General features: G+C 45.1%; 12 protein-coding genes and 1 long non-coding RNA gene across 28 annotated transcripts in view; 9 read left to right on the forward strand and 4 right to left on the reverse strand.

The window, feature by feature from the left end:
- The window catches only part of LOC119460751 (major facilitator superfamily domain-containing protein 6), a 7,561-nt gene extending 5,374 nt beyond the window's left edge, over positions 1-2,187 (forward strand). The window contains exons 3-4 of one of the 2 annotated variants that reach the window (XM_037721828.2): positions 133-285; positions 1,771-2,187. In XM_037721828.2, coding sequence (XP_037577756.1) covers positions 133-285; positions 1,771-1,853 — 236 coding nt within the window. In that variant the 3' untranslated portion in view covers positions 1,854-2,187. The remainder of the gene's footprint in view (positions 1-132; positions 286-1,770) is intronic. The other variant, XM_037721827.2, reaches the window with a different exon arrangement.
- Positions 1-2,313, forward strand: part of LOC119460752 (major facilitator superfamily domain-containing protein 6) — a 43,305-nt gene extending 40,992 nt beyond the window's left edge. The window contains exon 6 of the transcript XR_007468305.1: positions 2,186-2,313. The gene's annotated coding sequence lies outside the window, so the exon portion shown is untranslated. The remainder of the gene's footprint in view (positions 1-2,185) is intronic.
- Positions 1-3,514, reverse strand: part of LOC119460754 (uncharacterized) — a 16,054-nt gene extending 12,540 nt beyond the window's left edge. The window contains exons 1-2 of the long non-coding RNA XR_005193891.2: positions 3,382-3,514; positions 2,861-3,188 (exon numbers count right to left, since the gene is read on the reverse strand). This is a non-coding gene — a long non-coding RNA (uncharacterized LOC119460754). The remainder of the gene's footprint in view (positions 1-2,860; positions 3,189-3,381) is intronic.
- A 13,922-nt stretch (positions 3,515-17,436) lies between these two features.
- On the forward strand, positions 17,437-30,447 carry LOC119460753 (major facilitator superfamily domain-containing protein 6-B). 3 transcript variants are annotated; one of them, XM_037721835.2, is made up of 5 exons: positions 17,437-17,755; positions 17,849-17,954; positions 24,284-25,561; positions 26,627-26,779; positions 29,195-30,447. In XM_037721835.2, exons 2-5 carry the CDS (start codon positions 17,867-17,869, stop codon positions 29,320-29,322), a joined length of 1,647 nt encoding a protein of 548 aa, XP_037577763.1. In that variant the 5' UTR covers positions 17,437-17,755; positions 17,849-17,866; the 3' UTR covers positions 29,323-30,447. The 3 variants fall into 3 exon arrangements, with proteins under 3 accessions (XP_037577763.1, XP_049528151.1, XP_049528150.1); XM_049672194.1 differs by having other exon boundaries at positions 17,438-17,954; positions 29,182-30,447; XM_049672193.1 differs by having other exon boundaries at positions 17,438-17,954.
- A 12,045-nt stretch (positions 30,448-42,492) lies between these two features.
- LOC119460755 (maltose permease-like) lies at positions 42,493-51,604 on the forward strand. Its single transcript, XM_037721836.2, has 5 exons — positions 42,493-42,714; positions 46,327-46,436; positions 48,776-50,065; positions 50,900-51,052; positions 51,123-51,604. Exons 1-5 carry the CDS (start codon positions 42,635-42,637, stop codon positions 51,233-51,235), a joined length of 1,746 nt encoding a protein of 581 aa, XP_037577764.2. The 5' UTR covers positions 42,493-42,634; the 3' UTR covers positions 51,236-51,604.
- Positions 51,605-55,294: 3,690 nt separating this feature from the next.
- On the forward strand, positions 55,295-64,756 carry LOC119460756 (major facilitator superfamily domain-containing protein 6-like). 3 transcript variants are annotated; one of them, XM_037721838.2, is made up of 4 exons: positions 55,295-55,418; positions 57,546-57,716; positions 59,013-60,290; positions 64,075-64,756. In XM_037721838.2, exons 2-4 carry the CDS (start codon positions 57,653-57,655, stop codon positions 64,269-64,271), a joined length of 1,539 nt encoding a protein of 512 aa, XP_037577766.1. In that variant the 5' UTR covers positions 55,295-55,418; positions 57,546-57,652; the 3' UTR covers positions 64,272-64,756. The 3 variants fall into 3 exon arrangements, with proteins under 3 accessions (XP_037577766.1, XP_049528274.1, XP_037577765.1); XM_049672317.1 differs by lacking the exon at positions 55,295-55,418 and adding an exon at positions 55,423-55,543 and having other exon boundaries at positions 57,553-57,716; XM_037721837.2 differs by lacking the exon at positions 55,295-55,418 and adding an exon at positions 55,445-55,775.
- A 4,562-nt stretch (positions 64,757-69,318) lies between these two features.
- On the reverse strand, positions 69,319-73,924 carry LOC119460760 (protein jagunal). The gene is made up of 2 exons (XM_037721842.2): positions 73,744-73,924; positions 69,319-72,294 (listed from the first exon to the last, which is right to left on the reverse strand). Exons 1-2 carry the CDS (start codon positions 73,830-73,832, stop codon positions 71,802-71,804), a joined length of 582 nt encoding a protein of 193 aa, XP_037577770.1. The 5' UTR covers positions 73,833-73,924; the 3' UTR covers positions 69,319-71,801.
- Positions 73,925-74,103: 179 nt separating this feature from the next.
- Positions 74,104-108,113, forward strand: LOC119460758 (X-linked retinitis pigmentosa GTPase regulator-like). Its single transcript, XM_037721839.2, has 18 exons — positions 74,104-74,319; positions 76,419-76,544; positions 77,824-77,916; positions 79,169-79,231; positions 80,614-80,772; positions 84,823-84,972; positions 87,606-87,767; positions 90,030-90,188; positions 95,472-95,599; positions 96,054-96,182; positions 98,274-98,322; positions 99,084-99,235; positions 102,234-102,314; positions 102,505-102,585; positions 104,637-104,829; positions 106,114-106,179; positions 107,358-107,392; positions 107,577-108,113. The coding sequence occupies exons 1-18, from the start codon at positions 74,289-74,291 to the stop codon at positions 107,598-107,600; spliced, it is 1,881 nt and encodes a 626-aa protein (XP_037577767.1). The 5' UTR covers positions 74,104-74,288; the 3' UTR covers positions 107,601-108,113.
- Positions 108,114-117,356: 9,243 nt separating this feature from the next.
- On the reverse strand, positions 117,357-120,277 carry LOC119460761 (transmembrane protein 242-like). Its single transcript, XM_037721843.2, has 4 exons — positions 120,116-120,277; positions 119,892-119,992; positions 119,667-119,804; positions 117,357-118,913 (listed from the first exon to the last, which is right to left on the reverse strand). The coding sequence occupies exons 1-4, from the start codon at positions 120,183-120,185 to the stop codon at positions 118,773-118,775; spliced, it is 450 nt and encodes a 149-aa protein (XP_037577771.1). The 5' UTR covers positions 120,186-120,277; the 3' UTR covers positions 117,357-118,772.
- Positions 120,278-120,499: 222 nt separating this feature from the next.
- LOC119460759 (palmitoyltransferase ZDHHC18) lies at positions 120,500-145,469 on the forward strand. Of its 2 annotated transcripts, XR_005193892.2 has the most exons (11): positions 120,500-121,154; positions 122,045-122,205; positions 125,036-125,194; positions 127,591-127,728; positions 128,965-129,016; positions 129,815-129,917; positions 130,787-130,896; positions 133,016-133,106; positions 134,024-134,207; positions 136,387-136,462; positions 142,846-142,984. XR_005193892.2 is itself a non-coding variant. In XM_037721840.2 (10 exons), the coding sequence occupies exons 1-10, from the start codon at positions 120,919-120,921 to the stop codon at positions 143,001-143,003; spliced, it is 1,392 nt and encodes a 463-aa protein (XP_037577768.1). In that variant the 5' UTR covers positions 120,501-120,918; the 3' UTR covers positions 143,004-145,469. The 2 variants fall into 2 exon arrangements, 1 of the variants encoding a protein (XP_037577768.1); XM_037721840.2 differs by lacking the exon at positions 136,387-136,462 and having other exon boundaries at positions 120,501-121,154; positions 142,846-145,469.
- An 8,281-nt stretch (positions 145,470-153,750) lies between these two features.
- LOC119460762 (uncharacterized) lies at positions 153,751-163,226 on the reverse strand. 2 transcript variants are annotated; one of them, XM_037721846.2, is made up of 5 exons: positions 163,136-163,226; positions 160,407-160,467; positions 160,275-160,300; positions 160,080-160,167; positions 153,751-160,007 (listed from the first exon to the last, which is right to left on the reverse strand). In XM_037721846.2, exons 2-5 carry the CDS (start codon positions 160,462-160,464, stop codon positions 156,085-156,087), a joined length of 4,095 nt encoding a protein of 1,364 aa, XP_037577774.1. In that variant the 5' UTR covers positions 160,465-160,467; positions 163,136-163,226; the 3' UTR covers positions 153,751-156,084. The 2 variants fall into 2 exon arrangements, with proteins under 2 accessions (XP_037577774.1, XP_037577772.1); XM_037721844.2 differs by having other exon boundaries at positions 153,751-160,167.
- A 2,153-nt stretch (positions 163,227-165,379) lies between these two features.
- LOC119460767 (uncharacterized) lies at positions 165,380-186,146 on the forward strand. Of its 4 annotated transcripts, none has more exons than XM_049673222.1 (7): positions 165,380-165,504; positions 173,414-173,500; positions 177,417-177,516; positions 181,230-181,330; positions 182,648-182,755; positions 182,861-182,914; positions 183,028-186,146. In XM_049673222.1, exons 2-7 carry the CDS (start codon positions 173,429-173,431, stop codon positions 183,277-183,279), a joined length of 687 nt encoding a protein of 228 aa, XP_049529179.1. In that variant the 5' UTR covers positions 165,380-165,504; positions 173,414-173,428; the 3' UTR covers positions 183,280-186,146. The 4 variants fall into 4 exon arrangements, with proteins under 4 accessions (XP_049529179.1, XP_049529178.1, XP_049529180.1 ...); XM_049673221.1 differs by having other exon boundaries at positions 165,426-165,564; XM_037721854.2 differs by lacking the exon at positions 165,380-165,504 and adding an exon at positions 166,506-166,771.
- A 1,700-nt stretch (positions 186,147-187,846) lies between these two features.
- On the forward strand, positions 187,847-237,408 carry LOC119460765 (myotubularin-related protein 9-like). 6 transcript variants are annotated; one of them, XM_037721848.2, is made up of 16 exons: positions 187,861-188,616; positions 188,856-188,909; positions 193,137-193,299; positions 193,682-193,841; positions 193,937-194,088; positions 195,264-195,392; positions 200,954-201,110; positions 201,244-201,348; positions 211,023-211,112; positions 211,236-211,361; positions 219,262-219,509; positions 224,215-224,299; positions 224,391-224,460; positions 225,539-225,638; positions 227,792-227,919; positions 230,034-237,408. In XM_037721848.2, the coding sequence occupies exons 1-16, from the start codon at positions 188,237-188,239 to the stop codon at positions 230,104-230,106; spliced, it is 2,220 nt and encodes a 739-aa protein (XP_037577776.2). In that variant the 5' UTR covers positions 187,861-188,236; the 3' UTR covers positions 230,107-237,408. The 6 variants fall into 6 exon arrangements, with proteins under 6 accessions (XP_049529034.1, XP_037577776.2, XP_049529035.1 ...); XM_049673078.1 differs by lacking the exon at positions 188,856-188,909; XM_037721849.2 differs by lacking the exon at positions 211,023-211,112 and having other exon boundaries at positions 187,862-188,616.
- The last annotated feature ends 5,098 nt before the right edge of the window (positions 237,409-242,506 follow it).

Consider the following 242,506-nt stretch of genomic DNA (forward strand, 5'->3'; position numbering starts at 1 on the left):
ATGGCAAAAATAGGTCGCGTCCACAGATGTGGGCGTCTTGTCTGAAGGGGTTAAAGTTCCCGAGGCAGCAGGGCGAAGTAGCTCGATAAAAGTGGAAGCATTGACCTTTAATTGTTTTTTCGTTTTCCCCAGGCATCGCCGCCGGAAACCTGCTGGGTGGAATGAGCATCGATAAAATCGGCGCCCGGTTGACATTCCGCTACCTTGGCTACGCGTCTGCCGGTTGCGCAATTTTGTGCACTCTGACCTACCTGTGTCTTCGGCACCTTGGCAGTAGCCGTTTGGGTGAGCACCTTATTAACATATCAGGTGCTTGATCAGTAAGAGTCCACAATCAAGACACTTCATTCTCGGTAAAAGTCGTTAATTAACGTCATGAGCAAGGAAGATGTGTTCGTGCGCGCTTTTGTAGCTTGAACTTGCCTTCTTAACCATCGGAAGAAAGTCCTAGTTCTGTTCAGCACATTCTGCCTAATTCCGAATGACGTCAGGGGAAAAGAATAGCCGTCCTCTTTTAAATCCTTATAGTCCCGTCCCGCACTGTGTACGGGAAAGGAAGTTGCGTGTGATACAAACAGGATGTCAGGAATTATACTGGAAATAACCTAGTAATTAAAACCACGTCAAAGCAAAAGACACGAACTAATCAAACCACGAGCACTGCGCAAGTACGCATTTTCGAACGCCTCTCTCGGTAGCCAGTTTAGTTTCTTCTCGGTTTCACTTGCGACTTGGATCTTGTCTTCCTAGATGTAGGCTAAATGACTCCTAATTCTTAATCCAACCTAGCCCGCTACAAAGTCATCCCTCATGCCTTCCTGGACGAATACGTTACCTGCTCGAGGGGCATTCTGCACCCTTTCTTAAACGGAACGTACAGCTCTGCTTAAGAGGAAGATTTAGCTCGAAGGCAACTACAATTTCCATATTGAAATACAGAGATGGAGAGAAAATAACGGAATGGCAGGCAGGTCAACCATGACTAAGCCTGGTTGGCTAGCCTCCACCGGGGGAAGGGAGAAAGGAGAGGAAAATATTAAGAGTAAGAGAAAGTCTACTGTTCATATAGCCGACATATTGGCTCTGCTCTGCTCCATATCGCAGACTGTCATTCAGTGCTGTAGCCCATTCGCATAAATGTAAAACTCATAAATGGTCTTGCGAGTCAACCGTGGACCGATTTGAATGAAATTTGTTGAACTTGAGAGAGAAGTTCAATTCTAACAACTCGAGAAAGCAAAATATCAATTTAAGACCATGAATGTTTTTTACAAGAATTCCCGAGAATTTGTAATTTTTTATAAAAAGTTGACGCGGGGCGAAGTTTACAAATTCGCCACTGCACCAAAAACAGATATAGCAGTTCTCTAAACTGCGTCCTATTAAAGCATGCATATCAAGCGGACAAATTTGATATATGGATAATACAGCCTACGTGGAGTTATACATTGATTACGAGGGTTTCGCAAAAGCCCTACTCATAAATCAGTGGTATATTTCTGAGCGGTATATATTGCATAAGTATTATCCGCTTTAGATCTATTATTTGGTGCAGAGAACAGAATTGCATTGCCGAATTAGATTTTACATTTGATACTTGAATATACTGAAATTTTGTGATTATCTTAACTATTTATTTTAAATAGTACATCGATCGCGGCAGGACGTATTCATGAACTTCGTTCTGGCATGCAGGCTTATAGTCTAAACGTACCCTTTCACCAATCCCAGTGAGCGAACGTTGAGTGACGTGCCTTTTCTTTACGTCAGATGCCACCTGCAGGGGCTACTCCCCGATCGGAGAAGCTCGGCCTCAATACCACCAAGGATCAGGATGCGATAAAGAACGGTAGCGCCCGCCTGTGCGACAGTGCCGCCAACAACGAATGCGCCGAACACACGTACTTCTGAGAATTCCCCCGGTTGCTGCGCACTGCGCTACTCCGCAGCACAACTGCAAAGAGATCTCCGACCGCTCAGTCATGGCCCGCACAAGGACGTTCTTCGAGGACACTACAGGAACCTGCACTTACTCCGTGACAGTGTACCCTGCCATACATACCCACGGCTTCTTAGCTATAGGGTGGCATTTAGGCGTGAACCTCGGAACACTGCAGTGGTGTTTGTGTCACATGTCTGTGCTTTTCAAGACATGCCTTACAATGCTGATAAGTTTTGGCATAAGGTACTATGTGAAGATGCAGTGCATTAACGTTATCGATAGAACACTCTGCGCGAAGTGTCAGAAATATTGGTATCTACGGCTTGGTCATTTTCACTGTCCGAAAGTGCTTTTTTTATTTCTTTTTAAAATCTCGCTTGACTTCCGCGCACATACCTTAGGTGGCGCAAGTTCCAAGCGTCAACATATTTAAAATTAACGGTATGAAACAAGCGTTGTCTTTTCATGGTTCGATATTGAGATTCATTTTATCTTCTTTCAATTGTATTTCCTGAACAATGGTGCTTCTCAGCAGAAGTTCAATGAAACCAACCTTTGATATAACTGATGTAAGCAAGAGAAATTCGCAAGTCCGTTCAAGAAATGACTGTCGCCTTTGTTTGGGCTTACGTGCGCTTATGAACGACGCCGCGCACGATATTTCACTCGATTAACGTTGCCCATCGCAGTGTTATACTGCCCGTTCTCATATTTCAAAAGCCGCGCGTTTTCATAAAGCGCGCAGCTTTTACGGGTAGTGAGGTTACATGCGCTTTCAAGTAGCACAAGTAGCAGTTATGATTTAGTTTTCCCGGCTGTATTTCTCGTGGCTAATCAGCCGCCGTTGTGTGGTCGTTAAACATGCGATGCGATGACGCTTACGAAAAACGCAGCTATAAGTAAATGCCTTGAGCTCACCTCGATTCGTTTGTTAGAATCCTTGCGCTTTTCGTACTGCAGTGCAGCTACCATTCAAGGCGAAGTAATCTCAAAAAGATGGAGAAAAAAATTCATTGGCTTGGCCGGAGACGGTTCATAGGGTCTGATATCAGAATCTTATTTCTCCTATCGTTTTTTTTTTCCAATACCTGCAGCTTTACGAAGAAAACAGTAGTGTATACGGTTTTTCTTATCCTTTTATATTAGAGCACTTTAGTGCATGGCTGCGTTTCCATATACGTCGCTGGGAACGCTGGACTTACAATTAGTGTGCGGTTGATTTGTGGTAGACCTGGTGTGTCAGCCACTTTACTCATTTTGCATTAAAATTAAATTAAATAATGGGGTTTTACGTGCCAAAACCACGATCTGATTATGAGGCACGCCGTAGTGGGGGACTCCGGAAATTTGGACCACCTGGGGTTCTTTAACGTGCACCTAAATCTAAGTACACGGGTGTTTTCGCATTTCAGCCCCCATCGAAATGCGGCCGCCGTGACCTTTACTCATTTTGATAGTGAGATACACATAAAAATGAAAATGACTCAAGTCGGGTCGTTCATTATGTTTTCGAGCTGCATACTGTTTCACTGGTTTTTGTTCTTCTCGTGACTTCGAAGAGCAGTTTTTGTTTTTGGTTCTACGACAGACACATGTTTGGATATTAAGTTAGTCAATTTTAACGGAGAAGCTGTTTAACCCAGCCGTAATTTGTGCGTGTGCCACGAAATTATCATCAGCATTGGCTCGAGCGTCGTCGTCTTCCGCAGTCTAAGCCAGCCGTACTTTGTGCGTGTAGCACGAAACTGCCTCACCATGGCAACCAGGCGACGCCACGTCGAGCTCCCGCAAGCTGCGCGCAACTACGCATGCGCCGTGACGTCATCCTAGTGCGTCTGCGCTCGTCGACCGAGAGAAATAAAAACAAATTCAACGTTCTTGGCAAGGCAGGATTCGAACCCGGGTGCCCACGGTCCGAAGGCAAGCGCCTTAACCACTGCGCTATACACCTACTTTTTTTTTCTTTCATGGTATTTATTACGAATACGTAAGATATTTCCATAGCAGCCAAAACAGTATTAGCCGCATCTACAAACACAAAACAAACACTTCACAGTACAATTATTACAGTAAGAGTTCTCTAAAAGGGAGGCAAAAGGACACACTTCATCAACAACGGATACCAGTCTGGTTGGGAGTCTCTCTGATCATAAAAGACTTTCAGCTGTGAAATCATCCGAATGAAATGTGACTTCGAAGATACAATTGGTTCTGCATTCCGGTCTAGCATGCGAGTTTTCCATAAACTGTGCAACGCCATAAGCAGGAGCATATCAAAAGGTACATCGTCACATTGAGGTGGTATCAGATATCGTATTGTATAATCATTTATATCAAGATCCTATTTTAAAGTCCTTTGGAGAACGTCCCAAAACAATATGGCATCCTTGCAATCAATAAAACAGTGTTCTATGGTTTCCGGTACATTACAGAGACGACAGTTTATCGAAGATACAAAGATTCCTTTCCTATTTAACCAGGTTTTAACAGGTAACGTTTCAGTGTGCACTTTGAAGAAGAATGTTTTAGTGTGAGGAGGCATAGGCATTTTACAGACCCGTGTAAGGACGTCATCTCCAGGTAAGCCGATGTACAGCGATCGGTATAACGGAGGTTTAAAAGCATATCAATTAGATCTTTATACAGATTTTTCCTTGAGATAGAGAATAAGTACTCATTTGAGAACCTCAAGGCAAGAAAACGCACTGAGAGGCACACTTCACGCATGAATCCCTGCAAATATGGATGTGAATCAAAATTTGTCGAAATTACTAAATTTGGTAAAACGTTGACGAGATTAACTTGCAAGAATGCCCAAAGTAATGGGTGAGAACAGTCTCGAAAAAAGATGAAACGAGACACTAATTGTCTAACATAAAGATGAACCAGGCCAAGACCGCCTGCACTAACCGGTCTGAAAATATTGTCATGCCTCATTGGCTCATAAGATGATGACCAAATAAAGGTTGCAAATATTCGGTGAAACTGCTGTATGTAAACCCTGGAACAATGAATTCACATTTTGCAGACGTGGGTGTATAGCGCACACAGAAGAGTTTTATTTTTGGCAACAAAACTCTTCTATGTGCGCTATACACCCACGTCTGCAAAATGTGCATTTATGGGAACCATATATGGTTGCATTGTACTGAGGATTGCAACACAACTTCCTTTGGGAGAAAAAAAAATGAGAGAAAGAGAAAGAGATAGAAAGGACAGAAATAAAGCGAGAGAAAGAAAGAAAGCGAGAGGAAGAAATAGAGATAACCTAGCTACAAGGAAGAAACGCAATCAGCCAGCTTCGCTGTGTTGAGCTTTGCGCGGCCTAGTGCAAGCTTTCGCCTTTATTTTTCTTTCTTTTTTTTTTAGGTGCTCGTTTCTTATTTTGTTTCGCAGATACGTATTTGTGCTATGTTTCGAGGCTTACAGGCGATTTTTTTTTTTTCGTGCATGTGCACTTGTTAGCGATACAAAGGCATATTTTCTCGGATAATTACTTCTTAAGTAGCTCTGTTTTTTGCAGTATTGACCACTCTCTACAATTACGTTTAGTTTTTGTGTCACGAAGAGTTTTATACCATGTATATTTTCCTCCTTGTTTTGGTATGAGTGTCGAAGAGATTTTGCACTCAAACATTTTTTTTTCTTTCGAAAATTTAGGGCTTTAGGGTCGCGAGATTCGTGGGTACTTACGTTCCTAAAGGCACGGATCACCTAACACAGCGCGCCTGCACCTTTGTGGTTTGGTTAAATGTGCTGGGCAGTTCAAGATGTCGGATGCGGGTCCACTGAAAACCGCGGTGTAAGAGAGAGAGAGAGAGAGATAGCAAGAGAGTGAAGGAAAGGCAGGGTAGTTAACCAGGCGCGCGCGTCCGCTTTGCTATCCTGCACGGGGGGAAGGGAGTAATGGGGTGAAAAGAATAAAAGGAAGAGAGAGTACCAGCCGCGCGCACACTCAAAGGAGCACACCAATTCTACAAACGGCCGCGGAGGCCTGTCGACTTCAAATACTGTAACAACGTCTTCGTTGCTTTCAGCGCCAGCGCCGTGTACGGCAATGGTCCAAGAATCTTGTCATCTGAAAACGGTCTTGAATTTGGTCGGTTTAATGGTGTCCGCAGAGGGCAGCGTTGCACGTCATATCGAGAACAAAAGAACAGGAGGTGTTCTTCGATGCCGCAGGAGTCGCGCACGTACGTGTGTCAGGCATTCTAAGGCGGAACGAGTAAGCGTTCGTGATTACAGCCCCGTTCCAGAATACAGGTATAACAACGTTACATTCAAGCGGGGAATTTGTTATGGCATTTGCAGCTTTAACGAAAGATCAAGTTTATGTAGGCGACACTTCAGGAAACTGGGAGGCGACCAATAGGCGCACGGGATTGCCCGAGACAGGAAAAGAATTAAGCAAGTGTTTTACATTTGTAAAACATTAAGGCGAAAGACTGATTGCACTCTTGGCACACTTTTTGTCACGATTAAGATACGTTTATAAAGAATTGTCATATAGGATGATGATGATGATTATGATAAAGAATTAGTGGCAATTGTGTGCCAAGTGTGCAATCAGGCTTTCGCCTTCACCTAACCAAGTATGGGGTTGAAGTTGAAGGTGTAGTTTATTTCTTTCTTTGTTACAGAAAGGGGAACAAGAGCTAAAGGTCATGTGGCCTGTCAGAGGCTCTTGCTCCTAAGCGCGTTCGGCAAACATGATATTCAAAGCAAATACAGCACAAAAAAACGAGTGAGTACGATATATAAAATACAAATAAATACATACAAAGTTACCCAGCATTAGTACTGCTGGGTCACTCCAGCCGTACACCCAAGGGCAGAGCCCTCTGGGCACACATACAAAACCACCGCCTTACACTCCATAACGACACTGACATACCCACACGGCTTGGTAACAGCGTTTCCAGGGACACCTCCCCCGACCTAAGACTCACACAGAATCCAGCTACGCGAACTGCAGTAATTAACTTACAAATCAACCGCGGCAGCCAAACTCATAACATCATCCAAACCACCTTACGCTTCCGCCACAAACCCCTCTCACCAAAGCCCCTCAACTTTACTAAATGGTATCTGTTCCGCGCAGCAAGGTAAGTGTCTGCCCCTGCCGACAATGACGACATCACGGAATGGGTCCAACAACTCCAAGCCGAGACACAGGCACACACCACAACCCTCCGTCTCGACACACCGCTCCCCACAGTCGATGCCCGGCTCCTATACATATGTGGGAAGCCAAGTCATCTCTCCTGAAACGCTGGAACAAGCGCACCCACAATCGTAGCTTGACACTTAGAATTGCTCAGCCCGATCTCCAAATTCCAACATATGCCACCCTGGCTAACCAACAGTGGGGCCAAATTTGCGACAGCATGCATGGTCAGCTTGGCAGTAAGCAAACGTGGTAACTATTACAACACCTCATAGATCCCACCACCTCAAATCACAGCCACACAAATCACAGCCACCACATAAGCAAACCCTTACACGCTCACAAAGATAACTTAAAGGAACTCTTTGCCGAGCGCCGGCTAAAGCACCTTTCCCCCGCACGCAGTTTCTACACTCCCCACTACATCTACATACCTAATCCGGACTTTACTACACCGATCATGCAGAAGCCAAGGTGCGCCACACGTTGGCTAACTTCCGTGCGACCTCCCCTCCTGGCCCCGACCAGATTAATAACAAAATTCTCCGTAACCTGGACGACAATTCTGTCAAGTCACTCGAAAAATAATTCAACCACTGCTTCCACACTGTCAACCTTCCATCCTCGTGGATGGATGCCAAAGTCATCTTTATTCCCAAACCCCATGAACCCGCCAACACATCCAACCTCAGACCAATCTCACTCACATCATCATCATCATCATCATCATCATCATCATCATCATCATCATCATCATCATCATCATCATCATCATCATCATCATCAGCCTATTTTTATATCCACTGCAGGACAAAGGCCTCTCCCTGCGACCTCCAATTCCCCTGTCTTGCGCTAGCTGCTTCCAATTTCCACCTCCAAATTTCCTAATTTCATCACCCCACCTAGTTTTCTGCCGTCCTCGACTGCGCTTGCCTTCTCTTGACACCCATTCTGTAACTCTAATGGTCCACAGGTTATCCATCCTACACATTACATGGTGTGCCCAGCTCGATTTCTTTCATTTAATGTCAACTAGAATATCCGCTACCCCGTTTGCTCTCTGATCCACATTGCTCTCTTTCTGTCTCTTAACCTTACGCCTAACATTTTTCGTTCCATCGCTTTTTGTTAGGCCCTTAACTTGTTCTCGAGCTTTTTTGTTAATATCCAAGTTTCTGCCCCATATGTTAGCACCGGTAGAATGCAATGATTGTGGACTTTTCTGTTCAATGACAGTGGTAAGTTCCCAGTCAGGATTTGGCAATGCCTGCCGTGTGCACTCCAACCTATTCTTATTTTTCTGTAATTTTTCTTCTCGTGATCTGGGTTCCCTGCACCGGCAACCGTAGACACATTCCCGACACCCACATCCTCCTCGACAACAAACATGTCCCCAAGGGAGACAAGAAATGCCGCCGTGGCCGCATTTCCTGCTCCTGCTGATAAGAAGGCCATCCAGCGCTTCCTGGGTTTGTGTGCATACTATCGCCGGTTTATTAAGGGCTTTTCGAAGATAGCAGAACCCCTGACTCGCCTTTCAAGGGGCGACAAGCCATTTGTCTGGCATAATGAGCAACAGGTGGCTTTTGCTGAATTACGACAGCGCCTGCATTCAGCACCCGTTCTTGCACATTTTGACGATGATGCTGATACTGAGATGCATACCGACGCCAGTACGATTGGCCTTGGCGCAGTGCTCGTCCAGCGTCAAGATGGAGTGGAACGAGTTATAGCCTATTCCAGCCGCTCTCTGTCCCGCGCCGAGGCGAATTATTCGACTACGGAGAAAGAGTGTCTCGCAGTCGTGTGGGCGATCATCAAGTTTCGCCTCTACTTCTATGTTCGTTCCTTCAAAGTAGTGACAGACCACCATGCCTTCTGTTGGTTGAAAAGCATGCGCGACCCTTCAGGACGACTTGCACGGTGGAGCTTGCGGCTACACGAATTTGACGTCACCATCGTTTATAAGTCTGGCCGTAAGCACGAAGACGCTGACACACTGTCTCGCGCACCCATTGACCCTGTCAATCAGGAAACAGAGGCTGATGACGGCTTCCTGGGCGACATCAGTTCATCGGACTTGATCAGACGGCAGCGTGACGACGCTGAGATTCGACCGATCATCAATCATTTAGAGGGCCACGGCATAGCCATACCACGCCATCTGTTCCGCTCGTTGACGTCCTTCTCTCTACGTGACAGCGTGCTGTATAAGAAAAATGCCCGTTCGAACAGCCGTGCTTACCTCCTAGTGGTCCCAAGAGACATGCGAGACGACGTCCTCTTCGCTTGCCATGACGAACCCACATCTGGCCATTTAGGCTTCTTACGTACACTCGCTAGAGTAAGCGAGATGTACTATTGGCCCGGGCTTTTGGCAAGCGTAAAACAGTATGTTAAAGGCTGTCGTGAATGCCACCGCCGAAAGAAACCATCCGTTAAGCCGCCCGACTTACTTCAGCTAATTGAAGCACCTCACAAGCCTTTCGACCAAGTCGGCATGACATTCTCGGACCGTTTCCTCTGTCTGCCGACGGCAACAAATGGGTAATCGTCGCGACTGATTACTTAACATGCTGTGCGGAGACGCAGACGATCCCACGAGCCACGGCTTCAGAGGTAGCGCAATTCATGCGCCACATCGTATTGCGTGATGGTGCTCCCTCCACTGTCATAACAGACAGAGGGACAGCATTCACAGCGCAGCTTATGGACGAAGTTTTTGAATTAAGCAACACCAGGCATCGAAAGACGACCGCGTATCATCCGCAGACCAAAGGACTTACCGAGGGACTGTATAAGACGGTCACAGACGTGATCTCAATTTGCATCGACGTCCAACACAAAACATGGGATTCGCGTATAACACCGCCGTGCAAGAGACGACGCGATTCACACCATTTTGCCTTCTCTACGGTAGTGAAGTCCATACGATGCTGGACGCTATGCTGCCGTGTCAAGGCGCTGATCAATTGACAACTACCCGCCGCGGTGGCTCAGTCAGCCTTGGCGTAGCGCTGCTGAGCACGAGATCGCGGCATCGAATCCCGGCCCCGGCGGCCGCATTTCGATGGAGGCGAAATGCAAAAACGCCCGTGTGCTTGCGTTGTAGTGCACGTTAAAGAACCCCAGGTGGTCAAAATTAATCCGGAGCCCTCCACTACGGCGTGCCTCATAATCAGAACTGGTTTTGGCATGTAAAACCTCGGAAAGAAGACAATTGACGACTGACGCCGACAAATTTGCAGAGCGTGCCGAGGAAGCTCGGCAGCTCGCGCAGCTGCACATCGGCCAGCAGCAGCAGGCAGACGCACGATGCTACAATATCCGCCACAGGGACGTGTCCTACAACTCCGGAGACCAAGTTTAGGTGTGGACCCCCGCTCGCCGTTGTGGCCTCTGTGAAAAGTTGCTGAGCCGGTATTTTGGTCCGTATGAAGTGCTACGCGGAGTCAGCTAGTGACGCCAACTACGAAGTGGTCCCGGACACAACATTGCAGACACGGACCAGGACACAAAGACAACCGAGCTCGGACATAGTTCATGTTGTGCGCATGACACCGCACATTGCGCGTTCGTAATATTTTTTCTCTCATTCACCCTTGTTTGTTTCTGCTTTTCATTTATCTTCGTGAGCTTGCTTCTTCTTTCATTGACTGTGCCAGCGTGACGTTAACTTTTTGTTTTGTACTTTCGCTTTGTCTGCGTTGTCTTATTTTTTTTTCGCCCTACGCCTATTTTGCAGCATCGAGGCGATGCTTTTGTTCGGAAGGGGGGATAATGCCACCTGTAGGTAGTAGGTCGAGGGCAAGAGTGGGTCGAGCCCAAAAGAACAAAGAAGACCGCGCGCTCTTCCCTGCTCGCGAGCCATCCTCGACGGCCGCGCTTTCCAGGCACCAGCTGCTCTGCGGTTTATTAGAACCCCCAAAAGTACTTCTGAAGGCTCGTGACAATATTCAAAGCAATCGGCACAACACGCACACCCTCCAGACACTCCAATGCACTGTCGACAACACTCTCAGACTCCCCAGCCGCTTGTCCAACCGACACGGCGGTAAGCGGGAAAATGATCTTCTCAGACTAATAGACGCCTCTGTCACCACAAAGGTAACTTACGCACTCCCACACTTACACCTTCTCAAAAAGGAGAATGACCAGGTCAACACCCTCCTTCGAAAACACTATAATTTCGCCCTAGGCCTCCCACTACGCACATTCACAAAAATGCTCACGCAGACCGGTACCTTCAACACGAGCTCGTGGACGCCCATCTCACCTCCCAATACACCCGGCTTTCCAAATCGAAAACCAGACGACACAGTCATAACTCGTTAGGCACTTCTCCAACCTCTCTCACTCACCCCAAACATACCATTACATACCACATACACGCGAATCTACACATACCACCATTCCCTAAAAACATGCACCCTATACATCACATCCCACGCAGGAGGCAAAGGGCCAAGGCCCTACACAGAAAATTCTGCGTCGACATAGTGCTCTATATGTCGATGCCGCCGAATATAGCACTGGTTCCAAATATGCCCTTTCAGTAGTCGATTCGCAGGACCAGTTAGCTACGGTCACCTTTGGCCATGCTTCTTCTCCGGAGAAGGCGGAGGAAACGGGCATAGCCTTGGCTTTCGCTATTACAAATTCCTCCGTCATTGTCAGCAACTCAAAAACAGCCATCAGCAATTTCGGAGCGGGCAGGGTTTGAAGGCAAGCCATTTCCCTAACCCTCTCACACTCTCACTTTCTTCACGTCATCCACCCCTCTCTCTACCCTTCCCCGGCCTGCCGCTTCTGCTCAGCGGCCAAGGCCAACCTCAACCACTTTATGTGGCGATGACCTCAACACCCATTACCCCCTCCCCTTAATAATTTAATTACTAGTGAGTAGCAGTGGGGGGCTGCCTTGCGCAGCTCCAGGCCCGACGTCCAGGAGGCCATCCTGGAGTGGGCTGAGAGGGTGGCGGAGGACTACCTCGAGTAGACCTCTCTCCCCTCTACCCCGATGCCCCATTTCCTTTTAAGAAAGGATAAATAAAGTTGTTACTACTACTACAAACGTGTAACACTTGCTTATTATTTTTTTTGTACCACCTCTGTCGAAGGTTCGTCCATCGGAGCGCACGACAGAACTCACCGATATCGCTGCACCTACTGGTAGTCGGCCAGTGCCGTCAGCGCCTTCGCAGAGGCAGGGACAATATGGGAACGGTGGCATGATGAGCGGCATTGGAGCCAGCTGTGGAAGAAGACGATGAAGAACGCGCGAGCGGTGGCACAAGCACGTCTCTGTTACGTGTGCAATTACACACGCACTAGGCACACCTTTAGTAAGCCGGAACCATAGAGCAGCTGTGGCTTCAGATAAGCATGCTCGTCTAGCACCCAGACTGAAATCTACCAAATTTTGCTTTCGAAGCCACTAATTTACTTTGTTTACAGGAACCTCCCTGAGAAACGTGACATCACTCTCAGCATTTCTTGACGTGTTTTTATTTACTCTTTGCGGCATCCGCCATTTTTGTCACGGTGCAGTTTCGCCAAGGGCACCGCCAACATTGACAGCTAGGGCTTTCGCCCCTTACAGTCCCCTTGCAGCGTCGGTTCTTGATAGTGGGATCGGGACCGCAGGAATGCCTTCATGGGCGGACCACGCCACCTCATCAACGAAGTCATTATTAGTAATACCGGTATCTCCTGGCAGATATTGAAATACTAAGTCGCGTCCTCTCTCACGAGTTCGATGGTGATCATTTTTGTGAGGCAAGCTTCACTGCCAACATAGGCATGCTCTCCTTCTGCTTCGACAAGAGTCCGCAAGCGACATGTGCGTAACGTTTGCGTCGCAAGTCCCACTCACTTTTTTTTATTTTTTACAGCGAAGCTGTTAATGGCTATAGGTTCCAGGAGATCGCGTCCGTGTACTCCAGAAGTAGGCAACAATCTTGTGGCGGCTCGTTCACTTGGTATATACCGAAATTGGCATGGAAGGGCACGAATATACGACTAACATGACTGATAGGTCATGACATCAATGACATCACATGCTCGTCAGTTACGTCACGATTAACGATAATAAAATCCCGTGTGGCGCATACCCGCATTGGATATGCGGGTATGAGCAAGGGACAAGACAGAGAGAAAGAAAGAAGGAAGGAAGGAAATAAACAGAGAGAAAGAAAAAGAGAAACAAAGAAAGAAGGAAGGTAAGAAGGAAATCACGTGTGGCTCATACCCGCGTTGGATATGTGGGTACGAGCCGCCGAGAGCAGGAGCGGGAGAGATGCCGGCGTCGCGGGCGGAGTTGGCGCAGCAAACGCACTACTTGACCATCGCGCCTGGCGAAAACAAGACGGCGGTGTCCTTGCTCCTTGACTAACATGCCGAAGACGCTCAGTATAGTCAATACTGATAATATATAAATTCGCTATAGCAATATTCACTACAGCAGATCCACCATAGTCACAGCTTCTCTGGCTTCCATCTTGACAGTAGTGCAAGGGCTCTGAATGTTATTGGTATCTTTCTCTTTTTGCTTAGCGGCGCGCTCTCACTGGCGGGATTGCACGTTCTGCATTGGACGATATTCTGAAGTCACGTGCCATAATCGGCGGCGTTGCAGGCAGTGAGTCTTGCGCAGAACCAGTTGCGCGTGTGACCGTAACTCTCTCGCCGAAAGCGCGTCTCCTTCGAGAGGAAGGGCGTGCGGGTCGCTGTTTGAAGTTTCAGCTATTTTCGCGCCGTGCAGCCTTTGGATATGTTGCAGACTGGGTTGTCATCGCGTGATCTGCACAGCAGGGTTTGTCTATTTACAATGCTAAAACCTGTTGAGTTGTCCTTTGACACACAAACGGGGAGCCGACCCAGCGAATGCGCATGCACACTGCAATTGCGAAGTTCATTCTCTGTCAAATATACGACGCGTGAACTGCACTGTAAGAAAGTACAACCGTGAGCAAATGTATACGTTCCCGCAAGCTCGCCCTAACAACTGAATGTCTTCACAATTCAGACGCACAAACTAAAATTGAGACCAATGCACTGGAAAGTTCGCAATGCCAATTTTGAACTGCAGTTCTTAATTTCAAGTTGTGTTCATAGGTGCAGAAGAAACTCCGCTTTAAAGCGGAATCTTTCCAGTGCGTATAATTTTGCTCAGGCGAGTACATGCCGTTGCAGATCTAAAAGTTCATCGCCTAGTGGAACACATTACTTCAATTAGCATTATTAAAAAAAACTGTCGCAACAGCGGCAATTAACGCGTTTAGTTTTAAACAGAATCTCTTGCAAAGCGCTTGATTACCTTGTCTAGAGCACTACTTACCTCTGAACGGCTGGTTACCTCGTGGTCCATTCCATTAGTTCACTTCTTTAGTTAGTATTCTTTCGCGAACGAAAATACTGTCACTTTGAGTTTCCCAGTACACAGCGTCATCTCCACAGCATACCGACCCACAACACGTATTTGATGATACAGACTTCACACTTTGCCTTTGGTGAAAGGACGACTTGGCATCCACTTGAAAGTGACGCGAAGCTACATTGGTCCACACAAACAAACCTTGGCAGTTGGTCAAGGGCCTTGGTTACACTCCGTGATTATGGATAGCGCAAAACGAGCTCGACGAGGAGGTAGGTAACTTATGGTGAATTCGGGCGGTCTATCCGGTCATCCAAATCGGATGGCAAGACGCATCAGGACTGAGTCAGAGAATGCACGCGCCAGCCGAACGGCGGGTCACTTTCCGAAGCAGTGAAAGGGAAGGAAGCGAGGGAAACTTTCGGTGATTCCCGACTGAACGCTGCCGTCGCATTACGCAGCATTATAGATTATAGCATCGCAGGGGGCGCAATAATGGTTGTGTACGAAAGCAATCGCTACAGTGGCGCTCGCTTGGAAGACAGTCGTACGCCAACACAGCAAGGCCGCGATTTTGTAGCGATGACTTATGACTTATTCCATACTATATATAGTCTTATCATCCACCGCTCACGGCCGGCTGATCCCGTTGATAACGCGAGCGGACCGTCGCTCTGACCACTGACAAAGCGCGATAAGCGCGAAAAGGCATTATTACCGGAAAGGCATCGCTACAAAATCCCGGCCCAAGTTTACAGCACTATGATGCTGTCACTGCTTGCCTCCTGACTGAAAAGAACTTGAAGGTGCCGCTAACAAACGTAAACGTTGCTGCGTCGCCATTGTCGACGTGAGGCACACAAAACCCGACAAAGCAATTACGAAACCGCTTAAACGGCCGAGCCGAGACCGGCAGAAACGCGCTGACGGAAGCTGTAAATATATACAAGTATATACAGCACCCGCCGTGGTTATACATATAGTGCTTACGTAGTACATGATACATGGTTGCATAGTACATGGTGGTTTTGGCGTGGTGCTGCTTGACTGCGGACTGCGAGGGGGTGGGGCACGTTCCCGGTGGCATATATTAAAAGTATACGGCCTTAGCAACCTCAGCTGAACGCGATTGGCTGAAACGCCGCGGGCGACGCCCTTTGCAATCGCTGTGAAAGTACGCTGCGCCACCTAACGCCGTTTACGCTAACCTAACCTATAACCTATCGTGGGCTATACGCAAAGGCAATAATCCTCACGGCGTGACAACAGAGCGTCGCCGGCGCATTTCAGCCAATCGCGTTCAAAAGCGGTTGCTAAGGGTATGTGCCTTCTAGGTTTTCAATATACGCTTCCCGGTGCGCCACCCCCTGGCTACGCCACTGAGTAAAACTACTTCGCAGAGAACGAGGTTGTGCTCTCGATTCGCGACTACGGCAACGGCGGCCTCATTTCGATGAGGGTGGAATGCAAAAAATAAAAAAAATAATAAAAGCTCGTATACTCAAATTTAGGGGCAGGGTAAGTAACTTCGTGTAATGGAAACTAATATGGAGCCCTCCACTACAAGGCTCCGCACAAGGACTACGTGTTGCTTGAAGAAATTACGCATTAGCCAGTCAACAAAATCACCTATTCTGGCACTGTTCAGAAAGCGGAGGCATGTAAAAAAAGCGATCGAAACATTACTCTTTTCTAAATTACGCTGTCGTCCGCTGTTTGTTGGCACGGCTAAAAGCAGATGTACAGCGGATAAGTGCGCACCGAACTATGTGTACCACTCATGTTTCGCTCTTTCTCGACCTGGCATGCATTGCTCTCTTTTGAGTAGAAAGGAAACATCTTATTATCGAGCAGTTTTAGTGCACCCTATAACTGCTGGATTCGATGAAGCCATCTCGAAGACCGGGGCAGAGTTAAATTGCGGTTGAACTTGACGGTCAGTGCGTTGTGTGTTGAAAAAGTATTGAATACGCTGGAAACGGATGAACTAAGCAGGCAGTCAAATTATTTGTTAGTACATGTGCCAATCAATCGAAACTTATAGACGTAGACATGAGACACAGTCAGACACCGCGGTACGACTTCTGTCGGTTGACACTACACGTAATTAGTCGAAATTTTTATTTCCGGAATGTTCCCGTAAGACTGCTGTGCTTGGGCATCCGGTAGAACCTCGGCACTTTCCCTTCGGATGACGCTGGTGAAAGCCTTTAGGAAGCTGCTGCAAAACGGATGTCGCGTTGCTATTTTACGGTGGACTCTCGATTCTAGATCGAAGCAAGTGCTGTTGGCGTCTTCCCAGGAGAAATAGACATTTAAAAAATTAAATTGTGGCGTTTTACCTGCCATAACCACGATATGAGGCGAAATGCAAAAGCGCCCGTGTGCCATGCATTCAGTGCACGTTAAAGACCCCCAGGTGTTCAACGTTAATCCGGAGTCCCCCAATGCGTCATGCCTCATAATCAGATCGTGGTTTTTGCACGCAGAACCTCAGAATTTAATTTTAATTATTCAGCGTCTGGTGCATGCACGCACTGTTCGCAACATGCGTCCGCTACAGGAAATCATTGCTTGTTGTCATGGCCATTTATTTCATTCATGTTACAAAAAAAATGCTTATCTAAAAAAAATAAAGAAGAAAGACGACAGCTTCGGCGGTTGACGAGCGACGACCCGTAACCCGAGCAGTGTTCGCTCGGAAACGGTTGCCTGTGGTCTCGTGCATGTGAAACGCTCTGTATTATGTCGTCACCTTCATCAAATTTGACAGTGAAGCGGCAGGCGGAGCCGTTACGTGCAGGTGGCTACGGAGCGGGATGTCAGCAGCCTACACTTCACCTACATCGACTACGGATTCCGCGTACGTCACACGCACCGTCCACAAAGCTTTGAGTCAAAGTATCTACCGTTTCCGACGGCGGCTTCCTCTTGATACGTACACCTTGCTTGCTATCTTTAATTTCTATCGTTTGTCGATGGGATTTGTACGCTGTCCCTCTGATGTCTAGCGCCCTTCGGCTACCACGCGGCGATGCGACCGAGCGGTGATAAGCATCAGGCAGTGCCGAAGCGATAACAACCACGTGCATTCTACCGAGCCCCCTAGCGCATTTTTTTGGCGCGCTCATGTTTGACGCTCGGTCGAAGAACAAAGGCTAAAGATCTCTCGTCGCCGTCGTAATATGTATGAGCGCGGTCGGCTTTCGGCCTGAGCGGTCGATGGGCAGTTGGATAGTTCGAGCCTCGCTTAGCACGCTTACCTTCCCAGGTGCTGAAGTTTTGATATTTTCCGTTGTGTTTCATGTTGACGTATGCGAGCGCATGTGCTAAGTTCACGCCAAGTTTTCGTCCGCTTCCCAAGGACAAGCACACTGTGGCGATGGAATCCTGCTGGAGCCGATGCCTGCCGGCGTCCGTCAACAGGCAGCTGTTGCCGCTGAAGGCCCACTTCTTCCTCTACCTCGCAGGTACGTGGCGCGAACTTTCGGGAGTAGTTTACTTTTTTGTGTGTGTATCCTCCTGAGACCCGAACACAACTATATGATATAATCTCTCTTCAAGGTGGCTTTTATTGTCTACTGTGATGTTATGAACCTGAAAAACAATTTTCAAAATTTAAATGCCACGGTTAGATGCCAGAAACTGCGTCTCCATGTACGTGAACATCTCCTCATGTTTTCATGTTTGCTATGGTAAAAACTGCATTTTATTGCTGAAACGCAGAGATGAAGATGGAACTACGTGTAGTGCATTGCCAATTGCTGGCGCATCCGGTATTTTCACGCAATCTCGGAGATTTAGAAAGACACCTCAAATTTGCTTATGGCCGTCGGGGATGACATAGAAGTCTAAATCAATTGAGTGTCAAATTCCTCGAAAGGGGATGACGATCGAAGAATATTAGTAAACCACTTCTTTACAGTTACACATGCACCGTACTTCATACCCAGAATGAATATTTTGCGTAATCACTTGCGAGTGAATTTATAAACACTATAGAAGGCAATGTGCCATGTATTGTATACAAGGGGTCTTAGGATGATAAACAAGGCCACTGTTGTTGCTGGTTTGTGTCAGCTTATGCTGGGTGCTGCTATTGGAGGTGCTCGTGCAGACAGTTTTGCTATATACGCAGGGTCTGTATTCTCCCGACAGCCAGGAGAATTTCTGAAACGAATTTCTCTTGGCACTCAACTCCTATTGGTTCTCGGAAGGTTAGGTTAGAACACACCTGCATGCTCTCGGACATACCTGCAGATCGTTTTTCCCGGCAGTTTGTCGCGTGTCTTCCGAGCGCCAATAGGAGGTGAGTGCCGCGAGAAATTTGTTTCAGAAATTATCCCGGCTGCCGGGACAATAGACTCTGCCTTAGTTATAGCGTGGCTCTACATGCACATGCGATGTTGTGCATCTGCTGAAGCAACCCAAGTGAGCGGGAGCTGAACATGAAGTCCACGGTGTCGGGATAGCGTACACATTAGAAAGCCTAACATCGACCCGTGACTTGCTTCACGTCGCAAAATGCCTGTTGCTGGTCATCATCATCATCATCAGCAGCAGCAGCAGCGTATATTTATGTCCACTGCAGGATGAAGGCGTCTCCCTGTTATCTCCAATTACCCGTGTCTTGTGCTAGCTGATTCCAACTTGCGCCTACAAATTTCCTAATTTGATCACCCCACCTAGTTTTCTGCCGTCCTCGACTGCGCTTCCCTTCTCTTGGTATCCATTCTGTAACTCTTAATGACCCACCGGTTATCCATCCTACGCATTACATATGGCCTGCCCAGCTCCATTTTTTCCGCTTAATGTCAACTAGAATATCGGCTATCCCCGTTTGTTCTCTGATCCACACCGCTTCTTCCTGTCTCTTTACGTTAGACCTAACATTTATCGTTCCATCGCTATTTGTGCGGCCCTTAACTTGTTCTCGAGCTTCTTTGTTAACCTCCAAGTTTCTGCCCCTATGTTAGCACCGGTAGAATACAATGATTGTACACTTTTCTTTTCAACGACTGTTGCTGGTCACGTAGCATTTTTTAGAGAACATTTATATAGCTTTATGAGCACTCACATTTAGCTGAGGAGTGTTCGGAGATCGCTGAGCTATAATACGGCCTCTCGTTCTTTTTGTTTAGCCCGTGTCTCAATCTAGACGATCTGTACGACGTCGTGCGGGTCAACCGGAAATGGCTATTTGTACGAAGTCGTGCGGGTCAACCGGAAATGGCTATTTGTATAATGCGTGAACAGTGCGCGAAAGCTTTAGGTTAGGTCTCGTACACGAGGCGCGCCAGTCGGCCGATACAAGGGCTTAAATTGCCCCAGCCACGTCAGAAACAGCTCTGCAGTCCTGCGAGTGCGCTTGTTAAACGGCTCAGTGTTTGTGTGAGTTGCGGTCGGTAACTATTTTCGCCACTTCGTGGCTGAATTTGGCACGCTCTATACAAATGCGGCTGTATGCGTTTGCACCGGCACATTCTCATTCTCAGAGCTTCGATCTTTCCATTTTTCACTACCAGCATGCTGCTCAGGATTTTGCTTCATTGCAAATGGTTGCTTCTGAGGCTTCTGTCCATCGGGGCTGATCACCTTCTTACTCCTTCAGTGCACTTAAGCCTCACAATTTCTATGCGAATCTATTTGCTGCAGCTGGCGTTGCGGAAGGGTCCGTGTCAACATTTAGGCCAGTTGTATCTTTGACGCGCTCAAATTTCAGGCTGCCCGAGCTGGTTTTCTGGCCAACTTGGCCTTGTTATGATCGGCTTGGAATTCGACCGCTCAAAATGTAGGATACATCCCCGCGCGCTTTCCCATGACCAGAGGCTGTTATCATCTTCCTGGAAGCTTGGATCCCTCAGGTGTGGGAATCATGCTCGCGCGTTTCCCCGTGACGAGATCATCGCCTTCATCCTCGAGAAAGCGTCACCCCTCTACGCTCTGAGCTGACGCAAAGGTGAGCACCCAAAGCAGAAGGCACGAAGGGAAAGAGGTCATCCACTTGACAACCTGACAAAGGCACTGACACTTCCACAAGTTCCCCAGGGAGACATCGGCTACCACAAGACCGCGAGGGGTACGTTATTTAAGGCCGTGCTGGCCCCCGTGTTAGAACCGCTCGAGACTCGGATAGAGTCACAACCATGTACCAATGAAGTGAATACAGTCTTTTCCTTTTTCATCATCACGATGCCCGCCTTCGTCGCCGTCTCCTGATTCTTGTGGTGACGACCCACGTCACCCGGTCGAGATCGTATCAGCCTAGAGAATGTTAGATGTCGTTGGCTTGCTGACCATGAGATCTTTCGGCGCCTCTGTGGTTTCTTCGATTAAGACTGCCAAGACTTGGTAGTTATCGAGTGGCACGACCTCCCTTGTTTACTGTCATAAAGCTTGTTACTGTATGTGCTCGAGTTGACAGAACATAGGCAGGGATTTGTGGAAAGATCGAATATAAGCCTACCCTTTTTTCGGCGTGCTCTTGCCGGCACATTTAGTAGTGCCTGGTTATTTCTGCATTATTAAATATTCAGGAGGTACCCATTCTTTTCATAAACGGTATCATTTATTTATTCAGTGTAACAAACAAACCTTGTGGCTCTGTAGTGCTCTGATGTTGCCGGCTCGTTGAAGTGGCCTTAGCGTGGTCAAGAATACAGAATCCGAAACGCTTAACTTTAACATCCGTCGATTTGTTCAGTGGCCATAGCTCGATTCATTTTAATCATAGTTTGATGGCTTGGTCGTGATTACGTCGGCTTGGCTGCACTGGCCTTCGTGCAAGTTGAAGAGACGAGCTCACGTTTGCGCGACTCATGGCACGATAATAAGCGACGCAACATCAGCTTTTTAAACCGACGTAACAGGCTCGTGAAAGAGTAAGGCTGTAATTGTTTAATTTGTCATGCACAAGAGCACAAGCTGCCTGAATAGCTCTTGTTAGTCCATGCAGTAATCACACGTTTCTTACTCTGTGCATCGGTCAGCCTACTAGATTGAGTTGAAGCAAGCATCAAGCTAAGTCCACCACCATCATAAGCTTTCTGATGGCATGTATAGGTTATAAAAGATATGGAAATGGCTGCATTTCGCTTGATGTTGCTTTATAGAAAGCCGTAAGATATGACACTACACAAGTGCATCAACAGAAGGCCTCTAGCTCTTCATGGGCAATTTCAGAAATTGTGACAACGACAGCGGATTACTTCGTTCATCTCATCCTTTCAACAAGTTGCTGAAGTAGCTGCGCGCAGCGTTCTAACGACCTGTATTTCTTCCAAAGGTTTTAATGGTGGAGGCACTGACACGATCATCGCCTTCTCCAGGGCACTAACCGCCGGTGCTAAATCTGTGGCTGATGATTTTGGGTAGCCTGTAGCTTAGAGATATGCGACCGATTTCAGTGGCATCGGGTGACTCTATGGGAAGCGCACAGCTGTTAGGAATTTGTCCTCACGCTACTTTTCCAACGCAGCTCTGTTGCGAACGCGTATCGCACGACAGCGCAAGCGGTTGGCTTTCGATTTCGCAGGAATTGCTACCGTGCGATTGAAAGCTATATATATATATATATATATATATATATATATATATATATATATATATCACTATCGGAACACCGCCACGCTTCTGATAACGACGAACGGAGATACGCAGCTTCCCCGTTTGGCTTATCATAAACATCGGCCCTGCAATCAACGTTCGTATCCTATGTAGTACTTAACTCGGCCCCGTTGGGTCCCCGTATTCACGCTACGCAATCTGAGCTATAATCTGAGACTTCCGTGTGCCTGGAGCTGTTAACTCGCTGGTCTGCAAAATATTTTCCAGGCGCCTCTGCTGCCCAGAAGCGGCTTTCTTCTGCCTATAGACGCCTGCAGCTGCGACGAAAGCTCACATCCGTCACATCCGTAAACGTTGCACCTGGCGATGACCGCAGCGCTGGGCCGGTATTTTGTAGCGATGCCTTTAAAGTAATAATGCCTTTTCGCGCTTATCGCGCTTTGTCAGTGGTCAGAGCGACGGTCCGCTCGCGTTATCAACGGGATCAGCCGGCCGTGAGCGGTGGATGATAAGACTATTCCAAAATAAGTCATAAGGCATCGCTACAAAATCGCGGCCCTGATCTTCGTTTTAAGGAAGGACACCTATGGCATTTAATACACTTCCCACTGAAATTCTGTTCGAGCTAACTTGATGTAATGTGAGTGAAATTTGCGACTGTAGGCGTGCTAGACAGAGATCACGTAATGTCTTAGCTGAAAATTCTGACTACAGAGTGCCTCTTTCGTGAGCGCACGGAACCGGCTAGACTCACTGTCGCTCCAAATTTCGGTCCGCGCTGCCTTTGCGGAAACTCGGAGCCCCCCTCCCCCGCGAGTATGTCACCTCATCGTTCTTTCGTTTTCTGTTCTGCCTTGCCTTTTAATTCTGTGTGTGCATTTCCTTGCCCCGTTCCCCGAGCTCAGCGCAGCCAGATTGGATTCTATTCTGGTTAACCTCCCAGCATTCCTGCTTTTCCCACTCCGACTTTGTGTTCTCCTGGCTGCATTCGTTGGCAAAAAGAACAGGAGAAACGCGGTCGCCGGGTACATTTGTGAGCACCACAGGTCGTTGAGATAGTGCCTTACCATGAAGTGGGCGCTTTTAAAATGGCTCTGACACACCATGAACATTGAACGAATGCTTTCTAAATGTCTACGAAGCATTGTCGGAACGCAGGAGAGCGGGTGCGACTAATCTGACTGACTTCGCGCGTTCTACGCACTGTCTTAGTCTTCAGGGCCTTCAAAAACGAACAATTACGGTAGCTACATAATTCCGACGGGAGTGAAATTCAAATGATGTTTTTTTTTTTTCTCAAATTTGCAGCAACTAAAATTCCGTCGAACCAAGCGTTATCTACGAAAACTCCGCACGTAGGATTGCCATTCCCGTAATGCCATGTTCTCTTATGGCTTGATTGACAGCCGGTTTCATAGCTCTATGCCGTGGTGGGAAGCTAGTACAAAACCTGTTTCTCACCTGCTGGCTTTGAGGGTCATCATAACCGAGAAGTGTGACTCGCGCACAAGGTCCATAAGTTAGATGTTCTAACAGTGCATACCGGTTCGGGAACTGGGTGACTCGCTAAAGTTCTGGAAGGGTTTGTAAGACACTTAGGTATTATGGGCCTGACAATTCGCTGCAGTTATCAATATTTGTTTTCCAGACAACCCAGACATATCTGTATCACTTCGTTCATCCGCTCGTCACTGCCATTTTATCCCTTGCATGATGGGGTGGACGCGGAGCCATCACGGGTGACTTGTGATCCGCCTAGTAGTGGACAGCACTCGAGAATGTCTTTTAAACGTATTGTGGAGTTTAACGTTCTAAAACATCACGGTGGGTTTTGAGAGACACCGAAGTAAAGTGCTCCGGATTAATTTTATTCACCTGGCGACATTTAACGTGTACCTAAATCTCGGCATTCACGAGCGTTATAGCCTATCGCCCCCACTGAAGTGTGGTTGCCATGGGACCGAATTCCCTAGCGGTCTGCTCTACAGCAGAGCGCCATATCCACCGAATCGCGGCACCGGGTAGAACGCCTTTGCCAGAGAATAGCAGGCTTCGACACCTCGAACTCGTAACTTAATTCTTGATGGCGAGGCTTTACTGAATGCAATTCTGGCCTCGTTCTCGACGGTACATTTAAAACAATATGAAATTATCGCTTTTGCTAACGCTTGCGCCTGTAAGTTTTACATCGTCTGATGTCACCAATTTTCTCCCTTTTCGTGTGCTTTCTCAGGACAAGCATGCGTGTCTCCGTACCTGGCCGTGATCGGGCGACAGATAGGAATCAACGCTGCCATGATCGCTGTCATCTTCTCCCTAACGCCATTGGCCGCCGTCATCGTAAAGCCTCTGTGCGGATTTGTCATCGACCGGACGCAAAACGCCACTGCCGTCATCGTCTTCCTTCAAGCCATCATGGTCGCCTCCCATGGGGTTGTTTTCTTCAGCCCAAGCATCAAGGTGCACACCGATAGTTCGTTCGCCGGTTACATAAACTGTAACACTAGTCAGCTGATGGTGTCGAACGCAAGTTTGGCCTCTTGCGTTGTCTCCGGGGCTCGCGAGAGCGCCCCGATTTCCTGCAACCTAACAGTGATTGCAGATGACTATTCAGTGAACGTCAACGTCACGAGTGCTTCGGACATCCTGGTCAACTTAAGTGACGTGTCCAAGATATGCATCAATGTGTCGGTTAATGCCAGTGACACTTATGCCGCCCTGCGTTGTCCATGCGATGCCACTCCGTACGAGGGCAACTTCTGGATCTACACCATTTCGGTCGTCATCGCTTGGGCGTCTGCGGTAACCATGTACACCGTCACGGATGCTGCCGTCTGCGAGCTGCTGGGTGACAACGTGAACGCTTTCGGGCGCCAGCGTCTCTGGGGCACCGTCAGTTGGGGCGTTGTGAGCCCCCTGATAGGATTCATGATCGACGAAGCCAGTGACTCTTCCTACACCGACTACAAGCCGGGCTTCTATCTTTTCGCGGCCATCATGGCTTTGAACATACTCCTCATATGCTGCATGCCCCGCTTGCGTACGGCAGACTTGTCCGTGAACTTTCTCAGAGACATCGCGATCCTGTTCTGCGACGTCGAGATCGTGCTGTTCACTGCGTGGACGTTCATAGTTGGCGCTCTCATGGGTGTCGTCTGGTGCTTCAGCACATGGTACCTGGAAGACCTGCAAGCCTCTAAGCTGATGATTGGCCTGACCAACACGGTGATGAGCTTGTGCGTGGAGGTGCCGCTCTTCTTCGTCTCCAAGACAATACTCGAGCGCGTCGGGTACTTCTTTTCTTACTCGGCGGCCTTGCTGGCGTTGTCAATCAAGTTCATCGGCTACTCATACCTTGTCAACCCCTGGTATGGGCTCATCGTGGATATCGTGGGCGGCGCCATCTTTCCTCTTGCCTACTGCGCCATGTGTGTGTTCGCCAAGCGGGCGGCTACACCTGGGACGGCTGCTTCGATGATGTGCATCTTGGGCTCGACTTTCGAAGGTCTCGGTGAGTGGTGTCTGTGGTTTTGCGCGCCTCTCTTTAGTATATTGCTTTGGACAGCGCAGGATTGGGCGTATGAAAGTGTTTAGTCTTTCATGTTCGCTTTGGGCAACTTCAAACATGACAATAGATTCACCATTGTCATGTAACACTTCCTTGATAACGCCACTTGTGTGGCCATGGGTATGAGACTGGAAGCGTTCGCGTCAATGAAATAAGCCAGGAAAGTGCTGGAGAGGCCGATCAACGTTGTGCGCCTTTCCCCCATCGCACTGGCCTGCGTTTCTTTTCTTTCTTTTTTTTTTCTTTTTACACCGAAGCTGTCTATGGCTAAGAACCGGGATTGTATGGCGTCCACTCAGAAGAACTCTCCTTTAAAGCCCTCACCTAAGAAGTGATAGTGAAAAGAGCAACAACAAACGGATATCGCCGCTCGCGTCGGTGCACGGTTTAACGGCCACCTGTGTATGAAACGATGGCTCTGTGAATGTACGAGGTAATGCGTGACATATTGTGCGCCTGATAAGGCAACCAAGGGGAATGGGTTGGCACCCCTTGGCGCAAGCGCGCGAACGCGCTCGTGCCACGGCTCACGCATTCCTCGTCGTCTTTTTCCACAGGTGGCTCCGTTGCCGCTCATAATTCGAGCGTAGAATTTCACTTCTGTCGTCGTAATGGGAAGGCCGCGTTTGCGGGGGTATGAGCCATTTCTTAAGAGGGTATGTCCGTCTTACGTGACGGACAGATTTAACAGAGGTGATACGCGAATGTATGCGCGGACAGGCAGGTACAAAATCATACTTGATCTGTGAGCGCGTGCCAAACTGCGTTTTTGCGCCATTTAACGAAGCAAGCGCCTTCTGTCGAGATATGGCTGTGCACATGCGCGTCCTACGCGCATTTCTTGCCAGCGTGTGGTCGGAATTGTTCAGAAATGTTTTCAGATTGTTCCGATGGATCACGTTACTGTAAATGTGGTTGCTGAGTAGCCCAAAGTGCCCGAAGCTGCAGAGTGACGTAGCTAGGTAAAAATGGAAGCTTTGACCTTTCATCGTTTTTCTTTTTCCCCAGGCGTCGCCGCCGGAAACCTGCTGGGTGGAATGAGCATCGACAAAATCGGCTCCCGTCTGACATTCCGCTACCTTGGCTACTCGTCGGCCGGGTGTGCAATTCTGTGCACTCTGACCTACCTGTGTCTTCGGCACATAGGCAGTGGCCGTTTAGGTGAGCATCTTGTTAACAATTGAGTGCATGAACAACAAGCTTCCAGTAAGCCGGTAATATATAACGCCGCGAGCAAAGAAAGTGTTCGTGCGCGCTTTTGTAGCTTCAACTTACCTTCTTAACCGTCATGTAACCAACACCTTTCGTTTCGCTTCGTGCGGCTGCTGTAAATGGGAAGAAAGTCCCGGTCCTGTTCAGTACATTCTGCCTAATTCCGAATGACGTCAGGGGAAAAAAACGTCGCCGTCTTCTTTCAAATCCTTAATGTCCCGTCCGGCATTGTGAAAGGGAAAGGAAGTTGCATGGGATACAAAAAAGGAGGTCAGGATTTATACAGGAAATAACCTAGTAATTAAAAACACGTTAAGGCCAAATACACAGACTAAGCAAACCACGATCATTGCGCAAGTACGCATTTTCGAACGCCTTTCTCGGTATCCTTTAGTTTCTTCTCGGTTTCACGCGCAACTTTGATCATGTCATCCCTAATGCCTTCCTGGACGGAAACGTTACTTGCTCGAGAGGCATTCTGCACCCTTGCTCAAGGAGAATGTCGGGCTCAAAGGGCCCCTCGCCAGGCCACATAGCGAATTTCGGTTATACGATGGAAGTTGTTACGTGCCCTCTAGGAGCGTTCTACCGCAGGAATTTTTCAAATTGGTTCAATAGCCGAGATAGGAACATTTCTGTGCCGCGAGCCCATGATTTCAGGAGGCGAGCGTCACCGCCAACATAGACACTGGGTGCGTTAAGCTAAGGCGCTCGAGCGCGCTCTAGCAAACAGAGTGCTCTCTTTTAAACTTAACGGCTAAAAAGCGACTTCCGGTGCGTGATTACGGAGCGCGCTCTACGCGCTCCACCCTGGAAACGGTGTGCGAGAGCGCGCGCCTGCTACGGCTTCCGGAAAAATGACGTTAAGTTAAGCTCCGAAGGCGGTGCGCTCTCACGAACACTGAGGCAGACGCAAGCGGATCACAGAGCATGATCGCGCTGGAACACGGTAGTAAATGAGTCTCGCTGTCTGCGCGCGCGACCGCACGACAAGGGAACGAGCAGACGAAACGGAAGTATACTTCTCTCTCGCCACGGTACGAACTAAAAAAACAAAAAGAAAAAAACTCACGCAGACATTCGGTTTGTAGGTTTTATTATTTCTCTCAACTATAATTCGTCTATTGAAGCAACAGCTCGAACAAATAACTGCTCTTGCCTAGAATAATCCTCAGGCACGTGTCACTGAAAGTGACGTCACAGCACGGCGACATACGTAGAATCCTTGAGCGATTGACGTCGACTCTCCGGCAGGGAGCGCGGCGTCCACGAGGAGAAGGGCACAGGGCATTTGGTTTTAAATGTCAGCTCTTTCCGCGGCGCGTAGCGATGTAATACATGGCAGACGCGATCGCTAGCGCGCATTGTATGCACGGCGCTTGTCAGCTCAATATGACCAGACCTGGTGAGGGACCCTTGAAGACGAAGCTTTAGCTCGAAGGCAACTACAATTTCCCTATTCAAATAGAGGGCAAAAATGAATGAACGGCGGGGAGATTAGCCATGACCAGGTAATAAAGTGGTGTGATGGGATGACTGAGCCCGGTTGGTTACCCTGCACAGGGGGAAGGGGTGAAAGGAGAGAAAAAGAGAGAAGAGAAAGTCCAATGTTCATGTCGCCGACGTACTTACAGTTCCCTGCTCCATGTCGCAGACGGTCACTCAGTCCTGTAGCCTATTGAAATCTATGTAAAACGCATAAATGCTTTTGAGACAACCGATACACCCATTTGAATTAAATTTGTTGCACTTGAGGCGGAACTCTACAATGAAAAATACCGAAAAACCAGAATTTTCAACAAGAAAAAATTGAAGGGCGAAGTTTACAAATAGGGAACTCTATCCCAAAAATAGACATCGCAGTTCTCTAAACTGCATCCGTTAGAGCATTCATCTCAAGCGGACAAATTTGATATATGGATAACACAGCCTGGGTGAAATCGTTGCACTGATTAAACGAGGGTTTCACAAGAACCCTACTCAGAAATCAGTGGTATATTTCACAGCCGTACATAATGCATCAATTTCGTCCGCTTTAGATGTATTAATTTGTGCAGTTTACAGAATAGTGATATTGTTTTTAACTGCCAAACTACAGTTCTACACTTCATACTCGATTATCCTGAAATTTAGCAATTTTCAAGATTTTGTAAAAGCAATCTGATGGCCTAAATAAAAGAAATCCTCTTCCTACAGTCACTACATTTTCACGTTTTCTTTTTAATGCATCGGCCGCGGCCGCACGTCTTTACGAGCTTTGTTCTCGCATGCAGGCTCATAGAGGTTGAACTTAACCCGTTCACCAATCGCAGTGAGCGAACGTTGAGTGACGTACCTTATCTTTACGTCAGACTCATCCTGCAGGGGCTACTCCCCCATCGGAGAAGCTCGGCCTGACTGCCATCAAGGACCAGGATGCGATGAAGAACGGTAGCACCCGCCTGTCCGACAGTACTGCCAACAACGAATGCGCCGAACACACGTACTTCTGAGAATTCCCCGGTTGCTGCGCACTGCGCTACTCCCCAGCACAGCTGCAAAGAGATCTCCTACCGCTCAGTCATTGCCCGCACAGGGACGTTCTTCGAGGACACTACAGGACCTTACTCTTACTCAGTGGCAATCGACCCTGCCATACCAACGGCTTCTTAACCATTGGGAGGCTTGTAGACCTGAACCTTAGAACACTGCAGGGGTGTATGTGTCACATGCCTGTGCTTTTCAAGACATGCCTTACAATGCTGATAAGTTTTGGCATAAGGTACTATGTGACGATGCAGTGCATTAACGTTGTCGATAGAACACTCTGCGCGAAGTGTCAGAAATATCGGCAGTTGCGGCTTGAGTCGAGCATGGTCATTTCCACTATCTTAAAACGCTTTTAAGTCTTGTTTGACTTCCGCGCACATAGATAAGGTGGCACAAGTTGTAAGCATCTTCAAGATGTTTTAAGTTAACCTCATGGAATAAGCATTGTCTTTTCATGGTTCTACCACGGCCGCTGGATTTAAAAAAAAAGAAAAAAAAAAGGTGAGGCCTGCCGCGTGCATCGAAAACGGTGTGATCCGCCGTGGCGCCACACGCCAGGGGCTGTTGTCTGGCATTGGCATAGCAAATGCGTCAGGAACGCGCTTGGAAGGCCGTCGCGCGTGCAAGCTGACGCGTTCCAACCCCGTCAGCTAGCGCCGTTCGGCCCAGCCAAGCGGCCGACAATGCAACTACGGCCGTCACGTTCGCTCCCATAGCAGCGCGCCCGACGCGGCAGGCCGCAACTTTATTTTTTATCCAGCGGCCAGTGGTTCTACATTGACATTCAATGTATCTTCTTCCAATTGTATTTCCTGAACAATGGTGCTCCTCAGCAAAAGTTCAATGAAACCGTCCTTTGATACAACTGATGTAAGCAAGAGAAATACGCCATTCGTTCAAGAAATGGCTATCGCCTTTGTTTGGACTTCCGTGCGCTTACAAACGACGCCGCGCACGATATTTCACTTGTTTATCGTTGCAATCGCAGTGTTATACTACGCGTTTTCATATTTCAAAAGCTGCGAGTTTTCATAAAGCGCGCATTTTCATATAAAAGCGCGCAGCTTTTGAGGGTAGTGACGGTTACCTGTGTTTTCAAGTAGCACTAGTAGCAGATAAGACTTGTTTTCCGACATTGTGTGATCGTTAAACATACGATGCGATGAAGCTTACGAAAAACGCAGCTATAAGTAAATGCCTTGAGCTCGTCTCGATTCGTTTGTTAGTATCCTTGCGCTTTTCGTACTGCAGTACGGCTACCGTTCTAGGCGAGGTAATCTCTTAAAGATGGAGAAAAAAGAATTGTTGCCTTGGGCGGAGACGGCTCACATGGTCTGATATCAGAATCTCCATTGTCATATCGCCTTTTTTTTATACTTGTAACTTTACAAAGAAAACGGAAAAGTGTAACGGTTTTCTCTATCCTTTCCTATTAGAGCACTTTAGCGGATGGCTGCGTTTCCAAATACGTCACTGGGAACGCTGGACTTACAATTAGTATGCGGTTTACTTGTGGTAGACCTGGAATAAGGATTATAAACAGGGATAAGGTGCCTCAGAAAGGCTGGCCAACGTTTCGATAGGAGGACCTATCTTCGTCAAAGGCGGCCTCGTCATCCTCGGCGGGTTAGTTTTAAAGGGTTAGTGGAGTGACGTCACGTCGATGTCCGCTGTGGCTGTCTGTAAAGGGGGAGACTGAAAAGAGAATGAGCGCCGGCGCTTGACTGGCTAGGCGCGGCTTCTAAGACGAGGGGACAAGAGCGGGAGAGCGAGAAAGTGGCAAAAAAAATTATATAAAAAAAAAAACACCGTCAGAGGGGGTTGGGGGAGCGAGAGGCGAGTGAGCGTTCGGAGGAGTCGTGGTTGGCGTGCGTTTGGGGTCCCTGAAGAGCCGGTCAGTGTGCGGGTCACAATACGAGTTGAAAGCATGACTTGAGTAGCGTAGCATCAAGGCATCGGGTAATTTTGTGGTTGACAGGGAGCAGCTTGGTCCGTCAAGGGACGTTAGCCTCACTAGTTCGCCCTAGGCGTCGTCGCGGCGGTATACAGAATTGGCGAGACCTTGAGTGGTCAAGGCGCCGAAAAAGGTATCCTGGCGTCTGGGATTTTGGACTGTCTCGGTGTGGATCTCGTGTGGAGAGAAGAAAAAAAAAAGGGGGAAAACGCGCGTTTGAGAGAGAAAAAAAAGAAACCGGCGCAGGAGGGTGACAGTGTAGAAAAAATATAATTAGAAATTTGAACCTGGGGGGGAGACAGGTGTACTTGGAAAAGCGCTCGTATGGTTACCTGTCTCCCCCCCAGGTTCAAATTTCTAATTATATTTTTTCTACACTGTCACCCTCCTGCGCCGGTTATTTTTTTTCTCTCTCAAACGCGCGTTTTCCCTTTTTTTTTTCTTCTCTCCACACGAGATCCACACCGAGACAGTCCAAAATCCCAGACGCCAGGATACCTTTTTCGGCGCCTTGACCACTCAAGGTCTCGCCAATTCTGTATACCGCCGCGACGACGCCTAGGGCGAACTAGTGAGGCTAACGTCCCTTGACGGACCAAGCTGCTCCCTGTCAACCACAAAATTACCCGATGCCTTGATGCTACGCTACTCAAGTCATGCTTTCAACTCGTATTGTGACCCGCACACTGACCGGCTCTTCAGGGACCCCAAACGCACGCCAACCACGACTCCTCCGAACGCTCACTCGCCTCTCGCTCCCCCAACCCCCTCTGACGGTGTTTTTTTTTTTATATAATTTTTTTTGCCACTTTCTCGCTCTCCCGCTCTTGTCCCCTCGTCTTAGAAGCCGCGCCTAGCCAGTCAAGCGCCGGCGCTCATTCTCTTTTCAGTCTCCCCCTTTACAGACAGCCACAGCGGACATCGACGTGACGTCACTCCACTAACCCTTTAAAACTAACCCGCCGAGGATGACGAGGCCGCCTTTGACGAAGATAGGTCCTCCTATCGAAACGTTGGCCAGCCTTTCTGAGGCACCTTATCCCTGTTTATAATCCTTATTCCTCGTGTGCTACTCCATTAGTCAGCCATCTTTTTTTGATTGTGGTAGACCTGGTGAGTCAGCCGCTTTGCTTATTTTGCTACTGAGCTACATATAAAGAACTGAAAATGGCCCAAGTCGGGTCGTTCGTTTTGTTTTTGAGTTGGATACTGTTTTACTAGTTTTTGTTCTGCTCATGACTGCGAAAAGCGGCTTTTGTTTTGGTTCTACGACAAACACATGTCTGGATATTTAGTTAGCTAAGCTTTTAGTGCTCTTTTCTTATTTTGTTTTGAAGATACGTACTTGTGCTATGTTTTGAGGTTTACAGGCGATATTCTCGCGCATGGGCACTTGTTAGAGGAACGAAGGCACATTGTCTCGGATAATTACTTATAATAATTAGCACGGTTTTTACAGTATTGTTAACGCAGTGAACTTAGCAACCAGTCTCTACAATTACGTTTAGTTATTGTGTCACGAAGACTTTGATAGCATGTATATTTTCTTCCCTGTTTTGGTACGAGTGCCGAAGAGATTTTGCACTCAATAAACTTTTTTACAGCGAAGCTGTTTAACCTGGGCATTTGCCGTCAGTTGTACGCTGGAAAACCTCGCCGAGCGATGACGTCACGTGCGTCTTCTAGCAACGCCTCGCGCAGCTGGTGCGAGGCGTTGCGAAGCGACGCACGTGACGTCATCACCTCGGCGAGGTTACCAAACTCTCCCAGGCATAGAGTTTCTCACTATACTACGTTTCTGTGTAGATTACAGAAAGTTGAACCGTGTCACCAAGCGTGATGTTTATCCATTGCCACGCATCGACGACGCATTGGATCGTCTACAATATGCCAAGCTTTTTTTTTTTTTCTTCGTTGGATCTTAAATCCGGGTATTGGCAAATCGAAGTTGAGGAACAGGATCGTGAAAAAACAGCGTTTGTGACACCTGACGGACTTTATGAGTTCAAAGTTCTCCCCTTCGGTCTCTGTTCCACACCTGCCACCTTTCAGCGAATGATGGATACCGTGCTTGCTGAACTCAAATGGCAAACCTGCCTCGTATACTTGGATGACGTCGTCGTGTTTTCGAACACGTTTGACGAACATCTCGCACGACTCGAGAGCGTCCTCGCTGCGATCCGTACTGCCGACCTCACCATCAAGCCTGAGAAATGCTACTTTGGGTTCCAAGAGCTTAAATTTCTTGGCCATGTCGTTGGTCCTAAAGGTGTCCGACCAGACCCCGACAAGTTAGCTGCCGTCGCCGAGTTTTCACCACCAACAGACAAGAAGGCTGTCCAACGCTTCCTTGGTTTGTGCGCCTATTATAGACGCTTCGTCGAGGGATTCTCGAGAATTGCTGAACCTCTGACACGACTTACACGTGATGATGTGCCTTTCATTTGGGCGGACAAGCAGCAGCAGTCGTTCAATGAACAATTACCTAGAGGGAAAACTGGCGCTGCTGCGCTGTGGTATCCATGGGAATGCTGGTATATTGTGACTTCGGATTGGCATCGTTCTTGGAGAGCCAGAACGCCTTGAAGACGCGCCTGCAGCTAGCACGGTTCCGTCTGTCACAATGATTCATTTCCTGCTAAAACAGCCTGTAAAAAACTGCTTTAGCTATTATTATATTTAGCTATATTATTACACAAAAACATGTTTTGTTTAATTTTGAGGACTTACTATTGGATGCACAGTTATATGAAACGTAAAAAGTATCAGCTGGCCGCTTAAGTTGGAGGGCAGACAACAAGATTATCGCTCGCTTTGGAACAACTTGTCTGTTTTTGCTTTTCTTCGCTTGATTCTGCATTTTAGGTGAGTAAACTTTGACAGATGTAATATGGGTGAATGAAAGCCTTTTATGTAGATTTTAATAACGCATTATTTGTGTAGCCATGTCCACGTTTTAGACGAAACCTCGTTCAACACCAGCCAACACAAGCCTCGCAGACACATATCCCATCATTCCCATGAGGGCACGGCGCACTTTAAGAAACTCGCATAGACGGTGGCGCCAGTTTACCCTCTAGGTGTTATAGTGAGAAACTCTATGCTCCCAGGTAACCCTCGCCATAGCTAATCCTTGCGGAGCCTCCCAGCGGCCTCACCACCCTCGCCACTTGTGCGCGCCGCAACAGCAGCGCCACAGCTGCGGATATGACGTCACTGCACAGGATAAAAGCTCCGGCTCCGTGTCGCCCCGGCGCGGCGACAGTACGCGCCTCGCACCACCGCGCTGAGATCATCGCCGTGATTATGGGACGGCTGAAGAAGATCGTCACTCCCGAGGAAGGGGAAGCGCGGCGCAAAAAGCGCTGTGCCGCTACCCGAGAGAGGGTTAAGGTCACTTTATAGTCCGACACAGCGTGCACGTCAGCTAGCGTCCAGGGAGGTTGGCGACGCCAGGTTCGTCATGTTATAGTGGCGCGAAAACCGAGCCGTGTGCGCCGCCCCGCGCCGCGCAATTCATTTTCCAGGGCAGCTGGGCCCTCGGAATGTGACGCCGCCGCACGGGAGAATGTGAACCATGGCGGCGCCTCGGATCTGTTTGTGCTCTTAAAATCATAGGTAGCTTTCCAATTAAATTTTTGAAAAAAAGAATAATGAGAGGTATGCAAAAATGCCAAATAAAGAACATGTAAAGTATACCTGATTAAATGAAGCAGGCTAGGTGACTATTTGGCGCCGCCCCGTTTCAAAGGGGATGCCAATATATCATCATTATGCTAAAGCCCCTTAGTTCGGGTTTAGCAAGTAGACTGCTCCCTCCCTGATAGTAAGATATTTGGATCATCAAAACAGTGATGCGTTTATTTAGGAATAGCATCGATCCCTTAACAGCAGCCACAGTTCTGCCTACAAGTCTGGCAGGTGACAGTGGTCGGCCTTTTCCCTTCCTTCGGCTATTCCTAAATAAACGCATCACTGTTTTGATGAACGACCGCCGATTCGCGTCGGCGCCCGGCAGCGCGGCCACCGGGGCACAAACAGATGATTTACGTTACGGTAAATCAGCGAATAACCTAATACGGGAACAAACACGAAAGGGTATGTCGTTTATGTGAATGAAAAACACCGATAACACTGCCTTGACGGATACCAGAAGTTACATGGCCGACAGAAGAATTGCAGTTATTAACGGATGTAAATTGTGTTTGAGAAGAAAGGGAGTCTTGTATCCACGCAACTACATCTTTGTGAATATTGGCCATTGTCAATTTTAATAGAAGTCTGTGGTGTGAGGCATGGTCGAAAGTTTCCATTCTAAAAGAAATTGCCTCAACCTTTAAGCCGGCGACAATTGAGGTGACGATGACATATCAATGAACCCAGCAAGCTGTGTTTCGCCCAATTATTCCTTGCGAAGACCGTCTGATAGATGACTCCGTGATCTTCGTGGTAATTTCATTATATGTTTCATGGGCTTGCAAATGGTACTAGCTAAAGAATTGGCCTATAGTTAAGTGGTGAACAACGATTGCCATGGTTAATAATGGGTATGACTTTGGCAACACACCAGTCATGAGGAACGCCGTTAGTTGATAATGACTGAGAAAAAAGAGCGGATAGTAATGGGGCAAGGCTGGTCGGATAAATGTTTTGGTACCTCGTTATTAAATCCAATGTGATCCGAAGCCGTAGAAGCTTTAAGTTTATTCAGCAGAGAGAGGATGCCATTCTGATCAAAAATTACCTCTGGCATATAAGCTTCTGTGAAAAAGCAAATATCAGGATATGAAGTAGTGCTCTCGTGCATGAATACAGAGATTAAAGTAGTATTCAGGTGGTCTGCGCAGTCCGACTCTGGGATTATTTCGCTACTGTTATCTGTGAGAATGACATCGGAATGTTTACGCGCGCTTATTATCTGCCAGAACTTTTGGGGCTTTAATTGGACAATGGACGACAAATCATGGTTAAACAATTTACGGCGCGTAGAGCTTAACAATGATTGTCGTTCCCTTACCTGACTTTTTGTACTTGAGACAGAATTCTGAAAGACGGTTTTTAACGGAATTACGGTAAAGGCATTTCTTTTTATTGTTAAGACAGCGAAGTTTTTTGCGTAAACCACGGGGCTTTCTTATGGTGTTTTATGGCTATCACCAGAACAAATTTATTGATCAGGTGAGATAGCTTGTTTTTGAGCAATGTTCGGTTCTCCTCAATCGTACGTGAGGAAAGTTTGTTCGTTACAATAAAATGCGTGGGGTGAATTAAATGTCGCGTTTAATTGAAACGTAGAAACAATACGCAAAAGGGAAGTAGACAAAAGCACAACTTGCCGCAGATGGGATTCGAACCCGCATATTCCGCATTACGCGCGTGGTGCTATATTAATTAATCTACCGCGGCGGTGATTCACCCATCCGCAAGTTTCGAGTGCTCGGATCCTCTTATTCGTCTCGCTTATTGCATAGCGAGAGTCTTGACTTCGGCAGCCTTTTTTGCCATGAGATAGCAGACGAGGCTTTGTTGACCAGTTGGCATGCTTGTAAGCTCACTATACGTACTATACGTAGAGCCTGCGGTTGAATTAAACAATTTTCTAAATTTGCCGCCATGGCGGCGAATGGCGCTGGCCGACACTCCCAGGACTAACCTCGAACACAAACACAAATACCCAAGGGTGTAGACGGGAGGCTTGACGCCACGGCAGCTTAATTGGTAGGGAACCGCACGCGTATAATGCGAATTATTTGGGTTCGGCTGGGCCAAGTTGTCTTGGGAGAAAGGTTAGGACATAGACAAGCGAGATGAACTTTCCAAATGATTTGTGTCAATATTACAGTCGGAATGATTGTGCCAATTTGATCAGTATATACAGCACACCTTCTCTTTTATTTATTTATTTATTTATTTATTTATTTATTTATTTATTTATTTATTTATTTATTTATTTATTTATTTATTTATTTATTTATTTATTTATTTATTTATTTATTTATTTATTTATTTATTTATTTATTTCGTCTACGAACCAACAATGAAATCGTAGCCAAGTAGCCGTAATATTGCCGTAGAAATTTATTCGTCATCTTGCAAATTTTATTTTTATGCTCTGCAATATTCAATGCTCAGAAATGAAGTTCATTCGAAAGCCATGTAAGGGTATCCGGCATTGTATGACTACGCTATATGGAGAAGATATGCGCATTGCATGCGTGCCTGTTGCCATCCGCATCTGATATATTTCCATTAAAGTGCTTTTTTTTTTTTTCAGTTTCGGTGATGGTGCTTGCTGCAGAAAGAGCGCTAGAACGAAGCGACGGTGTCTGCTCCGATGTCGGCTCAGAGAAACAGCTGCTGCATTTATCGTGGCCTCGTGCGACGCAAGGTTAGAGCTGTTACACACAAAACAAAACAAAACAAAAAATTCCCTACGCCATATATGCCTTCATAAGTCGCGAGTGTGGAGGTTTGGACTGCCTAAAAATGCAAGCGGTGACAAAGTAACGGCACTATTGCATGAAATGTCGGAGGCATACCAGAGCATCAGGGGCAGCGTCGTTCCGCGAACTCCCAGCGACGCATTCCAGCACGTGGCCTGTGTGTTAAGCTTAACATACGTAGAGCCCTTCGGTATTCTACATTCATATTGTTTTAATTATTCGGGTGTGTATGCGTGCGTTTGTGTCCGCGAGGTGAGGCAGGTAAAGGTTTTGTGAAAATTGACGAATTCATACGCGGGGTTAAATTGGATTTTTCGAACGACAATTATGGAATGATGAATAAACGATGCAGACCTGGGGAAAATAGGCAAACATCTAAAACAGGGCACGAGTGCAAATCAGGTTCCTAATATCCTCACACCTACTCGTCCCTTGCTGCCTTCAACATCACATCCCTTAATTGCCTTCGCACCCAACCTGTTACTCTAACAAACATAGCTTCCACAATGGCAATACGGTGATGCAGTGTTCTCTGGGCAGTGTTCCTTCCAGCGCCCAGACAGTGGCTACCGTGCCCATGACCCATGGAGACAGATCACTCCAGCCGTTGCTTTTCTTGTTAATAGGAGCACGAGACACTTGCAAGTCATGAAGCAAGGGCGTAATACGTGACTTTTCCTCTTCCTCGGCATCGCCAGTCTTTTTTTTTTTTTTTATACCTCAAGGGTCCCGATCCCCGGCGCTCTTGCCAAGAGCCGGTGTAATGACAGCTTGCCATTCGACGGCTATAAGGAAGCGATCTGAAGTCTTATTATTTGTCGCCTTCACCTTCCCTGGTGATGCTCGACGAGGCCTTGGTAGCGTGCGTATACGGTTAACGCGGGCGCTGGAGCAAATCGAAGGCGCGTGTTGCAGCGTCGCCTTCGGGACTGCATAACGAAAGGCACACGGGTGGCCTGAGCGGACTTAAAATGGCACCCGCCGGGGTAGTCACTGGATATGGCCTAGCCCCTCTGAGCATGGGGTCTCGCGTATTCGATTTTGTGACCACGGTGACCGCGTTTCTGTGGAGCTTGAAGTGGTAAAACACCCGCTTACTTAGATTCACATGCGCTTAGATAAACACAGGCACGCAAAACAATGCGGCGCACCCACCTGCGATGTCTTTTATCAGCCAGGTGTTCATTCATCCAATTAATTCATTCGTTGAATGCCACCTCCGTTGAACTTACTAGAGTCAGCTTGTGGCAGTGAAAAGACCCCATTGTAGCTTGCGCAGAGCTGTATTCATTCGCCCGTTCATTGAATGAATGAAATAATTAATCATTCGTTGAATGACATCGCCGTTGAACTTACCACATTCAGCTTGCGGTGATGAAAGGACCTCATTGTAGATAGCGCTAAGTTGTATTGGTTGGTTAATGCCTCATTTCGGCTGCGATGAACGCTCGTAGTGAAGCGTTCCAGTCTAAGCTCGATGTGCTGGGTTTCTTCAACGTATACATACGCCGAGAGAAATTGTTCCTCCCGCAATCAAGAAGCGCAGCAATCGGGGTGACGTCTTGCAGCACTGGGACCAACTATAATGCTTTACAAGCGTTCTCGTTTTGTACGTCTGTCCTTCTTAGGGAAGAGAAAAAAAATCAAAGCCCCTTCCTTAAAGAAAGATAGTCGAACGCGAAGCTATAATTCTCCCATGCAAACTGAATCAAAGTCAAAGTCCAAAGCCAATGACCACGCAATGAACCCAAGAAATGCTGAGCGACCCGATGCGATGCAGATGTGATTTGATTGCTTGTTTAGGATTATATTTTTTGAACGTTGAAGTTGAATGAAGGCACATTTCGTTAAGTTGCATGGCCTTTATTTTAGATCATGTAGCCGTTGATTACACGCACACACTTTCACGGACGACTTTACAATTGCACAGTATTGCCTTGTGATCGCTGTGGTAGACGATCAGAGGCTCTGCCGTTGCAGATACACGGGATCGGCCTTACGGGCACGATCGCGCTCGCGCTTACGTTCGCGTACGGCAGCCTCTTCTGCCGTGCGCTGCACACGCGGCCTACCCATGGTGACGGCCGGGAATGCATTGCGTGACGCTCGTAATGCAATGCAGATATATACCGTTCATTTGGGTAGCGTGGCGTTGCAGTTACCATTGTTCTTATTGGTACAACTGCGAATGTAACCTGTAGTGTTGTACGATACGTATGTTGTGCGCCGTTGTTCTATTGTGTGCGCAGATGCGAATATTGTTCCATTGTGTAAGTTGGCTTTCCTGCAGTGCGTTTTCGGCGCTCACGGACGAATCAGTGAGAAATAGAAAGCTTCGCTTTAAAAGAGAGAGAGAGAGATACGACAATATTCTTCTGATGATCACGGCGCGGACTATACGCGTTCGCACAGTAAGGGTTCTGCAAGCTTTTATTGAACACAGCGTTACGAGATGTCTGCATAAGCACCGCCGCACTCATCTGTATGCAGTACTAACCTCCGGTATGCGTCTCCTTTGGTATGTCTGTGCTACGCTGAAACTGTAGTTTCCGCACGAAGGCGCTCTTGTTTACTCTATACAGCATATACGCGCACGTATAGCCCTAGCAGTTGAATGACCTTTCACGCCTTTATAAGTTCCCCTATGGTCGTATTCTTTGCAACGCCATAATGACCAATGGACAGGTGTGAACGCACGTGACCACCTACGCAAACGTACTATAGGGCAGTGACAATGCGAGCTTTGTTTTCATGCTTGCGACATTACAGAACACACACGCGTTGCCCTAAAGGTTGAAAGACCTTTCACGCTTTTATAAGTTCCCCTATGCTCGTTCCCTGTGCAACGCCGGAATGCCGGATGGACTGTTGTGAACGTGCGTGACCACCTACGCGAACGTACTACAGGACAGTGACTGTGAGGTTTGTTTGCCTGCTTGCGACATTACAGAAAGCACAAGCTCTAGCACTCCGATGTAGACAGTGGAGAGGTGCGTAGCAGCTACAAGAACAAGCTGTTGAAAATATGGACAGGATGGCCGCGCCGTTCAATGACCGTATAGATGAAACCGATGCGACAGCATCCTATGATTACTGGAGTGCAGCTGACCATCTGTCGGCCCGTTTATATACAGCTTCGTGAATGCCACGCTTGTAACGCCCAAAGACAGTTCCACTTCAAGGAAAATTTGAACAAATTGTTGACATTTATTTTAGGCCAGGGAGAGTATACATTAGTATAAAAAACAAGAAACGTTTTCCGGTTACAACTTAATTACTGTATTAATTAATTAATTAATTAGCAAATTGTTTGTTACACTGTCCACTGCTGAAACTTCACTGCAGCATATTTAAAACGCAACTATGGGCTTTCTATTTGGTTTCCCGCACTTTAATCAGCATTTTGAGGCATCAAACTCAGCGTAGCATACTATAGGTTGGGCATTACAGGTTTAAAGTCGATGATTTATCAGAGGGATACACAGTGCGAGACGTCGACGCAGCGATGTCTCGAGAAAGAAGACGACGTGTGATGCTTTTCGAACGATGAATGCTGATGACAGGTGTATGCACAGGGGAGTATACGACACATATCTAGCTACATTTAAGGATTCTATACCTCTTGTGTCACAGTGGCGCATATCCATTCTAAAGGATTCGCCACCAACGGGCAAATAGCCAAGAATGCGGCTGTACAAATATATTTAAGAAAACGAAGGCAGCCATCGAATGTCACGTGCTATTTCGTTAAATAGCCCGTATACTTTAGATAAAGAGGCCTATGAACTGCCACATGTACATTTTTTTTTTTTTTAGGAGAAGCTTTCTGAGTCACGTGGCGAGGCCACCGCGGTGGTTCGGTCGCGTGGGTTTAAGACTGGTCATATATAAATCCACATTGTGGGAGCATATGGCATTTGCATCCGTCATCCATGGGGCCGAATCGCCAGAAGCATCTTACCCTGTAAGCACGGATTCGCTAAGCTGCAAAAACCTGGTGCGGAACAGAACACGAGCATGCGCGCTTCGCTTACCGTAGAATCCGGCAAGTGTATTAGATCTGCATTTTTTTTTTTTTTACGCGTCTGCAGTACCATGCGTGAAAGCACTCCGTAGGAACGCCCTTGTGCGCTGACGCGTATCCGACGTGCCCCCTGGCAACTCAAAGCAACAGCTAAACATACCGGCAATACCGGTGGGAGTGGGCACTGGTTTCAGCTCGGCTGAACGCGCTGTACTCACGTTTCACACTGTACTGTTCCTGCCAACCGCGTCATCGGATGTCTTCAGATAACATAGGTCGGGGCGAGAAAGATGTGGTGGTCGGGAACGAGTCCTTCGACCTCTTCCAGCGAAACGACACAGCTGCCGGATGGCATCGAAGCGGTAGCAGTGCAGTCGAAGCAGTGCCGGATGGCATCGAAGCGGTAATTAGTGCCTTTGAAACGTCAGCTATCCGCTCCTATAGCGAGGGCAACGAGTAGTGGTGGCAAGTGAAACAACGCGTGTTTTCTTGTGAGCTTAGGCTTATTTCTTTCCTCGAGCGCTGGCATATATTGAATAACTTGTAGCAATCATTTCAGCATCCTCATCGTGTATACTGCCGCACCAGAGAACAAGAAATAAGTCGGACACGAAGGGAGTTTTAAAAGGTGTAAGAGAACGTGAGCAGGAAAGGGCGATGTCTGCGTGAGAATTGAAAATACAAAAAGAAGGAAGACACAGAAGCCAAAGCAGGCGTCGCCTCATGTGCAACGCGTCGAGTGTTTTTTGAGCTCGCGGCAACGGGCGGGTTGTGCCGCTCTTGCAGCCTGCCCGCACACGTGCGTTCGCTTTAAAACGACAAGCTCGTGAAGCGCCAACAGCCACCACTTCATAATGGTTCTAGACTCCAACGCGGCGGGATCTGCTTCTTCTGATATGGTCGCGAAGGCGGACAAACCGTCCACCGACCACTGGTAAGTTGGTGCAGCTTTTATTTTATTTAATTTTTTTTCCTCGAAGTGGACTGTTGGTGGGATTTACACTTACAGTACATTGTTCTCTGCAGGGCGTTTACATGCTGTATCATTTAAGTACAGTCAAAACAAAAATTCTATACGGAGGCAATGTAGTCAGCAAGATACCTGTAAATATTTTGTAGCTTGTCTACCATTTCTAAATATATTTTTATATGCGATGTGGTGGCGCTCCTGTGGTGCTCTTTTTATTCTACCAACGTCTCACAGTCTCTCGCCGCATACACATCTTCATAGAATTCTGGGTACAACGAAAGCCCCACTGTACATATCGGGCTAAGTTTTTACATAGTATGTGGCCTGTGTACTTTTTTGACGAAGCGTTTCCTAAGTTCCTCTAGGCGCTCGGTTCTACACGGAGATGCCGCTGTTGAAGAGCGAAGTTACAGGCACGCAGCACGATGACATGAGTTAGAAGTATCACACCAACGATCGCGGTGCTCCGCCGCCCCTTAGTCATCACAAAGCGTGAGACGTCGATGCAACGCGTGGCTGCCTCTGTAGAACGGAGCAGCCTCAAGTGTTATTTGCACTATGTTCTATCTGTGTATACAAGGGACAATTAACTGTGAACACCGTCCTTAAACTTACGCCAATGTGGACAGCAACGTGGCATACGTAAATAACAAAAAACGTTCACCGCTTTAGTTGTAGTTTCAAGAACTGTATCACGTGTCCTATACATCGTAGCAACGCATAACAAAGCACATATCAGCGAAATCTGTCAGCAAAAACTGCTCATGCATTCACGATGGTGCGGTAACGGCATGCCGATCGCTGCTGCGAAAGCAGGCCCGCAAGGTTAGCCTTCTTTTAAATTTGGAAAAGTTTCTCGGGTCATTAAAATTCACTTTTTTGAACTTCTGCAATCGCAACACTCAAAGATTGTTTCTCAAAATATATTTGAACACATTTAATTTCCGTGGTGGTTCGCTGTTCTTAGTGAACGCGTTCGGTCGTACACTAACTATATATACTGCTCGAACTGCAAAACACTGCGAAGTGCCCTCCGTTAGAACAAGTGCGACGGGGTCTTGTAGGCGTTATCGAAGCAACGCTGCTTTTGGAAGCTACTACAGATCTGCTGTTAACTTTGGTGATGAGCGCATGTAATAGATTAGTGGCAGGCATTCGCACTGTACTAACCAATCGGATCACGCTGCAAGAAGGAAATCGAGTCGTGTGCAAAATATTACGGATAATCACTTGCAGGTGACAGTGCGCGCGCAAATCTCTGGAGGGCTAACAAGAAAACGCGGAGCGGCTCGCTGCACGTTCTAGAGGCAACAAGCACGTGCGTACTCGTTTGGTGAAATACAGACAATGTCACTACAACAAACGCACGGTTGTTGGTGCGCTTTCTGATGCTAAAGTTCGGGTATACAGCGGAAAGCAATCGTTACTGTGTTGTATAGTCTCGCTTCTTTGGGCTTCACTCTGTGATCGGCATGCTAGACACGTAGCTGGTTGTTTTCCTTCACTTTGTTTCACGGTCACCACCTTGTGCAGCTATAGTCCGTACATTGCGCGCGTATATCTATCTGTTTGTTTCTTCCTCTTAGATATTTTTGTCTAAGGCAACATGCCACACTCTTGAAAGATTATTATGCTGTACGATAATATATATATATATATATATATATATATATATATATATATATATATATATATGTCGTGCAGCACAATGGCCATATTTTCATCACTTCAATGACTAAAGTACTTCTTTAATGTTGTGAATGCGAGCGTAAGATTAAATGCGCATACACTTCCTTCGAGAGATAGTTGTTATTGGTTCTTGACCCGCTTGGATTTGTCCAGAGGCTCGTCGGCGTCCCTCGGAACAAATCCAATAGATATGGGTTCCCATTGTCTTGCGCGCTAAGAAAAATAGGCTTTTTTCATAGTTGCAAAGCTAGCTTTCCTGCGAGGCGGCGTCACCATTTTTGCAAACAGCCTGTACAAGCGCAGTGTACTTGTATTATGTGATATGGAAAATGTAGACGTGGCTTTCGGAAGGAAACCATGCGAAGTAGACAAGCCTCAGCCCGTGCAGCTAGCACTTCATGTTCATTTGAAGGATGACCGCTGAGAATGGCACTAGCGAATTATGAAAAGCGTCTATTGGTTAACCCAGAGTCATTATGTGTGCATGTGCAAGATGTATGTGCAACAGACTGTAAGCCACTGGAAGAAGTCAAAAGTGCAGTTACCTCAAACAAGTAGTCATTCTCGAGCTGTACCGCGAGAATGGCATCAGCCGAAGAACTCGGATGCGTGGGAGTGGGAAACATTCCCGATTCATAAGCATCAGCTTACCGATAACGTTGAAAAAAAATTACGTTATTTTCTCTGCCTGTATTCAGCGGGCATTACTGATCTGTGGTGCCGTTCATACCGTTCTGAATACTCTGCTAGTACTCGACAGTGCGGTCGAAACTTAGAGACAGATGTTCCGTTGACCTGTCAACCTGCAGTGGGTACGACTGAGGCTGGTGCGCTAGTTGTTATATAACCTTTTTTTTTTCCTGCGTCCTAAAGAAAGCTCTCAAAACATGTGAAAAAGGACGTGGCATACCCAATTTTTATACCGAATTGCTCACCTTGATGCGGGGCTCTCAAAAGGGCCGCGTATGAACGAACAGAGCATTTAGCTTGGTGTACGCACCGCCTGGTTATGCTTATCTTTATCACGAACCATCGCAAGAGAAGCATATCGTCGCCGTACATGGCGCAGCCAGCACCTGCGTCGCTGCCTTGTCATTTTTAAGCGGAGAGCAGGGCACGTGTATTCAAGTGTGTTGGTGCGGGAAAAAGGTTTTGCTTGCACTTTACAACTGACGCATTCTATGTGAACATGTCGTCAAGATGAAAAAATAAACTTCCTTAGAGATATAAGCTCTAGCTTGCCAACCCGATTGGACCGCTGCATAGCAGCTCTTTGTAAATAAGTTCATTTTTGCAACGTTGAGCACGTTGTCAAGTGCACGTTAACTTTAATATTAACAGCGGCAATAACTCCGGCAACCTGCGCGACTATAGCTCGAAAATATTATTTTGTTTGTTTGTGTATACCTTAAACATAATTTACTTTAATACGTCTTTCGTTGACATGGTATTTATTACAAGCCTAACATCCACGTTAGTCACAATCAACAGGTTCAAAAGCCGACTTTTCTTCAAAGCCATCACCCTGCGCCATTGTCAATTCCAGCAGGGTGTCAAATGCAACAACTGTGTGCGCTGGCGTTGATGAGCCCCATAAACGAAGACATTTAGATGTATAGCCGCCATAATTATTTAAATAGCATGACCAACATTTTTCTTTCCACCAAAAATTAAAAAAAAAATACAAAGATAGAAACGAGGCAACGCCGGAGCTTGTCTGCATGATTAAACCACAGCATAAGCAGCAGCTAAAGTCGCTTTCGTTAACATAATGAGACTCGGAGAGATTTAGATTATTTAAGCCCCAATAACACAGGCTTGTTCTCGTGACCTCGGCACAAGCAGGAAGCGTATGCACGCGAACCTACTTTTGTCGTCATGACGCAGGAAGCAGAACACAACTCCACTGCTGCCGGCGGCGACCTTCTCCTGGCTTCCGGCATGCGTGAACCGCAAGCTGCTGCCGTTCAAGTTGCACTACTTTCTATTCATTGCAGGTCGGTAAAGTGAGAGAAATAGAGATAATGAGTTAAATGCAGGGAGGTTCACCAGCCCGAGCCTGTTTGCCTACCCTGCACTGGGGAAGAGGAGAGAGGAAAGGGTAAGGGGGCAGAAAGTTGAGCAGGAGGGGGAAGGAAAGTTGGGGTTTTACGTGCCAGACCAGTTCTGATTACGTATGAGGCACGCCGTAGTAGAGGGCTCCGGATTAATTTTGACCACCTGGGGTTCTTTAACGTGCACTACAATGCAAGCACACGGGCGTTTTTGCATTTCGCCTCCATCCAAATGTGGCCGCCGCAGCAGGCGGAGCGGAAGCTCTCAGCAACAGCACCCACACTCATACACAATGAAGCATTCATCTTTCAGACAAGGCACAAGCGGCCACATAGGCTAACAGATATATAGCGTAAAGATCGGGAATGGAAGAGATATTATCGCGAGAACTTTATTATTTTAGCCGTATAGGGGAATCTTTCTTCAGCGCTTCTGCAAGAAAGGGCCGTATCAGGCGGCGAACAAAGTAAATACGCAGAAGGACCAAAGACAGCGAATAAAGACGAATGAAAAAGGGAGGCGTCGGTATAGAGTAGACAGCAAAATATGGCAGCACAGCCGACGCCACCGCTCCACCTTTCTGCTAACGAATACTGATGTGAAACCGTCAGCTGCGATCGTGTTCCTGGGCTGTCAATTGAAGACAACGTGATGTCCAATTTTCATGGTGCGTCCACCTGATGTGTGCCTCAAAATTACATTTTTAACGTGTTTGTGTCGTTACCACGACTTCACGAGACATACAGGTTAAATTTCTACGTGTGTCACTCACCCCGTGAACGAGGCGCCATCGCTGGGCTGAATTCAAAAGCCAACTTATCAGCTTCCCAAAATAACTCCACGAACGCAAGGACAATTAATAAGTGGTCCTTCTGGTGCACCAGCGAACGCCGGTTGTGGTCCAAAGACCGAGTCAGAGCCCAGAGTAGTCAAATCACAACAAAATATATTCTTCAAATAAGGCAGTTACATACATACATACACTTCGGTTAGGCACAACGCAATGCAATTCAGATGGGTGTTAAGAAACTCTGGAAAACAATTAACGACAAGCGCTAAGAGTTCAACACGTACAGTACAGAATGAATAGGAACACAAAGTGTCCTCTCGTATTCACCCGTGCTTGTCTTGAGCCAGACGATCTCGGCGTAGCTCGAGGCAAATCTCGAAGAAGGAACTCCTTCCGGAAATGCAGACGCTCGATGAACTCATTGGTTAGTTTGCCGGGGAATCCCCTTCTTCCGCAGACGGTCAGTCTTCACGTCACATCTCGTCACCGGCGCGGTCTGATCCCCGACTGATTCCCAGTGTCACAAAAGTGCGAATAATTAAAGCGCGCGCCGAGAATTACCGAAAGAGCACGTCGGCCCCGCGGCAGCTTCGACAGAGGGAGAGAGCGCATACGCCACAGACAGCCGACGCGATCAACGGAGTCTAGAAGCTTCGACAAGATACGCGAAGGTTACGGTAACGAGAGAGAGAGAGAGAGAGCCGGAACACCCTCCCACCCGGCGAGCAGAGAGAGAGGAGTGCGACAGCCCGATCGTGCGCTAACGGATGAGTCACCACCCTCCTTGACGACGCTGCGACGACCGTGGCCAAAAAACGCGAGAAATATCTGGAAGATTCCCAGGCTTTCTTCATGCTACGGGACCACAACTCCGTCAGAAGGTTCGAGAAGCGCCAGCGAAGGCAATAAACGCGTCGTGCGGGAATCAGTAGGGGGATCAGACCGCGCCGTTGAAGAGATGTGACGTGAAGACTGACTGTCTGCGGAAGAAGGGGATTCCTCGGCCAACTAGTCGACGAGTTCTTGAGCGTCTGCATTTCCGGAAGTAGTTCCTTCTTCGAGATTTGCCTCGAGCTACGCCAAGATCATACGGCTCAAGACCAGCACGGGTGAATACGAGTGGACCCTTTAATTGTGTTCCTATTCATTCTGTACAGCACGCGTTAGACTCTTAGTGCTTGTCGTGAATTGTTTTCCAGAGTTTGTTAACACCCATCTGAATCGCATTATGTTGTGCCTAACCGAAGTGCGTATGTGTGTAACTGCCTTACTTGACGAATATATTTTGTTATGTTTTGACAACTCTGGGCTCTGACTCAGTCTTTGGACCACAACCGGCGTTCGCTGGCGCACCAAAATGGACCCTTATTAATTGTCCTTGCTTTCTGGGGTTATTTTCGGAAGCTGATAAGTCGGCTTTAGAATTTTGCCTGGTGTTGGTGCCTCGTTCACGGGGTGTGTAACAACGTGTCATGGTTTGTTTTCCTGTAGGAGAAGCTGGCGTGGGACCATACATCGCCGTCGTGGGACGACGAAACGGCATAGGCCCCGCCACAATGGCGGTCATCTTCACCGTCATGCCACTCACAGCCGTCCTTTTCAAGCCCGTATGCGGTTTCATAATCGACCGAACTCGAAACATCACTGCCGTCATCCTCGTTCTGCAAGTTCTCTGCACTCTATTTTACGGTGTCGCTTTCTTCTGCCCCAGCGCCATATCTGATGGCGCAACGTACAAGGGCAATCTGAGTTGTTCATTGGAGGTGTTCGATGTCACCGGGACTTCGGGGTCGCAACAGTGCTCTTCCAGTGGAAGCGATTCCATATATTGTGTGTTGTCTTCGGAGAAACACGTGTGGGAAGGAGTCAGCGCTCGACTGACTACCGACAACAAAATAGTGCTGGCCAACGCGTCCAAACCCTGTAAGGATCTTCTCAAGTATAACCTTCTATCCAACGACTCCCTCGCCGTTCCAGGCGAGGTGAAGTGTTCTTGCGATGCTGCATTGTACAATAACCCAAACTTCTGGATCTACACCGTGTTCGCTATTCTCGGCTTCGCGTTGGCCGCAGCGCTGAACAACGTTGGTGACGCCGCCGTGAGCAACGCACTGGGCTCGGACATCGAAGTCTTTGGCCGACAACGCCTTTTCGGCACCCTTAGCTACGGCATGACGTCGCCGCTGATAGGGTACCTGGTGGACGTAGCCAGCAGTGAAAGCTCAGTCACTGATTACAGGCCGTGCTTCTACGTATTCGCAGGTGCCATGCTTCTAGATATGATCCTTATCCTTGCCATGCCTAGGATGCACGTCGCCGAAGTCTCCGTCAACTTCTTCAAAGACATCGCGGGGCTCTTGTCAAGCTCTGAGATCCTGCTCTTCACGTTGTTCACATTCCTGGCGGGATCCATGATAGGGTTTCTCAACGCTTTCGAGACGTGGTTCCTGGAGGACTTGGGAACACCCACGTTCCTTATAGGCCTAACCAAGACAGTTCAGTGCTTTGGCGCGGAGCCCGTACTGTTCTTCCTCTCCACATACATACTCAAGAAGATCGGGTACTTCTACTCCTACTCAGTGGCGTTCCTTCTGTTCGCCTGCAAGGCCCTTGGGTACTCCTTCCTGCGGAACGTCTGGGGCTCGCTTGCCGTGAACATCGTTGGAGGAGCCATTTTCCCGATGGTGTACGCCGCGATGGCTGTGTTCGCCAAGAAGAAGGCGAGACCCGGAACAGCCGCCTCCATGGTCTGCATCCTCGGAGCCAACTACGACGGTCTTGGTAAGAATCAACCTACATTATTTCTGCCTTCCAAGTGCAGTAAGCACTTGTTTTAAATATTCGCGCTTTGTCCTTTCAGCAGACACCTGCGTGTTAATATTATGGGATGATTTAGGCATAGTGTAACGGTTATAATGTTACGGTTACCATCGTTGCCACCGTCATGTAAAATAATTTCTTAAGTTTACGGCGCCTTCTCACATTCAACCTGTCGTTGCCCACGGTAAGCATGCTTGTTACGCGGCTTTGCAGCTCGCTCTGAAATTGGTTTCTGCCTCAAGAGAGGAAACCTGTCTGCGCCAGGGCACCCGAAATCTCATTCGGTCACGTGTGTCAAACATTCCAGGTGACTTAATCCAAACGAAGAAGCTGGTGTCGCGGTCACGATCACGACCACTTGACATATCATGGTCGCTATCATGAGTGGCCGTCGCGCGAACGCCGGCCAATGAGGAAATGTTCTTACGTAAAACGTTTTGCAAGCACGAGCAGGGAAATTTACAAAACTTCGCTTAAGTAAAAGCGGTTTGTCATTCGCCAAAACAGAGACCGTCATGTCGTCATCAGCTCAATGCCACAATTAAGCGGCTAAAAGTCGTGCATCGAAAATTCAGAACGCGCACTTCCGAATAGAAGGTTTGTGAGTTTTGGGTGGAGTTAACGAATGCTTTGTTCACAAGGATTGCTTGTCATTGGGAGGACGCGTTCTCCAATTATATTTTCGGTATCACGAGCACCCCGCTCTTACATTGAAGCACCACTGATTTCGGTGGGCCCCATAAGGAGCATAATAAATGACAACAGCGACAACTACTCCCTTTTCATCTCGAACAGGTTCGGCAGCAGGCAGCTTGGTAGGCGGACTCAGCATAGACAAGATCGGAGCGAGACAGACTTTCCGCTACCTTGGCTTCTCGTCAGTGGCTGCCGCGTTCCTCATTGCGGTGTGCTACTTGCTCCTACGCTGCACAGCCGCTCACGAATACGGTAATCACACGCCTTAGCTGTGCGATTGTATGTAAGCTTCGCCTAACTTACATGTTCTTGTTATTGACAGATGTTACAACGGAGAAGCCCAAGGCATCCACTCCTGCTGAAAACTGTGATACCACGCACATTTCGCCAAAACCTGAATGCGCAATGCTCGTGGAAAACCCGCCTAGCAAGTAGCGATGGGGCAGCTTTTCGATGTGCGGCTGCAAGACTTCCCTAGCGAATTAAGCTCAAGGCGTCACATGTCCACAAGCCACTTTGCACATAGCCAGAGATGTGGAACACATGGCTAGAAAAGCTGCGCGAGATCAAGAAATGACGATTTGAAGCAGTGTCATGGCAGGACGATGCATCAGCCTGTTTGTTGTTGTTGTTGCTTTTTTTGTCCCATGTTCTGTACATCGTATAGAAACATGTATCCGGAGCAACTGGTTCAGTTTTCCATCTTCATTTATTACCTGCCATGTACAACGGACTCTTACCTTGTATTCACATTCCAATTCACGCATTCGTCTTTCGACGGAATGTGTGCCATTGCTCTCGAACAATGCCATTTGGAGGATGGGAAGTGGGTAAGGTGGGGATGGGGGGGGGGGGGTTCAAGCAAGGTTTAAATATGCCACGCGAAGGGTCACAAATATGCGGCTCACGTGGCTTGTCTTGGGTATTTACAACCTCTCCCTCTCATTGGGCAACCTCTCCCCCTCCGTACACATTGCAGTACAACCCGTGGGCAGCCATGCACTGCGTGTACAGTCTAGTGGATGTCTTGTGTGAGCGGAGGGAGAGTGATGCTTGCTTCTTAGAGGGCACGAGTTTAAAAACTACGCCAACAGGCAACAAACTGGACAACATGCTATCTCACTGCAGAGCGTAAGCTTAGAACTGCGCGCGTGCCCTCGATAAAGGCTGCATCTTTACAAAATGTCTCTGTAATAACTGAGTCATGCATGCGTTGCGGATGTTGATGTGCTACGTTCTCTTGCCAAGTCTCTCCCTTCCTGTCTCCGTACGCGCCAGGAACGTTATACCATACGTGGCACGCAACTTTTGGAAACGAATTCATGGACTTGCCATTTCATCTCAAGAATGTTCCATTTTATGACCTCTCATGAGTCATCGTGCAAGTGAAGAATGTATACACCTGCAGTCAGTACGCATGCAAGGGCAGTGCTGTATTTTTAAACACGCCTGTCGTGCCCATGAACGTTGTTCATCGGCACTACGTTCGTTATCTGTGTGCTATTTGTAACGAAGCTTGTAATGTAGCGAATTTCCACGGCTGATAGAGTGATTTCAACTAGAATCGACTGGTAGTAATGAGCAACCATGTCATCGTGACATTTTTAGTCCAATTGTCTTCTTTTTTTTTTCAACTGTCATGGAATTTTAGTGCTTTAAACTGAGTTTATACTCAACTTGCATTTGAGCCTATCTCACTGCAGCAAAGTGCATTTGGGAGTTGGACGCGCTAACCACTGAGTTCTTGCGGAACAATAGTGCTGGATAATTACTACAAGGATTTGCGTTCCCCACTGACTTTGTGAACGGTGGCGCCTGTGCACGCATTTCGGAGGCCAGAACAACCAATACTGTACCGATAAAAGCGACATTGTACGAGGATGACAATACGTGCATCGCACAGAGGTTATTCTTGACCTCATGGCGGTATGTTAGCGTGTAATTCTTAACGCGCAATGCTTGTGAAAGCAGCGTCGATGGCACTAAAAAGGCGTGTATATATGACACTGGTGATGATCAGATTCAAACATGGCACGTACACTGATACGAAAGGATGCGCCCGAAATCAAGAGGTTGGTGGAAAACAATGAAAGAAGCATCGACGGTGCCACTGCCGCTAACAATGTCGCAACGATTACGCTATATAGTTTGTTACGTTGTAGCTCACAGGATTCACAACCGCCAAATGCCTGACAGAGTGGTACTGCAAATTTACAGGGGAAAAAATACTTTCGCTCAAATGCGTCATTTCGTTCGTGGCATGAGTTGTGGAATAAGCTTTGGTCTCAGACTTGATTAATCCCAAGCCTGGGTCTTCAAAACGACCCATCAAGTCTGGAAAGTAAGAAGCCTTTAACACACCAACTGCCCCATCACCTGCCGCTTAAACATTAATTTACTCATACACTGAAATTCAAAAATTGTGTAAGGAAAATACATATTTTGAAAGTAATTTCAAACGCTAAGTGGCCAATACGTAGATTCTCGGATGTTGTCCCACTGAATGTTGGAAACAGAAAATATCACTACTTTACACAAGTTCTCGAGCGCTGTAACACTGATCACAAGGTAACTTCACCATGATAATTCACAAAAGAAACTAAATCAACATGAACCACCAAGATAGTCTGAATCTATGAATATATTAAAAATGTAAACTATTGTACTACTTCGAAAAAAATTAACAGAATTAAACCATATGCCAAACAGCTGCCAATGTATCGTACTACAAAGCTATATGCATGCTCTAAATGCATCTCACCTACTTAGACATGGGGAGTCTGAGAGCGCCAAATCTGTCCAGTTACTTCGAATTCTACAAAGTACATTACTGCGCCATATAGAAGGGAAGGTACGTAGTACATCACAAGAAGATAAATTCACAACTTTCTTATCTAAGCAATACCTTTCTTATTCTAATATCACATAATTTTGAATTAATTATTATTTAACTATTGTGTTTATAAGTCATTCTTACTTAAAGTCTTTACACTTACTTTCTACGACTGCACCCATTCAAATTATATCATAATCGCCAATGAGCTATCTAATTAACCACATTTCTTTACCTTCCTTAAAGCATATGGAAGCGAAATGGGGTAGAAGGAAGCGACCCCTTCTTCCCCCCTCCCCTCATATATCCAGCTGATCTGACTGTTAATCCTACACCGTTAATAATCTATTTTAGTCATAACATGTTACAACAATGGTAGTAAAGTCAATCATAACTCAAGGCATGTCCATTTTTTTTTTTTTTTTTTTTTTTTTTGTAGACCAGGGGGGCTATTCTGTAAGAGTCCACCTAGTGGACTGTCCCCTTCGGCTGTCGCCATTGGCTGCCGCTTCACGAGCGCGAAGGAGACTGGCTGGCACCTTCGCGCTCGTGAAGCGGCAGCCAATGGCGACAGCCGAAGTGGACAGTCCACTAGGTGGACTCTTACAGAATAGCCACTCAGGAGCAATTTCGAGGCACCCCCAGATTCAGCCACGAAATGCATTGGCGTTGCCAGTAATTTCGTCCTGTTAGTGCGTAAGCTAAGATTTCAGAAATCGAAAATTGAATGGATGGCATCAAGCGACAGCCAAGCCTACTCGGGGCTACAAGATACGAAGGTGACAAGGGCGACCTGTGTACAGACGACGGTAGCGTATAGTGCGTCTCACGCGAATAAACGCTGTGGGGAAAGTCTGTCTGCAGTAATTTGCGTTACTATTGCATAAATAATAAAGATGTTAAACATTTCTTGTTTAAATAATTAGAAACAGCAGGAAACTCACGGCTCAAGCAAGTTTTGAAGCAAGTTTTGAAGTGTTTGGTTTAACGAACGGCTAAACTAAATTGCCCCTACCCCAGAACCAGAAATGGAAGCGTTTCATATTCGGAGGGAATGGGGCCATATGTTATGTGTGACATATACCAAAAGGTTGAGGCGTGTAGGTTAATTATTATGTGCTTTGAAACTATTTACTGAATGGTGATTTTTTTCTCACTATTTTCATGCGTTATTCGAGGCGCACAGTCTCCTTGGTGAACTAAATGAGGCACGTTGTTTATGTTCTGCTGAAACAGAAGCCGTGCTGTGGGCGATATGCTATAACGGTTTAAGCTGTGTAGGTTAATTACACCTTTTCTAAAAAAAATACTTATTCAAGCATTCTATAGCACATAGGAATCGTGTCTTTACATTGTCCCCCTCGAACCATCTAGCTGAACTTCGCACTCTCGTGGTGTATCACTTGGCCGCCAGATTAGACTACATATTTCTTAATTAACCAAAAGTGGGTAAACCTGGAGGGGCGAGAGGGGCGATGATAAGGGAGATGCCGCTTATCGCGCGTACACGCGCCATGACACCGAGGGAGCATACGGGAGGGCGTCTTCTTGCTGGCGCCGCCATCTGCGACTCCTTCCGAAAGCCCTCATCTATATCGCGCCCATTTTGGTGATTACTGAGGGCCACAGATGAGCCAGCCGTTTCTGGGCAGCCGAGGCTGTCCTGATAAGAATGGCGGCATCGTAAAGCAATTAGCAGCTGCAGATTCCCGAGCTCGACCTCTGACTCTCCGCTGTCTAATCGCAACGGTCCCGGCGTCTTCAGCAAAGTGGCTGACCGAACGGGTAAGCTAAACCCCTCATTGGTCAGACTATGCGTCTCGAATTGTCGCTGTTGCACGTGGATCGAAGAGATTTGTTGGCGACAAAATTGCACGTGCAGTCGCTAGTTCTCAATAATTACACCAAGGGTACGTACTAGATTAATGCATATCGGGTGCTGGTCACGTTTAGTTTGCCTATTTTATTAAAGTGGATACTTAAACTGGTGCATATTTAGGGAATTGACGCTGTCGCTGCTGTCCGAACAGGTTTAGTACTCTCAGTAGTAAATCACTTGTTAGAAATAATGATACTACTTGCCCTTCGACGCTGTGTGACACATCTGCGGCAAGGACTGTCAGACTATGAAGAGACAAGCAGGTAAGAGAGAGACTTTATTTCTAAACGATTGTTAGCTTTCGCTGTCGAAGTGGAGTCACTAGCTGGTTGTGGGGCTGAACCCGGTTGTCTAGCACGTTAACTTGCTTTATATCTGTCACAAGCAGTGGTCATAGAGCCGGGCGTAGCTCTTGCATTGGAGCAGTCCAGCTCTTCCAGATGTAGGGACTGTAGGCTGGAATGTTTGAAGTTAAAATTTGGGAAGAAGAGACCAACTCCGGGGCATTTCTGGTAAGCATGCAGTGCGCCGGGGCAACAGCCACATAGCTGACACACCGGTTGGCCCGGTATGGGCTCAATGTTATGTTGGATAGCATTGTTAGGTAACGTAAGTGGTGGTGCCTGACGGATTAGTAGCATCTTCTCTAGTGTGTGTTTATGATGGGTAAGGATATTTCTTGAGTTGTAGATTTGGCGCAACGGAGACGGCCTTACGTTGAAAGAACAGAAGCTGCCAGACTTGTCGCTAGTTGAATTTTGTGCCTACTCCTGGCTACGACTCATTGATTCATCACTTCTGCAGCTACTTTCCATTTCATGCCCCCTTTTACTCTTCATAAGCCCTTCAGGTAAGTTTAATCGCATGGGCAAAATAAAAATGTTAAGAACCCAAAGGGAATGAGCAGCACACACGTACAGTCTGTTTCACACTTACGGGAAAACTCGGAGCGCCTTGCAATGCGCTCCGAGTTTTCCCCTAAGTGTGAAACAGACTGTACATTCGTCTGATATATCCCACAAGATTTCCAACGCGACACGTCTCAAGTTTTTCCAGCTCCCTTCTTTTTTTCTTGTGCTGGGAAATTAGCGGGAAGAGACAGACATAAGCTGATTGTCTTTATTACAGAATTGCAACACGCCTTGTACTGACGAAGCAGTCTTTGCATTCTCAATTCCTATTACTATGCAAAGTGTGTGCTTGCTAACTACAAGCACTTTGACGTTATCATGTGTTTGCTACGCACTGAAGAAGATATAAAGCACTGTGACACTGAAAGAAGAAGAAAAGTGCTAGTCTAACACGAAAATTAACCGTTACATCTACCGCGAACTGCTTTGACGTCGTTCTCTCTATGTGGGCATTGATTTATATATCCGCACAATTACTCTCATTTCCAGTCTCCTGATTCTGGTCAGAGAGAGATTAATATCATAACTAAGCGAATATTTAGTTAATTAATTTGCGAACCTCTTCGAGACGAATACATGAGTTTATATTCTTGGATCATTTAAGCGCCAAGTAAATTATCTTGGAACGAATCCCTGCGCCTATATTAATCTTAAGCACAGGTTAAAAGACAGTATTGCTACACATGGAAATCCTAAACTCCTTAGAACTGAATATCTCCAAAACCACAACCATTTTTACACGTACTGTAGGTACGTTCTCTGCACTTTCTCGGCGTATGTCAACAGCCCTCTGTGCAGTTTGGCAATGCGGATGATATTTGCAGATACGAATGCAGTTCCGTGTCACTGTTTCCATGTTTCGTGACACGATTACAATGAACACCACCTTCCGTTGTCTCTCTTTGTTACAGACGCAGCAGGCAAAGATAGAACTCTTGCGGCCTTCTCGCAGAATAGCTTAAGGGCAATCACGCACTCTCTGTCACAAATAATTGCACACAGCTTCGCCCTGTTGAGTTTCATTATCTTCATGAGCATCCGCGTTGCAGACACACGTTGCTCTGCTTTTTTTTTTTAATGATGCTTCATTAGTGCACGCTTTTATACCCCCTTCTCTTCTAGGAAATAGGCGCGAGTCCGCTGTCATTCACACCTCAGCCGACCAACTGGACAACAACTACGTACGTGACTAGCCGCATGCCCTGCGGCTTGCGGGAAAAGTGAACATTATGTTTTCCTCCATCAATCGAAGTCTGCTGCCCATTAAAGCACACTACTTCCTGTACGTTGCAGGTGAGTAAACCGCATGGTGTAAGCCGGTACAACGGCTGGTCTACAAGTGTTTATAGACATGATATTCAAAACTTACCTTTTTTATTTTATTACAGAACGCTATCTTTAGCTGCTAATAGCAGTATCTCGAATAAGTGAGGTCTGGATATTTTTTTTCTGCTCCACGGAGCTGGAAAGTACCCACACTATCATCATTTCCATTAGCTTCTAACAGCAAACACTGGAAATTAAACGCGTGGCAGAGAGTAGTACGAATATACAGTATATGTGTATATCTTTAATTCAATCGAGGATGGCTGCTTTGTCACGTAGAGGTTAACACAATATATTGTATAGATGGCTGAAACACCGCATCATTCAGTCCTTCAGAAACTTCAGTAGGGTTCTGTAATACGTGTGGTGGCATTGACAACGCCCCTCCGGGAAATGCCGTTCACTTTGCGATACATTTACCCTCAAGAGTTCCAAAAGCTTTTGTCAGCAAGCGTAAATGCTGGGGCATATGAGACGACTGAAACTACCCCCATTGACTAGGAAACCTTAATTCCCACTGATGTGGTTCCAGTTGCTCCCTCTGACCCGACATTGCTGGCTGTAACACTCCACAAAGCTAATTTAATTATGATTCACAAAACTGTCTCCAAGGCCCTGTTCCGGCGTGTCAGTGCGGCTAGTCCCTACGTGTGACTAGCCGGGTCGCGTGGGGTCTCCCCTGCGTCTTCTCGGGACCTCAATAAAGTTATTTCACTCACTCACTCACTCACTCACTCACTCACTCACTCACTCACTCACTCACTCACTCACTCACTCACTCACTCACTCACCTATGTATAGTGATGGCGGCTTACCTTGTCGAGTTGCACCCGTTGGCAACTGTCTGACATTGTCTCACGTTCAGTAGCAGTTCCGCCTTCTCGATATGTTAAAATGACTTCTATGCTCACTTGGAATTGTTACGTATAGATATAGAGCGGTGGCTTCCTCTAGATTAAAGTCGCAGCAAGAAGCGTAATCACAGTATGTAATTAATAGCTCGTAACTTAATATTCTCTCAATTCTACTGCTCTTAAATTGACTAAGAACCTTCACACATCTCGCGTCTTCTCATTGTCATTAGAATGATGCTGCTACTTTGACGAAAGCTTAGTTTCGGCTGAAAATTATTTGAAAATCACGTTAAGCAAGTTATGCGAGGGTCCTTTTTAAACTCGTGTGTTTCAAACAGTTTGTTGTCGGAGTAGGAGAGTATAATCACACGTACAGGGTGGCTTCTTTGCTTTTGGATGCGTTACGCAGCTCAAGCCTGCGTTCTTCCGTACCTGGCTGCGGTGGGTCGAAGCAATGGAATACCCGAGTCGAACATCGCCTACATATTCGCCCTCATTCCCATCGGCGCCATCTTCGTGAAGGCCATCGGCGGCTACGTCGCAGACAAAACGCAGAATGTCACCGCCATACTTCTCGTTCTCATCTTGTCCCTGCTGGTGTCTAACGGCATGGTGTTCTTCAGCAAAAGTGTGCGGGACCCCCCGCTTCCTCCGCTGGCGCGTCTCAACTGCCCGCTGACAAACTTGACTTTTGACAACCCGTTCGTTAACTGCACAGAACTCGCGCCTCCTTGCAACCTCGACTCTTGTTCTCAAAACGCATCGACGGAGACGGACGTTGTCTTTAACGGCAACGTCTCAGTGGCGAGCGCGGACAGAATGTGCTCGCTGTTGCAGCCGAACGACACGACTGTACTTGGTGCCTTCCCCGTCGAGGTGTGCCGGTTGAGCTGCTTGTGTTACGAGGCGGAAGACAACGAGGTCAACTACGGCGTCTACGTCGTGTTCGTCGCGATCTCATTCATGACCGGTGCCGGCGTGTTCGTGCTCACGGACGCTGCCGTCTGCGAAAAGCTCGGGGACAAGGCGAACACCTTCGGCAAGCAGAGGATATGGGGAACCATAAGCTGGGGCATCCTGAGCCCCATAGCGGGAATCGCTATAGACGCGGCAAATACAGCCACGAACGGCCGCGCCGGGTACACACCGGGCTTCTACATTTTCGCCGTACTTCTCGTGATGGACATGGTTGTGCTGCACCACACGCCGCGCCTCAGAATGGGCGCCCAGTCGTCGAGTTTCTTCAAGGACATCAGGACCGTCTTCGGTGGTTGTGAGGTTATGGTCTTCACCGTGTGGACGTGCTTCACCGGCGTGTTCTTCGGCGTGCAAGCCTCCTACAATGCCTGGTTCCTGGAGGACATCGGCGCGCCCAAGCTGGTCATTGGTCTCGGCTTCGCCATCATGACACTGCTGGCCGAACTACCTCTCCTGTTCGTGGCTGACAAAATCATGATTAGAATCGGCTACTTCTCCTCGTACTGCTTGTCTTTCGCCTCGTCCGCGATAAAGCTGATCGCTTACTCCTTCCTGAACAACCCCTGGTACGCGCTCATCATCGACGTCATCGGCGGTGCGGCATTTCCGCTAGCGTTTGCTTCCATGACGGTCTTCGCCAGGGAAAACGCTCTCCAGGGCACGTCCGCTTCTGTGCTGTGCGCTCTCAACGCCTGCTTCGAAGGAGTCGGTTAGTATCATCTATTTTCTGAATTTTCTTTTGTGCAGCTTAACTAAGTCAATCCGATACATGCATGGGCGTCGGCAGGGGGGCACAAAACGGGCACTTGCCCGCCCCCCAAGCCACACCAGCACTTGTTGCCCCCTCCCCAAAGACAAAATCCTGCCGACACCCATGAATACATCCGTATAGATAGACTTATGTATAATAACAAGGAAATGGGGAGAAGAGAAATCGGTAGGACTGTCAAACCCTCCTCTATATGACGCAGCCAGCAACGCAGCTTTGCCAAAGATGGTACCAACAAATGCAGCTGCGACGTTTGAACACACGGTTTCGGGTTTGATTTACGGTACCCGCCATTGGGGGATGGGGACATATCTTATGTTGTGGAATGCAAAAGCACCCGTATGCTGAGAATTTGGTGCACTTACTATGACCCCTGGTGGTCGAAACTGGGGCGGTGCTACCACTGAAGCGTTAAAAATTGGGCAATTTCTGTTCTCGCGAAGCTCAGCAACCATTTTCACCCCGAATATTCTGGCTGTTCTGTTTTAAAGCGAAGTTTCCTTTTCATACCTTCCTGGTGTTCGGTGCGCCTTGCGGGAGCTGTCTCACCGTATAAAGTGGGCCGATCCTGAAGTAATAGTGGACTGGGCCGGTCTCGGAAATTGCGTACTCAAAACTGGACTTATCCCGGAGTCAGAGGTGGGGACTCGGGGGGTTTTAATGTGGTTTGGAACACAGGCTGATCCTTCCGGCAGTGCAACCACAGCTGTGGTTGAGCAGATTATGATAATGCTTATCGCATTGCAATCACTCAAATGTAGCATGTGGCCTTGTAGCTTCTTTGCCTCTTTCTTCGAGTTTGGCGAGTTTGGTGAGACTGATTCTCACCTAATAGAAGTTGCGGGGTGTATCTCGCGCTGCTGCGGCGCGGAGAGGGAAAGCACGAAGAACAGCTCTGAAATCATCGTGAAGAGTTTGGAGAGGAGTCACTTGCGTAGTGGCGCTGGATTATACGTTATAACATAGTGTGTGTGGGTGTGTGTTTTTCTTTCGCTTCGAACACCTTAAAAAAAAAAAAAGCCCACAAAAGTTAACCAAACGTCTTCACTAAAGAATAATTATGCACCCAGGCTGACATCCTTTGCAAGAAAAATCAATACAACCAATTCCCCAATTGAACTGTTTACAATAATTAACGTCTTAATTACAAACTTCACAGCACAAGTTTATGTTGGAAGGTTGAAGGAAATCGCCACAAATGTATAGGTTCGTGTTTCGACATTTCGAAACACCCATGCAAGCCGAAATAAATGGCCCCAAAGTATTTGTTGAATTTACCTACTTATGCACGCAGCACTGTAAAGTCCGGCTCGCAGTGCAACTCTCCTTTTAACGTGGCGTGGCGGAGTAAAATGGAGCTGGGTTACACAGCGCGATAAAGCGGTCCGTATCGCTCCTGCTGTTGTAGATTGAAGTGACTATGCATTCACTCGGAGATCGAGAAAGAAGTCATAAAGGAAACTCAAGGAGGTAAACCAGGCTGATCCCGGCAGGTTACTCTGCACTGGGGAAGGGGGAGTTAAGTACAGCGCCAATGGAAATAAGATTGTGGTAAGAGGGACGTGCGACCACAGCTTCATTTTACACCGCCCTGATACGTAAAAGGAGGGTTACTCAGCGAGCTGTGCTTCGCATTGTTGCGTGCGTAATCAGGTAAATAAAATAAATAACTTGAGGTAAATTATCTTGGTTTGCATGGCCGTTTTCAAATGTTCAAAACAAGAACTAGGCTCTTATGGCGATTTCTTTCAACTTTTTAATATGAACTTGTGCCGTAAAGTTTGTAACTAAGAAGATAATCGATGTAGTAAGTTTAATTGGTGAAATGATTGCTTTGGCTTTTCTTGCAAGCGACGTCCGCATGCGCACATAAACTATATGTAGTGACATGATTCAAGTAGCTTTTGTGAGCTTTTTTAACGAACATACACTATGGTGTTTGTATAGTTCAGTGTGACCCTAAAGAACATTTACCAACATCTAGATTGGGAGGAATAATTGATGAACTTGCTGCAAGAGGTGTAGACGCGTGAAACATCAGTGCCTTCATTTCGTACTTCTTCTCAATGCATACACCCGCGTATACTTGCAATTATACCTGCACCGCGACACGAACAGCGCCCCAGTATATTCCTTTTATTGCACTAGTTTGCCCTACGGCATCAAAAGTAAATGTTATACATGGTTATGAAGCTCTGTCTCCTGCATAATGTCCAAGAAGGAACTAATAAATCAAGGCTGATCAGTTGGAACCATACCTAGGCACTCTCGAGCCCACGACTGGCATTTAGAGTGTGATGTAAGCTGTCGAGAAGGCTTCGCCTCCACAGATTTCCACAGTGTGTGGAATCCGCATAATTCCTTATTTAGTGGCTACTTGACGAATTTCAGAAGCGTTAGCCTGTATAAATGGCGTATTGAATATGTTCGTATGTATGTCTGCACGTATGTCGTGGACACCTGTAAAGCGTGCTTCTCTGCAACAAGACACTTCCTGAGGAGAAGCCCCCATTTGTGAAATTCGTTTTACACGCGATATAGCCAGCGCTACAGCGCGCGTTGAGCGTAACCATGTAAACTGTAAGCGCATTTTTAGATTAACAAATGATAAATCAGGGCTTATCAGTCGGAACCATACCTGGGCACTCTCGAGTCCAAGACTGGCGCTCATCCGATGGCACCATCGACACATCGGATACATGCGGTTAACGTATCTGACTCCTGGCGACACATCTTGCGGTGAGCGCGCCGCATGCCGAACGGTGATAACGACCGCAGCGTACTGTAGCAATGCGGTGGTGTATCACATGGCGTAACCCAATCTAACCACATAGTTCCTTAGGGAACACTTTGGGTCTGTAGCCACCAGAAAAAAAAAATGCAACCCATTGCTACACGCGCGATAATACAATTCTTGGAGGAATCGTGAACGTCAAACAGTTGCTAAAGCGGGTAATGGCCCATTTCATCTATTTATTCGTAATTTTGTTATTCCTCGTGCTCCTATTCTTGTTCTTATTATTTTAACTTAGCAGATATTCTTGTTTACATGTTTACTTGTGTTCTCGTGTTTCTGTGGCTCTTGTGTCCGTGTACGCAAGTGTTGTGCATGGAATGTGACACTCGAGAGAGATATCAGAGACGTCCCGACACGAGACAAGAATAGGGGACTCTACACAACCCACATCTGGCTCAATATAATTTATAAACAACCTGTTCTACTAATTGTGCTCAGTCATGAGCGTTCTTGTGGCTCTCTTACCAACAACCCACTGAAATTTGCGACGGAACCTACCTAAGTGTTACCACACGTGTCGTTATATATTTATAAGGAGGGTTGTCAAAAAATTATAGTTGCTACCAAAGGTTGTTCCTTAGTGGCGTCGCTTTCACTGCCTCAATGCAGCCGAACAAAACTTTGCCAGCCGTCGTTGGTTTGCATACATACCTCTTCGTCTCCTTCACATCTAGTTTTCCGCGTAATCTGTGTTTCTTTGTCTTCGGGTCCCGTATTACAATTAACGCACAAGAGATTACAGCTCAATTGCCCGCCATCTTCACGTCGCAATGTGTAACGATTTGATCGCCACAGACAAACACCTGCACCGTCGTGCACATGTATATGTCCTCTAAATTCAATTAGGGCACGTAACTTCAGTGTCCATCTGCTTCGATCTTCACATTAAATGACCAAACGCTTTCTTCTTTCTCTCATTGCTCGTAGGTGTCGTCGCCGGTAACTTCATCGGTGGAATGAGTTTCGAAAAAGTCGGAGGCAAGTTGACCTACCAGTACCTCGGCATTGCAGCGACCGTCTGCATGGTCGGCTGCGGTCTGTCAGGATTCATCGTGCGGAAGCTGCATCCAAAGGACTCGCTCTGGAAAGCTACCGCTAAGGAGCCAACCGGTGCCTATACTTAATGTAGTCCTAAAGCGACAAACATATCTATAGACATATCTACAACGCGGCGTCGCCCGGCGTCCACCTACATAGCGTCGAGCGATGGCGCGCTGTTATGCCGCATGACCATTCTCCACAGACACCTCACGAGAATTTTTTTCAAGATGATTGCGACACAAATTAACAAGATAAGAAGTAACAAGACTATATATATACGTATGCGTTCGTTTGGTTGTCTCGCTCACTTGCCCTGTTGTCATCCAGAAAAAAGAAATGCAATATCAATTGTCACAGCCCAATGCCCTTCTTCACCTTCGCCTGTGGTAACAGCATAGTTATCGCGCGATGTGAAATCGACGCCTTGATGACGCGGCGCCGAAAATACGTCGAAAATGCGCTTCATGCGGTAGCGCTTTCACATCACCGAGAGCAGTGCATATGGGACCAAAGCACACGTGGCATGTTCAATTGCCTCCGAAGTTCTGCCGCCTGTTCATGCCGAAAGATAATGCTTCTCTTTTCATCCCCGAATGAATGGCTGCTTGCCTTTCTGTTTTATTCGTTTGTTTGTTTGTTTGTTTGTTTGTTTGTTTGTTTGTTTGTTTGTTTGTTTGTTTGTTTGTTTGTTTGTTTGTTTGTTTGTTTGTTTGTTTGTTTGTTTGTTTGTTTGTTTGTTTGTTTGTTTGTTTGTTTGTTTGTTTGTTTGTTTGTTTGTTTGTTTGTTTGTTTGTTTGTTTGTTTGTTTGTTATACAGGGCAAGGGCACTGTAATTTGTTCAGTCTCCTGTTTCCGATGCTATTTAAAACGTAGGCGTGTGTATACAATGTCTTCGCAGAACATGTAAGAGCTATAAAGGCTCCGGAGATAAGTGAGTAGAGCATAACGGAAGATATAGTAACGAAATCTATTGTGGCATCTAATGCGTAATAGTACGATGAGCAAATATGATTCGGGACACGTGACATATCGTGAACGTCTCAAGCAAGACTGACAGAGGCGCAAGAACAATACGCAGCGCTAAGAGTTTGCAACAAAATTCGAGGTAACGTAGACCACCGGTTTTCTGCAAACTTATGTACACACCTCTGCTCGCGTAAGTATATTGTTTCTGGGCTGTGCGGTATACGGCTTCTGTTAACGGGCATAGGTAATTCTGGGAACGACCGGCTTCTAAAACTCTTAATTGTCGCTCTTCGGTGCTTCAGAGCGCTAGATGGTTACAATACATAAGAGCTACCACTACACCAACCTGCATGCCTCCAGTAAGATACCCAATATATGGCCCATCATAATCATCATCATTACCCGCCGTGATTGCTCAGTGGCTATGGTGTTGGGCTGCTGAGCACGAGGTCGCGAGATCGAATCCCGGCCATGGCGGCGGCATTTCGATGGGGGCGAAATGCTGAAAACACCCGTGTACTTAGATTTAGGTGCCCGTTAAAGAACCCCAAGTGGTCCAAATTTCCGTAGTCATCCACTACGGCGTGCCTCATAATCAGATCGTGGCTTTGGCACGTAAAAACTCCATAATTTAATTAATTTTTAATCATCATCAGCCTATATTTATGTCCACTGCAGGACGTAGGCCTCTCCCTGCTATCTCCAATTACTCCTGTCTTGCGCTAGTTGATTCCAACTGGCGCCTGCAAATTTCCTAACTTCATCATGTGGCCTATAAACTCCTCTAACTTTCCGATACTTGGTCAGAATGGCGCACAAAATGAATGTATATGTATACACATGAAGTACGCATACCGCCCACATGACGCAAACAGTTACACTTAAATAAACAATGCACAAGCTTAAATACAGGACGACGAGCGCACATCATACATTCGGTAAAGGCCCGCAAGCGAAAGCTACAAAATTGCGCAGAGCCACGCAGGAATAAACTATGCACTAAGTGAACAGGTAAGTCCTTAACAAAGGCCTGCTTCCTATTACCCGTAGGGGACCCTGTATAATCGGCGTACCCTGAACAGGCCATGAAACGTACCAAAACTCGTAACTCAAGAGTTCCCCGTTCGTAACGCCCATCAAATGCTGCAAACTGCGGTCTATCAAAGACGCGCTCACGAAAACAGCGGCAGAGAGCCGAGACGAATTACGCCAGCGCAGTGGCTCTGCCTTATGTCTGGCGAAGTTCTATGCGGGTGGCTGTGATAAGTATCAATTGTTTATATAGCTGGCCTGCCGGGTTCTCGATGAGCAGCGGGTAGCCTAAATTTAGATTACGCCACCGTCCGGCCGTATGTACGTGCGCTTGCATCTTTCCCGAGTCGCCGTTTCCTGCCTCTGCAGGAGCTCCTGGTTCGCAGGAGCAAACCGTTTATGTATTCAGAGTGCACAGATTACTCTACTGACACAGAAAGAGGCATCAAGTAAATCGCGTTTTTCGTGCAGCTACCAAAAGGCGCTTTATTATTATTATTATTATTATTATTATTATTATTATTATTATTATTATTATTAGTAGTAGTAGTAGTAGTAGTAGTAGTAGTAGTATACTAGTAGTAGTAGTATAACACCTACAAGGATTCGTCAGTTGCTGGCCATCCGGAACACTGGAAGCAGCATAACTTTGGGACAGTTCTTATCAGCACTCTTCAGTATATGGGGCATGAAAATATAACTGGATCTGGAAATTTTGGGTCTGGAAAAAAAAAATGAGATTACCCACGGAACTGTGGCACGACCAAGCAGGTTTTACGACGGATTTCGGCTATCCGAGCGCGCGAAACACAAGCTGGGAGTCTGCAGCGAACGCAAAGCCGTGCCCCAGCACGCTTACACCGTGCCCTCAAGTCATGCATGAAGGCGACGTTCTGTTACGTCACCCAGCAGCGCGCAGCCAGCCAGCCAGCGCGCTGCTGGGTGACGTAAGCAGAACGTCAATTGGAGGGGCGTGGCTTTGCGCTCACTGCAGTCTCCCAGTTCCGGTTTCGCGCGCTCTGATAGCTGAATTTCGTTGTGCCACAGTTCCGCGGATAATCTAATTTTGGCAGATCCAAAAGTTGATATGGGTTGTACGGAGAGCTCGCTTAAATTTTCCAATTACTATGAGCCCGCTGAAACTGACAGTTTAAAAGTTAATTCATTATATTCTGTTAATTAGCGACTAATTACCACGTGTCAGCGCCCCCCCCCCCCCTCCCTACACCCCCGTGGTCGCCACCACTGACGCAATGTATCCGTAGGAACCATCGTCATATTTCAAAACGGCTATTTTTAAACATAACTTAAGAAGCGCCCTGTATATTCTGAAGAAAATAGAGGCTAGCCGTTCGTTAAAGTTGAAAAATGCACTTGGTTGCACATGCGTTGATGCATTGTTATATTCCTGGTCGCTAATAAGTTCACTTGTCGCTGTTTGCTGGTTTCCAGTGACTGAGGGCGCCTTCATGGATTTTGCGATATCTTTATCTTGTATCTTAAGGTACACAATGCTTCAATCTATGTATCGAAAATACAGATAATGTGTTGCATGGCGTTCTGCGCGTTGTTATAACCCGGATGATGCTCGTAACAGGCTGGCCGTCGTTTTGATGGGCAGGGCTATCTACGCCGAAAGTGGTCTTGTCATCCTCGGCGGGTTGGCTTTTTTTTTTTTTTTTTTTTTGCGATTGGTGGAGTGCCGTGTCGTTGGCGGCGGGACGCACTCTAGAATATAAGAAACCGATAAGAGAATGTGTGCTGGAGTATTGTGCTAACATCAGTTCATCTTCCACCGAGGTTATTGCAGTTTACTTACTTGGAAAGAAAAAAAAATCACCGAAGATTACGGTACTTCTTAATGCGAAATTTGAGCGCAGCTGTATACACGTTTTCATTTCGCGATGTACTGGCTGGCGCGGACAATCTGTCTCGTGCAGACCGTTGCAAACAGAGCGAAGTGTGGCGCGACTGCCGCGTGGGCTTGATTCACACCAGCCGCCGCAGACGGACCTCCACTCAGCAGCGCTTTGTTTCCATACAGACGAGGCGCACTACTCTGGCGCCATCTCGTAGCCATCGTCGCCGCAAAGCCCGTCTGGCGCGGCACTACGCTTTCCGTCTCATGGTTCCGCTGCACCCTCCTCCTCTCACGCTCTCTTCACTATCGCCGTCTTTCATCTCCCGCTGCGCTCAGCGTTCGCTTTCATCCTTCGCTGTGTTCGTTCTCTCGGTTACGAGGGACAACGCCGACGCTCGCCGCTTGAACAGGCGCCTAAGCTGCGTTTTAAAAATAAGTGCTTTAGAAATGCACCCACATAGAAGCATTGTGATAATGGCGGTGACACTAACAGAATAAGCCATCAGTGAGTGAAAGAAAAAAATTGAAAGAATGGCGAGTCGGTTCAATATATATGTTAGTGCATATTGAATGGCACTAGCATCTCATGCTTGATATCTCTTGACAGAGAGATAGGAAGTCAAATTTTGGTTCTGCTAGGGTCCTTCCACTCTTCGAGATACCACTTTATTGAACATCGCCGAGTCTGTGCGTCCAGACAGTTGCAAACAGCCATACATGGTAGGGAGCTGGTTTATTTATGCTTGACTCAACAGCTTCGTGAGGGCCCTTGGATAAGTTTGTGCAAGTGACGTTTTCCTGCCTATTCAACCTAAGGCATGGTTAGTGTTGGCTGGCTAGTCATTTAATGCAGTCTGTTTTCATATGTACACTATGTGGGATAATCATAATGGAAAGGAACACCAGATTTGCATTCAATACCCATACTTATCTTAATTTTTCCGCTCAAATCACAAAAATGCAGAGAGACAAGCGTTGTTCACGACGACAGCTACATTTCAGGCAAGGTTCAAACTTAGATCTCTGCAGGAACCATTACTTGAACACATATTAAGTGATCTTTTAATGAACACTAAATTTGCATCTAATGCTGAGCTGGTGAAATAAGCAGACATGAACATTTTTTCTTAGCACTTAGATCTCAGTCAAATGCTGGAAGTCAGATTATGCTCAATACTACTTGCCTATTTCAACATTTTGGTTTTACACAAAAATGTTTTTATTCTCACAGCACAACCGAAGACCTTTGACGGAAAGTGCACAAGTACCAACAAACAACTGGAATAATTTATTGCGCCATGGTTTCACACATTCACATTGTCACAACAGTTGGCAGTAAGAAGTTGGACAATGTATCATTCCGTTTTTTAGTAATGAAACACACCCTGCAGCATTCACAGTCCGCACACCTGTGCAAGCCCCAAAGCAAGCCCGCCAGAGTAACAGGAGTATCTGAAGTTTCCTTCCAACAAGAGCACCAACAGAACCACACTGGCACATACAAGAAATCACTCCACAGCAATGCCCACATATTGAAAGCTACCAGGGATCCTGCACACACATGTGCACACAATAAGTCATCACACCACGTGGAAACATCACACAAATGGCAGCCATTTTCAAGTTTTCCATTTCTCCAAGCAATCACGCAAACACCCTCTGTCAGCACATTATAATTTTATTTTGCACACACTAGGCCGCAAAAAATAAAATAGTCTCGGGTTTCAATGCTGTTCCCAGCATACAACGGCATTTGGCAGGGACGCCTCTGACCACTAGTCTTGTAGATTTGGCTGCACAAGTTGCATAAGCAAAGTGTGTGAAACCTGGTCATATTACTCAGTTACCTTTGGGAAGCAGCCATTGAAGACCTGGTGATTTACTCTAAGCACACTTCCCCCACTGGGTCTGCCAATACATGGCTCGCCAAAGTGCCTATGGGGACAATTTTCTTTCATATTAACATCTTTATACGCTTGTTAGAAGATTACTGCTTTGACTGAAGTAGTGATCAATTTGTTATTTATATCCGATCTCTGCATCTGCTGCAGTTTTCACGGTGCTAATAGTGTACAACATAGTCTAATATAAAAGGGTAGAAAGCAAAGGTAAGAATATGCATGAATGGCAACATATCTTTACATCTGCCCACACTATAGAGCTTTGCAATGACTTTGCATTTTCTTCTTGTGCAGTTAGAACAAACAGAACACTGTTTCACCACCCATGCCAATGGCATATATATTTTGGGTGAAACCAAGACATTCTCAAAGTAGCAATGCAATGAGTGATAAGCATGCTGTTGTTACTATCTGAAGACCAATTTTTCCACCAAGCTGTGCAAGAAATTAAAACCTGCAGGAGTGATGAAAAAGCAAGTTGTTTGAGTCATAACCAATGCAACTATTATAGGCTCCCACATTTAAGACTGTGCTAATCACACATGGGAATACAAAGCTTTACTATTATAACATGTACAAGGCTAACATAAGGCACACAGGAAAAGCTTCAAAGCAAGGCAGCAAACCTGCCAGACATGGCCGCAACACCGCAATAATGTTAAGATTTATGCCTGTAACTATTCTTGGCTCCTCCCAGGCTTGTTACAAGAACAGAACCTTCTTAATAGCACCAAGGACTGACCTACGGTACATCATATGGAGGAGCTGCATGTCTTATAATCCTGATAACATAACCAAATACCAGAAATTAAAAGAAGGACCAATGATTCACCAAGCTTGAGCAGTGCCAAACTACAATGGCAAACATCTTGAGGGGCTGATGTCTTAGTGAGCTTACCAGTGTCAACTTCAGCACAAGCTTGTGTATATAGATGTGCATAGGAAGAACATCCTCATGACAGTTTTTTGTTTTACTTGTGAATTGTTCCTGACACCACAGAACACAGAGCTTTGTGCACATGGACTAGACACCAGGAAGGCACAACACACACAAAACAGATGCACATTCCCGTGGTCCCCTGGAAATTGTCAGGAGACGCCACACTCCGAGAACGGTCGCTTCTCCCCGCAAAAGTTGCTGCAAACGTGTCTTCACAGAGGATGCATAAGAAACTATGGTGCACCACAGCAGTGCCAGAGTTCCCAGTTGCCAAGGTTTTCCCGAGCTGTAAATTCCAGCAGGTGATGCCAGGGGTTGAGTTACATAAATCTTCGGTTCGGTATGCATAGGGAGCACTTGCACATGACAATGAAAACAAAAGACACAATACATATACTAACTACAACTTAACTGTGGGCATAGAAAACAGTATGGCACAGAATACTACTGTAATGTCTTACATTGAGCAAATCTCATTCAACTGTAGCCATCGTATCTGCACTTAATAAACTTGACTTATTTAAGGTACACTGTCTTGTCGGAGAAACTATGACTTAGGCATACAGAGCTAGGAAGCCTGAAGCAAGCACTGCAACACTTTATTCCGATAGCATGATTTTGGACAAAAAAGGCCGTGCTGGAAGAACACACAATGGGGTAAATAGAAATGGCAGTAGCTGACAGTGTGTGTAAAGGCTCCTGAGTTGGGTAGAAGGGTTTGCACTGAGTGACAAGGCGGCTGGCTCACTGCAGCTGGCACTTGGTCAGCAACCGACAACTGTGACACTGGTCCAGTGCACTCCACACGTGTATGGACAGAAAGAAAAGAAGGAAGACTGCTGCACAGGGTCAGCCATACAGGACGCTGCAATGAGTGTGCACCCCCGCGGAGCAACGTGGGCACGTAGCATGGTTACTTGGCCTTCTTGACGACTGTTCCACGTTGCCAAGCCAGGATGAGCCTTACGCCAAAGTAGAGTGAGAACATGTGGGCCTGGAAGGCCACGGTGAGGAAGGCATACCAGAGGACTGCCACGGGGTAGCCCTGCCACAACTCAACACCTTCGACGGCGTGACCATGCTGCACAAAGCCGTACATGTCGCGGAAGAAGTAGGCTGCAGCTCCGATCACGGGACACAGCCCCAGAAGGAACGTGCCGGCAACATACACCTTCATGTTGCTCGCACGATTGCGGCGTATAGCTGTGAGGCCCGGCACCGTGAAGACCAGGCTGGCCAGCCAGACCCACTCCCAAAGCAGTGGCTTCGGGATATACAGCTCCTCCAGCTCAAGGATGAAGATGTCCAGCCGATCAAGCACGTCCTCGGCTAGCTTGGCGCACATGGCCAGAAATAGGAAGAAGTGCAGCAGCATTGCAGTCTTTAGTCGCGTCTTGTAAATGGCACTGCAAAGCACAGGAGGTAGTACAACGGAATATTCAGTTCTGAAAAATTGATCAATAGCACTGTAAAGAGCATTTGTTGGTGACAAAAGCAAAAACCCATTGTCATAGGAGACTGTACATCTAAACTCTCTGTTTGCAACGAGGCTTTTGGAGTTTTTAGGTCTGTGCCGAACCCCATCAGCATAAAAAAAGCTGACAGCAATGACATTTTGGCACAATTTCTGACCCATATCTGTATACAGGGCCTCAACTAATTCAATAACGAACAGCAAGTAATATAGAGCATATTTATATAGATAAGAGTTAGCATTCAGCTCTTTTTCAGAGTCCTCTTTAGGCTGTGCATTATATAACTGCATCTACTGTCACAAGTGCTGTACTTGTGCGAAATTCACAGTTATGCTTGACGTAAACACCACTAAACGGGCATATAGCTTTTCACCACACGTTCGGCTTAGAGACAAGGAGGCATTGACAGTGCGAATCCCGAGGGCAGCCACGCTTGCGGTGCAGTCGTAAGTACGCATATGACGCTTGCAATTTATCCTAAACATTACAATGCTATGTTTTATCATAGGATGCATTCATAAATGCTGTTCAACGAAGCCGACTTTTAGCTGTAAACAAAACACTACGCGGAGAAATCCTTCCACGTCACGAAGCGCGCATCCAATCACTGCGACTGACAACATCGCACACGAGGAGCAGAAGCGAAACCAAACTGCGTTGAGGTCAGTCTGGCAATGTGTATTGTAATCGTAGCATTTTTGGCTAACGAGAGGAATGTGAAACCAGGTTATTGAGTACTTGACGGGTCATCGAGCAATAGATGTCAAATGCTTCGGTGCAATGTCCATCACCTAACTAGCATAGTGTGGAACAAGTGTACGTTGAACGCCGAAACCACATCTATCACCACTAACATGGTCGCATGAAGTACATGTCCAGTACCCTCGCGACATTGAGGTAGGTATTCCATTTATCATTATCAACCGTACGACAGCAGTGGAACATTGAGATCGGAGCGTCCCGGCATGAGGAAAACCGTGACAGCTGTGAACTCATAGTGGTAAATTCGATCGATTGCGTGAAAATCCAACTAGGTAAAGTCGATAACCTTAATACGTTTCGTCGCGATGCAATTGGAAGCAGCGTAATACGGCAGCAGTTTCGGCCAGCTTTCTGCAACTAGGAAAACCTCTCCAACGTGATGCCACGTATTGCTTGCCGCGCAGCATAACGTGATCCCTGCAGTTGCCAGCAGCCGCAGACGCCCAATATCGCCATATTCCTGTGAAATTACACAATACACCGGGCCGTAAATGTTGTTCTATCGCCAAATCCGCTTCGATGCCTTGTTGTAGTAGAAGTTATTCTGGCCGTTCCTAATATTAGCAACGCTTGCTAAGGGTATTTGCTCGAAGACAATTGCTCGGCTAGACAACTAACCTGATCTGGTAGTGCGATGCCACTTTTTGTCGATGGTTGAAATCGCTGCCATCAGTGCCGCTAACGTGAGTGCCACCTCGAGATGCCATGCTTTACGTTATTCGTCGTACAAAATTTGAGGAATCCTTGATCGAGGTCGGCAAGACGACATCGTCTCTTTGCCGGAAGCGCTGCAGCGCTTCCGGTAGAACGGTATAAAATAGGCAACTAAAATAGCGATAATTGCGTATCAAAAATAATTATTGTTGTACCAAGTCACACAATAAAATTTTGTAGGAATGATCTGTTGTGGTTATAATGTTTTCTTTTATGTAACACTCCCTAGCTACGAAACTGTTCATGGTTGCTCTACGTACCGTCGGCCAAATCCACTTATGCAGAAGAGAGCTTAGGGAGGGTGCATTTTATTTCATCCTTTTGCGTTCTTGGGGTTGCGTGCATGTTTCATCCCGAATCGAACTGTATCTACGAGTTTCGTGCCCTTCCCCTGTAGCCTCTTTTAGATTTGTGTCGACTGTTCGCCGTGACCACTTCGAAAAGTGAAAATGACAGCTGATGAGGAAGAGGACATCCCAGGTAAGCTCGCTCCCATTGCTACCTATGAGATGCTCGCGTCTCGAGCTCTCACATCGTGTTTCTACGCGCGTGTTTCGGCCCCAATTGTTGTGTACCTCGCGCATTTGTGCGTATCGAACGGTTCGTCTTTCTTTTCTGTTTCGATCCGTCTCACCGAGGCAAGACGATCAGGGCGTGGAGCGTGCTTCTCCGGTGTACCGCTATGCGGAGATGACCACTCCTACGCACGTCGCAAACGGGTTCGCAACATCGGTCGCTATGCAGACCGAACCGCGACGGACACGCTCACGTCTTAGCGTTTCCGGGAAGAGCACGCTTTTCTTTATTTTTCACGGTCGTGTGCGCGATGTTTCGAAGCGCGCTTCGGCGTAGGTCAGGGTGAGCGTAAACTGCGCCCCTTGTACGCGCATGCGCTAGTCAAGATTAATTACGGCGGGCGCTCTCGAGAGGGGAGGGGCTGCTTGGAGGGAACGCGTCGCTACGGTGCTGCTTGAGCGATTTCCCTCGCACGCGTCGCGGCTTGCCCGATATTCTTCCTTTTCGCGAGCGGAAGAGGGTCGCCGCCGTCGTTGCTAACTGGCAGCGGTGCGACTCCCTGCCGTCTTACAGAATACTTATTTTGGAATCGGGCCAAGGTTGCTTGATTGTGACAGAGCGGGGGTGTGGCCAATGCGCCTTTTTTTTTTTTTTTCAATTCTTTCTTTCTGCGCGGTATACAGCGCATCGACGCAACGACATCGCGTCGGTAACGCTCGCGTACGCGTAGCGGTGCTCGGAATGTGGTTGAGCGCGTCTCCGCATTGGTGTACACGGATCCCGTTCCGTTCTTCTTGTAGGGCTTACCTCGTGGTCATTTATAATGCACGTGCGTCGCGCGGCTCACCTGAGTCCGTCGGCACGCCTCGAATGATGCGATATTACATGATGCCTCTAGAATAATTCGAGAGCTGAATCCAGCATTACTATAATGGCTCAATTATGCTGGCTGTACTACTTACTATTATTCAAATTTATTTTTGCGGCATATGTGTCATTACTTAATATAACTTAATGTCTTACAAATATGTTTCGAAAAGCTTCAGTCAATCAATCACAACGCGAGCGCTTGTGTTGTGTGTGTGTCAGCCCTCGTTTCTCACACCGCACCCACTACAAGATGCAATACCAGCTAGCCCAGTATTGCACCCCCTTTGCAATAAATCAAACCATTTACACTTCACTAACAAGGAATGGTCGCAAGGGGTGAAAACAAAAAGATGTGTGTGTGGCTAAGAGAAAAGGTCAGCAGGACTTACACATAAAAACATCTGTGAAACATTCTGTGATAATACACGTTCAGAGTTGGAGGTGGTACCACTGGTGATGGTCCAGTGCACGCAAGATTCTGTAGCGGGAACTGCCACGGGCAGTAAAGTTGCAGGCCCACGGGAAAGAACGTCGTACCTTTATTAACTATTGCCCTGCCTTTGCTAAACTGCAAAGTGCCAGAACCTCGAGAAGCTGCTATTTGTTTTAATCGGTTATTAATACTCTTAAATTTGGTTTGAGTTCTAAGCACAGGGAGGAAGTGAATTGCAGGGTAGAAACTACCATTTCTGCTGGTATAGTAGTAACAGAGCCAAGAGCATGCATAAAATGGTTGTGTGCGAAGACCATTATAAACTTTAAAAAGTGGCATTCATATACAATGTGTAATGCCATGCAGCATCATTAATGTGCGTGACAATGTTTCAAAATGTATGCAAATGTTGCACATTCTTGTTCATGTTGAGAGGTGCATGTTCTCCTGGGAAGAGAAATGTTGCCTAAAATGTTGCACAAGTGTACACTTTAAGTGCCTCTGTAACAAGGGCAGCACCAGGATATTTCTGTTAGGGGGTCAGCAGCACCCTCCTCCTCCCTCCCCTCTCCTCTGTAGAGCTGTCCCTGCTTTGCCACCCCATTCACTGTGCCTGCAGTTCTTGTTGGTTTTGAAACTTCATAATTCAGCTGAGCTGCACACTTCAGGTTAAATGAGAACACTTTTACTTATAGACACTTGCTAGGGTGCTTTTCGAGTAAACTGAAATTGTCAAACTTCTATTTTCTCGCTGTCAAAGGCTCCGGGGCAGTATGCACCTTTGGGAAGACCCGGTTCGCTGGCAACATGCCCGGAATGTTTTGGGTGAAAAACGATCCCGTCATTCACGTGGCCTGCGGGGACGAACACTCTGTCTTCATAACGGGTATGTCCAGCTGCATGGTATGCAATTCGTCTGGCAGTGACATCTGTTTCTGATGGCTGACGCCATTGCAGCTGCTGCACTGAAAACGTGTGCTCAACTGCGTGTAGCTTTGTTGCAACATTTTTTAACTATCTAATGTCTTTTGTTGTTATCACTGGGATAATAATACACTTGGCATGGCAAAGGATAAGAACAGAAAATAATTGCAAGAGAACAATTGTTGCACTGTGCTGAGCTTGATGTGTATTGGCAGAAACAAAAGTAGTGCAAAATATAATACATTCATTTGTGCATAAAATCTGATACTTTCTGCATTCAGTAGCTGTGTCAAATAACTATGGGGCATTTGACACAACATACAGCTGAAATTGGTAGGCTTTTGTGTGTACGTATGAATTGGTATGCTATCTTATACATACAAGGTGGGCTAAATTGTCTGATCAGTTGAAGTTGATATCTGTTGATGTTGAAAAAGTACATGTTGAAAGCATCATTCAGGAGCATGTAGCGCTGTAGCACCTTAGTGGCCTGAGGAAGACATAACCCCTTGTTGAAACTTTAGCTCCAGGCTGAGGCTTCCCTGTTTCGCTCACTGTTCAATTCAAGGCAAGTGTTGCTGCAACTGCTTTGTCTTGTATAGTGTATACGTTATTTTTATCCCTTTTCATCATCACTTTAGCCTGTAAGGGCACCTGTTGGGTATTAAATACAAGAGGGCATGAGCTACAATCTTGTGAGGAAACCAAGACGACAAACAAGAGTGCCCAAGAGATGATAATGATCAGATGAAGGTGAAGTTCAGGTGTAGCGCTTGAAATGTAGACAGTAATTGATCAATATTGACAAGTGATGATTCAGTGAACTTCTGCAAAGAAGGAGAACAGTACAATTTAAAAACAGCTGAGTACGAAAGATAACAAAATTAATGGGAATGAAGGTATCAATGTTAGCTTACACCAAAAGTGTGCAGTTTGATACAGCCTTATATTTTGAATAAATTCTATTAAATGATGATTTGCATCTCAACTGGGAGCATAGCTGTCAAGTCAAATAATGCCTCTTTGAAAGGACACGGGCAGGTGCCTTTGTCCCTTAATTATCTTGCATTCAAACGTCACTGTTACTGAGGTAAGTGTTGACCTTGCTCAATTAAAGTACAGACATGAGCTTGTTGTTTAGTGTGGCAAACGTTCAACTGCCTGTTCTCACGTTTTCAGAATGTAGCCAGTGCTGCTCTTTTTTATGTGCTATATTGTTTCTTGTTTTTTTTTTTTCCAAGCGGGAGGGCGTGTATTCAGCTTTGGCAGCAACGAGTACGGCCAGCTTGGGCATGGTCACAAGAACACAGTTGTGCGGCCCAAGTGTGTGAAAGGTACTTGTGAGATACATTCATTTTATCTGCATTCCTTAAACATCAGGTGCAGGTGACCATGTTTTGATGTACATTGTTCCTGATTGAGAAATCTTGTTTCACTTGTGAGCTGATCAATTTTACAGAATTGTCTGTGCATATGCCACATTCATATATAGCAGGTTTATTTTTAACCTATTAAAAAAAATTGTGTATGTAGCATATAGCGTAGTAGGACCTGCTCAGGTGGGTTACCTGAAGAGGTTGACATGCACAATAAATTGCCATGTCCAGTTAGCTAATTAAAAAGGTTCAGTAATTACCTTATTTCTTATTCACTTTAAGAGCATATATTACAAATGCAACATTGGAGCTGTACGGAAGTCATGTCTGCTGAGCAAAAATTCTTAGAGCAAGACCACTTTCGAGATACCCCTTATTGTCCTTAACTGCTTGAAGGAGGGATTTGGAAGGCTGTTGTCAGAAATGCCAATGGTGCGAGTCTTAAAACTTTTGCTAAGCTCAGACGACTTCACAGCTACGCTGCCTCAATATCGAAATTGCTTCATGTGCCCTAAAGGGAGCTAGTAATTATTAGTTGAGTAGGGAACCAATATTCCTAATTAGCTACATGGACATTGCAATTTTTCATGCCGGTAATTTCCACCTCCTGCAGAAAGACACCTGAAAAGGCAAAACAAAGCTGTCTGTCACAGACAATAAAACAAGCAGTATGTATGCATTGCTTTGCTGCATTGCTATTTTCGAAATGGATACTATATCGTGAAAGAAGCGTGCAGACACCTACACAAGAGAAGAGAAACAGACAACACAAGCACCGTTTGTGATGTCTGGTTCTCTTCTCTTGTGTCTGTGTCAGCACGGTTTGTGTTGTCTGGTTCTCTTCTCTCACGTCTGTGTCTGCATGCCCTGCCTTCTCTTCTTTCATGATGAATCCACACCAACAAGCTCAAACTTTCTGTACTTCTAAGGATACTATGTATTGTGTAAATAATGGAGGTAGCTATTACTGGCTCTTCCAGCTAAACAGCTGCCCTGTTTGCCCTTAAACTTCACATGGAGGTGGCCTATTGCAGCACATTTGTTTTATATACCGCGTTTGAATGCATTATTTGCTTGTTTTACTTTAAATAAATAACTACACCACCAGGGGGGTTGCATCGCTACTGCTGCTTTTGTTGAGCAGAATCATTTTCCGTTGCTATGGTGAAAATTGTAGCTAAGTTACTCAGCTCTGAAATTTCTTTTTCAGCATTGAAAGACCAAAGGGCTGTTCTGCTAGCATGTGGACGGGCTCACACTCTGGTTGCCACAGGTAAGAACCTGAGTGTAGGTTTAGTACTGAGTGTATTACCGTACTTTCCTTAATTGTAGCATTCAGTCAATCTAAGTGAGAACCATTCCCCCTTTCTTTATTGTCAGGACAAAAGAGCAAAAAAAAAATTGCATTTGAATGATATATCCTGCCATGAATCTAAGCACCTCTCTACTTTGGTCATCATGGACATTCTATAAATAGGGCTCTTAGGTTCAAGTAACTGGAGCATAAGCGAATTTGCCTCCATAAAACCTTGGGTGCGTAGACATTATTCATACCATAGGCCAATATTTAAGGTTTGCTTTCGCAAATAATAGCATGCTTTTTGGTGGATTTGTTATTTCAGAGAAGTTTGTCATAGACAAACTTTTCTGTCAACAAAAGTCTGTCATAGACATTCAATTATAATGCTTCACAGGTCTGGCTCACGTGTGATATTTGTCATAAGTTCGCCATGGTGGCTTAGTAGCTTTCGCATTCTACTGCTAGGCATCACGTCCGCATTCTAATGGGGGTGGAATGGAACAATGCTAGTGCACTGAGAATATGTTGCACATTAAAGCCCCTCAAGTGGTCGACTTAATCCAGAACCCCGCTTCCTTATGGTGGCACTCATACCTGTACTGTGGCTTTAGGACATCAAAATCCATTGTTAGATATTCCTCACAATGGAGGCACACAAACATTTTACTGGTTTATCTTGTTCATGTATATAGCAACGTGAATATACTTTTTAGCATCGTGATATGGTAGTGTTTCAACATGGCCTTACCAAAATTGTTATGTCCCTTTTTTTTTAAATTCCCTTGTGCCATAAAGTGCCGCTGTTGTTTTTATGACTGAAGTATTTTTCTTCCACAAATAACGATGAGCAACTTTGTTTGTGGGTCAGAAATTTATTGTGCACTGCCTCCCCCCCACCCTTCCCTTCATTACTGCTGCACTTCTAATTCTTTTCGTATTTTCAGTCTTAGTATTGTACAATTTCATGTTACAAATAATAGAATAAAATTTGTCTGGAGTAGATTATGTGCAAGATTTGCGAGTGCATTCCTACATACATCTTGCCTGAACCAACCAGTATGGTGGGCCACAGGATAGAGTAGAAAAAAAGGCATCAATGTGCAGGCTGTGCCACCATACCTGCTGCCCACCGTTCCATGCACTATCAAAGCTTTAAAGATGAAAACACATCTCTCAGAATCATTGGTGCTGCTAGCAGAAGCTCGGCCATATTGTTTAGGGCAAGTCAGACCCATCGGAAAGCCTGCTGGCGAAAATTTCACATATTGCCTGTCAACGGGTGCAAAGGCAGCATTTTTTCTTGAAAACCACCCCTTGATAATACATGCGCCTTTCTGCCCTTCCTGTGGTGTCAGATGATCACAAGGTGTACGGTTTCGGCGTCAACACGGAACACCAGCTGGGCCTCAACTCTCAAGAGTTTCAACATGCGGAGCCTGCGCTAATCACTGCACTCAGCGGGCTGCAGATCAAGCAGCTGGCTGCCGGGGCTGAGCACTCCGTGGCACTTACAGGTATGTGAGAGAGCGTCAGTTTTCATTGTGAGAGTGTCGGTCAACATAGTGAATTGCGTGTTGCTCAGGGAGTAAATTATAAGAACGCTAATTCCTGACGTGGCCACTGGCTCGTTCACAGTTGAAAAAGTGCTGGCTAATATTTTTGGAGTTGTGTTAACTCTACCACACCGCTGTTCACATGCAAAATGATGACACTTTAAAGTGTGAAGGTTGGGAAACAGTTATGTTTTAATTTTATACTAAAGTTGGTTTGAAATGCCAGACCTGGCATTGACATTATTGCAACGTCATACGTAGAGCAAAATTTGCTGACGTCGTGTTTCAATAAGGCTAGGTATGATGCATCTTTGGTTAGCAGCGCGACGACTGATGTGGGAAGTGAGAGCAGAAACAGGAAAGAGCGCTGACTTACAATTCTATTGTGCACAGAGACCAGGCTTGTATAACTTGCCATGGCACAACAGAAGAGACAGGAGGCTGACATGTTCACAGGTCTTCGCTTCCAGCATTACAACGGACAGTTCATATATCTAGATACTGCACTTCTTTATCATACTTACAGTGAAGCGGCACTTACACAACACTCTTAGGACTTGTGTATTGCATGCTCCTCAGTTATCTCTTCAGTTTGTTTGCTTTTTTGTTGTGGCTGATGATTTGTGTGTCTTTGAAAATCAGTCTGCAGTGATGGTCGCAGTAATGAATGTATAGATGGCTAGACACAGAGCTAACGACATGTTTGTTATGCTCTTTTAATTGGTTCATTGCGGTAGCGGCCCTCGTCTGTCCGATGTATTCACAACCGCAGGAAAGAGGGATGTTGTAAACGACATGTACTGTGCCTACAGCGAAGCGGTTCCTATGCTTGGTTTTACAACTTTATTTTTTCTTGGAATCACAGTTTATCTGCCTGCTAGGTGCAATAGTTTATATGGTGCCAAAAACACTACATCGATGCCAGCACGCTGACCTACTTTCTTGTGATTATAGGACGTGTGAATGTATGGTACGACAATGACTCTCATTCTGAGTTCTACTGGTTCAGCGCTGGTTGTTTTTTCTTGGTTAAGCAAGCTTTCCTCTACTGACATCAGCATATTGGGGGTATCTCAAATGCTGAAACCGTTGTGCCTGCTTTTTGAAGCTATTTCTCATTAAGTGGTGACATGACATTGAAAGGGAGTTTTTGAAGCACAGTTTAATGTTTGCCCAATTGATGAGCTTTGAATAAGCTGAGTAAAATAGCATGAGGGGTTTGTTATCATGATGTTAGTATAATGATGTTGCTAAAAAAGAAAGGGGGAGAGCTGTGCGCATTTTGTTGTGACAGCTAGCATGTGGCAGCCACTTCGATCGCGGGAACAGAGCGACCAGTGTGTTACGACATCATGATGCATACATGTCCCTATACTGAAACTGAAACTAGTTTGTAAAAACAAGCATTATAATAAGTTATATAAGGTGCTCCGATACTTAGCAGCATTTTTTCTAGGGCTTAGGCTTTGACCTTCATTTAATGGGAAAAAAAAGTAATAAATGTCATGTTAGTACTCTTAAGTCTTACTGCCGAGCAGGTATTTGGCAATCGTTTTAGTTGATGCCAGGTTTAGATGTGGTATTTGCCATGTCGTACAGAATGAGTGAAAAGTTGGCATCGCGTACTACATTGCCAGACCAAGAAAAAACGAACAAAATAATCTCTGTGAGCCAAAGCAAGTTCAGCAGTTACTCACAGACGTTATACACTGGAGAAGGCGTTGTCTTATCAATCTAATGATCTGGTGGTACTCATCGTCTCTGTCTTCCTACACTGTCATTTGCTCCCTCTTGTCCGGTGGATACTTATCACCTGTGGTCACAAGGTTAGCACATGACCGGAATTATTTCGAACAGATGACATTGGCACATTAGTGATAGTGAGAGCATTTGCTTGTTTGAACACTTGGATAGCAACTGATTGGACTGTGACTGCGTAGGGCATTTCTTTTTATCGTTAACAGAATTTTAAAAAATTGCCCATGGCATGTAGCACAATTCCACTTCTGGAGCTGCATTACTCTAAAACCGGCATTATTTGTACCAGAAATTGAAATGCATTATTGAAAATTTACCAAAACTTCACTAATTAACTTTTAAACTAACTTTCGGCACATATTGCAATTGATTAATTACCCGAGGTAGTCAAAATTAATCCAAAGTCCCCCACTACGGCATGCCTCATAATCGGATTGTGGGTTTGGCACGTAAAAACACCAAATTAAATTAAATTTATGAATTGTTTAATTAAATTAAATTTATGAATTAAATTTATGAACTCGTCATATCCACTTCGAACGAATTCGAAAGATCACAACAGTTCCAAGATATGCATTCCCAAAGCAAGCAACAAAATGTATTGGTGTCCCAGTTCTTTCTGATTTTCGATGCATAAAAAGATTATGTTTTGTTAAAGGGACACTAAAGGCAAATACTAAGTCAACGTGTACTGTTTAAGTACCATTCCAGAAACCTCACAACGTTTGTTTCATACAAAAAAAGACTTTAGTTTATGAGAAAATCGGATCTGAAGGGTTCGAATACCTTTATGGCAATTCAAATCTCCCGCCACGCCAACCGGGGAGTGGTGACGTTAGATATGCCATCACCGTAGGGTGTTTCTTTTTATCGTTAACAGAATTTTTAAAAATTGCCCATGGCATGTAGCACAATTCCACTTCTGGAGCTGAATTACTCTAAAACCGGCATTATTTGTACCAGAAATTGAAATGCATTATTGAAAATTTACAAAAACTTCACTAATTAACTGTCAGTGCGTAAGACAGCGTCCGACAGACGGCGGTACGGTGCGCCTCTGCAACTGCTTTTGGTCAAGTGGCGTGGAGCGTTCGCGCATCCCGCGACATCACATAGAAGTGGAATTCTCTGCTACTTGCAGTTTGTACGAGTTTCGCGAGTCAGCGAAAGCAGCGCAACACTACGCGATGATGGAACTACTGAAATGCGAAAGGGTGGGCGATGCAGAGTCAAGCGAAAACAAATCCTTTCGACCGCGCACCTCGTTGTAAACGGTGTAATCTGAATTAGTTCTTTTTTCTAAAAGTGAATTAGAAGTGGTCAAGTAGCATTTTTTTCTTATTCAATACAATACAATGATGTTTTTATAACGAGTGGTTGAGTATTAGTGACAGAATTTAAATGAGGAGTGCCTTCGTCATCGGGCAAGTAGTTGAATGTCCCAGGGAAGTCTCTAATCGTGTCCTGCATTTACCTCAATTTCTTAATTGCTAAGGCTCTGTTCGCGATAATATTGATGCCTTGACATAAGGGGGGTGCAAGGATCATAATACAGTAAGGATATATAGCCACAATAGTGTCAAAAACAAAATATAGGCAAGTAAAAGTTATGTATAAAAGTATAGCTTTGATATCTGGCCACATTATAATGGGTGTGGACTCCAAGAACGCTTTTACAAAATTGCTGATGATAATTTGGGCGCTACAATGAACCATGTAAAAATTCAAATAATCATAAGTCCGAAATAAAACAGTTGCCAGAAAATAAGTGCTGAATGTTTAATGAAAACTATATGAAGTCAATAGACGATAAAACCAAGGAAGGCATAGGGAAAATTAATCGCTCTTTTTTTTTTTTCTCTCTCCAACTGTAGCACTATTTATGAAAAAGGTTTAAATGTGAAATCAGCCTTAGATTGTTGACCAGGGAAAAGGGAAATGAAAGTGGTAGAAGAGATAAGTTGTTGAAGTTGTTGCCAGTGGGCGCTGAACTCACAGCCTGTGTGTGTGCAATGATCTACAGTGGTGGCTACAGTGGTGGCTGTCCCTGTATACACTTGGATAGGTATTTGTGTACATGTACTAAACCTAGAACTTGGAGTTTTAGCCAGCATCACCCCACCCCACAACCATGGCAAAGGATGTGGAGCATCCTTTATTGCTTGTTAAGTTCATATGGTTCTTTTATATAATCATTTAGTTTGCTGACACTGTTGTGTAGAGTAAGCAGTTCACTGCCGAAATTCATTGCAGACAAGGGAACGGCTTACGTCTGGGGTGGTGGCAAAGAGGGCCAGCTAGGCCTTGGGACCAAGACCACAGTTCCCTCGCCTCTGGAGCTCAAAGTGGACATCAGGATAATGTGCGTTTCTACGGGCTATTACCACACAGCCATTGTTTCAGGTGAGTGTCTGCAGCCTGCAGTAGCTTGTAGTATCATTGAACTCAAGAAGTCTATGGCCTAATTTACAAGACAGCACTCGCATTCTTTTTATTTTAACACGAAAGTGTTTTATTCCGGGGTCCACCAAGACTTCACTGACGTATTTCCGTCACGGAAATACGTCATAGAACATAATACAAAGAAAGAAACCAGAAGAAAAAGTTCCACAAACATGCAAAATTTGGGAATCGAACCCACGACCTCTCGGTCCGCGACGATAGATCGCCGAGCGTTTAACCCATTGCGCCACAAACGCATTCGCAGAGAGCTACACAGACGCGCCTTATATATCTAACACTCCTCCGTGTACCCGCGCTCTTGCTCGGGGCGGTGCCGCCGCCTACGAGCAGAAAAGAGAAGTACTGCATTATGACACTAAAGCCCGGGATACATGGAGCGAACTTTCTCGACGAACTTCACGCGTCAAGTAACGACGCGGCGACACGACGCAGGATGTTTGCTGTGTTGCAATACATGCGGCGAACGCCGCCGCGCGTTGGCCGCCGTGTTGGCGGCGGTCCCGGCCGCCCGCTTCGAACTGAATTTGGCGTTGTCCTTGTAGAATTCACTTAGTTGGAAGCAAATGACTGCGTAAACGGCTTTCGCTTAGTCTCAGGCCGCTTCGACGACAGAGTATTATGGATAACCTTGAGTAGTTTTCGAGATCGCTTCTCGTTTCGAACGCGTCTAAGCCTAGCGAAAGAAATATCCGATGCCAACGTCATCTATCGGGGAAGTCGGGAGATAGGCATGACGACAGCATGTGGCCTCTGAGATCAGAAGATTTCTGTTGAAGGTTGTTGTAGAGAGCTTGCACTGCTTGTCTGTTTCCTCGCAGATCAGCGGATATGGGATGTACAAATACAACGCGATTCCTGAGAGATCATACTAGGAACTACTCAATCGGTGCAGAGACATGCAGACACGGCAACACCAACGCGATTGCAGACGACGCGAAAAGGCGCGCGCGCGCGAAACACCAGCATGCATTGCGACCGGAACTAGTGCCTCCTGATTGGCTGTCGTCCACCGCTGCGCGCTAGACGCTTCCGGCGGCGGCGTTCGCCCGACGAAAATGTTTGGACAGGCAGATCGGCTGCGGACGGCAAATTTCTTGACGCCGGCCGTCGGACGTTCGCCGCCCGACGAAGTTCTTCGCTCGGACGCCGGTTATTCGCTCCATGTATTCCGGCCTTAACGCGCACCGACAGTGAACGCTTCGGTGGTCTCAGCACTACGACGCCTCGATGCCAGCATTCGAAGGGACGCTGGCATCAAGAAGCACTACCAACGCCACCTAGGTGGCGTTCACCGTACTCAGCACAGCGGAGCGTGGCCTCCGCAATTAGCTCTGAAAATGTTTCTGAAGTTGATCGCGGAGGCTGCAATTACGACGCGCTGTACGCGCTGATTTGACTCGGTGACGATTCAGTTACGTGCTTTGTCTTGCGCGTTGTATTAGTGTGTCAGTTACGTGCTTCGTCTTTCGCGTTGTGCTAGCGTGTGCAGCGTAGTGCAGCTTCCATATGCACGACGGTTGCTCATGGTCATCGACGTTGGTAGTCGTGATGGAGGAGACGTGCCACCAGGCGTCAGCGTGGGTGCATCAACGCCTAAGGGCGCTTTAGCCACAAAACACCAATAGACATTATATATCAATGTGCAATAAACATTACACTACTTCTGTGAAGACACGTTTCACTTTCGTGTTCTATACCGATTCCTATATAAGAGGGATCAACCACATTTTTTGACTCGCTGTGCAATGCTTACCCATTTCGCTTGCAAGTTTTCTTTGCTCGCAGCACAGTTTACGCAGCCTGTTTCCAAATCCATCTTGTTAGATGTTGGTCGCAATATAATCCAGATGTAATGTTATTGTTTATTAGTTCTGACTGAAGTTAGAGAAGTGTTATTGTGAAATGTTAATGTTCCAAGTCAGTTGAACTTTGTCTGTATGCATGTTAGTGGCCACATTCTTGCTAACGGACTGCAGGTAGTTGAAAGGTAGAGGAGCCCTTGATGAAACAAAAGTTTCTGGATGCCAAAGAGTTTGTTTGAAGCACTGCTTCTAGGTAAGCATAGCAGTTGCAAGTACAACAGGAAGACCTCAGAAAATTTTTAAGCACAGTGATAAGAGATCAACTCCAAAATATCATGTCACTGCAGAAAGTACAGACTTTGATGACGTGAGTGTTAAAAGTGCTGACTGCTGTCAAGACTCATCACTAATAACAATGCTTACAAATTATTGGTGAGTCTTAAACACTACAGTGATGGTAACGTGAAAGTGTGTGTTTGTGTAATCTACCACTAGTGCTAGTGCTGATCACAAAATAGTAACTGCAAACAGTGACAACAATGTACCTGATTGCTGCGAGGTGCAGCTATACAGTTTTGTGTATTTCTAGTATATTCATTATATGTCATCCATCCTGATTTACAGCCTAAAAACAAGTCATTCAAACCTTAGCATTGTTTTATAAAAGCATTTACCATTACACTTTGTCATAATTACCCATTGACGAAAATGGATTTTGGGACCTTTGGCACAGGCACGAGCAAGTCATAAGTTGTTGTCACCTTTTGACAGTTGATGGCATTTTGTACACGTTCGGCGAGAGGGATGGAGGAAAGCTTGGCTTACCAAAAACCCTGTGCTGCAAGCGCTACAACAAACCGACAGAGGTCTCGACAATCCCAGGAAAAATAGTCTCCGTCTCTTGTGGTGGGACTCACACAATGGCACTCACAGGTAGGCATCAGCGTGTTTTGCATCCCATTTTTTGTTATTTGTTCTTCCAGTCTGATGAAAGTATATTGAAGCTTTTTACCATCTAGTGGATGTACCCGTTGTTGATGAGATCTTTGTGAACTTTGCCATGTTTTTATTATATCAACATATATCATCTTATTTTAAGCAGAATGTAGCAGAATGAAGTTCCTGTCCTTTACACGAGGACACTATAACATAGTTTTAGTCTGAATAAACTGCCATGATCCTGCCTTTGCTTCGGCCTTGTGTACAGAGCTCCTTATGCACTGACTACACTGCTTATGAGTCTATTAAAATCTAATAAAGACATTCTTTTATTTTACACCAACACCTTCAAGGTTTCTCATCGTCCTCTGAAATTGTTCTTGTGTGATGGGCACACAGAAGTATTTAGTACACAGGCAGATGGACAGAGAGAAGACTGCTCAGAAACATGTTTAATGTCCACAGTGTACGAAGCAAAGAGGTTTTAGTGTTTATAGAATGCTATGCACAGATAAACTTTAATCCATTATCCATATAAGTAAAAAGCATAATCTATGCCATGTGCCTTTTCAGTGCTGTTACTGCATGGTTCGTATAATTTTGTGGTGCTGTTCACAGTTTAGTATTAGTACTTTACATAAACACTCCGTGAAATTCTGTTATACTGCAGTCACATGTGCACTTTCAAGTACCATTGAAATTGAAGATCATCTAAGAAATTGAGCCCCATTGGCTCACTTGCGTGAGCTCGCACAAAGTAGCATACGGACCTTAAGAGGGCCCTGAAACACTTCTATAACTAATCATAGCATGCCGCAAAATTTTTTCGAGTCCTTCAATTATAAGTGAAGTTATCAGACCGATATCCTGCCTAGTCTCTTTCTTTGTGTAGCTTCCGACGCTGTGTTGCATGCTGGAATCTACACAGCGGAAACGCTAAGTGGACAAAGCCCCGCCCAAAAGTTGATTGTCGCAGCACTCCATCTCTGCTGCAGACACTGTAGACTACGCTACGCACCACGCTGCTGCTATTTCGGAGGCCACACACAGCAGGTGCAGCTACACACTTGTTGTGTGTAAACTGGCAGTGCAAAGATGAAATGACTTTTTTTTTTTTTTTTGAGAGCGCAGATGTATATATGTTTCATTTATGTCACTAAATGTTATTGTGTGAAAATCAAAATTTCGAATACGAATCGAATACAAATTCTTAGCTTCGAATATCGAATAATGATATGCACATGCATTTCTTAGCAAGTTCGGTTACTTTTGTATGTTGGAACATTGCAATTACATTGACAATGTTAAAAAACTAGACTAGTAAGCCGTTATACTAAAAAATTGTGTATTTGGCTCATGTTAACTTGGAATATTTAGAAATTCCCACTAGCTGTCCTCGCGAGCCTATGCTTATTATACCGCATAAAATGCCCGTAAGCTCGGAGGCATTTGACCCTGTCGCAGTCGTGATTCATCGCACTTGCTGTCAAGCATTAAGCTCAGAATTGGAGGTGGCGCTTAAAAAAAGAGACTGCACCCTCGCTGTCTGCAAACCCAGGCCCCTTGCTACTCAGAGGCTGGCTTTCCCGCAATGTTTAGACATAAAATGGCTAAGTGTGCTTTACAGGCGCAATTTCGCTTGCAGCACGAAATAATCATAAAGTTCCACACCACATCGCCCCAATATTCTTAGATTAGACATAAACAAATGCGAGAGACCATGTTTGCTCCCGCACAGCCAGCAATATACTCGATTTGATTTCAATATTCGTTTCCAACCAAATATTAAACAATTTTTAAATATCTATTTTTCAAATCGAATATGAATATTAAAACATATATAATATTCGGTAATATTCGAACTTTTTGAATATTCGCACACCCCTAGTTATCAATTATGTATTACTGAGAATGCTCTCACGATCACGAAACTAGCCAGTAGTTTTGGTGGGCTTAGCTACTTGCGATGATGCTGCATGATGACATTGCGGAAGCGAGGGCGAGTGATTTCTTGCTGGTTTTTGACACGAGATTGTAATTTCCCCCTGCTGCATGCAGTGCAGTAATATTTGACTCGCATGTTCACCGTAGCCTCTACAACAGATTAGCAATTTTTTCTTACTATGTTCAAAAAGTGTTTCAGGGCCCCTTTGGTTTTGATGGGTCATTGAAAGCAAGCATGTGAAGGAGGTATTGCTTAGATAGCATTATAGGCTCTCTTTTTCATAGCACTGCATAATTTGTTTTTGCTTCTAGCTGAGGGCAAAGTGTATGCCTTTGGTGATGGTCGGAATGGCCAGCTTGGGCTGGGGAATAAGACATTGCAAAGCAACAAGCCACAGCTGATCCCATTTGTCGAAGGCATCAAGATTGCAAAAGTGGTCTGTGGAGAGAGCCACACTGCTTTTCTCTCAGGTGAGTTTGTATTTCGTCAGTAAGGTCTTCGTTTGTAGTATCAGGGAGGAAGACGTACTGTGGTCAGCGCCTGTATGATGTGAAAAAGTTGGATCACGTGCTTGAGTGTCAGCTTCAGCGCCGTCGCATACTTCTTTTTTCGTCTTACTGCCGAGGAATTTTGGTCGGTTGTAGTAGTAGTAGTAGTAGTAGTTCTACACAAGAGCGCTTGTTCTGTGTTTTGATTTTAACATTTTATATGCTCTATCAGAATATACAGTGTTTCTCCATGCTGACGTGGGTCAGATGTTGCTCTGCATACTATCGCAGAAACAGAAAGCACTGTAGCTTCTACAGAAGCTCCTTGGTTGTCTAACAAATTTTAAAGTGCGCATATAAATGTACAAAACAACAAGTTCCATTCGCAAGAGTGAAGCTGTCTAGTACTTGAAGCGAGATATATGCAACTAATGCAGCCAGTCATGCACGTGGCAAAACATCTTATCTCGTAAATCGACTATTGGTTCAAACATGTGAAGCGATCTTGCCATAGATGTTCGTAATTTATTGGCATGTTTTATTTTATTTATTTGATGTAACTTGATGCTGCAAGTCTTTTCGTCACTTAACTTACCAGCAATATTGTTGGTTGATAAGTCTCTGTAGTAGCTTAGTTTTATCACCTGTGTAATGTAGAACCTTCAAGATCAGCGCACGCCTTTATTAGCTCGCGTAGGATGCGTATTCGCATGTGCCCCAATGCGCGATAACAAGGACAATATCTTGCTGTAATTATTTGTTTTTAGTGTAGAAAATGCCTGAAAAGAACCAAAAAAATGTACGTAATTATGAAGGGAGGTGGGAAGTGGTCATGAGTTTGTTTTGTGCTGCAAAATTTACTTTATTTTATTTCATGTTTATATTATGTAGTAGTCAATGCCATCTTTATTTGCACTGCTGATGAAAAAGATGAAAAAAAAAAAAAACAAGTCAAGCACTTTTTTTTTTTTTCACTACGGCAATAACAAAATTCTGAGGAGTGATCTCTTGCCGATTGAGGTTGTCGAAAAATTCTTTGACCAGTTTGCTTTTGCATAGACCAGGTCTTGTTGCTGCATTCTAAAGAAACAATCCGATCAAAACAAGAACTAATCCCAGCCTTGGCTAGATATATTCCGCGATGACTGTATTAAAAAGCATTTAAAGGCACCAAGCAACTTTTTTCTTTCAAATACGACAGTCAGTACTATTCAACGACAGGGGGTACGTTTATGACCAATCAAAATAAATCTCCTAAAATCGCGGGGTAGAATCGCCACGCGAGCTCTTGCCACGGCAAAGCAATGTCACGTGACCCCGCTTTCGACGCAAATGCAATTGCAGTGCTGGCGCTCCCAGTAGTGGTCCTCGCACTCAAGTGCACACGTTCCTGAGCACAAGTTTCAAGCCTGTGTTGGCAGGTGTCAACAATCTGGCAATAATTACCCTGGCCTCCTCCATCATCATAATCAGTTATTTAAAGGGACACTAAAGAGAAGTACTAAATCAGATTATAATGATAAAGTATTGTTTCAAAACTGTGTTCTCATTAATTTTGCGATAATAGGTTGATTGTCAGAAGAGAAAATTAAGGTCAGTTTCTCTTTTTTTTTTCTTTTTTCTTTTTTTTTAATTCGCGCCAAAGTTCTTACGCCGGTACGTCAGCTTGACGTCACGGATTTCGAAGTATCTTTTTTCTTTTTTTTGCCGCATTGGCTCAGTAAAATTTCACATACTTGCAATATTCAGTTTTTGGCTCTTTTAGAACACATTGTAGTTTATCGTTACCGATAAAGAATTAACTAAGCCCTAGCAGACGACATCAAAAGCCATTGCATATTGGCAAACTGGTGCGGGGAATCTCAAGGCAGCATCACATCCCATCTTTCATTTCTGTCCCTATTCTGGTTTGTTAAGCATCTTCTCATGGTGTTGTAGAAGGGTAATTTACTAATACAGAGGAAATAATATTTTTATTTAGTGTCCCTCTAACCCTTAAAGGATTCAGGAGGAGCATTACATAAGGGGGGCGCAAGGAACATAATACAGTAAGGATATTATAGCCAAAACAGTGTCAAAAAACAAAATATAGGCAAGTAAAACTTAGGTATAAAAGTATAGCATTGATATCTGGCCACATTCCAATGGGTGTGGACTGCAAGAACGCTTGCACACAATTGCCGACGATAATTTGGGCCCTACAATGAACCATCTAAAAATTCAAATAATCATAAGTCCGAAATAAAACAGTTGCCAGAAAATAAGTGTCCTTATTTTATAAGTGACCTAAAAGAGCTTGTCAATGTGTTGCTGCATGTGCAAATGGGGATTCACCACAAAAAAAGTCTTTATTCCACAAGTAGTCAAGAAACACTTGTCAACGCATTGCTGCACATATGTGAGCTGCATGTGACCTGGATTTCGACCCTTTAACGCATTGCAGCTGCAGATAGATGGAAAGTGCCAAATAGCCATCCTCTGTCAACATGAGCAGAGGATGGCACTAAATCAGATCAGAATATGTTGCAGCATATAGACCATGCTGCAACAGAAAAATGATTGCAGGTTTATTCGCTGCAGTCATCGACCGACACTTCGAACATGAAGAGAGATAGACCATGCTGTGACAGGAGGTGCTGGCAACATATCAAAACAAAAACATTTGTAATGAAGCAGACGCACCTCGTGTTTTCGGTAGCAGCTAGAAGACGAAGTATAGTATCGGGAGTTCTCATGTTGAACTCCCTATGCAGGTTTCTGTTGCTCAATACGTGCTACATAAAAGTGGTTCTCCGAGCGTGAAAGAAGCCCGCGAATACACGCAAAATGCCTCGAGCGACCAGTCGCGCGGCAATTTTGCGTGTATTCGCGGGCTTCTTTCACGCTCAGGAAAACACTTTTATGTAGCACATATTGAGCAACAGAAAGCTGTATTGGGAATTTTTCATGTTGCTCTACAATTTTATCATTGACACTTTTCATATAATTATAAGATTTGAGAAGTTGATTAATTAATTAAGACTAATTATGTAATGAAGCGGAATACAAAAAATAATCTGAGTATCTACAAGCGACGGCAAAGGACATTACCTTGGTTCTGTCTGGCTGCATTGCAGTTGCTTATTTTTCAATCTTGGTGCATAATACAGTCGAGCCCGGCTGTATTGAACCCGTTTATATCAAATTATCCCGTATATCGAACAATTTCTAAACACGGTAAATTTACTTTGAGAATATATAGCAAAAGTTACTGTTACATCGAACGAAGATAGCAACGACAACCGATATATCAAACCCCATGTGCCTCAAAAGTGCCCCAGCATTTGGCTTTCCCTCGCGGTGGCGGGGAAAACTGCCGGCGCCACCCTAGAAAAAGTGGTTTAAACCCGGCTGTGCACGGGCGAACACCCTCCTGCAAAAAATGATCCTGGCCTGCTCGCAGCGCTTACAGCCAATCAGAGGCCGTCATGCTTTTTCCGAGGCGCGGAGGCGGTACAAGTGAGCGCCATTTTTCCTTTCTTTATGCTTGTGTGCCTGCTGTTGCCTCTTTTCCTCGAGTCCTCATTCAGCGTGGTCCGTGCTGGTGGTGTTGCCTGTTGGCGCTCTGTGAACTTTCTTGGCCGCTGTCGTCATGGCTTGTGCAAAGAGGCAGAATTTGCCGTTTGCCACGAAACTCGAAATCATAAATCGAGTCGAGCGCGGTGAGAAGAAGTCCGACCTCGCCGCCACGTACAAGATTCCAAGGAGTACCTTGAGTGCTATCCTGAAGAACAAGGCAGACATCAGGGCCAAGTCGGACAAAAGGCCAGGTGCCCGTGGCGCCCGACGTGTGCGCACTGCTGTGTACGAAGATGTCGTTGCGGCCGTTTACAAATGGTTTGTGGACGTTCGGTCGCGAAACATCCCAGTGTCCGGCCCTATGATCGAGCAGAAAGTACTTTTCTTATTGGTATGTGCCTTTGCGTGCCTAATCCTATAGCAGGCCTATATCGAATTATGCCATATATCGAACTAATAAACGTTTTTTGGTGAGTTCGATATACCCGGGTTCGACTGTACAGTGTAGACCGCTTATAACGTAAGTTGCTGGAGTCGCGAATATCCGCACCATAAGTGGTGCCGCACTATAACCAAAACAACTATTTTATTGTGATAATGGGCACTCCAGGCGCATTTCTGCCGTCACTGTCATTGTACTCTAGGTTCCGTATTTGCTTACTAAATAAATTAACAAGCACGGTGTCACGTGCGCACAAGCAAACATGAACACATTTCGCTCGATAACCATTTAAACAAACTGTCAAAATGCTCGAGTGAAGAAGCACGGCGAGCGAACTGACCTTCGTGCTATCATGCCTCTCGCTTCAATGCGACCTATAAGCGGCGAAAACACGGCGCGTGGCGGACTTTCCCCGTCGCAGATTGCTTTCAAGATAGGGCCAAGGTGATCGTATCGCCGAAGTGGATCGTCGCAGATTACGTCCTGCTTCGGTCCACTGAAACCGTTCCCGCATTGCTTTGCTGGCGAAAATCCTCTCCTTCTGTTTGCGCCAGTCCCGAACGCAAGTTTTGAATTCTCCGAACGCCCCTGATGCGGCCCGATTTCCTGTCCGTCTCCGCACACATGATCACTTTCCTTTTAAATGCAGCATCATGATGAACTCAGTACTTCATGCTGATAGAGCAGATGCAGAGTACGCGAAGACAGACAGTAGACTATTGCCTAAGCACATGTACTGCAGCACATGGAGGAAGCTACGGTAGCTAGGCTCGAAAGTAACTAATCTCGACGCGCGTGCGAGGTGGCCATTTTGAAATGTCGACGGCTATATGGTAACGCATATTTAGGGTCGTACTCGATTCTAACGCGCACGCAATTTTTGGACCTGTTTTATCGGAAAAAAAGTGCACGTTAGATTCGAGTAAATACGGTATTTGTGGCTTGAGGGGAGCAGTTTGCCGTCTAGGTTGATGGCCAAACTTCCAGGCAGCCGCACTGTAACCGGTATTTCATGTCCCGCAAATGTACTATGAGCGGTACATGTATACATAGAGGGCTATGGGAAAATTAGCGGGAGTCTGAAAAGACCGTATTATATCCGGTCCTGCACTATAAGCGGTTACGTTATAAGTGGTCTATACTGTAGTTGGGACAGCCTGTATGAATACACATACGACTTCAGCACATTTCTGCACTAATATATCATATTTATATTCATGCCTACACACGCTTTCAACTACCTCTTGCTTTCTTTTACTTTTCAGACAAGAGGCAGCTTCTGACATGTGGAGATGCTCGCCACGGGAAGTTGGCACTGATTAGTAATGATGTCTCTGCGAACCAGTTTACCCCCGCCCTGGTCGAGGAGCTGCTTTCATACCAAGTCCAACAGGTGAATGGGAAATGTTGTCGCGTATCGTTTTATGCCAGGTATCCTGGTACTCAGTAAATTTGGGGGGGGGGGGGGGGTCACGTGTCTGGTGTGCTCACGTCTCTGACCAGCTCCTCATGTGGCAATGGCTAGAGCTTTTTCTTCTTTCTTTACTTTGTTCAGAAGTTTAGGGCTCACATGATATATGATTGGCTGATTGCCATGCTGTAATTCTATTTATTTGTGATTGCCTGTGCTTGGATGCAGCATTTGCAGTAAGTCCACGTACACTTGCTTATAGTGCTTTATCTAGTAGTAGTAGTAGTAGTAGTAGTAGTAGTAGTATTAGCTCATTTTCAATAGACCACTTGCAGTTCAAGTTTGAGTAAGTTCAGATAGAAATCACCAAGAACTCGCCAAGTTAGCATGTCCTTTCACTCCGTGATGTCACATCTTATTTCTTGGATTCTGCTAGGTTGCTTGTGGTGGCTGTCATACGCTGGTCCTTGTCATTCCTGGTTCTGGCCAGGAAGTCAATGCAAACAATGAGGTTGGCGCTACAGGCGATGTCAACGGGGCTCGTGCGAAGAGGCGTCATCGAAAGGTATGCAAATTTCTGCTCTCCTTTGAGGTGGCCTTTTAAGCATATATACGGGTTCCCTGTTTCATTCTTCGTAGGAACAGTATTCGGCTCATGTGTTCACCCTGACATTTTCTCTTGACTCCGCAAATGAATTTATGACCTTTGTTGGAAGGCCTCTTTAACTGGAACAATGCTCTGGCCAGATACGTGTTTGTAAAAGCATTGATTCTTTGGCCCATTGTGTGTTAAGTTTATGGTGTGTGGCCGTGTTACTTTTTCTATAGGCACAAGTCTGGCTCTTGTCGAGTTGTTGTGTCTGATGGCTGAGAATTGTCAAGCTTTGTGCAATGAGTGCCACTTCAACAAGCTGCTCCTTGAAAAAAAAGAAAAAGAGAGAGAGAAAATTGGGGGGGGGGGGGGGTCAGAAAATGACAAAATTTTTTTATTGTGTGTACAGTGAAGAAAGGCCTTCTCAATTTTCTCTGTGCATGATTTGCCAGTAAACTCTATAAATGAGAATTATAAGTTTGGGTGCAGTTCAACTGTTGACAGCAATGAGTGCTAATTTCCATAAAAACCTTGTTGATAACACCTAGACACAAAAGCAATTCTCTTCATGTGGCGACTGCTTTAAGTGAACAAGGAACCTTTTTCTTACATACAAGTAAGACCTCGTTGATTCAGATTTCGTGGAAGTGAAAAAAAAAAATGAAAAAAACGAATGTTGAATTACCGAGGGTATCAAGATAACAATAAATAAATGTTTGCTACGCCAATCCCCCTTTATTTACTGAATAGATTTGCAGCCCTTGTTTCTATTTCACATGAAATCAGTGCAGAAGCGGTGGTTCTAATCATCTTGTGACTGATTAGCGCTCACAGTTGTGAGAGCCTTGCAATTTTTCTCGCAATGCAGCCTGTATGGTCTTGGTGCAAGACCTGCTTGTTCATCTAAGTAGACGTGTGTTTCACTACCGCGTGCACATCCCAATTATTTTTTTTGCCATTGAGCTAGTAGGCAACATATTGTCCGTCCATCGCGAATGTAGCCACGGGTTTATGCTAGCGTGCGGGCTGCGATAGAATCGTTCGTCATCTTCGATAGCTTCCGCTGTGTTTCTGACATTCCACGCGCACTGCACTGAGACAAAATGGAACTACAGCTCATCGCAACAGCTGCGGACGAAACTGTGGTCGTTGTTGATGCGATCATGCGCGGTGAACTATGCAGTTCTGAACACACATGGCTAACGCACGCACTGAGCGAAAACGAAACTACTGCTCACCAATACAACTGCAGACGAAACCGAAGTCGTCATTGTTTCGATAAGGAATGGCAACTATGCAGTTCTGAAGGAACGTGCGGCCGACACGGTGTCATATGCCGTGGTAAATGCACAAACACACAAATTAGCACAAAGCGTTTGGCATTTTTGTTGTTCCCATACAGTTCCTGCTGATGGCTATGGCGATGTGGACTCTGCCACTTAGTTTCAATTAGCTGCTAGCACCACTTTTGCTCTTTTGCGTTGCAAATTTGCAGTGCTTCGAGGGTTGTCCAAATTAACCGGTGTGTGACCAAATATGTATTTGTCCAAAGGAACAAGAGTTTCATGCCATTAAATAATGCCCACGCCTGCCGGGACCAAAAGACGAGTCTGAATTATCCAATTTTCTGAATTAACGAGAATCAATTTAATGAGGTTTTACTGTATTGTCTCTTTCTTTGAAGTAAAGCATCACTTACTGTTCTGCTTTTATTGGTGCATAGTATTTATGAAAGGGAAAATTGTGGTCTATTGGACTGTAGCATGGCGCTACAAAGGAAACTCACACAGGCTTCTCAGAAAGAAAGTTCACAGTTGAAGAAAAATTTGCCCTGGTCCAGGGATCGAATCCGGGACCATGGGTTTCCTCTTTAGCTTTTGGCTCGAGTTGGGTGTACGAAAATTTTTTTCTTTCACGAACCTTCCTCCACCTTGCGGGCTTCTGCATAAGTAATTTGCCACATTCTTGCATAGTATTTGCTCATCAGAGGTTGTGGTCACAGTGCAAGTGTTTTTTGGGTATTTCTAAATTCATTTGTTCAATGTTCTGTTTGTCTCCATCTAGGCAGCACTAATTGAAAATGAACAAGACGAACCAGATGCTTGCGAAGAAGGTCAGTCACCATCATATTTGTTGTCGTAAAATTTCAGGAGTGTGTTAGAAAAAGCTGCCGCGGTAGCTCAGTGGCCTATGATATTGCGTTGCTGAACTAGAGGTTGTGGGTTCGACCCTCGCCGTGGCAGCCACATTCCGACGCCGATAGTATGCAAAAATGCTTGTGTTACCGTGCTTTGGATGCATGTTCAAAAACTTGAGATGGTCAAAATTGATCCGGACACCTCTACTATGGTGTTCCTTATAACTTACTGTGCAGTTCGGTGGCATTAAACCCTGTAATTTGCTTTGAAGTTGCTTCTAGAACATTACTTTGGGATGAATATTATGCGAGGTTGCTTTTGTGTTGATTTGAATGTTGCATGCAGTTACTTGACCGGGTAATGCGTCTTGCTTTTTTTTTTTTTTCTCCTTTCCCACTGATTGAAATAGAGGAAGGTTAATATAAGGGCAGGTTGTACGCAAGAAAATCTGCTGTTGATCTCACTTTACTTGTCTCGGTAATGGCATTATGGCAGAAATGCTGGTTATAAAACACTTTCTCACTTTAATAGACTTTCTGAATGTTGTTGCTTGTGAACCATGCATAAACTCATTGGTCATCCTGTCAGTGCTGTGTGTATTAATGATGTGCTGTGTAATGAATTCCAAACTGTTCTTCGTTGATTCTGCCGTAGTAACTCCACATTCTTAAAATGGAATTCCAACGAAGGCACCCTCCCTGGTTACCCTGAAGTGAACCCATTGTTTGCATCTTAGATTTGCATGTTACGGCAAGAGTACTCAACGAGACAACTCGGCAGCCACGAAAGCCGCCGTTTTTCATAGAAGCTGAAAGGGACACCAGTATCCGCCATGTGGACAGTGATGTCAGTGATGATGACACGTCAGAAATGTCTGTGCTGAACAAGGTAAGCATACTGCTGCGAAGCGAGTGTCAACTTTGTCTAAGTAAATGAAGTGAGGATCTTCACTTTATTATATAACCCTGATGTGGGCTTGTCTCTTTCCATGAGTCACTTGTCAAATTTTTCACTCACCTGGTGCAAGTTTTTGGGCTTGTCAGCATTGGTTTATATTGTTTTTATCCATACAATGGCACTTTGCTTCACAATCATGCAGTCTTCAGTTATTTTGCATGGCTAGGTCTTGATGTGACCCGGACTGGATCAGAAGTTTGTAACCACAACTGCCCACAATTTAGGTGGGAAACGAAGAGTACAACCCAAGTCATTACAATCGAATTAGATTTATTGAAGTAACTATAAAATTTGCCTAGCAATGCTTTGTTTCTATAGAGCATTCTCTCGCTATAACAATACCAAAAATGCGGCATCCGACACAGCATCTGTTATAGCTAAGCGAACTTGTTTGAACATGGCTTGAAATGCCTATTTTTGTTTAGGAAAATAACAGCGCTGGGTGCCTATTCTTGTAGCAAAAATGTCAAATATTAGTACAGTCACGCCTACTGGTTTTTCAGGTGCCCGATTCTTCAGACCTGCCTGCTTATTCGGACTTCCCTGCGGCACTGCCACCTGCCCGTATAACCAATTTATAACCCAACCGAAATTTTAGACTCCACACGGTGTGCCTCGGGTGTTTTTTTGGACACGATCTGCATGCTATACTACAAACATGGCAGCTCTGAAGTTATATAATTGCCGCCAGGTGCCGATTGCCGTGCAAGCGGCACTGGTTAGGCCTAGCAGCCTAGGCAGTACCCCTGCGATAAAAACTTGCCAACTGCTGGCAGAGTGGCTGGCGACAAGCCATCATGGGAAACTCGCTGTCTATATTTTTGTACCCATAGACCTTATGGGCGATTGAGCTTGAGATTGCACACACTGGCTAGACTGACTGCTGTAGTAGCAGAGCTGGGCCTGTGTGCGGCCCCCTCCGTGGAAAAAAATAAATCTCCTCCGTGTTGAAATAGCATATTCTGTATGTGTGTGCTCATTTTGGCTCACAGTGTTGCTTGGTTGGATCGTAGCCAACAAATCAACGTGCCAATCTCATGGGATCACATAGATTGGATGGTTGAATATTAGCAATGGTGCAAAGCATGTGTATGAAATTTATTGTTGTTCCCGTGCCACGTATCAGCACAAGCCACCAACGGACTGTGAAAACCGGAGGCAACCCTTTGCTGGCACGTTGAAGGCATTTCGCTTGTTTATTTTACATAGACTTGATCGCAAATTCCTTTCCCCCCACCCCCAATATCTGCATGTATGCTTATTGCAAATATCAGATATAATGAAGGTATTTTCACGTCGGATACAACACCGTTATAAACGAGGTTGGACTATACTTGAATTTTTTTAGCAAAAGGTAGCATGGCTGACTACTAGCTTTTACTTTCCATTAATGTTTTACAGTTGAACCCCACAATAATGAAATCGACGGGAAAGCGAAAAAAAATTCACTTTTGCGAGAATTTCGTTGTTGCAAAATGAGACAGCACAGATAGGCAATGTGTCGCAAAACGAAACTTTACTGTCAAAATTATGTTAGCCTATTTTGGCAAGCCTTGCCCAAGGCTATAGAACCGTGTTACCGACAGCGTAAAGTGCACCCCATACGTCGGTCAGCAATGGCAGCACTTTCCATGGAGCCACTCTCGGTTGATCACTTTCAGGGGTACGGTCACTTCTGCTAAATTTTGCGTAACTGGGCACTGGACGCGGGGTACGAGTGTTCCATGCACACAACCGTGTTCCTTCAGCGCACGCTGTCACTCATAGACGCCGACGCGTCTGGTACCAAGCACGAAAGGGATTGTATCTTGTATCCCCAAAACCAATCGACTGAGAAAACGGCCCCTTCACTCAAATCCACATCCAGTGATGCCAATTCCACACGTGATGCCTGCTGGGTGGTACCAATACTAGTGTTATTGAAGCAAGGGATGCGTATTCTCGGACGATCACTCAATCGCAGCCGGATGTGTGGCAGCCCATGCTGCTGCCGCCATTTCAAACATCATAAATAAGTCAACGTCGGTGACATATGGATTTCTTGGTTTTTGCTGCACTTATCTCACCAAGCCGCAGATTATACGCTGCGCTAGGTACGCCAACACTGTCGTCACATGTCGGTAGAGACATGCAGCCATGCCATTTGAAACGGGCGATCAACAAACAAGATGGCGGCCATGGCGTGTATCCAGCACATGCGATCGCTTCTGGCGCTTGGTTGTTTATGTAAACAAGGATGGTGGCATCCACGGAAGCGTAGTGTGATGGTGTTTCACACAATTTAAGTGTGAAACAAAGGCATTTCAGCACTTTTTGGAGTCTGCTAGCTTTGCACAAATAGGTAATATGCAGGGGTAACGTTCCAGAAAATTTCGTTGATGCAGGATTGCAGTGCAGCAACATTTCGTTATCGAGTGGTAGGAGATGCATTGAATTTCATGGTGTTCGTCGGGGATACAAAATATTTCATCGCTGAGAATTTTGTTGTCGCGGCATTTCATTATCGCGGGTCACAACTGTATTCACTTTGAGCCATGAAACCACTAAAAACTTAACCCTTCTTCTTTGAAGAAAATAGTAATCTGCTTGTTTGAAGCAATTTTTGAAAAAGCTACGATAGGCCTATTAAAGCTTGTTTTCAGAAAGCTATCAGCTTATTGAGCAAAATTTGTACTGACCACATTCTGATTAGGGCGAAAAGCAAGAAAAGTCTTGTTTGCCAGGATTTTGGTGCCTGTTTCGAAACCCAGATGGTCTCATGACTAAACTAGAGCTCTTCACTGCAGCGTTTGACCCCTGATTTGCTTTGGAATATTAAATCCCAGGACTCGGGCAGCTATGCTTGGAGCCATGGGTTCATGCTGATTACAAATAGCCCATTCTTTAGTTGACATAGGCAGTGTTAAATGCTCTGCTTGTTGCTTTCCAGACACAGGTAATCAACCACATTGGATCTAAAGAGATATTGTCAGCCCTTGATCAAGATGAGAAGCCGCCAGGGATAAAGAAAGTGAGTGGCACATAACCTAAGCTTGTGTTAACAGGTAAATGTTGAAAGTTGGCAAACTTCATCACTGTGTTCACTTCCTTTTTTTGCATAATTCCTTTCTTATTATATGCTGTAAAAAATCGCTCAAGAATGTTCCTGTTAAAGACAAGTTGATTACGAATATTTAATAGCGGTACTTTTATTTGAACAGGAGTCTGCAAAACTGCCTCAAGGAGCACTCCAGAATGGAGATAAAGCCAAACTGAATGGGCCCAAGGAGGAACCACCTGTGGTAAATAAAATTTTTGTTCCTTGCTGATAACTCAGAGGATTTTACTGAATGGACACTAAAGATAAACTAATAAACATTCTCAGTAGATTACGAAAAAGCCACATTCAATTTATAATGGAAGCTCCTTGCTTTCAGGAAGGTCCACAGGCGTTTTCAGTTGTTGCTTGGCACCTGAAGCAGTTCCTCAGTGTCCTATAGCATTCTACTGCTGCCCACAAGGTTGGGGGTTCTATTCCCGGCTGCCGTAGCCGCATTCCACGGAGGCAGAATGCGAAAATGTTTGTGTAATTAAATTTAGATGCACGTTAGAACTTCAGGGGGTCAAGGGTTAACCTGGAGCCTTCCACTTTGGCGGCTTCCGTAGCAGAGATGACCCAGGCATTAAAAAATAGTTTGCCACATGTTCAACTTGTCAACAATGAAAGTGCTGCCTCGAAGACATGGCACATGTAAGCTGTAGGCTGTGTTAATCCGAAGTGTCTTTCCTTCCTGCTACATGTCATGATGGCTTAGAGGCTATGACGCTAAGCCACCACATACCGGCCGCAGCAGCCACATTTCAATGGGAGCGAAATGCAAAAACACCCATGTACTGCGTATTGGGTGCGCGTTAAAGAACCCCAAGTGGTCAAAATTCCCACACTACAGCGTGCCTCATAATTGTATCGTGGTTATGGCATGTAATACCCCAGAATGAAACTTTTACTTCACTCTCTGCTTTATATTTACAAACGTTCTACAAGGCACCTTCAAAGCAGCTTGTTTGCTGTGATAAGACTTTCTTTATTTGATATGATTGTTGAGGTGATATGATTGCTTACGTCCTTTTTTGAATGCTTGTAGCTTTCTTTAATTGTGACTTTTTGCAATGGGTATCTTTCGTGCCTTCTGTGCAGAGTAGACAAGTATTAATGGTGGTAATTTTGGGTTCTTCCTCATTCATGGGACATATTAAAAAGCTGTTCTGGTCCTCTCTTCCGTTTCATTTAAATACTTGTTATTAGCAGAAATCTTGGAACAGTACTGTGGAAGTTCACTTGAACAGGGTGTCGGCTCTAATATGGCAGATTTGTTTGTGGTGTGAGGCAAGGCAGTGATTACACGACAGTAGTGGCAAGCATTAGTTTTCTAATGTCAGTATCCCAGTGTGCAGTTTCTGGCTTCCATCGTTGGGTGATGGCCTGCATTACCCATTATATAACAGGTTAGGACAGCTAAGTAGCACCTGTACAATTAGTTTTTCAGTTTAGTAAGGCATGCATTGCAGTGCCATCCATATTCATCTGCTTATTTGCATATGGGTTTATTTATTTATTTATTTATTTATTTATTTATTTATTTATTTATTTATTTATTTATTTATTTATTTATTTATTTATTAGGCAGTGTAACCAACTGTAACCAAAGTAAAAGTTCAACTACGAAGCTTTCTGAAAACAAGACTGCAGCAAATATTGTCACTTGGAGTCACACATGCATTCATAAAGATTAAATGTTTAACTGCAGAGCTAATTTTCATTTTGCATTTTTCAAGTTGCAGCCATTGCTTTTAACTTTTAAGAGCCTTTGCTTAACAGTACAGAGGAGTTCAATGTGAGAAAGAAGGCATTTCTTCCTAAACATTGATTGTAGGCACCACAAAACATGTGCATATGTATACTGAGAAATGCCTTGTTATTCAGTTATGCTGATCAACTTTCTAAAGTTGATGTCAGATGCACCTCCCGAAAGCATACATAACACTGCGTTCATACTGTAGGGATTGATCGAAGCATAACTCAACGTAAGAAAAAAAAAATGAAATTTACGTAGACAAACATGTACACTGTTACTCAAAGTGATAAATGTCAGATTTCTCAAGTTTATGTTCCACAAAACATGTGTAGGTAGTTCCCCAAGGCATGCATAATTGAAGGATTGGTAGAAGCATATCTGTTACCCTATGAAATAAATAGTAAAAATTGCGTAAACATGTACGCTCTTATTCAACATGATAAATGTCAGGCCTGTCATGATTCTGATAACGTGTGATGTGTTTTGGCATCTGTTAGGTGCCTGATGCAGAAACGCCAAAGAAAACAGCTGCACTGGCCAGCCATCCTAAGACCGACAGTGAGGGCGAAGAAAGGCGTGACAAAGTTCGGTGGCTACCACCACACAGGGACTCACCGAAGCATAGCAAGGAACTGGAGCGCATGGCTGAGAAAGCCGTTGAGAAGGCTAATGACGACTACTTGGACAAAGGTGAGATGCATCTTTTTACTGGTGTTAGGCGTACATACCGGGTATAGCAGAATCATTTGGAAGGGATGGAAGTGCTGCGCCAATTGCATCGTTTTGTGGCAAACCACCGAGCTGTGCCAACCTGCACCAAAACACTCATTTCGAATGAAGTCGCCAAATTTAGCAGGGTGTGTGTGTTCAGTGGCAATCCCATAGCCACAGACATGTGTTGGCTAGCGCCTAACCCTGCAATCCAAGCCTAAGCAATATGTTTCAGCATCTGTGTCTTGGGAGTGTGGATGCGTTTAGTGGCGTAATTGTAACTAGGCCGATAGAAAATGAAAACCGTTTTGTGCTATACAGTGCATTACGAATCTTTTATATAAGTGTTATGCATTTGCGTATACACGGACGAACGAAAGATGATTTGAACTGGCGCTCATTTCATGAGGCAATCGGGAAGGAAAGCTGCGCTGATTGAATAAGGTTGTACAGTTTATTTTTCTCAGTGTACATCTCATCAGTTTCATTATACATTTTAGCACTAGCTTTCGTGCTCTGTTAGTACATCTGCGTCGATTAATGAGCGAACGCCGTGCGTGTGACGTTCTAAATCTATTTCACACATGCACCATATCCGGTTACCGGGATGATAGTGCGGAAGCTGATAAACAACCTGCTGCTTGCTTTCATGAAAGTTCTTGGTCACAAATATCCAATGGAAACTGCGATCGTCTCTGAAATTTGCACTCAGGCTACACTATTTTCTGCATGGCCACACCACACAAAATCGGGCTTTTGCGACCGCAAAAAGCAAGCCAAGGATGTGAAGTTTTGTATTTAGTCAACCTTAGCGGCCAAATGGTGGTCGTAACTAAAATTTAGACGAAAACGCGAAACTCCGAAATTGCATTTGTGGCAATGATGTTCACAATGCGACTTGCGCAGATCGAGTCCGAAAATTTTAATAAACCATTGTTTGGCGCACGAAATATTTATTGGCATTTTACATTGGCTTTTTGGTGCCTGTAGCAGAACAGCGAATAAGCCCGAACAATTGAGCTTATTCAAAATATTGGTTGACGAAGCAGGTTGGCAAGCCAGTGAACATTTTTATTCCTTTATTGTTTTCAAAAATATCTGGACCCGCCGTGGTGGCTCAGTCAGCTAAGGCGTTGCGCTGCTGAGCACGAGACCGCGGGATCGAACCCCGGCCGCGGCGGCCGCACTGCTTTCTCGTGTGTGGTTTCTTGTTGAGTCAATAATGGTTTATTTTGCCCATTTCTCGTGGTCCCCAACATGCAGGTACGCCAACAAAGCGTGCTGGGAAGAAAAAGAAAGACGCAGAGGCAGACAAGGAGGCCTCTAAAGGTACATGCTACTATTCTTAGCGAGGGGGGGGGGTTTACAATATGGGACACCAATCCTGCATATATGTATGACATTCTTGTGCACAACACACCTTTTTTTCCATGATAGTATGCATATAATCCATGCAAAGACTTCAATGCAAGAACATTCAAATATTCACAAAACCGACCCGGCACAGTTGTCATCTCAAAACAGCACTTCAGAGACAACATCGGTTCACATGTTCAGTCATTACTGCTTTCATTAGCACATTTTACATATAGACGTTTTGCAGTGTCATGGGATGGGCACGTCCATGGGATGTATTCTCGGACAATCGCATTCGGCTATACTATCACTTTTGCATGATGTAGTGCTCAACCAGCCAATAAGCTTGCACTGAAAGTGATATCGCTGAAAGCGATCGTCCGAGAATACGTCTCCATTTAGACCCTGTGGGGGTATGCCAGCTTGAGTGGCCTTGTGTTCGGAAAGGCCAGCCGTAGGACACAAGCAGAGAAAAGCGTTTTATAGAGGCCCCGGGAAATGGATGTAGATTGTGTTGACAGCAAATGCTCTCATTAAGTTCAATACATAGTTATTCAATGATTTGTAATTATAAGGCTGACATACTGTTTGGTAACGCTTGTGCCTTGTCACGAGTATATACACGTCTGAACTTTCTATCGAGCTAGTTTAGTGGTAGCACAGCAACAGCTGCACCTGCTGCATTAGTTTGTTTATCAGGAAATATAATTTCCCAAAGCTCATGTCATGGAGTCTCCTATTCATGTCATCACATTTGCGAAATATAATGCATTCAATGTATTTTTTTGCTCGGCTATTTCCTGAACTGCTCACGTACATTCTCCATGCCATTATTCTTGACTTGGCCTAGGATACTTTTGTCCCTAAAGCGCTAATCAGTGACATTGTGATTAATTAAGAAAGTTGTAACGTTTGTCCTTCCCTACATTATGGACATTTTTACAACTATACTGTATGTCAACGAAACTTGCACAAGTATGTAATTAGGATGTTATATGTTGATAGTTAAACTATCAACATACATAAACAGATGCTAATGCAAAATGAGACGATAAGACATACTTTGTTGTTTTTGATTTTTATACCGTCGAACATTATTGCAAGGGTTTTCGGTTGCAAGCAACCTACAGCTGAACCTTTACTGTTTTCAGATGGAAAAGAAGATGGTGAAAAGAAAGATTCCAAGGTAAGGACGTTGCAACATTTTAAAGTATGGTTGGACCATTATTGAACATTATCTTTAAGACCATAAATTTTTGTTCATTTGTTATTTCTTATTTTCAAGAATAAAGCTCACTATAGCCCGAGATGCATTTATCTGTGTTGCTGATTATGCTGAAAGCTTTACACTTATCCTCTATCTTCTGCAGTCGTCGACCTGCGTTGTCATGTGACCTTCTGCACAAGACGGCCACTAGCAGGCACCGTCTGCTCTCTTCTCAACATTTTGACAAGGCGGCTTCATGCAGCACGCTTCTTGCTTTTTTTTTTTTTTTTGCCCGCGATGATGTTCGCTCTTTAACCTTCTTCCAAAGAAAGCAAGCAAAATGGCTGCTTCTGCTTCATATGCAACAGCCGAGCGTGTGGGAATGATCACATGTGTTTGTCGTCTGCATCCGGTGAATTCGCATTTTCTGGCTTGTTGGTGAAGTGACTTTTTTTTTCATGTTTCAGCGAATAATGTTTTCATTGTCTGTTCGCTGTTGTTTGCTTTACTATTTGACAGGCAAGCACTATTTTTGTCTCTGTCTGTGTGAACGTTTGTTTTCTGTCCCTCCGAATGCGATTGCAGTACAACTGTCGCATTACTCCGACTTTGGAGTTCTGTTGCACTGTCTTAGGCTGCCCTGAACAACATTGTTTCCTATGTGTGTTTGCATGTCTCTTTTTAATTTAAGGGGGGACGCGGCTTTCGCATCGCGAAAAATGGCTAAAAAATCGATTTTTTGAAAATCACATTTTCAGTTTCTGTAACTCTTATTCTATCTGATTCCGAAATATCATCACTGAAAACCAAGTAGAAGTGCTCTAAAAAAAATGTTGTATCAGCCAAGGTGCTGAAAAATTGCACGGAAATCGCGAAAAAACGGCGTTTTTCAAGCCACGATGTCTCCGGAACGGCGCAGCCGAGCGCCGCCATCTTGGTCTCGTTGGAAAGCGCATTTCTCCGTCTTCAAATCTGCCGCTTCAGCTATCTCCTCCATACATAAACAAGCACACAAAAAGCAAATGATTGAAGGTCGTGCCGGAGCCACCGATTGGCCGCGCCCGCCACGTGACTCCAGCGCGGTTCGCCATTGGTCCGGTGCTCGCTCCGTGATGGCGTCGTCTGCTCCGCTTGTTGCGGTCTCCTCGCGAGCTCCGGACAGTTACCGTAATCTCGACGAGTGTTAAAGCGGGCGCTACGCGGACATCGCAGTAGCGTGACCGATTCCGCTTTTTGTGGATGTCTCAGACCCGCGGCTAAGCATTCTGAGTATCGGTGACGCGGACTTCGCGACCAAGCTTCGGGCACGGAATGCTCGGACACGCGGCTAAGCCTTTCGCGCGTAGGCGTTTCCGACTCGGCGATGAAGCATATCGCGCGCGGACTTCTCGGATTCTTGCCTAAGCATTTCGTGCATTGGCGCCTCCGACTGCGAGACTAAGCAAATCGAGCGTCGACTCCTCGAGCCCGCGGCTACGCATTTCGCGCGTCGGCACATCGCTCATCGAGTGTCGACTCCTCGGACCCGCGGCTAGGCACTTCGCGCGTCGGCACCTCGAGCGTCGACTCCTCGAGCCCGCGGCTAGGCATTTCGCGTGTCGGCACATCGCTCATGGAGTGTCGACACCTCGAGCGTCTATTCCTCGGACCCGCGGCTAGGCATTTCGCGCGTCGGCACCTCGGACTGCGCGATTGAGCTTACCGCGTGTTTGGACCCGCGACCAGGCATTTCGCGCATCGGCACCTCGGACTGCGCGACTAAGCTCGTCGAGCGTCTATTCCGCGGACCCGCGACGAGGCATTTCGCACATCGGCACCTCGAACCCGCGACTTGGCACATCGCGCGCCGACTCTATTTTCGTAATGCCACGATATCTCGTAACAATACCTATCATACCACCCCTTTAATTCATAAAGAGAACCTCATCATGAGCTCTGTTCCCTAGGCCACTTGGGCTGGCACAGACACCTGGCAGCAGAAGTGAGGCATGATACAAAAGTACAGGCTGGAAAGCACCTAGCAGCTGCATTGCTGCCTATCTATCAGTGGCTCTCCTAACCTCCATAGCCAATGTCAATGGAAGATGATTCAGAAGGCTGCTGTGAGCCTTCATTCAGTAATGCATGGTCGATTCTATCAAAAGAAAACAACGCCTCACTGACTGCACTAGAGGCTGCTATCAATGAGGCAGTCTGCAGATACAATGCTAGAACTACTGTATTTTTATGCCCATATAGTTATGCACCTCACTTGGTTTGAAACCCAGGCACCATGCTCTTTGTAGAGCAGCAGTAAAGAATGCCATACAAACATGAAAAAGGCAGAACGAAGGCTCAGCAGACCAGAGGCCACATGTCCAAGAAACCCCACGTCACAAAACACACCATAGATTCCAACTTTGGTGCGTTTTAGAGAACTGAAGAGAAGGTGCAACTTTAAGAGCCGTTTTCTCAAAACTTTTTTCGCCTTTCTGCTCAGTTTCTGGAGCTGATTTCTTCGTTACCGTTTAGCCTATTTTGATTCTGTTTTTTTTGTCACGTTCCTTGGACTACAGTGCAGGTCGAGACAGTCTCGCATTTTTATCTTGACTTTTTATAAATTTATGGCATGGCTATTCGTCCACCCCGAAAGTGTGCTTGGTGCGAAGGTAACTTGAAAAATGACTATATAAAAAATTTGTGTTGCGAAAAAAAAAAAGTAAGACTGTCACGACCTTCAGCACGCATTGAGCTATGCAGTCAATACTCAACGAGCCTTCCATCATGTTTTTTAAGCTCCCCAGGCCCTCCAGAAAGTTCAACAGAGAAAAATTCTGCTCAATAAAATATTCTCAAGGTATCACTCTGAAACTTTTATGGAAGTATCAGGGAGACATTCTAAACATTTGTGCCAAATTTCATCAAAATCCATGGAGAAATCAGGAAGTTGATTTTCAAAGCCACGTCCCCCCTTAATGTAAGTGTGCAACGTATCCACATAACGTGATGCAAGCTTTTATGCAGGAAAGACTCATTTTACAAGGGTGGAGACACGACTCTGTAGTAGTTGGCCGAAGCCAGCTGTCGCCTTTGGAACGTCAAACAATATTTGCTATCACGAGTAAAGTTGAAGTGCGAAGGAAAAACAAGGACGAAAGGACACGCGACAAGTGCTAACTTCTAACTTAAGTGCTTGTCCCTGCTGTCCTTTCATTTGTTTTGTTTCCTTTGCACTTAAACTCGACTTGTGATTAATTAAATACCAACTGGCCCACTCTGAAGCCTTGCTTGTTATTTACTATGAGCTCATGAATTGTTTAGTATCACTATGAATCATTACAGGTGCCTATTTGCATTAATGTAATAGAACTAAGAATATAACAGGATGGAGACGAGAGACTTTGATGACCCAGAAAAAAATGTACATTATATTACAGATGTAGCCCACAAAGGCTCGCGTGCCATCATGTTCAACACGCATAATATAGCGTGGCAGATGATTCTGCCTAATGGAATCTTCAACTCGCTGTTTTACAGTGCTCTGGCTGTGCTACAGAAGTTGTACGAGGCTGCATTTAATACATAATGAGAGAATAAGCAGGCCCTGATAATGGCAACCTGGCTTCATTCCCATTCTCACTTTTGGGAATCACGTCATCTCGCTTCATTATATAAAGCTTTAGTTGCTGCTTTACATGGTCTTTGTAGCATGACCAGAGTATTATGAAACAATCTATGAAGTTCGTATAAATGATCTTTGAAGATGCTGAAAGGTTACATTGTCCAGTAGCTGTTTGCTGGGCTGCTAAGATAACGTATTGGTCAGGTAATCTGCACCAAATGTGCATACGTATGGAATGCTGCAGGCTCTAGGCATTCAGTGCTCTGTGTGTTCTTTGCTTGTGTCAATGAGTGTCACTGCCATAAGTGATTGGTTGTGGTCTTGGGCTGTGCTTAAATTTGATGCTCTTGCCTTGGAGTGTGGGACAGTCTACTAGAAAAACTGCAACATTTTAGAAGTAGTGACGTTGGCTGCTTGGCACTCCGCAGTTCTGCAACAATATATTTTGGCTGCCACCAGAATTCTTGAGCAAGTAAACCACTCAGTATTGGCTTATCGACTATTTGATGAACAAATTCGTGTCAGGCATGTCAAGACACAAACTCGAGATGTGCCTTCACCTCCGTACAATGACTTTTCTCATCTTTATGCTTGTCTCATGGCACGGCAGGTACGTTGTGCATGAATATATGTGTACATTTCTTTTATCAACTATTTAATGAGTTAACGTGTTTTACTTCAGTGCTGCTACAGCCTAGAACAACGTTTAGAGAAAATCATAATCGTTCTGGATTTCATACTTTTGCCATATGATCACCCTCATAGTAGTAAACTATCGGTTTCAACATTGACTGTCAATGCCAATAAGCAGCACGTAACATGTTCATAAATCGTCTCGTTTTCTTTTCTTGCTGATATATTTTTAATGCATATGCACTGAGCGCTTAGTTCAGGCCAAAAGCCCAAATTATGTTTGATCGCCCAATAATGGCCATCTCATGAGGGTTGTTCAGGGCTGCTTGAGATTAAATGTGTGGTTGATTTGCTTGACATACACCTCGGGTAGCTTCATGCGGTGCACTCGCATAGTGATTTCTGTGTGTATGTTTGCTCTCACTGAAAGGCACATGGACTAAAGAGAAGGGGTGGTGGAGAATGTGGGAAAAAGTGCAATCTGTAACTGCTTTTCAAGTGTCAGATATGTCTTGCACACGTATTGATGGGTTTTTTTACATACTGTGTAGAAATTTGAGAAGATTTGGAACCTTTTTTATTTGGCGCTGATGCTCTGGTGTTGCAGTGTTGTAGGAACAAAGTGAATGTTGGAACTTAGCGCTGCTTGCCTTCTGTGTTGCTATATGTAGCCATGTACATACGTCACTTTCTGATATACAAGTATATGGATTCAGGGGTCCCCAAACTTTTTGGCCCTTAGGAACCCCCACCAATTTTCAAAATGCCTAGGAATCCCCACATCTTTGCATCCAGACACACATGCACTACAGATAACAGATGCATGGCCCATCAACAGTAATGACACTCAAATTGCAGCATCTTTACTACACTGAAACAAGAATGAAAACAGTGCATACACTGGCGCGAATGGTTCATTGCTTGGTACGGTGTGCTCGTTTGTGCAGTGTATCCATTGCAAAATCAAAGCAATGCGTGCATGCCATGATTAGTAATTGTAGAAAAGAGATAGCAAGTTGTGGTGTGGTTAGGATGCCAGTGGCTCGGATGCCCCCAAACAAAGTTTGGGAACCCTTGGTCTAGATGTTAGTGCAATAAGGGCGAGCAAATGAACTGATTTCTATGTTGTCGTGGTGGGAAGATTGTACTGTCAAAGAGGCATACAACCTAACTTACAGAGAAAAATCTTTTCAGGGATTCTTGGTAAGACATTAACGGCTGTATAAGAAGTGCTTGCACCTAGAGGCAGGGAGTACTTTGTAATAACTGCTCCTGGAAGCGCAATTGACACTTTGTCACTGCTTGTTACAAGGAACAAAAATTTGGGGGGGGGTCTATTGGCAGCTGTCTTAAAAGATGGGACGCTGTCACTGTTGCTTGTGATGTTTCACTCACAAGTACATTTTGTAGCTTGCTTGCAGTGCACACAACTTCCTTTATTACAAGGGCAAAGCATAACATTTACTGTTGATGCAGGATCGACTTTTCTGCCATATTATGTCTGAGGCTCTTTTGCAATTGTCAGCTGCAGTGGCTTCATTCTTCGAGGCCATGCCACAGTGCCCTTCAATTTTATAAATCTAGCTAATGCGTACCATAGCTTTTCGTGGCACCAGTTCAGCTTATGCTACAAAAGCTGCCTGCCTTGGAGATCTGCCTGTTACATTTTAAATGCAATGGTGAAAGAAATCTCAGGAGAACTGTTATTTATTTTGACAGTGCTACAACAGCTAAGTACTTGGCAAGAATGCCACAATCAGAGTGCTTGCTACCTCTTTCTTACCATCACATGGCTTCTAGCTGGTCACTGAGGCAGCTCATCATTGGAAAAGAAATGTGCATGGTGTTTTAAAAAACGTTCATAAGTTTTTGTGTGCGTAGTATGCGTACTATTTAGCCACCACTTGTGGATTGTAAAGTAGTGGACACCTAGCAAACACTCCTATTTACTTTGTTCTTCTATGCTCTTATATTGTGTATACGTTGAACCTCGTTATAACGAAGTCAGACACCAAATTACCTTCGTTATATCCAATATTCGTTATAAGCATTATTTGTTACACACAGATATTGGCTAGAAAGTTGTTTATTTGTTACATCCAATGATTCATTATATATGTGTTATGTCTAGGTTCAGCAGTAGCTACAAGTGAGGCCCGACATGGAACAACCTTCATTATATCTGATATTCCGTATAAGCATAGATTCTTTTATCTGCTGATACCTGCAAGAAAATTTTAATTTAGCTATATCTATATAATTTGTTATATCATCGTTATGTTGATGTTCGACTGAAGCTACAAGTTAAATCTGTGTTAAACTGTTTTTTTTTTGTGCCTCTTTCTTTAGCCAATGAGCAACGTTTGGCAGAAGTACAACTCCCTCTCTCCACTCATATTGTACGTCATGAAAGCCTGACAATAGGATGTGTTTTGGGGGCTTTCCTTTACATCATTGGTGCTCTAGTGATCTGAGGGGGTGAAAAATTTGCACTGTCTAAAGCTATTGCAAAGCACAAGTACCATAAGAGCCTCCACCACACAACCCAACAAATGACTCAGATCTGCAGACAGTGGCCTGTAGACTCTTGGCACAAAGGTGAAAAATTGCGATTTCATAATTCATGCAAAACAGAATGTATTCATTCATTGTTCGACTGTGACCAAACCATTTCCTGAGTCTGCATTGCCGAGCACAGTAATCGTTACCGTTCTGTCCTTTAAGGACAGCATAGCAGATAGTAGATATAGTTGGTATCAAAAAGGGTGGGGGAACACATACGAGTGTGTGCCTACAGATAAGTGCAGTGTGCAGTGGCTGCAATTTATTGCTGAGTTTTGCGGTACCCTTTGCAGCAACTTTGTAGTCAACTGGGGTGGCCACATTACATAGCATAGTATTTGCTTCAGATAGGCCAGTGTGATTGCAGACTACAAGGAATTTGATATGCAAGCAACCTTCAAACAAAAATGAGGAAGGACTTCGATGCTGCGCAGGATGGCTTTCAATACCCTAGTTCTTGCTGAATTCCTTGGGTGTTTTTGCAAAGTGCGGCAGCCGAAAATGAAGCAAACAATCGGAGCAGACGACAATGCTTTACAAGTTTAAAGCACACACTTACAGTAATTTGCCTGTATTACTTACAATGTTTGAGTTTCAACTAGTCCCTTATTGCTACAATGGACCCTCTTTTTGAATTGAGTTTGTGTCTCTGTGTTGTGTTCTTTTCTCAATAATGATGGCACTTGAAAGTGCTTAAACAAATATATATATATATATATATATATATAAAAGCTCTTATTGTGTATACTACTGCCTAATAATGGCATGTGATGCAATTGTATGAACCACATCAATGTCAAATACACTGACTGCACTGTCTGCTGATCTGAAGTTGGCTGTCCCACAATTGGATTAGCGCAGTATGTCTTGCAGTAAAGATGACACAACAATTGGAAAGAGGGTCGATTGCAAAGCCTACAGCAGGCAACCATAACTTACCGAATTATGGTAGCATGGTAGCATTTTGCTGTGCCATTTCTTTTTTTATGTGCACGACAGTGAACTGCATTTTCTTTACCTTTTGCATGTGCCCAGCTTGCACAGCGTCTTGCACATACCGGTGACAAGGTGAACACGGAACGTACTTCATCGCATACTGGCAATGCGCGAAGATAGCTTAAGAGCAGTCCTTTTGCCATTCTATATTTAAGAGCAAGTGTCGTACACTACAAACTATATGATCTGCACTATTTTTCTACGCACATGTTTGGCAAGGCCTCGACCCGAATGTCAACTGTGTTGATGGACCAAACCTTTTTCTTTTTACTGCAGTTCTAAATTTGTCGGAAGTCCCCTTTCCCCACTCTCTCATTTTCCCACGTGTCGCATGTAGGAGATGTAATGAGAGTGACAGAACTGTTCTCATAAATCTGTACAGAGCTCTCGCTCTTTGGTGTTTGGCTTGTGGCTTGCATAGACCTCGCATTGTGCTGCACTGTGGGTGTTAGTAGGTGGGTAGGTGAAATGCACAGGGCTGCCTTTTGCTGCTGATATTGCAGACTTCTCTTAATCATCTCTCTCAGTGCTGGCACAAATGGCTGCTATAGATAGCCTCTGATGTATATGATTTGTTGTGTACGTTTACAATTATATTTACTTGTAGCAGATGACGCACTGTGCTGTCGTCTGCTGCATACTGTTATGAAATCTGCAGTCTGTGTGGGTGTACACTTCACTCTGCCAAGCACTGCCTCTTGGTGTTCAGACTGGGTCTTTGTGGTATAGTCTTTCATTACAATCATAGAAATAACATTGCTGCTCTTTCAGTGGGCGTATTAAATCTCCTCTACAATTTCTTAAATTTAAGAAAAGAAAGTCGCTGGTATGTACATTTGTTTTTACCGTGCTTCAGTAGCTGGCTTCAAGAGAATATGGAAAGCTAAGTTCGCAGTGAGCTGTTCGCTTCGCTGACAAGTTGTACTGCCACACATTCAGTGGACTCTTTTGTAAATTAAAAGTGATAAACTGTTTTATGAGAGTTTATCAAGTCAGTTTATGAAGATCTCGCCATTAGGAGCGAAATTTCTTTCCCACTGCATTACTGAATAACTGTGTAACGAACGGCTCATGAATTACAGTTTAGTGGACACATTTCCGTGCAGATCGACCCTGACAAATATTGCAGCAATAGTGCTGAATGACCGCTAAGACCACTTGTGTGATATTGATCTAAACCACCACCAAGAAAGGTGAATTAGCGTTGCATTCTTGAGGATGATTATAGTGCAAATACACAGGGTGATGGGAAAAAGATATGTGCAGACAGAACAGTGAGCTCTTGCTAAGCACAAATGAATGCCTCTGATAAAAAAAAATCACTGGTCGCTCATGTGCCACATCACACAGAACAGAACAAAGCAAAAAAAAAATAACAGTGCCAACATAATTCATGTAAAGACAAAGCACACAGAGAAGAACCCATGTTGATAGTTGAACATCCAATTAAAAAAAAAATGAATGCCTTGTCAAGGATATGTGTAGTACATAAACTCAAAAGAATGTGAAGTAAGAGCACTGAGTAATTGCAGTACATTGCCCAGTCTGCGATTTATCTTTTGTTCCACATATTTGTTTTAGAAACATTTTGAGGAACATAATTTCTAGCTGAAAGCCACATGTACAACAACTTGCTATTGTGAAGCAAACAGGCTCACTGTGGTTGCGCACAGCTTTCCAAATTTTGGAGCCACATTCTTTAGTTGCCTGCCTCTAAGAACTGCTACAGGACGATGGCCCTAGTTTGCTGCCTTAGACACTGCTGTGCCTCGCGCTGGTGCCTCATGGTATACCGTGTCTGCAATGTTGAAAGCTGCCAATTGCTCATATTTTCGAATGCAGAGTTGTGGGGTGTTGATGGCTCGCATTTTCAAGGAGGTAGTGGACCGTGATGAGTGCATTGTCACAGATTCATCAATTTCCTTGGTTGAAGTTTACTTTGCAACTTTCATGGCTTCTCAAAATATTACTCGTGTGACCATCCTCCTGGTCAGTCGGTAACTGCTTGTGGATTGAAGTTGTCAATGGTTTCATTTGAAGTCTTTTAAGTGTGGATTGTTGGTGCTTGGACCAACCTGTAGAATCTTATTTGAGCTTTCTTGTAACTTCAGCTCCAGTCCACACAGGCTGGGGCTAATTGAGCAGTGTTAGTAACTTAGCGAAAAAATCGTATAGTGCAATGATAAAATGAGAAAATATATAGTGCAATGAGTGCAGAGGACTTCATTCCTTGCTTTGTGTTTGAACCAGCTATATTTTGCTTTTTTTTTTTTTTTTTAAAGCATAGTTAACAGGAGGTTGCTACTGGTCACCAACTATTGTGTACCTTGCCAAATTATTATCACATATAATTGATGCTAAATGAAATGCTTGTTGCATGCACAACACGAATATTCTGTGACAGTGGCCTCATTGCGGGCAGCCATCACACTCTCGAAAGAGATGCTGTGTTGTAATCACACTATGCAGGTGTCGGGAGCGTAGATCTGATATATTTGCCAGCTAGATGCCTTTGCAATTGCCGTAGCAACGCATACCAATTGCATTCAAGAGCTTGATTGGAACCAATGAGACATCTTCTATACAGGCTGCCTGAAGTGTATGCTGTTGCAATGTTGAAAGCTGTGTATGAAATAAATATTTTACAAAGGCAAACAGTGTGAGGCTTCAAATTCATTGTGTTGCAGCTGCATTAATTCCAATACAATACATAGCAGTGCATCAATGAAACATAGATATTATTGACCACAATCTTGCGCACGCTTTAGAACTTGTGGCACATTCAATTGGTCCTTTGAGAGTGCTCTGATGGTCGTGTAAAACGACAATGAAGCTGTATTGACAAAGGACTTTGGTAGCATTATTCTGGCTTTGTTCACACTATAGAAGTGTGCTTATTATTATAGGTTATCTGTGAAAAGTGTGGGAACACTTGTCCTCTCCTTAAGGCTCATGTGTACCTTGTATTTGCAGCCTGTGCAATAGCTTACAGCTCGAAAGACAGTTCCTGCATCATTACCCAATCGTAAAAGTTATAGCTGATCTCTAGTAGCTAGTGATCATTACATTCAAATCTCGGGGATCCTCGTGGCAGTTACCCGGCCTAACCAACTCATTTCCTTTAAGGCTAACTTCAATCGTCATTTGGCTCTCTAATAGTGTGTTGGGAGCCACTATGCACTATACCATGAGCGTTCCACAACTGTTCCCACTGCATGTTGGGTGTTGCAGTTAAATTTGTGTTCCGATCTGTAAACAGCACAGACTTCAACTATTGTGCATGGCTGCAATCCGATTCCAAGTAAAATACATTATTCAAAATTTTCTTGTACCTGAATGTAAGCATTTGTACTGCATGTCTGCCCTGCAGGCTTATAAAGTAGAGATCGACAGCATAGATCATTACACGGCTAGTTCTAGGATGTGCTAATGAATAGGCCAGACTATTTGATGCAAAGGGAAATATCTGATACACGTGTTCTCTTTTATATAGCAATTGGACGGGGTGGGTTGAATCGGAAGAGGCCACTGCAGGACTCTCGCAATACAAGCAATATAATTGTGGGCTTATGTTCGTTTCTTTTTATCACTTTCTTCAATGATGTAGTTTAAAAAGTCTCGTAATGAAGAAAATTCTGTCCGTCCTTGTGGCTCATTTTTTGGTATCCGCGGGAGTACTGAGCCTACCTTCAGTTTGAATTCTTGCAGCTGAAAAGATGAGAAAGAACACAATCAGGTGACAGCAACAATCAAGCCTTGCACAGAACATGGCTGGAAGCACCACACAAAGCTCAAGCAGCTAAGAGCAACGTAAAGTCGCCCACACTTATGTTTGAGTGCTTAAGCACTGGGCTGCACAGCAAACACAGCAGCTGCTAGGTTCAAGGTACCAGGCTGCACACTTCATTGCTTGGACATCCTTGAATTCTGGGGTTTTACGTGCCAAAGCCACGATTTGATTATGAGGTACACTGTAGTGGGAGACTCCGGATTAATTTTGGCCACCAGGGGATCTTTAACGTGCCCCCAATGCAGGGCACACGGGTGTTTTAGCATTTCGCCCCCATCGAAATGCAGCCGCCGCGGCCGGGATTTGATCCCGCGACCGCGTGCTTAGCAGCGCAACACCATCAACGGGTTGGGTTTGGACACCCTTGCGACTTTCGCCGGTCACAAGCATTGTCTCTAACTGGCCAGCAACACGCAGATATAAATTTCTTTGCATTTGAGTGCACTGATTATGTGCTTTAGACAAGCGTGGACTACTGTACCATGGATATGAAGGTCGATTCTATTCAACGTTTTGTATTGCAAAGAAGTTTAACATTGTTCTAACACAGTTGCTAAGCAATGCACTTATCTGCTTACCATGCTGTGTGCTAACATGCAGTTTTGCTCTACTCACGCATCAGGAGGGAAAAGAAAAGCATGTATGCAGTGGTATCGTAACCGTGTTCTCACATTTGAAACTCCTATCGCCTTCCACGCCAGGAAGCAGAATAGAGAGAACCCTGTCACGGAATAGAGCGTTCCTCTTCCAAGGGCTCGTAACGCAAGCTTAGACCCGCTCTCGTGGAGCTTCTGCGAAGCAGTCAAGCCCTGCGGGTCAGAACACGAAGCGGTGAGTAAATTTGCGTATGACGTAACCAGACATCGACAATCCCTAGAAGTTTTTACACCGCCCACCTCGGCAAAAGTTTCAGGGTCGCGTTTCTTTGCCTGCGCCAACGTCATACCGAAGCCGAAGATTGCCGCAGCTCCAGCGACCCCAAACAGAAACGCAGCTTCTGAAATCAAAGTCACAAATTCGTTGCTGCCGGCCCTAGCACCACACAAGCTATGTCCTACGAAATCCATTCGAACTGTGCTACGCTTCTACGAGTGTGCTAATGATAGGCGTATATTGCTACCTGCATATTTCTTTCCTCTGCCATTATTGCAGTCATCAGTTGTTTCGTGAGGTTCTGAATTCTGATCCATCAGAAACTTTCAGAAGCAAACAATGCTCAGCATAACTTTCGTACGTACAACCATAGTACACGTGCTGCCGCGCTCCTGAACACATTTGTTTTCGTTTCTAAAGGCCTGGCAATGTATTCGATTTTGGCGGGAGGCTGACTTGTTTGGCAGCACTGTCAGTGCAATTAAGCACAAACAATTATTTATCGTCAGTTATCAAAGGTCTATATTTCTACACTATGTGTTTCTCCAACATTATTATCAGTGAGTTTTATTTTGTTTGAAATGAGACCTATGAATTGTTCAAATTAACACATTTTAATAGCGCACTCTTGCGGGCTAGTGTCCTTGTTGGGTGGGCAATACTGCTTCTGCTGCTTGTGCTTGCATTTTTGACGTGAACCTGCTGGTGAGACCGAGTCGACTCGAAGTTGCCTGTCTACGAAATCTGTGTTGTTCTAACCGCTCGAACCACTCCGGCATGTAGTCTGTTTTTCACCGAATTGCTCGTGGCAATGTCCCGTCAGCCGTTCTCCCTCTCCGACCGTCGTGACCGTATCTCGTTGTGACCCCTTTGCCGTGTGATGTGTGGATGGACGGTGTTTTCGTCGAGGTTACGCGTCTCCCTAAGCCTAGCCCATGTTCCGAGCCATCTCTACAGCCTCATGAGCGTTGATTCGTGCTCGGGAAAGCTCTAGGGGATCGCCGACTGAAAGACGAAGCTCGAGAGCATCGGCCGCGCAGCCGCCGACCCATGGTAGGAGAGACCGCTTACTCCAAAGTTTCTACCGCACTGCCGTCCGGCGTACCTGCCTTCGTGGACGGCCGCCGCAAAGGTAACATGCCGCAAGTCGTCAAGAAATGGCAAGTCTTCCCAGGAAGAAACAAGTTTTACTGCGATGGCAGGCTCATGATGGCGAGACAGACGGGTGTGTTCTACGTCACCGTCGTGCTGATCGTCGGAACGTGCACTCTATTTTTTGTGTGCGAGTGAGTATGGATCCCAAAACAGCACACCGCCTGGCAGCCTTCGGTCTGTCAGCCGATCCGCACTTTGTTGTCTTTGCTCCGCGAACCGCTCATGTGTGTCGACAGGTGTACGCAATTAGCAGGCCGACGTCAGTGCTTCTAGGCCAACGACAATGCCAGTACCGCGCCATCATTTCAAAGCACCACTTTGTATCCAACGAACCTGTCCTTCCAGTTCGTTCTCGCCGTAACACCTTCGTAATCGTGTTTAGCGGTCACCCGTTTACCCTTATGTCGGCGCACACTCCGGTAATTGGATTTAGATCATTGCATTGGCGCACGTTGCAAGATCGTTACACGGACTTTCTTTGAGGGACTTTTCGGAGGATCCTCCGTCTTTTTCAACAATGTCACGCTTCTCATTCGCCGAGTGGTTGGTTTCGTGACACTCGGTTTAACTTTCGGATATCATAACGTGCCTTGACTCTATAATGGCGGTTATGCGGAACACCCACCAAGTGATTACGCTCGTCACTTTTGACGGATGTGCACACTCTATTGCTGTAAGTGAGCAGCTGCGCAGGTTATTTTAGCAAAAGGAAAAATTGACAAGATAGAAGACATTCATTGGCACTCTGTGTTGGTAAACACTATCTATAAGCAACGGTTGACTGTCATTATTTCTTAGTATTATTATGAACACGTTTGTTACTCTCGCTTATATATCTATTGAGCATGTGTGTTCCCCAACTGATCTTTTTCATAGATGCAACGTATGTAGCCACATGCTTACATTTTATAGCAGTGACTCTTGGACTGTGCTAGATTCATGTGATACCTAAGTATCTTTTGCTTATTTGCTTGCTCCTTTTCATTTTACCATATTAGTGTGGTGCATCTTGTGTGTGCAGTTGCCCTTACCTGACTCGGGAGATCAGCCCAGCCATCCCAGCAGTGGCAGCAGCCTTGTTCCTGTTTGTGATGTCTGCGCTATTTAGGACTAGTTTCAGTGACCCTGGAGTCATTCCTAGGGCCAGTCCTGAAGAAGCAGCAGACATAGAAAAACAAATAGGTGAGACAGTGTCCTTACCCATGCGTTGCACGCCAGCATATATTTCAAGTTCTTGTGCAACTGTATCGATTGTGTTATGAAATGATGGACAGGGCTTGGAACAAGTCCCCCTACTGTAATGTGTAATGTACGAGGTGATTTATTGCACAGTGCAAGTTATTATAACGATCACATAGTTTATGGGTATTCTAATGCACACGTAATGCGAAGCTTGCGGGTTCGGCTCCCGCCCATGCGTCATCTTTTTCATCTACTTTCATTTTCCTTCATTACTTTCTACATTCCAATTTCAACTACACTTATTTTCCCCGATGCTTTCCTTGGCTTCATTGTCCGCTGGCTTTATGTGGTCATGATCGACATAATCGAGCCCCTCGGTTTCCCTTCTCTGGTTTATTCATTGCAAGTGTCTTGAGTTTGGCAGCATTGATGTCGCCAGGTAGTATGCGAGGGTTTATTAGCCACGGGCCTGCTCTCCCAAGATCACATATTACGTGACGCCATCGGGCTAAAAATGATGTCATCCGCCCACCATGGTTCTGAGTGGTGCTGGTTGACACTCCTAGGGCTAGATCTAGTAAAACATAAATGCCCAAGTTAGTGGACGAATTGATGGCCATCGCCGTAGCACAATTGGTAGTGCAACGCACGTGAATTTCGGAGGTTGCAGGTTCGGCTCCCGCCGGCAACAAGTTATCTTTTCGTCCACTTTCATTTCTCTTTTCATTATTTTCTACATTCCAATTTCAACGACACTTAATTTCCCCAATGCTTTCCTTGGCTTCATTGTCTGCTGGCTTTATGTGGTCATGATTAACAAAATCGAGCCCCTCGGTTCCCCTTCTCTCGTTTAAGGCCAGCAAGTCACTCTAGTGCATCAAGCGTAATTTGCCATTTTCGTCACAAGAAACAAGATGTTTAGTGTATAAAACACTAATTAGGTCAATAATTGACTATGCAAAGGTTGTCTGGGATCCTATCTCTCCTATGAACATATCAAAGATCGAAAAAATGCAGTGTCTAGTAGTCGAATTTAATTCAATAAATACCAGCGGTCGGACACCCCTTCTTAACTGTCCTACCCACATTACAGGCTGGGACTAAATACAAAAGGCTGAAATATTTATCATTAAATAATCATCATGTTCATATGAAATACGCTGACTATTTTTAAATTGTTTGCAGTGAGACCTCTTGGTACTGCCATCCAATGTTTATTTGTACTCCTGCTGTTCGTACTGACTATTTTAAGTATAGCTTCTTTCCAAGAGCTATCGGTGAATAGATTTCTCTGTCCGAAGAAGCCGTCTCATCCTCATAAACGGATTAATTCATAAAACACATAGCTGACATCCTGATTTGTAACTTCCAATAGAATTTTTTTGCCTATATGTGACTTGGTGCATTCATTTGCTAATAATTTGCTGATATGTTATTTGGTGCTATTAATCTGTCCCTTCACCTGTTTGATTTGAGTGAAAAAAATTATCTATTGTGATTGTTTTCCAGAATGTTCTGTTCCACTCCTGTAATAGCCCTGTGTAAGGGCTCACAGTATCTGTAAATAAATAAAATTTCACAAGGTAATTAGTTTTGATGATATTTATAACTGTACTAGCCTTAACGGAACACTAGAGTTTAAAAAACACGAGACTGCAGTAATTCACCGATAGGAATGCCTCGGGATGTGTGTCTACTAGTTTTTAACCCCAGCTGCATCATAGACATTCCATAATATTGCAATATAAAGCTTAATGTGTGCGAAAAATGAAATGGAATGGAAAATGTTTCTTAAGCTGCTCAATTTGTATGGCATCTCTATTTTTAAGGCTCATAGTTTTCATATGCAACAATCCTTTGTGATCATATGTGATTATTGGATGTGGGCTCCTAATTAGAGGTGCCTTCAAATATGAAATGCCTTTGAATATAAATTATTTCTAACTTGCCCAGTTTACTATTCTTCTTAATTCAAGGCACCCCAACCAGAAATCTCTGCAGAAGTGGAAAGGAGCTTGGCTCGTTCAGTGACTCTTTGATTATTCAGTGCCTTTTGTGTTGTAGTAATTGCGTATTAGTAATTAGTAATTGTGTATAGAAGTAGCACTTCATAAGTGACCAAAGGGGAGAGACAAACTTGCATGCACAGTGAGTGCATTTGTGCTAATGTTGGTTTTGGCTAAGTTGGTCATGGATGGTGCACCGAAGCATTTTGCTGAGCACTTGCACACAGGTAAGCACTGGCAATGCAAATAAGCAGTGTTAAGTTATGGTCCATTTTGTATACAAGCAAAGGAGCAAAGTATTGCGAGACAGAGGCTGAGCGCTGACAATATATTTTCAATCCTTATGTATCGGCACAAAGTGTTTGCTGTTTCAACATTACCTTGTTTCTTTTGTGACACCTGGCAGAGCCAAATGGGGAGACATCGCATAACACCTGCATAAATTTAGATATGAGCATTTTAAAACCATTTTAAAAGCAATTCGCTTTTTGTGAAAAGCTGTTTATTTCAAACTTGGATTTTTTTTTTTTTTTTCTTTGGAGGGCAAATATCACATGTAACTTTGTAGTCTGTGTTGAAGTCTACATTAATTTAACTATGTATGTGGCAAGCCTGAGATTACTGTAAAGCACCTATGCGGTGAAGCATTTAAGAGAGCTCAAATTAATTATAGTGGTCACTTCATTGCCGATATTGCTGAACTACTTTAAGAGTAATTTAGTAGTAGAGGTGTTTGGCCACAAAGGCATTTGACTGTGTTTCTGCATGGCTTTTCACCTCTAAGATACAAACACCCAACTGGCTGTTCATTCTTTCCATGTCAGAGGTGCCAAATGGGTCAAGTTCCCCGACGTTCCGGCCGCCTCCCCGTACCAAAGAAGTGGTTGTGAGCGGCCAGACAGTGAAGCTAAAATATTGCTTTACGTGCAAGATATTCCGGCCTCCGAGGGCTTCTCATTGCAGTCTATGTGACAATTGTGTTGGTGAGCCTCCATCCATTTCTTTTTTTTTGTCTGATGGTTCATTAGTGTGCGTGTCCTGGAACATTTAAAAAATACTGATTTTACTACGTTCAGAGTGCTGCTGGCACCAGGATGACAGTAGGCCTCTGCGTTCCCGATGTACTCTCTCTGCTAATACGAAAGGGAGCACCAGGTTTGTGTTCAAAGCCGGTAATTTTTCTTGTATTGAGCAGAAAGATATCTGAGCAGGATACTTCAACCGGAAAACAGCATAACAAATACCAGTAAGGGAGGTTCTGACTTGTTGCAAGAATCGCTGTTTGAACAGAGATAGTTGTTGCAAGAATCGCTGTCAGAACACAGATAAAGTGTTTCCTTTCATATTGGCGGAGAATGCATTTGTGTTCAAAGCAACAATGAGCGAAAGGCCTAGGAGAATGCCACTGTTAATTTTTCCACTGGATTTTAGGGAGAAGTTGTGAGGTGTGTCTCCTCAACTCCACTGCTGTTGTAGAATCTCTATTCTTATCTCCCTGCCTTTTGATCTTGGGCTTGTCAGGGTACAAACACAACATACTCCTTACTATAGTTGCCCTCCTATCTGCTACAGACTACTACATACGACCGGCACGCTTTGCAGCAGCAATGGTGTAGTTTCGTGAAACTCACGACACTGGTTGATTGGTTAATTTAGTGCGGTGCAAAAGAGCAGGAGATGAGAGGAGTGACACAGGTGTGCTTTTTATATGTAATTGACTGTAATATTGGAAGACAGCCATCATCACTGCCAAAACACAAGAGCCATTAACTGTTGTGTCCACCCTTGGTTTATTTAGATAGTGGCCCTCCAATCTAGTGAACAAATTTCACAAGTTTATTCATGTTGCTGCTGCCTCTGCAGCAACTCTGGCTGTAGGTGTCCGGTTTGCCCAGCAATTGACTTGTCTTTTTTTTTCTTCTTTGTGCATAAATTTGAAAATTAGAAGGATGTAAAACCTCTTGGCGTGTTCTTTGAACAGTACTTATTATGGACACCAGTATAAATTGCTGCCAAATCTGCAATTTGGCTACCCTTAGCGCTTGACCTAACATTGCTTCGTACCTGAGCACATTGGCCAGACGGCGAGAAATGCTGGAATCATGGTGCTGGCAGTAACTGTGCATTTGTGCAACTAGGCAAAGCCTTACTCTTCAGGCTGTGTTTCCTCAGGCTCAGTTGTAGTGTCCAAGTGCTCATTCTCGATGGCAGCTCGGCATGTCTTTTTAGAGCTTCATTTATCCTTCATACAGCACACCTGATGTCAAATTTCGCAGTTTAGTTTGGGTATCTACAGAGTGGGCAAAGCTGATCTTGATTTACAATCGAACCCATGTATATCGATCCCACTTAAAACAAACTTTCAGATTCTGTGAACAGTTTCTCAGCCAAAATGCCAAAATGTTTCACAACAAGTCTTTGAGAGAACCGTCCCCTCATAACAGTCTGTCACCCTGCTATCTTTGGTTACAACATACAAAGTGAAGCGCAGTGTGGCAATGTCTCGACAAGTGGGGAAAGGGACTAAGAGCCGCAGGTTCGCCCTTGTTATTTCAACATTGTCTGCCTTAAACTTCTAACTCACTCAAGCATTTTGTATACTCTAGGGGCTTTACCTGCAACCACTCCAACATCTTGACAAACTTGTGGAGTACGGCTATCGAGCAAAAACTACTTAGATGTCAATCACCAATTTATACTAGTAAATGTAGCGCGCATCATTTTTGGAAATAAAGCATACTTTCTGTACCTTGTTGACTTCGGCCTCGGCAGTTTAGAGGGCAAGTTTAGCTATAATGTACTTGTGATATAGGGAACACACTTTGTGCAATTAAGGCGTTCATTGTGTTAGGGCTCGACTGTATAGCTTTAAATGTGCACATGCTGCAGCTTTACATATATAACCCACAGCCCTCAGAAAGGAAAATTACACTTATAATCGCGTGCAACAACCTTCAGATTTTCAGGAAAGAAACGCTGCATGATTATGGGTACGAAGCAAAGCATCAGAATGAATTTTGATTTGTATGTCTAGTTATTAGGGGGGAAGGGGGGGGGGGGGCACCTTCATCGCTGCTCTTTAAAAGATAGTGTAATTTCGTGAAAATGTGTAGCACATTGCTGTGAAGCTGCGCTTGAAGGCATGTAAACATCATTATGTTAAATTTTTTAAGCAGTTGGTGTTGGGTCATATGCGTAAAAGTACAGTATATGTTTGATTGAGGCTTGCACATTTTCCTTAGCCTCATCTACGGCAATCATTTCGTCATTTCGCTATTGTCTGCTCCATAGTCAGCTGGCTGTGGGATGCCAGCAAACTTACTTTTTTTCATCAGGCTACAGTAAGCATTGTAAAATTTTCTTTCTTTTTTTCTTTCAGAGAGGTTTGACCACCACTGCCCTTGGGTGGGCAATTGTGTAGGAAAAAGAAACTATCGGTACTTTTATGTATTCATCATTTCACTCGCTTTCCTGTGTGTCTTCGTATTTTCCTGCGTCATCACGCACATTGTTTATGGTGAGTTATGGCTTTGATTCTCACATTTTGTTGCTGTTTCTGGTGATAAGAAATGTTTATCATCTGTGTTCCTGAAACTAAGTTGTAACAAAAACACTTCACTGAAAAGTGGTCAGGACTGAGCTGATTAGTGAATGATCAGGGCCAGTTAGTTGGCTGCAGCTTCCATTCATATTCGAAGCACAAAATTGAACAAAACACACACGTAAAGATAAGGATGAAATTCATTCACTTTATTTCATTTCATTCTGTGTGCATCTCTTCAATTAAGTGCTGCCAATATGAATGCAAGTGAATGCTTATTCATTTTACTGTTTTTCTGATGAATGTGGCTGCAAAGTTTGAATACTAAACAAACAACTTGTTACCATTGGTTATTGTCTTGGCCATGGTCATTCACAACAGCTCATTGTTCGTGATAGTACGTTGAACTGTAAACGGTGGTTAATGATGATATCAGCCTTTGTTATTGAAAACAAGATTGACTGGAAAACTGCACCTATACTTCTTAACATTAAATGCTTGAGTCTTTTTTTGCTTGGTAACAGTCACCGTAATTCAGTTAGATTTGTCAGGTGCCAATTCCATGTAACCAGTTACTTGATTGGATGCGTAAGCTGTAACAAGCGACACAGCTTTGAGTACGTACTTGAATTTGGCAGGAACTACACTGGAATGCCCGTGATCGTGCCATGCAGCAGCTTCGCAGATCTACATGTTCAGAACGGCAAACCTGGGTGCTCAGTATTTGTTTCCTCACCTTAACACTCCAACAGATGTTGGCCGATGAATTGAACCGGCACTGCTATGGCTCAATAGCGATGGCCACTCCGTACATTGATGCCAGGAAATCACCTACGGTCAATTCTTTCAGCTTTACATTGGCCCTACTGGGAGCACCTTCTCCAAAGCCCAGCAACAATGAAGTGCTGCACTTCATAGAGGACCCAGGCGCGAGCATTGCAGCATTGAGGAACCACAGTCTTGTGTGCAAGGTGTTCGTACTACCTTTTTGAATGAAGTAATTGTAATCAGTTACTTTCTTTTTCTGCAAAGTGCACAAGTTAAACATCCAGGACAGGCAGTTGGTTGAAATAGCACATTTTTTGGTGTTGGCTATTTACTATAGTATATAGGAGTAGGGTTGTGTTGCAGAATACATAGGAATTGCTTTTGATGTTACAAAGTGACTGCAGGTGTTGCCACTTATATTTTCTGCATTTGTCTGCGTTCCAGTTGCCCGTGAACATGAGTCATACCTAGAGGCTGTGAAGGAATCCCCTGCAAGATATCCTTTGTGCTTATCACCTGTGCTCCCGAGATAACAGGTTGCTAACCTTGAGATTATAGGCTTTTCAATGGACACCCTTTCTTTTAGTTTTATATCTCTATTCTTTCAGACGGAAATGCCTTAGTTTTAGACGGCATTCAGTCATGCATACTGACATGAGCCCCCCCCCCCCCCTCTTTATATATATATAGCAGTATATTTCAATTGATGCAGCATTAAAGGGACAATAAAGACATGCTAATTTATTTAAGAATGATTAGGTATTCTTGTTTAACTGTATTTTTTAAAATTGTGCTAGGAAGCTAATACCAGAAGAGAAAATAATGAAGGGCAAACTTTTTAAATTTTGCATTGATGCACCACTGTGGCGACACAGATTTCTACGCATTTCCTTGTACTTGGGCTGTTGTGACTCAGAAAATATTCTCAAAGCCTACTAGATTGAATCTGTGGTTCCTTTAGAGTGCACCATAGTGTTTATCTAGCATCAAACAATTAACTGTACCAGAGTAGAGTGCGGTCAGAATTCTTGATGCCATACCCAGCTTGTGTGGCAGCTTCAAAGCCACATCGCCATTCATATTTCGTTTTGGTGTTTTTTCTTGCTTACCAAGCCTCCACTCACATTAATATTGCCTATTCTGCTATTGCAGAGCTGTAATTTATTAATACACCACAACTTAATTTTCTGGTCAGTGTCCCTATAATTAAGCCATTTGTTTTTTTAAGGAGGTGAGTGCTTACAAAAGTATTTCCCATTGCTGCTGCTGCTTCTGTTCCTTGACTTGCCATCACTGTGGTTGAAGGAGTGGTATGCTTCTTCTCTGTATGGTCCATCATGGGCCTTGCGGGTTTCCACACCTACCTCACTACGTCCAACCAGACTACCAACGAAGATGTAAGTCGCTGTGTTTCTTTTCTGTCCGCTCTTGCTCCTCTTGTGTTTTTCAACTTTCCTATGGCAACCAATACAACGTGCAAAAATGTCTGCGAGATGGTTGCTCCGACTGTTTGAAGCTTGTTGGACACTGGTTTGATGCAGTTATTGTTACAACTTTGCGCCGTGATAATGTAAGGAATAAATGCAAGTTCCGCCCACAAAACCGCATTACGCTGCCTCAATGCTCCAGAACATGCATTAGATACTATGCGTAATAGATTGGAGACACAAGGTAGGGAAAGACAAAGAAACAGCGCCCTTGCCTTTTCTAGCCTTGTGTCCCCGTTCTTTTGTGCATTGTTTATAATGAACCTGTTCGGGCTTGCCAAACTTACAGTTCTCTAAAACTTACTAGTTCCCGAGAGACGACAACATTGCAAAAAGTCTGAATCTATCGTGATGTCACGGACATGAGCAAACCTTGTGCAGGTGGCACATTTGTACAAATTCTCTTTGTTCCTGGCATACTTGTCGATGCATTCTTAGGTTGTCACTGGCGATAGTTGTATATGTTAAATCACACACGGAATTGTTCTGTGTCCCCATGTGTCTCTGTCATGTTTTTGTCTGGAGAGAATTGGCCAGTGCTATATTGTCATTGGTGCTGCAAGGTAAATGTTTAGTGGTAATTATTAATAAAGAAAGGCTGCATTGCAAAGTAAACAAAATTGGAGAGAATAGTCAAGGCAAGCTTGCATGTCATGATGTGTTATATCATTGCCAAAAAACTCAAGCTCCTCCCTTTACATGTATGTAATCTGATAGAGGCTACATGTATGTATCAAGTGGATTGGTAACAAGAGGGCTTGTGATCACTTTGTTCCCAGATCAAAGGCTCCTTCTCATCAAGAAGAGGGCAAGATGTGTACAATCCATACAGCAAGGGCTCCTTCATCAGTAACTGTGTATCAGTGCTATGCAGCCCTGCACCTCCAAGGTGAATGACCTTACTTTTTTGTTTCTTCATCGGAAAGCAATGCTGCAGGTGATGCAGCGACAGAAAGGAACACAAAGTTGATGTCTGCTTTTTTGCAACACTATGTTGTCTGCAGTGTTGCCTTTACAATGGTGAACTTAAACCAGTTCCCCAACCTTTCAGCTTTGTTGCAATTGTATGTACAGTCGAACCTCGATATAGTGAATCATTGGATGTAATGAAAAAATAATTCTTGCCAATATCATTGTGATGAGCATATGCTTATAATTGAATATCTGATATAACAAAGTTATTTTTGTCTTGGATGCGACTTCGTTATCACAAGGTTCGACTGTATGTATATTTTCGTCAGTGCATTGCTTGAAACTGCGGTATACTATATGTCAATGGGAATTGTGCATGCCTTTTTTAATCTAGGGTAGCACTGAATATAATCATGTTTGGGTTTAGGTTGTTCGTTACTCTCAAAAATTATACAAGGGGGCTCCCAAAAGTAACGAGAATCTTCTCACCGAGGTGGAAGAGTAGCTAATACCGACGTGTGTCGCTAGGCACACATACTTCACTACTGTCCTCATCAATCGGCCATGCAGCACCCGTGTGTAAAGTTGTATGCATTGCTTTTATTAATCCTCTATCACCATCTGTGTTGGCTTTGCGATGACAAGACATCAAAGAACGTGTGTGTATAAAGTTCTGTTCTCTCTCAGCAAATCTTTTATGTCAAAGAGCTTGTTCATGTTAAATTTGTACCGCAAGGCTGGGCATTCAACTAGCATTTTTTCATTGAAGTGCCGAAGTGGTTGCGTGATGCCGTTCAAACAAGATGCCCGAATCTTTGGAACTTGGGCAAGTGGATTGTGCACCACGACAGCACTGAAAGCACTTTCTGACAATGAGATGAGAATGCTACCTCATTCTCTGTATTCTCCCCATGTGCAAGAGAGTAAGAATTCTTGCTACTCGAATATATAGTGCTTCAAATTGTCAATTGGTCTATCCATTGGGCACATTAGCTAAGAGCTGTAACCTTTTGTGGGCTGTAGCTTGCCCATTGAGATGCAGTTTTTTTGTGTCGCTCTTGCTGCTGATTAAACGTCTGATGTTATTTATGTACTCTTTCTTTTGCTCTAGCAGTGGTGGGAATGCTGCTACAATTGCTCCAATCTTCTACACTCTGTTAAAGCCGCTACATTCATGCTACAAATGAGAGAAACTGCTCCAAAGCTGCTCCAGGATGAGCCACGCCTTACAATTTCTGAGACCACGGCAAAAAGTTGTAGCTAGGTGAACGTCAGGTGGCAGTCACCACCACCTTATGCAGAGAATGCCATTCATAAAGATAAATGAGCTAAAGGGTCTCTGAGCTAATCCAATACAGTGTGCGCTCGTGCATGTTCACGGGTTGTGCGTAGTTTAGGTTGAAGTTCTGTCACGCCTGTAGTGCGCGATCTGCCCATGTGCGCATTGTTGGCATGTCCTACATTCATAATTTGTACCGGAGATGTTTTCTTTGTGGGAGAGTTGTTCCCCAACTGATCATGTACACTTCGTGCATTCAGTACGCTGGATGTGTCATGATGCACTCAGCAAAGTGAAACTTATCTCCTTGCACGTTATTAGCTGCTTTGTGGTGTCACGTTAATCTGTGTGTGCTCATAACACAGCCGAATTGTAGCTCGGCCATTTTACTAGCTAGACGTCTTTAGGCCCAAAATAATATTGCTCGAGTAGCCATCTGGCATACCACATGACTGTATTGCCATGAGGTCTTTGCGCCTTTGTGCGGCTTGCTTTATCGCTGGGGACACACGGTGTTTTCTTTTTCGAGCGTTGCTGGTTGACTAGGTGTGGTCGCATGATGGTTGTAATTTGTTTGTGAGCAGTTGCGTACGCAGATTATCTTTGCGGGAATATTTGCAATGATATGTGCCGGTATTCTGGAAAACCATTTTTGGCAAGCACGAATAGTGTGCAGCCGATAACCATTCAGGATCATCTGTTGATTGCTACAAAATGTGCTCCGAAACGCTATTGGCCATTCCCACCACTGCTCTAGCCTCCACTACGAAGCACAAGTTTTGCTATAGTTTAGTAATTGACAGTATTTTACCTGCAGCCTGATTGATCGGCGAGGTGTCGTGATTGCGGATAGCGGGCCGGTGTTGAGGGAGAGCTACGGCACTGTTAAAGCGTTTCATCTATCAAGGGTGAGTGAATGCCTTGTTCATCTGGGGCAGTGTTTCACATCATTACTTGTTTAGGTAAATACAGTCACACCTTGTTATATAGTGAATCGCATCGGACGTGATAATATTGTCATTACGGTATATCTGATGCTTGTTGTAAGCAAACTCACTGATATTTGCAAGAAAATTACGTCCATGCAAAAGAAACGCAGCCATGATGGCTCTGATTGGCCAGCAAAGGATCTCCTGTCAATTTTGATGGCACCTCAGTGGCTTGCTTTGCTCATACATGGCACATGAACATTGCTAAATTACAAACACGCTTTTCACTATCAATGATGTGCAGCTATGTGATCTGTGTGGTCATATGGGATCAGCATCTTGGCTTGCTAGCTGTGAGCCAGCCAAGCCAATCCGTCAGCCTAACACGCATGGACGTCCAGAATGTGCTGTCCAGAAATTCCTCTCGCTAATTATTTGATATTGTTGCTACCAGAATACATACATTGAGCAATCAGCAAACGAATATTGGTTCCGCTGTAACTTATATTGTCTCAGATTTTGCATTTTTGGCTTCATTATAGCAGCTGAATACTCATGGAAATAAAGAATGGCCAAACAAATTTTAAATTTACTTCGTTATATCTGATATTTCATTATATATCCAGGTTTGTTATATCAGGGTTCAAATGCATCACGTGTTTACTGCTGAAGGAAGAGGAGGACAGCAAAATAAACACGGAACAATGACAATAGAGCTGTTTCTTTCGGTGTCATCATCTTTCATTTGTGGTAAACATGTCATGTCAAATAAAGTGAACATGTCATGCAGTAAATATGAACTAGGCGAAGTTCAAGTCCTAAAGGCTAGAATGTATAAGAGAACAAGTGCTTTTTCTTTTCCCCTCTGTCTCACTTTGCCACATTTTGTATTGCAGAATGGTCTTCAGCTCAACGCGAGCACTGCCGGCGGGGCTGTTGGCCTGACTCCTGTAATTGACATGAAGACCAGCCATGTGCCATACACTGGGCCCCCACTGCACACGGGGCGAGCCACACTGCCCCAAGCAGCCAATGGCTCTTACCCGCGGGACGTGCTCTATCAAAACTCTGGCAGCCACGGTCAGTGCGGTGCATGTGTTTTGCTTGTGTCCTTGCCAGTTTTCTCTCCTATCCATATGCAAGCCTTTCCCTTTCCCCCCCTTTTTATTTGCCATTTTCGTTTTCATATCTTCATTGAAAGTAAATGTGCATAATCACTGTATTCTGCTCACAAAAGCTAGTGCCAACCTGTTTGGTCAGTATTTGAAGGATAATAAAGAAACTTAAAAGGAAGCTAGGGGCTGGGCAGTGAGCGATGAAATGTGAAATTTTTGGTGTGTAAAAATAAGGACAACAATAGTGTACATTAGATCAGATGCTGGTAGGTGATAATTTAGCTGAGAATAATAAGATGAAGTGTAGAGCTGGGCATGGGCCATTTAATGCATAGAAAAGATAACTGGTGGTCCATTGGAATAACAGAGTGGACATTCGGGGAAGGAAAATGCTGTCAATGTCAGGAGAGGATTAAGAAGAATAATGCTACTATAAAGAATTTTCAGGTTCGGTTGACACTGAACAGCGGTAGTTGGAGATCCCAGGGATCCTCGGATGGGCCTTTGTCCTGTGGTGCGGTGTTAATATTGGCGGTTGATTTTTTGTTGTTCCTCCGTAGGGGCGAGCCAGGCATTACGAGGTCGTGTTCAGCTACAGTCAACCTTTTGTCTGCTGAATGAATGCATGCAAAAGAATGCCTGCGCATCGGTGCTGTTGGGATTTTGGTGCACAGTAACGATACAGCTGTTCTTTACCTAACTTCATCTAACCGAGCAACAAAAACTATGTGTTGTCACCCTGTACCGAAGGAGAGTCGCATCTAATCTTCCGGTGTACAATGCCGGTTGAATTAAAGGATTGTGTACACATTTGTGGCACACAGTGGCCAAGTCGTCCTTATTCCCCTGGCAACATAGCAGATTTTCATTCCTGGCTGGCAGTTGGGAACCTTCTTAGCTATTGGAGCACTGCATGGAATTGGAGAGACGCAGCTGTAATGTGCATATTAGATGCATACAACCTCAAACTGCCATGTATGGCTATAGCCATTGTGAACTGGTGTTCAGTGCTTAAATACTTCAAAATTGGCCTCCGTTTGTGGTTTGCTTGGCCAGCGAATTGCTGGCGCATGAGCATACAATCACTGCTGAAAAACATTTTTCATGTTGCACAGAACATGCATACGAATGTTTAAATGTTCTGCCATGAACAGGTGCACTGCGATATGCTTTTATTTGCATCATCAAAACTGGCAGAATGTCATGAAGGTAACTATACATGGATTTTGTGAGGAGGCTACATTCTGCTTCTTACAGCTAATGACTTTTATAAAACTCAGCAGTCGCTAGGTATATCTTAAAGCATAGTGATGTCGAGTTTGCCTGGTTTTATCAATCCCGGCACCTTAAATTAAACCACGCATAAATGTACGTAATCTGTGGGGTGTATGTGCTTCTATTCATTTATATTGTTTGTATTCCGTGTACCTTAAAATAGCGACTTCATGCTTGTAATGTGCAGATTCTTTTGCATGTTGCCACAACTTAATTTTGACTGTTTGTGGTTGTGAGCTGACTTGATTTAAAGCTGTGTAAAGCTGCTTGATATTGCTGATATGGCGAGCATTTTGCTTATTTAATTCAATAAGCCTGGTGAAAATGCAAAGTCAATGTTGTTCTTTCTTTTCTTTTTTCTTTTTGGTTTGTTTTAGATAGAAATTGATTTGCAATTAGTCTGAGACCAGCTTGTTGCACTTGCACGTGTGCTATTGTTATTACAAGAGTTAGAGCCTTCATGAGTTCCAGATGTAAATAAAGTAAATGCTATAATTTGCACTGCCAATACAAATGCAAGACAATAGATAAATAGATATCTCATCTTCTAGCAACGGACCATACTACCAGATCTTTGTGCTGTTCTTGCACTCCACTAAACCCAAGTGCAATATCTATTATCTTGCTTTGCCAACTTTATCAGCAGCCTAAAGAAAGAATGGTGAATCCTCTGTGCATCCCTTGATTACTGTTTTTCATATCTTCTGCCTGCTCACCACGTTTGGCTGCATGAGATAAAGCTCGTTGCAAGTTGAAACCTGTTCTTGAAATGTCCTTTTTTTTTTCTGTTGTTGTTTTCTTTCTTTCTTTTCTTTTTTCCTCTCGTTGGTTACGGTTTCTTTTTTTGGTGATGGATCCGTGGTTTTCAGGTTGACGTTTCTCCTTCCTCTTCTCCTTCTCTTTGCGATTTACCTAACCTTTCCTCCAGTGCCTCCGAAAAGACATGTGAGTACATATGGATCGGTGTTTGCTTTGCAAGTTGCACTGCTGTGCTGGCTTCTCCTGTCTTGCCTGTCCACCCTTTACCTCTTGTTGCTAGAATGCCTGTGCTTGCTTTCTTGCTTAGGTGTGCATGTCTTTTTTTTTGGTGCCCAAGTACCTTTGCAGCATTATGCCACTAGTAAGCCATGGTCTGAGACGTACACTGTGCCTCTAGCTTACCACGGGTTGCTGAGAAGCTTGTGCTGCCTTTCATGCCTGTGCGTGTGCATACTAACGTGCCTCTTGTTTTTGTGAAGCACGTTAGTAGCACAGCCTATTGTTCTTTTAACAAACTTGATCGTGGGTGGGGAGAGATTGCGAGGTATGGCAAGAATGAAAATAGGCCATATTTGCAATTTATATTCAGCACATTACTTGCCAGCTTAATTTAGAGTGTGAAGGTGGTATTTGATGCCTAATTTCGTTTTCATTGGTTCAACAGTTGCAGACTTCTGCCGTTGAATTTGACATTCAATCCCTGGCCACAGTAGCTTTGTTCATACAAGGGGCACAATGCAAAGGCACCCACGCACTTAAATTGTGGGTGTGCTTCAGAATGCCAAGTGGCTTACGTTTGTCAGACTAGGAAATCGGTGTTACAGTTGTGTGATTTAGCATGCTCACTAGGAACTTCATCATAAGTTGTATCACTTGAGTGCCATAATATTAATTCTGCAAGGGTTGTACTGAAGGTTTCTATCATGCTCATTAGTGCTTTATGTCAAGTTCAGTAGTAACTCATACAACTTGGTTCATCTTCTTTCCTACATTGTCGGACTTCAGTAATAGCATGGGGTAATGTAACTTCACTTAGACCCAAGTTTTAAAGTGACACAGCATTTAAAATTACACGGTAAAGTGATGCCATAGGAATTTGTTGTTATTCAACAAAACTGTGGAAAGTGAAGTAAGTAGCTTTAGTTAGCAGCTGAAGTAATAAAGTTTTGTGGTTTTATGTGCAAAAACTCCTTCTGAATTCAAGTTTACTGTACATACACATGATTTCAGTGCATGTGGTCTATCCCGGAATCTGCATTAAATCTCAGTCTTAACATTTTTTAAATGATGTTCTTGTTTGTTTAGCAGCAGCACCCCATATTAAGCTTAGAAGTGTGCAAATTAAACTCCTGGCTTGCTTTTCTTACATAGTTGGCTTTTGGTATTTAAACTTTGGAGATAAAACAAACATTTTTCTTGATCACATTGATCTTGCTATCCTCACAACGCATGCGGACATGTTCTGCAGTCACCCACCACTTTGCCATCTTGCTCAGATTCAAGGCAGCCTTTAGAGAAATGCTGTGGCTAGCCATGTGCTGTCATATGGCTGTGGGTTATGGACATTGCATAATTACATTTTGGCACATCTGCTACGGAGCACTTCTGAAGGTCAAGAGAAAAAAAAAAGACCTTTTAGTGTAGAATGTTCTGAGCATTCTTCATGGCCTGGTTGTTCCAGGGGCAGTTGTTATAGCGATTTCTCAGGCTTGCCACACTCCCATTCCGCAATCAACCCATAACCTTTCAGTGATACTTCCTGCCTCTCCATCACATGAATTTAGCCAGTTTTTCACAAAACAGAACATCTAATAGAAAGAGGACTGCTGCCACTTGTATTTGCCGATTCCCTCTTGTAGGAGCCACAGCTATGGACACCATTTGCTGATGCGGTGGCATCAAGAAAGTTGCCATAAGATAAGCCTATTATCGTATGCACACTTGCAAAATTTATTGATACATACTATATTTGTCTACAATTACCAGGTGTTTCTTTTTATGCGGAACACTTTCTTTTAAAAGAAACTGTCATACGTAGGCCGCTGCCGTTTTTGCAGATAGGCTAACTTGGCTAGGCAAACATTAGCACCAAGAAAAATTTAGGCGTTAATTTCTCTAGTTAACAAAAATGTGCTGAATGACTTTTAATCATTTACTTTATGGCACATACAATTGCAAAAATGAAGCCAAACGAGTAAAGTCATGTCTGCCTAGCCGAAATCATTAAGACTAGCACTACTTTCGAGATATGCCACCTTAAAATGTGCAATAATATACTACATTTACGTTTCAGTAAAGGTCCCCTAAAGCGTGCCTCTAACAGTTTGGGTCAATCTTAACTGAACACCAAGGTTTCTAGCTTTTAATAAAGTTGCATGTTGGCGCTTTTTGCATTCGATGGCATTATCCATCTCAACCTGTACTTGTACCTGACGTGGTGGCCCCAGTAGCTATTACAGTCTGCTGATGCTGCTGAGCATTTGGTTGCAGGACGACAGCCAGGGTCTGATCGTAGTGAAATACAGAAATGCTTGTGCACTTAAATTTAAGTGCACGTCGAAAGCACTTGCCTAGGTCGAAATCAATCTGGAGTTCCTTTTGACTGCCTCTCCTCCTCATTAAGAAACACTTGTCTGTTATTTTATAATGGCAGATGCGCAAGTTTTCAAAAATGGTCTACAGTTAAACATGGATATAACGAACTTGACAAATTCCTGGAAAACTTCGTTATAAAGAGGATTTCGTTATGTGCAGGTTCGGCAGGAAAATTCGAAAAAGAAGGCTTACCGTATTTACTCGATTCTAACGCGTCCTCGATTGTAACGCGCACCCGTTTTCCGTTTTTCGTCGAAGCACTCATCCTTGGAATGTCACACCAGGTACTGGATGCGTGGACATGTGTCGTTTCGCACAAGCGCGAGGCATCGGAAACAAAGAGCGACCGTCATGATGGCGTCGTAGCGTCGTATAGTGTTACAGTAGAACCCCGCTGTTGCGTTCCCGGGTGGTGCATTTTCCCGGCTGTTACGTCGTTTTCGGCCAGTCCTGGCACAGCTCCCATAGAAGCCAATGCATTGGTAACCCCGCTGATGCGTCGCAACTGTGGGACCGTTCCCACATCATGCATTGCGAACTACCACCCCATGCCGGCCCGAGCGGCCATTTTGACTTTTCATGTCGCTTGGCTTGGTGGCTTGACGATGGCATTGGCCGCCCAAAGTGCCGGGGGTGACAACTATGACGTATTTTCGGTTTCCTCCAGCAAAAGTGTGGCCCTTGAGATCCGTATTTGCTATCTAAAGATGGTGTCTATGACGCGTTATTGCCCCAAGATTGGTTTTGGCTCCTAGATGTTCCGTATAAAGTCCAAGGGTGATAACGCAGTCGCTGCGCGCCAATTGCTGTATGTGCGAGGGGAGCTGACGACCGCTTCTAAATCTCGTGCACGCAAGAAAGAAAAGCAGGGAGGAAGCGTGCCTTCTTCCGTTCCGCTCGAGGCACCTGCGAGGGAGCGAGGGTGGAGGCATAGCAGCATTGTGCTCTGCGTACTGCGCGGGCCTTATTTGGAAGCGATCTGCATTGGGGGCAGAGTCTACGCAGTGTAGGTGCGTCGGCGGCTCGTAACTTTGTGCATGCTGTGTGTTCTCGGCGTTCAGTTTGCGATGAAGCGATAGACAACAGCACGAAGGTAACTTCGCTCGCTTCTGCAGCGGCGCTTTCACACGCCGCCAGCGTTTGACAGCGCGTGTCCACGCTCATCGAGTGTGATGTGTCCCAGTGTCTGCCAGCGCGTCGGCAACATCAACTGGAAAAGAAGAGTGCCGGCTTGGCGGGCTAGGCCAGCTGCAGCAAGCGGCAGGATCAGGTTTGAATGAAGGGAGGGGGAAAGGTCACGCCCGCAGCGGCAAGATCGCGGGGTCGAGAGATGCAGGCCCACCTCGCACACGTGTGCTCGCTTCGCATTCCGTCGCGGCGGAGAAGGTGCTTCCGGTTTCTGCTCGCGCAAAAATGACAAAATTTGGGGCGAAATCTCTAGGTTGTCGGCGGGGAAAATTCATTATTTCGAGGGGGTCTCCCGCGGCCACTTCGTTACGTCGAGGTTTCAAATACATGTGCTTCTATGGAGTAACGGCGGGGAATAGAAAAACTTCTTTATATCCAGGAATTCGTTATATGGAGGTTCGTTATAAGCAGGTTTAACTGTATTTCAGCAAAAGCTAGCACAGTATTGCACAGATGTTTACAGTGGTGGGAATGTTGCGCCAATCTGCGTCGACTGGAATTTGTTGCTCCATGCTGCTCCAGAAGGGTCTGTTTTTACCTAAATTGTACCACTGCTGTGCCATGACATAGTTTCGTCAGTGTCAAAAATTTGGAAGTTAACACGTAATAAAGGGGGCGCCTCTGTATTCATTGACCACATTCATTCGTGGTGTTACAGTCAGCATGAGTGCCTAGAGAATAGAATTGATTCCTATTTTTACATGAGGCTCAGTGAGTTGTGTGGCCATGCTGGCTTTGCAACTGCATGATCAACACTTTTGATTTGCCCATGAAGGCTGGATGCGTGATAGCGCTCTGTAGACAAAAAGAAAAGGTAATAAGTGTCCACCGTTCTTATTCCTGTTGCTTGCTTGCAACTTCATTAGTTGCACTGTGTTAAACTTTTTTTCAAGAGAACTTGAGGTCATTGACTTTAGCATCGAGCATTATAACCACACACACAGTGATTGGTTCCTAGACTGTGGTTCATGCTCTTTGTCAACTATGTCATTGGTAATTACATGTGTCTTTGGTAAAGCTCATGGTAAAATATTTCACACAAATGAGCAAATGGCATAGCCCTACACGCCTTGTCCTGCTTATCAGTGGCGGTATAAAGAACATTATGGGCTCGCACTGCTGATTACGGTTGATAAAACTGCAATGTGCAGAATATCAAACCTACAAAGTACAAAGAAAAATAACTTCAGCTGCACTGATAAATTACCTTACTAAATAACAAAAGAGCCCCTCTTGCTGTGAAAAGAGGCTTGGTAAGCCAAAAAAAAGACGTAAAAATGAGATGGTTGGCCCAACCCCGCCTTCGGGTTCCCGCCTGCTCACCGTGACATCATAGATTTTGACGGCGACTGCTTGGCCTAGATAACTGTTCATCAGTGAAGTTGTACTATATATATCCCATCCTAGAAAAGTGGGAGGCTGTACTTAGCAAATTCCAATAATGTTTACGGTCCCACAACACCCCAAATAAAAAAAAATATACTTTGAAATTTGTGACGTAACATTGGTGGTAGTGGTCTCGGTGCAAAATTTAATCGCGGGGAGCTGTGACTTTCATTTGGTCTTCTATTAATCTACTTATTATCACGAAATTGGAGAAAATGGAGTTCCAAAAGAATATTTAATCAGGCTAAACTGATTTAGTTTTTGTCTTTGTAAGTGTCCCTCCAAAATTTCTCAACTGGTAGCAGGACATTGTTAGTGTAGGCTCGCCGCTGCTGTTGTGTGCTGCGGTGAATCACTTATCTTGCTCCTAGTTCTTATGAGGACATGATTATGCTAACTAAAGAGAACACTAAACTGTATTTCATTTTTCTGTGTGCGCTTTCATTTGAACCTTACACCTGTTCCTAACACAGGAGGAGTAAGTGCTCCAAAAGTAGATTTTGCCTGCTCCAATGGCTGCTCCAAAACTCTCAAAAGGGCATTGCCACCACTCAAAGCAGACTATGGCCATAGATTTACCTAGAGCTAAGACTGACGCTGTCATGCTGTTGTATTCATGGGAATGGCAGGAAGTGGGGACTTCCGATTGGGATCTTTCTCAGAGACAAGACCTCATAAAGGCGCATCAGGCTGGCAGCGTTGTCTGTCACATTGGTTCGTTCTTTGCTTGAACAACATGCAAAATGCAGATTTTTCTTTATATTGCGTAAAACATTTTCTTAAAATTAAATTATGAGAACTCATGCTGGCTTATGTAACTATATCAAATGTGGGCAGTACCAGCGCGCTGCTGAAGTTAGAAGAGAAAGTACAAGGTTTGCACTTGTTATGCGTCAGTTTAAATCATCTGCTTCTCTTTGCTTCACTTGTACTAAATGTGAGTAAACAATAACAATATACATATATTATGGACAAACAAATATTTTATACTAGGATTCCATTCTAAGAAATTTTTATTCGTGTAAATGACTACATTTTAAGCCAAGCCACACAAGAGAAGCCTTGCGCACCCACATCTTGGCATTCCCATGGGACACAGTGCCTAATAGGATACTTGCATAGATGGTAGCGCCACGCTTCCCTCTAGGTAATATTGTAAGAAACTCTATGGCAGCGATTGTCTGACCAGATAGCTGGCCGTGAACCACAATAAAGCTCAAGAAATGTATCAGTTCGGCTACCACTACGGAATACCGAAGAGAAAAAATGGTATGCGGGGGTGTCATGATGCGTGTGTGGACATGCCATCCTTTTGATCGATATTGGGGAATTTGGTTTCCCAAGTCACGCTCACCTCTCTGACACAACACATTCTTCCGTCTTTTCTGTCCACCCCACAGGGAGGGGCCACATACCCGTGGCCGTAGTGCCGCCGCAGTCACGCCACCCATCCGAGCCAAGTTCGATCACCAAGGGTCTACTCCCAGACAGCATTGACCACGAGTTTGGGGTAGACGCTGGTAGTCAGCTCTCGCTCCTCAAGCAAAGTTCGGTGTGACCACGCCAGGCATGCGCATGTAGTCTCACAGAAGACAGGAGAGGCCTCGCCAGAGAGTCCCGCCTCTTGCCAGCTCCTCGGGCCACCGCACAGTTGTCTGTTATTGCCTCCCACGTGGCCAACGAGGGTGTCGCAGTGAAACAGCACAAACAGCTTGTTGACTTGAGATTATCTGCCCCTAAGCCAAACCAAGAACTGCAATGTAACATGGCATGCAAAGTTTGGGGCCAGCCCATAAGGCCAGAACGAAAAAACAACTGCTCACAATTTTTTCTCATCGCCATCTGCAGGACTTGTTGATCGCTGCATCCCAATCATTTTTTTACGGCGTAATTGACTTAAAACATTTTTACGTTGGCTGAAGATGGCTATGGAATGCATTGGCAGGACAACTTCGAAGATACTGTTTACATCTGTTGTGCGCACATTTTATGCCAGTTATCTTAGGTCCGCCTCTGCCTTGCATTGTGGGTGCTCGTGCAATGACTGGGCAAGGTATCTGGTTTGTTAGTAATGGAAATGCCTTTACTATCTCTTGATGTGAACAGAGCTTGCTATGCGTAGTTTCTCATGAGTTGGACATCTGATGCAGTTTGCCTCTTAATTGGCATGAGGAGAGCTCTGATTTATTAGCATGCTATTTTTATTATTAATATTATTATTATTATTACACAATTAGTGCAATCACTTGCCTGGTTTACAACTCTCTTATGTGCACCTCAGCGGTGCGTTGTGTCCCATCCTTCCCTTACGTTCTTGATTAAGCAATGCGTGTCGTATTTTAGCAGGGTTTCGATTCTCACGTTAATCTTTGTGAAATGTGTTTCCCATTTGCTTTGCTTCTTGGATCCAGATAATGGTTGTAGCAATCATTTTAATGCCATATGGTGCTTTCCGCATTGGGTGGCTTCGTTAGCTGCTCCATGGAAAAAAAGATTATCTCTCAGGCTAAGCAATACCTGCGGGTCTTGGTTGGAAGGTGTGGGAGTATATCCTTTGCAATTCGCAGGCTTCAGCGTTGCAGAGTTGCAATTGGACACACGCTGTTGGACAACCCCTAGTCACACTTTTTTTTAGCTCACTGCCATCTAGGCAATCGCACAACGGTCACACCTAAGGCTGCCACAAGTCTTTGAATGTGAGCCCGCCAATTGTACCTTTAGCAAGTGCAGTCGTTAGAGCAGAGCTTTTATTTCGTTCAGGTATTGAGTGTGCCCTCTCTGTGTGGGTGTTGGTTTTATATAGCAGACTATATTTGGTGTGTAGTGAGTTATATCCCATATGCCCACTCTCATTTTGTTTTTATTCCCGTATTTATGAGAAAACAATTACTTATAGCGTTGAACAAAGACAAAAAAAAAAAAAGCCGTTCTCACCCAATGACGCACACATGCCCCCCATTTTTCAGCTCCCTTGTCCGTCAAGTCGTGCCACCTTTTTTTAAATTTTTTTACTGCTGTTTTTGTTTGTTCTGTGTACAGCTGAATATGTAATGAATTTATTGCTGTTTCTGGTTGGCAGTACGGTTGCTGAAGTACATGTTGTGATGGCCACCACTGTAGGTAATGCGCCCAGAATGTCGGGGGGGGGGGGGGGGGGATTGCTCCACAAAGGAGCTGCAGGTTGCCCATCATGTTTAATTGGTGCTCAGTGTGCTTTGCAGTGTGGTGAATGAAGGCCTATCTGCTATTTGCTTATTGACATCTTATCGTGACTCATCTGTCAGGTTTTTCGCATTGTTTGCCTTGTGCTGAGTCACTGGAAAACTGCAGACGTGTGTTAAAGCAGAGAAGTGTTTTCTCCTGGTGCATTTAACCTGCATCTCGTGGCGTTGAAAAAAAAAATGTTTGACTGTTATAACTCGTTCTTGACTGAACTTGTGATGCATGTTTGCTTCAGGAAGTGGCATATTTATTGTGTGAAAGCCGCATTGTTATGGTTTCTGCTCGAAGACATTCTGTACAAATCATGCAGTGGGTGAAGGAATTTCGGTGAGGTAAATTAATTTTGTTCATCAGTGCAAACCCGGACTTCGAAGTGGTTTTTAGTATTCGTATCGTCTTGCAGCATTTTTTAAGAACTGTGGTTACACCTTAGATGCTCAGTTATGTGTGTCATTAAAGACGACACCACACAGGGCAGCACTTGAACTGCTGGCAGTACACCACTGCATTTAACTTATTTCAGGGCTTTGACTGAACGTTGGTTATCGTTTTTATTTCAATGATTTGCTTCAAAGTACCGATGTCTTGCACAAAACCGGGATTTTGGTATTTGACAGCGGCGTATGCCGATGCTTGTATCAGTGTACATATGCATTATATATACACACACACACACACATATATATATACTTGAAATGTACATAAATATGCTGTGTAGATATTTTTGTGGAATGTGTACATTGGGTTTTTAATTGTTATGCTTTTTGCATATCGATATTGCAATAAATAATTTTATACAAGACATTGTAACCTGGCGTAGCCCTTTGTCTATTACATTAGAACTAACCTAACTTCCTTTTCTGTGTGAGGTATCAAAAGTAGGAAGCCATAGTTTCAAAGCTGCTTCTCAAATCGTAGCTGACAAAGTAGAGGACATTTCTTGACGACAAGCTACAGCACACCTTTTATACATGTGTGTTTCAACAGATTTATTGGGCACTGTAGATTGTGGTTCGCTTGTGCCTTTGGTGCAGTTAATATTGCGAGGTACTTTAGCATCAAACTTGCAGATTCTTTATGTACATACAACTATGTACACATGGATGCTTTCTCAGTGGTGAAAATGGGGCATTTTGCACTGATTTGTTGACAGCGCAGTTACACGAGAAGTGTGCACGGACTTTGGCTACTGTCATGTTTATTGCCAGTAGAAGCAAAAATTTAGATCCACGGTGCCCAACAAGATATTCGTGTTTTTTCATCATTGCATGTGTCGGGTAACTGTGGCTACCAATCCTGTCTGTGCAACTCGCTGTAGCTGGGGCTGAGATAAGGCAATATGCTGCCATGCACGAGGTCGTCGGTTTGATTCCCGCCTGTGGCGGCCACTTTCCAATGGGAGTAGGCTGCAAAAATACCCGTGTACCATATTTCGCATACAAGTTAATAGAACCCCAGATGGCCAGAATTAATTCGAAGTCCTCCACTATGTAGCCAGAGGCCTTCGTCCTGCAGTGGACATAAATATAGGCTGATGATGATGATCTGAGACGTCGGACCGAATCAATCAACTAACCTCTCCTTGTAGCCTATTACAGCGGTTATCGTACACACGTATGCAGGCTCGCATATTTGCTTGCTGTTATTGCTGTCGCAAAGTAGGACACCAGTTGCACTACTTCAAGTGACAGTGCAAATGTAAATTAGAATTAAAAGAGCAGTTTGCAACTGCTGCCGGCCAGTAGCCAAAGGTGTGCCAATATATATGCTGAACTAATGAACAGCGTCTGGTGCACCCTGCAGGCCTCTATAGAAATAAACTGTTTTACTTTCAGCCTGCAGCGGATTGCGGTTGCAACTTACACCGGCACACCATCGTTTTGGGTCATTTAAGTACCCATAGTTGCTGCCGCTGTAAGAAGCATTGAAAAAGAGCCTATCTCGACGTTTTATGGGGCTGGGATGAGGGTGCATATGGGAGCACACACCCTGGAACAGTTCCTGTGATTCGAGCGCCCGTCACTTAACGCTGCTAAACGCCTCACCACCAGACGTGCTGATAAGAATGGCATTCCGAGAAGGGCGCATGCTGGAGTCATCATTTTAAAACTAACAAAAACGGCTTTCTACTCCAGCGTCTATGCGACGCCACATTAAAACGACAGCGTTAAGGGCCCCGTTACGCAGAAAGCACGGCGTTGACCGTGAGCGAAAACTTTCTGCCGTGTGCTCCGCTCAGTTCCTTGCAGCAGCACCACTAGATGGCGCTCGCATCCGCGGTGGCGCCGGCCGTGCGGGGAAAAAACGGAAAGCCCGCCTTCATGCATAGCGTTCGCCGCAGGCGTTTCCCGGTAAAGCATAAGCTGCAGTTGCCGGGAAGCGTGAGAAGCAGAACGGACTATAATACTATAGCATTCTGCTCTTAAAAGGCGAAGTTTCAGCGTCTCCCAAGATTTTTGTTTGAAAAGTGCCGACAACATTTTTGTCTTCTCTTTATTGGTTGATTGGATAGCCGTCGACCAAGTAATTGGGCTATGGAACCTCGATAGAGTGCAACTAATAATTACGTTAGACCAGTCCGAAATTCATGCCAAGTGGAGCGCGGCTTCGGACGTGAAAACGGAGGCAACACGTCATCGAAACCTGTTGTGGCAGTCTCGAGGTGTCTGAAACCACTGACGCGGCACACACTATGGCCGCGCCGCCAAAAGCGGAGCACATTCAGCATTCGGCGGGATAAGAGGGGAGAGCGTGTCCCCCTGGCAGCAAGGTCGCCTTATCCCTCCTCGCTCCCTGTGGGAGCATACGTAGGGGCACTAGGTCACTATGTGTCCTTCAACCACAGCGCGGTGTTGACTGTGATAGCACGTGACCGCTACGGCCGCTTTCGGTTAGTGATGATACGAGTGTCCTTTTCACGTCCGAAGCCGCGCAGCTTTAAGCGTGTTTTGAATGGGTTGCATAAAATGTGCTGTAATGAAATGTTTATGTCGACTTGAGGAGTAGACGCTTCGAGCCGTAATCCGCCTTTTAACACGAAAGTGTTTTATGCCGGGGTCCACCAAGATTTCACTGACGTATTTCCGTCACGGAAATACGTCATAGAACATAATACAAAGAAAGAAACCAGAAGAAAAAGTTCCACAAACATGCAAAATTTGGAAATCGAACCCACGACCTCTCGGTCCGCGACGATAGATCGCCGAGCGTTTAACCCATTGCGCCACAAACGCATTTGCAGAGAGCTACACAGACGCGCCTTATATATCTAACACTCCTCCGTGTACCCGCGCTCTTGCTCGGGGCGGTGCCGCCGCCTACGAGCAGAAAAGAGAAGTACTGCATTATGACACTAACGCGCACCGACAGTGAACGCTTCGGTGGTCTCAGCACTACGACGCCTCGATGCCAGCATTCGAAGGGACGCTGGCATCAAGAAGCACTACCAACGCCACCTAGGTGGCGTTCACCGTACTCAGCACAGCGGAGCGTGGCCTCCGCAATTAGCTCTGAAAATGTTTCTGAAGTTGATCGCGGAGGCTGCAATTACGACGCGCTGTACGCGCTGATTTGACTCGGTGACGATTCAGTTACGTGCTTTGTCTTGCGCGTTGTATTAGTGTGTCAGTTACGTGCTTCGTCTTTCGCGTTGTGCTAGCGTGTGCAGCGTAGTGCAGCTTCCATATGCACGACGGTTGCTCATGGTCATCGACGTTGGTAGTCGTGATGGAGGAGACGTGCCACCAGGCGTCAGCGTGGGTGCATCAACGCCTAAGGGCGCTTTAGCCACAAAACACCAATAGACATTATATATCAATGTGCAATAAACATTACACTACTTCTGTGAAGACACGTTTCACTTTCGTGTTCTATACCGATTCCTATATAAGAGGGATCAACCACATTTTTTTTTTCACGGCCCGACGGCGCATGCGCCCTGCCCTGGCGGATTAGTCGCGAAACGTTTTGGAAGGGTCGCGCGCGCGGCCGTGCGGCCCCATCTGGGGGAAACGCCCCCCGAAAAAAAAAAAACCGCTCGGACGCGCGCTACTGACAACTCGTGCCATGTACCGCGTTGAAACTCCACTGGTAGCTCGACGTCAGTGCAGAACTGAAAGTGTGCGTAGCGTAAGACTGGCTTTGGTACTGCGACGGGCTTTCTTGTCGACTGCACCGAGAAAATCACCGTGCCTATACCATCGTTCGACCGAAACCCGCGCGATAGGCCGTCGAACCGATAACGCGATAGCCGCAACACCTTCGTTGGTATATATAAATAATCACGCTCAAAGTGAGTCAGAACATGCCTACGAAGTTGAAAGGTTGAAATGCGCAAGGCTTCGACCCTCTCAAGCCGTGCACATGAAGTTTGAGCCAATGTTGATTTCAGCGAAGCTTAGGCCTGGCTCCGTCGAGTTCATGCACCCGCTACCGGCGGACCTGTACTGAAAAGTAAGCAAGTTAGGACGAAGGAAACTGCTTTTATAGTTCAGTTCTGGCCTTAGCGATTTGAAATAAACTACTCTTCGCTTCGCACGGCGCCTACACAATAATCTGCAAGCGGCGACACAGCGCTGTGCCCAATGGCTGTGCCAACATCTGTAAGCACCATTCCCGTAGGCTGCCGCTCGTATTCGCAACGTAGATGGGTCGGTTTGTACGTGTTGGTATGCTCACGCATTTCTTAATTCCTGAGATATACGGTTTATCTCTGCGTCAAACGCGAAACAAGAGACGTACGGTACATTCGGTACAGCAGCATAAACAGCCGCCTCGCTCAGTTATGGTGTCAGCGATGGCATCCACGTTTTTGCGGGAGAACAACACGGCCTTTAAATGAGCGCTTATGTGAGCACATTTTTCTCTAATAATGCTTTATGACACGCGCAAACTAAGTATGATGAAGTTAAATAAAAGCGAGAATCAGTAATAAACAGCCCGATATTTGTAACTGGATCACAGTCGCCGTTGAGTAGCTCAGGCGCTCATACTGACTCGTCTCACGGTGGAATAACGCGGCTCATATGAGCAGGTATGTGTGTTTTATTCGACGTTTCGACTTTTTTTTTTTCATATCAGCGATGCACCTTTTCCCAATGTTTGACGCTAACAACGATCTGTGGCTGTAGATGTCGATGTAAACAAGCGCACCGCTTTGCTAAATCCGACGCGGAAGGCTGAGCGGTCGAAAACTTCTTATTTATGCAAAATGTCTAAAGAATGTGCAAAAAGAATTGAAAGAAAAGTGAGGTGCAAGTGCAGGAGTCAGCAACAACAAACTCCAAAGCAGCCGCGCCGGCAGAGGGTACTCAGCGTACCTCTCACAGGATATTGCCCACCGATTAGCCGGTTGGCTGTTAATGTCATCAACGGCACCTCGAAGGGCAACAAGCTCCGATCCGGTCGATGATGTGACGTGAGAAACTTTTTATGTGATGCTTATTGGTCGTAATGGAGCTGGTCTGAGTGGAAGAGCCATCCGTATATATGTGGGTTCGGTCAAAGTAGAAAGTGTGCAAGCAATCTATAGAGCTGCTTGCTTCAAGGCCAAGGTAGGCAGTTCTATCTTCTTTCTTATTCCAGGAACGGTAAAGCGCACTTCAGGTTGTTTTAAACACCACAATGCTGACGGTGAACGTGTCCAGGGTGTGAAGCCCGATGGTAGGGAGGCACGATGAATGCTGACCACGTTGGAGAACGACGCCTGTGGTCTTCATTCTGGCAGGCGGGCAAGAGAGCTTGATTGTATCCGTGAAACGTGTCGAATATGGGCCCTAAGTGTGTGGATGGTCGTGTAAGTCGTGATCAGATGGTCTTGAGCCGTGATAACTGTTCCTGTTGTGGAGGCGCTCCACGGAAGGCCGAGGCAGACGCGTAATGCCTGTGCTTGCACGCTCTGAAGGCTCGAAGATTTGACTTGCATGTTTTAGCAAGGACAGGAGAGCTATAGCGTAGGAATCCGAAAAAAATGCTCGGTACAACTGTAGCATGGAGCCCACTGATGATCCCCACATTTTACCGGCGATGAATTTGAAGACGGGGACAATAGATGTGAGCTTCTTTTTCAAGTGGGCAACCTGAGGGCTCCAGGAGAGGTCCCGGTCAACAACGACACACTTGACCTTGACAAAGTTCCGTACATACAACCAACGCTAACGCGAACTCCTCTCACACCCCACTCTTACGTTGACCTATTTTTTTCCTACACCGCCATTGGTTGGCGCGACTTACCTGAACCACCCTCCCCGCTCTCCTTTTCATCTGCACCCTCTCACAGCATTCTCACAGGGGAAAGGAGTCCCTCCAACCCCTTTCCCCTGTTGAGCTCTTCTTTTCCTCTCCTCTCTCGCTAGGTCACGTGGCCCCTTTTTACGACGGCACAGGGTCAACGACGGCACAGGGTCCGCATAAACAGCTTCTCTGTAAAATGTCACTCAGACTTCCGGTCGAATCTGCATATTTCGGTGGAGCGGTCTGGATGGCTCTGCGCGGTGATTTCGGATCGAGATCCATTCTTGATCTGCAATCGGAATAGGCGATCCGCGTTCCTGATCTGTCATCGGCACAGACTTGCTCCGAAAAGAGCAGAAACTTTTGATCCGGATTGCTCCAGATCTGCCATTGGAATTCAACGTAAGCCCATGGTTGGGTGAAAGGTGAAAATCGGGCAAACAAAGCTTCAGAGCCTTCTGCTCAAAATGATCAAAAGCGTAGTTCTTCGAGTAAGCTTACAAGGTAGCGGTGTGACCACCGATACTGTATTGATTGAAGAGTGATGCTGAAGATGTTTAACATTTAGGAGATGCCACTGGGCATCTCCAAGGGGGCGATGAAAGTGGCAGACATCGCTTAACAGGTTCAAAAGGAGCAATTAGACTGCACGGAAACACGGTGAGAAGAGATAAGAGCTACCGGATTGTAGCTGTAAGAGAGAAAAAAAATTACGACGGAGCTCGCGACACTTATTCATGACCATGCGTTCGAGAAATATTTCCCTCTCGCTCTCAGACAGCTGCAACATTTATCAGATTTCTTCATAGGTGCTGGCGCAGCATCACTCCAGTTTCGACGCCAAAGCGGCACTCTGCGCTAATACAGCATACAACATCTGTAGCGTGCCGAAACTGGATCGGTGCGGTTGTGTTACAGCCGTGCTCATGAAGTCGATAGCACAAACTTTCTCAGTGATGCAATGCGGCCAATTGGAATAGTTAATTGGGGTTCATTCTTAAAGACAGTCGCAGCTCAAACAAACAAAAAACTGGAAGGAGGGCAGACATGCATAAGCGGAGAATGTACAGACGCTTCTTTTTTTTTTTTTTTTCTTGGAAAACACCTTGACACATGTGTTAGCCAATCTTCCATTGCATTTCACAAAAAATAAAAAAAGAATTTCATTGCATTGTGGAATGTTGAGTGCACTGTTCTTGCCTAGTGACTTGGTTACGTTAATTGGAACGTTTCGTTTTGTTTATTTTTTTACGTATCTGTTTTTGGCATCTTTTTTTCCAAACCAAGTGATACTAACCTCAGTTTGTATACGTCTACCTTATTCCCCAACAAGCCCTGAGTTGCGAGTCCGCCTCCTTTCAACTTTTCTTGTTTATTTGCGCTGTTACCATCTCAAAGATTATATTACGATTACAACGTTGAACATTGTTATAAATAAATGGTAATTATAGAGAAACATCAAACAGGATTAAACCGAGGCTTTTATAGATTCCAAAACTAGCGCTCAACCAATTGATTACTTCATCACGACACAGGATACCAGCTTGGGCTAAAAGGTCTTAATGGACCGTGAAACGCCATGTGGCCTGTACAGCGCAAGCTGGACTTTGATGACTGCGGCCCTCGTAGCAGAATATCGTGACCGGTCATATCAGAGACAGAGAAAGTAGACCTAACACATATACGGTGATGTGGAAACGTGCCCCATCGTTTTAGGGAGCCTGAAGACAAATCTCTGCTATGCGCTAAGGCTGTAAAGAAATGAGCCGATTGCAGTCGCGGTCTAGAGGGTCATCGAACTTCGAAGGCGTCGAAAAAGAGTGATGCACCATATACCGTGTGTCCCACAGAGCGATGAGACCACCATTTCTGAAATCCGGAACTGCTGCTTCAACTCTTCGTGTGCCAGAGTGAGCGCTTGAAACTTGCAATAATCCTTGTCTTATTATTTGATGCTTCTGTAGCACGTACCAAAATAAGTTTGTTTGTTTTTTGTTTTGTTTTTTGGCTGGGGGTCGCGGGACGTGCAGGTTCTTCCTAGAATTTGTTCGAGTTCAGGGCGTAGTCTCCTACGAAATGAAATGACCCAACAGCCTTTAGTTTAAGATTAGGAAACGGCTTAATTGCTGTCGGCTTGCTTATGCAAGCCCAGCAGAAAACCAAGCAGAATTTGGGTTCATGCATACGCGAGCCGCTTGCAACCACTTAATCTGAAAGTGTATATTAAAAAATAAATTCTGGGGTTTTAAATGCCAAAACCACGATCTGATTATGAGGCACGCCATAAGGGGAGGGGGGGCTCCGGATTAACTTTTACTACTTGGAGTTCTTTAACGTGCACCCAATGCACGGTGCACGGGCGTTTTTGCATTTCGCCACTATCGAAATGCGCCTACCGCGGCCGGGATTTGATCCTGCGACCTTCGTGCTTAGCAGAGGCTTTATATTACCCGCCGTGGTTGCTTAGTGGCTATGGTGTTGGGCTCCTAATCACGAGGTCGCGGGGAGAAATCCCAGCCATGGTGGCTGCATTTCGTTGGGGGCAAAATGTGAAAACGCCTGTGTGCTTAGATTTAGGTGCACGTTAAGGAACCCCAGGTGGTCCAAATTATTCCGGAGTGCCCCCTATGGCATACCTCAGAATGAGATCGTGGTTTTGGCACGTAAAAGCCAATCATTTTAGGCCTTATATTCTAAGAGAAGTGCAACGTGTTATGTTTGGTGCCTTACCGTACCGACAGTCATTTTCCAACTCCGTAATCTTACCTTTCAATATGATCGTGTGTGTCAAGTAATCTTGGAACACGTGCTTTTAGCTATGTGTGGTGGCATGTATGAAGCATAAAAATGTAGTTGTGTTGTTTACAGTATGTTAGATTTATTCCGCAAAATTACTCCGGTGCACACACATGCAACACAGACGACCTTCAAATGTAATTGCTGGTATCTCGCTGTAACCATTCAGCAAAGCATGTTTTGCTCGTACGACTGATTTATGAAGAGTGCGTTTCTTCTGTACACATTTGTGTTAAACAAAAAGTCCGCTTTTAAGGCGTACAGCTTGGCAAACAATGTCCTTGGTGCTTCACTGCAGTCAATGAATGAATGCACTGGCCAATCAATTTGTGTTCCTCAGTACAAAAATTCTCGATCGCATTCTAAACACTTAATTAGTGACCGTCAAACTGTACAGGGTAAACAGCACAATGAAAAAAGAATTCAACATATTGAATTTTACTTCATAACATACAAAATTTAAACAATTTTCAACAACCTCTCAAGACATGATGCAGTTATAATGTATAAAACACAAAAGTGAAGCAACTGCTCAGTATTGCAACTTTTTAGGTCACTTTAAACAGCGCTATAACACAACAGGGCTGCAATACACTACCGTAGCAGGTATAGACACCGGTATGCTACAGTACATTACTGAATAGTGGCTGACCCATGCTCTTCGTTTTCTGATTTCTGTTATTCTGCGTTTCGTGGATATCGTACATCGCTAGGCTAACGTATTCGTAGCACAAAAAAGAACGTTTTCTTTCCATAGTTGGTGAATGATTAGACTTTATTCCGCAGTTCCTCAATCAAAGGTAAATAACTGCTTACAATAGTTTTTCATTATTTTGTTATCATTGCTTCATTAGCTTAACCTTGCTCTCTGCAGTTCCTATTGCGTGCCCCCAAGTCCTGCTCGTGGGGACTGTACTATCGCGTTCCGAGCGGAAGAAACGTGTACTTGATGCTCAAAGGTTTACTTTGGAGCTTGTGGACCGCTGTGATGAGCACGAACCCAGCACGATTGTCAACAACTGAATTTGCGGCCCGTCTTCCATACTGGTATACCTGCGTGTTCACGCTGACGTCATCACCTCCGCTGTCCACGTTAATATTCGGCTTGAACCACTGTCGTGTTGTCCTAAAGCCACGAAGCTCATTTTGTACGACGTTGTTCTTGACTTCACTGCGACTAGCTTCAGCTTCTTGAGAGTTGAAGGTGTAGTTGATGCTCAAGACGTCGGCAGCGAATCGGTGAACTCTTGTGATGACCGTGAAATCTTGGTTTGCGCTTATTCGGTTCTTGACCAGAGGTCGTCCATTCTGGTAAATATCGGTGTGCGAGACAACAAAGCCGCTTCCCTGGGTATCAATGGCTATGTTAGGTATGACCTGCGGTTGCCTGTAACTTGGAGGCCTTACTAAACGAAAGCCGTGCCAGAACGGTCTTCTCTTCGTAAAGTGATTTCCTCGCATGAAAGGAATGTATGGATGCGCGTATGGAGGCATCTGAAGATTCAGGTTTCGGCGAGCTTGAAAGAACGGGAAGAATTGCTGCTGTGGTAAGGAGTAGTTTGCAGCCTGAGTATCAACCACCTTCTTTACATGATGTTGGTGCAGACGGCGTACCACGGGATTAATATGGATGATGGGATGACTCGCAGTCGCAACTATATTTGGCGTAACAACCCTATGGCTCCCCTGCTGTACGGTCACGTTGATGTTGCTGATTGTTATTGTTTTGTTTACCGTCGTGCCTGTTAGAGGATTGTGAGCTACGGTTACTTGCTTTTTGAAAGGCTGCTGATTATTGCGGTTAACTTGCACATCTACGATTCCTCCAAGCGCCGTTTTGTTTACTGTCACTTTTGTGAATGGATTTTGAATAACGATCTGTTTTTGTACATTTGACGACTGGAAATCTGAATCTTTTTGGACGCCGAGTTGGATTGCAACGTTTGATTGAGTTCTAGTGATAGTTTTGTTGACTTTCACCCCCGTCCAGGGATTTTCGACCAAAACTTGAACGTTGGGCTGTCCTTGCGTGTCACTAATGGCTTCCACACTGACACCATTGCTGGTGTCAACTGTTGCCCCTGTAGAATGATGCTGTGCGGTGATTAGTCTGCTGGCATCTAACTGAGTGCTGCGGTGGACTTCCAAGTTTACACCGCTCCCGGTTAGTTGTTCTGTTCACTTCTACTCCCACCCAGGGATTCTGGACCACAATTCGAGAGGCTGGAATACTTTGAGCACCACGATGAACTTCCACATTTAGACCGCTAGTAGATATGGTTTTGTTTACAGAAACGCCTCCCCGTGGTAGTTCGACTACGGTTTGACTAATAACTTCTCCACCGGCATGTTGTGCTACTTCGTTCAAGTTGTTTCCGCTGAGAGTTGCATTAATTGTCGTTCCTGTTCCTGAACCTTGAGCAACTTGAGGTCCCGAAGCCGTTTGCACAACCGCGTTCTACATGGATATTTACGCCGTTTCCAGTGATTGTTTTGTTGACCGTCACACCTGTCCACGGATTTTGGACCACTATATGTTTATTCAAAACGCCTCCTGCGCCTTGCTTGACTGAGACGTTCGTACCACTACCGCTAATTGTTTTGTTAACTGTCACTGCTGCGAAAGGATTTGCTGCCACTATGTGACTGTTGTAGGCTCCTTCTGCGCTCCGTTGGACCTCGACATTAATTTTGTTTGGGGTAATGGTTTTGTTAATCGTCACTCCTGTCCACGGGTTTTCGACAATTACTTGACTATTTGGGGCCCCTAGAAGAACATTCTGCACTGACACGTTTACGCCGTCTTCACTGATCGTTTTGTTAACAGTCGTTCCTGTCCAGGGGTTGTAAATCTCTATTCGTTTGCTTAGAACTCCTGGCGGACCACGCTGGACGGAGACGTTGACGCTGCTACCACTTAAAGATTTATTAATAGTCACTCCTGCCAAGGAGTTTCGTACATTTATCATACCACTAGGAGCTTCTTCCGTGCTATGCTGGGCCTCCACATTTACATTTCCTGCAATTATTGAATTGCTGACTCCTAATCCGGTCGGTGAGTTATCGACGACCACGTGGCCACTGGTAATTTTTTTGAGGTCATGGTGGACTGAGATGTTGACAGCATGGTCACTTATGCTTTTGTTAACTGTCACTCCCGTGAAAGGATTTTGTACAACTACCTGCTTGCTAACATGCCCTTGTGCAGCGTGCTCGACGTCCACATTGACATTAGTTCCAGGGTCTGTTCTGCTGATTACAACTGCATCCTGGGATTCTCGGTCTTGCATTTGGCTGCTGTGCAGGACTGATACGTTGACGCTTGCTCCTGTGGTTGCTTTGCTGACATTTACCCCTATCCATGGGAACTGAACGGCTGTTTTGCTGCTAGGAACTTCCCGTGCGCTCTGCTGCACTGAAACGCTGACACCACTGTCACTTATGGTTTTGTTGACCGTCACTCCTGTCCAAGGGTTTGTTACCAATATTTGCTTCTCGGAAGTTCCTTGCTTATTGTGCTGGATTTCGACATTCACGTCGCCCCCAGTGATCGTTCTGTCGATTTTAACTCCAGTCAATGGGTTCTGAGCTAGGATTTGGTGAATTGGAGACACTTGGGCTTGGGAGTCACGCTCTATTTGGACGTTGGTACCTTGTGCTGTAATTGTTTTGTTTATCGTCACTCCTGTCCATGGATTCTGCACTACAACTTGATTGCTAGCAGTTCCGTGACTTCCACGTTGCACTTGCACGTTAACACCGCTTTCATTTATCGTTTTGTTGACGGTCACTCCAATCCAAGGGTTCTGAACAAGTATTTGGCTGCTAGGAACTTGTTGTTGGTCACGCTGCACGGCGACGCTGACACCACTGCCAGTTACAGTTTTGTTCACTGTAACCCCTGTCCATGGGTTTTGAACCAGGATTTGGTGGCTAGGAAAGGCTCCAGAGTCGCGCTCTATTTGGACGTTGGTACCTTGCGCTGTAACTGTTTTGTTGATTGTCACTCCTGTCCAGGGATTCCGGACTACAACTTGACTGCTAGCAATGCCACGATTTCCACTTTTCACTTGCACGTTGACACCCTTTTCATTTATTGTTTTGTTGACAGTCACTCCAGTCCAAGGGTTCTGAACGAGTATGTGGCTGCTAGGAAGTTCTTGTTGGTCACGCTGGACGGCGACAGTGACATCACCGCCAGTTGCAGTTTTGTTCACTGTCACTCCTGTCCAAGAGTTGTTTACAGATATTTGTTTCTGCAAAGTTCCCTGCTCGTTTTGATGAATTTCAACATTCACATCACCTCCAGTGACTGTTTTGTTAACTGTAACCCCCGTCCACGGATTGTGAACCAGGACTTGGTGGACTGGGGATACCAATGTGAGTTGGTCATTGGCAGCAGCTTGCGCGGTTACTGTTTTATTGACTGTCACTCCTGTTGAAGGATTTTGCACTACAACTTGGCTGCTTGGAATTGCATGGCTTCCACGTTGCATTTGTACGTTGACACCTTTAGCGCTTACTGTTTTATTTACGGTCACACCAGTCCAAGGGTTCTGAACAACTATTTGGCTGCCAGGAACTCCTTGTTGACCTCGCTGTACTGAGACGCTGACACCGCTTCCACTTACAGTCTTGTTTACTGTCAGTCCTGTCCAAGGGTTTTGTACAAATATCTGTGACTTCGGAGATCCCTGCATCTTGCTCTGGATCTCCACATTTACATTGCCCGCAGAGACTGTTTTGTTGACCGTAACTCCTGTCCATGGGTTCTTGACCAGTATTTGGCTGTTTGCAGATAATCGAGGGTCTCGATTTACTTGGACGGAAGTACCTTGAGCGGTGACTGTTTTGTTGATTGTCACGCCTGTCCAAGGATTTTTTACAACAATATGCTTGTTGGGAGCTCCACGAATCCCTGGTTGGACCTCTACGTTAATACTGCTTCCGGGGGCTGTTTTATTGACTGTTACTCCAGATGAAGGGCCTCGAATGATGCTGATATTTCCGCCACGTCTTGCTTGTGGATGAACCAAAGCGCTGGTGTTTCTTTCTGAAGTTGATCCTTGGGCTTGTTGTACAGACGCCACGTGCATTTGCCTCGCTGACGCGAACGCAGATCCTGGAACCATATGTCTTGTCCATGGTTCACTATGCTGCCGTCGGCGTTGCTCGTGCAAAAGGAGTTGGCCTTGCCTGAATTGTTGGTTCTGCGCCACCGCACCTTGATGAGTTAGTTGTTTCCGCAGACGCTGTTGACGTGCTCTTTGTGTCAACAACCACTGTTGTCTCTCTCGCTGTCGCCTTTGCTCCTGAAGTTTCCTCCGCTTTTCATTCTTTTGCTTAAGAAGCTGCTGGTGTTGCAGACGCTGCCTAGCCAACTCTCGCCGCTGCCTTTCTTGCCAGATCCGCAATCTTTCTTGTTGCTGTTCAATTCTTTCCTTAGGGTTTTTGGAATTCTTTACTACTGTTTCTTCACCTTCTTTCAATTGCGATGAAGCTGCGCGGTGCAGCCACGGCACCTTCGCTGAGAGCCACGGGAAAACCCGAGCTAAGGTACTAGACTGCTGTGGTTTTACGTTAACTGGTGGTATGGACGAAATCCATGCCTTGGCTTGGTTGAGGTGTCGCTGCGCTAGGGCCAAACCAGGTAGGCTTCTGTTGTGAACAGGGAACAGCACCGAGCCTCCCGGAAAAGCTTGTTGCACCAGACTGAATGGCAAGGAGTTGGCGTATGTCACAGCTTGCGCGTGCACGTTATCTACGCGCGCAGGATCACGTTCGACGCGGACGGAATCGCGGCTCGGTTCATTCCGAAAAGAAGTAGCTGGGTCGACACTGTACAAAAGCAGTTGTCGTGGCTGAGTCACGTACGTTTGCGGCTGGGCTGGCTGGGCGGCAGCAGATCCCTGGTCGAGGGAAGTCTGTGCCTGGAATTCCGGTGGTGAGAGACCAGGGTTGGGCTGTGGTTGTAGCTCCGATTGCTGCTGAACTGCGTAAGGCTGCGGCTGAATAGTTGCTAAAGGTTGAAAAGGCTGCGGCTGTGGTGACTGTACATACACGGGCTGGAGTGCATACGGCGGAGGGGCCGCTGCACCAGGCTGAGCGGGATACAATTGTTGAGGTACCAGTAATGGCTGAGGGTACAGTAGCGCCTGGGGCGCGGGTGCTGCTTGCAGAACGTATACTTGAGCCTGTGGCGCCGGCTGAAGCACGTGTGATTGGGGCTGCGCCGGTGCCGGTTGAGTAGCAGGGTAGGTGGGTTGCGCCGCCGCTATCGGCTGCACAGCCGCGGAGCCAGCATAAGGACCACCTGGGTATAGACCATAGGGTCGGTAAAGTCGCGGCGTCACGGCGCCAATACCAGTTGGTCTCATGCTCGCACCGAATAGGCCACTCTGTGCCGCTCCAATGGCGCGTCCCCTCTGCATATACGCGTTGCTGACCGCCAAGCCATAGGGTGCTGTCCCCATCTGCGCAAGAAAATGAAACACTTAATTCGTCACTTAATACCCGCGTAATTTCAACGTCACAAACAAACAAGTAAATGAATAAGTAAATAAATAATTCCCCACTGTACCGGCAATATGTACTGGGCCAACGCATCTGAAAAAGAAAGCCGAATAAGTAAATGAAACTCAAATCTATTTTTAAATATATCATGCATTACAGGAAATTTCATGCAACGCAAGAGTGAGTGTAGATAACTTACCTTGCTTGCAAAGAAACAAGAAAATGGCAAAGGAGTACAAAACGACTGATCTTTTCATTTCCTGAAAAATAAAATACGGATATATAGTTGGGGCGCCCTTGTGTATAAGACTGCGGCATGTAAGTATACCTTTATCATCTTACCGAACAAATTAAGGCGTTTGTGTACGCGCGTCAGGTTTGGCAACGATCAGGTTAACGTGTGCTGTGTGGTTAATGCATATCATTGGGAATTGGCGGTTCTAACGGTTATTGTAACCGTGCTTTTTACTTCGAATTCGTTCTGTTGCACATTATTTTATTTACTTATTTACTTCACCTTAGAAATCGGCATTAGTATACACGCATAGGCCAGTAATGAAAATGAAGGATTTTCAAACACGCAAGTTACTCTTGAGTAGCACATTGTTAAGCAGGTGTTTCAATATACTGCAAGGTATGTTCAAGTCCACACACCAAAAGCTATGTAGGCTTGTGGGGCTTTGGAAACCTAACAGCGTGTAAGGTGCCTGGGATTAAAATTTTGACGGGGTTCGGGTGGTACCAGACGTAAAATTTGATTAGAATAACTTCATTCAGTCGCTTGGGCGTAGGAAGTTTTCTCTAACATCATACGCCAAGCTCCGGAACTGACTTAACTTCAAGCGCCCAGCTCTTAATTCGAAACCATAAGCCCAACGGCATTCCGAACCTTAAAGCTCGTAGGAATAATTTAAAGATAATATTTTTGGCCTGATTTCATTAACGTAAAGGTAAACAGCATAATAAATTACTGAAACAATAGCCTAATCACAGTAGAAGCTCTTATTATTACACTCTATTTAATATATATTACAGCACTGACATATATAGATTCAGTTAGATGTGCGCAAATGGTGAAATGATGGAATCAAATAAAGCACGGATATTCGAGAAATATGAACTGGCCTAAATACATTTTTTTCTTTCCTTTTTTTCTGGAACAAACAAGAACAAATAAAAGAAAAAGATGAAGGATGCTTAAAGGGTAACGAAAACAAGATATCCTTCAAGCACAAAAAACATTGCCTTTTTACAAGTTTAGAGAAATGAAAGTAAACTCAAGTGTACTGCGCTAAATAAATAGGTAATGAGTCCTGAAAGTTTGTGCGTTCATTATAGTAGTGGCAGTAATGAAACGAAGCTACCGAACACAATATTAAATCCATAACGAATGTTTCGATGTGAGAACACCCTTCGAAATTTTGTTGATCCCGCTGAGAACACCCTCCTAAGAAAGCGAAACACTTTACTAGCAGGCTGGAAATCTCTCGGAAGTTAGGAGCAGGTTGAAGACACCATCCAAATTAGGTTTTACTATTATCCTACCGGTAGGAGGTATACGCTATAGTGTAAGAGTCAGAAATGACTGCTGTTGCCGCTACAAGTACTCAATACAGCTACATGCAGAACATCAAGCGTAACTTGCTCAACGTTAGTGGGGTAGTTAATGTCAGCCCCGCGAAAGGAGTGGAATTAGCGAAGCGTAAACTCAAGCTAACAAAGCTAGTGTCACACTTCAAAAAAAAAAAAAAAAAAAGAAGAAGAAGAAAGAAGAAGAAAAGAAGAAAAAAAAACGAAGAGTCAATCTAAGGTCACTGCAAATTGTTTGTTTCCCGGCAAACTGAAAGACGGTGATGCTGACGATGTTACGAAGGATGGAAACGAGTAGGAGGGGGAAAAGGAGGAGGAGGAGGAGGGCCACGATATCCGCCACAGCCAAGCGAGACGTGCGCAACTGCAGCGTCGATTGTTAGCAGTCAAAACCGGAATCTTGCAACGATGTTTCGCCGGAGACCGATATGCGTGTATATTATAGAACACGTGAAGAAACGTGATGATTAGGGGATGCACCTAATAGTACCATGTCACGCTTACGCATACCCGCGGACACGTCAAAGACGTCTTTCTTTCTCTTCTCCTTGAACTTCTGTTGGAATATTCATCTTTTTTTTTTCTTTAACTTATTGACGTTTATGGTAATAGGTGTAGACCTGTGGCACAAGAGTTGGAAGAAACTTGAGGTCGCGAACATTTTAGTGCAACTCAACCTCGCGAGTGTGCAGTGGGTCACGTAAACGGTTCAGTCAGTGTGAGTGATAACAATGCGCGCAATTAAGCCTTGAGCATTAATGACTTCTGCTGAAACAGCGCAATTGTTGGCTGCGACAAGTCATTTAAAAGCGCGCTCAGGAAATTCCCTGTATCGCACATAAGTAAAATTATTGCGATTAGAAATTGATTTATGTAGTGTAGTGAAAGTTTCTAAATGCTTCTGAAGCTACATCCTTCGCTTGCGTGAGTGTTAGTGTGTGCGAAGTCAATAACTAATGGCTATAGATAGCCGCTGCCGATCGCGCGTGAAACATTCGTGGTTTCAAGGAGTGGCATTTGTTCTATAGGGTGCTTTCGGCTGTCGAAACCATAGTAACAAATGAACGGGTGGAATAACAAAAAACAAAGCACCAAACACTTTCATCAAGAATCCTAGGTCATATGGCGAGAATTCTCAGTCGCTGTGCGATTCAGATGTATCGACACCTGCAGAGTGAAGCATGCGGATGCTGTGTGTAGATGAAACCAAGCTATCGCACCTGCTAGGAATTAACTTAAAATGAGACACAGTTCTTACTTTCATTCACTGTTGTTCTGTATAGTAAAAAAAAAAAGCGTATGTAACGAGTGAAATACGCAAACGGCGTTTATACTCACCTCAAGTCATTGGAGTCCCTGAGCGCTGTAGAGCTTGCCACCTGATTTCGTTTAAAAAGAAATGTCTTCGTCCGGTTTCCCTTCTTTTTATGCCCCTATCGCAAACTGGCCACGGGAAGCGGTAGCATAATTGCCACGACGTCATTATCGCCTGTGTTGCTGACGCTCTCACCGCCGCCGCCACTTTTCTTGTCGAGTTTATGATCGCGGCCTATCTCGCCGCCGTCAAACGCTGCTCAGATAGGACCCGAACGCGTGTTTGCACGTAGCGTAGAATGAGACTTTTCAATGAGCTTTTCAGTAGCTTTGACGACACGTTCTCGGATCCTGTAGGAGTCGCAAGATGCCTTAGCCGATGAGCCGTCACCGTAAGCCTAGGGCTCGCTTGAAAGCTTTTAGGTGAGCTATGGGTTCAGTAATAATCACGACCATAGATAGATAGATCATGAGGGTTTTACGTGCCAAAACCACCAGCTGATTATGAGGCACGCCGTAGTGTTCCCGGGGACTCCGGATTAATTTGGACCACCTGGGGTTCTTTAACGTGCACCTAAATCTAAGTACACGGGTGTTTTCGCATTTCGCCCCCATCGAAATGCGGCCGCCGTGTCCGGGATTCCTCGAACTCGTGCTCAGCAGCCCAACACCATAGCCACTGAGCAACCACGGCGGGTAATCACGACCATACCTGGTACAGTACAAGAATCAAGCATCCGTTTGAAGCTTGAAAGTCGAAATAATCGCGCCGTTGGTTCTGAGCGATAGGATCTGGTAAATCATTTCACTGCGTTCTGAACGATATTACACGTTACATGTGTCACGTTCTCCTGCTCTTTTCCCGTTATTCCAAAGCTCTTATGTAGAAGTCAAACAATGGGAGGTTTTCAGGCGAGTGCGTGGCCAGGTGAGTGCGGCTTTTACCCGCCTCCGCCTTTCCCCTACATAGATGCAGATAAATACATTATTTGGGTATAGAGGAACAGGTAGCTGGATTACAGCTTTCTCCCATCTGTTGACAACATCGGACATTTCCATGCGCACAACTCATCGCAGACGCAGTAAAGTCATTAAGACTGCTTACAGGCCTGGAATAAGGGTGCCCGACACCGCGTGTTCGCAGGCACTGGCGTATAAGCACCCCTATACAGTAGAAGGCGGCGTGACATTCTTTGTAAATTTAGATGCTCGCTTCTTCTAATTTCTAACCTGCAGGACTCAGCGAGAAGCAGCGAAAGTGTGGCATATATACAAACACTCCTTGCTTGAAAGCTTTTCGAAATCCAAGGGGAGTGAAAAATTTGTATTTGTCATCGGAATCATATTTAATTTATCCCATGTGCTGTTATTACACAGTTACATAATTAAGGAGGTCCCAGAGTCGTATACTGAATTGGGACCTCCTGTATCTAGTAGACGTTCAAAGTAGTCAACATGATAAACGCTGCAGCTACTACCCACTTATCTTTTGAAACACAGATTCGCCGTTGGACAGCAGCAAAGAGTGTCATTGCACTGCTTACATTTTGCTCATTACTTTTGCATGCTTCCACGTCGTGATCTCGGCGTTTTCTTCTTTTTTTCATCCTCCTCCATTTTCTCTTTATTTCTCTCTTTCCCCTCCTCCGATGCAGTTTAGCAGGCTAGTGCTTTGCTCAGGTCAACATTTATTTTATTTATTTGTTTTATTTATACACACCGCAGCTCCGATGTGGCAAATTATTGCCCGAGTGCGAAAACCATGACATATGTGCAGATAACAAAAAAATTGCCAATAGCAATGGAAGAACATCTCCAGGCAGAACATTCCAACGTTCTATAGTTAAAGGTGAAAAAGAACTTTGTTTATGCATGTCGGTTTTAGGCTGAAATGTTAAAGGTTTAGATAGCGAGAGCTACGGGTACGTGAAAGTTCAGCGAACTTTATGTATTTATCTACGCGGGTACAGTGTGACGAGTTAGTTAGGGTATGCAGACACTTTAAGCTTTCATTGTGGCGATGTGTTGACAATGGGGTCATGTTCAGACTATAGAAAGGTTAAAAGAAGGTGAAAATTTCCTGTCGTATACGACATTTAAACGTACTGTTTTATTCTGTATGGACTTAATCTCGTTAACATATCATTTTTGATATATCTGCTTTGCCATTGTCGAAAAATAAAAATGCGTGAACTGTGTAGAGGTGAGAGTGAGAATGAAGATAACTGCGGTCCGGGCATGGTGCCCGCTACTGCGCTTATCCTGTCATTTAGCGATGCTGCAAGGAACGGTTGTCTTAGGAGCTTTTCATTATCTTCGGCGACCGCATCCGCAGCACTCAGGAACCGGCGACTATCACGCGGAGACCGTGTTTATGGCAACCATTCATCGAGGTAACGTAAACAAGCTGTCGGCATCTCTGGACGCTTCCGTCAAATTTCTCCAAGCATCAAGTAGGTTTTCATTTGAAAACTCCCACCTTGAACGAATACGAGTAGTCAGCGTTCTGGCCAGAATTATGTGATGTGACCGAAACACTGCATACTAAGGGAACGCTGCGGAGAACCGCGAACATGTTTCGCGGGACGGGAAAACCTTTTAGAATGCGCGCCAGTTTTGGAAGTCTATATGCCTGCTCAAGCAATGGATACCAGTGCATTTGCAACAACAAACCATTACGGAAAGCCGCAGCTCGTGTTTTCTGTTTGCCCGAAAATTTTCATACTGAGCAAGGTAACTCAAATCAACCTTTTCTTTTCGGATAACATTACTCATCTTTTTATTGTGGTCAGTTGCATTGTTTGCTGTGGAGACTGAAATATTGCGCACTTCGCCAAACGCGAGTCATCATCTGTCGCTATGTGGCGTAGCATGTTATAGCTGTTGGCATTTTTACCAATCCTTGCCGTCAGATATACTATATGCGGTTATCACGACAGACATTATTAACACTGGGTGTTTTGGGGCGGGACATTTCGGCGGGAGAAATCGCAAACGATCACCAAGACGCGTGTGCTGGATGAAGAAAAATACGCAAGGCCGTTTGTGCGTCACGGACTGCTTTAGCGTTTTAGCCAAGAACTTTGAGTTCAGTATACTTGTTGCCCCACAATTTCGCTAAACTGCGCTGCTGGTGACGATGATAATGATGTTGATTATGATTATTATGATGATGTTGATATGGCATCATCGCAAGCAGGTGGTTCAGGTGACAGCGATTTTCTTTTTTTGCGGTCATCGCTTCTAGTTTAATTTCGCGAAGGACAAAAGCCGATGATCACGACGATGGTCGAGCGGACGAGGATGTACGCGGCCATTGTGTGGGCAGTCTCGGCGGCGCCCTGGCCTCTGTGAGGCGGCCGCGCGCCCGACCGAACTGCGCGGACGTGGAGGCTCGCACGCAGCTGCTCGAGAGTGCGCGTCCTGGGCAGCAGCGCCGAACCGTGCGCAGCAGCTGGCAGCTGCGTCTTGAAGGAAACGCCGCACCTAACAAGTGCTCCGCCTGCCGACGCTGCTTTCCGCCGGCGGTGAACGACGACGAATCTGCCGACGCTGCCGCGGCGCCCGCTGAATCAAAGCCAAGAAGGAATCGCACCGTGTCGCATCGTTTGTGCCTTGACCTTTCAGATCATCATCGAAGCGTCACCACACTGCTGCCTCGTGAGTGTCAGCGCGTGCCAAATATGCGCTCGGTTCTTGCAGATTAGCTTGGTTACTGAGCGGATACAACCGTTGCGATCGTTCGCGAGCGAGGGATGAGCTTAGCTCGCGCGCTACCGCTGAGCCGGCAGACCGCTGAACCGAATGTGAATCAGTATAGTTCAGGTCGGAGGCATAAGCTTCGTGAACTCCGTTTGAACAAGGAACAAAATGAAGAGCAGATTTATAGAATATGCGATCTCTGCTGGAAGGCGAAATTTTCTTGATGACACTGGGCTTCGAGGTGTGATTTTCAGTGTGATTTAATCAGAAATGGCGCAACAAGGCATGGAAAGAACAGAGCCCCCTCGCGAGAACAGCAATGGCGAAATATCAGTTGACGACTACGTTCAAAGCATATGCATGCAAGGGGAAAATGAGTGGAAGAATTGCTCAGTCATTTCTCATAGCTATACAACGCTATACCTTGTGGTGCGGTTGGTTTTAACTTCAGAGTTTAGACAACTGTGGATTTAAAAGACGTGGCGTGTTTTATTCCTTGGTTTTGTAAGATATCGCGTGATTCGTATAACCGCGGCTGCCCATCACGGAAAGCATCAGCTAGGTACTTGCAATGAAGCTGTCGCGAGAACATGATGAACTGGTTCAACTTTGTTGCGACAGTCTTGTGATGAGTCAACTTTGAAGAAAACAAGCTGCAAGAAAGTGCGACTCGCAGAGTGTAGAGAAGCGCATGGCTGTCAAGTGAAAGGGCGCGTCTCTGTGAACTTTAGAAACGTTCTCCTGTTGAACCTGAGCCGAAAAAAAAAATATTTTGTGGGCGCGTTAGGAATATGTGTAGCAATCTGAGTGACGCACTTCCAGTTATGATTGTTAAATGTTGCCACTCGACGCTATACACTTAGCCGACGATGGTTAGCACAGACACCCCACTGTGTCGAAAAAGCAAGCAAGAAAGAAAAATTCTCATATGTGGCCAGCATAAAAAGAAAGGATCACAGACAAGGTTAAATTTTTTATTAAGAATTAAATCCTAAGGTTTTACGTGCCAGAACCACGATCTGATTATTAGGCACGCCGTAGTGAGGGACTCCGGATTAATTTGGACCACCTGGGGTTCTTTAACGTGCACCCAATGCACAGGTGTTCTTGCATTTCGCCCCCATCAAAATGCGGCCACCGCGATTTGAGCCCGCGGCTTAGTGCTTAGAAGCGCTAACGCACGCAAACCACTAAGCAACCATGGCAGATCTTTAATTTCTTTTTTTTTTTTTTGTCTTCGTCTTCGCTATGTTACGCGATCTTGCCTTCGTTGTGTATGTTTCTTATCAGTTGGTCGTCTTACTTAATTGTTTCCGATGGTACACCATGCTTTACTTTTGATTTTTTACACCTACTTAAATGCAGCCTGAGCCTCACGATGATTTTGTGTTCAACACAAAACTTGGCTGCAACTCAAGAAATTCTTTGACATGTGCACGAAGATATGTAAGACGACAGAGTAAGGGCAAGACAGACGCGTATAGTGAAGCGCGTCATAACAATACAACGAGAGCTGGTACATGTACCTAAATCTTGTTACGAAATAAGCAAGTCTGTTCTTGTCTCAGACACTGCCGTGTATGGCATTGCTCATCCTGTCACTGTGTCCGTCTATAGATCTATATACACCCTTTCCTCACCACCGGATTCGCCATCAACAGGAGAGCGTCTACACTGGCGACATCCGTTTGAAGCGACAAGGCTTTTCTTCGTGACATCCCGCTCCCCCCTTATCTCAATTCTTATCCTCGCACCAACACCCCCATATATAAAAAGTAGCGCCATTCTTAGATCTTGCCGCCACCGCGCTCTCCCCGGCGTTTCCTCCTTGCCGCCTCCTGTCGCCGCAACCTCCTCCGCTCCCCCATTGGTCAATCCGTGTCACGTGGGAGCACGCGTTGCGCTTTTGTATATTTTTTTCTTTCCAGCGCGCTCCGACTGCCATTCTCGGGCCTGTGCGACGAAAGTGCTGTACCTACAAACGGATCAAACGTGTCAGGGACAAGAACTTTGTTGTGATGGCATGCTGCTGCACCTTAAGTTGCCACAACCGACAATGCGAGTGCAAAAGGCTTTTTTTGTTTTTCATCCGGCGTGCGCAAACGCTTGCTGCGCACTATGATATTTGCGCCGTCTCGCATCGTCGCGTTGCTACTTCCAAAACGGCATTATTAAGACCAGTTACTGACTGACGAAGCAAAATCGCGCCTCAAAAACTTCTCCGCAGGGCGCGATCGAAGTTTTCCTCGGATTTCCTCTGGTAGCGCGTTAGCTGCCAGGGCAGGCCCGACACAGGCGGCGCCACTGTCGATATCGCGCCTCGATCGCGCTGGTCGCGCCGAGCGCGATAGTGGAACGGAGGAGGAGGGAAGTGGAAAGTTAAACCCGGGCGCGGGAGCAAATCACGGCCGCGGCGGCCGCAATTTCCATGGGGGCGAAATGCGAAACCGCCCGTGTACCCTGTATTGACTGCAGGTTAAAGAATTCCATGTGTTCAAAAATTATATTCGTTGTAATGTTCTTACCTTTGGCACGCTTTTCCGGTTACCCTCTTCCGGTTAACCATCCTCGGTTCATATTCTTTCTCTCTCGAATCATGTACTGAAAAAAATTGTCAACGTCCAAGAATATTTTCGACACCATGTCGCGACCTACTTCTTGAGGGAAGAATTTTTTTCTATTTATTACTGTATAGTACGGGGAAAATCATCCGTCTGCGCCATGCGCAGCAGCAGAGTGTTGTTTTCAAAAGCATGTATTCCAAGAATACTAAAGGGCGACCGCGGTTTCCTAAACAGGAGGAGCAATGAGAGCGTCATGGACGGTATACTTAAGTTCGTTCAAGCAACATGAAGCAATGAAACAGGAAAATAAGCTTCATAAAGCGAAGGCAACATCATCGCGGTCCTTCACTTTTCGCTGCATTTTCAATGAGTTGCGTTGTTAGAATAGCCTTTAAAGTCTATTTAAGTTCTGACGATAGGTCAAAAAGCATGACTGTCATGGCGCTGGAGCAGAAAGACTGGGCTCTTAGTGCCGCGTACACAGCGAGCTGCAGAATGACACACAAAGAGCACGAAAATATGACATATGTAGTGTTCTGTATCATAGTGTAACGGCAATTACAGCCAGAAAAACCTATGACAATGGCAAGAAAATAGGAAAGAAAAATAGCAAGAAAAGCGAGAATTGTGCGGCACATGCGATTGCAAACCTCGGCGATCCGTTCAAGAAAAAAATTAAGCGACTAAATGGCAGCTACCTATCTAGAAATTACACTTACTCTGGCTTTTTTTTTTCCTTTTTTTTTCTGAAAATGTAAACAGGTCAAGATTGTTCTATGACGTCAAATGAATCAGGCTTATCATCCAACAAAGTAGGGACCTGCATGACGATTTAATAACTGAGGGCCGCATAGTTTATTCTGGCTTTTGTCTTAACGAAATTCCTAGTTCTTAATGTGTAATTGGGCATAGTATTAGTGTATACAGGCAGGGTGCCCCAGCTATCACGCAGCACGATTTTAAAAAAGAGGAACGGCGTTATGTGAAGCAAACCTATAGTGCGTATTGTTTCCAATATAGTGGAGTGTATAGCTGCCAGTAATTTTTCCGTTACTGAGATTTAATTAGCTAATTGTAATTAATTATCTAACTTGAGAAGTACTGTCCTAATTGTCAAAGTGTCAATGAGAAAATTGTAGAGCAGCATGAAAAACTCCGAATATAGCTTTCTGTTGCTCAGTACGTGCTACATAAAAGTGTTTTTCCGAGCGTGAAACAAGCCCGCGAATACACGCAAAATGCCTCGAGGGACCTGTCGCGCGGCAATTCTGCGTGTATTCGTGGGCTTCTTTCGTGCTCGGAAAAACAAATTTATGTAGCACGTATTGAGCAACAGAAAGCTGCATCTGGAGTTCTTCATGTTGCTCTACAATTTTCTCATTGACACTTTGATAATTAGGACAGTACTTCTCGAGTTAGATAATTAATTACAATTAGCTAATTAAATCTCAGTAACGAAAAAATTACTGGCGGCTACTCCACTGTACTGGAAACAATACGCACTAGGTTTGCTTCGCGTAACGCCGTTCCTCTTTTTTTAAATCGTGCTGCGTGATAGCTGGGACACAAGAAAAAAAATCTCGGATTCACACTAAAGTTTGGCGCGGAACAGACAGGGCGATCTTATTTAGGGATTGCGGTGGTGATGGTAGTGATGACAGTAGTAGTAACTAGGATATAATTAAAGTAATGACGAAAAACCCTATGAGCAAACGTTTGGCAGTCAGCGAGAAGAATGGGAACCGAGGGACTCGATTTTTTTCTGTCACAATCGTATGTACTGAAAACAAGGAAAGCATGTGGGAAATTACCTGTGGTTCTTAATCGAAGTGTAGAAATGATAGGGCAATGGAAAATGAGAGCGGACGAAAAACGCAACTTGCCGCCGGTGGAGGCTGAACCCACTACCTGCGCATTACGCGTGTGATGCTGCCTCTGGTAACTTTCTTGGTATTTGCGTATGCGTCCTAGATCTTTAGACATTAGAGTTGAGGCGCATACCGGTTGCAGATCACTTAACCCTGACAATAACTTGAGGTTCCAACTCCCTAAATATAACGAGAAAGTCGTTATATTTAGGGAGTTTTAGTCACCTTAGCAACTGCCTTTCTGGGGTCTTCGCGACCTTTAGTTACCTTTTTATACATTTCTAATGATGTAAATGGCCACTGCATGAATTGCTCTGACTCAAGGGACCTTGGCTAAGTTCAATTCCTCTCCCTCATTTTATCCCAATCGGATATATGCGCTTCCATTTGTCGCTACTTCTGAATAGCTTGCTTACTAGTACTGAGCCACCTGAGTGCATCAGAGCTGCTTTTCTATAGCCAAAGCAGAATCTTGAGATCTGCTAGCGCTTTAGACAGTCGGTGGTTTTCTGTAGTAGTAAGTGGTTCGTGGGGAAAGGGAAAGGTTGGCGCTATCTTCTGCAGCCCTTGAGGGAGCACGGCTCAGCACCAGTTTTCTGTTCTCACACTCCGATCGTTGTGGACTCGCCACCGCAGGAGGTAATGATGTGAAGCAACATATTGTATATGTGGTAAGGAAGACGTCTAGGAACAATTAAAACATAAAACGAAGACAACATTCTGAGCAAATCACCATCATCATTGCTTAGCGAATTTTCGGAAAGAAAAATGTGTTTTTGATCGCAACCGGTCGACTTCACCAAACCCCTCTCTCGCTCTTTTTATTGCCCGTGTTCCTTACCCCCAGTGTGGGGTAGCAAACCGAACGCATCATCTATTCGGCCTCCCCGTCTTTCCTCTTTTGTTCTCTCTCTCTCTCCACTTCGCTTTCCACCTTTTTTTTTTTTTTTTTTTTCAAGCTCACATCTCTTTTACCGCCGATACCCTGCTCCGTACACATTTAGCGGGTATGTATGCATATACTGCTCTACACATGACTGGAGAGAGCGAATCGGGGCCGCCAGCTTTTTTTTTTTTTTTTTTTTTGCCCGTCGCCTGCGTGTGTTCCGTTGCACACACGGGGTCCCGACCGACGGTGGCAGCTGCTTCTCATCACCTGCACAAGTGGCCGCGGCTGCTCGCGTTTAAAGCGACGAACGCATTCGGGGCGCAGCGACCGCTCACTGAAGTTTCATTGCCCGCCGAAGCGCAGCAGCGCATCTTGGTTTCGCTTGCTGTACCGCGTGGCGCCGCAGTGCAGTTCCAAGGTATATACGTATAACCGTTTCCTTGCTGTGTGCGCTGTGTACATGTGCACTTCTATATTGCACTCCTGTTCAATACGACGTTTGCTACGCGCACTGACGTCCACTTGCCTGCCGATACGAAGCGAATGACCTTTTTCTAAAACCGCGCCGCTTAGCGTCAGAGTGACTTTGGAGATTCAGTGTTTTGAATGAAGCATAAAAGCAAGGGGGGGAAAAAAAGGTAAACGAAAGCGATAAATTGGACGACGCGTTCTTTCGTGTACATCTTCTCGCTATGTTATTTTAAAGAATGCAAATAGACCAACTCTTTCGGCAGCTAGTATTATTGAAGAACAGAATAGCATTATCGATCTTCCTTCTCCACTCATCTTTCATATTTTGCGTGCCGTGCACGTTTATGCCACCTTTCCCTTGCTTCTTCTGAGGCGCCTTTGGTGCCGCTCGATATAAGTGCTCGTTGATAAAGTTCGTTTGGGAATCAAAGGAAAAAGTTGGAGTCTTTCCTTCTCTTTAATAAAGTTTGTTTTTCGTTCGATCATTTAGTTCCGAAAAAAATTTAGTTCGCCTACTCTAGGAAAAATAACGTCACAGATATATAGTAGGTGCATCACGTTGTGGTCAAATTCTAGGACCATCCTTGCGCTGCTATATAGAAAGTCATATCCGTCCTAGAATTTTCCCGACGACGTGATCGAGTGTAAGCGCAGTGCACCGATAGCTGGTGTCCTTGATCATAGTTGTGATAAAACAACTACATTTAGCAAATGTATTAACAAAGGTCAGTCTCTGTGAAAAAGAAGAGTGTTTTCCAGTTTCCCTACGTGTTTGGACCGCGCGACAAGCTTTTCTTCTTCGCTTCAGGGTGAAGCAGAGAAGATGACTCCCAGGACGGGCTTCTTCAAGTGCTCTCTTCAGAGAGGCACTCGCTACGCAGCTGCCATAACACTGGTGAGTTCTATCAACAGCATGATCACATACGTCACGGGGCGTTTACAACCTGGGCCGATCGCCCTGAAGGATACCAAAGAGATACACGTAATCAGTTTAGACTGATAAAGTATTCTGTCAAAACACTATTTTCGTTAATTTTGGTGTAATAGGCATGGTTACCATGGTTACCAGATCACTCCAACCACAGATCGCCAAATTCGGCCTTCGTAATAGCCCCGCAGTAGCCAAAGAGCGAAAACATTAAGTAGCTCATAAGTAGGCAAATTTCTTTTTTTTTTTGTGACGTGATTCTAGGTATATTAAGTTGTTTTCCTTAAGGAAATAGTACACATTAGTTTCTTTCATGGAACGTACGAGGCCGAGATTTCACTAGAGGCTTGCGCTATGGCCACTTAATAAGCCCCCAAGAAGGCGCTAAATCAAGTTTCCTGTTCTTGCACAGGAGTATTTGTTAATTCAGGGTTACTCGCCCCGATGTTTTATTGTGGCATTATCCGGCAGTCTCAAGGAGGAACTTGAAATACATGCGCATATATGTGTACACAAGATGTCATGTCTCACTCTTTCCCTGTGCTCGCACTCGCAGCACTAGTTCAAGAAGTGCAACAATGCAGGCTCGCAGGCAAATTTGTGATAAGGTAGAGGAGGACTTCGTGAGAAATGCAGTCTCTTACTTCTCTAAAAAATAAATAAAGAAAGCTTGAAAAAAAAACGCACACAAACAGCGTCACTCAATAAACGTGCTGAGCAATGGTATGCATTCAGCATAGTTATAACTAATGACAATTTTACAAAACACAACGCAACACAATACAAAAAACAATACAATAGATTACAAGACACAATGCAGTGCAGTAGATGGCAGCTGCACCTCAGAAACAAGAATGTTAACAAACTGGCAAATGCAACTTTGCTGAATTATCCGCAAAGCAAGGTACATAGTGATTGGCAGGCCCACTTATGGTTTGCTACATTTTTGCTGCCGCCGAATTTGGTATGCGATGGACAACTTCAAACGATCATCCGGACTAAAAGGATGATCCACCCCCTCATCAGCGTAGCTTATGTAGTGACTCTATAGGGCATCCGAGCTGAAAGAGTGGAGGATTAGTTCTCAGAAGGAAATGTAGCCCAAATACAGCCACATAGCCAAAAGGAAACTTTTGACGCCAACTCGCTATTATTAGCCTATTCTGGTAACCCTGGATTAGATTGATTGTTAGAAGAAGAAATGCAAGTTAGAGTTCTATTTTACTTTTTTTTATCTCTCTAATGTCTCACTAAGGCACAGCTTGGTATGTCCTAAGGCATTGTATCTATATTTTCCTATGTGTTGTTGATAATGTTTTGTGTGTGCTAAACTTCACCTCAGTACATATGTGCACTACGTGAAGCGCCGATAAAGGGGCGGGAAGAGAAAGACAGGTGTAGAGGGGAAAATGGGAGCGTGGCGATTTCGTTTAGAAAGGAGCACCATATTTTAAAAACAAAGAACACATAGCGACACCGACACTGAAGGGCGCTGTGCACAGGAAAAATTACAGCGCTAGCACAACACATCCAATAAATAAAGGCCTCACAACAGGAGTTTGTACAAATTAATTTCCGCAATATTCACGATAAGGCGACGAGAAGCGCACCATTCCATAGATGGCACGAGCCGAACTTACGATAACATGTATGGTGTTACATTTAAAACGAAGAAATGAAAAATCGAAACGAGAAGACAACATCGCGTGCCAAGTAACTGGCAGCGATGAGACGAATCCATCCGATTTGCATTGCTAGGGGAAAAGATCTGCTATGAGCTATGAACTCTACCGCGAACACATGCCAATAAAATGGCGGAAATGACTTAATGAAAGCTTGGGAAAAGAGAACTAGGCATATTGCAGGTTCGCGGGCAATACTGGCAGTTTTACTAGAATGTAAGCAAACACAAAGTTACCCGTGAAAGCGACTTTCAGAGATTCAAGTTGCAGACGTTCCTTAAATGCGAGAGGGTTGCATTAGCACGAAATGTTTTGGCCACACGGAACAACACGATGCCGCGTGGTTCAGTGCAGAAACTATTTCACAAGAACAGGTCATCAAAGTTTTGTTATGCAAATTAACACCGAGACGCACATTTGCTTTGTGCTTGGGGACCGACAAAAGATGAGCAAGGAACATGCCCCAAGTGTTCGGACAACGTCAGATGCTCGACACCTGCTTTGGATGTGTCCTCGGAACGCGGGTGATCATACTTAAGACTTAAGACTTAAGAAACTACGACCTTTGGGTGATGGACAACAAGATTGCAAAGAAACTGCTGCAGTTCTTGCACGATGCAGAGTTGGAAGCTTTTATTTAAGGTTTCTTTTATTCTTTATGCCTTACGGCAAATCCTGCCGAATGAAAAAAAAAATTTAATGTCCCTTGATATTGCTTCTCTTGATAATGCGATATTCCTTGAAAAGGTAAGTGCGCGCGTGACACTCTATTTTGCGCCAGTCAGAAGTTGTATGCGTATGAATTGCATGCTCCCAAAGCAATTACTTAACATATTGAATCACAAGAACAACCGCAGTGTAATGGCATGGGCGTCTCAAGGTGTAGTGGTTACCTCACTCTCCTAGCTGTCATGGGAATAACACAGCTTTGGCAGGCCATGGGTCAGCGGTGGCAGGTCTGTATGCACACCGGGGCGCCGGGTTCAGTGATCCCGGCAGACGTTCGCTCGCGTAACTTGTTTCGCCCGCAGCTGTTCAGAACAAAACGTGGTAGTGCAGATACAGCGGGGTTGTTTGGGATCTGAATCTGCCCGTTGAAAAACTAATCGCGGGCCCCGACGACAACGCCAGTCTGTGGCATGCTTTTCAGTTGTTTAATAAATATGGAATGTTAGGTTATGTATAGCCATTATGTCTAACCATTGGTAACTATTTTTACGTCTAAGCGAGAACGTCTCATAGACGTCGAATACCAAAGCAGAAATTTGGGGAGTTGGTATAGGTTTACGATATTTAGGTGTATAACGCGAAAAAGACGAAGCACAACGGGAAGAAGGAGCAGTGATGGTTTATTTCTCTTTCTTCCACTTGCTTTCCGTCTTAGCGCTACTGTTAAACGTAGATGTCTAATATACGTAACTGGAAACGTTGACATTGAGTTACTGCCGCTCGGGTTTGCAAAAGTTCTTCGTTGCGCCCATTTCGTTTTGCTTTCCTCTTCAACACATGGGGCAGCACAATTCACGAAATGCTCAGCTCAAGATGAGTGGAATTGTTTCTGACCCTTAACTTGGTGGTTCCACCGTTCTTCAATAAGCTTTAAGTAAATAAACTGTTCGCATCCACATAAGCCAGTTCTACTTTTTAACTTAGAATATAACTTGTGCTTGGTGCAAAGTATAGCCTCAGTTGCCTTTAGTCGCGCCACAAAACCCGACTGAACAAGCAAGTGAACCAAGCAACCAAAGTTGCATCTCTGCTCCCCCAGGACAACCAGAGAGCTTCTTTCGGCTGTAGGCAAACGACCAACCATTCATGAGATAAAATGATTCAAGACTTAGTTTGACATCAGCTGTCATCTGCAGAGAAAGCAATTACAGTATGCATGGATTTGACTCTGGAAGACATCTGATTTTTGATTGGCCTTCTCTGATTGCGTGGGGATCAGGTGGTCTGTGCGCCCGCTCATTTCTTTTGTTCATCTCCTTTTTGTCACTTCTCCTTCCCTCAGTCGAAGGTAGCCCATTGGGCCCGACCGTGGCTAACTTCGACGTCTTTCTTTAACTGTCTTCTCTCTCTCGTCGAGACAATAACGTGAATTATAGTTAATCAGGCGAAGCAGATATACGCTGTCTTCGCGCCAGTGAACCACCTTCGCGGCGAATCACTTGACCCGATGTTCTCTGTTGGCCTCGTTTCAGTTCTCGACGAGCCTGCTGTTCGTTACCTACATGATCTCTCTGTACCGCCAGCACGGCTTCCTCGAATCTATCAACAGGTCCCTGGGATTCGACGTGACACGTGAGCGCTCGACCCACTTTTGCCACTTGCGCGCCGGTGTATCGCTCGAGCGTGCATGCTCACAGGATTGGTCGTGCGATGGTGCACCGCAAACGTCGACGCGTCTTTTATCTCTGTTTTGCCAGTCGTGTATACGTGGGCTACAATTTCCCGAGCGAAATATACCGCCGACTGGTAAACTCGGAAATGCGTGTGCATTCGCTGAATGGGGTTGAGGTCGTTTTGAGCGTACCCGAGGACGCGGTTAAGAACAGCGCTGCCACGCACACGCCGGCAAGCCTCTGCTCGTTTTCTTCACGGCCCCCTTCCGGTAGTGTAGTTAAAACACGTAGCCGACAAATAGTACACAAACATTTAACGTGGTCTTTGAAGGCACCTTCACTCTTGACTCAAAGTACAGTTTTTTTTTTGTTTTTTTTTTTGGCTCCGACATTTTACATTTTCTCACTGCACTCGCTACAGATCAACGGCATCTGTAGACAACAAAACGCTTGGAGACTCACAGGGTCAGAAGAAAGTTTAGTGAGAGGAAAGGGCGGAAGGGAACTCGAAGGGAACTGAAATTATGAACTTCAGGAGTACATTCTTGTAAACAATTTAGAACCCATGGAGGAAAGACGATATACGAAAATGTGACACACAACACAACTTCTTCACTCGTCTTTCCTGCGCTTGAAGTTGCTTACGAGATCGAAATACCAGCTAGCCCAACTCCCCATCCTCAGGAGTACATACTTTTGGGCTATAGATGGTCTGATGCCGATATAGGGACCTTATGTAGCGCTTGAGTGATCTCAGATTTGTGTCCTCCTTAAATTAATTGGTGACTTTTGACGTCCCGAAAATGTATACAGTGGCTAATGAGGAACGCCGTATAGTGAAGGCGTCCGTACTAACTTTAACCACCTGGTATTACTTAACTTGGACACAAATCAAAGCATATGAATGTTTGTTTGCATTTAACCTCCATCGAAATGCGGCCGCAGTGAATGTCTGCCTCACTGAGGTGATATATGGTCTCAGTACCTGAAAGTATGACCGCATTACATGAAAGGGAAAGGGTATTTAAGGACAATAGAGCTCGCAGGTGTGTGGTTCATTGTCGAGCTTGGGAAGATCAAAAACGCGCAATTAAGGCTTCCTTACACAAATTTACGCGAGGTAACGCCGAATATCCGCTGAAATTTTCAAAGCGAAAACGTGCCTATTGTAATATTTAGCTCCCAGCAGGAGTATTGTATATTCTAGCCGCGTCTCCCAAAACATTTACTTGACGTACAATATTATAAGAGATCCAAAATAAAGAAGGGGGCAAGCAGATGAGGTAGCACACTGTGGTGTAAAAGTTTCAAAAAACAGGGATAAAGTGCCTCAAAAAAGCTGCCCTGCGTTTCGATAGGTGGACCTATCTTTGTCTAATGCCTTTAACAAAGATAAGTCCACCTATCTAAACGTAGGCCAGCCTTTATGAGACGCTTTATTGCTTTTTATGTAACACTTATACCGCAATACGATGGGAGAGTAACCGTGCGTCTATACAGGAACTAATTATCTCACTTTGCTCTCAAGGGAATGATTGACTGGCAGATAACGGCAGCTTTCGCACTTTTACCCACACCTTGCGGATTCCCGCAGAACTCATTTGGTCCCTGACTGGGATAAGCGTCGCCGCTTGCCTGCCAGCTTTCCCTTTTGAATCCATGGACCCGCTAGATTGACGTCATGGTGTGGCCCTTGCGCCATAAAACACCACACATCATCATTGACGTCATGGTCCAGAAATTCTAAGCTTCGGAATGTCTGGACGTTGGTCGAACGGTAGATATATGTGCTCAGAATGGTATAAGTGGAACCCGGATAGATCGAATTCCCACATATAACGAATTATTGTGCATAACGAACACCAGTAAAATCCCCCTTGGAAATTTTTGTAAAAATTTTTATATTGCATATCGAATTACCTATATATCGAACTTTCTTGTGATGCCTTTCAGATTCGATATATTCGGGTTCGACTTACATATAAAGTCCGCGTAACAGCCGTGATGACGATCGACTAGCCATGTGTGATCTGCACTTTACACTTTTACAGCGAAGCTATTTAAGCCAGCCGTAATTTGTGGTTCGTATCAAGAAACTATGAAGAAATAAAAGGAAGTAAACTTTCTCGCCTAGGCGGGATTCGAACCCTCGTACCCCCGGTCCCAAGGCGAGCGTCGTAACCACTAGGCTATACAGCCTTTTTTTTCCTTTATTGCATGGAATTATTAGGAATCATTAGTAGTTATATGCGAAAATTAGTTGCGTTACATTTATACATGCATGAAAAACAAATTCACACACGCTAGGCAGTCCAATGAAAGTTCAAAAATTGGGCAAACATGCACAATACAGCCACGCTTGCAGAGCATGCATTTATGCGAACCATATAATTGCGTTCGAGCGTCGTCGTCTTCGTCCACAGCTGGCGCGTTCGCACGCTCGTGCTCTGCGAGGTGAAGATGGATGGATGGAGAAAACTTTATTTCGTCAAAAGGCATGTGTGGACGATTCCGTGTTAGATGGCCACCAACCCATGGTTGACGGCGACTTGGGTGAAGAGGTTTTGCGCGCTGTGAGAGCGACAGAGAGAGAGAGAGAGAGAGACGCATTCACGGAGCAGGTCTGCTGCAACGTGGTGTCGGCATTGCAACGCGCAGTGACGGACGCGTAAGTTCGAGACGCGCGAAAAGAAATTTTCCTCATCATGAGTAATAAGATGAAAAGTTCGCGCGCACTTACGGAAAATGCTGGGCTACAATCGCCCAGCTTCGCTGTTTCAAGCGTTGCGCGGCCGAGTGCAAGGTTAAGCGTTTTCTGTCTGGCTCTCATCTTCATTTTTTTTTCGGCAATAAATCAATGAACAAGTTGTTTTTGCTGTTCCCGCATAAGAATAAAAAGAAAAAGGAAGCAGGCAAGCTGGTCATTATTAGCTGTTATTTTTAATTCATTATTCAGAAGAAATCCTGAGAGAGCAGAAGCAGCAAAATATCTTAGAGGTGTGTTTTTACACAGAGAAACTAAAGTAAGAAGAGAAAAAAAGAGGGGGGTGGAAGCAGTTCGGCCTCATTTTTTCCGCTATAATAATAAATATTACCCGCCGTGGTTGCTCAGTGCCTATGGTGTTGGGCTGCTGAGCATGAGGCCGCGGGATCGAATCCCGGCCACGGCGGCCGCATTTCGATGGGGGCGAAATGCGAAAACAACCGTGTACTTAGATTTAGGTGCACGTTTTATGTGGACTCCGGTCAAAATTTCCGGAGTCCCCCACTACGGCGTGCCTCATAATCAGATGGTGGTTTTGGCACGTAAAACCCCATAATTTAATTTTTTTAATAATAAATATTTTTATGCTCCGAAGAAGTGCAGACTAGAACTGGATGTTTATAAGTCTGCTAAGTCGTATTGAAACAAGAAAACAGCGCGAAAGAGAAGTATATTTACCGTCCTAGTTTCTTTCTTCGTTCTTTCTCTATAAAGCATTTCTTCTTCTACACCTCAAATGAAAACAGTGTGCTGAAAGATTAATCTACCAGCACAAGTATATATACCGATTCACTGTTTCTTTTTAGTGTGGAACATTTAACGTTTCACTACTCACCTTTTGTCACAAGGTATGCGCCTAGCAAGAACTTGCACGGCGCCTCCCTATATATGTTCCCATGCCTGTGCAGCCGCTTCGCCAGTCGTGGAGTTCATGGCCATGTTGGGCTTCGGCCTGATCCTGCTCTTCGAGATGATGTCCTCCTGGCTGGCCATCAAGGCAACCACACTGGTGCGTCAACTGTGCCACTTTTTCTCATGACTGTCTCGCTACCTCACATGTTTGCCAAAGCGCCCTCTCCAATCATCGTGTCACGTCTACAATGATAAACTGTTAAAAAAAATCAAAGTATATCTTACACGACACCAAAGGTAGTGTTCTCTGCTCCAAAAAAAAAAAAGGGTGGGTGAGCTCGAAACAGTGGTCAAAAAATACTGCAAGTTGTTAGTTATGTGCTCCATCCGAATTAGAGAGAAGCACGTCCATGATTTGAGTCCTACATAGCTGTATACATGCACGCACACTTTGACACTCATTTTCTGCTTCAAAAGTAGCAGGTCAAGTGAAAATAAGTCGTGGGTTCACTTCTTGTTGGAAAACTTTGCAGCGTTTCAAGAACAGTTAACCTTAATTGCGGAGTAACGTTCTACGCGCCGTCAGGCGCCATTGGACTAGATGTAATCGAGGTAGGCCAATATCCTGCATGCGCCATTCTTCCGGTGTTATCTGCCTGCGCTTCTTCCACGAAGTTGGCCGTGTCTTGCAGGAAGCTTCTGGGAAATAATTACCTTTTGATGTTTATGCAAAGCAGAAAATCGCAGAAAATAAACAGAAAGGGCTTATTACCCACGCCCAATATGGCGTGGGTAATATCTCGGACTTTTACGGTAATTCTTTTACTAAACCTCAGTAAAGAGCGTGAAGAGCCGCCGTTTACTGTTCGGCGCAGATGCGAAAGATGTGTTGATGCAATCCATGGGTGATTAAATCGCCGTTATTGTACATGCCGTCTGAATGGCTTTCTTAAAACATCAATGGAGCTCACAGCACACAGTGCGATGGCAAGAAATGCGCTCGAATACGGTGCGTTGTTTTATTTTTCAATTTTATGGGATTTTCGTCATGGTTAATGAGAAACTGTGGAGTACTCGCTATTGCATATTTGTTCACCGCGCTCTTGCGTTCTGGCGGCAATGGTGGCTGCTTTGCCGGCTCCATGAACTACGTACCTATGGAGCCAAAATTGAATGACAGGTGAAACGATTAACCCGCCGCGGTGGCTTAGACGCCATGTTGTTGCGCTGTTAAGCACGAGGTCGCGGGATCAAATCCCAGTCGCGGCGGCCGCATTTCGATGGGCGCGAAATGCAAAAATGCCCGTGTCCCGTGCATTGGGGGCACGTTAAAGATCCCCTGGTGGTCAAAATTGATCCGGAGTTCCCCACTACGGCGTGCCTCATAATCAAATCGTGGTTTTGACACGCAAAACCCCAGAATTCAATTCAGTTCAGGTGAATGACTTTCGCGTTTTCGGCTGCTTTTCTGCAGGAAAGTCGCTGGCTCCTGTTACCCTTCATAGGACTCACAACTTGCGGCATCGTGTCGCCAGCACTCATGTCGGCAGTTATCGTGCTCTCCTGTCGCCGCTATGAGACCGTGAGTTCAATTAGCAGGTTCTCTCATAGCGTTTATACTATATGCTCTCGTAACTCAGTTTTTCGAAGTTTATTTCTCTTACAATGTTGCATCTTCTTGTTCTAGGCGCCGTTACCCCTCAACACCCTAATACCGGTTTTGTTCATCGTCTTGACTAGGGTAAGTTGCTCCTTTGCGTGTCTCGTTTTCTCGGTTAAAGGGCTGCGAGTGTTCTATTGTAGATGCAGTTCACTTTATACTTTTTCTCACATTCCTAATCACGTGTCCCGCAGACATACTTCCTGTTGGTGACCGTGTCCTACTACCGCGAGCTCCAGGAACGCGAGTCGCGCCAGGAGGAGACCCTGCCGTCAGTGGCGTCCCAGGTACCGCAGCTGCACATCGACGACCTGCCAGCGCACAAGCGGCTGCCGCCCTTCCTGCTCGACTACCTGCAGAAGCCTCCTCCATACGAAGGATACGACGACGAGGCACGCGTGCAGGAAGACCCCAAGAGTGGAATTGGCATGCGCCTGTACATGTGAACATGCATGGTCGAAGCGCTTGTAGCTGCATCTCGTCCTTGCCATACGGAAGAGAAGACAGACGATGACTTTGTGTACGCGAAATTTTGTACATAGCTCCAAGGTACAGCGCTTGATCTCATCGTGTGACACGCCCAGAACTGTCTTCGAGCAAACCTGCGTCAGACCGGACTTCCCATCCAGATGGAGGAAATGCCAAAAAGAAGCAAGCACCACAATTGAGTGCGATGTTATCACTATACCGTCTGTCCCATGCAGCTAACGCTAGCCAAGCTATTCAAATAAGAAAAAAAAAAGATTAAGAAGTCACGCTGCGAGGTACGATTATAAGACCTAGGATTTCAGTCGTTAGAGGTATGACGACCGAAAACCGTAGACCTTAAAACCGTATCTTGCACACCGTTTTTTTTAATATCTTTTTTTTTCTTTGAACAGCTTGGCTAACGTTAGCTGGGACACCTTATAGATGATGTGCTTATGTTGGATCATATATTATTTCATTCGATAAAGCTGGTTCAGTGGAAAATAGCAGCGAAATACAGCACCCGGGAGAAGTTCGTCATTTGAAAAACCCTCCTGTGGTACGCTGCTTGACATGGTTCAACAATGGTCATTCCTGACACCGCAGCTACAATATGCACTACGTACAAGTGCCGAACGCGGAACGGAACGCTTTATTCATGTGCATGCATATGTTGCCCAACATGAATTTTGGGTCAGGTTTGCTCGAAGAGTTCCAGGTTCGCACAGGGGCATCTGGTTGTGTTTGTCGCCTTTCTCAACTGGGCACTGACGACAGCAGAATTCATCATGTTCGCGTTTTGTCTTCTTGATGTCTTGCTATGTATGGTAACCATATGCATCGTATTTCTGACGCCTTTTGAACGAAGCGTCACCACGCGTCGACGCGTCTGTTTTACGCTGTACGCCGACATCGCTATGATCATGCACAACCGGACCGTGTTAGTTGCGAATATGGTTTTAAAGCGGACCCATATGGTATGCATTCCGGCCATAGCGGTAGCATGTAGTACTATAGTATTACCGCGCGACGCGCATACGCTGACGTCGGAAATACGTTGCGTGTCGTCGCCGTTTTAGTTCTGTTTTTTCTCCTTCAACTCATCCATCAGTGGGGGCCATCACTGGGTTAGGTCAACGAATCAGAAATTAAGAAATTGACTACCGCCTTTGTCCTCCATGCAAAGGCTCGCCCCTGTGGTATATTTAGCTGTTTGCGGTGCACAACAGGCGATTCTCCTGTGCTCGCTTTCTTTACGTTCCTCCTTTCTGTTTGCGAAAGTCTGCTAGTGATTAGGAAGCACTATGACAAGAAGTTATCTAAGAGCTTTAGCTGTTCGCCTACCTACCCTTATTTTTTTAGTGCGTGCTTCTCCTTGAATCTGGAGGGGAGCGGAGTAGTGATTACTGGGTGAAATCAGCCGTAACTATCATCTCACTCTATAGTAAAACCTTAACTGCGGTATATAAATCGGGGAGAGTAGGGAAAATGAGAAAAGGGCGGCTGGAGTTACGAACATGGCCAGCTCGATGGCAGGGTGAAAGCAGACGGGAGGAGTGGATATTCGTCCAGCACTGTCTTTCAATGTGGGTACACGCGTACCATCCGTGCGGACCTCTTCAGTCCGCAGTCGGCACGGATCGGCTGAAGAGGTCTCTATCTACCGTGAAGTCAAGGGCGACCTGGAATGCCCTGCTGCGCATCTTGCGGCGTTTATTTCTCCACCTATCTCGCTCCGTTCTCTATTTTACCGCAGCAGCATGGTCACGTGTTCGTCGCGTGGTGTGGCCGCATGTCGCTTTGTATACACGCGGTGCACGTGGTGCGCCAATATAAAAGGAAACACCGAATCAGCGATCAAAGCGGTTAACTTTCCTTGAGTATGCTCACGATGAGAAAAAAAAAAGTTGCATGAGCGGGATTCCTCAACAGGTGAACGAAATAACAAATAGCAGTGAGTGAGGTTTTGACCTGCACGGCTTCAAGAATCGCTGTTTCAAGGCAGATGAAGTGTTCCCTTTCATATTGGCGGAGCGCGTACCTTCATTCGCTTGTGTTGCACATTGCACTCCTACACACCTGTGGCGTGGTTACAAAGACAGCTGATCGGCTATCAAGTGCCGCCATCGTCAGCGCTCAGACATATCAGAAAAGTCCAACATTCATTTTGTTCTTGCCGCGGGATTGAACTGAGCAGTCGAGAGCGGCAAACTCTTGTCACAAAATTACGTTTTGACCTTCTCGATGCCGTTTTGGCACATTACATTGATCGCACTCTCTCACATTCTCATTTATTGACGCCTTGGCATGGCAGTTTCTTTCGATCGTTAGGAACGGCAAGGCAGCGTGAACGCAATGGCCAAAGCTATGGAATACCTGCAACTCTTGTTATCGTGTTTGTGTTGTTCCGCTGCGCCTAATGTCCGACGAAATAGCCCTGACGGTGGATATCACTAATCTGCTGCGCACGTGCAACTATGAAGAACTGATACCGCGTGAAAAATTGAGAAATGGGGCTAAAGTTCTTTATTTCCCCCCCCCCTTTTTTTTTTTAATCGCCACTGCAGTCAAACATTGCTCCTGCAGGCTGTTAGGACACACATGTCCGATTTGACAAATACTTCAAAATGCCCTCCCCGAGAAAATAGGAAACGAAAAAAGAAACGAAGAAAAAAGAAGAACGCTATTCCCCACTTGTTTACTTAACACGAGAGCTCTTCCTTTCTGTCTTCATCACAAAACTCTTGGTCGAAGCAACACTCTCTTTCTCTACGCATTTCACGCATGCGCGGTGTACACATCGGACGTGGCTGTCTAAAAAGGAGTGGAATAAAGGCCCCGGCCAGAAACGTTGGTAGATCCTTGTCATTTATTTAAGGGGTGCCTACGTGCGAAACGTCCGTACAACTATCTTCTTCTTTCTAGGGTTTTACGTGCCAAAACCAGTTCTGATTATGAGGCACGCCGTAGTGGAGGGCTCCGGATTAATTTTGACCACCTGGGGTTCTTTAACGTGCACTACAACTCAAGCACACGGGCGCTCTTGCATTTCGCCTCCATCGAAATGCGGCCGCCGCGGCCGGGATTCGATCCCGCAACCACGTGCTCAGCAGCGCAACGCCCTAGCTGACTGAGCTACCGTGGCGGGTCTACAACTATCAGGATGGCAGTTCGTATAGCAACTTTGTTGAACAGGCGAAGGAAGATTTCGTCAGTACTGGCAGGGCCAGTTATGGCCAGTTATGGCGTGTTCTAATGCAAGCTCGAATGGCACAATGATGATAAGCTAAAGCAACATGAAAGCAAAGCCCGCCATTGAATTCTGGTGGGAAAAAAAATTTAAAAAGAAGAGCGAATGAATGAATGAATGAATGAATGAATGAATGAATGAATGAATGAATGTAAACGTCGACATCTGCAACAACACATTATGATGCAATTGTATCCGTTGTTAAACAATACTACTATACTACTGCTACTATACTAGTAGTAGTATTGTTTAACAACGGATACAATTGCACCATAACGTGCTGTTACAGATGTCGACGTTTACATTCATTCATTCATTCATTCAGTAGTAGTAGTAGTAGTAGTAGTAGTAGTAGTAGTAGTAGTAGTAGTAGTAGTAGTAGTAGTAGTAGTAGTAGTAGTAGTAGTAGTAGTAGTAGTAGTAGTAGTACAACAACAGCAGCAGCAAGACAGCGCGTATGCGGTTCGCATATCCGGAGAAAGGTAAGGAAAGTGTAGCATGTTGCGCGATGTTAATATCCCGTGTTACATACATACATACATACATACATACATACATACATACATACATACATACATACATACATACATACATACATACATACATACATACATACATACATACATACATACATACATACATACATACATACATACATACATACATACATACATGCTGGTACAACAGGGTGCCGTGTATTAGAGAAACGCAGCGAACTCAGGAAGGCAAATTTTAGTCGAAAATAGCACATAAAAAGAAAAGAATCATACATTGAAGTAGAATCGCAACGTTCCATGTGAGTCGAGCTCCCAAAAGCATTTCTCCCGGGAAATATTAAGAAAAACACGAAGTGTTACGTGGCCGCAAAAGTAGTTGTTAAATATCTGCAAGACATCAAAAAATAATTTCCGAAAGAAAGACGACAGACAGAAAGAAAGAAAAGTAAAAATTTTGTCGCAGTTTCACCCGAAAGGCGAAGCACCAATTGCGATAGCAAATTAGTAGAGAGCTATACGGAGTAAGGATAGTGGTTTTATCAGCTTTAGAAACTTGGACATGCAGCCGCACCAGCAACGCGCAGAACTGTTGTCGACGCCGTCGGCGTTTTGCCCGCGTTCGCAATATATATATATATATATATATATATATATATATATATATATATATATATATATATACGTATTTGGTGCCGCAGCTAAACGTCGCCTCCCGTCCCTCCACAGCCTTTCGCGCGACGGAAAAAGTTGCGTTTGCTCTCTATTATGGAAAGGAGGAAAGAAACGCTTAATTCTGCAGCCCTTCAGGGAGCACGGCGCAGAACGCGCGTTTGCTCTCCGACGTGCGTTCGCTCCCCGTGAAAGCGCGCGTCCCTCGCGCCCTTTCACTCGCACATACAGCGTCCGGAGCGCGGCGACGATTTTATCGCCGTTGACGTCATACGGAACCTCACGGTGACGGCGATGACGATGGCGACGCCGATGGCAGAAATCTGCTTTGAAGTGTCCATATAATTGCTATCGCAATGAAAGAGAAAAAGAAAAAAAAAACGCTACAAAAAAACTTCAAGCCACCTCTTTCTTCAGTTTGCGCTTGCAAATGTTACCATATCATTTTCTCCTACTGCTTACGGCCTACAGTGTGAAAACAATGGCTCAAGCTCGCGGGCAAAGCTTGAATCGTTCAATATGTGCCGAACGCAGTGCAACAAGTTGTTTTATGTTGTATGCGGCAGATATACGTATATGCACTCTGTGTCATTGTCCTGCAGTGAAATGCGAAAGCAAAACCCAAAACAGCAACGAAACAAGAATCGCACCGCGCAGGCACGCGCCCGCATTCGAAGGTGCGCGAGCTTCGTGGAAGGGATAAAAAAGAAAGCCGAAGACGGGCGAGCAGGTGCCGCGGGTCACGCGAACGCTGTAACTCAATCACGTGTTGTGAACGCATACTTGCGTCGCCGTGTCGCACTTCTACGTTCCGCCCAGTACTTCGTGCTGTTGTTTGTGCCTGCGACATATTCTGGAACCATGGACAGCCACAGCACGGAATCTACCTTGATCAGCAGGTGCGTCTTTCTTGTGTGTCGCTACGCGAGCGGTGTGAGTGTTTTCAGATTTTTTTCACCCGGCTGGCCTTCATCCAGCGGTGTCAAACGACGCTGGTGTTTCAACAATTTTCGCGCATGTTTCAAGCGCATGATGTAAGAAAGGGGACTTGAAATGTGGTACTGTGCTTGTTTACTGCAACGTTCCAAGAGCAGCTAATGCAACGCGTGCTTCGATTATTCTGCTTCAATCTGTGTAGGGATGGGTCCGTGTCTTACTCAAAGTCTCCGAAGAACAAACCAAGTCCCATCAAGTAAGTGTTCGGACACCAAGTTCGAAGGACTTGGCGCAGCGGTCGAGCGCGTGCGCGCTCCAACATTTGCGCTGAACATCTGAGGTCGCCGCAAAGAATAAGTAGAGACAGATAGGGGTGGGAGGTGAGACGAATGCAGTGCTGAAACTCGGAGGCTGAGTGTGTAGGCTTCACGGGAATTCGATTTCGCCGATTCCTTGCCCCGTAATATCTTTTGTATGGATTACCACAATTCCACTTGGTTTAACTTTGAATGGACGACATGGACGAATCTGGGAGGGGGGGGGGGGGGTGAAATTTCCGCGAACGATGGTTATTGTTGTCGGAAGGAATGATATATATACGGACATATCTTGTCGCTACAACTGCATTGTGGGATAAATTGTATATTAATTTTTTTCGCATTAATCAATATTGTTTTGTACATGAAAATTAGCGCTTTGAGCTAAAAATTGGGCTGTACCAATAAATAAGCAGAATGATACCGCTATCTAAATTGCGATTTCTTTGCTTGGGACGATAGAAAGGTCGCAGCTATATATAGACATAGAGCGCACGTCAAATTTCGAACACACCAGCTTTTCATTCGTTCTAAGTATATTTTTTTTTTGCGATAACAATTATACGGACGCTCGAGGCACGTTTGTGCCATTGCTGTTGGCGTCGTCGTGCTGTCATGGTATCAAGCGCATGTGCGGCTCACGCAGTGGAGTGTCCGAAGGTCTCCATATGAGTCGCGCAGTGCGTTTGGCTATATACAAAAGCGACGGAGCCAAGTGGAGACACCATTCAGCCCCACTAAATCAGCTCTGCAGCAGAGCCAGGGCAGCGTTCCACCTTCTGCCGCTGGCGTGAGCGTTTTGTGCACAAATAGCTAGCGTGAGTTACTGGCTGCTGTACAGCTGTGTGCACACCACACCGTGTTACATATGTACAATGGTCTGAGCGGTACGGACAGTACACGTCAAGCAACCGCCGTGTTCAGAAATGCACCTTAAATAACTTGAAGCGCATGCTTCACTTGATCTAAATGACGCCTGTCATGAACGCGCCAAGGGAAACGCAATGAGCGTTCTGGGCACGTTCACGCCAGGCGTCATTTATATCAAGTCAAGAATGGGCTTCAAGTTAAGATGCTTTTCTGAAAACGGGAGTAAATCTGCTATCCTTCAATTTCTTTGGCGCTCACCATGGTTTTCCTTCGATGACGTCTCGTGTACCATTGGGGCGCCACGCCTGCAACGCGGCCGCTGGCGGTGCCCCGAATATCGTGCCAGATTTTTGAGACGCCTTTAGCGCAACCGCCGCAATGTTAAACCTTGCTATCGCTTTCAATGCTTCGCCTTCTGACAAAACTACCATTTCTTTTATTACTCTCAGTAGTCTCAGTCATTCAAGCGCAGACGTTCAGTGCGACGTCACAAGCCGGTAGTGGCACGTACGCCTTGTACGGGTGGGTGTTACGCATTTCGCGCAGTTCCACAAGTTAGTGCTCGCATATTTGCGTCAAGAGCGTCAGAGAATCTATATTATGACGCCACAGTGAAAATAATTTCGTGCACACAATAAGGACTCATGAAATGTCTTGTGACGTCACTCTGCCGTTGATTATGCTTGGTGCGGTTTCAGAAACCGAAACTATGTCAATTTACAGTTCCCATTATAGTGGGAGCTGCGTTTTGACTCGTTGAACAATCGCACGCGCACAAGAAAGTTATCGAACGCATGGTATCTGCAACTTTGTTAATTTATCACTGAGCTTCTTTTTGTCCATATATTTATCATTATAAACACACACACGCCAGATGCGTGGTACATTGATGAAAACAGTCACTTCACTGAAGCAATGCTTACATCATCATCGGCCTATGTTTATGTCAATTGCAGTACGAAGACCTCTCCGTGCGATGACCAATTACCCCTATCTTGCGCTAGCTGGTTACAACTTGCGCCTACAAATTTTCTCATTCCATCACCCCACCTAGTTTTCTACCGTCCTCGACTGCGCTTCCCTCCCCTTGCCACCCATTCTGTAACTCTAATATTACCATTTCTCGGCGCTGGCAGCGCGGATTGGGTGCATATTTATTGGTGTGCAACACATAAGAGGAATTAGTTTTTTGCAATGCGTTCCAGAATGGCCCCCTCCGCGTATATGCTACGATCGGCCATGTGTCGCCTTGCAACGGAGCCGTGCCTCTTCTGTATATCTGTATATCATTTTTTTCCTTTGGCTTCTGAAGCGCGTGTTCTTTTACAGCGAAGCTGTTAGCCTCTAGTTGCGATTTTTCGTGTCCGTGTGCGCGACCTTTGCTCACACGAAAATGCAGGCCGATCCCGGAGACTGTGCAAAGAAGCGGGAAGCGCACAGTGTGCTGCATTTCCAAGAGGCCTCACATGACGTCATGAGGTGACATCATCACTTGACTGAAGACTGTCATCGCGTGACGTCACGTTTGACGTGATGACGTCATCAGGAGATATCGTCACGTGACGATGCCGTTATCACGTAACGTAACGTTTGACATGTGATGTCATCACGCGACCTTTGGTGTGATGACGTCATCACGCGACGTTTGAAGTGATTACGTAATCACGTTTCGTCATCATGTCAAACGGGACGTCACTACTTGGTCCCATGGGTTTTGGCACCAGCGATTATTAACGCCGGATTTTTCGCTTCATGGGCCATATAATGATTTCGCATTTATAAAGAATAGCCCGCTTAGCAGTTGTAGTGGCGACTTTCCGCAGCTTCACTGGTTATACACTTTCGCAGAGCCGGGATGGCGAGTCTGTTTTTTTTTTTTAGTTTTTTTTTTTTTTTTTTTTTTCATATTCTTCACCTCAAGGCTTGGCATAGAGGGTTCCTGCCAAGGGAGCGACCCCGCGCGCAATGCGGGAAGGCGGTTAGGTAGATGCCTTTTTAGCGGTCGCCGATCAATAAAAAATGGCACACTGTAACCGCTATTTTTTTTTTTGTAACTTATCTATTTGGGAAGTTATACTGGTTATACAGAGCGGTAAGCGGAAGTTCATGTTCATGGCTGGGCGGAGTTCATAGGCGGAGCAAAAGCAAAGCGCGCCCTTCTGGAACGTGCTGCAAGGAACTTCTCCCACATACATCATCTCTCTCAATGTGTCAGTCATCTCTAGAACACGAGACACTTATGGACGCACTTGCATCTAGGGTTCCCAAGCTGTTCAGCTCAGCGGAAAATAATAATAATAAAATTAAATTAAGCTGTTCAGCTCAGCGAAAAATAATAATAATAAAATTAAATTTAAATTAAAAGAACACGGTGCAAGATACACGGGGTTCGGTTGTCAGCTAGCTCTGACGATCGAACACCCTAGGTGATTTAATTGTATCTTGCGCCGTCTTTATACGCTAGCTGGGACACGGTATATAGTATACCAAGAGTTTGCCTACCTCTCTACAGAGTTCTCTACACCCGCAGCGGTATGTATATTCGCGAATAGCATTCTGGTGCCACAATGAATGACGTTTCTTCAAAAAAAAAAAAAAAAATCCCCTATTGAGCAACATACATCAAGGTCTACGCCCATCTATGCGACTACGCGACGTCGCGCAACGAAACCGAAACTTGTGTATAAACAATGCGCATGCATTTGGACTTTATTTCTTCGGCTAATATCAGCTTGAGGGACCCAAATGAATAACATTACCGCTGTATCTTGCGCCAAAAGGATTATTAAAGCAAGGCTTTCTTTACCGTGCCTTAGAGCAAAATATGTGACTGAGACCGATTTAGCTGACACCTAGCAGTTTTTGTTCCGGTTCTGGTACTGAATGTGGCTCGCTGTAAGTTGTAAGAACAGAATCCATAGTCACCTGAAGCCACAAATCAAGCCAGACGCGAATGACATATTGCGGTCTGTCTAACCTACCGCTTGTTTATGTTGCAATGATGAGTGTCGTAGGATGTAAACTGCGGGATTTTTTGGAGATACCTGTTTAAAACGTACCAATGCGTTGGTAAGCAGTCAACTTTATTGTGGAAGTACAGCTCGACGGTAAGCAGCGCGTTGCAGCTCTTGCCGGTTCCTGGTGGGCGTCACAGATGTTGCGGCACTGTTTGTCGCAGCTGCGGTTTCGCTCTATTGAATCTCTTCGCAAAATATTCCCCCTAATGCGTGGAATTATTTTCGTGCGTCAAACGTCGCTTTTTGCGGCTCTGATGTTTATCTTATTTGTACTCCTAGATCGAAGCGGAAGAAAATGGAGTTTGCAGAACTGATCAAGATCACCAAAGTTGACCGTGTAGTTCTGCACGCACCGCTCTGTACAAGCTTTTCGGGGACGTTATCTCTTTCGAGTCACCACTCTATCTTCTCGTCGCGCACTGATGACGATAAGGAGTTATGGGTACGTATCCACATGGTAACAAAGCTGTCATGAACAAGTTGACATAAATGTGCGAGGCGCGGATGTTCAACTACGAATATCCACGAGTAAATGCTGTGACACGTTGTCAAGTGTCGCGCACGTACAGCACTTCAGCATCGGACTTGGCAGATTCATCCGTGAAACTTCGCGTATGAACACTTCACAGCATGTAATAAACGATTACAAATCGATTGTTGCCACGCGAAAGCAATGGCTTTTCGCCAGTTTTATTTTTTTACACTCAAACGCACGCTATACATTGAAAAATACGTACTTGCACTGACATGCTGGTTTAATGTTTACGTTTCCGCCAATGGTGACTGCAACCTACTTCAGTACCCCCATTTGTTTGTTTTTTCAGTTGCTGCACAGGATGGTTGATACTGTCGAACGACGAATTGGGGCCCTATCTGGGTCACTGTTTTTGAAATGCAAAGACTTCAGGATAATTCAGCTCGATATCACTGGTGTTGAAGCTTGCAACAATGTCGCAGACACCATCGAGTGCCTGTCTGCATTAGGTAATGAAAAAGTCATTGTGACATAAACCATTATCTTTCGTTGTTGCAGTTAGTCCTGGGCATAACATTTCATGCCTCCTGTCTCTCCTCTGCAGATAACCCGAAATGGTTTCATCCGTTCTTTTACAATCCATCTTTTGTTATAATGGAGGATGGGTGGTCAGCATTCGCAACAGAGCAAGACTTTGCCAAGATCAAGCTCGTCTCGGACGATTGGAGGATATCATCTGTGAACCAAGATTTCTCGGTGAGAAGTTTGTGATATGTTACAATGACATGTTATGATATGTTATCCTGAGTAGTTGCCTAGAATTTCTTGAAAACTGGGCTCATTGGAACCTTAGTTTTAAATATTATTTAGGGGTCCATTTTACCTAATAAACTACTTGAAACCACTATGTATTTGTGTGCAAATAAATTATAGAAATTTCTGCTTACAACACGGCCTTATAGTTCCTTCACGGATCAGGCAAATTTAAAGAGAACCTCATGAGACCATTATGCCATTTATGTCATTTTGCTGGTGAGCATGAGGTCGAGGGTTCGATTCCCCGTATCAGCAGCCACATTTAGATGGGAGTAGAATGCATAATACTCGTGTACTGTGCTTTGGGTACGTCATAAAGGAGCCCAGGACACCAAAAATTTATTTGGTGCCACCCACTCTTGCATCTCTCATAGCGAGTGAGTTATATTGGGACATTAAATCCCACAATTTATTTCAGTTTATAAATATTTTGTCATAGACATTCCTTCCTAGCAGTCAGAGCCAAGGAGGACAGCTTAAGGACAGCAGCATGCATGAAAGTAGCCTAAAGGTGCTGTACATCTGAGAAGAGAAAATGTTAGTCACAGAAACGAAAAATCACTTAACTAATTGTGACTTCCTTCTTTCTTTCACCCCCTCCCTCCCTTTTTTTGTCATGGTAAAGTTGGGCAATAGCTCCCATGTATAGAAACTCTTGCTTAGTGCAAAGAGGTTCTATCAACCTTTTGCAAAAAGCCTGTCTAGTACCCTCCTCTTACAATCAATGACTTGGTTACCTGATCAGTTTCGTTAGAATGAACCGAACTGCAGCACAGCAGTGTCCTGACTGTACAGGGAGACTTTTTGTAGAGGAATGGCAGCTAGCTCTAATATGATGATTTCATGTGTGTTCAACACCACACAGGGATTATGAAGCCAGCAGCGATTAAATGAAGTGAAAAAAAAAGAGAGATTGTCATTACTCCAAGTTTGTATAGTAACAATATACATTCTTTTTTAGAGTATATCTGGTGGCAATGCCTTATGAGACTGATTTCTGCTGTAACGAAGCCTGGTCTAGCCTTCTCTGAGCTAAAGTTTATTTGTAACCCATTGCTTTAACTCTGCACCTCTTGATTCTTTGCTTTTCCCCCCTCGAATCCTGTTTTCAATAGGTCTGTCCAACCTATCCTGAACAAGTGATTGTACCAAAGAGGGTAGAAGACAGTGTACTGGTTGCTTCAGCTTCCTTCAGACAGATGGGCCGTTTTCCAGTGTTGAGCTACTTTCACAAGAAAGCAAAGGTCAGTGATATATGTATTGCATCGCTAAATCGGGGATATGTGTACGCCTTTTCTAAAAGGGACCACTGGTTGCAGCCATAGGGAATGCTGGGCTTTAGGTAGTGACCTGCCTGGTTATGTCACCAGTGACATCACATGATGTTAACTGCACTTTTAGCATTTTAGGTGTATATGTTAAAGGACCTCATAGTTAATGCCAAGCCTTCTACGTTGTATCCTGCAGCACATATGTTGCTTTTGAACATTATTGAACCCAATCGATCCATCAGTTAAGCATCCAGTAGCTGCTTGTACATATTGTTGCTTTGTTAGGCTGATGGCAATGTGTGTCTGTGGCTTCACTCTTAATCAGCTGCACCTTTGATGACACTTTTACACTTGCAATTTATTTCTGCTCGCACACAATATTAACAGCTTATCTGACAGCGTTGTGCTATTCTGAGGCAACTACTGTTGTATGCAGCTAAAATTATGCATCACTGTGTTGCAGCTGCTGCTGCTGCTTACTGCACTAAAAGGGCCATGGTACTTTTATGCCACACTCCCATCATTCCTTTTAAAGATGCGCAATAAAGTTTACCATGGAAAGAAAAAAACTACGGCCAAGGAAGAAAAAAAAATGTCGCAGTTTTACCCGAAATGCGAAGCATCAATTGCGATAGCAACTTAGTAGAGAGCTATACGGAGTAAGGATAGTAGTTTTATCAGCTGTATAAACTTGGACATGCAGCAGCACTACCAACGTGCAGAACTGTTGTCGACACCGTCACCGTTTTGCCCGCGTTCGCACCGAACGCGCGTGGCGTTGGCCTCTGGGGGCGGCTCAGAGGTTTTCGACGAGATCAGAACGGGAAGCTCGTCGAGCAGCGTAGGAAGTGAAGGGCCTAAGTAGGCCTTCGAGCACACGCGACCGTTATGCATTGCATGGTTCAATGCATTCTGTGCCAAGCTGAAGCGACACGTGCAAGATGACTGTCATCATCATCGTCAGTCTATATTTATGTCCACTGCAGGACGAAGGCCTCTCCCTGCGATCTCCAATTAACCCTGTCTTGCGCTAGCTGATTCCAACTTGCGCCTGCGAATTTCCTAAATTCATCACCCCACCTAGTTTTCTGTCGTCCTGGACTGCGCTTCCCTTCTCTTGGTATCCATTCTGTAGCTCTAATGGTCCATCGGTTATCCATCCTACGCATTACATGGCCTGCCCAGCTCCATTTTTCCCGCTCAATGTCAATTAGAATATCGGTTATCCCCGTTTGTTCTCAGATCCACACCGCTCTCTTGACTGTATATCTTATCAGATGACTATATCTTATCAAAGAAAATAGTAAAACAGATGAAGGTTCTCATTTTTAATAGCGGAGCTGTTTCAGCCGGGCCTAATGTGTCCACTGAATCCAAAAATGTGGGCCGATCCTGGCAGCAGTGCTGAAAGGGTCCAAGCGCAATGGCGCATACACCTGTGAACTAGCGAAGCTGAGCCTGGATAAGTCTAGCTAAGAATAGTGGGGACTAATTGCCTATCGATAGGCAATTGATAGCCAATCAATAGCTAGTCGATAATCGATCAATAGCCAATAAATTCCCGAAAATGCTGGGGATGACTTGGTAGTGCTCAGCCTAGCCCAAATACGTGGCCAATACCTTACGATAGCCAATCGGCAGCCAATGAATAGCTAATCGATAATGGATCAATAATCAATAAATTCCGATAACTTGGTAGTGCTTAGCCTATCCCAAATACGTGGCCAATATCTTGCAATAGACAATCAATAGCCAATCAATAGCTAATCGATAATCAATCAATAATAAATAAATTCCGGGAAATGCTGGGGATGACTTGGTAGTGCTTAGTCTAGTCCAGAAGCCAGGACTAGCTAGGTTCCCATCATCTCCGCTGTCTCTTTAGCATTGCGCAGGCAGTGCAAGCTACGCTAATTTGTTTTTTCCTTTTCCGCAAAAACGAACATTGTTTCCGCGTAAGGAAAAATAAATTATACAAAGAACCACTCCTCAAACCATTTCCATGTTACCGCTTTTGCGATCGCACTATTATCAGTGTCGATAATATGGCATTATTTTAGCGCTAAGGCCAGTTACTTTTTGCTTCAATGCATAAAACAGCGTTTTCCTCAAAAAGTTAATTGGAACGCCCATGAATTTTGTCGGGCACATTGAAAATTAATATCTCGAAACTGGTTCAGTCCTGAGAATTCGTTCCAAGTGGATACGCCTTGCGAACTCAGCGGCTATAATTCGTAGATTGAAAGATGTGCCGTAAAATAATTAAAAAGTTAATTTGCGTAATTATGTTAAATATTCAAGTAGGCGTTTTTACCATCCATTAGGCCATCCATGTCAGAATTAGCTTGTAACTACAAAAAACAATTAGCCTCCTTAGAGCGTCGTCACATTAATGCGAACACAAGAAATCCTGAGATATTGTCAATTCCATACTTCAGAACACTCTATAAGCATCAGTCGTTAATACATGACCCACCATTCACTTTCCACAGATACAAAAATGGTGGTAATTTCAGTAAGAAGGAACTCAGCTGACACTTTGGTCACTTGTAATGTATCTGATGTGATTATTATTCTGCCTTTCTGTATGGTTCTGAGCATATAATGTAAATCCTGTTTCGTTTTCTTAGCAAATGTTGATCTTGTAAAATTCAGTCTCATGCTATGTTGTATAGCTGGTGCTGCGTTGTTTTGTATAGCTAGTATTGTTATTGTAGTGTTGTTTAAAATGCATTCTGTTAAAACTTTTCCAATTCTGTTAACTCGCCGTTACGCAAATATTCTTTGCCTTTCCATTCATAGCTATTTCGTCTATGAGGAATTCCAGCGATAGCTGGAAATATATGTGAATTATTTTGCATGTGTGGTCTTTCGGGTCATGTCAAGCTACATATGTAGCTTTTAGTCCAAAATGACCGTCCAGCATGTAAACTGGACGATAAATTTATTTGATTGATTTCGTCGGACACTTTGAAAATTATTATCTCGAAACTGGTTTAGTCCTGAGAATTCGTTCAAGTGGATACGCCTTGCGAACTCGGCGGATATAATTAGTGGATTGAAAGATGTGCCATGAAATAATTAATTAAAACGTTAATTAGCGTAATTATGTTAATTCTTCAATTAGGCGTTTTGATTTCTCGGGGAAGTAATGGCCGCCTCATCGAGTAGTTTAGATCAAGGATTGTAACTGTGCTATCTGCCACAGGCAATCTTTAAAAATTTGGTTCAGCTAAAATGAAACGCCCTGTATATTTGCATGCTAAATGACATCATAGAACCATATCGTACAAATCAAGGTAAGTACATGCGCACCACCAGAAAAATAGTAGCACAGGCAATGGGCCGGATTACTGATGTTCCCGTGGGAGAAACCAAGATTTCGGCCTTTTATTGCTTATATACTCAGCTGATTAAACCTCGAGAAGGTGAGGCTGACAGATACGGTACAATCTGTAAGTAAAAAAAAAGGAATTTTTTCTTACAGGGCGGGCCTGGTCATGCACACGCGGGCCCTAGCTAAGCTTAGTAATGAACGCCCGGGCCCGGGCCGGGCCCGGGCTCAGTAACACGGGCCCGGGTCGGGCCCGGGCTTGGAACCACGGGCCCGGGCCGGGCCCGGGCTGGTCTCGGTCACCTACGCTCGGGCCCGGGCTGGGCTCGGGCTTTGTATTACGGGCCCGGGCTGGGCTCGGGCCTCGTAAAGCGGGCCCGGGCCGGGCTCGGGCCGAAAAATGCAGTGCAGTGCTCTACCTCACGGCGACGCCGACGGGAGAAATCCTCTTTGAGTGTCCATATAATTGCTATCGCAAAAAAAAAAAAAAATAAGACAGCACACTGCTCTCTGTAGCCTCAAATGGTCTGCAGCTGGCTTGTTTTAGACATTTACCTACAGTGCGAACAAATCAGACTGGACACAAAGAAAGGATGACATGATGCAAGCACTGGCTCACGTCTGGAAGAAGTTTATTCCTAATAAATTACATATAAATGAAAAAAACTCATGCATGCACAAATCGACAAAACTGGAACTGCCGACCAAAAAGATTGCAACACACGATAAAGTCCCACTAGAGACAAGATTGCAAGTTAAATCCCTGTGTGCATCGAGGAAGTGTATTTCTCTGCTGTATAGCGCTGTTGGCCCACCGACTTTTGCATGTGTTGCCACTTCTTTTGATATCATATGCCTCCGCTCCCAGGTGGGCTTTCTTGTCCTTGTTCTTGCAAAGCATACACGTAGAATCAAATACAGCCACACAATTACATGCTGAGTAATGTGATGCCAAATGTGCCTGACCTGCATTCTTCAATCTAGAAAAATGTTCTTGCTACTCATATTGATGCATCGACCTGTTTGGCTGACGCAATGCTTTCTGCGTGACAGCAGAGTCTTATAAACCACATTGTCTCTGCATGGTGCAAGTCCTGACCTTTGTCTCATCCTGTGTATGCTGCAAGTTTTTTGGTTGGCATGTGTGTGAGCTCTTTCATATATATGCGATTTATTAACAGTAAACTTCCAGTCATGAGTCAGCACTCGTGTCGTCCTTCCTTCGTGTCCAGTCTGTTTTGTTTGCGCTGTAGCTGAAGATGTGAATGTACCAACTCGGGGCCAACTAGCTACAGTTTTGGACCAGCACAGTAGGGTTCTTTTTATGTTGCCAGTTTAGCAGTAGAAAGGAAGCTCGTAATACAGTCTGTATTCCAAAAGCGAACATCGCACTTTGTGTGCCTGAATGTATGCTGCTGAGTTATTCTATTGAGAGTTTTCAAACTCGTCAGAAGATCCATGCGCAAAACTTTACTGTTTGAATGAAAGGTAGTGCTGCACCGATATGCGTGTATGAGACAATTAGACATACATGATATTAGCACCTAACTTTGTTTCACTTAAGCATCTCGTCTCACTTTAGGAGATTGCAATCAATGTATCGACAAATTATGATGATCAACTAAGAAACTACGATGCTGTGAAGAGTAAGGGAAAGTTTTTTGTCACCATTATGGCCAGCACTACTGTCAAATTACTGCACCAAGGTCCGAATCTGAGCTTGTTAATATAGGCATTATCTTGGGCCAAACTGAGCCAAGGTGAGTGGCAAACACACAACACTCTTTGTGTTTGTTTCCCACTTGCCTTGTCTCGTCTTTTGCAGTGCTTTGTTTAAACATACACGGACAAAAACAGCAAAAATGGTCGTTGAGCTTTATGGCTCTGTTGAATTGAATAGAGTCTATGAAATATGCCTATGCAAGAACTTCTGCAGAACCCATGCCACCACCTATTGTATCCACTGGTAACTACGAAGCTCTTCTATGTGCTCAGTTGGCCAAGAATCCTGCTAACAGCACCAAAATATGCTCAGCGAAACTAGTTTGTCAAAAGCAAGAAAAAATGTTGGCCAGAAATGCACTGAGCTTGTCTGATGCCTTTAGAGCATTAAGAAGTGCAGAGAGATTGGCCAGCACATGTTACGGGTCTGTGTGAAGCACACTGTCTAAATGGTTTATGTTCTCACTGCTCCCTGCAGACGGCACTCATGAGGTGCAGTCAACCATTGGTTGGAACCACAATGCGGCGTTGTAATGGTGATGAAGAGCTGCTCAAATCTGTGCTGATGGGTGGAAAGAAGGGGTTCATCATCGACACCCGAACACAGAATGTTGCTCAGCTAGCAAAAACAAAAGGTAAATCTATATGTGCAACATGCCGCAATTCTCCCTTTTTCAAGTCCAATGCACCAGCTTCCTGAAGTCATGCTCCATTGTGATGTATGTGGCACTTGTTTCTTGAACTAAGTTGCACATTGAAAACTTTTAGGTGGTGGCTGTGAGCCTGAAGTGCATTACCCTATGTGGACACGCCTGCACAAGCCAATCGAGCGCTATACAGCCCTCTTGGAGTCCCTCTCCAAAGTGGTGGAAGGTGAGCCTCGAGTTTTGATCGGTGTTTCCTCGCACATTGGTGTGCTGCTCATAAGTTTTTATTCAGATATGGTAGTAATCCTCTTTGCCCTTATCTAGTTGAAGGCCTTTAGAACAGAATTAGTCTAGGGGTGTTCATTTGCCAGGCGAGTACATTTTCATGCTTAAATGGTGGCGTGGGCAAGGTTCAGGCAAGGTGCATAATAGCGGCTTGACCAGTGCCTGCTGTAAATTGAGCGTAAATAGATGTTGCAAAAATTTTACAAAACACATGGAAGTATACATAGTTCAGCAAAATTTACTCACTCACTCACAAATTATATTTTTTGCTAAGAGCTTACTAGGGCTCAGTCTCACAAATATTTTAATCAGCCGAGCTCACTCAAACTCGCATTCACCAAAGTTCTATTGAGCCGGGCTCACTCATACTCCAACTCTCCAGAATTCTACTCATGCGGGCTCACTCGGACTCACTCATTGGAATCTGACTGAGGCAGGTCCACTTGGCCTGGCTCTCACTCGTTCAGGCTTTCTCGTGAATTGAACACATCAAATAATGAAAGACCATCATGCGATAACTAAATATAGCACATGCAGACGGATTGCAAATAGGAAAACATTTATGAAAATGCACGCACCGGAGTCTTAAACATAAAAGAAGATCCTTATTTTATGTGCATCACAATGCTTTGTAAGACATAAATATGACGCGCAATCTTCCCAGTGCTGAAAGTATTTCGCTTAAGGATAAAATCTGCTAGGTGGATCTTTAAAGATGATCGAAATTCTTATTTGTGTTTTCTTGCAAAAGTGTGTGCAGCGTGTGCGTGCATTTTTGGCACCTCAAGAATTTCTGTTATTTCTTTCGGGCACTGTGTAGCATGAAGGCCTGCCTCGTAAACAAAAGCGGACTCTGCTAACATTGTGCCCAAAGAAAACTTCACTTTATCTAATGTCACTTCTTAACTACGATTTACTGTAGCAGTGCAGATGGTCTGGTGCACTGTTTTGCTTCTTGAGTTGTCGGACATAGCACAAGGCGTTGAGAATTTCATAAGTTCTTGTCGGTCCAAAAATCAACAGTACTTTCGTCTATGACACCACGTGCCATAAATGCAGATTCGCAGCTCCAGCAGCGCCACTGCTTACGTCCATATTTGCTGTCAGTTGCACTGAACGCGAGCACCAAATGTGGAGGACAGAAAAAACTGGAAGCGTAACGTGACCATCTTGAAGCCAGTCATAAAAATATAAAGACTCATGGGAAATAGGCCCTCACCGCCTGATACGCAAGCGGTAATTTCTAGCCACTGAGAGCGTGGAATGAATGGTTGTTTCTTACGAAGTATAAGTGTAAAGTGTGTGGAGATGGGTTTGCACTAGGCTCACCCTACGAGCGACGGTCAGGAAAGGGCACGACACTCCTCCACTCCGCAATGCACAAAGGTGCTACGGTAGGGTTCGTTGACTCTCCGACACGGTGCAGAGAAGGCCCTGGAGTCAGTTCCCCAACAGACACTGGTTTATTCACCCAAGATACAGCACAATGCGACAGTCACGGCACTTACGGGCAAAGGCACACCGCAAGACCGATAGAGTCCGCGAGCCCGCTACGCTAGTGCTAACCGGGTAGTGGTCCGCCAAGCGCGAGAACGAGGAGTCGGGAGAACGAAGGTCTCATGTAACCACCTCGTTGTGGGCCTGTGAGCATCTGTCGCGGCGATGAGGCGCTCAGTGGAAAAGAGCTCAGGTGGTGAGGGTGCCCGGGGGCTGCCAGTTGGGAGGCCAATCAGGGCGTGTCCCTGTGACGTGTTCTCGCGCGGCAACTCAATCCCGGGGAGGGAGAAACACGGTTTGTGCGGGAAATAGCTCCGGCGTGCTAGCCACGTTCGCCATGTTATCGTTGCGGTGGCAGTTCCCGGAGATCGAGCTAAGCGCCACGCCTGAGCTGGGGGACAAGGCGCGGGAAGGCACCTCGATCCCCACAAGTGCACTGCTTCACATATTCTCATTTCCTATGCATTGCATCAACATACAATTTCCTTATCAACACAGTCAAGAGTTCATTTCAATATGCTCCCAGAATACTGTAACTGTGCTCTGAAACACCAATAAAGCTGTTCTCATTCAAAATTCTGCTGGGTTTTACGTAACTTGAAGTAATCTCACAGAAAAACTGATACATTTCAGGCAACTAAGATAAAACATTCATTGCTTGTAGTCATTCAGTTTCTTATACTACCTAAAGATCCATTTCAAACATGCAAACTTGTTAAAATTTGTTTTAGAGACTATCTTCTATTGCAAATAATTTAAGGCACGCTCGGAAACACCCAATGAGGTTTCCATCACATCACAATCTTTATTTATCCGTGCTGCAATTGGCCACATGGTTGAGTAGTACACCTGAGAGTGCGTGGTGAGAATGGATGGTGACAAGGGCGCCGCTAACAGTTACCGCGTACCACACCGCATTTTGAAAAGGTCGGGCAACCGTGGAGAGCCTACAGGGTCTACGCCTTAAGAGTCATCGCTCAAATAGGCCCCGAAGAGAAGGTAGTGGGGTGGTGTTAGAGGAGGCTGGCTTGCCAATGCTGGCAGCATGGCGTCATGCTTCCTCCACTTGTTTTCCTTCCACCATGGCACCAAAGTGTACTAGCGAAAGCTACATCGCCGAAGTTCAATCGAACTACAATTCACGAGAGCACAGGAGTATCACTCATTATAGCAATTCCCACAAGCGTAGATGCGCAGCATGACCAGCAAACGACCAGTGCCATAATTTCAGTCATCAGTTGTGCTTATTGCCAGCCAGTGCGGCCTCCGCTCGAAAGGAAGAGTGCCAATGCTCATCCAGACAAAACGGTAGCGGTCGAGTGAGCACTGAGCAAACCAGCCAAATTGGGAAACTCGACTGGTGGTGATCACACTCGGTCCTCAAAGCACCATAGCCCACAGAGCTGTCGCATCTAGCTCTCTAGCAAGGGTGAAAGGGAAAGCCTGCGCAGCACACACTATGTGCATGTTCCCGGATGTTGTGCGCTTCATTGCGAACATTCCCCGACATCCCTTCTAAACCTGCCTCCAGCGTTCCGCGAAGGTGCGAATACTAGTAGGAAAATGAGAAGCAGAGGAGATACTGGGAGGGGGGGGGAGTCGAAGTGGGGCATCAGTCCACTGTCCAGACTTAAGGGCATCAACTTGTGTTGCTGGTGCTGCGCTAAGGAGGTGCGTAAAACTGATGCATGTGGTTGCTGCAAGGGGCGGGGAGACACTGGGGAGGGGGTTGTGTGACACAGAGCTGGACGACAATGCAAACAACCGACGCAACTTTTTTTTTTTAATTTAGGCACTCGTGTGATGTACGCAGTGCACTGCATCATGTTGCCCCTGTCACTTCAACATTAGCAATGTTCTAATTTCTTGGTCATCAAAATAAGCTGGACTCGCTCACAAAAGAATTTTGCTCAGGGCTCACTCGGATTCAAATTCACTGAAATTCTACTCGGCCGGGCTCACTCGGATTCATACTCATGACTGAGTTTGCCGACCTATAGAAATATATGTGATAAATATAAGCTAGTACTTATCTTTACATTGTGCTAAAACAGCTCTGTGTTTCCAGCATCCCTCTAATTTGCTCGCTGAGATGAAATTGTTTTGGAAACAGCATCTTTCTTTGGATTTGAAAGTAAGACCAGGTCTTTAAATTTTTATTGCAAGTCCCTCTAGAATGTGACGTAGACTGCCTAAATGGAAATCTTTACTGGCTGCATTGTTGTCATTACTAGCACTACTGTAGTACTAGGCTGTGCTACCACCACTATCAAAAACAATGGCGTATCTGATAGTACTAACCACCAGCTCTCATGCTTCTGTGTGCGACTCTCATGGACGAAAACTATGTCTAAAAATTAGAGTTTTTGTGTAGCCATCACACAAAGCTGTTTGACTTTGTTCGTAGGCCTGTGATATATAGCACATGGTAGAGTGAATAATGTAGTGTGGAAAGTTAGCCTGAATTTGGAGTTTGTGTGCTTGTCCACTGTTCCTATAGTCTCCAGTTTGTCAGTTTATCTGCACTTTACTTTTATACGTTCCTCATATTCCAGTTCATTTCCATGAACCCTCTGTTTTTAGGTTTGGTATCTTGATGTTTGGAAAGTTCGTGTGTTGTGTTGCATATGTTCACTGGAAGCATGAACTACACGACACTGTGGTCCATATTTGCCTTTAATAGAGGCACCTGGTGTGTTTTTCACTGGTAAAACAGGGACTCAGCTGCACTTTCTTGTGTAAGTTTGTGGCTTCAACTTTTCTTTGCAATAATCGGTTATTTGTTAGGACTAAATGGCAGAATGTTTATATAGACATTTCGCTGCAGATTACAGTAACTTCCGTGCCTGGATAGTTCAGCACATTCTGTATCTGTGCCTGTTAGGCACATCAAGCTTTGTAGTTATTTGGCTGTAGAAGTTTTCCAACATGAACATAACAATCTTCTAGTAGTAATGTGTAAATATTCATGAAATTACAGGTTCTGCAGCTTTTTTGAGAGAAATATGTAATGTAGGACTAAGGAAATTGTGATGCTGTGCATTGACTTCAGCAGGGTTAGCATTCTTTGCTGTAGTGCAAAGTGAAAGACTGACGGCCGTGAAAAATTTTTGTTGCTTCTGATTGCAGGCACAGTGGCGTCATCTTAAGAGCTTGAGATAAATGCAACGGGTCATGACTTACCAGTCAATCTCAGTGAACCTGAGCGATATGATGGGACTCACCAGTAATCGCGACAAACGGAAATAGGGAGCTGTAAATGTGTTGCTTTGGTGGGAGATATTAATGACCTGTCATCTTTCTGCAGCAGATAAGGAATATAATGTGTCAGTGCGGAGGTCAATTGTTTTTCTTCTCACGAATGAAATGAGGAAGAACAGATTACACTACTTCGACTTTTTTTCGCAGTTTCTCATTGGGTGACTTGTGCCACTGGAGTCGAACTTTACATTTTGCTAAAGTTGGGCTTTACTTTGTTCATTTCTTTGCAGTCCTTTCTCCACTCTGAAATAGTACGCTTAGTGAATAAGCACAGCTAAAAATGATGAGTTCTTAGGTTGTGGGCTCCGGGCAACTTCACTCTTGACTTACAGCAGTCTTTCTCTCTCACTGCTTTCTTTCTTGCCCTTCTTTCTCCTTCTATATTTTTTTCTCTTGGTTTGCTTGCCTCTTGAGAAATCTACCCGCTGAGTGACGGAGTAAGCACTAGCCCGAATGGAGCAGTGGCGTTAATGAGCAGCTTGCCGTTTGTGTCAAGATGGAGAGGCAAGTTTTTATTTCACTTCTGCCCGAGAGGCCAGACCCGCATGTTCCTCTGCTTGGCACTGTGTAATCTGCCTCTTGGAGAATGCATCGTCAATTTCGGTTGCGCTTGTTTGATGCATGTGTATCTTCACTTATACCCTTCCCTTTTCTTCTTCTGTTGGAATTGCATAGATTGCCCGAGCGTAGCATCTCGAGTCATCGCTTACTGTAATGTGCTGAGTCATCGCTTACTCGATATTCCGATTCATTGCTTCTTGTTGCACTCATACCTCACTTACCCAGCCCCTCCCTTTATTTTTCTTTGGGATAACATCAAGTGCTTAACTTGCTACGTTATCCTCCTGAGGCCCAGGAAAAACACTAGCCACATGATAAATTTTATAGTCAATTTTTATTGCCAAGCAGTCTCTTACAAACCTGAAAAAATTCACAGCTTGACCGAATGGCACACGTACATATGCACAGCATCATTTCCATGTACACAGGCAAAGAGATTATCTTTCAAATCTATTCAGGTCAAAAGAATTCTCTTCTGTTGTACTTCACGGCGTTTTTCTTTTTCCCTTTGTTTTTTTGTCATTGCTGATGATAGAATAGTCTCACTTAAAGTAGTATCAATTGTCCTAAATACTGGGGGTAACAAGAAGGATCCGCATGGATCTGGCTTCAAGTTAGAGCTGGATAATTTTTATTATCGCTTCTGGTTCAATTTTGAAAAAAAAAAAAGCTCATGGTCCATGTGGATGGACATGAGGTCTCAGGAGGATAATGGAAAGTTATTGCCCATTCCCTCTCTCTGGGTCTGAGTTGTCAAAAGAAACTCAACGAAGTGTTGTTTATGTATAGTTAGCGGGCAATGCCTCATTGTGAGAGCGGAGAATTCATCAGCTGAGCATCAAGAATCACTGCACCACTATGCATTCTGCTTTGTGTTTTGGGGTTGGGCGAGGTCTCGCTAAAGCATGATGACTCAGGATATTATACTTTCTTTTTCTTTAATCTTTCTTTTTTTTTGTCTGTATCTTGAAGCATGGTTTGCATGGCATGTTGTTGAAAGGAAGCTGTGCACAATCAATGTATGTGTGTGGTGTGGTTAATGTCTACATTGGAATCACTAGTACTGGAGTTTGCAAGCACCCTTTCTTTTAGAGGAAAATGACAACAACATAGTACAGGGTAATTGCAACATTATTTCGCCAACTGTGTTCTCTTACAAATGGATGTGAGTGGTTAGCAACCGATTCCTACATAAATCAACTTAGGCCATCAGAAAATTAGTAATAGCAAGTTGAACATAATGTGATTGAACTGCACAGTGATGTGATGGACACGCATCTATGTAGTTGATGCACAGTGTGTTAGGTTAGGTTAGAGAGAGTGCCTGATTATTATTCAGGCAGAATTAACCTCCGCATTGAGCCATTCTTTTGCGCAAAATTAAGTGATACAACTCATCATAAAGACATCCACTGAAAGCGCGTGGACACAAATTTCGTTGGTTAGTTGCAAGAACCATAACAAAGGTTTCTGATCCTTTACGAGGATCGCATCTAGAACCAAATGCGATGAGGAAAAACCTGCCAAATGATATCTTTTCTCAATTTCGAAGCCGATGAATCCAAGCTGACTGAGATTACCAGAAACCTGTCGAAGTTGCTACCCTCGTGACATTATTCTCGTGCGAGAATTGTATGATATTGTGTACTTTTGTGTGCCATCAAGGTTCTCTTGCATGAAATGCACTGCTTTGAGCCCCCAAAATAAACTTAGTGGGAGGGCTTATTAGAGGCTCAGATAAGCTCATGGGGGCATAGCTACTTATAGTCAGGTTCAACAGTTGAGCAGGCAGCTGTCATTGCAGCTCTGTTAGCTTACATGGCCTCCATGATATTGTGTACTCAAAATTTTTCATACAAATGGTTCTTGCCTGTGTGGAATTGAGATGCAAGAATGACGTAAAGTTGTCACACGAAACTGTACATCACATACTGGTACTTTTGACGTCCACTGCTGTGGTCCTCAAAGGGGTGTGCACTGTAAGAAAAAAAAAAGTTTCAGCCCCAAAATTTCTCACTTGCACTCTTTATTAGCTGGTTTTGAGGCCTTTGTAACCGATTGGAGGTATGATCATTGCTAGTATACATACTGATTAGCTATTCCCTCTCTGTGACATGCTTTGTACTGTTGTAAATAAATTGAATGTGAACTTAACAATGCAAACACGAGCTCAAGAAATGAAAGAACTGAATTGGTGCACTTTGCATAAGAATTTGGTTCCTTTTCCTGTAAAAATAACAGCGTATCGCTTGTTAAAGTTCTAAGCAAGAGTAGAAATATGTCGTTAACTTCAAGTGCAATCTTCTGATACGGTTGTGATTAATTTTCCTGTTCAGGATTCATTTGTGTATAACAGTACAGAAAACATGCAATTTGCTGTGACCTTCCTTTTCTCAGTGTGATGAACTTAAGTATTCCTGGAGTCGTGCATTCCTCTGCTCAGAAGCGGTCCATCTTCCTTACAGTCTTGTGAAAGCAGTTGATCACTACGTGGGGCTAATATTACATAATTCTTTGTGGATTATTTTTTCTTTCTTCACTATCTTAAATTGTTATACATTTAGGGCCTAAACTTCATCTTGTTTATTCTTTTTGAAATATTCACGGTACATTTTTTTGCATTCTAGCATCATCAACCATATGAAATAAGCCTCAAAGCACAATCGGGTTCTGTCGCAGAAGCGCGTTTGTAGACAAAGCTGTAAGAAAAGTCACTATTTATTTATTCTTTGCAGTGCAGGCCATCTTTATGTAGATGTAAAGGCAGTTTACTTTGTGACGTTTTAATTGGAAGGTTTGAAACTGAGACTAAAATGCAGTGTCAGCTAAGGGTACATGCCATGAAACACTTTTGCAACACACACACACGAACATGTTGTCTTTCTTTTCAGTCATGCTAAATTGTTCAGTCAGTATCAAATGATGTTGTTTAGGTTGTTATACTATATCTTCCTGTAGAAGAAGCTGTGTGAGTGCAACTAAGCACAGCAGTCCGCAAGGTTGCCTAATGACATGCACTAGGGATATCCTCATGGCCAATATAATGATGTCAATAAAGGTGTTATAAATCATTCAAAAGTTGAACAGCACCAGCATTAGAGCTTCAAGGCCAACTGCAACGAACATTAACTTTGGCTAAATTTGTTATAAATGAGTAGTGCGTGCATATCACAACCAACCTTGGCATAGCCTAGCTGGTATTTGTATAGATCTTTTTGTTAGCGGCCTTTAAACAGCGCCTAAGCTGACGATGCGTGCACCTGGTGGTGTCACTGTGACGCAAGTTCCAGCATGCCATATCCGAGATTTCTCAGTGCACCGTGGGCAGCCACAGGCGCTCAGGCTGGCGCAATGCCTGGAGAACCACGGAGACGAATCAGAGCATGCGGTAGTCGTAGTATCTCACACGGCGAGAGGGCTCGTTGTGCCACCCTGCACTGGCCGCAGTATCTACGCAACGTAGCAGTGAGACTTCCGAGATTGAGGAAAACATGCCGAGAAGCCACGCATTAGGTCATGCATTACTTCCAGTGAGCGGTAATGGGGGCCTTTTTTTTTTGTTTCAATTTCAATATCAAACTGAGCATTCTTGCGAGCTTTTTGTAATGCTTCCGCTCGTGTTTCAAACGTCAAATTACACACGGAGGCCCTTCTCTATATCTACATTATCTTAATCTAAACTTTTTGTGCTCTACAAAATTTCATTGTAGTTGGCCTTTCAGGAAGGCACAAAATAATACAAGGTGGCCATGAGGCACTGCACATACAGTCGACTCACATTGAATTAAAACTAAAGATGTTCTGTTTGAATTGACAAAAGCTTTGATTATCTAAAGTTGAACAAAATATGGCCCCATATGGAATTATGCATAAACATGTACAAGTATAGGCACTCATTCGCTTTCGAACAAATGTGTCGCCAGACAAGACGGATACAAGAGTTTATACCCAAATAATCATGCCATATTTTCTGTCCTGAATGTCAAGCATGAGCACATTTTGGCTACTTATGCCTTATGAATGTCTCAAAATTAGCTCTATCTTGCAAAATCCTTCTGCCCCCGAGGAGCCAAATGTTTGTATTAGCAGAAACCGTTGCTTGATTTGTTTGGACTAAGAAACTTTAAAGTGCAATAAAAACATAACAAAAACAATAAGATTTGTGTTGAGTAATGTTACGTTAGTCTGAATTAAGTACGAAAAGTTTACTGTGTACACACAGCAAGAATTTCACTGCCCAGTGATAATTCCAAGAACTGCAGAGTAATTACATGTTATCCACTCTTTTAATTTCAGGAATGCGCAAACACTCACATCTCAGAGTACGTGGACCTTTGGGCTCACTAGACACTAAACAACCAGCAAAAACCAACCGATACTTCCTGGGTAATCACAACTGCTGCACACAGTGGTCTATAGTATGACAGTGCCTGGCTGGACAGCTTTCAGCAGGTTTCATGAAGCTTTTGCTATTACGTTGACTGTTCTCCATTGCTGCTTTTGTCGCAGCGTCAACCGACACCGGTGTAAGCATGGACAAGTGGCTGTCCCGGCTCGAAGCGTCGGGGTGGCTGAGTCATATCAAGAGCGTTCTCTCTTGCGCCTGCTTTGTTGCCCAGTGCCTTGACCAAGACGGTGAGCTGCAGCATTGATTCTTTTTGCTTATTCTTTTGTCATCTAGCACTGCAGGTGATGATGTGGCCTGTAGCCAACATTTGGTTAAAAGGGCACTAAGTAGAAAAAGTTATTTGAGCTTTGTTAGTAAAATTACCATTCTACAATACCAAAAAAAAAATTATTGCCATGAGAAGAGGCTTGATAAGTCAGAAAAGATGCAAGAAGGAAAGAATTTGGTTTCGCCCAAAAGGTGAGACACTGATAGCTTTAGCAAAGTGTTAGAGAACTACATGAAGCAAGGTTCATAGTTTTATTGGCTATAAAAATTGCAGTAAACGTTCGCTTTCTAATTAAATTAACAAGCATGGGGTCACATGCACACAGGCAAACATAACAGATTTCACTTGATGACCGCAAACACTCGCTGTCACAATGCTGGCATGATATAGAGCGACAGCAGATGCGACTGAATTTTCCTTCGTGCTGCCTCTCACTTCAATGTGAACTAGTGGCGCGAGAACACAGCACACACGAAACCATCAGCTATCTCGGGTCACATAACCTTTTCACCCACCGCAAATTACCTCCAAGATAGGTTGCACGTGTCTGTGCATTAAAGGAGGAGATGTGCGCTAAGTACATTTTGAGAACATTTACAGCACCATGACCGCCCAAATATGGCAATATACTTTCAAATCCGTGATGTCACACTGACGCACTGGTGCTGGTGTATCGGTGTGAGCTCTGAAAATTGTGCCCATTCTTGCGGTGCCCATTCTTGCGGTGAGCGGCGGCGGCGTAACCGAGCGAACGAGCACAGCGAAAGGTGAAAGCGAACGCGAAGCGCAGCAGGGGATGAAAGACGCAAGGAGGAAAGCAGAGGGGAGGGTGCAGTGGAACCATGAGGCGAAAAGCGGAGGAGGGCATGGCGAAAGTGTGAGAAGAAAAGCGTAGTGCGGCGAAGATGGCTACGAGATGGCGCCAGAGTAGCATGCATTGTCTGGGAGGTCTGTCGGTGGCAGCTGCTGTGAATCGCACCCATGCACTGGCTCTCGTGATCTCCAGATTAGCGAGGCAGTTGCGCCACACTTTGCTCCATTTGAAATGTGCCGCACGAGACAGATTGTCCACGCCAGCCAATATATTGTTACGTTGCGGCAGTCACATATACAGGTGTACAATATTGTCAGCCACCTAGTACAAGCTAAAACAGTTCACCAGCGACAGATTGGCAAAAAATGTCTGCCTTTAGCAATAGCTGATCCTTGGAGTGCGCGTGCACAACCACGAGCTTCGTCGTTCTCGCCTTACAGGGCCAGTGTCTTCACTTGCCAACTTATTTCACGTCACTTCTCCCCTCTCAAAAGCGACGGACCCGGTTGCAGCGGGCGAGCACTGTGGGCAAGTGTGCCAACATGAAAAGACAAAAAGAAAACATACAGGAATGTACACAATGCTGAAGCGGTTTGAGAGGGTTGCTTATCCCTCGCGTGCATAGTACAGCTTCATCCGTACTATGTGGACAACTTCAGAGCGGGGTCGGCATCGGCTCGAACCAGGATCAGAGCTTTGAGGTACCACTTTGTAGTTCACATCACTGAGGCGGCGTACAACTTCATAAGGAACCCACGCTGTCTGATAGGTGTCCACACCCACACGCGGTCGCCTGGTAAGTACTGGACATTCCATCTGGTCAGGTTGTAACGGTACGCGTCTGTATGCATTCTGCTGGGTGTGGGGGCAATACCGAACAAGCTGGCGAGCTTCCTCGGCTTTCTCGATGTACTCTTTAGTGGTGTCATTCCTCGTGGCTCTGTGGTCTACCGGGAGCATGACGTCTAAGGGCGTTGTAACGCGACGTCCGTAAACGAGCTTAAATGGTGTAAACTCGGTGGTCTCCTGCATAGCGGTATTGTAAGCAAATGTCACGAATGGCGAAATTTCATCCCATGTTTTGTGTTCCACATCAATGTACATGGAGAGCATGTTGGCCAATGTTCTTTTTAGGTGCTCTGTTAAGCCGTTAGTTTGGCAATGATAGGCTGTGGTCTTTCGGTGGTCGATGTGCTTAACGTGACGACTTGTTGCAATAACTCCGCTGTAAATGCTGCACCACGGTCAGTAATGAGTACAGCGGGTGCACCGTGACGAAGCACGATGTTGTGAACAAAGAAGCTGGCGACTTCAGCAGCAGTTCCGCGCGGCACAGTTTTAGTCTCCGCATAGCGAGTTAACTTGTCAGTTGCCACGATTATCCACTTGTTTTGCAAGGATGACGCCAGGAACGGACCAAGAAGGTCCATTCCCACTTGCTGGAACGGCACTGGAGGCGGATCCAAAGGTTAAAGGAAGCCGGCAGGCTTGATGAGTGGGACTTTACGCCTCTGACAGTCACGGCACGTTCGCACATAGCGCTGAACCGACGAAAATAGGTGTGGCCAATAGTATTTCTGCTGTATGCACGCTAATGTCCTCATGAAGCCTAAGTGGCCGGCACAGTGATCGTCGTGACACGCCTGTAAAGCTTCCTCGTGCAGCGCCATCGGAATGACGAGAAGGAACGTTTCCTGGCTGTTCTCGAAATTTTTCTTGTACAGGACATCGTTCCGCAGGCAGTATGACGTCAATCCTCGTGAAAGTGGGCGTGGGACAACAACGTCAGCTCCCTCAAGATATCGGATGACTGGAAGCAGCTCAGAGTCTGCACGTTGATAGTTAGCCATGCGCACCACGTCGACGACACCCAGAAGCAGCAACTCTTGCTCCAAGTCTGAGGACGTCAAGGGAATAGAACGTGACAAGCAGTCAGCATCGCTATACTTATGGCCGGATCTGTAGACAACAGTTATGTCGTATTCCTGGAGGCGGAGACTCCAATGAGCGAGGCGACCTGATGGGTCTCGAAGAAATTCCTTTCAAGCAGTATGTCAGGAACGAATGGGAACGACATTAGAGTGACGTACGTAGTGGCTTGAGGCGACAGGCGGATGTCTTCGAGAGAGCATAACCGTTGTGTGACTGGTAGAGTATAGCAGCTGTGGGGCAGTTCAAGCTGATAGATACTAGACGCGCAGTCAAAGAGGGCTGAATGAGACGGTAAAATGTCTAAGCCGAATATAACGTCGTAAGGGCATTGTTGCAAAACGGCAAACAAAACAGTTCTTAGGTGCCCCGCGATGCCAATGCGAGCAGTGCACATACTAAGCATGGTAGGCGTTTCGGCGGCGGCGACACGGAGCGTGCGTGATGCAGCGGGTGTGAGAACTTTGTTCAGGTGGCGGCGCAAGTGGCCACTCATCACGGATATGTACATGCCAGTGTCAATGAGTGCTGGGACGCTGACGCCATCGACAACAACGTTCATCAAGTTCTGTTTGGTCGGCAAAGTGATTGGAGGGTTTTGCGGTTAAGTCGTCAATGCGGCGTCACCTCCGGGTGCTGCATCGCTTAGTTTTCTGGAGACGGGTGTCGGGGCTGCATCGGGGACGGTGCGCAACGAGCCTGCGGCTATACGGACGATGGTCGATGAGCTGGTGGGAAACGGGACTGGTGACATCGGAATGATGACGAGGGACTATTCCAAGGGGCATGAGTGTAATTGTTTGGCTGTTGCAGTTTAAATGGAGGGTGGTAATGACGCTGGCTCTGTTCAGGGCGATAATAACTGGTGAATGGTGGTCGCAGTACGGTTGTTACAATGGCGAGCAACGTGACCGATACGCCGGCAGGCAAAATAGATTGCCCGATCGTCTGTGGTTGGCCACTCGGCTGGATTTCAGTAGCGTGCAGGATACCGCTGACCAATCGATGGACAAGGAGCATGAGACAGCTGTGAAGCGGCAACGGCACATACATAATGAACTCCAAGATTAGTGAGTTTTTCGCGGACTATTGCCTGCACAAATGGTGCTGTAGGCAAGTTGTTCGGCTCACTAGGTCGGGAAAAAAAGGGCTGCAGAAGCCATGGCTTCAAGTTCTCACCACACTATCCCCGTCAGGTCATCTGATGATGGTCGCTGCATTCGTAGCCTGTCGTCACAAGAGAATGCAGCAGCTGTGTTCGGCAGACGTGAGAATGGCGTTGCAGTGCGGCGGCTCTTGGCCTGCTCAAAGCGTTGACACTCTTTTACGATGTCCTGTACTGTATCACAATTTTTGCACATGAGCAGGTTGAAAGTATCGTCAATGATCTCCTTCAGTACATGCCCAACCATGTCTGACTCGACCATATCACTGTCGGCCTTACGGCACAGAGCCAGCATGTCCTGGATGTAAGAGACTTATGATTCTGAGGACGTTTGAACGCGGGTCGCTAGTTCTTTCTTAGCGGCATTCTTCTGTCCGGCGGGACGGCCAAACAAGTCCCCCAGCTTCTGTTTGCACGTGTCCCAGTCATCAAGCTCTTCATCATGGTTGTCAAACCATACCTTCGCCGTGCCTTGTAGGTAGAAGACCAGGTTAGCCAACATAATCAAGGCATCCCATTTGTTATGGGCACTTACACACTCGTACGTGGCGATCCAGTCTTCCACATCGAGGTGGTCGGTGCCGCAGAACATTCCTGGATCCTGCGGTTGAGCCAGCACAACCGTCAGGGTTGTAGGCATTGATGCGGGCCGTGCCATTTTGGGTCCTGTTTCGTCCGTCATGTTGTCCTGTTCGAGGTGATGACCACTGCAGAGCTCCATTGTTGTTTCTCGTGGGCACCCAGCACCTCCACCAATTTATGTTGCGGAAGTCGCATATACAGGTGTATTTACAATATTTACAAGAGAGGCGCCGATACAAAAACAAGATGGCTGGCGAGACCGATTCTAACTCTACACGTCAAATCGTCGTCTTATGACTGGCGCCACTCTTGGTTGCGCCATAACAATATCGTGAAATGAAAACACGTTTAAAGCTGCGCTCAAATTTCACATTAGGGAGTATCGTGATTGTCAGTTTACTTTTTTTTAAATATAACTTTGACCTTCATTTTCTCATCTAAGAATCAAACAATTACCACAAAATAACTTGGATGATATTTTGAAAGAATATACGTTTGGATACTACAAACTGATTTAGTGCTTCTATTTAGTGTCCCTTCTGTTTAGTGTCTCTTGTTTGTGCATTGCAAACAGGCAGACGTCCAATGATCACATGTTGGCAATAGCAGGGGTGGGACTCCTGCGCCAGTTGCGCCATTTTGATTGAAACGCAGATTCCTGCGCCACGCTGCGCCAGAACGGCTTCGGCATGTGTACTCCGGCAGTGGTCGCGAACAGCGAGCGGATTCATTCTCCGAAACAGAGTGCAGCCGTTCAGCGCTTCCCGTACAGTTGCTCGTGATTTTCGTGCTTTTAACACTGGACTTTTCGGCGCTTCTGGCAAGTGGCCAGTGTGCGCGGCCACTCTCGGCGGTTGTCACTGCTGTCGGAACGGCCAGGGCGACTGTGTTTAGAGTGTACTAGAATTCGGTTGAGTGGACCGAGCGGCGCGGCGCTCCCTAGCTGGGGCGTAAGATAACGAAAAGCAGGCTTAGGACACTGTGAGCAAATTAGATACTAGAGAAGCGCACGCTGCCGCGAGTTCAGTGGGTGTCTCAGTGGCCGTCTCAGTCCCCAGGGCCAGCATACCATAAAAATATTCCAATCTGTTTTTATGCCCACATCGGCGAGGCCTGAGACATTTTGACATATCGCAAAGGGCTAATTGCGGATTTGGAATAAGAAGTCACAGCTTCGCCCGAAAAAGCAAAGCGTCGATTGCGATAGCAAATTAGTAGACATCTATATGAAGTACGGATAGTAGTTTTATCGGCTGTATAAACTTGTAAACATTTGCTTGCTAACTAAATTAACAAGCATGGTGTCACGCGAACACAAGCAAACATGAACACGTTTCACTCGATGACCGCAGAAACTGGCTGGAGTGAGGAAGCGTGGCAGCAGCAGCGAGCGAATTGACCTTCGTCCTGCCTCTCGCTTCAACTCCAGCTACGCGGCGAAAACACAGCGCGCACAAAGCTATGAGCACTCGCACTCTGTCCCCATTGCAGATCGCTTCCAAGATAGGGCCCACGCTGCCGTGCCAGACGCAGCAGTCGCCGGAGAACGCCCCCCTCCCTCCCTTCCCCCGACGGTGCCTTGTGCGCGACCGAAGACGGCGTGCTTCCTCCCTTGTGCATGCGACACTGAGCCGCGATTGTCGGCTCACCCTCGCACGCTTTCACTCGCACATACAGCATACGGCACTCGGCGACAATGTTATCGCCCCTGAATTTCATACGGAACATCTCGGAGACGACGATTGCAGAAATGCGCCTGGAGTGTCCATATAATTGATGTTGCAATAAAGACAGATTGGAATAGTTTTACGTTATACCAACCCAGGGTTGATTGCGGCTCTCTGGATCTGGTGACATATGGTGACCCAGAAATTATGTTAGCGCATCGATTGGACCATATAACTTGAGAGCATTTTCTGCTATCATCATGAGCGTCAGCGCAGGAATATATACTTCGATTGTAGTTCCACAAACGCCGTGCCGCCGCTCGACCCACTCTTCACATTCTAGCACGCTATAGCTACAAAGCATGCTTCTACTACGCGCTTTGTGTTGGTTGATTCTCTGTTTCATCTTGGTTGCGAAGTGTGCTGCCATATTCCATTATTCCACCAGAATTCAAATTGACCTCCTCCAAAATGAAATTTACACTGCTCCAAGGTGCTCCAAAATGCAATTTTGTCAGCTCCAAACTGCTCCAAAACGCAATTTTACTTGCTCCAAGAATTGCTCTGAAATGACTTTGGGCCGTCCCACCCCTGCAATAGTGTCTCCTAGGTATTACAACAATGTGCGCTGTGAAAACAGCTAAAAATTCACACAACAGCGTGTGCACCCTTAATTTTGAGAGAATCTTGCTTCCCGCCAGAGAGGTGATTTCACATCGAAGGAATGTCCATGTCCCGGGAACTCAAGTGCTTTGCAAGATCATCGATTTGGCACGTGACTTCATTAAATCATAATTCCACGTGGAACATGCAAAACTACCATTGCAAGTGCAGCAAAGAAGGAAGAAAGAACGGAAGGCAAGGGTTCTTGACGTAAATGTGGCACTGACCTTCGACTCTGGTATGGAGAAAGCAAGAAAGAGCAGGAAAGAAGTGCAGATGCAATCAGTGAAGTTTACTTCCTGGCAGTATGGCAATGTGACGTCTCAATTTATATCATCTCCTCTAATAATGAACCAAATTCAACTATTTCTCTTGTAAAATACTCTATAGATGGCGCTTTATGACTTCCAGTGTATAACCACAATTTCTGTTGAGTCCTGGTGAAGGGCCCTTTAAGCTTCCTTTATAGTAATAGTTGATCCAGGCACCTTTCAGCTGCATTCATGACATCTCTGCCACTGTAGTTACCTCCCTCATAACAATGATTATTCAAGAAAGGAGTACACGTCTGCCAGTTTTGAACCCAGAGCCTTTTTCTGTTAGAGCTTAAAAGAATTGCAATGCTATAACATCGGAACAGTTTAAGTTTCCAAGTGCAGCTATAGATCAGGATTCGGTTGATGCAATGCATGGGCCAGTCGTTAACCAGCATCTGTGTGAAGGTTAAGTGAAGCCAGCTAGCTGCATGAAGTGGGGGAACACAAGGTGCAAATGAGAAAGAAGCAAAAGTTGTTCTACAAAGGCACAGAAAACAGGATGGATGAGTCTGGCAAGTTTGTACAGTTTATGCACAGAACTTAACAAGCCTTGCAACATGGATAAGTAAATATGCATACACAAAAGACACCTGGCCAGTACAGGTGTTTCACAGGCTATGCAAAGAACCTCACATTTTGTTGCACAGTCCTTTGCTGAACTTATCATGTGCATTTTTGAATTGACTTCCTGACTCATGCCAACATTTTTACTTGCCTTGTAGAACGTTCCGTGGTGATACACGGGTCGGAAGGCACGGACTCGACCCTGCTGGCGTGCTCCCTGGCTCAAGTGATCCTGGACCCGGACTGCCGAACGATGCGTGGGTTCCAGGCACTTGTGGAGCGCGAGTGGCTTCGTGCAGGACACCCATTTCGTCTGCGCTGCCAGCAAGGTGCTTTTGCACCTGCCAGCATGCGTACCAAGGAGCAGAGCCCCACCTTCCTCATATTCCTGGACTGCGTGTTTCAGGTAGGAACATAGGTATCGCCAGCTTTCACCGACCTGCATGCAACATACGGTATTTTCATTAATGCAATGCAATAATGCATATGTACTGAATTTTGTCCAAATAGGAGCACCTGGTATACATATACAGTTGAACCTCAATATGACGAAGTCGATAAAATCGGCACTTCGTTATATTAAAAATTTGACATTTTATGCAATAAGTATAGTCGCCGACAAATTTTCTTGCACGGGAGGGTCTGTAAATGTTTTCTAATTATTGGGCAACGAAGAAAAAAAAACTAATTTCAATGGCAAGAAAATATAATTTTGTTGAATTTGAGAATCGACAGCTAAAGATGCAGTTTTGCGCTGTGTTGATATCTTCACATCGGTGGTATGAAGCCAAGCCTGCAAAGCCTGCAAAGCTTTCACGTCCACTCCACTGCCGCAGCTGATAGTGTCACCTGCAGTGGGGCAACGGTATCATGAAGCGCACTGGCAGAGGGGAGCAAATGCTTCTTCTGCCTCTCGCTTCAGCGCGTCTCTGAAACTCAAGATTACACGACCTACAGCATTAAACGAGTGGAAAACAGCACACATGAAGCAGGCCCTCTCGGCTCGGCCACCTTTTGCACCCGCTGCAGATTGCCTCCAAGACGGGGCATGTAGGCCTCGTATGTGCTCAGCCTTGCTGACAGCCGTGCACGCTGCATCAACCCCCCCCTCCTAGCTCGCGCAGGCAGACAGCATGCATCAAGCCACCATCCTTTTGGCTCTCCCTCACACACTTTTCCTCACATCTACAGCATACAGCCTACAGGGTGCGATAGGAGCTTATCGCACTTGGACTTTATACACAACACGATGGTGAGAAGGTCTTGCTGCTGCACTTAAGCGGCCGCTCAGTCATGCGGCACACGATTTGAGATGTACATTCGCAAGCAGCTGCATGTAATTTGTCGGGATCGCCAAGATGCCGCCAATTGCTAATCGGAGTGATGAATCAACAGTCGCCTTCACGTGATGATGGTGGCTGATAGGCCACATGACTGTCTGCGCATCATGGTGCATGTGTGCCTAAGTGATCACCAAGAAGTATAAGCAGGGAGACTGTTTCGGGCCACTGCAGCAAGCACGCGTGCATGTGTTGTGCGCCTCAACGGGGCCAAGGTTGATTGGCCACGTTGACGATTGCGGGCAGACTGCTCAAGTTTAATTTTAGTAGAGTTCACTTGTTGCAGTTCAAGTTTGTTTAATAAATTTGTTTTTATTCATGGTCAGCCAGCTGCTGCTTCTTCATGGTGACGACTACTTCGGATCCTACAAAATTAAACCATCGGAGTATGCAGTTATACAAGTATGAATGCTCTAGACTGATTGGAACCAAAGTTACAGCATGTCAAACTTTTTAAAGTATGGACTTATAGTAACACCCAGGACAAATTATTACTTTTTTAATATTTGTTTATATTATCATCATCATCATCATCGGCCTATATTTATGTCCACTGCAGGACGAAAGCCTCTCTCTCCCTGCGATCTCTAATTACCCCTGTCTTGTGCTAGCTGATTCCAACTTGTGCCTGCGAATTTCCTAACTTCATCACTCCACCTAGTTTTCTGCCGTCCTCGACTGCGCTTCCCTTCTCTTGGTATCCATTCTGTAACCTAATGGTCCACCGGTTATCCATCCGACGCATTACATGGCCTGCCCAGCTCCACTTTTTCCACTTAATGTCAACTAGAATATCAGCTATCCCCGTTTGTACTCTGATCCACACCGCTCTCTTCCTGTCTCTTAACATTAGGCCTAACATTTTTCGTTCCATCGCTCTTTGTGCGGTCCTTAACTTCTTCTCGAGCTTCTTTGTTAACCTCCAAGTTTCTGCCCCTGAAATCTCTATTTGTCTACCTTTCTGACAAACAAATAATTATTGTGATAGGATAAGTACCAGAGATGTCATAACTCCAAAATGGTGACACCACCAGAAATGCTGTTTTGAGAAAATGAGTAAAACCTTTCCACAACCAGTTTATGATGATTATAACACAGGCTAAATCAATCAAGGATGATATAGGGATCCAATCAAGCAAGAATAAATGCTCTACACCAATCTGGAGCAGTGGGACGCATAAAGATATCTGAGCCAATTTTTGGCTCCCAAAAGCAGGGTCTCCGCTTAATGACCTGCGTCTGTGGCACTTTTTATTGCCTCACGATAATCTTTCGCAGTGGCACTGAAATTTTGTCTTATTTAAATCGTGTATAAACACACTTCGTTGTACTGAGGTTCAAAATAAAAAGTTCTATGTAAATGAAGTTATAAAAAGTTAAATACTTCGTTATATCGAGAATTTCATTATAATAAATTGTCTTATAGCAAGGTTTAACTGTAATCTTCCAGCTAAACCACTGGTTGATTTCTACTCAAATTTTGCACAGAGCTAGCACTTTGCCGTGGAATACCATGTTGTGGCACTATGGGAACGCACCTTTCAGCATAGTGCTGACAAATGGCACCACTCTTCTATTCAACCAAAATCGACCTACGTCACCATAGGCTGCACCCACCGGGGTGGTGTAGTGGACTTGTCATTACGCTGCTAAGCCCAAGGGCGTGGGATCAAATCACAGCCGCAACAGCTGTATTTCGATGAGGGTGAAATGCGCATACGCTGATATATCGCGCATTCAGTGTGCAAAGAACCCCAGGTGGTCAAGATTAATTCGGAGTCCCCATTGCGCAGTGCCGCATAATCATGTCGTGGTTTTGGCACGTAAAATCTCAGTATTTCATTTCTTCATCTGAGGTTAAAAAACCTCAGATGAACTGGCATCACCACAGACAACCTACACACCATGGCTGTATTGTAAATGAAACAGGTGACTAATCTCGCAAACGTGGTACTAAACTGAACCCGATGCAATATGCCACGTCTGTGCGAAATTTAAGCGAAAATCAGTCGTGTGTAACTGGCGCTCATGTGTATTCGGCACTCAGTATAATGCAAGGGCCAGCTTTTCAAACTTTGAAAACTCTAAGTAATGCTCCTGAATGACTCACATTAAATATAATTTGCCAATTTATTAACAGATCGGTGTGCTTTAAAAGTGCCTGTGAGCTGACGTTATATGTTCAGGTTTACTGTAGGAAGTAATATTGTCACATTTGCTTACAATTCCTCGTGCCACGACACAGCTGGCTACTGACCCTTCTACCTTCTATTCGGCCGTGAGCCAACCTTGCCTTTCGAGACTCTGCTTTTGACCACACTCGGCTCGCCTACAGAGTACACTCGTGAGTCATAGCCACTGCAACCCGAACACGCCAGATTGCCTGTCTCTGTCTCTCTGCTTCACAGACATGCCAGAAGTGCCGTTATGATCAGCACCATCGCGACGTGAAATACGAATCAGGTGCTCTTGTGCTAGTTTGGTCTCCATCTCGCCGTGTTGGTCTTTCGGAGAAACTCCTTTCGCGATACTACGGCCCTTCAAGCATCTTCCTCCAGGTGATCCATGTCACACATGAAGTGTCTACACTGGATACTACCGCGCCTTCACCTCTATCTGACATCATCCATGTCAGCCGCCTCAAACTGTTCCTTTCTGGAGCCATTGAGCCACACCAATAGCTTAAGGTGCTTCCTCTGCCAGGGGTAATGCCACAATCTGTAATGTTGAACTAAAGGACATGGATGGTCACCTTGGAGACGACGAAAAATATTTTGGCCATTGATTCTCTACGTATGTTGGCTCAGCCATTAAAAATACATCTGTAAATACACGTACGCTTCTTCCGTCCCATAACAATATTTCTACCCAGAACAGAGCTATGCATGCCTGTTCAGCTACAAAGGTTGTATAAGCCACTTAGCTGGTAGTTTCATTTAACATTCGTATACATATATCCACAAATATATCCACAGAGATGGCAACTGACCCAACAGCACACAGCAGCCAGGCAACCATGCAAAACCCAGGAAAGTAAGCAAAAGAAGCTTTGCTTTAAAAATGTTATGTCAGTATTTTTTTGAAGGTTGGGAGGTGAGGGTGCGGAGATCATTCTTAGAATTACAGTGGGCCTAATTTCTCTTTAATATAGTAATAACGGAAGTAATAGTTCAGCGGAAACCCGCTAGGTGGAGAGGAGTAATAAAGGGAAAATGAGACATCCACCCAATAGTAGCAATTGCTACAAAGGAAACCCATGCAGGTTTCCCATTAAGTAATAACTTAATGTTCCTCGTTTGTGATGGCTTATAGCATGTGTGTACCAGCATTGCCATCATCTGCAGGGCCTCTTGTGATCATGTGATTTTCATTCTTGTGTCCCAGAATCTGTGTTGATATCAGTGGCACCATCCAAAATGGCCATCACTGCTAAAAGTCCAGAGTGTGCTTTTTGTTTTTCTTTTCATTTATGATTTGTCAGAGGACAGCAATATGCAATTACTGGTTGGCTTTGATGAACCAACCAGTAATTTGCCAGCCCAGATGATTCTCAGCATGTTGTTCATTCCGAATGGAACCCATTCCTATGTCCTCTACCATTTCAAAATATCTTTTAGAGCATTTATAAATTTCATGGGACAGCACTTGAAGTAGTACTATAGGCAGATCGCTGCTCTAAGACAGTGTTCTGGAAAAGCGAATCACTCGACAGAGAGCTTAATTTTTCTAGCTGACAGGAACTCATAGTGGCTTCAAATTTTTATTCTTCAGATTCACCAACAGTTTGCCTGCTCATTCGAATTCAACGAGCAGTTTCTCATTATGCTGTTTGAACACAGCTACTGCTCTTCATTTGGTGAGTTCTCTTCTCCCATCAAAAAAATTCACTTTTTATTTTTTTTCCCCTCTGCATTGGTAACATTAACAAATCTTCAACTTACTTGCAGGTACGTTCCTGGCAAACTCTATGAAGGAAAGAAAAGAACTCAAGCTGCCGCAGAAAACATACTCTCTGTGGTAGGCTTCTTTTCTTGTCATGTCTATTGCTAGTAGTTGCTGAAACTCACTGCGGTGGCCCAGTGGCCATGAAGTTCTTCTGCTGAACATGACATTACTGGTTATAGGAGCCACATTTCAGTAAGGGTAGAATTCCAAAAGGCTTATGTACATTAGGTGCACATTAAAAACCCTTGGTGCTTCAAATTAATTCGGAGAACTCCCCTATACCGTCTCTCGTAGACCCTTTGTTACTTGGGGCATTGAACCTTGTGAACCAAACAATCAGTAGTTAGGCATAATGGACAGTGCCGTTGTCATTTGCAAGCGGCAGGTGCTGTCTGTCATGATGTGGCTTCAGAGTTAATGTCTTCTTTGTACACTTGCTCATTGTGCCAGAAGTACATAAATGTGTTAAAGCTTTGTTGTACAGGCTTTCTGCCTTTATTTTGACCAGTGAATGCCAGCCGGCAATGTTTTGTTATCTTTGTATGCCCCAGTGTTGTGTTGTCTTTAGCCTTGTTCTCTGTAGCTCGTTTCTCTACAAGTAAATCATATTGCCACGCGCCTTCAAAAGGGGGCTGACGACGTTTATTGAGAGCAGCTGTGCTCTGGAGAAAACGGCGGCGAGAGTGAACTATCGAGCGGGGCGGTTAGCACGCGCACTTCTTTCTTCTTGCGCCTCTGCGCGTGCCCTATTCCCACTACTACAAGCGACAATATGTGTAAACAAAATACTCATGTTTGTTTCACGCAACTTATGTTCTGAGCCTAAGGTTGTCTTAAATATTTGAAACGATTGCTTGACCAACAGTTGAGATTTCACAGTGTATTCATAGTTCGGAAAGGCAGGCATACAAACGCGGTCATAAGTTAATGAGAAGGACAACACAAATGCTGTTTGTTCCCTGTCATCATTTTTAGTCTAAACTTCCAGTGTCGTTCTACTTGCATTCGTGTTTGCATGTCTGCTATGCCTGCCTTGCCAATTTGCTCAACTTTCAGTTATTGTAAAAGTGTCACAAAGTACTTGAGCTGAAATTTGAAGGATTTTGATGTTGTGATTACTGTGTCCTTTCTTTTGTTTTCCTTCTTTCAGGTCTTACGTAAACTCGCCAGACATGCTGGCAGAGCTTACGAATCCAATGTATGACCACAACAACCAGGTGATCTGGCCATCAGTGGCCCCTCAAAGCTTAGTAAGTGCTGTTAAATGCCCTGCTTTACCCTAAATAAGCATACTCTTGGGCGATGTTTTCTTTAGTAAATTGGGCTGGATCCTTGGTAGCAGTGTGATGGTGATGCAACATGCCTATAATTGTACAAAAATTAAATCACATGGGACAGCAGCTTGTCCTGTATGATTCTGTTCTTTTTTTTCTATTTCTTCATTGTCACATCTCATTTTGGCAATTCCAAGCGTACAGTACCAACCAACTGCTAACCCAGCAGTTCACTCTTTAAAAAAAAGATACCATACTTGCTCGATTCTGATGTGCACTTTTATTTCAAGAAAAGGTTAAAAACAGTGTGTGTATTATAATAGAGTATACAAAACATGCAAAGCTAACGACAGCAATATCCTTCGTTTCATACATAACGGGCAGTGCTACAAAACTGGAGAGATTTATTTCGCTGCTTGCATCCTCGACCCAAAGATAGTGTGCCACATACAAAATAAAGATACTATACGTATGTGTCATGCGATTCGATGTAGCATTATGTCTTATGATTTTGTGCCACAAAATACAATGAAAATATTTACATGGAGGGCGTTGCAGGTCTGAACCTATTTACCACCGAATTAATGGCGCAATTCTGCATACAGCTCGCACTTGCGACCAAAACATAGTACTATGCAAACTGGAAGCGCAAAGGTGTACAAATAATGTGGGAGTTGATGCACCCTTACGTCAACAACTTGTAGTTGTAATTATAGGAAGTACAGTGGAACCTCGTTGATACAATTCTGCTTAATATGTTTTTCGGGATGATACATTTTTTTTTCTTCTCTCGATAATCCGATTTGGTTGGATAATACGTTCGATGATACGATTTTCGGGTGATACGCTTTATTTTCCGGTTCCCGTGAAGATCATATCAACGAGATTCACTGAACTACAGTGTAGACCGCTTATAACGTAAGTCGCCGGAGTCGTGAATATCCGCACTATAAGCGGTACCTCACTATAACCAAAACAACTATTTTATTGCGATAATGGACACTCCAGGCGCATTTCTGCCGTCGCTGTCACCGTGCTCTAGGTTCCGTATTCGCTTACTAAATAAATTAACAAGCACGGTGTCACGCACGCACAAGCAAACATGAACACATCTCGCTCGTTGACTGCGGAAACGAACTGTCAAAACGCTCGAGTGACGAAGCGCGGCGAACGAATTGACCTTCGTGCTATCATGCCTCTCGCTTCAACGCGACCATAAGCGGCGAAAACACGGCGGGCGGCGGACTTTCCCCGTCGCAGATTGCTTTCAAGGTAGGGCCAAGGCGATCGTATCGCCGCAGTTCATCATCGCAGATTACGTTCTGCTTCGGTCCACTGAAACCTATTCCGCATTGCTTTGCTGGAGAAAATCTTTTCCTTCTGTTTGCGCCAGTCCCGAACGCAAGTTTCGGATTCTCCGAACGCCTGTGATGCGGCCCGATTTCCGTCGTCTTCGCACACATGATCACTTTCCTTTTAAATGCGGCATCATGATGAACTCGGTACTTCATGCTGATAGAGCAGACGCAGAGAATGTGAAGACAGACAGTAGACTATTGCCTAAGCACGTGTAATGCAGCACATGGAGCAAGCTATGGTAGCTAGGCTCGAGAATAGCTAGGCTCGACGCGCGTGCGAGGCGGCCATCTTGAAATGCCGATGGCTATATGGTAACGCAGATTTAGGGTTGTACTCGATTCTAATGCGCACGCAATTTTTGGACCTGTTTTATCGGAAAAAAAGTGCGTATTAGATTCGAGTAAATACGGTATTTGTGGCTTGAGGGCAGCGCTTGCTGTCTAGGTTGACTACCGAACTTCCAGGCAGCCGCACTGTAACCGGTATTTCGTGTCCCGCAATTACACTATAAGCGATACGTGTATACATAGAGTGCTATGGGAAAATTAACGGGAGTCTGAAAAGCCTGCACTATAAGCGGTTACATTATATATAAGTGGTCTATACTTTGCAGCATTACCTGCAAAGTATGAAATGTAGTATAGTGATGCTTTCTCACTTCAAATGTATTGCATGCCTTTGGTGCTGCAGAGATTTCTGTGTTTTGTCTGATGTGCAGAACTGTGTACCGTTCAACTTTGTGAAGAAGTCATGTGTGTTTCCCTCTCTAGGTTTTGTGGCCAGCCCTGTTCTTACGCTGGGTCTATGATCAGAAGCCTCAGAAGGAAGCGTGGGACATGGTATTGGAAATCCGAAACAGAGATAAGGAACTACGCTCTAAAGCATTAAGGCTACGCAGGTGAGAGGCCTTTTAGGATTTAGAACTTTCACTTGTGGACCAGGGAAGTGATAAAGGATTTCTGTGTAACTTGGTAGACAAAAATTACGTTGTTGAAAACACAGTTGCAGAGTCTCATGAAAAAAAAGAAATTAGTGCCATGTGTGCTTTGTTTTGCATTTGTAAGTAGTCTTGCGTTCAACATGTTATTGATGTTCAGTGTGGTGCTTCCATACTTAATCTTTCTTCTTTAGCGCTTTCACATGTCATGATTCTTGTCCTTGTTACCAATGGTTTATTACATCTTCTTATAGGCATGATCCTTATTCCGTTTTGCTTGTTTTTGTTCATTGTCGCCTTTTACTGACCAGCCATGGTGGCTTAGCAGTTGTGTCGTTGCCCTGCTAAGCACAAGGTCACAGGATCAAAATCCCGTCCATAGCAGCTGCATTTTGATGGGGGGGAAAATGTGAAAATGCCCATGCACGTTAAAGAAACACCAGTGGTCAGAATTAATCCAGAGTCCCCCCACTATGGCATGCCTCATAATCAGATTGTCATTTTGTCATGTAAAACCCCAGAATTAAATCTTTCTTTCTCCTTCTACTTGGATTACTACCTACAATGTTCACATTGCTATCCTACCTTGCAAAATGATGTAATGGTCCTCAGTATGGAAATACTGTAGTCTTCATTCTTTTAGGGAAATGACAAATTTGATGCTGGTAGCACATTCCACATAACCTCCTGTGCCCTTACCCGCCATAGTGGCATAGTGGCTTCAGCGTTGCGCTGCTAAGCCTGAAGTCGTGGGATCGAATCACGGCTACATGGCTGCATTTTGATGGAGGTGAAAGGCAAAAACTCCCATGTACCGTGCACTGGGTGCATGTTAAAAACCCTCAGGTGGTCAAAATTAATCCGGAGTCCCCCACTATGGTGTGCTTCATAATCGTATCATAAGATCCGAGAATCAAATTTAAAAATTTTGTTTACTGTGCCCATAGTGCCCTTACTGTGCCCATAGGAACATAGGATTTCATGGGCTGTCACATAGGCTTGGACTTCGCGCGGGTTGTTAGAAGAAAAAGAAGCTTGATACAATGCTTTTATGTTACGTCACTAAAGGTTCAAGCTTCAGCCTGTACCATCACTTGGACGGAAATTAATCCAGTTTACTCTCGCGCATTGTCACACGCTGATCTGTGCATAGTCACACTTTCATCTGCTTACACTAGGGCTGGATGTCGATTAAAAGTTTTAACCAGATTAATCGGAATCTTTTAATTGATTAACTAATTGACTACCATCGAAGCTTTAGATTTACGTACATCAGTAAAAAGGCCGGTGATTTGTCATGATACATACACTTTGAAGAAAGAAAAAAAAAAGGTTTTTGATTCGACAGTTGCCTTTATTAAGCCACACTCTGTGCAAATAGACAATCGAGCATGTCAAACTCGGTAAAATGCAATCACAGTTCAAGCTGCAGAGGCAAAGAAGCTTATCATGTTCTCTTGCAGTAGAGAGCTCCTTTGCTTATTGAGTCACACCAGCCGTAGAGGAAATGCACTCGCATAGCATTGATGTTGCTGGGATGCTCATCATCGTCTTTACAACTGCCGTTATGTCCGGTAGAAGGAAGCCCTGCGCTGGCCACCACTGCATGGGGTCCAATTCGTCGTCTATTACTTCCAGCATCGAGCGATAAAACAACACCTGGCTTGGCCCTGTTTCCTCATCGTTTTCCCACTGAAAACGAGTGTAGTTTCGTTTTTTTCATCTTGGCACATTGGATCAGTTTGACTGTAGGATTCATTGGCTAGTCTCGAAAGCCATTCCCACACGTTCTCCTGGCAGCCATGCGAGCTTACCCGATTAATCCGATAAAAAAACATTGGTCGCGATTAAAGCTTTAATTGGTTAATCGGGAGGTTAATCAATCAATCACCCAGCCTTAGCTTACACCCTTAGTGTGCCATAAAAGAATCCTGTGTGGGAAGGAACGAAATATGTTTTTAAAATTTTCTTTATTAGTCATTGACGTGTTCTTTTCTTTCTCTTTTTCATTCTTAACTGCAAGTGGAGTCTTCGTTTTACCATCAATTTTGTGGTCTCCCTTCTCCGTTGGGCAGGCAACTACTAGAGCTGGAAGATGAGGCTGTCGTCCAGGGCGTCTTGCAAGACTCTCTCAGCCTGCTTGAATGACATCCGAGGAGGGGCTCAGTTCCGTCTTCGCAGCGGGGAAGCACCAGCGCTGTGGAGGATATGGGGCCGAGCCACCAGCAGATAACAGCACTGGCTCAGGAAACCACCAGCACTGGCAGCCGGGCTTCTTTCTCTCACATGTCATCCTCCGGTTCACCTCAGTCGTCCCTGTCCTCGTCACCAGCTGCCACTTCCTCTGGTACTCCTTCGCACGTGCGGAGACTCCTCAGAAGCCTACTGCATCTAAGCTTAGACAGCCATGCGGGAACTCGCCTGGCTCCGGACTTTGGAGCTGCGTCATTTGACGAGCTCACATTTAAGCGGGGTGACGATGATTGACGTCCTTTTGTGTGGCTTTAAATTGTGGCGGTGTCGTGTGACACATTAGTAGTTGGTGGCCAGTGTCCTCGGCTGTCCTCCTTGTCTTTTTTCCGGAGCTTAGCTTGCGCTGTAATGCATATATTGTATTGGTTATAATGCACTGATCGTATTGGTTGGTGATTGATGCCCATATCACTGGATTTTCCGAATTGAGCACAGATTTTAATTACTGAAGGTTTCAGATTTTCGGGTGGAGTGAGATACAGCTTAGGTTTTAAGATTTCATTGAGAACGTGACTATAATTATTATAATGTGTCAGCCAAGGACATTTTGTGAGAGTTCTTAATTCATCAGTGATACAGTGCTTTTCGCAATTTCTGATCATCCACTTGTTGTTGGTTGTCGCTTGCTGTCAGTAATTTTCAACATCAAAAGGAAAACTCCAACTTGCTGAATTTTAAATATATCTTATTGTATTGTGATAAACACAGCTATGGGCATCTTTATAACTTGCTTAGCTGTTGTTTGTATTCTTTAATCCCAACAACTGCTACACGGTATAGGTCACAGTGCTGTGTATTCAAGGATCTCAGCATGTGCTGCACACCTTTTCTATGGGACTTCTTGCAAATGTTACACAACGCCTTAGCTTATAGGGTTGTTCAAGGTTGACCGAGGCATCAATTTTGACAGTAAACAAGAAATGTGCTATAATTGTGAAACTAAGTCAACTTTTCACCTCCCCGTGCATGTTTTGCCACTGTTGCAATTGTATTTAGTGTCCTCTGATTCCTTTCACACAAAAGGGCCTGCATTGCTGTTTGAGCCAGTGCAGGACCACTTTTTGCAGCCAGATGAACCTGTCCGTGAGATTCATTAGCGTCTCCCTGCTGCCCTTCAACTACTGAGATCATGCATATATTGGTGTCTGTTACGTTGTTTACCACATTACCTGCAGTTATGAAAGAATATTAAGCTGCATTGACAATGTTTTCTTGGAAATTTGATTGCACTTAGGTGTTTCATAATCACAGGCACATGGGCCTCCACTATAATAGCTGGGACTTCTGTGTCTAATGTGTTGTACTGTGAATGGTATACTGAAAAGGAATATTGTTACCTCATCTGACAATTCTGTCATTCTTCAGCTGTTTGTTTACATTCCATAGGTGAAAATCCAGTCAGCCCTGAACCACGCTTGCAGCTATGCTCTAAAAGTGGAACAAGTTAGCCCTTCTGTGCCCAAGTAGGTTGTGTCGTATTGGTGATGCCCATGACGTTTTCGATATGCTCTAGAACAGTGCTTTTATAACTGTGGTCTGCAGGCTCCCGCAGGTCAACAGGGTCCATGAGTACTACTTGCGGCATGAGTCATCGACTAGCACTGTCTTCCAAAAAGAACAAGCAAATGATCTTGCGAGGAACTTGCAAAATCTAGCCATGAAAAGCCAGATTCCTTGCAATGATGTCCTAACTCGCATTTTCTACATGCTACATCCACCGTTATCACCAATCTGGAATACAAGGGATGTATGGTGCACGTTAATGCAATCAGGGGGGCTGCAAATACTGTTTTCATTGTAGCCCTAAGTTGATTTGTTTTAAACCCAAAAATTCGAGAGGTAACTAAAGCTGCATCCTCACAATAAACCAAGTCTGTGCTTTGGTCGGCAGACTTGACATCATGTGACCCTGGGTTTCTGGTTTCGCGAGGGCCATGTCTGACTGTAGACTGTGAAGATGGGAAGGGGCATCTGGTTTTTTCATTGCCAGGTGGGCCTGAACTGGGTTGAAGACCAAGTAGCGCTGGAGCAAGAAGAGATACTTAGCCTGGAAACTAAGACACTTTTTAAAGCAAAGCTTTCTTTGCCTACCTCCCTGCAATTTGGCATGTCGTCATCGTGGTGGTGGTCGTCGTCATCAGCTGTCTCGCCGAGTAGAGGCTGTTGTATTGGGGATACATCACTACTGCAAGGTTTGCATTTACTTGGTGCATACAGCATTTCTGGCGTCATGACGAGTCGTTTTGTCTTGCCAGCTTATCAAAGCTTCGTCTACACTGATTCCCACAATGTGTGGGGTCTGCGTGATTTCTTGGTAGTACCGTCGTGGTCCAAAATGCTTTAAGCAAGCCACCGTGGCTCACGTTTTTTGTGCACCTATGTTCCAGACAATATGAAAGTTGGTCATCTTCTTACCTGTGCATGAACAAATTGCCTGCATTAGTTGTTAAAAAGTGAAACGTCTATAAGACACTCTTCCTGAAGGAAGTGACATGGTATGGAATTACTACTTTATGTCCAAGAGATACTGTGTGGCCCCATCATGTTTCAAGGCAGTGTGTGTTCACTGGCATGCCTGCTTTGGCAACAGATCATGGCATGGCACCCTGTTGAGCTGATGTGTGCCATTATTTCACTTTGTAGGTGAGCACTGATTGCAGCTCAACCACTCGTAGTCCTGCCATCATGTAACCGATTGACCAGCAAACTGGTGTGTCGTGTGGATCGAACTTAAAGGGCCCTTAAACCATTCTCAGCTCAAAAACTTGTTATGTAGTGGCAGCTGTGTACCAGCCTGCAATTAACATACAGATATACAAGAATTGTTTTAAATGATGTTGACGACAACTGTGTGGTTGTGGCTGTTTCTCAATCGCTCTCTCTAATCTCCCCACAGACGTGCCTCTTCACCTCACTGCATACTTCTTTATACTTCATCTCGCCAGTTGTGTGCATGCAGCGATAGCTGCGAGTTGCATTAGCCAACCAGAAGAAAGAACCAAAAGAACGGGTTCTTCCATAGTCCACTTCTGATCACCCTTTGTGGAGTGTCAACTTAAAGCTTGACAGAAGGATCAGGGGCATACAATGGGTGAGCCCCCTCCCTTCTCAGAACACGCAGGTAGCTTTCATTAAATTGGCAACTCGCCCCTCATCAACCAAATAATCAACAGCTTTTACCTTGGTCACGTCACGCGCATGTCCCTGCTGGCATGGAATGTGTGAAGAAGGGACCAGAAAAGCCCGGTGAGGAGCACAAGATTGTTTTTACATTTTGTGGTTTTTGCATGGCATGCGGCACTGCCATGTTTGCCAAAGATGATTGTCACAGAATTCTCTACATGATGCACTTGTTTATGTAAAATGTGTTACAAAAATAAGAGGTGGTTTAGGAACCCCTTAAGTGGATTCGAGGGTTTACGACTGCTAGTTGAGAACCCCTGCTTTAGAGGCTGGCAGTGGCATGGTCATTCTGGGTCATCACTGAAGTTATTTAATCCAAAACGTGCTTTTAATTTTGTCCTACTTGTGTTGGGACTCTTTCAAGATTCCTCAACTTGTCTGTTTCTATAGTTGAACACTTGCTCTCTCTGTACAATAGTGAATGCGTAATTCTCCCATACCAACAGGCCTACTGAACACTACATGCCAGTCTATTAATCTGCATTCTTGTATATAGTTGGTGAGAAAGAAAAAGTCTCGGAAGTTGTTTGCCACGTGTGCGAGCGTTATGATAATGCATACACTGAATATGTGGCATTGATGTAACACTAATCTCACTTCACTTATATATTTGGCATTTTTGCCATTCATATGAATTCTTGCTTCAAGAACAGCCTTTCTGTTTCAGGTGGTTGATGTTTAAACGCATGTGTGTGAAGTATAATCCCATAAATCAAAGCTTGCCATGTTGAAAAAAATCTGCGTGGTGTGATTTTTTGTACTATGTGCATATCACACCAATGTGTAAGAACACCACTGATCAGCTGTCGCTGGTTGTTATGTTGGAAGGTGTAATCGGGGATGCTGTTGTAGAGATTGTCCTTGATATGGTCCACATTCATGCCTGTATTGATGACAGATCTTCAACGGCTTGTGATACTACCATTGTTGTCTATATAAGTACTGGTAAGCTTTCTTTTAATCCTTCAATTTACATACATTTATAAAAAAGCAACTTAGCGCTGTTTCTACGTGATGATGCTGTACTGAGCACGCTTGCTCTTATAAGCTCAAGAGTCACAGTGCCATTTATTATACTGCTCTTTTAGATCAACAAGATGAAACCTGGTCATATGTACATTGCACTTTTGCATTACTTATGTTACATAGTATTTCACTGTGTTTGATTCAATGCTGTGTGCCCTCCAAACCCTGCACTTATTTTGATATCTCCATTTTTCGGTTTTCAAGTAATGTGCATTATGCAATGTGCACACTTTGCACTCCGTCTTTGCCTTCTGTAACTCTTTGCTTGGAAGGCATCCATTGTTTCTTTTTTTTCTCTCTCTCTTTTCTCATCCATATTTTGTATTTAATATGTATTGATTTGTAACGTACATAAACATATAACAAATTTCGATTTATAACAAAGGTATTTTCATGTCAGACGTGACTTTGTTGTGAAGAGGTCTGCCTACGGTAGTGCTTTGATGTTTGCTCTGTTATTCTGATTGAAGTGCTTTCCCCGTTCATGCTTTCAACAGATGTATCTCTCATGGTTTCTAGGTACCTAACTTATAAGTAACCGTTAATGTCCTGGAAGGAGCTAAAATGTAGCCAATCTAGGCCACTAATCAGGAAAACTGCAAAAATGGTAGCCACAGTGCAACTAAATGATAACCCTAGTGTGAATACGAGATACACCTTTTATAGAATACTGTAGAAACGATGTGGTTACATACGAACCTAGTACCAGAAACAGAAATTTACAAGTGCAGCTGAGGCAATTTCTTGTGCTAGTCATGCAAAATATCTGACTGACAATGTTTCCAGCAGTGCCCTGAGTAGCCAGAAGGCAGCGAGGTCATAAGGGAGACCAAATTATTGCAGCTTAGTGGCCACAGAAGTAGCTGCTTTGGTGCAAGGCTCAATTTTCAAGTTAAGGATAACTTTTTAAAAAGTTTCTATTGCATGTATTAACACATTCATTCGTGCTTAAATCTGAGCATATGAGGTGGTTCATTATGGAAGCACTCGTAATCAGCATTAAAGAATTATTGCAGCAGGCATGCGAGATCAAACGTCAATCTTCGTCCCTGCTAAGTACTCCCCCCAGGAAACAGTGTGCTTGGTGGTACTTTTCTGATTACTCTGCAGAAGGAATGTAAATAGGGCCTTGCCTTACCTCCAACGTGTACATGCAACTTGAGCACATAGTGAGATGCGCAGTTGCTCTGCAAGGGATGTGGAGCACATAGTGAGATGCGCAGTTGCTCTGCAAGGGATGTGCAACCTTTGGGGTTTATCTTGCCCCTTAACAGTAAGTGTTATCAATCATGGATGCATTTCCTTTAACACTTTCCCACTACTTTCTTGTCAGAGACAGTGCCACACTGATCATGCCATGATGTCGCATGCCATCAGTCACCTGAATGGGCTTGGAGAGGAGAAATGATTTTTATTGTTGGGGGACAACGTAAGCCCTAAAAGGTGGAAATTTTTCTTGGATTTTACACTCTAAAACAGTGTACAACTCTTTGGACTTTATTTTGACCCCCAATAATAATAATCGTCAATCTTGTGCACACTTCCTTTGTTCAGCGCTGTGTTCTCTACTTTCCTTTTTTGAACGCTATGTCACGCCGATACACAAATTCCAACCATGACCTGAATGTACCGGGAGTGAAGCGTTAAACAAAGGAAACACACTCATGAGACATAGCGATTATTGTTTGGGGACAAGATGAGCCTCGTAGGGTAGAAATTTTTTTTAGAGTCCTTGTGTATTTGCCTCTATGTTTTAGAGTTTTTATACTCCCCATTGGAGGAGTATGCTTGCCTTTCGATGGTGTAAATTCATTCTGTCCGTGCATGAGCAGAGCGAGTATTACACTGCAGTTACAGAGGGGGTTAAAATATGAGGCATGCACTTAGTGATGCAAAAGGAGGCACCAGCCCTCATTTGTCCATAGTGGGTAAAAATACAGTTACTGGTGTCACTGTTATACTGTTGTTACCAGCTTGTAAATTATACAGACATAGTGGCTGGCAGTGTGCCACCTGAATGATTTATTCCACTCTAAGAGCATTCATTTATAAAACAAAAGTGAGATCTCTGTGTTTTGATTTTTACCCCTCGGAGGCTTTTGTGTATGAAGTGTACTTTATCGTTTCTGAAGGAAAATGCTTATGTGAACATCTGAATTCATGTAAAGGTATTGCGCCTGGAACATTCAGTTGAAAGATTATATTCATTACAGAGCTGCACTCAACCAAGATGTTTAATTGTCAGCTTTCACAGCATATTTAAATATGAGTGTGTCAAATCTCAAGCTCATCTTGAAAAATACCAACTTGACTGTTGGATATGACGTGCCCTTATAAGTAAGCCATAGGCTGCTTCTCAGTGTTGTTTTTGTTGTGCTGATGCTGTGTGTGTTTAGCCTTTTCAGGGATCCTGTTGGTCAGATATTGTGACTTGGCTAAAATACCCCTTGTACAGATGTTGAAGGCTGTTTGCATTGAACTTTTTCGGTTTACTATAAAGCTTGGCTTTGGAAGTGTGTCCTGAGAATTTGCAGACATGTTCATGGTGGCCTTGGTACTAAGGTCATAAAATGCTCATGTCTACCTTTATGTTTAGGCTCTTTGGGAAACGTTTACCTTGAGGAACAGGCAAATGATGTTTATAGTGGAAATGGTTTGCCTGAATTGCTTGTGCTTAAGTGGTAATCATAGACAGTGTGGGTTTGTATTGAGCCAATTTGGCACAAACATGCGATTTTTCACTGTGGAAAGACCTAGTCACTGATAGGTACTTGCATTTGCTATGACATTTTTATTAATAGTTGATTTTATAGATGCACTTAATTTTCTTGTTTTCTTTTCTGTTAATAGGTACATACATGTTTGCACAGGACAAGGCACTCATGCATTGCTAACGATTTGACACCATAAATGCTGTTGTTTCGTGTTACTTGATATTTGTTGCTCACAAATGTTGCCATCACCATATTAAACAGCTTACTGAGCTTAGGTTTCTTGTTCTTGTGTGTCACTTTACCAGATTATCCTTGCACATTACACGTCTGGAAGACAACACCATTTTTAAGGCGATACAGGCTTTCCTAGAGCAGGCCACATGAGATATTGGGCCACAGGCATAGTACTATATAGCTTTTTGCGCACTATGATGTGGTCTGTTCTAAGGAGTTCGCAGAAATGGGAAAAGCTTAAGTGGGAGGTTTTGCTCGGGGCTTTTTAAGATGGTCCAAATATTTTGTAAAATTAAGGGAAAATAATTATACTCTGCTGTTGGAGGTGGCAGTTTGTAAAGCTGTATTCAAAACATACCCACATTCAGTCCTTTCTTGTACCTTTGTGTCCCTGTTTGAAAATGAACAAACTGACAACAATGTACAGAGTAGTTCCGTGCACAATGGACTTTAATTAGTCACTGACCAATCCCCCAGACGGTGATGTTTCGAAGCCCTTGCATATCCTCTTTTACTTGGTACTGTGACCAACAGCTTCTTGTGAACAATGAACACGCTCAATCTTTTCTAAATTGCTCTGAACTCTGGCCAGATGAGTTCAATTCAGCAAAGTATGACATTGGGCTAGTTGTTACATAGCTGTCGAATGTTTGTGGTGCAAAACGTCAGTATAGAAGAAAGGATAGAAATAAACAGAAGACCCTCTGTTTGTATCTTTCTTTCTATTAAGTTTTGTACCGCAAACATTGACAGAATTCAGCCACCGCAGTTGCTTGATGGCTATAGCACTCCGCTTCTGAGCTCATGGTTTTTGATTTTGACTACAACAGCAGTACTTTGTCATGGGCAGAGTGCAAAAATTATTGTTTTTGCTTAAGTGGCCAAAATTAATGTGGTGTTTGCCACTGCTATATCCTCATAGCCCACTACGCTGCTTCTGGACATTATAAACACCATGATAAAATGCAGTTTTAATTTTAAAAACATTTTTCTAGGGTATTTGTTCACCCCGTCAAAAGCAATAGGTGTAATGATGTGTACTGTGAACGAGGTACGTGGGATATATACGTGCTTTAATTGGTTTCCACATCCGTGCGATGCATGTCGTTTGAGGGGAGGTCATGAGGAAGTGCCTGCGAAACTGGACGTGGCCGCTTTCGCATCGTGGCTGCTATCACTCGCGATAGCACGTTCCACGTCTCCCTGGCTTACGCGCGTTGGCCTTGTGTCGACTACAAACAGAAAGCCAGGTGGCGGTGCGGCCCCGTGTGGCTGTGGGTGAGGAGAGCAGGCAGAACCAACCGTGCTTGTGCGTGTGCGCGTCTTCCATGGGCAAGTGCGGGACACGCAGTCTCCCGGGGAGGGAGACGCCTTGTCGCACCCGGCTGCCCGTGTGTTTGTGCGCTCCCCACCTGCCGCGGAGAGGGCGCGTGCGCTCGCCGACGACCGAGGGGCTTGAAGGGCTCCAGGAGCGGCTGTACCCTCATAGTACGCAATGTGTACCCGCTCACTGGAGAAACGTTGACTCAGTTCAGCGCGTGCCTATCGGGGCCTAGACTTCGGCTAGGGCTTATCAGTCGTGTGCTGAGCGCGGCGATGTACTTCGTTACGCGACGGGTAAAATAAATTTCGAGGAATGGACAAGCCTTACGTTACTGCGTGTTATAGATTGACAGGTTAGTAGGAACTGAAGAAACTTTGTTGGAAGCAGTCGCTTTTAGGTTTGTTCTTTCGGTTCGTGACTTGTGCATGCGCCGACGAGGCCGAAGTATGCGCGGAGTCGCTTGTCACGAGTTCATGAAATGGTAGCTGGAACAAAGAATGCATTTCACGGTACATTTTGAGTCCTTATTTCTTGGAAGCAGGATGTTTCTTGCAAATGGGGATGCTTGAAAGGGACACTAAATAAAGAGAAGAATGATTTCGCCCTGTATTAGTAAATTACTCTTATACAATACCAAAAACGCCACTCTTGCCGCGGGAAGCGGCACTTGGTAAGCCAGAAAAGGTGCAACTAGAAGACCGCGGCATCACCACCAGAAAATCCATGACACCAGGGGCGGTATTCTGTAAGAGTCCATTTAGTGGACTGTCCATTTCGGCTGTCGCTGATTGGCTGCTGCTTCACGAGCAGGAAGGAGACTGGCTTGCACCTTCCTGCTCGTGAAGCAGCAGCCAATGGTGACAGCCGCAGTGGACAGTCCACTAAACGGACTCTTACAGAATACCGCCCCAGTACGCCGTGGCGTCATGGGCTTTCACGGCGCCTGCTACTACCAGGTTAATTGTTTATCCATTAAAAAAATAAAAAAAAAAACGATGGACTACATTGTGTTCTAAGTAGCCAAAGATTGAACGTCACAACTTTCGAGAACTCGGCAAACGCGGCCCCAATTAATACCGAAATATCATGAAATCCGTGACGTCGCACTGACGTACCGGCGCTGGGGCTTTGGGCGCGAAATTCAAAATGCGAAACTGTGACCTCTCTTTATTTGAGAAATTATCGAAAATAGAGTTTCCAAAGAATACTTTATCTGTATAAACTCAACTACTCTTTCTTGTCATTGTCCCTTTGAGTTATGGCGAACAAATTAGATTCTGCAATACAACATGCCCCCAAAGTCATTAATGAGGGTGAAATTTATAATCATATTGACGATTATCGCGCAAATTTATAAGTCCGCCGCTTCAGCTTGGCCGTCATGACTTTCGGTTTCTTAAAGAAAAAAAAAAAAAACCTTTTCACTGCATCCCTATACCGTGCACGTGATTAGCATGTTGTGCCAGTGTACTTGAAGATACTCAGTAATTTATTTTGTGAAAGCTGATATTTAACTGTCGTCTATTTTTGGTAAAGTTATTTATTTAAATTGTCGTCGGCGAGGAGTAAGAAGGCATACGTGTTGACGGTGGCCAGTCGCTCCATGCTTGCTCCTACCCCGTCAATGTCGCGTGACGCTCCCGGTACGTAAGCTACGTGCGCTCTCCCCCATGGAGCGTAGGGGGGAGGGGGTGGAAGGCTGTCCACGGGACCTACCATCGCCGGTGAAAGGCGGTCCGGTCCCGACTAGGGGGCATACGTCTATGCCCGCTAGCTGTGACCCCTCTAGCTGCTTTCCAGCTGGTGTGATTGCCTATGGGCCGTGCGTTCCTTTTTATTTTCCTCCTCGTCTTGTTCTTTTTTCTGTATTTTTTCTTTTTTTTTAAATTTATTTTGCTGCACCCCCCGCCGCCCTCGGTTTAAAAGTCCGGTTTAAAGGGAGCGCGACAGATGGGCACGCGTTCGGGGTTTCCCTCACTCTACCTCTCCTCCTCCCCACTTGCCCCCCAAGCGCGCGAACACCTGCGCGTTTCACTCCTCCCTGTGCCTATCGAGGGCATAGCATATCGCTCGAAGGCCGTCAAGCTGGCTTGCTGCACCATTTCCTTCACTGGCTGTTTTATTTCTCTGGCACGCCTCGAAAAACGTGCGATTTCGCCTTGTCGGCTACCTTTTGGAAAAAGAAAAGGAAGCGCACGTTTCGCAGTCGTCGTCCGCCGTCTGTCAGAGCTTTATTTGCTCATGCTGGCAGAATAGAATAGCTACAGCCCATTTCATAGAGTCTCCTACCGTCTTTTGTCGTTTCTGACTGCATGTATAACAGGACACTGCAACGTCATGGATGAACAGTGGCGTCTTTCTACTTCTCGTTAAAGTTGTATGGCTAGTCTTATAGCTTGTATTAAAGCTTTAAAGTCTTATAGCTCCCATTCGACAAAAATCGCGAGACTTCCGATTGTGGATGCAGCGTTCGTAAAAGCGCGCGGCTTGGTCTTGCGAGCAACTAGCGAATTTACGCGTATGTTGGAAGGGCCTTACGAGGAACTGTGTCCCGCGACATCGAAGAGTGCGGTCACACACTGATCTTAATTAGATGCAGCAGATGAACCTTTCTGTACGCCAGTGAATGGCAATACAGGTTAATCTAACTTCAATGATGATGATTTTAATGACATCCCTCTTAAAACGGGGCGGTGACAAATAGTCATGTGGCCTGCTTGAAATAATCGGGTTTTACTAGATTTATGGCAGTCTAGCATTTTGCCTGTCTCCTATCCTTCTTTCTTCATCAAAACATCTATCTCTATATTCCGAAGTTACTTATGCCGCTAACGATCCCGGTTCCATCTCTTCCATGCTCTTTTATTTATTTATTTTCATCGCTGATCATGCACTCCCATCATTTCTGAACCTCAGCGCTTGTGGAAGGCGGACCTTCCCTACAGTTCAGGGGCGGTATTCTGTAAGAGTCCAGTTAGTGGACTGTCCATTTCGGCTGTCGCTGATTGGCTGCTGCTTCACGTGTAGGAAGGCGACTGGCTGGCACCTTCCTGCACGTGAAGCAGCAGCCAATCAGCGACAGCCGAAATTTCTGGACATAGTCTGATTCCGCCATATTGTCGTGTTCGCTATCTTGTCTCTGATATGCCCACAGGGCTGCTGTGGCCCGATTGGTTCCAAATGCCGCCATTATACAATATAATAACATGGCGGTATTGAACGATGTCCGCAAGGGCACTCCAGGGGCGGTATTCTGTAAGAGTCCAATTATTTATTCAGTCCACTAATTGGACTCTTACAGAATACCGCCCCTGGAGTGCCCTTGCGGACATCGTTCAATACCGCCATGTTATTATATTGTATAATGGCGGCATTTGGAACCAATCGGGCCACAGCAGCCCTGTGGGCATATCAGAGACAAGATAGCGAACACGACAATATGGCGGAATCAGACTATGTCCAGAATCGCATCCCATGACTGGGTCAATATTTTGGCTGCGAAGCGACGCGTTAGGAGAATTGGGTCAACTTGTTCCGTTCCTTTTCTTTTTCTCTTTTTTTTTCTTTCTTTTATTTGTTTTTTATTGCACGACTATTCGTGTGTGAAGACAGTCATAAGTGGTTGGGTCAGTGCCGAAACATGCCCGAAGGGAGCACATAAATGTAAAACACAGTCGTGCGTTGCAATATAAGTTCCTGCTTTTGTTCTGTTTGTTTGGAAACGACATCGCCAGATGTCAGCAGATGTCACTAATGGTGCCGCGGACCCCTGCTGCCTTTTTGTGTGATAACAAAACGTCGAGCCCCCCCCCCC

Source organism: Dermacentor silvarum, chromosome 8 (genome assembly GCF_013339745.2).
Source record: "Dermacentor silvarum isolate Dsil-2018 chromosome 8, BIME_Dsil_1.4, whole genome shotgun sequence".
NCBI classification, from domain to species: domain Eukaryota; kingdom Metazoa; phylum Arthropoda; class Arachnida; order Ixodida; family Ixodidae; genus Dermacentor; species Dermacentor silvarum.

Bases quoted from the DNA above. Each gene is read 5' to 3' on its own strand.
- LOC119460753 (XM_049672193.1), top strand. From the start codon at position 17,789: ATGTTGACGTATGCGAGCGCATGTGCTAAGTTCACGCCAAGTTTTCGT. The intron at 17,955-24,283 runs GTACGTGGCGCG...GTGCTTTCTCAG, and splicing joins CTTCTTCCTCTACCTCGCAG to GACAAGCATGCGTGTCTCCG. The intron at 26,780-29,194 runs GTGAGCATCTTG...CTCATCCTGCAG, and splicing joins CATAGGCAGTGGCCGTTTAG to GGGCTACTCCCCCATCGGAG.
- LOC119460755 (XM_037721836.2), top strand. From the start codon at position 42,635: ATGGTTCTAGACTCCAACGCGGCGGGATCTGCTTCTTCTGATATGGTC. The intron at 50,066-50,899 runs GTAAGAATCAAC...CATCTCGAACAG, and splicing joins AGCCAACTACGACGGTCTTG to GTTCGGCAGCAGGCAGCTTG. The intron at 51,053-51,122 runs GTAATCACACGC...TGTTATTGACAG, and splicing joins CACAGCCGCTCACGAATACG to ATGTTACAACGGAGAAGCCC.
- LOC119460756 (XM_037721838.2), top strand. From the start codon at position 57,653: ATGTTTTCCTCCATCAATCGAAGTCTGCTGCCCATTAAAGCACACTAC. The intron at 57,717-59,012 runs GTGAGTAAACCG...TGCGTTACGCAG, and splicing joins CTACTTCCTGTACGTTGCAG to CTCAAGCCTGCGTTCTTCCG. The intron at 60,291-64,074 runs GTTAGTATCATC...CATTGCTCGTAG, and splicing joins CGCCTGCTTCGAAGGAGTCG to GTGTCGTCGCCGGTAACTTC.
- LOC119460758 (XM_037721839.2), top strand. From the start codon at position 74,289: ATGACAGCTGATGAGGAAGAGGACATCCCAG. The intron at 95,600-96,053 runs GTGAATGGGAAA...GGATTCTGCTAG, and splicing joins TTTCATACCAAGTCCAACAG to GTTGCTTGTGGTGGCTGTCA. The intron at 104,830-106,113 runs GTGAGATGCATC...CCCAACATGCAG, and splicing joins TGACGACTACTTGGACAAAG to GTACGCCAACAAAGCGTGCT.
- LOC119460761 (XM_037721843.2), bottom strand. From the start codon at position 120,185: ATGGATCAGAATTCAGAACCTCACGAAACAACTGATGACTGCAATAAT. The intron at 119,805-119,891 runs GTGGGCGGTGTA...TCTGACCCGCAG, and splicing joins ACCCTGAAACTTTTGCCGAG to GGCTTGACTGCTTCGCAGAA. The intron at 118,914-119,666 runs GTGAGAACACGG...TCATCTTTTCAG, and splicing joins AGGCGATAGGAGTTTCAAAT to CTGCAAGAATTCAAACTGAA.
- LOC119460765 (XM_037721848.2), top strand. From the start codon at position 188,237: ATGTGCCGAACGCAGTGCAACAAGTTGTTTTATGTTGTATGCGGCAGA. The intron at 188,910-193,136 runs GTAAGTGTTCGG...TTGTACTCCTAG, and splicing joins AACAAACCAAGTCCCATCAA to ATCGAAGCGGAAGAAAATGG. The intron at 224,461-225,538 runs GTAGGCTTCTTT...TCCTTCTTTCAG, and splicing joins CAGAAAACATACTCTCTGTG to GTCTTACGTAAACTCGCCAG.
- LOC119460762 (XM_037721844.2), bottom strand. From the start codon at position 160,464: ATGAAAAGATCAGTCGTTTTGTACTCCTTTGCCATTTTCTTGTTTCTT. The intron at 160,301-160,406 runs GTAAGTTATCTA...TTTCTTTTTCAG, and splicing joins CTTGTTTCTTTGCAAGCAAG to ATGCGTTGGCCCAGTACATA. The intron at 160,168-160,274 runs GTACAGTGGGGA...TTTCTTGCGCAG, and splicing joins TGGCCCAGTACATATTGCCG to ATGGGGACAGCACCCTATGG.
- LOC119460760 (XM_037721842.2), bottom strand. From the start codon at position 73,832: ATGGCATCTCGAGGTGGCACTCACGTTAGCGGCACTGATGGCAGCGAT. The intron at 72,295-73,743 runs GTTAGTTGTCTA...TGTGCTTTGCAG, and splicing joins GCATCGCACTACCAGATCAG to TGCCATTTACAAGACGCGAC.
- LOC119460759 (XM_037721840.2), top strand. From the start codon at position 120,919: ATGGTAGGAGAGACCGCTTACTCCAAAGTTTCTACCGCACTGCCGTCC. The intron at 121,155-122,044 runs GTGAGTATGGAT...TTGTGTGTGCAG, and splicing joins ACTCTATTTTTTGTGTGCGA to TTGCCCTTACCTGACTCGGG. The intron at 129,918-130,786 runs GTAAGTCGCTGT...CTTTGTTCCCAG, and splicing joins ACCAGACTACCAACGAAGAT to ATCAAAGGCTCCTTCTCATC.
- LOC119460767 (XM_049673222.1), top strand. From the start codon at position 173,429: ATGACTCCCAGGACGGGCTTCTTCAAGTGCTCTCTTCAGAGAGGCACT. The intron at 181,331-182,647 runs GTGCGTCAACTG...GCTTTTCTGCAG, and splicing joins CCATCAAGGCAACCACACTG to GAAAGTCGCTGGCTCCTGTT. The intron at 182,756-182,860 runs GTGAGTTCAATT...TTCTTGTTCTAG, and splicing joins CCTGTCGCCGCTATGAGACC to GCGCCGTTACCCCTCAACAC.